Source organism: Gymnogyps californianus, chromosome 20, assembly GCF_018139145.2.
Source record: "Gymnogyps californianus isolate 813 chromosome 20, ASM1813914v2, whole genome shotgun sequence".
Lineage (NCBI taxonomy): Eukaryota > Metazoa > Chordata > Aves > Accipitriformes > Cathartidae > Gymnogyps > Gymnogyps californianus.
Window position 1 is genome coordinate 442,809 of NC_059490.1, and position 278,060 is coordinate 720,868.

A 278,060-nucleotide genomic window follows, 5' to 3' on the forward strand; every position below is an offset into this window, starting at 1 on the left:
AGACAGATCAGCAATCACCTTCTGCTGCAAATATGTCTTTCCAGGGTAATTTCTGAGTCATAAATTGCTTTTATTGCTGGTCCAGCAGCAACACACAGTCCTAAGGACCCAGTGTGCAAACATGCAAGAGAAGGTGGTGGCCGTGGGCAAGCCAAGTGGTCCACGTTTCTCTTTGCTACTCGGTGACTTTCTCAGAAAAAAACTGCAGTCAAAGAAGACAAACTGCAAGTTTTTTAGATTTTCTAGAGGAATTTTAAACAAGAAGTGTCTTCTCCCAACACTCACCACTATCAGGACGGATCACACTCGGGATTGTCCCCAGTGGACAAGTGCACAGGGACCCTGACGGGCACGTAACCTTGGTACAAGGCAGCACCACGTCACCACCACAAAGCCCCAGCAGACACGAGCTCTGGGGGACAAGCACGAAACTTCTGTCCCCCTCCACAACCCCAGGCACCGTCTCCACCGGCGCTGCATGGATGTCCTCATCACTGGGACCCAGCACCGCCTCCAGACTGGGTAGCCCACGCTCATGATGAAGCATGGCTGGGGCATCAGAGCAACACTCAGGACAGGGGGAAATATAGGAGAGTTATATTGCTGTCTTTGCAGCCCAGAAGACAACACGCAATCACAATATACTGCTTTCCTTCTGCCCAGAAGCCACAGGGGCAGGAACAAGGACCAGAGCTCAGCGCACGTCCTGCTGAGACTCCAAGGACACTTCCCATCTTCGCCTTCTGAGCACATTTTCCCCTCTCCAGTGTTCGGTTTCCCGAAAGAGGGAAGGGGCCGGCGCAGGAGCAGCTGAGCAGAACCACGCTGGGTCAGGAAGCAGACCTTCCCACACCGTCAGCTTTCCAGGGATCGGTTGGCACCACCTCCATGAGTCTGCAATTCTGCCTGCACTGATGCCGACCAGTGCTTGGCCTCGCTGGCCATGTCCCTGCTGGGAATGAAGGGAAATTCCCCACAGCAGTCTGACACACGAGTGAAGCAGCAGCACAGCCTGGCATTTCACACCAGTGTGCGTCCTCCACGCCCCACAGAAATCCCGCATCCTTCTGACTCCGTTTTCACCCTCAAGACCTTGGCTCATCCAACTGTTGTTGGTCTTTGCCAAACCAGCCAAGCGAGTCCGTGCAGAACAAGATTCACTCCTTGGCACCACCATGGCACGACGACGTCCACTGAGGACCACTGCGGTGAGGAGACAGGGAGGGAGACCTAGGGAGGGAAGAACCCAATGCACCTGCCTAAATGAGGAGGTCTTCAGACCTTCCCTGCAGAGCTCTGACACCAGGACATGCTCCTCAATACAACCAGGAGAACTTGCAGGGGATGTGAACATCAGACTCGGGTATCATGTGTAATACGAATATTTATCTCAACATACGGCAGAATTTTCACTTTTGGTGGTTTTTCTCCTCCCTTGGTGACTTTTGCTCTGTCCAAAGATCTATTCTACCGAGGCTGAGGCACTGAGCAGCAGTGAATCACAGCAAGTGACGCACCAGCAAAGGGAGACAGTCCTTGCAACACCCATCTGCTCCACGGCGGTGATGCACCCCGTACGGCCGTGCATCTGCAGGACAGCAGAACTGCAGGATTTGCTGTCCCCGTTGCTCAGCTTCCTGTGAAAACTATCAGCGTTGACGGCAAAAGAAAAGGGGAGCCTGTGGGCGTGTGTCCAAACCAGACGGCCTGATCTCCGCAGCTCTCGCCCAGCAGGCAGCAAGGACACGCGCAGCAGCGCAACGGCAGGGACACCGTGTTTCAGCATGTCCTCAGGTTTCTCACATCCGCATCACCAGGAAAACCGAGACACCGGGCCAAGCACGGGAGAAGAAAAGAGGCCACCGGCAAATTTATGCCCGGTTGTCCCCAAGCCAACAGACGGACGTTGTCAGGGCGGAGCCGCTGTGCAACGTGACGACCACCATGAAAGCATCCCACCACCAGTTTCCCACCACCACGCGAATGTCCCGCTACCAGAATGTCCCACCACCTTAAGAGCATCCAACCACCAGAACGTCCCACCACCATGAGAGCTCCCCACCACCAGACCTTCCCACCACCAGGACGTCCCACCACCACCAGAGCTTCATAGGGTGCTCTCGTTTTTCCAAACCGAGTCTCAGACCACATAAATCGGTGGTGCCAAACCCAAGCAGGTTATTCGGGCTCACGAAAGGCCCATTTTGACACACTTTCTGCCTGTTTGGGCTCTTTTATCCTGCAATAGTCTTCCTGGTGAGTGTGCTGCTGTCATGAGACAGGCAGGTTTGGAGGCGAGGAGGGAATGAGCCTGTACATGCAGCAACGCGGGTAAAATCTTCATTGTAAAAGCCATTTAAAAGATTAAACTTTTCTTAAGAAAAGTCACTTTCAAAAAAAAAACAAACCCAAAAACCCCTAACCCACAAAGTTTCTATAAGAAAACCTCAGAAAGAAGAAGTTTGACAAAAACTGGATGACCAACGTGTGGAAGATCTGAGGGCTGCCTGGCAAGTTCCCTAAACTGGAGAGAAAGAGAGCATTATGCAAAAAAAAGGGGAAAAAAAAAAAAGAGTGAGAAAGGAAATTGCACAGAGCTGAACACACAGAAGAATGAAAAGCCAGGCAGGACTGAGCTCCCAAAAACACATGCTGTGTCATTTGTCTGCAAATCGGACAAGGAAGATTAAATCTAGCTCATACGGATGCGGCAGGCGGCGTGAGGGCTCGCAGCGCTGCCGGCGCGGTGTTGGGTGCCGCGTGTGCCGCTCCTCCGGCCGAGCCTGCCGCCCTCCCCGGGTCTGCCCTTCCCGGGGGAGCAGCGGCTCTCGGGGAGCACGTGGGAGCTCCGGGGATGCCATGGGGTCGTTTGCTGACACAAAGGAGCAGGCAGGCAATTGCATGTGCGAACTCGTCCTGGTTCCACCTCTAGCGCTATAAATAATTGATTTTTGAGGTAACTTGAGCAAGGAAGGTAAGAAGACTCCTTGTGCATAATCTCGCATCCAACCTTAAATCCTGATGTTTTTCTTTCTGCAAAAAAACCCCCTCAGAGCTGATCCTTGGTCTTTATTTTCATTACCAAGCCATCACCCATGTGCCGTTCCCTCTCTGGTCTCATCCAGGTCCTGCTCCCGCCCTGCACCGCTCCCAGAGCAGCCGATCCCACTGGCCACCACCTCTGCCCCTCTCCTGCCTCAGTTTCCCCTCCTCTCCCACAGCAGGTCAGGATGGCACCGCTTCGCCTTTACTTTCCATCCCTGGACACAGAGCAGGGGCGAGCTGTCCCCAGCTCCTCCTGCTGCCATCTGTCGCTCTTCACCCTCCCCGTGGCTTGTCCAGGCACCTCCCCAGCTGCTTCCAAGCACGTCCTTTCCCCAAATTCCCAGCTTTTTCCCCCAAAGCGCCCCTGCTGCCCCCCCAGCTCTGCTGCCACCTTCCCCTCTGTGCAGGACATCAAGCCATCACTTAAAACACAGGTGAGGGGCAGAAAGGGCCCATCCAGACACTCTGGGTGCTGCCGAGGAGCAAACTACATTTTTTCTTCCAACACGTTGGTGCCTCTTCCCCAGAGCCACCCGCAGGGGCAGTCCCTGTCCCGTGCCCTGCCCACGCCAGGTGTCCCTGAGCGGCATGGGAGGTCTCTGGGGGGTAGCACCCAACAGGGTGACCGATCCCGCTTGCCTCGGAGCACGCCACGTCCCCTTCAGCCAACGGAGGCAGAGGCTGTCGCGTCCTGAGGGCGGCTCTGAGGAGAGGACGCAGGATGGAGCCCAGGGGTGGAGAGGGCACCGGCCTGGGCACGATGCCTGGCTCCGGCTGGGCTTGGAGGCCAAACCCCCACCAGCAACCCACGCCAGCGGGTAAGTGCCCCCTGGCCGGAGCTGGGTTTGCCCCATGGCCAAGGGCAGAGACGAGCCCCCCGGCCCCGGCAGCAGCCCCAGCTGGGACAGCCACTGGCGGGAGGGGACCAGGCTGAGCAGCCCCAGGCTGCCCGGGTGCCACTGCCCCCCGGCACGCTGCCCGCCGGGCTCCTCCCTCACCGCCCCACAGGGGAACGGCTCAGCCACAGCCTGGGGGACCCAGGGGGACCCCATCCCCTGCCCCCCATGGCAACCCACTGCCCCCCCTGGGCGGGGCTGGCCTGGGTGGGTGGAGCCAGCCCCACCCCGCCCACTCCAGCCCTCTCCACCTACCTGGAGCAGCCCCACCCACTGGAGCCAACCCAGCTCACCTGGGCTGGCCCCACCCATTCAGGCCAGCTCCGCCTACCCAGTCAAGCTCCGCCCACCCAGGCAAGCTCCGCCTAGTTGTGCCAACACCAACCTACCGGCCGACTCGAGCTAGCCCCGCCCACCCAGCACAGCCCCGCCCCCTGAGGCTCACCTGGGCTGGCCCCGCCCACTCGAGTAAGTCCCGCCCTCCTGGAATAACCCCGCCCACGCGGGCCAGCACCCCCCCCCCCGGTTGAAACAACTCCAGCTACCTGGTGGGCCCCGCCCTCCCGACCGGCTCCGCCCCCTCGGGCGGCACTCCCCTCCCCGGTCGGCATCACCCGCCGGGCCGGCCCCGCCCTGCGGCCCCGCCCCGTACCTGAGCACGCTCGAAGCTCTCCCGCTCCGCCTCCAGGCCGCCGCCGCCCGCCCGCCGGCTCAGCACCTTGGGCAGCGGGTTGGACACCTGCTTCATGGAGCTGCTCACGCGGTCCATGGCCCCGCCGCGCCCGCCGCCGCTCCGGCCCCGCCGCGCCGCGCCCTCGCCAGCGCTCCGCTTCGGCGCCGCCGCTGGCCGGACCCCGCGCCATTGGCCCGCCCACCTGCCACTCACGCCTGGGCGCGCCCCGTCGGCACCGCCTCCACCCCGGCGACTCCGCCCGCCGTCCCGCCCCTTCGCTCTCACTGGCCGCCCCCACTGCCACTCGGAAGGAGCCCCCGGGACGGCCGGCCCCGAGCCGGCTCGTGCAGCCAGCTCACGTGATCACCGCCAAGCTCACTGGTCCGGCCGGACGCCACTCAACGCCAGCTCCCGCCCCTCCCCTAGAGTCCCGCCCTCTGCCCCACCTTTAGGGACCGCCCTCTTAGCACCGCCCACTTCAGCCCTGTGGTCACGCCTCCGTGCCATAGCCCTGCGATGATTGGCCTCCGCGCCTGCCGCTCACGCCCCGCTGCCCCTCCCCGCGCCTCGCCCGTGTGCGGCGTGGCGCCCCCTGGCGGGAATGGGCGGGGCCGCAGAAGGCCGGGGCCGGAGCGGGGGCTCGGGCCGGGCTGCGAGGCCGCTCGGGCCCCGGCCCCGGCCGGGAAGGGCTCGGCGGTGCCCGGCCCAGCCCCGGGGCTAAGCGAGCCCCCCGGGGCTCGGGGGACCCGGTGCCGAAGGGCTCTGAGCTGCGGCCGGAGTCGATGCGGATGGGGAGGCCTGGGGGGTCCCACAGGCCCGGGCCTGCGGCCCGCACAGCTCCTGCTGCCCTGAGGCCCTGCCCCGGGCTCCCGGCCTGGCCCAGCCCCGCAGCGGGGTGCAGCGTCTGCTCTCCCCCGCACCTTGGCCCAAAATACAAACAGGCCACGGGGGAGCACGGAGGTGTGCGGCCCTGCCGGCTCCCCGGGGAGGGCTTTACGGGGAGCCCTGGGCGTGCGGGTCTCCTGCGCGTCGTCTGCCTCCCCTCCTCTCCGTCACAGGCGCAGGTCAGCCCCTCTGAGCGCTGTGCGGCGGCTGGGCTGAGCTGCACTCCCGCTATCCCGCTGAGCAGCATTTGTCAGGCTTCGCTTAGCATATGGGGTGGATTCGGGGCTTCGCAGGCCTGCTTGGGGCCAGGGAGGAGGTGGGGAGAAGGCATCCCTGGGCTGTCAGCATGGACAGGGCGACCGGCAGCCTGCAGGAAGGTTGTGTGGCCCTTTGCCTTTTGTGTCATCCAAGCTGGGGATGGGGCACTCTGGAGAGGTGTGTGCTCGGGCGGGAGGCAGCTGCAGGCACAACTGGCAGAGCAGAGCAAGGAGGATAGGTCATTTCTCTGCTAGTGTTGGCAGAGGGGCAAAAAATGGTTACAGATGTCTCAAAAACAAGGAAAGAGAAGAGGGAGAGGGTTTTTGCTTCCCCTGAACAGCTGGCAGATCGATGGCTGAGATGCTCTTTTGCATAACCTGGTCCGGGCTCATGTCTCTGGTCCCTTCACTCATCAGAAACTTGTGCTGGCGCCTGGGCTTTGCCTTCTCTCAACCCAGCGAATTGCTGGACTGTGGCCGGCTCCTGTGGTTTTGACCAGGAATCCCATCCCACTCTGGAGGTGAATTTCCCACTGGGACCTTTGCCAGAACTTGAACATTTCTGCAAAATTCGGACAAACGAGTATTTTTGCAAAGAGATTGAAAACTCTTAAGACTGCTCCCCAGTTAATCCCCAGTGATGGCAAAGGGGGCTGTGCTGGGGTCGTGCCAGCTGGGTTCCTGGATCCTTAAAAGCAGGTCACACAAAATCAGTGTCGTTGCTTCAGGTGGGGAGTCGCTCTGGAAAACCGTCCTGTCTGCCGCTGCCAGGGGTGATGGGGCAGTCTGGGAACAACTGTTCAGGATGTGGGTTGTCAGGAGCTCTTGTGCAAGCAATTCTGCCTGCATAACTCACTTCTGTGGCTTATTTTTCAGCTGAAACAATTGCCACACAAGCACCCTCCTGTAGCTGCCCAGTGGGATGTGTGAACAGGCTGTTTACATGACAGAACTTACCCGTCTCTGTGCCTCGGATATCAGATTCACAGCTGATGGGAAATGGCCTACACTGTGCAGCAAGGCCATCTCCTCCCACCGCAGCTTGTCTCGGTTCCCTGTCTGCCTTCTCTCTAATGTACTTTCTGGAAACCTGCCTCTTTCCTTGGGGTTGGTCCCAGAGGAGGTTTAATGGGTTTAATTCAACCGCTATTGCAGCGAGGTGATTAATAATTGAAGAAATGAAGTCATCGCCAAATAGAGATGGAGGAAAGAAAGAACAGAGGAGAGCATTTGACAAAGAACAGCAAGGTCCTTGTGATCTGCCTGCCTCTCCCACCCCTCCGCCTGGCTAAAAGCATCCTGCTCCTGCATGGCCTCTCCAGCATGCAGGCCTGGACCTGGGAGGGCTGGACCTCAACCCCAAGGCAAAGGACTACGAGGCTTGTGTTATCTGCTCCCTCTTACTGAAGAGTCACATCCTCTTTGTCCATGGCCAGGGCTGAGTGCCCATTTTGGGACCTGGGCTGGCCAACTGGGAGACTCCTGCCTGGGCAGGAGCAGAGGAAGGCGGCTGGATGCGGGCCAGAACGGGCTGTTTCTACCGGTTGCTCCTTGCCTCCTCCAAGACAGGGGCTGTAACAGGATGGAGCCAGGATCCAGCCCACGGGCAGCTGGTCAGACCACTCTGGGCTGGCCCAGTCCACCCAGTGGCTCTGCTGGATTGTGCTTTGGGGCTCTGGCCCAGGCTCGGCTGCGCTGCAGGGATTTGGGGGACTCCCTTCTGGCGGGACCATGCGCTTTGTTTTTAGGCTGCTCTGCAGGGATTTGAGGGGCTGCTTTCCAGTGGGAGAGGGTGCCTTGTTTTTAGGCAGGTGGAGAGATGCTCTGGGAGAGGGGAAGGCACAGGGCTGGTCCTGTGTGGGGTCTGTTCCTCTGCCTCAGGTTCCATGGGGAGATGATGGGGAAGGGCTCCAAGTGAGCAGGGCGGGGGGAAGGCAGGTTGGGCACCGCTCCTCTCGCCCACCAGGTCCTTTTTGGAGGCCATCGCTGGGTTTCATCTGCTCAGATGCTCGGTCCTCGCTCCTGTCCAAGAGGCTGGACGGCAGCCTGGAGGGAAAGGGTGATGGGAGAGCCTGTCAGGGGGGTGTCTGGCCTGTGTGGGGACAGACACTGTCTTCCTCAGTGCCACCCATCCCGGTGCAGCCGCTTTCACATTTCTGGGGCAGGAGGCCTTGGGCTTGGGCTGTGGAGCACGGTCACCTTCCTTGCTTTCAGTAGCTACCTGGGGTGTCTGCGCCTGAGTGTCTTCTGCAGGGAGCAGACCACGGGTTTGGTGTCTGCTGGGATAGGGAGAGGATGGTGTGTCCCCTCTCTTCTTCCCTTCGGGCAGCCTAGTGCTCAGCAGTATGTGACACCCATCAAGCGCTGGCTCAGGCTGGGCAGGGGGGACCGGAGCTGGTCCTTCCCCTCGTTGCAGGGCTCCATAGGGCAGCCTCCCCTTGCTGCTCGCATGCTCCGAGGCTCCTGTCCATAGCAGCCCTAAAAGGGGGCTGCTCCCTCTCTGCCAGGACGTTGCTTCTCAGCTTGGTCTCAATCCAAAGGACCTGCAAGCAAAGGGGAAGAAGAACTGGCAGGAGAGGGGCCAGAAGGGACTGCAGGGGCTGGTGGGCCCTGACTGGGGCTGAGGGATGCTCTTTTCTGGGGGGCTGGGAGCTAGAGGCTCCATTTCCAACCCTTCTCCCCAGCCAGAGCTGGGAGAGCCCCAGGGTGCTGCTGCAACACTCCTCAGCCTCCCATGGCCTGGCCCAGGCTCAGGGAGAGCACAGATCCCCCTTGTTTCCGCAAGAAAATAGAGGCACAGAAAGCACCACAGTCCTTCCTCTGTTACCCAGCTGGCTGCGCCGGAGCAGGCGGGCACAGGGCTCTGTGCAAAGATCCTGCTCTCTTTTCCCCCCGGAGGTGAGCTCCCAAATGGATCCCCTTTCAGTTGCCCCTATAGACACCCCAAGGCACAATCTCCTGAGCCCACCCGAGCAGAAGAGCCGTCCCTGGCGGCCACATCTTCTGGAAAGCCACGCAGCGGGAGGGCAGTGGCCGTGACAAGCCTTCCACAAATGCAATCCTGCAACCACAAATACGGCCCTGCCCTGGTGACAGGGCTATTTGCTCAGACCCCGGGACAAAAACCTCTTATGAGCCAAAGTGCCCACCTGGTGCAGGGAGAGGGCAGGGTCTCGGGTGCAGGGTGGTGGTCCAGACCCAGCAGGAAGGTCCCTGGTAGAGCAAAGAGCACTTGGGGCAGCACAGTGCACCAGGAGGAGCCTGCGTGTGGGGGGATTTTCATCTTTGGATCCCATTTTTTGAATGCTTTGGGCAAGCCAGGTGCTGCTGCTGAGTCCTTGTCTGCTCGTGCTGACAAAGAGCCCCTGGGCTGCTACGTGGGGCAGCGAGCGGCAAAGGGAAGGGACAGTCCTGGTGCAGGAGGGCCAGCTCCCACCTGGGAGAGCGGCTGAGGCAGAGCAGCCGCTTGAAAGGGGACAGGGAGAGGGTCTTGGAGAGGACTGCTTTGCTAAGGAGCGTAAGGGTCCATGGGGCCCTCACCTCTGTCCTGGGTGAGGTCTCCTGCTTGCCCGGCTTTTACAAGGAGGGATGTAACCCCAAAACCTCACCAGTTGGGTTCTCTGCACTAAAGCCTCAGCAACTGCCTCCGCTTGTCCAAGAATTCAAAAGCAAAGCTGAGCGTGGTTTCCAGCTGGATCTACAGGAGAGGAGCCGAACCCAACCTTGGGCTGCGGTTCTGCAGGGGTGGCTGCCTAGGTGAGGAGCTTGCTCCGGAGCAGGGCCTGGAGGTGGGAAGTGTTTGCCATCTGCTGGAGAGTTTCCCCATCGCACGGGCAGCACTGGAGCATTGCACCGAGCCCAGCCCGCAGCCCGGGGGGTGACCACCTCCCGCTGGCTGCTTGTGCCAGGAGGAGGTGGTGGGAAAGGCTGCTCCCTCCCAAGGCAGGACATGGCAAGCTTGCGTTGCTGCTGTGTTATGAGACAGCCTTTGGCTGCCAGAACGTGGTCCCTGAGAAAAGTTTTTCTGTGTATGACTTGGGGTGTGTAGGACCCCTGTGCTTGCTTGCAGAAGAGCGTGGGTAGTGAAAGAGGCAGGGGCTGCAGGAAGGCATGGGCTGTAGAGCTGGAGAGCCAGTCTATCCCCGTCTTCCCTTTATGATATGGGCATAACCCAACATTTACCAGTGCTCTTGTGGAACGTTGTCTTTGTTTTCTAGATGCCTGAAATCCTGCGGTCTGACTTGTGGACGTCACAGGAACCTCCAGCTGAAGACAACAGGAGGCAGACTTTGCAAGTACAAAGTACCACGTAATGCCAAGTGCTCAGAAATGTCAGATCCTGGGTGTCTCAAAGCTAATACCCAAATGTCTTTCCCTTAGTTTCTCTGAACCTCAGCTGCCGTAGCTAAAACAGTCACGCAGTGCTGTAGCTGCTGGGCAAACCCTGCTCAGCTCCAGGCAGGTTGGTGCTTGGTGCTGAGGGCATCTTCAGGGAAATGAAGGTACATACGCGTGGCTGTAATTTGGCAAAAAGGCAGCCTGCGTCTGTCCTTGGAAGTACTACCAAATTTCTTTGAGGGCCACATCCTGACACAGCAGCTGGCCACCTCCTGCTCTTCAGGCTCTTGGTCCAAAAATGAGGCTTTTCTAGGCGCCCAAAATTTGTCTTGGAAAATTGCACAAACTGCAGCAATATATTTCTGCCTTGCTGTGTGCTTAGAAACTGTTGGTGTCTTTCTGCTGACATTTACCAAAAATATTCATCTGGAGGCATATCCTGATACATAAATTTCAGTCCAGGGACTTCAATGCAATTTCACAAGCTACTCTATAGACCTTACAGTCCTGTAGGACCAGTTGTCCTGGGGAATCAATTATGAACCGTCCCAGAGGATGTGGACTAAGGGTCCTTCTAGCCCAGCCTTAATATCTCCAGATGTGGCCACAGCAGATCCCTTGAAGAGAACGGCAAATATTTGTGCTGCCTCCCTCGAGTGCACTCCCAACCTCCAACCATTCTCATTTTACAAATCTTCTTGAGCTTATTGCTTTGAAATCCAAGCCCTGACTCAGACACATGGAAATTTCCTTGCGATCACCATGTCCCTTGGCAAGGAGCTCCTTGTATGAAGAGGTGCTTCCTTCTGTTCATTTTGAAGCTGGCTCTTGCCACCTTCATTTGATGGTCCATGGTTCTTGCTCTGGGAGAGACAGTGAATAATTGCAATTTGTCCCTCTTTCTAGGCCACTCATAATTTTGCAGACTTCAGTTCCCATGCTGGAAAGTCTCGATCCCTCTGGAAAAAACCACTTCTCATCTGAGATCTTGCTTGTCTTTCTTGGAGCCGCACCACCCTGCGATTGCTGGCTTCCCCCAGTCATTCTCTTTCTGTTTCCAGCTGATTTGCTCCCAGTTAAAACCAGTGTTTCCCACATTAGTGATCTGGCAGCTGCCAGGGGCACTGTGCTAATGTGATCCCCCCGACATGACTCCAGCCTAAGAGTCGGTGTGGTGGAGCGTGCTGCCTTCAGGGCTAAGAAAAGACTTCCTCCTGCATCCCAAATCTGTTCTGGTGATGGATCCAAAGATACCATGTGTGGTTTCTATCGAAAGCTGAAACACACCATAAGGCAGAGGTTTTACAGACTCCATAAATAGCTACTATTTAGGATGTATGATATGGAGGAGGTTTTAGAAATCAAAATATTTAGAGATTTGCATTATTTGTCTTGGCAGGAAGGAGCAGCCAAGACTGAAATACGAAATCTTCCTTCAAGGAAGGAACAGAGTTGAGGAAAATAGTGAATAGGGGGAATAAAAGAGGTGTCAAAACCTCCAAGAATTCCTTTTGCGATGAATGGAAGCAGGAAACACAGCCCGGTATATCTGAAAGGAGAGAGAATTCATTCAAAATGTCTAGGCACATTTATATTCCTGATAGAAAATATTGATTTTTCAGAATGAATCTTGACATTTCCATCAAACCTGTATTTGAATATTGCGAGAACATCCAGAACATTGAGCTAAAAGCAGCTCAAGGCTGGGCTGTGTTGGTGTGAGCTGCATCAGCAAGGATGTCTCCAGCTCATTCCCCAGCCTGTTCTCCTCCTCTCAGTTTTATTCTAGTCCCTGTGTGGAGATGTGTAACAGGGACGTTAAGATTGGTCTGAACGGGGAATGTGAGCAAATGTTGGGTCTGAACGCACTGGTAGAAATGGCAGGAGCAGGGGAATGAAAGTGGTAGACGGTGGTGGCACCTAGGCTAGCAGGTCATCAGTGCATCGTGATCGTCTCGCCTCATGTCAATCTGATCTCAGTCTCGTCTCTCCATGTGGTTTCCCAGTCTGCCACTCGGTCAGATCTGTCTCCAAGTCTGTTTCTAGCACCCCCAGCCTCAATCTGCCGTCTGTTGCCTCAGGCAGGGGTGTCAGTCTTGGTCTGTTATCTTGGGCACGTCAAGCTGTCACGTCTCTTGTCTCAGGCAGCACGTCTGTCAGTCGTGCATGGCCAGCCCCATGGGGACAGGGGTGTGCAAGGGGGCCTGCTCTGTCCAGGCAGCTCCTGTCTGTACACCCTGCTGCCTGCCCAGGAGCCCAGCTTCACCTACACCTTCCCCAGCATCCCTGAGCAGCGACTAGGGAAAAAGGGTGCCAAGAGCTCCCGGAGGTGGGAGAAGCGTGGGTGCAGGGTGAGGGGAGTCACTTATGGCTAGGCTGGAGGTGCAGTATGGCTGAATTGGGCATGGGGATGGAGGGGAGCTGCTGTGTCTCTGCTCCAGACGTCCTGGGAGCACAGATGGACACATGTCGCAGGAAGAGCTGGAACGGGGAGGCAGAGGGAGTGCAGAGGTGCTGTGGATTTGGGATCGTGGCTCAGCACACACCTTCCTTCCAGGCTGGCCCTGCTGCTGCCGGTGCTACCATCTCATGCAGGGTGTGCTGCAGCCTGCCTGGCCCCTTCCTGGCAGCTCCCCAGGACAGCCACTGTCCCAAGGCTCCCTGCTAGTTTAAGCTAGATACTTCAGGCAAGATGAGCAACTCCTGTCCGCTCAAGGGATGGACCAGCAGCAGGCTGACATCTTCCAAGCCCCACTCTGTGCAGTAGTGGGGGGAGTGGATCCAGCCCAGGACATTGGTGGTGGGACCTCATGCTCCTGGAGGTGCAAGGTTTCATCCTGGCATCTGAATGGGCTCTGGAGCACAGGACAAGGGGGATTATAGAGCAGGTAGGATCCCAGACATATCCTGAGATCCTCAGCTGTTCAGAGCGGGGTACCGTGAGTCCTTCTCTGCCACAGGCGAGTAAAGCCTCAGCCTTGATTCGGGCTGTCTTGATTCACTCTTGCTCTGGGAGTTTAACCCCTCAGCACGATGTGAGACGGCAGCAATCCCATCAATGGGGAAAGAGAGATGCAGAGAAGCGAACGGATGTGCCAAGGCCTTCACTGCTGCAAAGGCAAAGCTGGGGACTGAGCTACGATGGCTGCAGAGGAACCACGGGTTGTGGGCTGAACGGGGGCTGCCTTCTTGCTGTGCGATGGGAGATGCCTGTCCCTGCTAAGGAAGCGTCTTTCCAAAAGCCCCGCTGGCAGCATGTGCCCTGGGGTCCCAGGGCTCTGCGGGCAAACCCTCCCCGGCTGCCGGCTCTCCAGGCTTGTACAGCCTCCCTGCCTCCACGGCAGCAAGTGTGATCTCAGCCTGGCTCGGTTTTGCTCATGCTTAGTAACACGGTGTTTTAGTGAAACAAAAGGCTCTGTGTAAAACAAATCCTGCAATGCCACCTAGCCCACACTTTCTAACAACTCTGGCTCACTTTTTCAAAGAGTTCAGTCTACTGAGACGTGATGATGGTGTGCATCATGCCCTGGAGCACTTGGGAGCCCCAGGCCAGGAATCAGCCTCTCCTTCAGCTGGTCCAGGAAATCTCCTTATTTCCCTTCTAGTTCTTCCTCTGGGTTCCTCAAAGGCCACCAGTTCGGGCAGTGGTTTCTTTTTTGGTAATCATCCTCCTCCACAGAGAAGCTAGATCCCTTTCTTCACTGGACCATCATGAAAGGCAGCCTGCTCGTGTGGCTTTCCCACTGCGGCTGTGGTTGTCCAACACCTCAACATATTCATTAGCACCATGAAGACCTCACTCTTCCTCTGCTCTCCTGAGGCTTCGTCCACAAACCTTTGCCTGGAAATCAGCAGAGCCCTTCTGTAGGGATGTAGCGTTTCCAACGGGAGTTTCTCTGCCAGTGACACCATTTCTGTCCCAAACAATATGAGCTAAACCAGCAAATCTCTTCTGTATGTGCCTGTGGCTGCTGGGACAATGACAAAGCAATGTTAGGAGGGTGTCAATTCTACACTGCTGGAACCAAACAATCATCTAAGCCAACTCTGCTGTGCCAACACGGTCATGAGCTTCTAAAGCTCTTTGGAAACATTAATGGCTGATTCTCGTGTCCATGGATAACATAGTGCTGTTTTAGCTGTCACTGCTATTTGTGAAACTGCAGTGTAGCGACAGAAGCAGTTTCCTAATGACTCGCTGCAAGTGATGGTCAAGGACAGAAGAGGAGCCCAGACCTGGGATGGCACCGCGCTCTACCCTCTGCTCTGCACGCTTACATACTGATGGCCTTCTGGGTCCCGTGGAGAAAGCCCCCGTCTCCTTGGGGCGGTGCTGTAAGCGGCGCAGGGCATGGCTGCTGTGGGCCTTGCCGGCCCGCCGTGCAGGCAGCTGGGGAGGGCTGCCTCACTCATGGACTCTCCCTGCTCCAGTTGCTGTGGGAGAAGTGAATTGTCCCCAGTTTGTCTGTGATGCAGATATTCTAGGAATCATGAGTGCATGGCAGCCACAGTCATTCTCCATCCATTGCCATCATGTGACTTCTAGGCAAGAGGTCCGTCTACTAATCTCCTGAATCGTTACTTCTAGGTACTCTTACAGAGTCCTTTAGTCAGGGGAAAGGAAAAGAGAGGTCATATCCTGTTCTCTACCATTTCATTGTATCCTATCATTATATAATATGCCATGTCAGGGCACTACTCTCCTTGGGGCTCTGGGCACTTCTCTCTGTGGGATTGCGTGGCACCCTTGACACAGCACTTTTTCCATTGTGTCATGTCTTTCAGCAATGCTTCCGGCATGTTTCCGTCATCGCTTACTGTCTCCCTCTATAAAGCGGGCTGAACCCAGGGATCCCCTGTCAGGCACAGCAAGGGGCACTCTGCAGCAGTCTAGCCTGACTCCTACAATTTATCTCCACCCAACAGGAACATGAAGACCTCCACAGCTGCCCTTGCTGTACTTTTTGTGGCTGTCCTCTGCTACCAGGTCTCCTCTTCTCCAAGTGAGTCCAATCTCTTGTCTCCGAGGAGCTCTCTCCTCTTTCTTTCTGCTGTATAGGGTCTAGTAATGCCTGGCAGCTCTCCCTTCCAAGCATCTGCTGCGGGAAAGGAGAGGCACATCTCGCTGCTCTTTGGCTTCCTGAGGGAAGGATGGCTGTGGTGGGAGCCCACAGTGGGAGCAGCACCTCCTCCAGCAGGGACCTTCTGATCTTCTAACCCTGCTTCTCCCCACTGGTGCTTTTCCTGGTCTGGTTTAATCAGAACACTTAACTTCTCTTCCAGATTCTGTCAACTTTTCTGGTCCCTGCTGCATCCAATACAGCACCAAAGCTTTTCCCTCAAGCCGCGTGGTGATGTATGAGTACACAGGCAGCCACTGCTTCCAGCCAGCCGTGATGTGAGTAGATCTCCTGCCCAAATCCTGAGGGTCCCTGCTCCACTGAAGGGTGGCAGCGCCAGAAAACCCCACATCTCCCCCCATCCTGACAAACCAAAACACCAGGCTGGGCTTTCCTGTGTTAGCAGAACAGCCTGGAAACATCTCAGAGGCCAATCCCACATCCCAGACAGCCAGCTTCTGGACCTCCCTATTAGATTTGAGCTAAAAGAGCTTCTGCTGGTCACCCCCCTCATCCCCAGGTAGCAGGACCCAGGCAGGACGGTGTCCCAGCTGGAGTAAGCATGCTGGGGACAAGTGGCTTACGTGGCAGAGAGCAAGACATCTGTAATGACGTTAAGCCAACCTCCCACCCCGTATTTCCCTGGGGCTGTTCTGCAGCTATAGAGGTGTCTGGTTTGGTGGGGTTCACCAGTGGCAAGGAGCCAGTGGTCGTCCTCTCTCCTTCTCCTTGTCCTCTCTCCTTCTCCTTCTCCTTCTCCTTCTCCTTCTCCTTCTCCTTCTCCTTCTCCTTTCTCCTTTCTCCTTCTCCTCTCCTCTCCTTCTCCCTCCCCTCCCCTCCCCTCCCTCCCCTCTCCTCTCCTCTCCTCTCCTCTCCTCTCCTCTCCTCTCCTCTCCTCTCCTCTCCTCTCCTCTCCTCTCCTCTCCTCTCCTCTCCTCTCCTCTCCTCTCCTCTCCTCTCCTCTCCTCTCCTCTCCTCCAAGCCCCTTAACTGGATTTCCTTCTGCAGATTTACCACAGTCGCAGGCAAGCTGGTCTGTGGCAAACCTGATGATAAGTGGGTCCAGGACATCGTGAATCACCAAAAGGACAAGGCAAACAGTGGATGAGCAACGCCCTGCTCCCTCCAAGCATCACCTCTGTGAGGACCTTCTCTCATGGGCACCGTGTACCTTTTTTCTTATTGCCTGTAAATTTGGCAGACTGTTTATACAGTGTTTAGCTCTTTTATTTAAGTTTATGCAAAGGTATTTTTAATTTATTTGGCATTTTCAGTGAAACTTTTCATTCTAATTTGTACTGATTGCATTGAAGTTATTTTGTGTAATAAAAAGGAGCAAAACCTGCAGCTTCTCCCACTGGCTCTCGGGATGATTCACGGAGGCTGTGGTGGGCAGCGGTGGCTGGGAGGGGGTCCAGGCTGACGCTAGATGGGTCTGTGGGGCGGCGGGGCGGCTCCCACCTGCCCCCCAGCCCCTCCGTGCTGCACACCCCCCAGCACGGTGAAGCGGTGCTCATCCTGCCCGCTCCCAGCAGGGCTCTGGGCAGCTGCCTGTGCCTCCTACCCCTTGCCTGCCAGGCTGCACTTGAGCCCTGCCCCGGTTGATACCCAAGCTTGCAGCCCTCTGCGGTGGGTGGGTGTCGCGGGGGATGTTTCGGCGTGAACGGCGACGTGGTAAGGCGCGGGGGTCACCGAGCTCAGCCAGAGCCTTCAGGCAGCTTGTGAACAGGCAGCGGGCAGGCAACGCTGGGGCTCCTGCTGCAACCACGGGCTCAGCAAACAGCAGACATGACCCCGTCTCCTCTGCCACCCCAGTGCCCGGGGTTGTCTATCGGCACGGATTATTTCTGGCGCTTCCTAATTTGTCCCGCTCTCCCGGCAGGGTTTTCCTTTCGCTTCGACCCGCCGGGGCTGGAGGAAGCCCCAGCCTTTAGGGCTGGCTGCCACCGTCCCGGCCGGTGTGACGCTCCTCCCCCAGCCGGCGCGGAGGCTCCCGTGGCCTGTGCTGCACGGCAGCGAGGCCGGCTTCTCCTCCGGGCTTTCGTGGCACGGCCGGCGCTGCCTCGCCGTGAGGCTACCGCAACCGCGCCTGCCTGCAGGCCTGCCTTTGCTGGTTGACTCCAGGGGGGGAAGGAAGCGCCCGGCGAGGCCGCCTGGCCGCGGAGGCCGCCATGGCCCTGGCGGGTGCCCTGGAGCGGCTGCAGGAGGAGGCCATCTGCCCCATCTGCCTGGAGTACATGAGCGAGCCTGTCAGCGTCGACTGCGGGCACAACTTCTGCCGGGGCTGCATCGCCAAGCACTGCCAGGAGAAGGGTCTCTGGGCCGACGGGCCCTTCTCCTGCCCGCAGTGCCGGGCCTCCTGCCACCGCAGCGGCTTCCGACCCAACAGGCAGCTGGCCAACATTGTGGAGAGCATCCGGCTGCTGGGGCTGCGGGGCGGCGCGGGGACGGAGCTGGGGCCAGGGACCCCGCTCTGCGCCCAGCATGACGAGCGCCTCAAGCTTTTCTGCGAGGAGGATGAGGAGGCCATCTGCGTGGTGTGCCGGGAGTCCCTGCACCACCGCTCGCACACCGTCTACCCCATCGAGGAGGCCGCGCAGGTGTACAAGGTAGGGGAGGCTGGGGCGCCGGGGGTCCCCATCCTGTCCTGATGCACCCTGGGCACGCCGGCGCCGGGGGGATCGGCCGCCAGGACCCCACCGCCCCTCTCCCAACAGCCCTGGCGGCACTGCTAGGAAAGCGGGGCGTGGGGGGGGGGGGGCAGAGACAGCGGCACCCACCCAGCCGCTCTCATTGCAGGGATGAAGCTGGACCTGCTGGCTCCCAAATTGTGGAGGCACCCAGGCTCACCCCTGTCCGTCCGGGTGCACGGAGGCAGCCTGACTCCCTGCCCCTCCGCGACCCCCCCGGAGAACGGGGGGTGGTGGGTCCTACCCTGGGGACGTTTCGCCTCAGTGGAGGGGTGCACCCAAACCCCATGTCCCAGTGGTGCTCCCGGCAGCACGCCGCCAGCCGCCCCGCACCCCGGCATTGCGGGGAGCTGTCACTTTGTTCTCCAAAACCTAAATAGTGAGACAAATATGGGGACAACCCAAGGAGCGCGGAGAGGGTTAACGCTGCGAGCGGAGTGAAGAGCACAGCTGCTGGGTTCGGGTGCCAGGGCTGGCAGTGCCTGGCGCGGGGTCACCGTCCCCTGGCTGCCCGCTGGCACCAGTGGTCCCAGGGCAGAGGGGGCCCGGCCGAACTGCGGCGCCCGGTGGGTACTGCTGGGGCGAGCTGAGCCCGTTTCTTCTCTTTTCAGGTCAAACTCCAGAAATCCCTGGAGCATCTTTTGAAGGAAGTGGAGGACATGAAGAAGTGCGAGTCAGCGGAAAGGATGAAAACCCAGGAGTGCAAGGCAGGTGCCTGGCTTAATTCTTAAAGAATGAGCTTCAAAGGTATCAGCAATTGTGATCTTGTCTGGGGCCGTGAATTTGGCATAGTCCTCAGGATGGCACGTGTCCCCATGTCCTGCTGTTGTATGGAGGACTGGGGCTGGAAACCAAGCTCAGTGACTGTGTGTGGCTCTATAAAAAAATTAAAAAAGTTTGCAAAGAAATGCTTTGCAAAGAGCAGCACGCCAGCTCCACCAAAACCACGGGGGCTTGTGCGCCGGCTGAACAGACACTGGATATTTTTTATTTGCCTTTTGTTTTACAACGTGTGCTTGAGTTACAAGCCAAGCGTGAGCCATACAGTGAGCTCTGCTTCACAGCAATAGAATAGAAGTGTTTTCATTAAAAAAAAAAAAAAAAGCTGAATTACTGCACCTCTGCCCGACTCCAGGCAGTCCTGGGGAGATACGACGCCAGCAAAACAGCTGCATTTCCCATGCCTCCGGGGTGGAATCTGGGAAATAAAAGTAGCTGCAGAAAAGGAAACGAAACTGCTGGACTGAGTTATCCAGCCCTGAGCTAGAGTTGATGACTAATCAGCTTTGGCAGGGAAAACAGGTTTCTCTGGACTCCCCTAGTTATTTGCTCAGCTCCCCTGCCTGCCCGCCGCAGCCCGGCCAAGTGGGTGGCGGGTTTTTGGGGTGCCCCTGCGTGCCCGCTGTCGGCCTCAGGGCTGGAATAGGGCCGGGGATGGAGGTTGTGAAAGAGCTGTGTCACTCTCCCACTGCCCGCCTGAGTCAGGGCTCCAGGGCCGTGGCTCAGCTGCCTCCGGCTTCCTCCCGGCCCGGCGGCTGGTTGCACTTTTTTAGTAAAAAGGAAAAAATGTGCCTTGCAAGCGGTGAGGGGGAAGTGGCTGTGACCATCCTGGCTTATCAAGCCTTCGTGACTCAGGTCCAAGAAATCATGTGCTTGGACATAAAAATAAATGCAATTCAGTTTCCTTTCGTTTATCTTCTGCATTTTGAGGTTTCATGGTCCTAGCTAGCCACAGCATGTTTTCCTGGCACTTCAGGTTTTGAGCAAAGTGCCGATTTTTAGGGCTCAGGCGAAAAACCCTCAAGCACTGGCAGACCCTGCCTGTTGCTGGCTGTAGTGAGAGCTCTCAGACACCTGGGGGGTCCTCCCTGGCTCCCCCTTTCCATCCCTCCCCAGTTCCGGGGCTTCTTCCACCTCTTTCCCATTGCTGTGGGTTTTTCCAGACATGGAGCATTTCCTCCGGGCTGCCCGAGCAGCAGGTTAGCCTGAATCTAGCCTGAATTCTAGCTAGAATTGTACCACATCTAATAAAAACCTACCCCGACACCTGATGGCATCTCCTTGCAGCCCAGCAGCCCCCCCAGTCCCCCCATGCTGCACCAAGACATCATCAGACATCTGAGGTCCAGCTAGGCAGAAATGCCCCGGGTAAAGTCCTACTGCTGGTAAACTGAGGATGTTGAGTGGGAACTCAGGCGAGGTGAAAGCACAGCAGTTAGCCTCTGGCTGTTTTTTTAAATAAATACACTTATCAAAAAAATGCGGTGGTTTCCCAGGGCCTGATGCCGGGCATGGATGCCGGAGAATCCAGCTCTGTCTCGGCTGCCTGGCTGACGTTGCGTCACTTCACCCCGTGTATCTTCTTATCCCAAGGAGACGGTAAAGAAAAAGCGGGAGAGGATTGTGAGCGAGTTCGGGAAGCTGCATCGGCTGCTGGCTGACGAGGAGAAGCTGCTGCTCCAGAAGCTGGAGGAGGAGGAGAAGCGGATTCTGCTGATGATCAATGAAAACCTAGCCAAGGTGGTGGAGCAGAAGTCCTTGCTGGAGAAGCTGATCCTGGAGATAAAGGAGAAGACCCAGCAGCCAGCCGACGGGCTGCTCAAGGTCAGGCTATGCCACCAGCCCTGCTAACTCAGCCCCGATGCCTTTGCCATCTGGGTGGGTGGCTGGGGCCAGGCTGGCTGGTGGGCGCAAGGCTCTTGTGCCCTACACCCAAAATGTCTTTTCTCTTCTCCTTCTAGGACATGAAAAGCATCCTGAGCAGGTATGTACCTCGTTCCTCCTACCGTCCTGGCTGCCTCCAGGCTCTAAGTGAGATGTTCATGTCTGCTCCATGCCAGCCACCCCCTGTCCTCCCTGCCCAGCATCTGGTTTGGTCCTCCCTGGGGCTGACAAAGGAGGGACTGAGACCAGCAGGGGCTGGAGAAGAGACTCCATCCTCTTCTTCCGGGGCCCCAGAGCCAAGGTCTTGCCTGGCCTTGTGGTGTGTGAGATGTGTCCCCTCCTAAGGGACATGCTGCCCGGCTGGCCTTGCTCCTTCCTTCCCGGGGACTGGCACTGCCGCTCCCTGCATCGTTTAGCTCTGGTCCCATCGGGCTTGCTGATAAGCAAGCAGTTGTCCCTAGTGCTCTTCACAGCCGAAGAGCTCAAGGGAAGAGATGCATCTGTGCAGCCAACAGGAAGGCGTTAAACCCACCCCCAGCAGGAGACCGGCCGTGCTGGGGGCTCTGGATACAGCCCATGGGCATCGCTCTCCTTTCAGGTGCGAGGGGGTAAAGTTCCAGTCCCCCAAGGCTGTGTCCGTGACCCTGAAGGAAAACTACAGCATCCCTGAGCACTGCGTGGGCATGAGGGACATGCTGAAGAAGTTCAAAGGTAAGGGGGCTGCTTTTGTGCCAGCTCCTGGCACATTTAGGCTCCGGTCCCACCCCCACCCCCCATACCCTGGGGCACGAGGAGGTTTTTTCAACAAGCTTTGTCGAGCTGGTCCCAGTTTGTGTACTGATCAGTTCAGGCTGGTTTCATGGTGGGGACGCCTTCCTCGTTCTGGTCTTGGATGGGTTGTGAGGTGACCCTGAAGCCTAGGAGGTCACTCAGGAGTTTCAGGCTCTGTGTTGCCCACGAACCCTTGCTTTCATTGTTGGCTGTTTCTGAAGCTGCGCCGGGGGCTGTGGAGCCACCCTTATTCTGGCTCTGCAGCCAGATGCCAAATATTTTGATGTGGTTTATAGTTGGCATGATTTTATGTATTGCACTTCCCCGCTGCCGGGCAGTGCTGGGAGCTGTGCAAAACCACGGGCACAAGCAAATAAATGTAGGAGGTAGGAAGAGCTGTAAGAGCCCAGCATCTGGGTTGCAGACACCCGCTTGTGTCTGCACCTGCAGACCCCTGAAGCCCCGTCTGTCCTTCCACCCTTCTCTCGCTCCAGCGGATGTGACTCTGGACCCCGAGACGGCGCACCCTGAGCTCACCCTGTCCGAGGACCGCAAGAGCGTGCGGCGCGGGGGCAAGAAGCTGCTTCTGGCCCTCTTTGACAACCCCAAGAGGTTCAGCACCACTCCAGTGGTGCTGGGGAGTCAGATCTTCTTCTCAGGCCGCTCTTACTGGGAGGTGCAGGTGGGAGACAAGCCTGAGTGGGGCTTGGGGCTGTGCCGGGAGTCTGCCAGCCGGAAAGGCAACGTCGTCTTCTCCCCAAACAACGGCTACTGGGTGCTGCGGCTGCAAAATGGGGGCAACTATGAGGCCCTCACCTCACCTGTCTCCCCGCTGACCCTGAGCGTGAGACCCCGGCGCATCGGGATCTTCCTGGACTACGAGGCAGGAGAAATCTCCTTTTACAATGTGAGCGACCGCTCCCATGTTTACACCTTCACTGACAAGTTTTCAGGGAACCTCCGGCCTCTCTTTTTCCTGGGTGCCTTTTTGGGGGGCAGAAATGCAGAGCCCTTGGTGATCTCCTGGGTCAGGGACACGCAGGGGACTGGGTGCATCGTCCTGTGACAGCGGCTGCTCTGGCTTCTCGCCGGCGGGCAGAGACCTGGGAACCCGACCGGCTTGTCCTGTGAGCAGGAGGCTGATGGTGGGGCAGCACCGGGGAACTATCAGTGTGCCTTGGTGAGCATCATGGCAGGGTCCCCGTGTGCTCCTGGCTGCTGGGAGTGACCCGCCGAGTGTGACACCCACTGCGTGCCATGCCTGTGCTGGGAAGGGCACTTTGCAGCGGGGATGTGCCATAACCCTCCATGCCGCCAATGAGGACAGGGGATCCCACTGACTGCCACTGCCCTGCCACTCATCTCACGGGCTGCTGGAGAAGGGTACGTGCTCAGCCTGCCGCATAGTGCTGATTTTGGTGTGAATTGTACTGGAACAAGGCAATAAAGGGTTGATTTGGGGAGCCTTGTGTGGTTAGCAGTGTGGTCTTGTGGTGCGTCTATCCCTGCTCGTTAGCCCCAGCTAATTCGCAACATCTCAGAGGGCAAAGGGTGCTGCTGGACCTGGTCATCTCCGGCCCGGAGCGCATCCTCGAAAGATTCCACTGTGGCATCAGTGGGACACCGCAGCGAGCCGGGCACCCACCAGGCAGGGATTCGGTAGCAGCAGCTGCCCGTGTAGTTGGCCACACTTCAGCCTCGCGGTGCTGGGGCCTGGGGTGAAGGCGAGGGGATGTCTGTATGGGTGCAGGTGCTCCCTGGGCTGCTCTCTCTCATCCCCTGGTGGGGAGATCACCTCCAGGTCTGGTAGCTCCAGCCCCTCCGCCTCCCCTCACAAACCCCGTGGGTGGGAAATCTCCAAGCGTGGGAAGCAGCGCATTGCCCACCCCGGGACGGGGGCACTTCGGGGGCTGCAAAACCCAGGGAAAGAGAAATAACCCAGCCCCTGCTGATGTCTCCAAAGGTCACCTTTGGTGTCTCCATCGCCTGGGACATCCCTTCTCCTCCAGGCTGTATTGCTGCCCCAGCTTCTTGCCTCAAGCAGTCTGCCACCATGTTGCTGGAGGAAAAGCTCTCAGATCCTTAAGCTCAGCTGTGGCATCAGCTAGTCCTATTCATCTAAACCAAAGTGCCTGTGGTCCACAGGGCCAGGAGGCAGGAGACACTGCCCTGGGGGCAGACGGGGTGCAGGCGATGCCAACAGCCATGGACTGCCAGCTGGAGCGGCTGCAGAGCGTGCCCTTCAGACAAAAATAATGTAGCTGCTTAATTTAAAGACCAATTCAATTCAAATAAAATGAAATTTGATAAAGCAATGCTCAGCACAATTTCTCTGAGGATGTCCTAGATGGTGCTTTAGGAGTCTTCTGGTGAAAAATGATGCTGGACCTGAGATAGCAGCTCCTCTCGGCAGATTTTTGTTGCATTTTGGGGAGTCCCACCCTCCTCCCTTCAGCTGCAGTTTCTTTTTTTTTGGAGACTGCACGGCAGAGAGAAGAGACCAGCTAGAAGAGCCCAGTCCCAGCTTTGCCATGTCCCAGGAAGAAGAATGGGTCTCGGTGGGCTCTGCAGCTCATTGACCTCCATGGAGATCTTACAGAGGGATTTTATGGAGCCTGAGAAGATAAGAAAGGACATGAACTTTGAGGTCTTGACAGAGGGCTGGAAGCAGAGGCAGTTGGGGGGGGGAGCGGTGAGGACAGCCAGGGAAACCTGTTGTGCAGGGTGACAGTTGAGAAGGGACCAGGCTAAATATCACTGAACCAGGGGTGGGAGGAGGTGGTGGGATGGAAACTGTCCAGAAAGTAAGAGCAATCTGACCGTGGCAAGATGACAGATGAGTGGCACTTGTTGCGGCACCGGAGGGACGAAGAGTGTTTCCAGAAAAGGAGGGAGGAAGTGCAACAGTTCGGAAATCTTGCAAATGGGGGAAGAAATGAATGAGCAGAAAGGATGTGAACTCACCTCAATGCAGCATCCAAAGCATTCCTAGAAATCATTAATCTGCCTCTCCCAGGAAGGAGAGTAAAGGGCATGAGATAGCTCTGAATATGCTATAAAAGTTTCCGTCTGGTGGACTCTCTGCATCACCTGCAACTATGAAACTGCTCAGGGCAGATGCCAGTCTACCCTGAGATGCCCAGACTGGTTGGCAATGGGCAGCTAGAGAAAAGCCAGGAGCACTGAGACCTGGCTTTTAGAGCTCCCTGATGACTGAAAGCCAAAGCTGTTCCTAAAGGTATTTGCAAGCAGGTTTTCTGTTTAAGTCATGACAAGTCGAGCTTGCCACGTCCTCGGTGGAAATGCATTTATTGCCTGGCTCTGGCCTCTACGCAGATCCTGCCCAGCAAGGACCAGGTCCTGCTCGGACGACCCACCTCAGCCATGAGGGATGGCTGCCTGGCACACCATGGTCCGACCCGAGCACATGGGTCTTCCCGCAAGCGCTCCTGCTCCCCAGCTCCCCAGCTCCAAGCAAGCTGGTGACCCTCACACAGCCTCATAAGGTTATTATCACCAAAGGGGCTGACCTGTATGTGCCAGGCTAATCACAGTCAAACCATTTCCATTTGATTTCCATATGCTGAAGGAAGATGGGCATATACATATGCATATACATATATTTTGCAGGGACATTTTGGGTTGAGACAGCCTCTTGCTGTGCTGGGTCCCAGGACTGATCTGCTCAAGGTGCCTGGTTTTAATGAAGGCAGTAATCCCTCGGGATACCATGTCTGGCAGAACGGCCATGGGTTGGGGTTGGGTGATCAGGGAGCTGTTTTTCTGAAGAATCAGTAGATTAATGTCACATTTTTAGGCTTTGGCTCCTGGGGCAGTTTGGTCACCCAGAGGCACTGACAGTGTCCCCTGTTAAGATTCTCCACAGCAAAATTTACAGACCTGCAGTTTTAGAAATGTGCTTTCTCAACAAATGTTAACATCTTTCTTTCTCTTTTAGTATAGCGGAAAATGCTTCATCATCTTAGGGGGATGTCAGTAGTTGTCTGCACCTTCCTAAGAACTGAGCAGAAATGTTCTTTCAAGTCTTCATTGCCGCTTCTGCCTTCTGTTGGCCGTTACTGGGAAGGTGATAGCCAGGCACCATTTCTAGCATAATACTTCTGTGTCTTCCTCAGCCCTGGAAGCGTGGGATACTACTTTAGGAAAGCATTACTTTTGTATGCAGCATGCAAAACCATCCACTTTTACATGCCTTTTTTGGTTGCTGGCCCCCCGGAAGAGACACGCTCCCCCGTCTCGGTGCCTCTGGGAAGAGCTGTTTTGGGTGGGGGACTGAGCCTCCCCTCCCTGCCACGAGCCAGGGCCCCGGTCCCTGGGATGGTGAGGAAGGCACAGAGCTGGCACTTCCAAGTGCACGGGCATTTTGCCTTCAGGGTGTCTAATTCCTCTCTGAAAAAGTGGAGGTGTAAAAGCCGTCAGACCATGAACCTTGATTGCCATCAATCCGTATCTCCATCAGCACAGCCCAGCTCCTCCTCCTGTGCAATGCCAGACTCCGATCTCCAACTGCCCTGGCTGTCATTATACCTCAAAATGCCTACGGACACACCAGGGTGATATAAACAACAAATATATAGAGATGTGCAAGTATATTATAATAATGATGTTATTCTTACCATAGTAATGATTTTATTTTTGTTCACAGCTAGGCTTTCCCAGGGTTTTCATTAAAAATATTTACTTTTATATACACTGCACAAAATATTCAGTAAATACCACACTCTGGTTTCAGGATGAGTCTCTCTTTTAGTAGTTTACAAATTCTGAAAGCCTTGACACCATTGTTCTTGTCTTGGTCTGAATCCAGAGGAAACCCCCTGCAAGCCACCCTCCTCTTGGGTCCCAGCTTCCCCTTTCTCTTCATCTGCTGCCTCGGGCTTAGTGCCCTCTGTTTCTTGCGTTCACGTGCCCTGTCTCCAGTGGGTGCTCCCTGAGCACCCCGCAAGGCTGTTTCTGGGAGGGATGAGCATCGTGATTAGCCCCTGAGACCGTGCATGAGCACCGGGGCATCCTGGGGCTCCTCCAAGGCTGCACGATGTGAGGTTTTTCTTGCATCGCTCAGCTCTAGCAGCAAGGTCAGCCTCAAATAGCCGCATCAATGTATATGGCAAATATATCCCCCGCTCTGGGCAGGGTAATCCCTGGGTGCAGGTTTGAGCTAATGGCGACGTGGGTACTGCAGCCCCTGCCTGTCCCTGCTCCAGGCCACCTTCCTGCACTCCTCCTCCTCCTCCTTTGCAAAACATGGTGGCTCTGAAGATCACCAGGGATGCTTTCTCCACGTACACACTGCTGCTTGCCGGCCTTGGAGGCAGCTGCCAGCTTGCTGAAAGCTGCTGGCTGCCTTTGCCTTGCTCGTGCGGGCTTCGTTCACACCTCTGTGCCCGGGGGTGTGAATTAGCTAGTGCACTGTATTCCTCGCATGCACTTTGAGGGCTCCTCTGAGCTGTCACACGTAGGTGGGTGTAAGATCAAGAAAGATATGAGCAATTCAGGACTCCCTGCAGGCTCCCAGAATAGCGGTGAGGAGTTAGCTGAGGTACCCAGGGTAGGCGTCTGCTGTGGGTGGCTTGAATGTGACCCGGGTTGTTAAGGACGTTGGCACATGGGGTTGTTTGCAACAGGCTCCAACAGTGCACGGGCTGGATGGTGCTCCCCAGATGACCCTGCACTATGTGTCCTTCGACAAGAAACCCCAAGGCTGCAGGACTGCTCCCAGTGCCACAGGGACAGATGGGGCTTGTATCCAAGAGGGACTGTGGAGGCTCAAGCCATTTTGGGATGACTCCATTGCAGGTCTCCCCCCTCCTGTCCCCTGCTCCTGCTGTTCCCTGGAGTGAGGGCAGCTTTGGACACCCAGCTTTGTGCCAATCTCAGTCCTCAGAGTGAAGCTACCGGGCTCTGGCACTCAGATATGGGGCTGGCTGGTACCCAATGGCCAAGGTGTCCTCACCTCCAGCGTGGCCACGATGAGCCCTGTTCCTGGAGCTGGCCCTGGGGCATGCAGTGCCTGGGGAGTCAGGGCTGTGACCAAAGCCACTGCCCTCACATGCAGGAGCAGCTCCTTGTCACCAAGGCACAGCCGCCTTTGTGGTGATGTCCACCCGAACCTCCCAGCCTTGGGCTCCCTCCCAGCAGCATTTCGGGGAAGGAGGCTGTGGTCCTGCTTGCTGGCACAGCTCTCCGTTTCGTCCCCCTCCTCCCCGGATGCTATTTTAAGCTGGGTGCAGTCAGTGCTGTAGCGGGGTGACTGATGGGGTGCGCGCCGCCCCGTGGGCTGAGAAGCTGGGGGCTGCAGTTCCTGAAGTGACGAAGCTCCTGACATAACCGATGTGCTCCTTCTTCCCTCAAGCACACCCACATCCCCCTGGTCCCTTCCAGCCCCACCTGAGGCTCCTCTCGCTGCAGGGCTCCCACGCAGCCTCTGCCCTGTGTCTGCTCATCTTCACCCCTCCCCAGGAGCCCCCTTCCTGCTCTGCTCCCCGTGTCTCACTGAAGTTCATGTTTGTCTTCCCAAATTCAGTATGTAAACACTGTGGGATGAACTGAGTGCAGGCAGGTCTCTGACCTGAGCCTTTTTCGCTGGGCTGCCTTATAGGCACCAGAGGTCCAGGCAGGAGGAACCCAAACCCTCGTTGTTCATCCAACAGTGCGTGTCCAGAGCTGATCAGAGCAACCTAAATGCCATCAGTGGTGTGGGCTCCATCTCCTTCAGCGCCGGTGGGAGACCAGCCCCAGGGCTGCAGTGGAGATGTCTCCTTTCAGGGGCAGATCCTGCCCTGGGGCTGGGGTCTGGCAGGGTGATTGCAGGGGGACACTGCATCTCTGGACACCGCATCTCTGGACAGACATCTCCAGAGATGGGCAGGTTTTGGAGGCGCAGAGAAAAAGCACCTTTTCTCATAAGAGGGACACATCTGCTAAGCCTCATGTCCCAGCTAAAGGAGAGTTTAATGAAATCTCTCTAAAACTCTTGTAGTGAAATATATTTTTCCCATCCTCAGCTCTGGGAATAGCTGATCCATTTTAGCTGCAGCTCTCAGAAAACTTTCCCTGCCAGCATGTTAAATTTCAGCCCCTAAAGGTAACATTTTAATTGACTATAATGGGGCCAGCAATAGAAGTTAACTAGCTGCCAGTAGTCATAATGAGGAGTGACTAAATACCTTATAAAAAGAGTGAGCCAAGCTACCTGAATGTAATCTATGCCCTTCTCACACCTCCTCCTTCATAGTTTTTCTCTTCTTATTTTGCAAAACAGGACGTTTAGCTAGCGAAAGCTTGTGGGGGTTTTGACAGCGTAGAAAAGGGAATAAAGAACATGTTGCCGCTATTATAATTTCAGCTATTGTCATTGCAAAGAATTGTAATAGAGGCAAAGACAGAAAGTTCTTACAAAAATATTTATTTCTCAAAATTAAATATTACATCAAAAATACAATTAATAAAATACAGAAAATATAATCTGAGCATGAGTCTTCATTTAAAAAAATATATCTATTAAATAATATTCTTATTTGTCTGGAGTGGAGTTATTGCACCTAATCCCTCCCCTATAAAAATTAAATACGTAAATAGCAAAACGCTAAAGTCAGATTCTAGAATATTTTCAATTGCTCAACTAGCTTTAAATGACATTGAAGCATTTCCGACGGAGCCCACAGCTGGCCGTGGCTCGTTCGTCCCGGCAGCCGGGGGACACAGGGCAGTAGGGTCTGTCCCGGGACCTCAGTTCAGCTCCAGGTCATTCATGTACTGCTGGACCCAGTCCTGCTCGGGGTTGGCGCAGACTTCGCGGCCCTTCTTCGTGACAAATCTGTGGGGTGCAGAGAGGTAAGTTTTTGGTGGGAGAGCACTGCATGGAGAAGAGCCCTGCCCCAAACGCAGCCTCTCCCGAGGATCAGCGGAATTTGGGCATGCAGTGTGCCGTGCCCATCACATCGAGCAGCCACTAGTTAGGTTTGCAACGTGGTGGAGCAGCACTGGTGCAAGCCCCCTGTGCGCTGAGCCCGTGCAGCATCACCTTGCACCTCTTGTCCCCCCATCCCTCCCATCCCCTGGGGCCAGCCTCCATCCCCTCTCTTTTGAAAAGGGGTCTTTCCCTCTCTGGATCCTCAGCCCAAAGGGAGAGCCCACCACCGCCCTGGAGGAGAGGACTTACACGACGGCCGGCTGGGAGCACTGGCTGTTGGTCTCATAGTACTCCACCACGAAGCTGCGGGGCAGCTGCCGGGAGGTGTAGCTGAAGCAGCAGGAGGTCGGTGGGTCGGAGCCAACTGTGAAGGGCAAAGACGGTCATCAGCAGTGGCAAGGGATGGGGAGCAGGGGCAGGGAGCTGGGACCGCAGACCCCCGGGTCTGGGGAGCGGAGAGGAGGTGGAGGAGGAAGAGAAAAGACAAGATCTTTTTTCTTCCTTCCATACTTTCTCTATTGGGTGCACCCTGAGTTGGCACTGACACAGCCCATGCCATGCTTTGAGCTGTGCCTTTGCCATGGCAGGAGAGCCCCAATGGCCCTGGAGCAGCTGCCAGAGGGTGGTCTGACATGGGAAGGGACCCAGGGGTGGCAGAGCTGGCAGAAGGGACACTGTCCCAGCAGCAGCATCTCTCCTGTCCCCATTTAGAGAGGAGAGGAAGAACCTGGACTTACGTGGCGCAGCGGAGGTCTGGTAGCAGAAGGCGGCAATGAGAACAGCGAGGGCAGCCACAGAGACCTTCATGTCAGCGGAGAAGTGGTAGCTGGAGCTGAAGCAGGCAAGTGGAGCTTGAAAGCCTCTTTTCTGTCTGGTGCTGAGACAGTCAGCAACTCCCCAATTTATGGCGTGAGGAGTTCCGTGCAGCGGCTTGCGTAGGCATGGTGGAATTTCCCCCAGAGAAGAGGCTGCTCATGGTGCAGTGTTGTGGTGGAACAGAGCAGCAGCCCCGGCACCGGAAGGGTGAAGCTCTCCTCTCGATTCAGAGCCTCCCCAGTGACACAGGATATGAAACAGTCACTATTGCTATTTCTGCTTCTTTCATGCATGTCCCTTAGTAAGAAGTTCCCCTGTGGAGGTTCCTGCATTTGTCAACAGGCCCCTATTACCCAACCTGCCCAAGCAGCTTGGAGGTGAGAGTGCATCCTTCCAGGAGCTGTGTAAATGGGCTGAAGAGCACGGATGGGATGAGGCCGGCTAGGGAAAAAGGGGCTGAGGTCTCCTCTACCCTGGACTGTTTCCCTCCCACATCTGCACAGCCCGTGCTGCCCCCATAGCAGGAGATGGGAGCCATCACCAGTGGGCTCCATGTCCTGTACGTGCTTCACATAGTCTGAGGGGACTCAGGGCATGTCCTGCAGCCGTGACAGCACTGCAGGCACCAGCACAGGTAGTGGTGGGCATGAAATAAGAGTCCCAGAAGCTGAAGCACTTGAGTTTCCTCCTCAGTTTAAGGGAAGGAAGAGCTGAGGTGGGGCGTTATCACCTGGAGGTGCCTGCTGCACTCCAGGTCCTATAAGGAGACCCTAAATGACCAGTTTAGGTTAGACACTTAAATTTCAGCGGCTGCTGATAGGTGAGGCCTATCATTGCTGGGCATGGAGATGCAGAGAGCCAAAAGAAGTATGGAGACGTTGACTGTGACCCTGAAGATGAGGCAGGAGGGGCTCCAGGAGCAGGGTGAGGAAGAAGACACTGCTTCTGAAGACCAGGAGCAGGTTAACTGGAGGACGAGGGCAGAAACTGGGATTTCTGGCAAGAAAAGAGTATCTGGTCTCAGCAGAAAAGATAAAATTGTAATGACCACAGACAAGGAAGAATGACCACATTGTATGGGAGAGAGTAAGAGGTCACAGCTCTCCGAGGGCTGGGCAAGGGCTGTGACCAGGGATGGCTCACTAGGAAGAAGTCACCAGCCTACATATGGACTGCCATGGAGATCTACCAAACAACTCTCTGTCCCCAAGGAGGAAACGGAAGGCCTGGCAGGGAGGTGATGGATGCTCTGGGAAGAGCTGAGGGCTGTCCATCCATAACAAGGTGTTCCTAGAAGGACATCTCTTCTCAACAGGGAAGCAGACGCATTTCTGGAAAATGTCTCCATTTCATTATTTTCCAGACATCACTGAGTGGTGATGTCTTGGCAGGTGCTGCCTGAAAGTCACTGGAAGGACGATAACGTAAAGCGGAGCAACCCAACCGCACCACCAGCACCTCTGCACCCCTACCGCAGTGCTGGGCACTGACTCACCGTGTCTCTATTACAGGCTCCCGGCTATCGACCCAGGCACCTTCTGTAAATAACCTGGTGTTTTCCAAAGATCACTCCAACGCCGCAACGGTGTGCACAGCCCTCCACCAGCTGCGGCTGGTAGAAGGGGAGGCAGGGCAGCCCACGGCTGTGGGCTGCCCTGCCTCCCCTTCTATCAGCCACGGCAAGTTAGCTCCGTGCAGGTTCACTGCTCTGCTCCATGCCGGCAGAGAGGGGTCTGGAGGACGAAGCGGTCCTGGACTCGCACAGGAGAAGTCCCAGAGGTGGTCCACCCTCAAGGAGGCTCCTGCTGGGAGCCCAGGTGGTGTGCCTGCCCCTCGCCCTGGCTGGGGAGGGCAGATCTACCCCATGGAGCAAATGTGGCTCTGGCCAAGCTGAGCATCACCTCCTGCCTGGCCACACCGTGGCCGATCTGGTCCCCTCTCCGTCCTTCCCTTTGCCATTTGCAGAGAGAGGCACCTCGCAGGCTCACTCATCAGTTCAGAGCTCACCCCCCACCCTCTGCTTGTCAGCGTGCTTGTCCCCAAATATCCCGGGAGGATGAGGAGAGAGCCTGCCTCCGCAGGCAAGGCGCCCAGCCAGGCAGGAGCTGGGAACTCGGTGTTCAGCCGGATGCCAGCTGGACCAGAAATCGGCTCTGAGCTAGCGCCGGCTTACTTGGCTCCTCTGTGTGATTGCTCAGGGAATATAACTCGTAGATGTACGTAAGAGCATGGTTTGCCTCTGAGCTGTTCCCTGTGATTGTACCTTCAAGCATTCACGGGTCATGTCTTGAGATCTGCCACCTACAGCCTTCTGGTCCTGTCCTGCTCCCAAGGCACACGATGTGGGTGGGGCAGGCAGGAGAAATGCCATTTATGGTGCAGAACTGTTCCGATAAAAAACAAGTTTCTTTAAAACAGAATAATTTTTTGGAAAACTGCATTGATTATTGGAATGTTTTCAATGAGATCTTTTTCTGTTTCAGGCAGCTGAAGACCTCCATGCCTTTATACGTTTGTCAGCAAGCAGACGCCAAATTATTTTGGACTGTCAGGGACCATTTTTTAATTAATCAAAAAAAATTTTCTCAGTTTAGCTGAGTCAGTTTAGGATCAGTTGAGCCTAGATAACGTGTGTCACGGGCTGGCTAAGGGGTAAAACTTTTCTACTGCTGGAAGCCAAAAATAACCCCAAAGTCAGGGTGTTTGCTTCCCAGGGGTCTGTTTTTTTCCTTAGAAATCTGACAGAAGCCCCCACTCTGCCATCTCTTCGCAGGCTGGAGGTGGGAGGCTATAGTCATATCAGCGATGCCCTGAGATCTTGCAACATGTTCCTAAAAAATGTTTCCTTACCCACTCCCCCACATTCCAGTCATGATGAAACGAGAAAGTAATTTCTTCTAGCTCTTCTCCCTTTTAGAAAGAGGGGAAGCTGCATGTCTTGGATGAAGGACCATCTAACCTGGGAGGTGCTCTGAGATGGAGAGATGGCCACGGAAGAGGGGGCTGGAGCACCTCAGGGGGAATTAGGTTCATAGCACAGCAAAACGGTGGTGTAAGGTGGAAGTTTTCCCACCGTGGCTCCAGCGGGTTTCAGGATCCATGACCCAAGCCTGTGGTCTCCCCTTGCCCCCACCGCTGGCAGGCAGCGCTTGGAGTCAGCAGGACGAGCTGTCCGAAGCAGTCCGGCTGATGTTGCACCAATTTACATAGAGGGATATGATAGAAGTTTTCTCCAAGCCCCCAAAAAATCCCAGGAGAAAGTGCTAAGTAAAGCAAATGCCCAAAATAAATTCGGTGATAGCAGAAATAGGGAAATTCTTGATCTTGAATGAAAGGGGAACCCTGAAAAAAATGGTGAGACTGGCTGATGTAAGTTGCTATTTATAGCAGGTTTTAATGCTGAGGAGTCAGGATTTGCTCAGAAAAGGAAGTACTTAAAAATATCCTGAGTTCAGAAACTGCCTCTAGGACAAGCTCTGCTTCCACCTGCAGCAGTCTCCATCCTGCCCTGCTCAGAGCTCGGGCACTGGTGACTTTCCATCAGTGTCCAGAAATTTCACCCCCACCATTCTTGATGCTTCTGGAGAAATGTTGGAATTTTTGAGATGACATCATGTCCTGGAACTGGCTCCGGTGGGAACCTGTGCCTGTGGGACTGACTGGGAACCATCTGTCTCCACCACGCCGGGTGAAGGGGAGAGCACGGCCAACCCGGCCGGGCGGCGTAAGCGAGTGCCGGCCATTGCCGGCTGCGTTGCACAAGATGCCCCTCCGTGTTTCCTCGAAATTGTGTCACGCCAGGAAGATGTTCGTAGCTGACAAGAAAAATGTATCTCATTAAAGGTTCAACCTTCCTCCAGCAAGGGCATTTCTGAAAAAACTACCCCGGGGAACACTATCGCTTTCTAATGGCTGATGCCTCAAATTTTTCCTGGACTTCTTTTGAAAAAAAACCAAATCAAAGAGGATTAAATGTACAGTATTGCAAAGCAAATTAAAGTGAAATAAAAAAGCCTCCTTGCTCCACACCCCTCTCCATCCTTGGCATGAAAGGAAAAGAAAGAAACAGGGAAAACTTGAGTTTTAGCAATTTTTGAGCCTTAGGGAAGCGGCTGTGGGGCTGTGCTCCTGGCTCGCCCCAAGTGCCAGATCCAGGGGCTGGGGCACTACTGACCTGCACCCCTCAGCATCCCTTAAACCCTGCAAATGCCTGGGAGGACCAGGAGAAGTGTCTCTACTGGGGCTGCATCCTCGGCCTTGGAGGACAGCCCACCTCACTCAGATCTTTGGTGAGTCCTCCAGAAAGAGCAAGGAAGACCAGGCTGAAAATTCAGAGCTCTGCTAGGATGAAAAACAAAACCAGTTTATAAATGAACCCACTGGGCCTTGTGTGCTCATCATAATCAAGCAAAAAGGAAAAGAAGCAAGCCACAAATCGATTGTTTTCATTTTCATTAGTGCTCCTGGAGCCCAGCTCTCCAGGAGGTTTGGGTGGGCTGGCTGCGAGCGGCCCGCAGGGCACAGGGTGGCCGGCTGCACCCCGCAGGTGCTTCGGGTATGGCCGAGCATCACCACCTTCCCCTGCTCATGGAGGGAGCTGAGACCAGGGTTAACCTTTAAACTTGTGTCAGGGCCATTGCCACAGCTGGGGGACTTCCCTAATGCATGGTCCTCAGACCTCCTGAAGACCCCGTGTCCACCAGCACCGGCTTGGTCCCTCTCTTTGCAGCGTGCTGGCAGGGATGCGTCTGCTGTCAGTCCCCCCCAGCACTGACGGGGCGTAGGAAACCCCACGGGAGGTGTGAGTCCCCACTCCCACAGCAAGGTGTGAGCTTTCCAGCTGCGGTGCCCATGCATGGAGACCCACAGCGGAGCTCGGATGTTTACTAGCCTCACGATTTATTTTGGGCTCGCTGCAAGGCTGCAAACCACTTCCCATGTGTGGGGGCTGTTTGTAGGTTAGGGCACTCTGCAGTGTCTCTCCGAAGCGCAGGTCCCATCCTGCTCCCCATGATGCTGAGGCTTTTGCCACCCCAGATGGGCTTGTGCCCTTCAAAAGGGCCATTGTCCGGCCACCGCGGCCAGCACGGGCTCTGCCTGGCACCCGCATCCCCTGGGGGAGAGGGGAGGGCTCGGGGAGCTCCGGCACCGCTCGCCGGCATGCCACAGCCCCGCAGCCTCCCCATGCGGCCTCCTGCATCCCTTGGGGACCGTGCAGAGAGGTGCAGCCACGGGAGGGACTTGCTGGGGACAGTTTGCGAGTGGGAGCGGAGGGGAACTGGACTTGGTCAGGGATCGCCTTTGCCCCAGGCTGCAAGTAGAGGGACAAGGCTGTGACCCCCGGGGCACCGCACCTCTGCCCCAGGCGAAACCACCAGCGTCTCCCAAACGGAGCACCCCTCACCCCAGAGCTCTCATCCCCTTGTGGGCTTATGGGCAAGAGGATCAAATGGCTAGCAGGAGTGACAGGGACGGGATAATATCCCTTTACATGCTTCAAGGTCATTCTGATGGTGCTAGGGTGCCAGGGCTGGGAAGGTGCAGCCCCCACGGGCAAGCTGTACCCCCAGGGGAAGGCAGACAAGGCTTCCCCATCAGCCTGGGGACAGCCCTCACCATCGCCCGTGAGCAAAGTACCCTGCATCCCTCTGCCCTGGGGGTATGTGCTTTGTGACCTGTGGCTCTTGACAAGGGCAGGATTTCAGGGGGGTGTTGAAGGAGTCCCAAAGCCTCTGGGCTAATCCTTGTCACCATCTATCCCAGGGGATGAAGACTCAGCACCCGCTATAACATGCTTCCCTACAGTCTTCCTCTTTGAGTAATTTTAGCCTTCTTTTTGTAGCCTGCCTGCCCCCAAACAAATCTCATGCCCCAGTCTGGGTGAGGCTAAAATGATAGAAAATGGCTCATTTCCAGGAATAATAAAGGAAGCTTGAGCGAGGTCACTTTATAAATACTTAAACTGCAGGAACTGTGACAGCAGAGGGCTCTGGGATTTGACAGAGAAGTGAAAACCAGTGTACAGAAACAGAAAACTGAAAACAGAAGCTGGCCTCGGAGGCCAGCGAGGGTGAATTGCGCTGGGAGCAGCCTGGCAGGAGCGTGCAGCCGGGGTTGCAGCCGGGGTTGCAGCCAGTGACTCGAAGCCGGAGTCCTGTGGCAGGGGGTCAGCAGTGCAGAGGAGCGGCTAGGGAGGGAGAGGTGCCCCCCTTCCAGGAGCCTCCTCTGCATGCCGGGGGAAACAACATCACAGCTGACAAAGGGCAGTTTTGTAAGCGCTAATCGCTTTGTGCCGATGACACAACCAAGCGACTGCAGCTGCAGCAGCTCTTTGCAGATCCTCCACCTCCAGCTCTGTCAAATTCATTAGCAGTAAATAACAGCTCCTTTCCTTCCGCTGACCATCTCAGGGCTTCCAGATGGAGGACAGAGGTGCCTGACGCAGACCACGTCACACCCCCATCACACCTCCCCACCACCCCTGGTGCTCTGCGCAGCAAGCACCGCTTGCTGATGGCACCGCGCGGGCCACCGGCCCTGTGGCTTGCTCCTTGCAGGCAGACGGCTGGAGAGCAGAAGCTGTGAAGTTCCCTTGAGCAAAGCTGTCTCTGGCTGGTGTTAGCCACAAAGCTGTCTTTCTGCAGCCACAACCTTTCTCACCTGGCAATGCAGTGCTGGCAGCCGGCGTTTGTCATTTCCCCATACACACGCTAGCATGTGAGTTGCAAGCACAGAGGAACATAAAACTCCCACTGTTGGTTTCTGCATTATTTATTTCCGTGGCAAAAAGCCATAATTTGGTTTTGCTCTGCAGCAATTCAGCCGACAGCTGGAGCCACTTCTTGTTCTGCCATGCACCTCTGCCCGGAGCTGCTCGGATTTACCCAGGGAAAGCAGAGCTGGTCCTGCCAGGGCTTGCTATGAATCCGGCAAAATCCAGCACCTCCCCTGATACCCGTGTCAGGACCTACAGAGTCTTTGGCCCCAATAAAAGCACACCCTCAGCTACCCTCAGCTGCAGGGTGAGCCTGCAGCCTGCCACAGCCGACAGCACCAGCGTCCTGAGTTGTAACGCAGGATAAGACCATGCAGGGAAGCAGGAGTAAAAAAGAGATCCTCCCTGGGGGGGTAAGTGTGTGGAGGAGCCAGTCATCACCTATATCAGGGGCCTTGAATCTTCTTTCTGTCTCTGCCAGAGATGAGCTGATTTGTGAAGGACGTCTCCACTGCTCTCACTTGCAGCTCCAGGGTAGCCGAGCAGGGGATTTGTACTTCTGGGGATGAAAATCCAGGCCCTGGAGCCCACCTACAGGCCTGAGCATCCTCTCTGCAGTGGAGGGGTGGCTCCGACTCCATCTGCACCCCCAGGCTGTGGCAGGACTTGAGGAAGTCCCAGGTCACCCCTCTCCCTGCGGAGCTGCTGCTCTGCCCTGCTCCCCAGGCAGGAGCTGCCCCGAGCTGTAGGGATGGTAATTGCGGCTCTGATGCGGGTAAAACCAAAAAAGGCCTTTATTGTTTACAAATTAGTACTTATATAGATTCATTAGCTGTCCACGCGCTCAAGCTTCTTCCATGATTAGTTAATGCTTTCTGTTCACGCGCCGTGGCTAAGCTTCTGATTGGTGCTGTCGAGCAAGGCACACGTCTTCTGGCTTCGGTCTCTTATCTGTTTTCCAAGTTATTTCAGTCCTCAGCTTCTTTTCTGCACACCTGCTTTATCACTTATTTACTCCCTTATTCTATGTCTTTCAAGGCTACGTCTAATTGTTCAAGGCTGCTCGCAAAACTCCTTATGGATTCCCACACCGAGCCACGGCTCCACGCTGCCACCGCTCCAGCGCCAGGGACCTGCCGAGGCTTGAGAGTCTCTCCCATGCCAGGCAGGTTATCCACCGCTCGTTTCTCACCTTTTTGGCCAGAAAAATCCATCTTGGACTCAAGGGAGCCTTTGGAGGGAGCAGTTCAGGCTGGTGAAATGTCTCTGGTGTGGCAAAACGCCTCTTCCAGCAAACTCCCTGCTCCCGTGGGGGCTGAGATTGGGGGTGGCAAAAAACCCTCCTGCCTGCAAAGACCCTCTAAAGCAGGGTGAGATCCTACAATTTGATTGCTTTGTGGAGGCCTGTGGCTGTTAAGGTGACTGTGAGTAGCCTGCAAAGATGAGATGGCTGCCTTAGTGGATGAGAGCAGATGTTTATTTTGACTTTAGTAAGGCTCCCAGAACATCCTCATAGGCAAACTGATGAAGTATGGATTAGATAAATGGCAGTGAGAGAGACTGACAACTGGCTGAATGGCTGGGCTTGGAGGGTTGTTATCAATGGCACAAAGTCCAGCTGGAGGCAGGTCACCAGTGGGGAACCCCAGGGATTGATACTGGGGCCAGTACTGTTTAGTATCTTAATGACCTGGATGATGGGACAAAGTGCACCCTCAGCAAGTTTGCAGATCCCACAAAGCTGGGAGGAGTGGCTGACACACCAGAGGGACGTGCTGCCGTCCAGAGGGACCTTGACAGGCTGGCGAAATGGGCTGACAAATACCTCATGAAGTTCAACAAGGAGAAGTGCAAAGTCCTGCCCCTGGGGAGGAACACCCCCAGGCACCAGTATATGCTGGTGCCGACCAGCTGGAAAGCAGTTTGGCATAAAAGGACCTGGGGCTCCTGGTGGACACCAAACTGGACATGAGCGGCAATATGCCCTTGCCACAAAGAAGGCCAACAGGCCCCCGGGCTGCATTAGGAGGAGCATTGCCAGCAGGTCAAGGGAGGTGACCCTTCCCCTCTGCTCAGCACTGGTGAGGCCACTCCTGGAGTGCTGGGTCTACTTCTGGGCTCCCCAGTATGAGAGACATACGGACATACTGGAGAGAGTCCAGCAAAGGGCCACAAAGATGATTAAGGGACAGGAGCATCTCTCCTAAGAGGAGAGGCTGAGAGAGCTGGGACTGTTCATCCTGGAGAAGAGATGGCTCAGAGGGATCTTATCAATGTGTGTGTGGGGAACAAAGTAGATGGAGCCTGACTCTTCTCAGTGGTGGCCTGTGACAGAACAAGGGGCAATGGGAAATTCTATTTAAACACCAGATAAGACTTTATTACTGAACACTGAAACAGGTTGCCCAGAGAGGTTGTGGAGTCTCCGTCCCTGGAGATATTCAAAGCCCATCTGGACATGGTCCTGGGCAGCCTTCCCAGCTGACCCTGCTTTGAGCAGGGGCTGGACTGGACGATCTCCAGGGGTGCCTCCAGCCTCAGCTCCTCGCTGGTCCACGTTAAGCCAAGCACTGCAGGACTGGTGGGGGCAGAGCGCTTTGGGTAGCACAGAGCCCGCAGTCCAGCCACTTCTCAGCTCCATGTGCTGCAGTTTAGCAACCTTTGATAAACACCCGCCACATAACAGCACGAGCACGCTTTGGAGCCTGCCTGTTTTTTTTTTTTCCAGAGTTGCATAATCTTAGGCAAACATTCTGTCTTTTGCTATACAGACTCACAGGGAAAATCCCTCCTGTAGCTCAGATAAATAGTTCTCCTCTTGTGGCCATGCCACTTGGCACATTTTAGTTTCCTTTTGATTTGATGAAATCGAAAATGAGCACTGAGTCAGAGCTCAACATACTTGGCTCCAATGTGAACCATATCCCAGTCTTTCTGACTTTTTTTTTCCCTAATTCCCTTTGGCTATTTCACTTTCGTGACATCCTCTGTCATCATTCTGGAATTTCCACTCTGGCTTCTCCCGGCTACCTCCAGGACTCCCTATTAAAAGGGAGCTGAATTCAGCTGCTGCAGTCTGAGCCGCATCTGCCAGAGCTTCTGGTCCTGCTCCGACTGCCCTCACCCGACGGGAAGATGAAGGTCTATGCAGCCGTTTTCGCTCTTCTCCTCATTGCAGCCTCTTGCTCCCAAACTTTCTCTGGCCCAGGTGAGTCCTGCTTTTTCATTTGTGAAGGAAGAAGAGATCTGAGCCTTCGTTATCATTTCTCCATCAAGCTCCCCTGGCAGATAACTGGGAGTTTTTCAGCATTTGTATCACTCTCCACTCTGCACTGAGACCAGCTACATGTAGGAACCCCAGAATTAGAATCATCCATCCATCCATCCATCCATCCATCATCCATCCATCCATTCATCCTGGGCTCAGAGTGCTTATTCCTGGTTATAGTTTAGGGACTTCAGTCTCTGCCCTGGGGCTGGGGAGGTGGGGAGGTGGGGAAATGAAGCTCTGAGCAGTGACTGGGTGGGAATCTCCCCCAGTACCTGACAATACTGTTCCTGGCATTGGACCAGATGATCCCCAATGTCCATTCCAACCTTAATTATTCTCTAATTCCTCACTCCCTTCCCCGCCAGCATGACTTCCTGAGCTGATGGGCTGGCTGCTCCCGACACACAGCCCAGCACATGCTCACATTGTCTCTCCTTGCCTCTTCCAGTTGGATCCGACCTCCCAATCTGCTGCTTCTCTTACACACACCAGAAGCTCCCGCGGAAGCTGATCCTGCGTTATTACAGCACCAGCACCAGTTGCACCTTGCCGGCCATCGTGTAAGTACCAGCGCTGACTCCTGGGTGCAGACAAGCTGGGGCAGTGCGGGGAGAGCTGCTGTGGGGTGTGCGTGTGTGAGTGACCCACTCTGCGGGGTGGCTGCGGGCACGGGGGTCTGTAGGAACAGAGCAGGGGGAGGGGAGCCCCAAGGGGAAAGGGCTTGCACAGGGACTGCCAGGGATGCTCTTGTGGGGATGCCCAGGGATGTTCCTGCAGGAGTCAAGGAGGCAGGGTGGGAAAAGGGATGGGAGTGGGGGAAATCACAGCCAGCCGCTGGTTTCAGCATCAGCTTAGGGCACAGGGGAGAAGCTCTTGCAATGCCCCACAGCTGGGATCCAGGCTCTCCTGGGATGCAGGTCTGAGCAGAGATCTAATGTATCTCATCCCTGTTCCACAGGTTCATCACAAAGAAAGGCCGTCAGGTCTGTGCCAATCCCAGTGACACCTGGGTTCAAAGTTACCTGCAAAATTTGAAGCAGAACTGAGCAAAGCAAGATGGCAAGTGTAGCTGCTGTCATGCATGAGTCGTGTTATCCTGAGCTCCTGCGATGGAGCAGAACACTGGGGCAACAGGAGCTGCCCGAGCCCACGTTGTCTGCAGGCGCCTCCGAGGGACTGCTGGAAGGGCACCACGAGACACCTCGTGTTGGGGTGCTGCTACTTGCCCTCGGCTTGCATGGACCAGTCTGCGACCTCATCCCTCTGCCCTGACACCTCTGCCTGTGGCCTGGGAAGGCCCATGGGACTGCACCTCTATTGTTCTTATTTTAAATTATTTAAGAAATTATCATATGGGACAGGCAGTACTTTCTTCTGTGTATAATAATGCTATTTATGGGAGGGGGGCAGGGAGGGTATTTATGGGAGGGTGGCTCAGACCCTCAGCGTTGGATGACGGGTGGCCCTGGCTTACACATGTGAAATCATGATTCTGGAGAATAAAGAATTTGGGCAAAACCTCTGCTTTTTTCCCTTTATGTGCCTCTGTGGTATTCACCAGCACAGAGACAGAACCTTACCCTGAGGCTATCTATCTGCACACTCTATATGGCACATGATGATGGGAAATGGTTTGAGGCAAAACCATAGTTTCCATACTGCAGACATATGAATATCTTCTGACACCTCATTCCCCCACCACATACCCCCCGCCTCCCACATCCTCTACAGAATTAGACATGTTTGTATGCACGTATAGGCCTTTTACATACATGAATATGCTCTCCACACACCCCAGGCATGTCCCATATGCTTGCTTCCCGCTCCCAGCCCCACATGCCGCAGCCCAAACTGGTCCCTGGGCATGCTGTGTGTGCAATGGGGTGGTGACGGGACGCTTTGCTCTAAGGGGTAAAATCCTGCCAGAGGCTCTGGGTGGGGGCAGCAGGGAGAGTGGCTCATGGTCGAATGGGAGGAAGCAGAGGGCATGGAGCTGCTGCGGTGCTGGGACTGCCCTGGGAGCCGGCAGGTACCCGGGGCTCATGAGCTGCTCGTCTGCCCTCGTGTCGAGGGTGCTGAGGCGCAGAGCAGGGCCAATTCCCTGCCCGTACCCGCCCCTGCTAGCCATTTCTGCCAGCTAAGCAGCAGTGTTTCCCAGCACAGCACCCACAGGCACCCACAGGCACACTGTCAGCGGCCTTGTGGCATCTCTCCTCACACCTATCTGTTCCTCCGAGACATCACCGCATCTCTGCCCCCCAGCCCCTGTGTGCAGCTGGGTCCTGCCGAGCCCGGCAGTGCTGCCTGGAGAGGGGCAGGGACCCCAGCATTCTTTCTGACCACCCCAGTGGGGGTTACTCCTCACTTTCCGACCTGTAAAACAAAGGGAAGGGTTCAGCTATGCTGCAGGGGTAAAACAGCCACCAGCAAACCTGCTGCAGTCATTCCCAGGACGCAGCTTTGCACGGGAACTTGAACGGGAGGGAGCAGGTCCCAAGGGTAAAAGCACAGTGCTGGGCACAGCTTGTCCATTGCAATCGTGCTCAGCACTCCTCTGCTTCTGCACACTGAGAAGAAATGCCCCCAACAGCACGGTCACCGAGAGCTGGCCTGGCTTTGCAGCCATCCTGTTCCAGTCAGTATTTCTTCTTCCTAATGCAAATAAAGCCTTTCTCGTATTGTTTCATTTTTTCCTGCAGCTATAGATCAGACTTGGCAACCCTGAGGCTGGGAAAGCACCTCCACGTTGTCTTGTGATTTCCTGCTAGTCTTGTGTTTTCCAGGCTGAAAAGCCGGCTGCAGGCAGGAGGACCCATGGGGCACCCGAGGAGCAGCATCCCAGCGAAGGGCAGACCCAGCCCAGGCACCATGGTGTGTCCCAGGAGATGGTGCTGGTGATGGGGGAACCACGCGGAGGGCTCCCCTCCAGCTCCATGGGGATAGCTCCTGACCGCTCTGCTGGAAAGATGATTTGGGAAAGGCACAGGCTCTCGCTCACTCCTGGCAGGGTCCCTGTGCTCCCCTGGCACAGCAGGGTCTTAGCAGAGAGCATCAGGTCCAAGCAGGGACAAGGTGGGTCAGCATGTTTGTAAAAATCTTGTCCCACTCTATGGCCAGGGCTTACCATCGTGGGGGAGAGATAAAAATCTGCAGAGGGGTGTACCCTGAGCAGGGCTTCCCCACTGTGCTTTGTGACACAGGAGCAGAGAGTGGCCACTGCACGGTGGGGTGGGTGGACAGGAGCTGCTGCCCGTGGGTGAGCAGGCGAGGAGCCCGGGAAGGGGTGCTGGGGGTCTCCTCTGCCCCTAAGGGCATCCCGACCCCCCCACGCCTGCTGCATGCTCAGTCACCTTTTGTGCTGAGAAGCCGAGTTTGGTGCTGCAGAGGAACTGCAGGAGCCCAAAATAGTCCCTGATCTGGGGCTCCATGCGCTGCGAGGGGACGGAGGACGGATGTCATGGTGAAAGGGAAGGCTGGGGGGGGTCTGAGGTTTGCCCCAGGCCTGGGGTGCAGGGGACAGGCAGGAGAGGCAGGAGGACTCAGTGCTGCAGCCAGCTCTTCTCCGGACAGTCCCTGGCCGGGAGCCCAGGCACATGTGGGAATTTCCTTCTCCAGCCTTTCTCGTTTCACTTTCCTTCCTGAAGCTCCAGCAGCAGCAGCCAAGCCAGCCTGCTCCAGGAGCCCTGCTCCCCCCTCTCCCAGACCCATCTCCCCTGGCACGAGCCAGGCACTGCGAGGGCAGGTCCCTCTGCCTGGGGACCGTGGCCACCCAGCCCGGGGCTCCCATGCCTGCCTGCGCTGCCTGGCTGTCCATGCCGGCCCATGGGGCTGGGGCTGGTGGGGGGCAGCACCATGGTGGGGGTCTATAAAAGCAAAGGAGAAATCATAGCCCCAGGGGTCAAACGTGCAGGGAGCAGCCTGCCCGCAGCCTCTTGGCTGCTGCCAGCTCTGGGCAGGGGAGGGCAGCCAGGAGGGGACACTTGGACAAGCCGGGAGAGCTGCTATGGGGAGAGATACTGCTGAATCCAGGGGAGGTATCAGCTGCTCTTGATGGTCCTGTCGTGAGGCTTGGGCAGCACCAGCCCTTTCTTGCCTGCTGCACAGAAATCTGCAAGAGATGGCTCGGCTATAGATCAGTCCCTGGCCCCAACACCCTTCTCCACGTCAACTCGGACAGCCCAGCACTCTCTTTCCTGCAGGTTGCTCTGCAACCAGTTCAGGGACATCCGTGCTGCAAAATGGGGTGCGAGTTGGGATGGGCTCCACCATAAGACTGCATGTGGGACATGGAGCACAAACAAGCATGGAGCCAGGTATCAGGTCTCAAGACGCAAGTCAGGACTCAGCAAGGCCAAGTGGTTCACCAGCCAGATCTGAGTCGAAGGAATGAGAGTGCAGCGGAGAGGCAAGGGAAGAGTTCAGCTCCCCAGTTGCCTGCTGGAAGGTGACCATCGCTCAGCCATCAGGCTTCTCCTGTGCTTACAGAGGTGGACAAAAGCCAAGGCCAGCTGCTCCCGTGGGGCCTGGCAGGTTGACTCTGCTGGACCCCATGAACCACAGGCTTTTCCTTCACTGCCTGCTGTGGCAGAAGGCACCCAGAAGGTCAGAAGACCCTCATGGTGCCATGGGCAAAGCACCTGATAGCCCGGTTCTCTCTGGTCTTTTTGAGAGCACGAACCCTGTGGCTGTCCCCTTTCTCCCAGTGAAGCTGGGAGAAGCCCTGGGAAGGGAGGTGAACCATGCAGACCTTCAGACCCAAGGCTGCATTGTCTCCCTGCTGGCCCCTGTCCCTAACCCAATTCTGTAGCTGCCCCCTCCATCACCCCTGCGGGGCAGTTCTCACCTCCTCGGGTGCTCGGCTGTTCTTCTCAACATGAGGAGTGCAGTTGTGGTTATTTCTAGCTGACTTTGCAGAAGCATCTGCTGTATTAAGGGACGTACATCCTGACATGGCCTCTCCCTGCAGCTCTTTGATAGCTGATGGTTTCAACTTGGCCTCACGGCTCAGCCTCTTCAAGTTCTGCCTTTCTAACCTACACTGGCCATGTTCTGGCAGCTCCACGTCACTCGAGAAGCCTTTCTCCTAAACCTGCCTATCACCGAAATCAGGAATAGACCTCTTAACACCAATGTAGCATTAAGAAGCAGGCATTCTTTTATTACAGCGCTGGATGCACGGGGGATCACTCCACCTAACGTGCATGCCGCATACAAAAATTACAGGGTTTATATCCAGTTGTCCAATTAGAAACAATTAGTAAAAACACGCCTAAGTTTACACTCATTGGCTAGTGATAAACATTTCATTCATTACTGGTCAGTCGTATTTAAATTAACTCCGCTTGTGATATAGATTAGCACGCATGCTCCTTACGGGGGTGGGGGGGCAAGTTTCTTCAGTCTTGAAATGAGTCGGTGGTCGTGCTTCCCCCTGCCGCTTTTACCTTTCCCCTAGTTACGAAGGACTTCTCCGGGTTTGGCTCATTTTGTAATTCAGTCAGCAGAGCCGGGGAGTACAATACCTATATTAAGGAACATCTTGCCCTTTTATCACATATTGTTACTTGCTAACCTTTGATATGTAGGCCTACTTGTCCTGGTACGCAGACTTGCTCATCGCTGGTACGCAAGCCTGCTTGCTCTGTCTGTGCAAAGTTTACACAAAGGGTCCCTTCATCAAATTGTCTACGTCTTTTGGTAACACCAGCAGCCAGCTGTTGTGTGGGCACGGGCTCTTGCCCATGCAGGAAGCCTTTGGCTCGGCCCCACAAATCTTTCTCCCTCTTGGGACCAAGAGCGGGACTTGTTGAGGTGTTATCTGGGATTGGCCATCACTCAGTCCTGGCAAGGAGAAATGTTTTCCAGTTGCAAGGAGATGGCTGAGAAGGACCTGCCCACGCTGACGCTGGGATGAGCCCAGCGGAGGGAGGATGGGAGGTTGTTCCTGGTATCCTGTGGGGTGCAGCCGCCCCAGCACGGCTGAGAAAGCGCTCCTGGGCGAGGTGTTTGGTGTGCAGCAGAGAAACACCCAGAAGGTGCCTGCCCCAGGAGACACCAACCACACGCTCTGCAGTGGCTGCTTGGGTCTGTGGTCTGTCGTCCTTCTCCCTGCCTGCGGGACCCAGCAGCAAGTTGAGGCAGAGCCAGAAGTCTAGCCCATGGACCTTCTCCGGTTTCTCAGCACCTCCCCTTGGCTGGCTGCCTCCACACCAGACAACGGTCACAAAAAGGACATTCTCCAGCCCTGGTGTGACTCAGTGCAGCTCTGTGGCGGTGCATCCCTTCCCCACTGCAAAGGTTTCCCGGTCCTCCCCACTTTCCAGCTTCATCACCAGGAAGAAACACCAGGTCTGCGCTGACCCTGACGCCGTCTGGATGAAGGCATTTGTGAACTTTTTGGGAACACACTGAGATGGCCACCACTGCCTGGTCCCCCAGTGCTCCAGCTCTGGCCTCTGGGAGCCCAGGGCCAGCCCCAGCTTCTTCCACTCCTCTTGCAAAGGAATGATTTTGGTGTCGTGGACGGCTCGCCTCTCGCTCGTCACGATCCTGTGGGCAAGGAAGTGGGACCTGTGGCCCCAATGGGGAGTGCTGGCCCCATCAGCCCACCTCACCCAGCCTGACTCTGCAAAGGCAAGCTCGTGCCTCAGTTTCCCCATCTGTAAGTGAGGGATAGCAATGCTTAAAAGCTTTCTGTGAAGTGCTCAAGGAGCCACTGTATGAAAACAAACCAACAGGAGCACTGTTTGATTATTCTTATGTTCAGGAAGACCTGGCTGATTTTATATCCCTTCCCTGCTTCCCCGGCTGCCAGGCTGTGTCCCAGGGTCCCCCTTGCCTGGATGCAAAACAGAACCTTGTATCCCTCCTGCTGAGCTACCTTCCCAGCCTGCAGCATTTGGGCTCCTTTGAGAGCTGCTCTGGGGCACCCCTCTTCTACCTTGAGGGAGGGGGCATTTCAGGCGTGCTGTTAATTAGCAATTTTCACCCTTACTCTGTAGACACGGTTTCACGCTGTCTTTAAGGAATAAAGACCTGCTCATAACGCCTGTCTCCATCATTGAGCTTGGACATTGATGGACCTCATCTCTGATGCACAGGCTTCCCCTTCCCACCCACCCCCAGCAGAGTGGTCCTTTTGGGACCCCCAAACCCTGCTCTCCACATCCCAGACTCCTGGATGTGCAGGAGAAGGTGTGGGGACCCAGCCATGAGCCTGCTGTGAGCCCCAGTTTGGGATGGAGCTGGGCCCTGGCTCCCTGTGGAGCACATTGTCCCCCATCTCCTCCTGCCAGGTTTTAGTTCGCTCTGCAAGGCTGCTGTCAGGGTGGGCTGTGGGCAGCACCCCTGGGCCCCAGCCCCTGGGCCTGTAAATCCTGCTGACCCCACAGGGCTCTTCCCATCCCAGACCTAAGCACTGGGATCCCTTCCTTGGCTGCATCCTCCCTCTCCCTCCTCTGCCCCTGTCCTCTGCTCCCAGCCTCCCAGCTCTCCCTGCCTCGTTTCTCTCTGCATCTCCTTGATGCCCCGCTGCCCAGGGTGCCCTGCACCCACCCCTCAGCACCCACCTCCACTCCCCTACACCTTTCCTCCCCATTTCCAGGGACAGCCACCCTCTTCTGCCTGGGGCTGTGCCACCTTGTGCCCCATCACCAAGGATTTGGGACCCCCTCCATCCCTGGGACCCCTTCCATTGCTGGAACCCTTGGGACCCCCTCCATCCCTCAGCACCTGGGCAGCACGCAGGCAGGTGCCCTGCCAGGATGCAGGGACAAGATCAGTTCACATTGTGGCACAGGCTCTTGGTGCGCAGACATCTTGGGGCTCCCTCCGCTGCCTGCTCTCGCTGGGAGGATGCTCTGCCAGCTCAGCCTGGCAGAGCGGGTTCCACCAGGGCTGCAAAGGCCTCTTGCTGACCATGGCCTCATGGCTGGGGCAGCCCCCTCCTCTCTGGGGACCCTCATCCTGGGCACTGAGAGCCTCTCCTGTGCCCTTGGGCTCTGCGAGGTTTCTGCACCCATTCCCTGCACAGATGGAGGCAGCCGCTGCTGGGAATACGGTCCCAGGCTGGGGAGAGCCCCAGGAGCTGCGTACGAGAGCTGTGGCCTCGGCTCCTGCCAGAAACAGAGACTTTGAGGCAGTTAATAAGGAACTGCAATAGGAAATGCTGGTTAATAAACAGGGAGACCTGTGGAGAGGTGGTGATGAGCAAGGGGAGAACAGGAGACAACCTGAACATTTGCAGACCACCATGGCACCAATAGGCTTGGGGTGTTCTATGGACACTGTATCTCACACTGGTTTTCTTGCTCCTAATTATGGGGGATCATTTGTTGCTAGCAATGAGAGGGGCCTGAGAAATTCCTCCCAGGGGTGATGAGTAGCTCATTTCATGGTGGAAAATGTCCTGGGAAGTGAAGATTTGACACGTACAAGCTGCCAGGTGGAGATTCTCTTGGCCAAGGGGCGATACAAAAGCTTCTGAGCTTTTGCTTCAGACAGCTCTGATAGAGACAGCCCAGAGAGCAAAGGTCCCCATCCCCTCCTGACAGAGCTTCGGTGGCAGGGAGGTCAGACCCGGCAGTTTCATTCTCTACCCACAAAGATATCAGCTAGTTTTAAATGCAAACCATAGGCTGATAAAGTGCTTTTGTCGGTTTTACTTGGTGCAAAAGATCTCTTGTGCTTTTTTAAACCAAATTCAGGTTTCCTTCCCAAAGCAGCTGAAGAACAGCAGATAATTGGTGCCTGTCTTTTGCAGTAAAACACTAACAGAGCGTACCCAGAGCTGAGCACAGCTCAGGCTGCATCCCCAGAGGAGCCTGTGCTGGGGACATGGTCCCGGCTGGCCAGCCCCCGAGCCACCCTCCTTCGAGCTCACTGCAGAGATGCTTCTGCACCCCCACCCTGTGATTTCCAGACATCCCTTTGCCAAACCCATGGTGGCCAATGCAGTGGGTCCAGCTCCACCAGCTCCTGGCCTGGGCTACTGATATGATGGGGGGAAAGGGCGGGGGGAGAGGTCTGGCTCCGCAGCAGCGCAGAGGCTGGGAGGGAACAGCCCTGGGAGGTGCTGGAGTCGTGATGGGGCTGCTGCTGCTGCGGTGCTGGGAGCAGGGAGGCGATGCAGAAGGGAAGGTTTTTAGGGCTAAGGAGGCTGAGGCATTTCTAGCTGGGAAGTTGGGGTTCTTCCCCTGCCTCTCCCAGAATGGTTGTAGTGGGGTCCTATATCGGCCCCGTTTTTCTAGGCAGGAGGGAAACAACCTCTTCCAGAGCTGACACAGGGAGATAAAAATCTTTATTCTTTGGCAACAGCAGGAGACAGCATTTTGAGAACAAGGCTGAACAATGTGGTTCCACAATGAGCATTCTGTAAGTAACCAGCATACCACTTCCTCCGCTAAGGAGACAGATCTTACTGACAGCATCCACCGTACCACAGCAAAATTTAGCCAGCTGACTTGGAGTTCAGCCTGGGTCTACATGACAGCACTCATACCTGATTTTGACAGACCACTTCCCACAAATAGCTCTGGGATGAAATAATAAAATCCCCCTCCCATTCTAGCAGCAGAGGCACAAGGAGGGGACAGTTTAGCCACATGTCACACAGCAGGCTACGCCAAATGGGTCTGCAAGGCCAGAAGGTCCCCAGCATCACAGCTGCCCATAAAGGTGGCTGAATTATGGATAAATTAAACCTTTGCAAGACAAAAGGAACTTCAGGGGTCCCAAGGTGGCTCAGCAGGTCCTGGTGCTCAGCGGCAGGATCTCTAGGTCTGTGCCAACACTCTGCTGGATGGTCTTGCAGGACTTCTCCAGGGCAGAGACCTCTCAGCTCCTAGCGCTCACTGCAGTTCCAGGGCATTCACGTATTCCTTCACCCACCTGGCATCAGGGTTAGCACAGACCTCCCGCTCCTTCCTGGTGATGAACCTGTCAAGTCAGGCAGGGAGATGTTACAGCCCCGGAGGGGAAGGGAACATGAGGGCCTTGGGTCACCTCCCAAGCACATGCTGACCTGCCCTGTGATCAGAGCTAGCTCCCAAGGGGATCATCTCCCCTCCAGGCTCCCATCCCACAAGCCCCCAAGTATCAGGGAGCTGCAGAGCCTGCTAAAACCCAGAGGGCAGGGAGAGATCAAGGTCCCGTGGGAGAACCCCGCCATGCTCAGATGTTCCTGGCCATGTTCAGTGCGGAGGTGAGCCTGGATGCAGCGCACGGGCGGCTGGCATATCAGGTGCAAGTCTTGCAGGTGGCACATTATGTGCAGTGGGCTCATCACCACTGGGAGGTCCTGTTGGCTATGCAGGGACCTCCTTCCCACCCCTTATGGTTCAAGGAGACAGAGGAGACCGCTTATTTCTCAGCTGCGGAGGATGAGTGCTCACATGCTGCACATGGGACCCGTGGTGGCTGCCCCCTTCCCTTACTCCAGGTATGGTTCCTCACGCCACCATGCTCTTGGCCCCGTTGGACATGAAGCCAAGAGCCCAAAGGCTGGCAGAGCCCAGAGCAGGAGCCAGTACTTACACAACTGCTGGCTGTGAGCACTTGCTGCTGGTGTAGAAATAATCCTTCACATGACTCTGGGGCAGCTTTCGTAAGGTGTAGCTGAAGCAGCACACAGTTGTGTCAGCCCCAACTGGAAGAGATCAGGAAAGCCAGCATGAGTCTATCAGTCAATAAACTGCACATTCCCCAGCCGAGAGCATGGGCAACCATCCCCTTAATCAGCTGTGGAGCCCTCTTCTCTTCCTGTTTCCCCAGAAAGCCAGCAAGAAATTGCTGTGAACACCAAATCTTAATTAAAGTCATTGCTAGGATTCCTTGTTAAATGTTTTGCACTCACTTCCAATGATAAAAATCCCTTCAGTCACTCTGGGACCACTCCTAAAGCCCAGCAACAAAATCAGGGGAGATGAAACCTGAAAACTTTGGTACTTATCAGTAAAGTTCATCCCTAAGATAAAAGGATGCTGGAAAGAAAGACCAGTCCCAAGAAAGCAGGAGAAGCTATTCACAAGGTTTCCAACCTTTGCAGCTAACTTTTTCCAGTTCTGCTTCAAAATGACTGACAAAATCCAAAATCCACCCCGAGAAAGCAGAGAGAGATGCTGTACTCACTTGGAGCAGGAGAAGCCTGAGAAAAGAGGGCAGCAATGAGGATGATGGAGAGGCACGCTGCAGAGACGTTCATTATGGACAGAGATGAGCTGCAAAGGCAGAGGCAGCACCAGAGCAGATTACTCCTGTGTCTGATGCGAGGTGCTGGCTCAGTCCTTGCTTTTTATAGGGACAGTGGCCAGCCCCGTCAGTCAGATTTCAAGGCGAGCACTTGGAGTTTCCAAAGCGCAACAGAGCTGATGTCACGGCACCTTTGCCTCGGAAATGCTGAAAAAAGGAAGCAGCAGGTCTAGGAAATACCAGAATAGCCTTTGTGTGAGGTGAGGTAAGTATCAGCAAATCGGCACCCGCATGAGGGCTATACTGACCAAGACAGGATATGAAACCACCCTTGAGCAGCAGGTTCACACTTAGATTCACCAACACGACAGCAGTACTCATCAAACTCATCTCAGCATCCTCCCTGAAGGACCAGGAGGACCTCAACTCAGTCTCCTTTTCAAGGACCCAAGCCTTGAGGACAAAGGTGCTCAGACCCTCAAAACAGCTTGGGGACAGTGCAGGTCCAGCCGGGGGGGTCCTTGCTCCTGTGGTGGGTCTGGGACATGCACAAGGTGGATGTGGGGGTGCAGCGCGGGCAGCATAGGCAGCAGGCACGCTCTGAGCTCTGCTGCCTGCGCAGGCCGCAAGGATGGCTGGCACCCTGGAGACTGGTTGTAGATCTGGGCTGGCAGTCTTGGCACCATAAAACACAAAATCCTCATTGTTGTGCTTCCAGCATGGAGCTCAGGACCTCCAAACCCCTCCTAACACACCCCAGCATCAGCCAGTAAGGGAAGTGCTTGCCTGGGAAGCCCAACTCAATGGTCTGACTCTACAAATACCGTCTTCTCCCAGAGACACGGGGCAAACACAAGTGCCAGCATGGGTTTGGTACAAGGTAGGATGCAGAAGGCAGAGCAGGAGGTTCCCCTGCCCAGGGAGCGGAGAGGGACCTGCTCTCGTGCAAACGCGTACCCCCACCCTCTTGTGCACACTCACAGTCATGGGGCTCATGATGTGGTCTGACCAGAGCCCCTGAGCACTGCCCTCGCCGTGAGGCGATGGGCTCCCCGGGATGCCCCAGGGAGCATTTCCCCTTTTTCCACCTCCCTCTTCTCTGCAACAGGCACCAAATTTGCCAGCTCACAGCCTGTGGTTTCTCCGGGTATTTTCACGCCCGGCTCCCAGCAACAACTGCCGTTCACGAGGCACCATGAGCTCGTTTCCCCGGGATTTCCTGGCTGCCCCACGGCCTCAGTAACGCAGAGGGGACCACAGGGCAGTGCTGCTCTGCTCCCACTCTCCTTCTCTTCCACCACGCCACATGGGTTTGCGTGGGGCCCTCGGAGACCTCCTTGTGTCTTGGTGTATTGGGGCTGCCTCCCCACAGTGTCCTCTTCACCGCAGTGTCCCCAAGGGTGGGGACCAGTGCTGCAGGAGGGTCCCCATGGGGTGTGCCAGGGACCTTGCTGGGGTGGGCAAGAGTCCATGGCTTTCCCAACTCATCGTCCCAGGAGCCATCCTCATGGGGCTTGGGGGGGTGGTGTCCTGGGAACCCTGAGGACTCCTGCCTTCAAAAGCACATGAAGGACCTGGAGCTGAACCATGTCACTGACACCACCGGGTTGTCACAAACACACAGCGGTGGCATTTTGGGGCAGCACAGCAACATGCTAGCAGGTACTCAGGCTTTGCAAGGGACAAAATCTCAGCTGGAATTTGCCAAGGGACATCCCACTCTCAGAGATGGGGAGAGGGATTATTTATTGCTACTCCGGTATATATATATAAATACTCGCATTTATTCCAGTATTGCAATTAGCCTATTGTTCTGGCCAATTTATGTATGTATTGCTCATGCCCCAGATCCATGGAGGGGTGCAAAGCAAGACGATGTATCTCAGCCTCGTCTCCCTGCTACAATAGCAATTGCATTTTGTACTGAGCCTTGACCTGTCCTTGCTGCCCCAAGGCTGATCCTGGGGCTGGGACTTCTCTTTCGAAGGAGCAGTGCCTGTAGAAAGCAAGTTTTTACATCCCCACCGCCTGCCTCACCACATGGCCCTGCACACTCCTGGGCTTCAACATGCAGCTCCTGGGCTGCATCGCTTCCTCGTTCCTTTTGGTGGGGTGGCAGTCACTCATCTCCCCTTCCTCTGCCATCACAGATGGAGACTGTTCTGCTATGGGACATGCAAGTGAACCTGTTTTGGTGTGCCCAGATCTGCTGGCAGAGGAAGGAACTGTTACTGTCTATGGCAAAATATCTGACAAATCCAGATAGAGATCTAAGAAACCACAGAGTCATACTGACGCTCCCCTAACCGCAAGGCTGCCAGAGCTCACGCTCTGTTAGAGCTTGTAGAGGCAACCAAAACCATGACATCTGCATATTTTTCTGAAAGCCAAGGGTGGCTGTGCCTCAGCCTGGCACAGCTCCCTCTTCCACCCACTCGGTGGAAGGGATGACACTATGCCAAGGGATGGCATAATCCTGTATGGCCATTGCACAGCCCAGCCTTGCCCCTCACTCAGGACGTTTGGCCTTGTGCAGGTTTTTGGAGGTGTATTCTGCAGCCCTGACCACCATGGCAGAGATGCCAGAGTGTTGGAAAGATGTCAGACCATTCATCGTGGCTCCATCCTTCCTCCAGGTCAGCTCTTGTGGGAGGGTAACACTCCTCCCTGCTCTCCTCCTCCTCCTACTCTGCACTCCTCCACAGCTACCCACTGCCTCCCTTTGCCCTCTCCTGCTCACTGCAACGCAGCTCCTCAGGGAAAGGTGGTGGCAAAGGCAGCGGCCAGCGGCTGGGATCCACCAGGCGTTGCAGAGAATCCTGGACAGAGATCGGGGCACCATGGGGACAGGGGAGCTGGATGCCAGCTGCCCCACTGCGACCCCAGACCATGTCACAGTAGAGCTGCAGAGGGGACCATGGGGACCATGCTGGGGTTTGGCCTCAGACGGAGAGGGGAGCTGCACTGGCCATTTTAGGGAGCTGCATGGGACAAGGCAAGTCACAAGGAGGTTTCCCCACTTTGTGGGCACTGACCTCTGCAAGTCAGAGAGATTCTCTCTTTATTTACTTCCCCTCCCAACCACACACGAGCATCCAAAGAGCACTGGGCCCTCTGCCGTCTTCTGCAGGGAAATGTTCCTGGAGCCCTTTCATTCATCTCCCTCTCAGTCACGGCTCATCCATCTGCTGAGAAGCCCTGCAGTGCTTCCTCCTGCCTGCCCAAGTGCACGGGTGGAGCTCTCCTCCCTGCACACAGCCCGGGGCAGGCAGGGCTCCTGCCAGCACCGGGGACCCCCCTGGGTGTCATCCTCTGTGTCAGTGCTCATTCCCCTCGGGTCTGAACCCCGCTGTGCTGGGTGCTGCAGGGACAGGTGACAGTACAACTGTCACCTTGAGCCCTGGGCTCTCCCTTGGGGTCTTTGCCTTGGGCAGGGGTCCAGGGCTCCGCAGTGCCCTGTCGTGCTGCCCATGCTGCTAGCAACCACCCAGGGAGTGGGAGGCCCATTTCAAGCCCCTCTCCATCTTCCTATTCAGCAGAAAGCCTCTTTTCCAGGAGGCGAGTGCAGGTGGTGGGGGAGAAGTCTGGTTTTGTTTTTGCCCCAGCCTGACTTAGCCTCTTTTTTTAATTATTTTTCTTTTTCTTAAGTGAAATGTATTCTTAAGTCTTATTTTCTTAAGTGAAATGTATGGGGCCAAGGAAACAGGCTCTGTGTGGTATGCAGGACAAGGGTGAGGGGATCACAAGCATCACTCCTGCAGGATGCCTGGGCAATGCCAGCGCATTGCTGTCACCCGTGCCTCCCACCCAGCCCCTCCGGCAGCACAGCTCCCCGAGCACGCTGGCTAATGAGGGCCGGCTTCCTTCTGCCCGGTAAATGAAGCCAAAAGTCTCTGCTCCCTCAGAAGGACTCTCTGGAAACCGGGATCACCTACTCTTTGCAGCTCCAGATGAAGCCTCAAAAGATGGCTCGAACCAGCTGTTTTCCCCCAGAAAAACAAGATGCAAATGTTACTGTAAAACCAATTTGAATGGGGACTCACTCCAAATTCCAGACTTACTCCCTCTACCAGCAAAGGGCTCAGACCCCTGTTTCCCCCGAACAGGGAAGGCTCTGCTGACAACAATCAGCCTGCACCTACACTGTTCTGCTTCTCCCGAGGTGACTATGGCGAAGCCCTGGCCGTGCACTGGGAGTCAGGGTTGTTGTGTCCGTGAAGCTGGATCACCTGTGCCCAGTGTGATGCACGTCACACGAGCCTGGCAATGTATAGCAGCACAAATGGGGTCCATCCTCCATCAGCAGCAGGACTGAACCTCCCTGGTGAACCCCCAGGGGACTGCTAAATCTTTTCTTGAACCATTGGCCATCATTGCCTTCCCCAAACCTGCCTTTGGCGGTGATCAGAGTCCCGGCATAGCCCCCTCCTGCTTGCCAGGCCTGACAGAGATGGGACCTCTTGCACAGAGGACCTTCCCAATGCCACAGCTCTCAGAAAGGAGCAGGCGTCCCTGCAGAGTCCCCCAGAAAGGCTGTGGCATCCATCCCATCTGGTCCTCTCCTTGGGCTGTGGGGCCCAAGTGTCCCTGTCCCTTCAGGGCTTGGTTGGTGGCCACCAACAGGTCCACCACCATCACCATCTCATCCCTGGTGGTCTAGTGGTCAGGATTCGGCACTCTCACTGCCGCGGCCTGGGTTCGATTCCCAGCCAGGGAAGGGGGTTCCTGCAGCCACCGCAGGTCCTAGCCTTTTCCTGGGTGTCTGCACTGCCGTCGAGCAGCTCCTGGGGTTAAGCATGGGGTTCAGGACCTTGACACCCAGTGCATGGGGCTGGGTTGGGGTTGGATGAATTTTGGGGGGTGGCAGCAGCCTCCTGTCGCCCCACTGCCATCAGGCTGCACCTCCCAGCAGAAAAATACCCCAGGTGGAGGGCAGTCACGAGCTGTGATGGGCTGCAGGGAGCAGGGTGACCCAGCTGTGTGGGGTGGACACAGCTATTGCAGGATTTCTTCTTGTGATAAGGAGAGGTGCAGGGCTGCTCCCCTGAACACTGTCTTGGCACTCTCCTAAAGGGAAGGGGTCCCAGGGAGATCAGGGTCAGGGCAGGAATGCAGGGTCCCTTGATGAGGGGTGACAGGTCTGTGTCCGTCTGTCCCTCCTGGGGACAGGAGGGCAGGGGCTGCCAGTAAAAGCTCCCGCTGTGAGCAGGATTTGAACCTGCGCGGGGAAACCCCATTGGATTTCAAGTCCAACGCCTTCACCGCTCGGCCATCACAGCAGCTTGCACAGAGCCTCTCCGCAGGAGCCCACGGCTGTCACCCTGCCCCAGGGGACAGAACAGGACCTGATCCCACCCTGGACGTGGGTTCTGCCATCCTGGCCCCTGCTGCACACCCAGCACGGGTACTGTTAGTGCTGCCGCCTGCCCTGCACAGAGCTAAGGCTGACTGGGAAATCAGCATCCCAGCAGTGCTGGGAAAGGGAACTGGGCATCAGTCACAACATCAGTGGTGGTGACATGGGAGACGGACATGGTGGCAGGTCTATGTCCCATCTCGTCTCCTTGTATCCAACAGGAAACTTGTCCCTGGATGACCATCCTCAACCTCCTTTCTGAGTCTGGGAACATCCCAGCCTCCTCCATCCCCCTCTCCCCCCAATATACGTACATTTGCCTCGTGAAAACAGGTCCAGACTTTGCTAACTGAGGCAGCCTGACACACAGACCAGGCAGTGTTTTGTCCTACAACTGGCAGGACGACGTTGCAGACTTGTGTGGTTTTCACCAGCTTGCTGCCTGCCTTTCGGCTTTTGGAAGAGGGGATTTGGAGAAAGGAAGAAAAGGTGACTGTTGAGAGGAAATCCTTGCTGAGCGAGGTCTGGTAGTGACCTTGGCCTCTCCTTTGGAGCACAAATGTCCTATTTGGAGGACAGTGCTAGAAGCACTTGCCTATCCCTGGTTTGGGTGGGAACTGGCTCTGGGAACCCATCCTGAGATATCCAAAGCCCTCTCTGGGTTCCCACAGCTATGCCCAAGAGCTGTGCAAGTGCTTCGCTATGTCACTGCCACCCCATGCCTCTCCCATGGGGACTGATCAGCAGGGAGCAGTTTGGATGGAAACCTCACCGTGTAGGAACTGCTCCTCTGTGCTCAGCTCCCAGCCCAAAGGAGGGTCTGTCTGCACTGCCACCCTCCCTGGCCTCTGCCTTGCTGGGTGGTTTGGTTTCCCTCCTCCACTGGCCAGGGAGGAACATAGTCCTGACACTGAGTCAGGCTTGGCACAGTCCCACAGGCATGGATGGATGCCCAGGCATGGGTGGCCCCCTGCTCGGATGCATCGGAAATCAGGTGCTCAAACCAGCTCTGTCACTGGACACGTGAGATAGTGAGTAGAGCAAGGCCAGCAAATGTGATAGAGCTAAAGAGAGGGGTGAGTGGGGGGAACACTGTCTTTGGACAATTATGGAGAGACTCAGGAGGAAGGTTAAGCTTAAATTCATCCCTTTCAGTTATCCAGGTTTCCTTCCCCCTCTTCTAGGTGCCACGTTCATGTTCAGAGCTGGGAGATCCCTGAATCTCCTGAAGTGCCCGGTGGGATTCAGGTTAAGGTATGGCATAAGAGTGGAGAGCCTTCAGAGCTGGAAAGCCACTAACATCCTGATGGGCACAGTGAAGATGAGGTCTATGGTCTGGAATGAGCTATTTCTCCGTCCTCCTTTTGAGGATGAAGTACTGTGCATTTGGTATCCAAAGAGGTCTGTGGAGGTGAGGTTTCATTTCAGGGTAAGGGTTTGAACATCCTTCAGATGGCAAATGGAGGAACCCGGAGCGACCAGACCAAAGCACACAGACCTGCACATTACTGGACCCCAAAAGGAGGAGTCTGGAGGAGGGGTCCACCAGGGCATATGGAAAGGACGGGGATGTCCAGACCTCAATGGAGGGACCTGGAGAGGACCAGAGAGGGAGCAGAGGGATGTGGAGAGCAGTGGTACCCTAACGGAGGAGCTTGGAGGGGATCAGAGCTTGAAAGAGAGGTCTGAAGGGGTTCAGGAGGGCAAAAGGCGTGGTCTGGAGAGCTCTAGAGCCCAAACAGAAGGGTCTGGAGGGGACCGTATCCCCCAACTGGTTCTTGCAGCCTGGCTGGACTCAGACTTTCGTTGCACTGGCCAGAATTCCCATAATATTTCTCAGAGTTGTTTTCATTTTGTTGACTTTTTTCCTTATATAATCTTGTCATCGGCAGTAACACTTATTTTCATCTACATAAATATCTTGTGATATTTACAGACAAAACAATCTTGCCTAGTAGAAAGAACAGGATGTGTTTACAGAAAAGTCTGAGTTCAACAGAGAACTGACAGCTCTTCTCTTGTAATTAATGGCACTTCTCAGTATTATGCAATATAGAAAACCACAAGATCTGTCATGAGACAGACCTTATTCTTCCTGAAAGAAATGTTCAGACCCTGCTTCTACTTGCAAGTTTTCACCCTTTGATCTTCCAAGTTTCAGAAAATAGCGACTGCCTTGCTCGAGTGCTGGCTTTGCTGGACCCAGCACACAGTGGTCACCATTCACTCCTGCATCCCATTACCTGATGCAATGTTGAAGACACTTTGTCCTAACTATAAAACAGAAGCACCTCACTGGTTGTCATATGATGGCATATGATGATCAAGAGGAGACTACTACCTGTGCATTGTGAATACTAATGAACCCCTGCAAGCTCTGTCCGTACAGGCATTCCTTCATATGGTTAAGCATTGAATCAAACTGCAAAATTTGTGATAATTTTTTACATGTATTCATGTATTCAGCCTCTCTAGAAATTAAGCTGTAGTCCAGGGAAAAGAGTCCACTGCAGCGAATGACTCCCATGTCTCCCAGCTGGTATGGCACAATGAAAACTACAGTGAGTATCTAAAGCTTCTTCCACTCTTTCCTTGTTTAAATAAATCTCTGGAGCTTTTGAAGCCATGTATTCTCCCAGTGGCTTTCTAGGAGCCTGACAACTGCTTCTGCTTTGGTGTATGGCCGTGTCCCAGATTTCCAGATAAGATGGGAACTGGTTCCAGAGCAGGAAGATAACATAAACTGGAGAAATGGAGAAACCCTCCTCCTGTTTGGCATAAGCGGCAGCTGTGGTCTCCTTCTAGACGTGCTAGCCCCATCTCCAGAGAAGCCATCTCCCACTCTCCAGTCTGAGCTTGTGGTCACAGTCTGAAAGAAAAGTGGAAGGGATGGAAGAGGGGTTTTACTAAAAGATGGGGAAGGAAGAAGTTTGGTTCATGAGGAGGAGCTGAACATTTTATTCATGGAGAGGAGAGGGAGTTTGGTCCATGGGAAGGGGAATAAGGGACCAGCCCCTGGGGAAGGAGAGTAGTTCATAGGGAAGAGGTGTGCTAGCTGCTGCTCAGGACAGGAGTCATGTTTGGGCCTTGCAAGCTGAGGTCTTTCCATGGATGCATGTGCAGTAGCTTGTCCTGGTGGGTGCGGTGGGTCCTACCACTGTGCTAGAAAGTCACAGATGGCCTTCCACAGCTTGCCTGCCCTGGGAACTGTGCCTACTGCTCGGGGCAGAGTTAGGTCTGAATGCCCTACCCTGCTGAGTGACGTTGAGTTGGCATAGCCCCCGCGGCCGCAGGGACCACCGAGAGCGCTGCAGGCAGCAGCAGCAGCAGGAGTGCTCAGGCTGTCCCACAGTACAGCCTGAGAAGGCCACGGATGGTCACCCCATGGGTGTCTTTTCTGGAAAGAGGCACAAAGCAGGCTGTACTCACCGATGGCACTGCCCAGTCTGTTGAGCTCACCTATTTCTGCATGGCGGGCAGAGCCACCATGAGCTTGCCCAGAGTACCTCGTCGTGGCTATGAATTAGTCTCCATGGCTGATGGAGGGCTGCACTAAGAAGGCTTCATAGCCTTGGGTGTTGATGAGTGGTGAGCCTTCAAAGGAGGACTTCAAAGAGAGGTAATAATCTCACTCCCGGGCATCATGCAGCTGGAGAAACCCCTGAAATTAACACTTCAGTGATGCCAGAAAGACCTGTGGTGCCACCTCCTGAGCATCCCTTGCTGTTGGCTGTCACTCCCACACCAACACTGTGAAAGCTCCCACTGAGAGAAGAGTCAGGAGTGAGCTGACCATTCCATGGGCATGGGGCCTTCAAGCACACGTGCAGCTCCTGCAAGATGGGTACCGGCTCCTGCTGGGGAACTGAGGGTTTTTTCTCAGCAAACCTCACCAGTTACCATCCCAGGCTGGAGAGTGAGACCCTCCTGGTGTGCCAGTTCCCCTCCTCCAGAGGGGAGGCTGATGGGGCTAGACTGGTCAAACCATGGGCAGAAGGAAAGTGCTCTGGGTGGGAGAGCTACAGCTCTATAGTTTGATGAAGTAAAGAGGAAAGAATCTCTTAGCCCACAGCTTCTCAGTTTTTTATGTGCTTTCCACCCACATTCCTGATCTGGGGTTGGCCCCTTACGTATTCCCCAGAGAGCATCCAGTAGCAAGCCTGTATCCAGACCCTGGACGTACCCTTGAGTCCATACGAGCTATTCCAGAAAGCTGGACTATGAGCTGTGCAGAGTATTCTCATGACCAGCATTCCCCTGTGCACCATCTTCTGAAACTCCTCTGCTGTCCAGAGGCTGTATTTGGCCTTGAGCATAGAACCAGATGGCCTTCTCCATAAAGAGTTAAAGTTACTTTTTAGTGCTGCAGCCTTTATATTTTTAAAGCTGGACAAACTGGTTTTATTAAATGTCACCCCTGAACTCCTGGGAACTTTTCCTCCTCTACTCACCCTACAATTTCTGTGCTGCTAACCTATCACTTCTTCCCTTTTTCTGTTTTATCCAGCTCACTCTATCCCTTCATCTGTTGCAGCAGAAGATGCACGGGATGCTGTTTTGTAAGCCTGTAGTGGTTCTTCCATGCCACTGTGCTCTGGACAAGGACAAGCTTGGCTTGTATGGGCTGTTGGCTCTCAGTAGTATATAAATAAATCCACAGTTTGAAATATAGGAAAAATATGCCATTGGCAGGTGAAGAAGGAGCTTTGTATGTTTGAAGTTGTACCTAAATTAAGTCCTTGATCGCTGTTAACCTCAAGACATCGTGGTTCACACCTGCTTTTTACTACCATAAATGTGTCTGTGTCATGAAAATGAGGGCTGAAAGAGCTTGCAGGAAAATCAGAGGTGTGTCGAACCGGGAAGGGGAGGATGTTGCTTTTTGCGGTTAGGATGGGAAATAAGGAATGTAATAATGAGCTCTTTCTTTTTTGTGTTGCTTAAGTTCAATGATCTTGTTGCTACAGCTAATGCTTAATCACATATTTAGCAAACACAATCAGTGGTCGCATTGCTACAGTTTGCTAGATTTACACCAGGATTTACAGGTGAAGATCTACAGCCTGAATAGTAATACCGAGAAGTAATGTTAGTAATACCAAGAGCCTGAAAGAGAAGAAATACGCAGCTTCTAAACACTCAAGACAGAGAGGAGATCTGATGGAGAAATCTGCTGCTTGGTCAGCTAATTAATGGATAATTAATGCCCTGGCTGCCCAGATGTCTTGTACGCTTTGCTAAATGAACATCAGCCTTGGTGGGCAGGATACCCTGGTTTCTCTTGAAGCTCAAAAGATTGCACCAAAACACCATCAATCCTAGTTGGAGGTGACGTCATAGGACAGATTGCCTGTGGACAAGTGCACTTACACCCAGGCTCGAGTAATTGGTAGGACACATAGAATGTTAATGCAACGTTTGCATGGCGGGTGACCCCAATCATGGGAGCAGCATCGGGCCACCTGCAGATGAGGGCACACACCCTTGAAGGCAGATGGTGTCCCTGTTCCAAGAGCAACCGGAGGTTACCAGGCTGTCACTGAAGCACTAATGCAATTGCAATGATACGTTTCACAAATACAAAAGAAATAGCAAACCCACCCTTCGGGTATCTGGACTTCTGCTTACGCACATTTTGCAGGCAGAAAGCTGGATGGACAAGGTAGAGCACCTGCCAGGGTGATCAGAGTCCCTCTGGTACTAGGGGCCAGCTTCTGCTTTTGGTTTTGAATTTCTCTTTAGGGGAGAAATACTGACATTGTATTTTCAGCTTCTGAAAACCTGACTTTCACAAATCTTTTATTTTTTTCAGATTTAAAATGATACATGTTTGTTAGCAGTTTCCTTTCTCATATTTTATTTTTATTTATTTTGGCTCAGTAAGAACTGTGAAAATATTTAAACAGTAGGAAGGATTGGCTACCTAATCTTGTGAGATTTACATGGCTGATTGATTGTCAGTAAGAATTCAGCATTGTCTTTTGTGATCAGTCTGGCTGATGGTCAAAGAATTAAATTATATCTGCTACCTTCCCGCTTGCCCACTGAAGTACAACCCTTTTTCCCACTGTATAGCTGTTGTAATCCACGTTGAAGTGCTCAGGTGGCCCAACGCTTTGTTCCTTTCTAGACATTTCAGGATGAAATCTCCCATTTTGCACCTCTGGCCTGTTCTTATTTGCACAGATACAATTTTGTGATTGTCCATATTACTATGCATATGATTTTACTGGAGACAGCTTGAACTTTCTCTGTGCAACTGCCTTGTTCTTTGTCCAGTCTTCGTCATCCACAATGATCAGCAGTTATTTTATATGCATTTCCAAATCACTGATGATCTGACTACTGTTTAATTATACAAACCATCTCACTAAGCAATTTTAAATGGGACACAACTTTGGTTTTCCTGGATACAAATTTTGGCAGGTCCACCATTCAGACACGCTGTATTTGGACCTCGGTATACTCTACAAATGCATGTTGGCAAAACAACTCATTTCTGGCTTCCCAAACCATCAGCGATGTCAACCAGCAGGGAAAAAGAAGCCAAATTCCACCATCATCTTTTACCATCATAAAATCAAGCTGACCTCTTTCACTCGCAGAAGAGAAACGTGTGCCTTTATTCTTTTTCCTTTTTTACTGATTTGTCAAAAAGGAAGTCAACATTTACTCAGAAGGAATGGAGAAGTGTGCACCTTTCTGCTTAATCCAGGAAAGCAAACCAGCAGATATTTCCTTTTGGCTCAATCTAGTCCCAGTTTCTCCCTTTTTGGCCACACCCAGGTCAGACCCGGCTAATTTCTGCCCTGGTGCAGGTGCTATAAAGGACTGGCTTCTTTCCCAGTCCTACCAGCTCTGCAGAGATGGCAGGTAAGATCAGTGCTTTTTAATTTTATATCTGTATTTGACTGATTTGATATTTCTGGCGTGGGTATTGGTGCATTCCATGGGTGGACCCAAGGAGATGAGGAGACAGAGTAGAGTATTAGGAGCTGGTGGTCCTTCATACTTACTTCTCCCCCATATGTGACATACATTTATTTTGAGAAGCGAGAAAAGACAGCTTTTCTGCCTCATGTAGCAACACCCTGCAATATAAGATTGCAAGGAATAAGCAGCCTTCAATCCCTGTGAAGATGGTTGAAGAATTTCCACAGATTGTAAATGTAAGATAACCTGCCCCACTGTGGGAAGTTTGTTAGTTCTTCCAAATTTTGTCTGTCTTTCCTGTTCTAAACAGTTAAAACATTGGCTACATTACTTAAAATTATCTGATTGTAACCTTTTGGCTAAAGATATCCTTTCAGGGAAGGCACTGTGCCGTTGTATATAACACTGATGAGAACAGATGATACACATTTCTATCGTTAATGTGAAAAAGGAATAGAGACAAATTTCAGGGAGCATCAAGAAGACTGATAGATGTGGTCGAAGGCTGGAGGACCGGTACTAGACGGAGCAGCTTGTTTTACTCAGTAACAAGGCAGAGGGGGCAGAGAGGGGTCTAACCTCCTGTACACCAGCCACCTGAGAAGGACCCTCCCAAAGGCAGGACACCAGGACACTGCCCTCTTCCAACGCACCTTCCCAATAGTCTCCATCACTGAAGCCTGGACTGTACTTGGCTGCCTCCTCCTTGGCAGTTACTCAGCCCAGTTTACTGAATGTCCCACACCACAGGGATGTCCCTGTGTCCTGCCAACACCTACAGCTACAGCCCTCGCCAGCCAGAGTCCCACTGACGGACCTGATCAGAGGGGTGCTGTATTTTATTCCTGGATCCCAAAAGAAATATTCAAACCAAACCCGTCAATCTCTTCTGATGCTTCAGGGAAGCCCTGCCCATTCAGAAGATTTATGTTGCATTTCTCTCCAGGCATAAAACCAAGAATTACTCTCTTAGGATCCATCATCACTCTCTGCTTAGTCGGGGCAATGAACTCCTCATTAAATAGTAAGTTTCTGTTTCTCCTTCAGCTGCTACTGTGCTTGAAAGGGTGTGAGTCCAAAGTCAGTCTGAGTTCCTAGTTAGATATAGGTCCAATATGAATTTGAAATATCCTGTAGATTGACCCACTAACAATGAAGTCAATACCTAAGAAACTTGTCTAAGGAAATCGCCTATTTAACCAACAGGTCTTCCAAGCACATGATCATCATTTTATGGCAGGGAAACTGGGTCAGAGATATATATTTGACTTCTATGCTTTTCCCTTCTCACAGGGAAGAATAGCTTCAAAAAGAAGGGTGAAAAATAACTCCCTAAAAGCCTCCCAAAGCCATCAGAGCTGATTCTGTGAAATGGATAATAAGCCACTGCTTTACAGTCACTTCTTGTCCTGTGACTTTCAGGACCTCAGCAATGGGATGGAGCAGATGAGCAAGAGAAGCACAGATAGAGGTGTCCAGCTAGCACTAAACACACAATGGGAACTGTGTGTAAAGCAAATCAGTGCACCTCAGCACCCAGCGATGGGGTGGGATGTGTAGCTCCTGGTGTACATTACAAAGGATCCTCAATTTCTGCTTTTTCTTCTTTTTTTAGTAGAGGACTCCGAGGTACTATCAGACTCATCTCTTCTCAGCAGCATTAGTGAAGCCAGGCGGCTGGTAGATGCAGCATATTTAAATGCCCGAAAAAGGTGAGTCCTTTTTGCATGAGGGCCCCAAAATTATAAGGAAATAAGAGAAAATATATGTTTGTTTCTTCTGTTTTCCAATGCATATTTATTATGGAGATGCCTTTGTTCAAGGGCTCTCCCTGTCATAGTTGGAGAGATCCTTTTGCCCAGTTTGGCTGGATTCTAGTCTCCTGTCTCAGTCCCAGGGCCAGCCTTCACCCGCAGCTGTTGCCTCCTCACCTACACTGCCGTGGGCACCTCTCAGTAGTCCATAGTGGTATGGGCACACTGGACACATGTTGAGTCCTCTCCTGGCTGCTGAAGTTCTGCCCCTCTCTGGAAGGAACACAGTTGTGCAGATGAGCACCCTGTCACAAATAAGTCTCAGTGGAAGTCAAACCCCAGGTATCCCTCCGTGTAGCGTCCCAAAAGGCTGGTTCCAGGCAGCAGGATGCTTTGGGAAGGAGTCTCTCTCCACCCATCCTACGGAGGGTTTTTCATTGTGCAAGAAAGAGCCATGGGACCAGGAAGAGATGCAACAGGACCAAGGTTGTCTCCCTGTTCACAGAATATATCTTGTGACACACTAAATGTAAAATTTTATCCAGTCACTGAATAACTCAGTTTTATCTAGCTTTTCACATGATAAAACAAAATTTATTGTGACAAGGATGTAATGCAAACTTGAAGTAGGAGATCCCAATGATTTGTTTGCCAAAATCTGCCTGAGATGATGTGAAAGCTGATGAGCAGCCAGCTTGTCCTAGGTGAGCAGAGCCTGCCTGGGATCCAGCAGTGCTGTCACATCTAAGTGCGCACAGCCTAGCATGACAGAGGAGGTCTGATTTCAGAGAAGGTGCTTCATGGGACTCTTTTATGTTCAGCTTAAAGAGAAAACTAGAGGAAAAGGTTGCCAACCCAATGGATTTCCTGAAGCACTTAAAGGACCCAGTAGGAAGAACCAGATCTGCAGTCCGTGCTGCCGATTACTTGGAAACTGCTTTGAAACTCCTCAAAATAAAGCTGCATCTCTCTGGGAAATGGAGATTCAATGTTACAGGTAATGTGGTTTAGATCAAAATGTCTTACAAACAGCTAAGAGCAGAAAATCTACCACAGCAGGAGTGTCGGAGAGCAGCTCTGCCATGATCCAAGTAACTGGTGATAAAGCCCTTCCCCACAACAACCCCAAGTGAATAGACTTTAAGCATGCTCAGAGGCAGACCAGACCACCCGGTGTTTTATTCATCATCTTTGGCAGTGCCTGTCTCATATCTTTGATGATAAAAGCAGCCTAACAATAAGTGTGATAAACCTGGGACAAAATGCACTGAATGCCAGGAGACCCTGACCACAGAGAAATGAAGCCCATCTTCCATTTCTGGTCCTCACACCCACCTGCCCAGGTTATACCACTCCGCATGCTCATAATTTTGTTCCCAGTCTAGGGTAGAATGTTACTGGTGATGATGCTCCCCATATTCCCCTGGAAAGTTGTTCCATGCCAACCCAGTTTCCCTAGCCCGGAGGTGAGAGCTGATCCACAAAAGGGTTTAGGCACCAAATTAACAATTCAAATCCAGATGTTAGATATCCACAGCTCTGACTCAGCTAACTCAAACGTTGACCTAGAATACTGAGAAGCTACAATAAAAATGAGTAAGAGCATATGTTATTTTGCATGGTTTCTGTTGCAGACCTACTAGACAGAAAACAGAAGGAGGTGATTTCCAAAGAAACCGGCTGTGACTATCAGATTCGTTCCATTAAATGCCCAAAGCATGACATTTACCGCACCATTACTGGGGAGTGCAACAACAGGTAGGATTTGCATATGGACAAGGAGAGTCTCAAGTCTGTACTTTGACCCAGGATAGATGGCTTAAGGTCGTTTGCGTAAGTACCTTTCAACAGGGCAAGAAGAACGAAATGCTCGTTTTAGTGGTGCCTGTAACACATGTTTCATTTCTACCTATGCCTGGCAGGAAAACGATGTCATTTCTTGAAAGTTTCAGATTTGAGCCCATTGCCCTCCATGTGCTGCTTTGGATGAAGGAAGGGACTTCTTGGGGTAGGGGGAGGTGAAAAGTTGAGGAAAGCAGATTTTGGGGCTGTGACAGCCAGCCTCTCACTCAGCTTGAGGCTCCAGGAAATCACCCCTCCACTCTTCTGTAGCATGGATAATACTAGTTTCCCCAGGTTGGTTCATATGAAAATATTCAGCTATCAACATATCTGTGTGGCCACTGTTGTGATGTGTAAGGATGGGAAGTAAATAAGACTTTAATTCTTGGCCCTTCTAGCTCTGTGTATTGTGTATCCTTAATCTGAAAAAATGAGTTCTGCAGCTTTTTGCACATAGCTTCTCTCCTGGATCAAATCTGTGATCAGACATTTATTTATTTCCTTGCTAGCTTTTTTTTTGACCAGAAGATGGCAAAATTTCTAGCCTAACACTTGGAAGTCAAGGCTCGCTGTCCTGGTCTGCCATAGATTTGCTGCCTGGTGTGCCTAACTCCAGTCCCCCAGTCTGAGTGGGATTTGCATCCAGTGTGCATCTGGCATGAAACAGATGTGCCAGATGTGAAGACATAGCACAACTCTGCATCACACGTGCAGGGAGCTCACACTCACAGTGCTAGTGTTACAGTCAGTCTGTACCTTTACCCACAGACCCCAGAGCCTTCGGCTCCCCAAGGGCAGCAGTGTCCATGCCGACTTTCAGGCTCAGGGAAGGGTTGTCCTTGGGCTTGCTAATCCAGTGGGCTGCCAGTGAGATAACAAGGCACTCAGAAGCGAGGGGACTCTGTGATATGTTAACATTTTTCCAGGGATCTTGCTCAGCTTGAGATGCACACCATGAGACAGCGCTTGAATATTTTGCAAAAATCTGCCTGCGAGGACAGTAATAGCGATCAAAACGAGAGCCGTGGTGGTACTGGGTTCTTCATATTTGATGGAATTGCATCAGCTATGGTGTGGCAATTGTCTAGGGCATGCTTTTATTTCACAGCACACTGCTGTAAATTCTGGGTATACCACTCCTTTTTCAGTATAGGCAGGTATTACCCAGGTTTTGTGGATTTAGGATCTTAAACACAGAAAGCTGCTGTGCACCAGCTGATATTCAGTAACTGGTTTCCCCAAAATAACCTGTGTTTCTGTGTCCCTAGGGCCACAGATCATTGGCTCAATCAGCATTATTGTTCTTCAGAACAAGTGTTGCTGAGTTTACCGATTCAAATTCTTCTGAGCAGCATGAGGCAATATAACAAGTGGCCACAGCTGCAGATTGCAGTTTGAGAGGTTCTGTGTTGGACATGGGGAAAAACTTCCTGAAGGGTCAGCCTTGGCACAGGTCCCCGCAGAGGTGGAGGATCTTCATCCTTGGAAGCTTCCAGCCCTCAGCTGGACAAAGGCATGGCCAACCCCGATCATTGGTGATGGCCCTACTGTGAGACTGATTTTGTGAGGAGCAGCAGTGGAGACAGAGGTACTACAGAGATTTAAATGCCAAATAAAATTAACGTAATGGCATGAGGAATCTTTTCTTAATGTCAAAAAAGTTCATTTTTCTCTGCAGTAATAATCTTGATATTATTTATTTCTCTGTGTTTTCTGGCTATCACCTCTGTTACCAGAGTAATCAGACATGGATTAAAGGGCTGCAAAACGTTAGTGTCTACAAGCCCGTTCATTTCTGAAATAATACCGGTGTTTGCTTTTCTTCATGTGATGCTCCAGAAAGCATTCTCATCTGGGGTCCTCGAACCGTGCGTTTGCTCGCTGGCTCCCAGCAGTGTATGAAGATGGAGTGTCTGTTCCCAGAGGAGCAAGCGAAGGAAAGCTGTACAATGGATTTCCACTCCCGCTGGTGAGAACTGTTATTCTTGCCCAGATAACAGTAGTGGACACTGCCCTCACTGCATCCATCAGAAAAGAAACAGTGGCAACATCTAGAGTGTAAATTGCTTGATCCTTTCCTCTGATCTCAGGTGCTAGTTTGAGGCTTGTTTTCTGCAGCTGAGCTATGGCTTGGGGTGATATTTTTTGTTGGAGACAGACATGAGCAAAAAGATTGTGAATACTTCACTAAGCAAAGCATGGACAAGGTAATATTTTTAGAAGTGTGCATCCCAAGGTTTGATGCAGACAGCACCACAGTGTGCTCAGATACACCAGGATGTTTATACAAACCATAAGGCTTGGGTGTTCCTCAGCCATCTTCCTGACTTTCTGGATGTGTGCACGTACATCAGTTTCAGCCATAAAAGGCTTTCCATGAAGCTGGGCTTGGCTGAACGACTGTGGAGTCAAGAGGGTGCTACTTATCACATCTGTTTTAATAGAGCTGGGGCATGGCATGGGTCTGTTTAATGCCATAATTAACTCTTATGAGCTTATCTAAGATCATCTTATGCATGATCTCACAGTGAGTGTTACACTGAGGGGTAAATTCACCATGATACAGTCACACACATCTTCATTTTGATTTTCTGCAGGTTCGAAAAGTGTCAAATGAAATTGCTCGCACAGCCAATGAGAACATCACCCAAGATCAAGAGCACTCTCTTGTCTTCATGCACTGGGGCCAGTGGGTCAACCACGACATAGACTTAGCCCCTGCCAGTGGTGCAGGAGTGAGCCCGGAGCTTCACTGCGAGACCGATTGTGCCTTCAAGTCCCCTTGCTTCCCGATTAAGGTACCCTGACTTTCATTCCATCCCATGCTATCTTAAGACAGTAAAAATAAAACCACATGACTTTCTGAGGCATCGCTTATGTTTGTTTGCTTTAGTTTCCCCCCGATGACCCACGGATGCTGAGGTCAAACTCTTGCATGCCGTTCATCCAGTCGGCGTCCATGTGCAATCCCAGGACGTTTACTCGTGAGCAGATCAACGCTGTCAGCTCGTTCATCGATGCCAGCACGGTGTACGGCAGCGAAGACTCTGTGGCAAAGAGTATTAGAAATCAGACAAACCAGCTGGGTTTGATGGCTGTGAACCAGAATTTTACTGATGCGGGGCTGGAATTATTGCCCTTTGAGAACAAAACAAAAAGTGTTTGTGTTCTCACCAACGAGAGCATGAACATCCCCTGTTTTAAAGCAGGTAAGGTGCATCTGTGGAGTGGTTTTCAGTGGCCCATGAAGTCAAAATGGATCATTATGGTCAGGTGTCTGATGTCTCTTTATATTTGTACGAGGCATTGCGAGACAGGAGTGTGCAAGGTGAGAGACAGGGGGACCCTTCCCCAAATTAAAAAAGAATAATAATTGAACAATAATTGTTCAAAATTAATACAAAAATTATTTTGTATTGATTTCCCAAAAGAGTTACAGCAAATCATCCTCCCTTTAAAAAGTCTTTTCAAAGGTAAGAGAAATTTTCAATAGAATAACCACCAGTGTTTCAAACTTCTCAGTGACTTTTTTCCCCCTCCTACCTAGAATTCACCATTCAGTTTTCAACTCAATCAATACTAACAATTAAATGCTCTTAATCAATTTAGTTAACTAGCCCTGGTACCACATTCTAAATTTTGAATATTTCAAATATCCCAACCTACATCAGAAGACAAGTCTAGAAGTTTGTCTGAAATTTAAACAAACCGATGACTCAAAACACAGAACTTATTAAAATGGGAAGTGATCCATCATAGGCACAACGTTAAAAAAAATATTATAAATGTGAAGCTTGCAAAGTCAATCATAAGAATATAGGGTGTTCCCATTACACGTTATTTTGTCATTCGCTGCACACGAGAAGAGCTCCTTGCTGAGTGAGGAGATACTCAGTGCTTCTTCCATCAGCTGTCAGAGGGTCTTCACTGCATCCCCTCCAGTTTTCGCTCAGCATCTCTGCTGAAGGCACATTCACAGACCTCTCAGAGGTGTTTACAACTTGCGTGAACTGAGACAAATTTTCAAAACCAAACATTCACAACACTGATATAAAAGAAGATTGTATCCTTGAAGCACGAAAGGAAGGCAGACATGAGATTTTTCACAAAACAAGACATTTACAGCTGCTTCACGACCATGTGCAATATAGTTTAAATTGCCCAAAGCCTCTTCTCCAATGGTTTTGGCTAAATGGTTTGGACAGAGAATGTTTTGTCTGTGCTGAAAAGAAGTATCTGGCATGAATGATGACTGCTAGGAATCTTAACCATGAGCATTACTGCCAGTAACACTGACTATCAGTTGTTACTTGTCTGTCCTAACACAAAAACCTGAGGCTGAAATAAAAAGCAATTTACAAAATTCCTAAAATATTTTCGTTTGTAGGTGACAAACGGGTAACTGAAAACCTGGGACTTTCTGCACTGCACACTGTCTTTCTACGAGAACACAACCGCCTGGTTACAGAGCTGAGGAAATTAAATCCTCACTGGGATGGAGAAAAGCTTTACCAAGAGAGTCGAAAGATTGTAGTTGCCATAAACCAGGTACTGATCACTGCTCGCTGTTTATCATCCGCATGTTTAGGAATGTTTTTTCCTCCAGGAAAAGGAGGAAAACCATGCTTTGCCGATCTAGTGGAGTTATTTGTGGGAGCTGAAGATTGTGAATAAGGATGATCCATCTGAGACAGCATGGGTATCCAGAGCTTTTTTAGCCATTATTCTACCAACTTATCAATTATTTATTATATTAAATAATTTTAATATATTATGCCAAACTCATGCCATTGCTACAGCTCTTTTTTCTGAAGATCTTAATGAACTCTGCTACTGGATGGTGAGTCCGTGTTCATGCTCTGCACCTGACTTTGATGGCATTTCTGCTACAGCTGCTGACAGCTTGCTCCGCTTCTGTGCTTTTTCAGATAATAACATTCAGAGATTACCTCCCACTTCTGCTTGCAGAGGAGACCAGCAAGTGGATCCCTTTGTACAATGGCTACAATGAGAATGTGGATCCTACAGTCTCAAATGTTTTTTCCCTGGCTTTCCGATTTGGTCATACGTCAGTACAGCCTTTTGTATCCCGTTTGGATGACAATTTTCAGCCTTTGGGTTCATTCTCCCCTGTCCCTCTTCATTTGACCTTTTGCGCTACGTGGAGAATTATAATGGAAGGTAAGAATGTGGGGCAGGCAGCGGTCCTGGTCTGGTCCTGAAGCAGATGCTCAGGTGGAGGTCAGCTGGTAAAACACAGCCTAGACTCCAAAAACTGCTTTAGCTCCATTTATTTAACTGGTCTCACACAAATTACAGTGCCATTCAGCTTGGAAGGTGCTCGTGACATGTCTACCCAAGGGGCTGCAGACAAATCGGTGGTCTGCTAAATGTGGGGCAGCAGGACAGTCCTGCAGAATTGTCGCCAAACACAGCCTAACACTGGTTCTGCACTGTGCCTAGGCAAAGGATCCCTGCCAAAAATTACGTGCTGTTATACTCCAACCGTTGAACGTTATCAAGCACCAGCTCCCACAGAAGCAGCTGCATTGGAGCCGGATTTTGCATCAGAACATACAGTTCTGTAGCTTCTTTTGCACAGTTTTTCAGTGTTGTCTTCCTCAGTTCATTGCATGATAATTGCATTCGTATTCTGAACACGTCAGTAAATAACCACAATATGTAACAGATTAAACCTCCTTCTCAGGTTGCCGTACAACTCTCAGCTCAGTGAGGCCCGACAGTGTGAGCATTGCACATTCACTCAAACAGTGCAGCTGCTCATGCTGTTCCAGGAGGCATGAGACTCACGGTGCTGAATGTCAGTCAACCAAAATTTAGGTCAATCATCTAAGCTATTATACCCCCCTGTAATTAGTAGGCATTGCCAGAGGGTGATGCATCCAGTTTAACTGAGCCAAGACAGCGTAATTGCTTCCTAGTGGTGGCCATCTCTCTTCATGACTCTAAAGGGAGTTATGGGATCCTGCTCTTATACGGCTGATATCTGCATGCGTGAATCTTTCCAAGGAACACAAATGTCACTTCCAAAATGAGTTACCTAACTAATTACAAAAAACATACCAAAATACACATCTGCAGCCAATTTTCCTGTGTTTTACTAATACTGTCTTCTTAGTGGCTATGAAAAGGACGTAGATAAACAGACATGAATCGATTCTATCATTGTATTTAATGTTTTAATAAATATTTGTCAATCAATAGCTAATTATAAACAAAATCAATTGCAAAACCTAAACCTTGGACAGAACCCCATGTATCAGTACATGCTGGGGACTGACAAGCTAAGGAGCAGTTTGGCAGAAAGTGACCTGGAGGTCCAGGTAGGCAACACGTGGATTTAGGGCTGCAGAAGGGAAGGTTGAGGGATGGAGATGGGGAGGCGTGGGGAATCCAGTTACCGAAGGGAGGCCTCATCTACTGGCATATGCAGATATGTACATATGCACTAGTGTATGTTGAAATGGAAATATAGAGCTAGGTGAACACCACACAGCCCAGAGTAGAAACGACATCTAATGCAGCACTGTTTCAGCTGCATAAAATGGACCATCACAGCTGGAACTTGGTACAAAAAGTCTTTTCCTGATTTGCAATGAATGCAGGTGGCATTGACCCACTGATACGGGGCATGGTGGTTGATCATGCAAAACTGATGAAACAGAATCAACTGCTTGTTGAGGAGCTCCAGAACCACCTTTTTGAACAGACAGAGATAATGGGTCTGGATCTAGCAGCCCTGAACATGCAACGGGGAAGAGACCATGGCCTTCCAGGTAAGGAGACACAAGCCCACATGTCCTGTGAACAATACTCTTTTTTCTTCTGCTGTTTATAGTAGTTCCATGAATGTACTAAGCTTTTTCCATACCAACGGGAAGAAACAGTACCTTGATTTGAGGGCAAAGGATGGATAGACAGTCAAGTTCAGGGAAGAAAAGGTCTCTGTATTATAAAGACCTTTTTCTGAGGGATTTAAGACAAGGACAAAAGGCTTGGAAAGCAAAGACTATAGTTGGGATAATGTAATAAAGAGGAGTAGAAACAACGGTGTATTGCAAAGAGAGAGCATGTGGCATACAGAAGGTACAGACTCAAGCAACCAAGTTCAGCTTTCACGTGGGCTAGACAGATCATCTGTGCTTTTTTCTTTGCCCATCAATGCTTATTTTGTGTCTTCAGACAACCCAGAGTTCTGAGCAGAAGTGGCTTGCACCCACAGGTATGATTACCCACAGGCATGATCACCCCCAGGCACCGGAGAAGAACGGGTGCTCTTGGATTAAGCACAACCAAATGTTGCTCTTTTCTAGGACTTTGATCCTAGAAATTTTGCCTCCCAAAACTGCAAGGACTGGTGCATTCACCCTCAGCACTAGGTAGCTCTAACCGACAGGATGCGATGAACCTGTAGTCACGTGCAAAGACAACCCAAATTGTTAGTTTAGTGCGTGCATACAAAAAGGACTTTTGAAAACATGGCATTTGTTGTGACTGTCTAGGCAATAATGTCTTCCAGATCCTTTAATGCCATGAGAAGAAGCAGCCATTGCTCATGAGCCAAGGGGTCTGTTTAGCTCCCGAGCCCAGGCAGATGGTGGGGAGACATGGGTCCTGATCAGCTGCTGTTCCTGCTTTTGCAGGTTACAATGCCTGGAGGCGCTTCTGTGGGCTCTCCCAGCCTCAAAATGTAGATGAATTATCTGAGGTGCTAGGCAATTCCAAACTGGCCAAGAAGTTCATGGAGTTGTATGGGACACCGGACAATATTGACCTCTGGATTGGGGCAATCGCAGAGCCCTTTGTTCCCCAGGGCAGAGTCGGACCCCTCCTGGCCTGCATCATTGGCACCCAGTTCAGGAACCTGCGTGATGGAGACAGGTAGGTAGCTCTGAGAGCTAACCTTCCCCATGGCATTTATTATGGGAAAAAATGCCGACATTTCATGCAACACACTAATCCAGCCCATCTCCAACACGCCAGTGAGTACTCCCAGCAAGGCTCACACCTTGATTTTAGCCCAGTTGCCAAAGGACTCTTTTTTGCAGCCCATTCCTACAGACCCATGCAGTTGAGGAGCACCAGCTCCAGACCATGGGTGATCTGCAGTAGTCTCTGCCTGAGGTGACATTTGCTCTCAGGGTACAAAAGGGGAGGATCAGTCACTGCGTCCCAGCAGCCTGGTGATGCTGCGTGGAAGAAGCAGGCTCTCTGCACTGGCAGCTGAGTGGCAGAATCCAGACCTGGCCACACTGGAGACACCTCTTTCCAAAGGGGTGTGCCTGCTGCCTGATGAATCAAGGTGGATCTGAGCAGAGACTCACCTTGGTCAAATTCCCATCTTGGCAAGTAACCGGCACCAAACGCCTTCAAGGAGACTATAAGCTGCTTCTGAAAATATCATTGCAGATTCTGGTGGGAGAAACTGGGAGTTTTCACTCCGCAGCAGTTGCATGCACTGAGAAAAATCTCGCTGTCAATGGTGATCTGTGACAATACTCGTATCAAAAAGATACCCAGGGATGTGTTCAAGGTGAACAGTTATCCTGAGAACTTCGTTGACTGCCATGAGATCGACACGCTCGACCTCTCACCCTGGAAAGATGAGCCTGAGGGTGGCACAAAAGGTACACAGTTGTCTGAGGTCTGTCAAAAATAATAAATGCCCTACAAGATCAGACTCTTCCGTGCCTAAAGAAATAAGAGAATTAAGGTCACCACAGTGACTCTGCCCCCAAAAAGACCTTGACCATCCATTCAGCCCGACTCAGACACCACTGGAGGCAGAAGTGCTGTTAGCCTAGTCTCCTTGCAATCCATCACCTTCATCACCCGTTTACTAGCTTGCCTCTTCTTCTTCAATTAGATTGGGAAATCCCTGAAAATCCAGTCTGTTCTGGCCCTTGTGAATGTGTCCTTCTCTAAATACCTTATTCCAGGACAACTGGAGTCTTACTTCACAGGAAGGTTGTCCATGAAGAAATCAATTAGAATTAGCCAACCTGCTCCAAATTCTTACTCTGCTGCTCCGAGCCCCTGCTCTCCCCTTGCCTTCCCTAAAGCTTTAAAGCATTTTAAGGTATATCTGGAGTTGTTTTGACACTGTATGGCCTGACACACCAATATTTTAACACACATAGTCAGAGATTATGATGTGCCATATCCTGAAAGACAGTAAAATAGTGTCTTCATATGAGAGATGTGGACACTAGCTGTGTCCTCCTACTGACATGCTTTTGGGATGAGCTCTCCCAGTTGAAAATGATGTAGGGAGAACAGAGACCCACAGAAGAGAGGTATGACCTGAGCAGAATGGACTGGATTGGATTTTTTCCTTCTGGCAACCCATTTATAGATGATCACAATACTGGGGATCACCTACTCTGTCCTTCTGCAAGGCACAGACCACAAAGCATCTCCATGCAGTTCCTGTATTGAATTTGATTAACTGTATTTGACAGAGATACTGTTGTTTAAGAAAGCCATTTACACTTGATGTAAAGGCTGAATTATGATGACTTCACCCCATTCTTTAGGAACTGAGTCCAGCTGATGCTCACCTTCTCTCTAAACGATAGAGGCTTCTTGATTTCTTTTATTAACTTAGTCTTATGGTCACTAAAATTTGCTGAGCCGCTTCCTGTGGCTCTTTTATCACCAGGCTGGGAGGAAGCTGAACTGTGTTTGCATAACCCACACACAGTGAAATCTCAGGGTGTTAAAAAGCAACTGCTAAAAGTTTAACCTTTTCAAGTGCCAAGAAATTGCCCCAAAAGCACTCGTCCAAAGGGCTGTCTGATGTTAGGTCACCAGAGGTACCTTTTGACAAGGCTGGAAGCACTGCGGTGCCTCAGAGGTACAAGGGTACAGGGGTGACCTGGTACTCAGTTACCCATTCACCAGTGACTATTTTAAGCTATGGAGTCAAATAAAAATGTGGGGAGAAATATTGTGTCCCGGAAAGACTTTCTGCCTCTCAGTAGCTTTTTCTGCTTCATTGACAGTTTGTAATCCTGCTCATCAGACCAGCGTTGGAAACTGCTAATGGTGGCACTGAGCTGCTCTTGGGAAACTGCTGCCTGTACCTCATGCTCAGCTGACTGCTGTCGACTGAACCTTGGCACATGATTTCTGTTTGGCACATGTCTACTGTTTTATTTGCTGTACTGTAATTTTTATATCATTTATTCGTAAAAGCTTCCAGTAATGTAAGTCTTCAGATGGAAGGGTAATGACATTTTACTGTCTGTTGCCCTAAAAAAATGTTCAGAGGTGTGCAAGACTTGGTTAGGTGCTGGATGCTTTATGACTCTCTAAAGGCACAATCAAGACAAATTTTTCACTTCCCATCCTGAGCGGGTGTCAAATCTGGAGGTAGGCGTGCTTGCATTTCAAAATCAAATTCCTTATCCTTTGTACCTGCTCAGAAATTAGCAAGTTCATGTAATCTTTATCAAAACTTTCCTTATCCCCTTCTTGTTTTGCACAAGAGCATAAACTGTTTAGGCTGTTTCTAATTAGCAGTGAGATTTCAGTCTTTGAAGACACTGGAGAATGGCAGCTGCATCTTGAAGCCTAGAGACATCTTTTATTTAAATCCTATAGTGAACATGTGTGTGTTTGGGTGTGCTGGGCAGTAATAAAATACATTGTATGCACTCATCTACATTTGGCATCAATTCTGGTATGTCAAACATGTCCAAAACATTCTTTGGCTATGGTTCATGGCTAAACGTATCAGCATAAAAAAGCAAACCATGAGCTGGCTGGTATGTAAACCACAAGCATTAGGTCTAAAAATTAATCATCTGGCTGGGATGATCACTCCCAAGACCCTATTAAGTCAATAAATACCGAACATGTACAAATCATATTAAGTTTCCATCTCTCCTTGGCACAACTGGGAGGGAAGGAGGGGACTGGGAGCAAGAAGGTGGCAGCCTAAGGCAGAGTCACGAGTGAAGCTTGTGGGTGGAGTAGGTGCCTCTCTGATGACGACTAATGAAGGAGATGCTTGGTAAAATCCCATGGCTACAGCATCAGCATATGCGCTTTGCCATGGAGGGGTATGCTCGCAAATCATGCCCTTCTCAGCCCAGTGCCCCATGCTGCCCACCCACGGGCCAGGGGGCCTGCAGGAGACCCACTGGGCTGCCAGGGCCCTGGGTGAGCGATGGAGCCTGAGGACCGTACTGGTCCATGAGCCCCCAGCACGTGGGGAGCGGGGAAAGGCTTTGGTGACCCTGGGCAGAGGAAGGCAAGACGTCATCCTCTGACACATAGAAGACAGGGCAAAACCAGGCAGTATTCAGAAACCAGGAGCTGCAGCTCCCAGGGTGTATTTATTTGAGTTGAAAAATATATAGGTTGTGTTAAAAATCATGAGGTTATCAGGGCACGGCAAGGATGTTAAGCAACACATTTCTGCTGTTTGCCTCTGGTTTCTGAGTCCCCAGGCATGTTCCCCTCACACTGTCAAGCTCTGCCCAACCACTGAAAACAAAATCTTGCTTTGCTTAAAAGGAAGGCTAAGAAAACCAAAGAAACCACCAACCCCTGCAGACACATATAAGGTCTTTAATTCCCCTCTCCCAAAGCTGGCTTGGCTTTCCCTCCTCGTGGCAGAGGTACCTCCCAAGTGCTCCCCACGGAAAGAGGCAGGAGACAGTGCCTTCTCCTGAGTGTGCTTCCAGGGGAATGTGGCAGCCCTCAAACCCCAAGAGAGCCAATTCCCAAGGCAGGATGGTCACAGGCTTGGGATAAATGCCTCCATCTTGTTGGGTTTGAATAGGAAAAGGTGATTATAAGCACGCAGCGATGATCACAGGAAGGGTCCAGCTCTGGCTGGTGTCAAGCTGGAGAGAAGTTCTCAGGGTTACAATTACAAAGAAATGTCCAGCTACCCACCGTGTGTCTGTCCACGCAGGTGGCACAGTTCTCTGGAAGGAACATGGCAACCGCTTCACCACCTCCACTTACAGGCTTTTCTTCCTCTGTGGACGTTTTGCCTGTCTCTGGTATGTCAGAGTTGCAATCCACGGTTGTCTCTGCTGCCAGATCTTCTTGTGGTTGCTGTGCCCTCCCCCTCAGCTGCTACACACACAGCTGGAGCTGGAAGATAGGATCACTAATGGGAAGCCCCGTTCGTCATTCCTGATATCCCCTGATAGGCGGTGAGCATGGAGTCACGGACCTGCTCGGTGAGCTTGGGAACATCGTCTGGGCCCAGGCCGAGGGTCTCCACTTCTGGCAGGATCTGGATGATGCTTTTTCCTGGAAGAGTGAGATAGGAGGGTCAGAGAAGGGGAAGAAAATACGTCAGTGGTGTAGAAGAGCAAGAGAAGATATAGCAGAGGGATCAGTGCAAACCAAGGAACAAGACAGAAACGAAGGGAAATGCCTTCTTTCATACATCAACAGTGGTGTAGCAACCCAGTCATGTCCCAGATGCACACAGCAAAAACCCAAACCAAGCTTTTCCCATACACAGAGACTGCAAAAATCATAAATACAGAAACAGGCAAATCTCTCCCCAAATACATCCAATGCAATGATTCATATAGAATAAGTTTTCTAGAAAGACCTCAGGGTCTGTCTAGATCATGGCAAAGAGAACAAGATGTCTGTAATACAAGACATCCAAACTGGCCGTGCTCTGATATATGTATACCAAATTCAGCAGAGTTCCTCCTTCCAGAAACATGCTTTGGGATGAGAGAAATTACACCCAGGACTCCCTGTTTGGCCAAGGTATGCCATACTCCCCTTGGGAAGTGCCTAAGCAATGGACTGGTGCAAATAGGAAGAATATACTGGGGAGCCATCATCATGCTCTTCTGCTCTTGCACCCCGTGGCCCTTGTTCTGGCCAGCAGAGACAAGACGCTGCCTGCACAGACACCCACCTGAGGATCTGGAGAGTGTCTGTGTTATTTTCTTTCTCGCATGCCTTTACACGTGTGCTAGGAAATGAGATCCAGAAATGTTGCTAGCAGAGCCGTGCAAGGGAGGCAAAACAGAAGCGTAGAGAAGAGCTTCACAAAAGAAAAGGGCATGCTCCCCGCCTGCACATCTTACATGCAAAGCTAGGCCTGGTATCTCAGCAGGCCACTATGCTTCACTTCATCCTACAGAAAAAGCTGAGTGATGACAGGGCTGTGCTGAAAATGTAGGTCTGTTGGGGTATAACAGACTTCCAGCAAGCACCAGACTTGTTCCATGCATGACAGTGTGCACACGCTGGACACAGGGCTGGGCTTTCCAGAAGCTCATCAGCATGCCCAGAGCCACTGTGGACATGGCAAGCTGTCCTGACCTGAGGATCAGCCCGCTCAGTGTGCTGAAATCTTGGCCCCGTGTAGCACATCTTCAGAATCAGCCCTGGCAAAACTTGCAGGTGGGAAAAGTGGGAAGGTACAGGAAAAGCTAACTGTGGTTCTTTCTCCAGCAGTGAAGGTCCTACCTGTTTAACAGCAATTTGGAAAAGGGCTTAGAGGTCAGCTAACCACAAACTCCCAGGGTGAGGTTATTATGAAGGCAAATGTACATGCAACTGCAAATAGTCTTTCCTAAAAAGCTCAGGGTGGTTGTGGAATCTCCTTCCTTAGAGTTACTCCAAACTTGGCTGGACAAGGCACAGAGCAAACTCATCTATCTTTAGAGCTGGCCTTGCCTGAAGCAAAATGTTCAGCTGCTGCAGAGATCCCTCCCCACTGCGTTATTCCCTGATTTCCCAGAGCAGTGCTCTATCTTGGTTGCCCATCTGAGCAGGGATGTGATGGGGAGGGAGCGGGCTAGCAGAGCAGGGCTGACGTCCCTCCTCATGCTCCTATCGACCCCCACGTCGGGGAATGCTTCAAATACCAAAAGGCTTTTGTGTGTGGCCAACAGAGACGGGATAGACCCAGCAGGTGAAAGATTAGTAGAAACAGACAATGCAGCATTTAACATTTGCACCGACACTCTCTTCTAGGTGTCTGCCCGAGAGGGAATGACTACACCCAGGCACAAACAATGGGAGGAATGAGAATTTCAGATGCAAATCCTACCCTTAGGAAACAGCAGGGCTGGCCTGGGGGAGGGTGGGAAGTGGCAGAAGCCCATTTTGTGGTGGGCGTCAGCAAAGGAAGTGGAGGAACAGGATGGGTTACTTTTCTCTGTTGGAGTTTGAAACATTTTTTTCTGCATTTTTCTTCTGAAGCCCAAGACTTGTGTCATTTTTTCCCCGTAAAATTTTATCAGTGACCAGCAGAAATTTTTGTCACCATAAGTGGACATGGTAACTGGGAGGAGACACACTCTCAGGGTGACTTTTGCTGAGAGCTCCATGTTTGCTTTTGTTTCCCAACTCTCCATGCACCTGCAGATGGTGGGACATGAGGCAGGACATGGACAGCATGCTGGGCCCAGGGGCAGGACCTGCCCCAGGACTCTGCTGCTTCTCCAGGTTCCTTCATACGGGTATTGGACAAGCTGTGAGAAATCCAAGGGGAGAGGCAAAAGTGATGGCTGAAATCTCCCATTCCCTCACCTCCCGAGAAGAGAGGCACTGCTGTTGTCTGGCTGCTATGTCCACATCGCACGTGGTCCTCTGCCCACCCACCTCATGGCTCCCTCCAAGGACTAAGCTCGCACCAACACCCAGCCCGTTCTTTGGCCCAAGTCATCCTCACCTGGTGTAAATCTCTTCTCCTTCCGGTTGTAGAAGTCACAGTAGGAAGAGATCACTGCAGGAATAATGGGGACCTGAAGGGGAGGCAGTCTACAGTGAATCTACAAATTTCCCCATTCCTCCCCCCAAACGGAACTGGTGTTCTTAGGTGAATCCTGCACCTTGCTGATAATTATCCCAGTCAGCTTCATAGTAGACACTCAGAGGGTTATTGGGATATTTAGATCATTTAAGTGTATCACCCAATGTCCTCGCTGATGTTTTTTGCATTTTCATCTCTGTATTCAGGCCAACAATGCATCGATTGCCTAATTAGTACGTACAGAGGCCTGTTCAGCAGAAACGCCGCCCGGGCAGGTCCAGGGCTCTTGTCAAGGTCCCCCCACTTTTTTCCCAAGCTGAGTCATGAAGGTTTTCCACTTATGGATGCATGCTCGATCCAAAGGGAAGCCAGGGACCAGGAGCCACATAGCCCTGGTTGCTGGTGGACCATGGTAGGCAAACAGCACCCCAAGGGGCAGGAGGAAGGTGGCTCTCACCTGGGCTTTCACAGCCAGCTGGAAGGCCCCACGTTTGAAGGGCAACATGGAGCCACCACGATTGCGAGTTCCTTCAGGGAAGATCAAGACGCAAAACTGCAGGAGGGAGAAGATGGAGGGACCTCCAGTTACTATTCTAAGGCACTGCACAGGCATACTCCCCTGGAACTGATCTGTCTGCTCCTGACCAGGCAGAGACATCCTCTTCCTCCACTTCAAGCACTTTATGAACACACAAAACACTGAACCCACCAGAGATACTCTTACTCTGTTCTGCTCAGTGCCCAGCCCAGAGGCAAAGATCCCTTTCCAGCCACATCAAGGTTCATGTTTTCCAGTGGTTCCTCACCAGAGTCCTCCCCACTCACATTTTCCTTGTGCAGGGAGTGTGCCACCTCTGTCAAGATAGTGAAAGACTCTTCCCTCTTCTTGCGGTCAATGAAAATGAGTCCCGAAAGCCAGCACGCTAGGCCGAAAGTGCCCATGTATAGGATTTCCTTCTTTGCAATGGGCACACAGCGACTTGGTAATATCTCCATCATCACTGGAAGGGGAGAACAAGGACAGAACAAATTGTCATCTGCACTGAGGTTTCCTCCAGATTCTGGGCTACAGCCCTCTGCTCTGGGAGATGCCATGCCTGCAGTGCCCATCCAGCTTCATAGGACCAGAAACATGTTGGAAAAGGGATTCTGGGGGTCTCCAGACCAACCACCCACTTAGAGGAGGACTTTTGCCAACACCGAAGGAGAGGAGCTATGATATGGCTGTGGTCAACCGACACTCTCATCCCCATTCTCTTGGAAAGGATGAAGCTGATTTAGCTTGAAAATACCTCTAATCCTGGAGAACCACTCTGGCTCTAATACCCTGGAGATCAGCCCTGGCTTGGGGCTAGCTGGTAATGGACTATGTAGCAGCCACTCCTGCCCTTCTGCCTGCGGCACTTGGGATTTCGTACTACCCTTCCCTATAGACAACTGGGGCCGGGAGCAGGAGGCAGGATCACCACATACACATCAAGTCAAGGGAGGTCTGGTGATTCAACACAAGGACGAAAGGTTTCTTAGTCCTGAGGTTCTCCTTGCCCTTCACCACTATCTTGAGACCAAAGATGTATTTGAGTGGCAGGAAGGACATACGCAAAAACCTGGAAAAGAGGAGCAGACATTAGCCAAAGAGATGCTGAAATTGGGTAAAGGGACCAAACACCGTTCTTCCATACCAGCACATCTCACAGACTGCTCCTGCAGAGCCGCCTGTTTCTCCGCAGACCCAGATTTGGCCCATGACCTGGAGAAGACCAACTAGTATGTCTCTCCAGCTCATCATTTCATTAGAGAAGACAAATACACCTAGCAGGTTTTCTTCAAGACAGGTTAGGCCAATGGCCTAGCAACTACAGCTACAGCAATTCCATGGATCCGCCAAATATTGGATAATGCCCAAATCCATAGTGCACCTGTTTGTACCCTACTTCCCTGCCCACCTTGCTGAATCATGAATACAGGCTGCAATAAACGTGCGCCTAACTCTGCTATTGCCCAGGCTGTGGAAAGACAGATGATTTTGCCTCTAGGTGGCATTAGACTACAATACCGGTAGCCATATTGTAACAGATACTGGAAAAATAAAAGAATAAAAGTCAGGCACAAAAGTCAAGAACTGAAGAAAATTTCTTAAAGCGAAAGGCTGATGCTCAGTTAGGAGATATGAACTCCCACTGCACCATACAACAATGAAGTAGTAAATCCTGCCTCTGCAGCACTTCAGGAGGCTACAAGCACTGTGCTGCCATGTAGCAGAGTCAGCTTCTAGCCCCCACTCAACCCACACCCCAAGTTACTAACGCCCATGGCTGCTAATCACAGGCGTACACCCAGCCACAGTCTCCAGGTAAGTCCGGCAGCTCGTTCCAGAGGCAGTAACGGATGGGGAGAGGGGACAGGCAGCAAGGGGGCCAGCTCAGAGACTGCCAGACCTGGGGGCACCAGGCTGTAATTGCAGTCATGGGGACACCAGTGACAATGCAGGTGCCAGCACTGCACCGTGATAATGTCTGCTTGTGCCTGTTCAGGTGGACACTGGGTCAGAATAAAGTTGAGAAAGAGAAGAGCACCCGTGGAGGCTTTCTCAACACAACTTAGAAAGGGAATGATCAGCCACATGGAGGAGGGAAATAGAGCTCCAAAGACAGATAGGAGAGGTTTACTAAAAACAGCAAGTTGCTTTACCTGTGCATTACATCCAGTTTGTTGGCGTTACCTAGTTTGTCAAATTTATGCCACCTTTTACATCCTTTCCTTCCACAATTTGTTATTCTTTCTATCAACTCAAACACAATACTGAAACCCACATCCCTTCTCTGAATTACAGGGCCTGTCAACTTTCCACACCAATATCCAACTAATTCCTCCCCACTGCAGTGCAATTCCCAGGACCCTACAAAACAGAGTGCGAGTTGACTCTATCAATGCCCAGAGCAAAAAGAAGCCACAGACAACTTCATGTTTTCCACGTTACGTCCACGAGGAATACTGATCATAATAACCAGAATGCTTAGGGTGAAGAGCCACAACTTATAGAAGGTCATCTTGCAGAAGTATCTGAATGCAGGATTCAGCTGGTAAAGGACTAGAAACGCGATGAACAGAAAAGTAAATGGGTAGTGAAGGAGCAAAAGCTCCATCCTTCCAGCCCAGAGTCAACGAGAGGAGTGTTGCACAGAGCAGTAAATGAGTCACAAGCACCCAATGCTGTGGAGCGGAGTTTAGATTCCCTTCATCAGTTACATGTGGGTGGCGCAAAGCTGGAACGAGATTCGGGAGTGATGCTTCAGAAAGGCTGCGTTCACTGCTTGGAGCTAAACTAACCATGGAAAGCCGGTTTAGCAAGGGCACTCCAGCAGCACGGTGTGTAGGAGCTGGCTGGCAAGCAGGGGCAAACCTGCAACAGCAAGGCTGCCTATGTGCAGGGGGTGTGTGGCTCTGGGCTGGCAGAGCAATGACTGCTTGGAGAGACAGCCCCCCTTCAGCAGGACTCTGTGCATACGAACCCTGAGAACTTTTAAGAAATTCTTTAATGGGATGGAGCAGGTTGTGTCGGACAGCACAGGCACCAGGCTGTCTCACTCTCTGTGCAGGCATTGAACTTCACCAACAAGTGAGCTGATGCAAGATGTCCAGGAAATCAGAAATCAGTATGATGGAGGAGAGAAAGAGAAAACCAGTGATCCTAGCAGCCAGCTCCTGCCCCATACATCTAGGCTTTGGAGGGACCAAACTGAGCACCTACCCATTCCTCAAGTAGAGTGGGAAAAGTGGCAAAAGTGCCACACGTCTAGATGAAAAGATAAACACAGCAAGAGCAGCTACTCCTGATGTTTTCATGGCCAGAGGCAGGCACATGTTTAGATAGCGTCTAATCGTTTAGAATACGTAAGAAGTAAATCAGGAAAATGCAAGTATAGCCTGGGAGTGCTCCAACTGCATTTCCTCTCCTAAAACGACCGCATGAAAAGAATCTTTGCAATAAGTACAATGACTAGGCTGAAAAACAAAAGCTTCGTGATTCATCATTGTTGTGGTTTAACCCCGGCCAGCAACTAAGCACCACGCAGCCGCTTCCCCCTCCCCCCTCCCAGTGGGGTGGGGAGGAGGAAAGGAAAAAAACTAAAACTTGTGGGTTGAGATAAGAACAGTTTAATAACTAAAGTAAAAATAAAAATACACTACTAACTAAGCATAATAAAAATTGTAATGAAAAAGAATAAAACAAAAAAAAAAAAAGAAATACGAAAAGGCAAGTGATGCCCAATGCAATTGCTCACCACCCACTGACCGATGCCAGAGCCACGATCCGCGCCTCCCGGCCAACTCCTCCCCGTTTATATACTGGGCATGACGTTCCATGGTATGGAATACCCCTTTGGCTAGTTCAGGTCAGCTGCCCCGGCTCTGCTCCCTCCCAGCTTCTTGCACACCTGCTTGCTGGCAGAGCAGGGGAAACTGAAAAGTCCTTGGCTTAAGATAAGCGCTACTTAGCAACAACTAAAACATCAGTGTGTTATCAACAGTATTCTCACACTAAATCCAAAACACAGCACTGTACCGGCTACTAAGAAGAGAGTTAACTCTGTCCCAGCCGAAACCAGGACAATCATCTGCACGACAGGCCTTGCTTAAGCAGCTGTCACTTAAGAGGAGTAACAATATTAAACTCCAGCAAGGACTGAAAGCTGCAGATTCTCAAAAGGGAATAGTCCGAGGACCCATAAAACCACATTGACTGTCACCTGCAACCTAAAGAACAAGATCAAATCCCTGAGAACAGTAAAATGGACAAGCACCAGTAATATTTCATGAAGAAACTGAGGAAAGGCATGATAATAAAGAAAGGCATTGCCTGTGCCCCCTGCTCCCTTGGCTTAGCCAGGGACCCTTCTTCTCCTGTCTTTCGTGGGAAAACTGGAGAGAATTGACTGCAGGCCTTGCTGCTCAGCTCTCCCAAGGCTTCCCTGCAACCACAGGAGAGGCAGCCAAAGCAAAGAGCTTTGTTCACAGCCTTCTCACTGTCCCTGCACGAGCACATGGAAAAGACAAGCATCTTGTGCTTACACTGGACCCAGGCTCTGTGACCCCTCTGTACTGGTGCTGCAGAGACCAGCTCCGTTTTGGAGCAGGTTCATAGAGACTAGCCATGGCTGCTTTGTGCTTATCCAAGGTAACCTATTAACCTTCTTAATATCTCATCAGTATCAATTATGGCCTTTCACAATTGGATGAAGATTGATTTGATCCGCAACTGGTTCATCCTGACCTACCAGGAGAGAGGTTCCTAAAACGTAATGCCACTGAAAGGCACTTTGAATGGCTGTCCTGCAAGGACTGCTGTAGCTTTCAAATCAAGCCTGCGGTTGTCAAGCTCCTAATGCAAGAAGAACATCTTGCACAACTCTGCACATGAAAACTCACCCAGAATGTCTAGGGACAGGGAAGTGTGCAAATAGGAACTCATGACAAACCACTGAAAAGCTTTATTTTTAAGTCACTGACAGCAATTTTCAAATACTTTCATCAAGGCTGTAAGGAAATTATGCTCCTGCAGTATACAGTGCACTACCGAACAGGTACTAAGCTGTAGCAAGTTGATGACTTACCCAAAGGAACACAGCAACCCTAAAATACAGCTGATCTACAAGAACATAAGATCCTGAAACTGAGGAAAAGACAGAAGAATGTCTCCAGCACAAATGGTGATGTCCACATGGTCAAAACAAAGTATAACCAGAGAAGGACCCACATAAGCAGATTTACAAGTGTGAGGATCTGTTAGACCCTCAGCGTGGTCAGCTGTGAGAGGAGTGGTTCTCCATGGCACCACCAAACTGAGGAATAACCAACATCGACTGGGCGTCACCGAGCTGTTCCATACAGAAAGGTAACTCCGCACACTCAGAGCACTGAGGACAGACACGGTCTCAAGAAGACAGCGGATACGCAACAGTTTGAAGCTACGCTACTGGTTATTTGGGGCTTATTTGGGATAAGTATCTCTGATGAGTACGGGAAAAGGCAAGGACATAAAGCGATAATAAGAATTATGCCGTTCCTAACTCACCACGGAGAGATAGTCAGCTCAGATCTAACAAAACATTTAGGCTTCAAACCCACAGATACTAAAATCCTCAGCTATAATTTTCTTCTGCTGCAAGGATCCCTAGCACGCAGATCCATCATGCTTCTATTTCAAAAGCAGTCAGGTCTTGCCTAACCTGCAAGGTGTTTTCAGCAACTACAGCTCTAATGAAGCTCCCAGTTTCCAGACTAAATGTATCCATGCTCAGCTGACTCCCTTTTGCCCTGGGTCTTTGCCCTTTTCAGAGCCTGGCTCAATTTCAGTGAATGCGAGGGGCTTGCTTGTATCATGAGTTTTCATTGTGCAACTTTAATGACTCTCCTACTCACCAACTCTGCTAAGCCACACATTGGCCAGAAGAGAGAGGTGGAGGCAGGGAAGGTGATCTAATCTAATGGGAAAAGGCTAAGAAAATTGTCTTGTTCACGGTGAGCAAATGAAGGCTCAGAAGAGAACGAACTGCTGTCAATACAGCAATGCTAGAGAGAGAGAAGAGTTGCTTAAGTTAAAGATCACAATTGACTTCTAAATGCAAAAGCAGTGATTTCAGGACAAAATAAGAGGACTGGATTCTGAAATGGGAGCAATTCCCACTGGAAACTGCTGGCACAGATAGCTCCACTGGAACAGACTGGAACAAGCTATCAAAGGGCAAAGTGTTGGGACTGCTCAGTGCCAAGGACCACATTAGCCACCCAGTCTTCAAAAGGAGAACAGTACTAAAGGGAACTCATCTAGTGCATGCAGTTACTACTCAGTTAAATAGAGGCATTAACATTGATATTAAAAACTTCAGAGGGATTTCAGGGTAAATGTATTAGAGACAGGTCATCAAGACTGTGGAAACTGTATTTATCATGGTATGGCTGCAGCTCCATGATGAATCCCTGCATCACTCAGTTTTACAAGGCACAGATTAGCTTTGGATACCTACTTATGAGCAAAGACATAGCTGGAAATTTTCATAATGACAGGAGAAGAAGAGTTTCTACAAGAAAATGTGTCCTGACTCATGAAGATTTCCATGGCATCCAGACAGCCCTGACAGAAATGTAATGCAACAGGCTAGAATACCTTGTGCTATAGGACTTGCATCCATGGGGGTAGTGCACAGTATAGCCAGGTGAACTGTGGGCCGGAAAAAAAACCAGTTTATCACTGTAAATCATGGAAAAATTGAGGTGGGAAGGGACCCCTGGAGGTCTGCAGTCCAACCAGCTACTCAGAGCAGGGTTAACTCCAAAACCAGATTAGCTTGCTCAGGGCCTTGTCTAGGCAAGCTTGGAGAATCTCCAAGGACAGAGATCCCACTAGCTCTCTGGTCCCTGTGTCCACATTCCACCACTATCACGGGGAATAATGTTTTTCTTTGCCTAATGGGAATTTCCCTTGTTGTAACCTGTGTCTGTTACCTCTTATCCTTCCACTGTGTGCCTCTGAGAAGTGTCTGGCTTCAGAGCTACTCATTAGGAAGCTGAAGACCGAAAAGAAATTACCCCCCTCTCCCCTTTTCCAGACTGAGCAAATGCAGCTTCCTCAGCCTTTCTTTGTACATCATGTGCTCCAGCCCACTGACCACCTTGGCAGGCCTCCACTCAAGCGTAGGCATCACTGGGAGAAGGTCCTTAGCAAGATGGACTCAGGACGGACATCCATTCTCAGAGCTGAAACAGCTCGGGGAGGCTGCAGGTGGGAAAGAAAGTGAATGAGAGGCCCCGACAGAGTTGGGAGGGAGAGCTGCATTTCTGAAATCAGCAGCAGAGGCTGAGCAGGGCAAACGATCCCGTCCCAGCTCCTGCAGGCTGCGTTCCCCATCCCAGTGGATCCACCGGCCAGGGCAGGCACACTCCGGGCAGTCCTATTGCAACAGCCCCCATCCTGCCGTACATGCATTTCATGGGTTTCATCAGGCAGTTTGATCAAGTTGATAAACTAGATTAAATTTTCCAAATTTCAGCCTTGTGCTCGGCTAAAATTGGAAAAATAGGTCCTCTGTGCTTACCGCACACAGAAAGATCGTGGGTGATTTTGAGCCAGTCATTTCCTCCCCCTTAAGTTAATTGCTGAAGTCAAAAGGTAAAGAATGAGACCTCCTCTGTCCCCAAGGGGCTGAACAGATGCTGGAGGTGCAGGTGTTAGACAACTACTACTAGAAAACTAAAGCTAGAGAGACTGAGACATCCCCCATGTAGTCAGGCATCTCACACCCATCAAATCTGTTGACTCCCTTGTAGCTCTCAGCACCAGGAACCTACCCAAGAAACAGTGGGCTTCAACCCACTCTAGGGCATGTCTGCATGCTTTCTGCCTTCAAAACATGTCCAGGCTTATGTTCATCAGCCTACACACCCAGGGTCTTACGCAGCCCCAGCATTGCCCCTCCACCCTGGCCAAGTGCTGGCAGAAGTCGGTATCTATGCCTCTTCTTTTTCTCCAGGGATCTAACAGAGACTCTTCCCATTTTGGGGGTGATAAGGAGGAGATTATTGTCAAGTGTTTGTTGGAACTACATCCTGCGCTGGCCCTTTCTCTGAGGAATATTTCATAGTGCTGCGTGACACAGGAGTATGGGTCAGAGACTTCAGCAAGAAATACCTTCTTTCATTAAAAATACATGGGTTCTTGAATCGACTTTGTCCAATATTCCCATACAAAACCTACCACCATCCTCCACTCACCTGTGGTTACTGCACCTTTTACGAAATGCAAGGAACATTTTGGCCTCAGCTCAAAATTGCAATTTATTAATTGATAACAGTAACATAGCAGAGTACAGAGGAAGGAGAAAGCGGTTTTGATCCCTTTCAAGAAAAGATATTGAGGGGACAAAGTTGGAGTAAAACTAGATTAGCTTTTACTTTCTTGTATGTTAAGACTGTTCTTATCTTTGCCAGGACACATCCCATCAGCTCCACAGCCCAGGAGTAAGTCACTCTGGCTCATGCCAGGCTGCAGGAATAACCTCCAATAGATTTCTGTCACACTAGATGATGCCTTAGGCATTCTGGACTAAGGGCAAAAAATGGTGACAGAACAGCTTTCTTCTATGCGGACAATTTCCTCATTCCATATTCAAGCAAAACCTGAAACAGGGCATTTTAAACAAGTCTGTCTGGGGTGAATGACAGCTATTTCTGCTTCCCTCAAAGGCACCGTGAAATTGGTAGATTTTCTCTGGAAACTGAAGTACGTACTTCTTTTAAACAAAAAAGTTGGAAAGCAAGAATAAACAGTCATTCCAATGCCCCAATCTCTTTCTATGTAGGTTGGAAACTTTGAAAGGAGGGTCCAAAACATGTTTTTGATAGTAAAGCTTACTGAAACACAGTGTATGTGAAATCGCCTAAGCCAGCAGCTGGTTTGATTGGGAGTCAGTCTCTGGATAACTCATTTGGCTTTGCTTTGTGATATTGAGTGATTTGCACAGATCTGGGACATCTTTTCATGAAGTTCTTTTATCGCTGGACTCCATCTCACTGAAAAGGCTTCATGCAAACTAAATTGAGCAAATGTCAGCAACCATGCCCAAACATTTCAGACAGTAAAAGCATAAACACAGTAAAAAATAATAATCCATCTCAGCAGCTTCCCAAGTCCGGACTTCTGAGGAATCCTCAATGTTCAGCATTAAAAGTCACCAGGTGCTTCTTCTACAGGACATAAAAAGCAATATGTGAACAAAAGAGAAAAGGACATGCCATAGCTCCCTGTTATCTTGTGTGATTTATTTCCACAGGTTAAGCTGGAAAAGAAGGACCAATAACTTTGGTATTAGTCCTGATTGCTCTAAAGACCTCCGGGGATCCCTCCTGGACTACAAGATCCTACAGGTCTCACTTTTTCTGGCACCATGAAGATGGCATTTATGGTTGTACCCTGCCACACTTTGAAGCTGATAATCCCATAGCCATGCAGAGAATATAATGAACCATCCTCATGGAAAGTGGGAGCTGACTGCAGATGGAGTTGTCTGAGCTCTTAATGACTGCTGTTAGCTGCAGAGATTTGCTCTTTCTCACAGCCTGGATATCGTCATGAGAGCATGGCAGGGCCTGACTGTCAGAGCAAAGGAAAGATGATGTTTTGTTAGGAAAAGGCATGGCCCTAAGGCACTGAAGCAGCCTACCTTCCCCAGGGGAAAGCCACGCTTTCCTACATCTACTTCCCAGGGATTTCAGAGAGCATTTTGGAAGAAAAGCTTTAAACCTCAAGAATTTTACAAATCCTGAAGGCAGCTGAGGGAAATACTGTAAATAAAGGCAAAAACTTTCCTAGCAGAAATCAAACACCACGATCTCTTCCATAAAGTTGGAATCTCTATTCAAGTGCAGATCTGCTTTTGACCTGACCAGGATGTGCTGACAGCCTGTTCAGAGCTGTGCAAAAGACAGACCAATCGCCTAGACAGAAAGACCAGCCTCCCCGATCCACGCATCAAGTCCCACGCAGAAAAGCATGAGCATCAACAGCAAAAAGCTAAACTGAAAAGTCTGTTAATCAGAACAATCCCAGAGCAGTGCACTTAGCTTGGTCTTGCAATGCCAATGCCAGAAAATCTGCGTGCTGGAGGAGCTACTCACCACGGACCTGATGAAATGGAGTATCTAAACATGTGCTAGACATGTACCTGGCACATATGTTCAGACCTGTGTTAGGCAGCTCTGTTTTAGAGCCTCGGGGTCTGGTTATATCTCACATGTTTGCAGGCAGGAACTGTCTGCTGTTCGAAGCTTATACCTTGCTTTGGAACTTCCTTGGTCCTCTTCGACTTCCAGGCTCTGAGGTCCAGCTTTGGGATCTGGCTGCAGCTCACAAAGCCAGAGGGGTATCTGTTAGCCTGGAAGATATGTCTTGATACTTTAGAGATGTGGGTGTTGTCACATATTATTCGTGACAAGGAGATTTTGGCCAGTGAAGAGCGCTGCTGAGGAGTGAAAACCCCGCTGTTCTCCCACCAAAACCTGCAGAAGAAAGAAGACACAACAGATTTTTGCCTTCTGGCTTCTTCACATTCAAGACTGCTGCAACATTATTTCCCATTAACACCAATAACACATTTCTATTGCCAAGAACAAGTTTAAATTTCTGTTATTTAAATCAAGAGCCCTGACTCACCAGCTGGATAATTTAACTTGCTTTTCTGCCATGGACATTTAATAAAGACGCAGTTGAATTAAAGCCTTGCCCTGTATTCCCTCAAATGAGGCACAGGCATCCTCTTTCAAATAGAAAAGTCTGCACATACTGTATGCAGACTGTGGTTACATCCACACGATTGCCATGCTGGAACCAGCCGTATAATTACTCTCTTTTTTAAAAAAAAAAGGGTTCTTGTATCCTGCCATAAGAATAGGATTTTTAGATGTGCAGTAGACTGTTTGCCTTTAAGCTCCCAATACTGGGTTTTGAGCTCATAGTAAGTCTTTTCTAGGCAGAAAAGTTTCCCAGAAACACTGGTCATGATCCCATTTTCAGGCGATACTGCTAGCAAGTACAGAGACCTTGCTTCAGAAATGCAGCTTAAAATGGGGCACATAACTCACTTCTACACCTGATGCCCCTGAGCAACTTCAAGGAGGAGGAGGAGGACTTCAGGTATGTTGAAAGCACAACACTGCTCAAATGATTTTGGCTGGCAAGCAAACCCCAACCCACCCATATCCTGGTGCAAGCGAAGACCAAACACTGCTACATGTCAGACCACAGGGTTCCAACTCAGAACTGGGGTGGAAAGGAGAAATAGTGAAAAATCATCTCTAAGACCCCTGAGAAGTGCCTAAGACACTGCGATGGTGCAAAGCTGTGTATTGCAAACTCAGGAGATGGGAAGGTGGACAGATGTTTGACTTTTGCAGGGCACAGCAGCCCAGAAGGAGCAGTCCAACAGAGAGGGCACAGGGATGCTGCCAGTGCCGGGGAAGCAGCTTGGGCTGAGCTGGGACTTAACCAAGAGAGAACAATTAATCTCTTTTACTCCCTGCAAAGCCTGAAAGTGTGTTAGTCCTTCAGCAACGTCCCTTGGTCTGCAGGCAAATTTTCAAAACTACCCAAAGCATGAGCCACCACATCAACAGATGCTGAGCATCTACTGTCAGTGCAAGCCGTTTAGGCTGATTAAACCTGACAGCTTTTTTTTCTAACTGGTGAAGTCAATCCATCTAGATCCCGGTTTTCCCACCTTTAGGGCTGTACCTGTTATTCTTGTTAAGGTATTTATATGTTTTCCTTTGCCGGAGTGAGCTGCTGTTTGAACACACAGTAACATGGGCCTCCTTGAACCCACTTAGCTGAAGGAGGAAAAGAGCTCAAACATTCACACTGGGTGTGAACCATCAGCATGGAGAAGGGCAATCCAATTTGCACAGGTAGTGATTGGCAGTGAACGGGCTGAGAGTGAAAACACTTAGCTGGGAAGGGATCTTAGCCTAGCATCTCAACCATCATCTGGACAGGGAATAAGAACATCACCAGAAAGGGAAAGAAACATTTGGAGGAGTAATGAAAAAAAGGCAACAAACTAGAACAGTTTCCAAATCTGCATAGAGAAATCCGCATAACCTCCAGTCTCCCTCTGTCCTTTGGGGTTTGAATACCCAGCTCCTCTCTTACCTGTCCCCATCACGAATGTTCCTGAACTGGGTGCCAATGAGACAAGCCATGAGAGGCCCAACTCTGCCTCCATTCACAAAGGGCTCTGCAAGTGCCCCAATCCAAATGTCAATATTCTTTGGTGTCCCATACAGCTGTATGAACTTCTTCGCCAGACCACGATTGCTCAACACTTGAGCAAGTGTGTTCAATCCGGAAGGTTGTGAGAGCCCACAGAATTGTCTCCAGGAGTTATAACCTGCAAGTAGTTGGGTATCAGAGCAGACAGATCAGTAATGTGTTTCCCCCTCCTGGGAAGATTTTTTCCTCTCTTTCCCAAAGCCGGGGCACAGGTAGGGTCCCCAATATGTTTAAAACATTTTTCTAAATTCTTCTGTATTTCTGTTAATGCCATCAACTTCCCACTCCTCCAGAGCCAGTTCACCCTGCCTGGCATTTCAATGCTGTTTGTGGAAGGGCCGTGTCTTTGCAAGTGATCTCTGCTAGTGGGAGCTGCTCCACCACCTTCCAGCGCTGTTTTGCTGTTCCACTCAGCGGCAATGCAGGTGCCTGTGCACAGACTCCAGAGCCATGGTGTGTCTGAAACAACCTCCTGGTGATGTGACCGAGGAACTACAGGAGACCCACGCCCTGCTGAAGCTGCAGCAGAGAGCCAGAGGAGCGACCCCAGGGCATTTCAAATAGCAAAGGAGACCTATGTTCAGGCACCGGATCCTGTGTGTGCTGTGACTGCTCCTAACCCTGTGCTGTGGGTGCTCAGATGAAGGGTCTGGGCATGCCTAAGGGCTGCCTCATCTTCACTGTGACCCAGGAACCCTAAGGGAGCTCAGGGAGCATGCAGCCTCAGATACCTTCAGACAGAGCCACAGGAGAGAGGTCCTCACCAAACTCGTTGATGTTGCCTTCATTGAAAGTGAATCTGGACAAGATGTGGGTGCTACCTCTTTCCGTACAACAGGACAGTGGCCGAGTACTTCCGCACAGCTGGTCTCACTTGTGTCCCTGTCTAGCCACAGGGACAAGCCACCCCACAGTGCAAAGAGAGCTCTACGTAGCTCAAGTTACTTCAGGTGGGACAGGGCCACTGGACTTTGCCAGCTGGACTAATTTTTCTGTACTGCAAATAGCTGAAAACCCACCGGGCCACAACTGGTGCATAATTCTGCATCTCGGTGGACAGGACATGTACCCAGCAAAGGGCAATTTGCGACTCAGTGTCTTAACAAATGACCGCTTAAGTAGAGGAAAAGTCTATGGAGCACTAATGCGTCCTCCTACCTGCCAACTCAGTGAGATGTTAGGTGCAGAGATGAGATGATGCTGCAGCATACATCTCTGCTGTGAGCAGGATGTCTAAAAACTGGGGAGAATTCAGAGAAAAAGATACAGCATATGGTGCCTGGATGACACCACTATCAAAACAATTCAAGGAAACAGAATTTGCTTTATCAAGAAAAGAATTAGGAAGCTTTTTTGATCTTGCCACACCGTCATCACTTTCATAGGTTGTCTAACATCAAGGAGTACAGTAGCACTTGGGGGTGGGCTGAGACCCAAAGGCTCGGAGCTAAACACAAATTCACTCTAGAAATACATGTCAGTTCCACTGCAGCAGATCAGCAAAGCTATAAATGCAGGATTTGTGGTTCAGAGCAGGTTCTGCACAATAGTGTTCCTAGATAAAGCATGGAAAAATCGCAACCTTCTGTTGCAGCAAAGGCAGAGCAATCCTGTGACCTGACCATGCACGTGGATGTACTGCAAAGCCTCTGTCTGGGCTTAAAACCTGTGAATCCAGCATGCCTTTCATCACAGTTTCAGCGTGAGCCCTATTGCATCTCCCAGGATGTTACTGACACAGCAGCTCCAGGCACTTAAATCAGCCTAATAACACTGTTAGTCAATGACATGCCCGTGAGCCAGTTGCAAAGTCCTATCAACAATCTATTTCTCAAGACCATCTTGCAATGCCTTTACACTGTTTTTGCATCTTGCAGAGCCCTGAGAGTGGTTCTGACATGCTTTTTTTCTGGGACACAGTCTTTATAGAGAAATTACGACAAGATTTTCCCCACATATTGCGATCTGCTCTTCCAGTCATGTGTGGCTGTGCTGGACCACTATAGATGCTTGGAAAGAAGCCACGGGGGACTTCTGGCCCTAATTCCACTCCTGCAAACTTATTGCTGAGCTACTTTCCCAATTTTGCCACTTGAACAACAATACAAATGAGTCAGTTATTGAACACTTGACTCTGGTCTGTGCAATGCCCCATGTTGTCCTGGCCGTGTGCCTCCATGTGTCTCCTCCAGCTCCAGCCAGGCTCTGACTTCATTGCTCAACCTTCTATCCACTTACCTATGGTTGTACAGGAATGATGAAAAGGTTTGGGAAAGAGTAATTTCAGCTAAGCATGGGCTGGAGACGTTTCTCAATGTTCAATCACGAGAGTGCCTGATTTCCACTTGTTTTCTTTGGAAGCTCTGCTCCCACAGCCAACTTACCTGCGAGGCCGTGATCTCTGCTACGCTGCATGTTAAGCGCGGCTAAGTCAAACCCAATCCTTTCAACCTGCTCAAACATCCGATCCCGGAGATCATCCACAACCATTTGCTGCTGTGTCATCAGCTTGGCCTGATTAGCCATCAGGCTCCGGAGAAAGGGGTCAATACCACCTGCAACGGTTACACAGGGACTTGTGAGCAGTGCAGGGTGGCAAGTGTGTGTGTAAGAGCCTCAGGAGAGCTGAACGCAGCTTATATTTAATTATAAGCTTCTACTACAAGAGAATCAATTTTCCTGCACTTAAAGAATTAAAAAGAAAATACTTTGAATAATGTTCTCAGAGTCTACAGCAATTAAGCAACCAGACTGCATGCTTCATAATAAGATGGGCCCTATTTGACTGTAGAGAACAGCTATGTTGGGAAAGACTCTGGCTGGTAGTAAAGGTCATTTAGTACATTTAATGCAAACTGCTTTTAAGTTTGGCTGATGCCAGAGCTCATCCAGAGAGGGCAGAAAAGGCTGAATGAAATAAACTTACACTGCAGAGGTGCAAGAAAGGCTTTACCTTCTTTAATGATCCTCCAGACAGCAAAGAAGGCGTTTCTCAGTGGAATTGTGGGACATATGGGCTTGTAATTTTGATTTAAGCGGCCAACAGTTGGGGGAACTGAAGCATGAGCAAAACGAAAAGCCAGGGTGAAGACATTGGATATTCGAGGATCCACAGACTCATTGTAGCCCCGGTAGTGAGGAATCAATCTCCGGAAACTGGTTCCCAACAGAAGAGGCAGGTAGTCCCTGTAGGTTATAATCTAGGGGGAAACAAGGAAAGTGTGAATCATTAATTGCTTGGCCATCAGTTTCTTTGGAAGCAAAGTTATTGTTTGTGTCTCAGACTAGAGGAGCTGTCACACTGAACTTCTTTGATGGGATTTATGTAGGAGATTTTGCTACTTGTGGAGCAGAGAGACTCCCCTGGGCCCACCTTTCTTTCACCTCATCAGACCTTCACCCAGCTGCTCTGGCAGTCCGGTGAAGATCCCTTCTGGCACTGTTGAGTGACATTTTTGTTTCTTCAGCTCCGTGGCCTTGGTTCAAAGCCTCTTCTGCACCTGGCCATTGTGCCATGCCACAGGTGGTGCAGCTCCAGGCGCAGACACAGGCACTGCCTGGGCTCCTGGTTTCTCCAGCCATGCATGGTGGGATCTCTACACTCTCTAGCAGTGATGAGATTTGCATGAACATGTAGTGATTTGCATGAAAATGCAAAGTGTGCTCCAGGAACATGAGGAAGCACAGACACTGCTTGTGCCTGACTCACGCTCATCCTCTGCCTGTGCACCGCGATCCTCTGCCCGTTGGTGCTGAGGACTTGGCACTCAGGTGTTCCCAGACATGCTCCTCCTGGCCTCAACAGCTTGGCAGGTCAGAGCAAGATGAAAGCCTGCCAAATCCTCCCAAATATTCCCTCCTTGTCCTATAGGTAGAGGCCATTCCCATCAGCCACATAGAACTGCATTTCCTCCTCCCTCCCACCCTACATGCTTCAGATGACAAAGAAAAAGTCAACAGCGTTGGCACAGATGATATCACCACCCACGGGCAGCTGTGTTAGTACTCCCATAGTAGAGGTTTCCAACCCTGGTCTCATGTCTCTTTGGGATATTGAGGAGGCTGCACAATGTAATTTAAAAAATCAAATTCTTTGTCGGTAGGTGAAAATGTCTTAATTGTCTGAAAATTGCAAGAAGATGAAACCATTGATCTAAACATGATGATGGAGACAATGCTTTCAGGACAATTGTTTGAGTCTCTCCACATTGGCTTACCCAACATGTTTATTCAACAATACTATAATATTTAAATTGACAGTTTTAAAAACTTAAACCTTTTGATATTCCTGCTTTTTGTTCATTTGTTTGTTTGTTGAGCCAACTCAGAAGACAGGTTTCCAATTAGGATACTAAGCACTGCCTTTGGAAACCCCATGTCTTCTCTCATAGGAGCCAGCCTTTTCTGTTGGCTGTGAAACCCCATCTGGCTTTGAAGCCGGTCCTGCTCCAAACCAGAGGCTGGACAAGAGACCTTGAGAGGCCCCTTCTAATCACAGAAATATTTCCGTGACCCTAGGATCTCATTCAGGGTGAAGTCTGTGGTGCAACACAGTCCCAAGGGGCTCTTTGCCTCAAAGCAGTAAGGACAAAGGAATGCCATGGCTGGTTGCACCCACCAGCACATGGGGCTTCTTGAGAGGAGGAGACTCACAACCCAGAGGAATTTTAATCCAGATCTCCAGTGCCATTTTTATCCTGTACCAAACACTGGTTAGAAAAACTGTTCCTCTGACTTTTCTGTCCCCGTGTTTCTCAAACAAAAATGTGCAGTTAAAACCCCATCAAGCAATTTGGAAATTTAACAGTAGAGGGACATCAAAGATTCAGGGGGACCCCTCTGTGCTTGTTATTGCAGGTATCTCCGTGGGATTTTGCTTTGGACAAAGGGGCTGGTGGAAAGAATTTGGTCATTTGCACCCCAAAATACTGCACCCTTTGGACACCCCACACTAACAAAGCCCATCACGTTAATTCTGTGAGACTGCAAGACAAGGCAGCAGAGCCAGGACATACGACATGGTGGCTGGTACCTGGATCATGGCACCCAGGATCTTTCGTGCCTCCTGGTAGAGCTGCTCTCCATTCCAGTGGGGATTTAGTCTCTTCAGCCCTCTAGCCAGGCGGTTGTGCTCCCGCATAAAGAGCGTGTGCATGCACGCCAGCTCCAGCATCTCGCTTGCTCGAGAATCACCTAGGAGTATCACAAGTGAGCAGACTTGTATTGCCAGTGACCTGCGCGTGCTTGGCTGCTTCCTACTGGAAGGAGGCAAATGTCACGTTGGGAAGCATGCACAGAGAAGTTTTTAGATGTCTTGATATCTGCATTGTGAAGAAGATGGGTAAGAAACACGCAGGAGGAGGAGGAAACCAGGGTCTGGGCTCCGAGGGTTGGAGAGCACCAGTGAAAAGCCAAATTTCTACTGAGGCAGCAAAAGCCAAGATACCACCATGGTTGTGCTCAGCATCACATAGAGATAGGGAAGTTTTTCTTCAAATAAGGGCTAGGAGCATTAACTTAAGCAGCTAAACACAAGCAGGTGTTCTCCAGGCTCCCATATCAGAGAGACAGTCTCACAGCTCAAGATAGAAATGAAAATGGGCAGAGGGAAGTCAGGATGGCCAAGGGAGCTCTGAAAGTCAGAAGGCATCCTTCAAACCAGCTGAAACTACGGCCAAAGCAAGATGACAGTCACAATCAAGCTCTCTGGTGAGTAAAAGTAAAAGCAAAATGAGTCACAACTTGAAGGAATAAATTACAAATGGCATCACAATGAAATATTAAATCCTTCAAACATCTGGGGCAGGAAACCCAAGAGCAAGCAGGTGATGAGAGTATAAAAAGGCACTCAGAGAAAAGTAAATATGTCGTATTTAGTCCCCTAGTCCCATAGTAAATAGAGGGATTTGCTCTTGCATTTAGCACAGAGCCCTTTTCATTTACTGTCAAAGGCTGTCTGTAAAAGACTGCGGAAGAAGGAACAAAAGAAGCACTGTGAGGTTTCCTCGAGCAGAATGCATCCACCCAGGGCTTCCAACAGAGCTCCAGTAGGAAATCACTGAACCCTGTTAGGCAACTGCACACGTAAAATTTCCCCAGTTCTCAGGGACCGGAAAAGTCACAAATAAGACACTGAATTTTCAAAGGAGCTTCCGAGCCAGCCTGAACTGTTCGCTATAAATTCATTGATGGCTATGTACCCAGCTATGGAACAGCAACTGCTCCAGCAGCCCCTAGCTGCAGAGCCCTGGGGGCTGGGAGCCCACCCTGGGAAGCATCCGATACGCCTGCCCATTCTGCTCCTCGCTGGGCATCTGCCTTTGGCCACAGGTCCTGCGTGGTCCTCACCAAGAGGAGAACTGCACAGAACTGGGGAAGCAGCTGAAGACATGGAACAACAGACGGGACAGACGGAGAGGTGTGAGAGGCTGAAGGAAACACAAAGCACCAAGAGCTTTAAAGGAGGGTGCTAGAGGGTGACACCAAGCACAGCTCTCCCACCGGTCCCACCACCAGGTCCTGATGGTATCCAAGGACCTTGGGGATGTTGTCCAGAGAAGCTTGGGCCAGATATGTAGGGGGTCAAGGGAACAGAAATCAGCTGTACAGCTGATGAGATCTGTTGTGCCCTCAGGCTTTCTCCGGCAGTGCCATGAGCAGCCCAGTGTGGCCAGAGCCAGCAGGAGTCAGCCAGGGGGTCCTGCTTGCCGAAAGAACAGGACCAGGGAGTGAGACGCTAATTCACAAGGTGTATCAGAAGCATCCCTCTCTGGGGTCCCGCAGGCTTGTGGCAACATCCTGGTCCTCACCAGCAGGGGCCAGGGAGAAGGCAGCCATGCTCAGAGCTCCAGGAGGTCAGTTATTTTGCCTCTGTGTGCTGGGGACAGGAGAAGACAGCAAACGGCAGCAGATGGGAAGGTTGTGGTGGCTGTGCAGTGTTTTGGCTGGAGGGGAGGCATGGCTTTGGGAGGCTGTGCCCAGGACAAAAGGAGTTATTTTGCGTTGAAGAAGTGGTCAAGAGGATACCAAAAGCATGACAAAGGATAAATGGAGCAGGAGGCTGTCTTGATGGACTGAAGGCCTGTGCTGGTGTCCTGGCCGGCATGCTGCCAGTGCACCCCCAGCCTTCTCAGTGGTGGGGACACATCTTAAAAGGTCACCTTGGTCTGTGGCTAGCCTCAGTCTCAGTCCAGCTGGGATCTAAGCTCCTCTCACACTGCAGCAGACGCACTGACGTGCAGCAGCACAGGCAAAGGTTTCATGGAGGTGACCCAGCCCAGCACCAACACACCTGTACCCATCGTGATGGAAGAGAGACAGCCACCAAATGACAAGTATGGACAAGCCATTGCCTTCAGGCCGGTCTGCTACTGCTGCATTTGCTTGGCTCCATCATGGCAGTGGTTCCCAGGTCACCTCCAGCAGCCCGATGTGCTCTCTGGGCCCTACACCAGAGCTGCTGAGCACAGATGGGACAGCTTCATGCCAGGCATATAGTCACAAAGAAGACCTGGAGACAGTGAAGCCCTTTCTCCTACCTAGCACAGCCTGTCTCAGTCTTTCATGATGTTTTGCTATGCTCCATTTTCAACTTAAATAATAAAATCAAACAACTAAAGAAATGAACCGGAGCTGGTGGAATTGTTCGCTCTGGATTTCAGTGTTAGGGGTGCCAGCACCCAACTTACCTGCAAGAAAGCAAGGGATGTTAGCTCCCCTGCTGACTACAAGACAGGGGTCCTTCTGCATCCTGTTAAAGGGCATATATGCCTTCCCCCTATCAGTGAAATTCTGGTTAACAGCCAGCAAGCCCAGTTGGTTGGTCTGATCCCTCAGTCTGTTGGCCAAAGGCACCTCACTGCCGTACACCACGCTGCCATCAAGAAAGCTGGTGAGCGCGTTGATCTGATCTCGAACTACTCTGCTGCTGGTACAAGCAGGAGCTGAGCGGAAGCAAGGAAGGCAATCTCTCGTGTTTTTAATTCGTGGGTCATCGGGTGGGATCTGCAGAAAGATAAAAGAATAATTCATCACCAGTTCAGGGGTGCAGAAACTGCACTGTGATACTACAGCCATAAGAAAAGCCAGACAGGAGCCATTTCAAAGACAGTCCCCATGCTAGATAGCATGGAGATCAGTCATAAATCCCAGATATGAAGGGTCAGATTGACAGCAGAGATGCTATTAGAGTCCAAGTCCAAAATATGCATGAAAGCCTGGAGATGCCTAAAATTCCATAAAGTCCTATGGATACCTAAACTTTTTCCCTTGAATATATACATATCAGATTGAATCTTTAAAGCTCAGGTGTTCCTATCTCATGTTGGCATCTAGTGTCCGTATCTACATCGTGGACAGTTGTCATCCAGAACTTGTGACCCTGCCTGCATTCTCAAATGCATGTTGGGCAAATACGCAGTGGTGCTCCATCCGTTCACAGTTTTCCTTGAAAGGAAATATGGATACATGGGAGAGCCAGCGTTGCCATACATCTTCAAAGGCGGGAGAGCAGGGCTGCAGGGTGGACATGGACATCATTAAGCATTTACTGGAGCAGAGACTGTAATGTGACTATCGTGCTAATGCCTTAGCCACTATTGAGAGATGCTCATCACTCCCTTGCCCCATGCACTACTGAGCATTTAACCATCAAATGGGCATGGATTTGCTGGGGTGTTGACACCCATCAGCTCCTGTCTGTGACACCTTTACTATGACCCAGGCATCACCCATGTTGCCTTTGCACCATACCTCCAAAGCAAAGCCATATCGTTGAGGGAGATGGGTAAATGGTTGGAAACAGGGGAGAGACAGGCTGTGACCGTGCCTGACCTCTGGGGACAGCCCCTGGGACCCAGCACCGCCACCTTACAGAGAGCAAGTCTGATCCCCTTGGCCTGCTCCGGGAGGATGTCCCTCTGTGGCCAAGGACTGGGAGAGCCATCAGCATACCCTCTCCCCCTCTTCCCTGCAAGAAGAACGCTGCCTGTACCTGGATGGGAAAGCAAGGGGGCTGCTTGGCACAGCTGATGCTACAGTCCACCTTGCCACTGAAGGTGACTCTGGCTGGGGTTTCCGGACTGAAATCCAGGTCATGGTCAATAAACTGGCCCCACTGCATGAACATGAGTGATCTCTGCTGGTCCATCCTGAGCTGCCTAGGGGGGAAGCGGACAATCTCATTTGACACTTTTCGAACCTGCAGGGGATGAAGGCAGAACATGTGTGTTAGGAAATGACTTGTACGAATGGGTGCATCAGTTCGTAGGGTCATCAGCAAAAATTCACAAGGCATTCCTTATACTTCACAGAAAAAAACCCCAAATCTCTGTCTACGTTGGAAGGCATTACTGAGTGCTCCCTTTGCTGAGCATTGCGTTGTTCTGGCTCTAGCCAGGTTTCTCAGCCTCTAGGCCAAGAGTATCCTTTGATGGACATACGGAAGCAGCTAAGCAAGAGCCATACTGAATAGCCTGGGAAGGGGAGGCAAAAGATTTTAAAAGACCACTTTGAAATAGAAGTGTGGAAAAAATTGTCTTCGGGAATTTCTGAAAGTTATCTCAGCAAACCCTTCCTAGCAGAACACTCTCCTAAAGCCCTCTTCCCTTCTCATCCCTTCCCCATCCATCACAATTCCCCCACCAGTTCTTCCTTCATGTATTACTACAGCAAAAGTGGTCAAAACTCTGCTCAAGACCTGACGCTGTGCTGTAGAGCAGAGTTAGGAGGTACAATGAAAGCATGAGCATAAGGCACTCAACCCAGAAAATTGCAGAGCTCCTCATTAGTGCTGTTGTTGCACCAAGCCCAAGTGACCAGAAACCACATCGCAGTGTTCCTGCTCCTGTCCAGGCACCACGAGAGCCACACGCACCCCCACAGATCACCCCACCCACGGACCCACACACAGAATTTCTAGCTGGATATTTTTTATTCTGGGGATTCACTTACTCATTTCATCCTCTGGCATATTGCTTTTCAGGACATAACCAGCTTCCACAAACCAAATCAAAAAAGTTGAGTAAATTACTTTGGCTTTAATGCACTTAATTTAAAAGAACACATTGCGTAAATCTTTCTTTATCCTGTGCTTCTGCAGTAATAAAATTAATTTTCTTTTGCTTTTCCTGAAAGCATGGGAGTTAGAAAGCATTGCTATTAGATCATCCTGGAGATTCTCATATGATCAGCCTGAAGCTGGCGAATTTAACTTCCTCTTCCTGATCACCACCATGCCAGTCGGTGGGCGTGCACTTTGACGCCTGTGATCTACCCAAGGACTGGCAATCCCTAAGCCCTGATACTGCATTTTCAGATGACTGTTACAAACATTACCAGCGGAAAGGGGAATCCAGAGATAAGCTTTCCTTCTGTCCACCCGTGGGGGACTGACACGCCATCCTCATATTCTGCTGGCAACCATCTGACCAGGGCTCTGTTTGAAGCTCCTAGTGATGGGTTTCTCCTGTCAGAGTGAATGGAAGAACAGCAAACTATTGGTGTCATTAGGATCATGGCAGGGCCAAAAGCTCACAGATGTGGAGAGAGACAGGAACCTTGGAATGGGACCACACAGCGATATACAATGGTCGGGGAGCTGCTGCAGCCCTATGGGTTTGGTGCTATCAATAAGCCTCAGGTTTAATAATAATAACAACAACAATAACAATGCACACGAAGCCTCAGCTTCTCCCAGGCAAGAACTCAGGTTGCTGGTGACTCTTTGTGTCATCCAGCCTGAAGAAGGGCCCTCGACCTCAGACCATGGGTGGAAAACAAAGGTGAAAGCTTAACAGCAGAGAAAAGGGGCAGAGACTTATGCCTGTTCATTTAATGGTATTACCAGTGATCTTTAATAGAAATGGGGTGATTTGGGTTGTGAGTGTTACTACGCTGTAATTGGACTAAGTGCTTATTGTAGTTTGATTAGACCATTAAAGCCTTAATTAAAGACTAAAAATATCTTTAATTTTGGAGTGCATGCATATGTGTTCTCTGGTTGCCTGTCATAGACCGTGGGTGTAACACTGCCTAGGACCAAGCAATGGAGGGACACAGAGTGCAGGGCACAGCTGAGCCCACCTTCTTCTCCAGGGCTTCAGGGTCTGGTTCAGGTGTGATGGACCTGTCCTTATCCCAGAGCCCAGATGCCCCTCCTGAATGAAGACACCACTGTCTGAAAATGGAAGGAGGCAGGTAGGTCTCTCCTTACTTCTTATACAGATACCTGAAGGCTAAAGCATCCCCTAGGCAGGCAGAGCTGTCTGAACTCCTTCCTCTGCCTGAGGTGCTCCCAGGAGATGCTCTGCCAACCAGGTTCTTGGTAACAGGGGAGGGACGGGGAATGCTCCTATCCTGTCCCTTTTAAAACACTCCACTCTTTAGCACAGCTTCCCTTGTCTCTCCTATCACAGTCATGCCCCTCCATTTGTCCAACCATGGGACATGCAGAAGGTGCTCTCTCCCAGCCTGTGTGCCCAGACTTCCTCCTACACACAATGTGGGGCAGGGAGACAGCCAGATCATGCCCCAGTATGGGTTTGGGTCAGGAAGCCCTTTGAGATCCTGCAAAGGGGCAGAGCCAGACAAAGCCCAGGAGAAAGAAGAAAGATGCAGCCTGATGACAGAGACCCTGGGCTGGAGAGTCAGTCCCCAACACAGAGCTATTTGCATTTTGGCCAAAGAGCTAGTTCATGTACAACACCAAGAACCCTTGAAGCAAGACTGTAATTAAAAGCTCCACACATCTAGGAAACAATACTGTGGGGTGTAAAACCCCAAAGAAGGCATTCTACATGGATCATCCTTGGCAACGTGGGTCTAGTTCTACTGATGGAGGACCCATCCATCCATCCACCCTCCTGCTGACACAGCCCCCTCACCTGTTGTTGCACTCGCCAGTGATTGTTCGGTAGCGACAAGAAGAGTCACAATTTATTTTCTTATTCTGCTGGTCACATCCGCTTGCCTTGAAAATCATCCCCAGCTGAGCCGGTGTCAGCAAGTCTGCCAGGTAACAACAGAGAATAAGCACACAGGAACATACTGGCCCTGCTGGGTTTGCGGTGTCTCCCAGGCTCAGGAAAAAGTTTTCCTTCTTGTACCCTTGAAATGGTTTCTTATCACAGTATCATCTGGAAGAGCACAAGGGGCTAGCATTTAAGGTCTTCCTGCTCAAAGATGTGCTGAGGATGCTCTCTAGAGCAGCAGATTGCTTCTTCTGGTTTGGAAAGCGTTAAACCCAACAAAGTTGTGGTCAGATCTTATTTATAGTTACATGTTAGGCCCGTGCAGCAGCGGAATGATTTTCTAGCATTAGCAATCCTTTTTCCTTCCTCTCCCCTCCCTTTTTATCTCCACCATAAATTGCTAACAGCTACAGTCATCCTAGTGGTGTGTTACAAGTTTTTTCCCCCCTATGAAGCAGCCATCAGTGTGTATCATCACCACTGTTCAGAGCTGCCTGGAGAAGAAACCATCAGGTGGCTGGGCAGCACAAGGGGACACTGGCTTTGCATTTCCACCGTGCAGATTTCCCCATGCATGGGAGATAAGTGGCCGAGTTCAACCAGCAAAGCCTTCTTGGCTATTGCGGCTAGCACACCACATCCTGAGTCCCTTGGAGGTTTCCTAGTCGCTGCTGCCACCAACAGTTTGGGTCACAGCATGGTTGAAGAAGCCACTGCTGCCTCCTGGGCAGGCGGGTGAGAGGTGGCAGCCGGGTGGTCTGGCAAGTCTGTGGAGCCGAGCTGGAGCATCACTCCTGGATGGAGAGGCTGGAGCCCAGCACAGTCAGCCCTGGCTCCCTCTTCCCACTCACCCCGTGCTGGAGCAATACTGGAGCACCCCATGACGCGTGTCTCGGCCTGCCAGTGCTTTGCTGTAATGCTGGGGATCCCCATGAGTTCATCTTTATATGGCAGGAGCCCTCCCTGTGCCTCCCTGTTCTCTCACTGCCCCTAATTTGCCTTCTGCTCTGAGCAAACTGGTCTTGCCAGAGGCCGGGACTGCCACCTCATGGAGGACGTTGCTCCTTCAAGACACATGCTGAAACGTCCCTCCACATAGCTCCGTTCTCATTCTCTATTCGTGCCTTTCTCACAGCATGCTGTTCCCGATGCAGAACAATCTGGCAGTGACTTTGACTATTGCTAGCTGAAGTCTGGCAGAAAAACTGCTTACCTTGGGGTTGAGCTATTGTGAGTCACAGCCTCTGTGTTTGCTCATTCCTTACTCAAGCAAAAGAATATTATCTAGCAAAGTCATACAAGCTTTGACCCATCGGTACATTAACCGTTATATTGCAGAAAGAACCAGAGAAGTGCAGAAAGCACTTTCATTAACTGATAAACCCCCAAACAATTTTTTAAGATGGAAAGAAAGCACAGAAAAATAACTCAGCTTTGCCTCACTGCAGTCGCGTGGGAGGGATTTGAGTTGTGGCCCATCCTAACCCCCTTTCATTCCCTCCTCCCAAGCCCCACAAAGCCCCAGTGACCAAGCCCGGTATCTTCTTCCTCTGCCTTCCTCCCAGCAAAGTGAGATCCCTACCTGTGACATTGAAGTCCCCCCTCACAGCCCATCGCAGCTTCTCCTTGAGGAGGGTCAGGGTGGTTTCCATGTAATCTGCAGCCCGAACGGCAGCCCGAGTCCCCGCCACTGGCTGTTTGAAATACCCCAGAAGCTCTGTTGGGGTCAAGGCATCGTTCTGCAGGCGCTCCTTTATGCTGCAAGGGAGAATAAAACAAAATCTGCAGGACTGAAATGGGGCAAAGGCAAGAGTCCTGCAGGTTACACACCTGAGCATCGGGCACCCCAGCTCTCCTGGCGTGTTGCTAGTCTGAATTGCAAAGGCAGAGTTATCTACCTCCCTGCACGGCAGCTGGGAGAGACTAGGGCTGCTCCTGCCACCCTCGGCAGAAGAGCAGAGTGAGTTGCAGGAAGGGAATCTCTTAAATTGCCCGGCTCCACCTGCCAGAAGACAAATCTTAGGTCTTTACATCCTTGAGGCAACCAAACCTCACTCAACTCTTATCCAGCTCATCAATGTCTGCAGGTGCCAGTCTCCATCCAGAGGTCCCAAATGTCTCCCAGTCACCCTCTCTTAATGCTGCTGGAGCCTCCTCTCAGATGGAGGGGTCCCAAAGCCAGCGAGGGGTTTCAGAGGATGGCTACCGAAGGAGGGTATGTATGGGCTGCTAGGAAGCTGTACCCTCCCAAACCATGGTGGCAAAGTTGGGCTCTGCTGTCAGATCCCACAAAATGTCCTGACTGCAGCCTACAGCGGTTTGCTCCTGCTGTAGGAGGGAACCACTAGAAACCAGCAGGAGCCTGTGCTGGCTCCAGTCCTCCTTGGAGTATCCCTGAGGGATGAAACAGAGCCAAGCCATACTGAGCTGGGAGGAATAGCATGCATGGAGGGTGACAGAGTTACAGCTCTTAGTGACCCAGTAGACCGGAGGTGAGGTGTAAAACCAGGGTGAAGGCAGGCAAAATGCTGGATTACAGCCCACTGGGCTCCCGGCGGACCTCGCACCCTTGCCCGCTCTGCCGGAGCGAGGAGGAAAAGCCGGTGATGCTGCAGTGCAGGCATGGCATGCAGCACATGGCAGCAGCCGAGCCCAGCCTTGACTCTCACCGGTCGCGTGTGTGCTTGTAGGCTGCATCCACCAGCTGCTTGGCCTCATGCACGCTGCTCAGGAGGGATGCGTCCGACAGCTCCTCTGGCAGATCTCGGTAAGGGAAAGGAAAGAGCAGAGGTGAGAGCGCTGTCTCCCACCCGGGAGCATCCCTGTGCTGCAGTGGGGTTCTCTTTGTGCCTCCAGCACCCAGGGATATCGGCACAGCAGTGCTGGAAGTAATTGCTGCTGCTCGCTCTCTAGAGAGAGAGAGACCTGTATATACATATATTCCTCAGGCGAGTCTGAGAGAGTCACTCCCGGGCATGAAAAGGGTATCTCCAACAGTGGAGGCTTCAAATAGCCACCGTGAGAGATGTAGGCATCATCCCTCCTGCCGTTTCACAGGAGAGCGGTTGCTATTTCTTCAAGATATTTTGCAACCCCAATTAATGTGATTCATCTTATTTCTATGCCTCCAGCCATAGTTGCCTTCAGAGAGCCTGCAGAGATACTGCTGGCTGCCATGACAAGCATTAAGAGCCCAGCATTAAGAGCTCTCGTCTGCTGTTTTTTCTCATCACTGTCTTTACCTCCCCTACTTTTTATCCTAGGTTGGTTATAGCCACGTTGCCAATACACCTATGGTGAGTTTGGGTCCTTCCCCATGACACCAACTGGCCAAACCTCATATATATCCCCCTACACCTCAAGGCAGAAGGATACACAGCCCAATTTCTGCATTGCTTTCCCTGGTCTGTCCTGCAACCTCCTGCCACCCTTGCTGCTCCTCCTCCTGCTCAGGGGAGCTCCCAAAAATGAATTGCATCCCCATCATCTGCTGGCTGTGGGTCACAGAACAGGAGGGGACAGCCCCTGGTCGGCTTCTCTGAGTGAGAGCATTTTCCTACAGCTTCTAGGGAAGAAGAAAACTTCAGAAATCAGCATGAAGGGGATAAATATCTCCAAATTCTCCCCAGATTCTTCAAAATATCTTCCCTGATCAACCCAGAGTTCACCTCTTTGACAATCTTGGTGAGAAAAATTATTGCCTGGACCAGCATTTGAGACAAATGAATGGTCAGGCATGTGCTTTCCATAAGGATTTTACATTGCAAATTAACAGGCAGAGGTCTCTCTGTGTTTTGGAGCAGTGATTCAGGGCTGGAAGAGAGCCCAGTGACTGCCCCATCCCCAAACTCCGCAGCCCCTGGTAGCTCCAATTCACCAAACGCTGCAGCAGCTGAAGCGAGTTCACTTCAGAAAGAGACAATAATTCATTCCTCACTTTGAGAGCAGGAACCAGCCCCCCCAAGAAGAGCGGAGTTCGGTTTTCAGCCTCCATAAAAAACAGCATGAATGCAGTGAGGGAGCTGCCCACTGCCGGCACTGCAGCCCCCAGGGCTGAACCGCGCTCTCCCGGGAGAGGCTGCGCTCGCCGCTTTGCACAGCGTGCAGGGAAGGAGACCGTTGTACCGTGGGGATGGAGCGTTCTGAGAACTGACCTCTCCTTTAACGTGATTTTAAGAAATCGGATAGGACATTAACTGATGAAAACGTGAAACAGCCAGGATTGCTGCCACAGCAGATACAAACTGACTATGCTCCTTCTGACACCTCTTCAGGACTTTGCTGCTTACAATAGAAAAATTCAGGCTTTTCTAGACTTAACTTTATCTTTCCTACTCAGAAAAGCCCCTGATCTGCAAAACCTGAGAAAAGGACAATACCATAGGAAGAAGATACAGATGCCTGGAACAGGCTGAGGATCACCAGCAACCCCAGGAAGATTTCTGCCTTCATCCCTGTGAAGAAATGCAAGAAGTGAAGAAAACCAAGAATCTGTGGATCTCGCCATGCATTGGAAAGGTCAGTGCCCACACTGCTGATGGCACGTGTTAAGGGAGCTCCTGAGGTGTCCCCTTCCCAATGTAATGCTCCACAAGAGCGAGTGTGCTGCCTGGGAGGTCCTCGCAGTGGCACAGGGAAAGGGAGCTGCCTCCTGTCCTGGGAACCTCAGGCACTGGTGGGAACACGTTGCTTTGGGACTATGGGGGCAACATGAAAGGGAGCAGAGGGCAGAACACTGCCGGCGCTGCAGGCAGGCAGCTTGCTGGGGAGCCCAGGCAGCAACACTGAGCGTGCAGGGAGAGTTGGTGCACGGGGTTAGAAGAGCTGGAGGGGAAGAGGGATCAGCCAGGGCAGCATGGGAGGTCCTCTACACATAGACATTTGGATGTTTTTGCCCAAAGCTGACCCATTCAGCTCCCAAGGCTGCTCCAAAGCGATCAGCTCTATCAGAATGAGCCCAGAGCTGTGGGCTGTGCCTACTGCACATTGCTTAGCACCCATCATGGAGCTGCCGCCAAAGGTAGCCCAGAGCCCACCCTAAACCCATTCCCTGTGAAGGAGCCCCCAGTGACAGCAGCAATGTGGTCCAGCCACATCCTCGCTGTTCTCCAGCTGTGCTTGGTGCCAGGCGGAGAGTGGCTCTGCCAGCCCTGCAGCAAGGTGGGGGAAGCCATCACACAAGCAGCGGGAAGCGCAGACCTCAGCTGGATGCTCCAAACACAGCCCCAGCCCCCCAGTCCCCTACCCACAGTACAGCAACAAGGGCTCCATGAAAGCAAAAGCAAGCGTGCAATGGCCGGGGTCTCACCTGCGATCTTCTGCTGTCCTCACCATGCCCCCCTCCCCGCCCCGTGCCTGCGCTTTTATCCGCAGCAGGGCGTTATCTGCAGTGGGCGCCCCAGCGGGGCTGACCCATGGGGCTTGGAAACTCCCCCACGGGTGCATGAGGCCAAGGCAGCGCAGCACCCACCTCCCACCCCAGCTCCCTAGCAGGGAGGCTCCCGTGCACCCACCTGGACACACAGCCTGATGCTCAAGCAGAGCTTCCCCAATTTTTCGGGGGGGGGGAGATGTAAGGCAGCACTTTGCCATGGTTTGAGAGTCTTGACTCCTTCTGGGGATGTCTTACAGTGACAAGGTTCCTTCCCCCATGGTGCTCTCCATCCTTTGCTGCTCTTAAAGGTCAAAAAAGATGTCTTCATATCCATCTATGGCGGCACCAGCTCTAAATGGTGTCCGCTCTGCTCAGCACTCCCCATCTCACCTCCCTAACCCGCTCTGCCCTGTGTCCCTGTTGTGGTCTGGAAGCGTCCATGAATGCTGTTCCTTGTGCACTTCCCTGCACAGACAAAAGCAGCAGGAGGAGGCACCTGCATGATGGTTTGAACAGGCTTCACCAACCTCCAGCTGCTGATCTTGAGCACAGGGCAGCTCAGGTAGGGTCTCGCCCTTGCCCAAACTGCATCTGGCAAAGCACCACCTCTTCCCCTGGCCAAAGTCCCTCTCCCTGTCTGAGCACAAATCTAGCTGATGGACAAATCCTTGCCGTGTTACAGCTGAGCCGATGAGGCAGGGCAGTGGGATACTGCTGGATCAGGCGAATGACGTGCTTGAACAATCTGGTGTACAGAGAAGCAAAGGGGCTGCTCACCAGCGCTGCTCCTCAGCTCACTCCCAACTAATCGCACACTGCAATTGTGTTTTTCCTTCTGCAACAGAAACTCCTTGGTTTAGCAGCACAGACTGAGAGCACCCAAGTCTCTGCCAGTGTTCCCTCGGGGTAGGTTAAATGAACGCCTATTAGCTGAACTCTTCCCTGCATGGGGCACTCCAAGAACCGCAGCGGTTGTACAGTGCCTCTAGCAGCGACTCTGCAGGTGTCCCCGTCCCCAGCGCCGGGCTACTTGCAGGTGGAGCCGTACCTTTTGACGCACTGTCTTGGTCCTTCAGTGCTTTAAAGAAAATCTGCAAAGCAAATTGCAAATCTTGCAGTGAGGCATAGGTGAGGCTGCACCTGGGGCACAGGTCCTGCTTGCAGACCCCTAGTCCAAGACAGGTTTTGACAAACTGGAGGGAATCCACTCAGAGCACAGGACATATGGGAAAGCCGGGTTTGCTCAGCCTGGAGGGGAGAAGGCTCAGGGGAGCCTCACTACTGGCTTCAACTCTCTCAGGGGAGGGCTATAGAGCAGATAGAGCCACAGTCTTTTCCAAAGCGCACAGTGAAAGGACAAGAGGCAATGGGCACGTGGTGCTGCAAAGGAAATTCCCATTAGACGTAAGAAAAACAGCCATGAGAGCGTTGCAGTGCTGGGACGGGGCCCAGCCAAGGGGTGGGGTCTGCGCCCTTGGAGACGGCGCTCACTTGAACAAGACCCTGAGCAACCTCCCCTGGACTTCGAGGTAGCCCTGCTGTGGGCTGACCAGCGACTCAGGAGGTGCCCCCACCCCACATTTTTCTGTGATCCTGTGAGCTCAGCGTGTTTGAGACAGAAGCAGAGTGCCTGAGCTGCCACCACCACCAGCTGCTTGCACAACGGCAAGCGCAGCACTGCTCTTGTGCAAAGGGGCAGAGCTGGCAGGTTTTCAAAGCAATTATCTGCATGCTTCATCTGCTGTATCATGCAGCTCACCGGTTAGAAGAGGATAAGGATTTTTCAAAGGCTAGGGAGACAGTTAGCGCCTATCTGTGCTGATAATTGCATTTCACAACTAGGAACTTACTTAATTGCTCTCAAAACTGCTTCAGAAACCATGAAAGTGGGAGGTTTTGAGAGATGCTTTGTCTCTTGAATGTTCACTTCCCTGCAGACCGTGACCCTGCTCCCAGATAACAGTGTATGGGGAAGGCCATGTATCTGGGTGAGCCTTCTGTTGAGCATCAGCGCAAGAGCCAAGCCCTTGTGCTCACCACCTTCAGCAGCAAAGGAGAGACCACCCGCTGCTCCTCTAGAGTAAGGAAATAAGACTATGTCGATGCAAGCAATAGCACCTCAGAGCAGAGACGTGCCATCAACAGCTGGATACAGCACCGCAATTAAAAGCCGAGGGTGCAAAGCCGAACATCTAGATTATATTTGCTTTTTACCTTATTTCTTTGTTTCTTGTAGCCTCTTGCATTTAGCTACCAAAGCCTGAAGGTCTTAAATCTTTCTCAGGAAGACTTCTCTCAGCTTTGCTGTACAGCCTGCCTGGTGTTGGGGAACCAACTGAATTAGGGTGACTTTGCTAAATGATGAGAGTCTGCGTCTATCACAGCAAAATTTGCCAGGAGGCAGCCCAGCACATGCCTGGGGAGCAGAGAGACAACATGCACCTTCTGGTCACAAGGGCTCCACTGAGGAGGGAGGGAGGAAGCACCAGGAGCGAGGGAGCCATCCTGCAGGCACTGGCTGCAGACACGGCCTGTGGCTCTGGGCAGACCCCAAAACGTTACAGCCGCTGCTTTTCTTCCTAAGGGTTTTGTTCTTCAGTTCATCCCCTGATGAACTGATAAAAGCAACAACAGTTAGTTTCTTTCAAAAGACCTTAAACAACTCGCTTAGGAAACTCCAGCTGGTAAATTCAGTTAGAACGGCAACCAACTTCCTCCGTGGCAGGGCAAGCTGAAGATAAATTACTGGGTCGCTGATGACTTTCATCACTTAAGTCTGCTTCAGAAGTCATGGAAACTCCTTCCAGCATTCACGGCTGCAGCAACTTTATTACTTCAAAACTTTCAGTCTCTCCTTGCCCTGACTCCTGTCCACCACAGGAGACAGTGGTTCACTGCAACATCAAGATCCTCCTGAAACTCTAAGGTGCAGCAGCTTCCCAACCGAGTCCCTCCTGTCAGAGGAATCCTGCAAAATCCCCAGAAAAGCCCACATGGCTTTTGCCACCTTGGCTGAATTCCCAGAGGACCAAGGTACAGAACTGCCACTCCACACAACTGACCCAATGTTAGGCGCCAGTGGCTTTCACAGAGCCCCACGTAACACCGCAGATCACAGTTTCAAGTGCCCACAACGTCACTGATGGGACTATGAGGCACCAGCTACTCAGCGAGTCGTAAGAGCAAGGTACAGAGCCAAGACCTGCAGTCTGAACTCGGAGCTCTTGGGGTTTCCCTATTTTTCCCTCTTTTAGCCAAAGTATATTGAAGCATATAAAGAGTATCATCCAGCTGAACTGTTCCAGCTGGATAAGAGGGGAAAACCACCTTTTTTCTTCTCCTTTCTTGGGGTCAATGCCACAGACAGCAGCTTTGCTCAGTTCCAGACGTCCTCTAGGCAAAGAGGCAGAAAAACTGCAACTCTAGCAAGACTGGAGGAAAGCTCAGTCTGTCTCCAGCGTCTCCACCCCTCTCTTGCCAGATCAGACAGACCACACAGAGCTGAGGCCCTGCAAAACTGAGCAGCTAGAGCAGGTCCACACAGGAGGATTGGACATCGAGTAGCCCAAGACTCGTGTGTCTGCCGTGGTGGCGCTACAAAAATCAACACCAATAATAATGGCATTTTTGATAATAGACATTCAGATTTTTGCATAGGGCTGCAGTCCCCAGAATAACCCCAAACTGGGAGACGCAGAGGCAGCAAAGCCTCTTCTCTAGGCACAGCACTGATTCAGGGCTCCTAGCAGCAGGCTGTTAATCTCTTGGGTAAGAAACAAGGGAGAAGACCCTTGCAACAACCTCTGAGCAGCTGCTGGCGGTGCTTGGCCAGGTCCTGCTGGTTGGACAGGACCAGTCACTGCCGGCACAGATGTGCCTGGACTCGCTGGGAGTTGCATCAGATGCTTAGGAAGCCTGCAAGTGGACTGTGGATTCCACCTACAAGATTGCTGTGGTGGGGCTGGTCTCTGTTGGGGCCATTTGTCTGACAAAGCAGATTATCGTCTCGGTCTATCACCCAAGCACAGCAGTGGCTGTGTCAGAAGACACAGTAACTGCAGAGAGTTGGTCTATCCCAGCCAAGCTGCCCTGCCAGCACTGCGTGAAAAGAAGCCAGTATCTGCAAGGGATACGCAGATCTTTTCCACAGGTATGTGCTCCCAGCCTGGCTTGAAGGTGGCTCGCTGTGGAGGAGCCAATTAAAAAAATGGAAAACACCAAAGCATCTGAAACTTAAAAAGTCAAAACTGTACTTCTAACAAAACCCATCATTGACCTCTTAATTTTTGCTCTACTCTAAGAATGAAATGATCAGGGAATGAAACACTGTGGTCCGGATGTAGCCACCACGGTGCTGCTTTCGCTGCTCTGCTACATCGACACAACAGGGAAGCGTGAGCGTAGCTGTATGGCCCGGCTGCTGCGGGCAGCCTCGGGCCCAGCAACCCTCCCTGCTGACCTGCAATCCCTCTGCAGAAGGCGTCAGCATCAGGACAGCCGCTTGTCCTGGTTTCGGCTAGGACAGAGTTAATTTTCTTCCTAGTAGCTGGTATAGTGGAGTGTTTTGGATTTAGTAGGAAAATAATGTTGGTAACTCTCTGATGTTTTCAGTTGTTGCTGAGTAGTGTTTATACTAAGCGAAGGATTTTTCAGTTTCCCATGCCCAGCCAGCGAGAAGGCTGGAGAGGCAGAAGAAGCTGGGAGGGGACCCAGCCAGGACAGCTGACCCAAACTGGCCAAAGGGGTATTCCATACCATATGACATCATGCCCAGTATATAAACTGGGGGAGCTGGCTGGGAGGGGTGGATTGCGGTTCGGGAAGTAACTGGGCATCGGTCGGCGAGTGGTGAGCAATTGCATTGTGCACCACTTGCTTTGTATAGTCTAATTCTTTTAGTATTACTATTGTCATATTATCATTATCATTATTTTTCATTCCTTTCTGTCCTATTAAATTGTCTTTATCTCAACCCACAAGGTTCTTTTTTTTTCCGATTCTCTCCCCCATCCCACTGGGTGAGGGGGGAGTGAGCCAGCGGCTGCGTGGTGCTTAGTTGCTGGCTGGGGTTAAACCACACCACCACTTCAGCCGTGTGCCCTTCAATTCCTATCCAGGAGCACCCACATACAGGTAACACCGAAGAGCAGAGAACACGACTGTGGGAAGAAATCTGTCTGTGCAGGTCCCCCCGGGCTCGGTGGCATCCACAGCGAAGGGGGTCCAGTGCCCAGATCCAGGGACTAATGCTGCATGAAGCCACCCAGGCAGTGCAGCAGGGCTACGGGCATGTCCAGCTGAGGTCTGGACATGGTATAACTGCCTTCAGGCACAGCATAAACACCGTGTAACCGCACCTCAGTGCTTTCTTCTCCAGGATTAGGGCTCTGAAACAGGAGAGGTCAAAGACTCTTCACTCCCAGAGAAGGCAGCTCGCACCACGACCGCAGGAAAGGCGGGCTCCTATATGAAGTGCTGCGGAGCATCCCCAAGGTGCAAGTGATTGGTATTATTTTCCCCTCTCCCCCGCCCGCCCCCACATAAAAGCATCACTGAATCTTTTGCTTTTTTAAGGAAAATGTATTTTTGTGAAAATAGACTTTATTATAATAAAATTTGATATTAAATAAAAACATACCGTATCACCAACACTCGTGGACACTGTGCTGGCATCGTTCATGTACCTCACATAACTGTCCTTCTCAAAACAAGTACCCCACTGAAACATGCAAAGAAAGAAACACTGAAAAGGATAGAAACCATGTAGTACAAAACTCTCCGTGGCTTAGAAAGGGATGTGTCTTAACTCAAGGAACACATCATCTCGTATGAAAATAGCTGCAAACTCTCCATCCCCAGCTCTGCTCTCCAAATGCTCCAACTCAGGAGCAGCCCACTGAAACAGCCAAATGAAACTGCGAAAGAGGCAGGCGAAAAATAAATAAATAAATAGATAGATAGATAGATAGATAAATAAATAAATAAGGCGGAGTCCCCAGCCAGTGTGTGGTCAAGGTGAACCAGCCAAGGGCAGCTTCCAGCAGCCCACCCTATAGGCAGAAGCATCGACCCCCTTCAGGGTATCGCTCCTTCCTCCATGGGAATCCTCGTGCTGAAGCATGACTGAGGCAGTGTGGGATGCTCCTAGGCACAGCTGCGTATTTACAGGTTTACAGTACAAATAACTCACTCGTCAGCCCAGAGACAGCAAAGGGGATTCACGGGAACAGAAAAGTGCAAATTTTCTTTGCAGGAAGTGAAGGAGTTGACACAACCTCCTTTGGACCAGAGAAATACCAGGGTGTGTAGTACAAGGGATCTCTTGTACCCCTAAGGGGCTGGGGCTTTGCTGCGGAAAGCCACTTAGCTAACTTACAACCAGAATATAATTTTTAAATTAAAATATTTACAGGGAACCGGTGCATTGAGGGCTGCATGGAGCAGGACACACTACTGTGGAGGTAGCTGTATCCTAGAGCTGAGGCCTCACACACCCCAGTGCCATGACACTGTGTTCAGAGCCACTGCCCACGCTGGGTGGGCACTCACGGCTGGGCTCTCAGCAGAGACCACAGCTCACAGACCCACTGAAGAGTTTTCTCTATTCAACATAGACTTTTTCCCTATGAAAATACTCTAATCAGCTTATTGCAGAGAGCTTCTCCTGATTTTTCAGTCCCTGTGTGGACTGCACAGCCAGTCTTTACAGAACAATAAATCCCTTGTTAATTTTTCTTACTGGACCCAAGTTTTTTGAAGAGCTTTTTTCCTTTGAAGAAGAAGCCTCTCTTCTTTTTACTGTGACCAGGTACATCACTGCATTTGAGAACGGCCAGCGATGCCTGCTCTGGACACTGCTCACCCATGACAAGGCAGGAAGGTGGCAGAGCAGGAGGAGTTGGTGAGGAGTCGCTCTGATCAACAGACCCATCTGGATTTAACTGAGTGGGAAAAAGAGAAAACAAAAGAAAAAAGCAGAAGTTAGAGCTGATAAAGGACATCACGCCAACATAAACCTCAGCCAGAGAACCCTGCCTTCTCCCCGCCAGTCTGTCCCTCACCCTGCAAGGCTCAGCTCCTCTGTGCAGTTGCAGATCCAGTTAGAAAGTTTCCAGTGGATTTAAACTTTTTTGTACCCACTACCCAGACCCTGCCTGAGCTCAGACATTCTGAAATTCCTTAACTTTGGGCTAAGAACAGGACAGCAGCAAAGCCCCACTGAGGACATGGTGAAAGATGCTGCTTCACAGCTGAAGACGCTGTAAGTGAAGTGCCTCCTGAGAGCACGGAGGGACAGATCCTGATGCATCCACGTATGCCTGCTGGCTGCCTGGGCCGGGGGAGCCCGGTGGGCTCCCAGCACACTCTGGGACAGAAGGCAGGACGTTAAGAAAAAGCCAACCTAATAAGAACAAGGGCTGTGCAAGACCTTCACAAGTTCAAGGAGGCTGGCTAAGCTGGGAGGCTTCTGCAACAGTGGCCATGCTCCGTCATGGTAAGAAGAGAAATCTGGAGTCTGGCAAGGCTGCTCAGCATCCATGAGATCTTGTCACAGGAGGGGTCGAAAGCAAAGTCTGATGCTCTGCAGTGGCACCAATAATGGAGAAAAAGTTCATGATGGAGCAGGACATGGAGAAGTCTTGGATCAAGTGGCACACAGCAACTGACACGTGTTCCTAAGTCACCTGAGCATTTGAGAATGTTAACTGGGATCCACAGTCCCAAATGAGGCACTGTATGCTGCTCCTTTTGGAAAGGGCTTTTAGAAATCAGAAAGTGCCCTAGTCCTGGGCTCAGTTTCCTCTTCACAAAGTACTAATGGCAGGTCAGCTCCCAGCAGCAGCCTTCTTTTCACGATCTCCTCTTGCTGGGTTTAGGCATCCGGACAGTGACTACTTCTGATCTGGCAGGGCAAGCTTTCCCAAGAAGCTGCAAAGCTCACCAGGGAAGAGACTCTGGGTTTCTGAGGCCTAGGAGAGCACTTGTCCCACTGCCTTCTCTTCCACACAGCTTTCACAAACCAGCATCTTCCAAGCTCCTAGCTGTACATCCTATCTTGGCATCACCCAAAACACAACATGACGGTGGCTGGAGCTGTGCCAAGGAAGAGCCCTCTTCCTTGGCACACTGAAACATCATGCTCTCATCATCTCTCTGCTTGGGTCCCACTAAGCCAGGGAGAGTCGAGTGCATGTCCCTTAAGGGTCTGTAAGCAGCCACAGCTCCAACAGGGAAGACGAGTTAGTGACACCGGCAGCAGGATGCTCTGCCTGGGGTGGAAGCATTACTGAGGAGCAAAGACATTAGCCCTGCACAGGAAATGTGCGAGAATCACAGCAGTTGCTTGCAGTTCACTGGCAGGAGTGGATGTGCTTTGGTCCTGGTCCCACACTGGAGCACATAACATTACTGCCGTAGCTACAGCACAATCATACTTTGTGCTGTGAGTTTATTTAAAGTTCCCTGGGGTCAAAAGCAAAAGCAGCACTGCTCGATCACCCTACTGCTCTTTCAGCACCCCACCTCCTGTGTGACAAAGAGCACAAAAAGTGGCTGTGACCTCTCCTCCCCTCACAGGTTGAAGTTATGCTGCTGTATTACAGTCGCTGCAGCAAGAAAGCACTTCTGGTACAAGACGAGCAGAAACCTCTTCTCTAGAGTCAGACTCAGTACACGCAGTACCTATCAAGTCAGTCCTGAGCAGACAGGAGTACAGGACTTTGAGAGAGCTCTGTCTTGGTGTGAATACACGACCCCTCCCAACTCCAGAAAGTTGAGAGTCAACTACTGGCTTGCAGCAATTACTTTAAACAAGTGACAGCACCATCAGACTCTCTCTTACCTGAACTAAGGTCCCTGGCTACAGGGACAGAGATGTTAACTCCTCTCCACTTCTCTTCATTACAGTAAACAGCACAGTGGCTGACTTTTCCTGAACTCACACTCTATTTTCACCTGGAAATCTTGTTCCACACACTTTCAGAGGCATTTCTGCGACTCTCCAGATATGCAGCACTGTGTCGAGAGGCCATCTATTGCCAAGGACATGCTGCGGAGGGCTTGATGGCACAGCCTGGCCCTTGTGAAAGCTGCACTGCCTGCAAGGTCCACACCTCCAACCAATGCTGCAGCATCAACTGCAGTCTTTGTATCTCCTGGCAGCACACACATGCAAGGTGCAACGCTTGGTGTTGATGGCCCAAGTGCTAGTCAGGTCTGAGAAGCCTGGAAATAAATCTGAATGAATCTAGATGAACCATTTTCAGCCAGTAATGCAAGATTTATGGAGGCAAAGAGAAAAAGTAAGCCAGATGAGGGCTAACTTGGTAGCCTACTGGGTTATCTGTGTGCAAAAGTAAGAAACCCCGGGTTCTGCTCCAGAAACTGTTTGTACGTTGTGCAACAAAGAATCCTTGGATAAAATGCACAAAAGCATTGGGCTAACATCAGAAGGGGTCTCACCAACATGCAGTGAGTGATCTCCCCTACAAAGCTCAGGCCTTGGGCTGTCTGGCTCAGCAGCCCCAAAGGATGTGGGAGCGATGTGAAGGCCCCTGTGCAGCCAGGGCAGCGGAGGCTTGGTACCTATGCACCACTGGAAACCATTTTTCTGGCACAGGTGGGATAGTTTTAGGGCAGATCTTCAGTGGCCCAACAAACCTTATACAATTTCTCCTGCAGAGCTATGCGTGAAAGACTGCATACAAAATGAGAGGCAGGTACCCAGACCAACTCACAACTGTCACAATTATTTACTGTAACGAGGATACTGCAGTATCAATGGCATTATCAAATATCGAACAGTTAAAAGGAAGTGACTAGCAGTTTCCTGTCTTTGTGGCTGAAAGTCCTGCTGATTCCCAGCTGTGGTATACGATGCCCAGGCAGACTTCCACACACAGAGGCACTCTCACACACAAGCACGTGCAGATATTCTCAGAGGTCTCTATATGGCAGAAAAGCAACAGAACCAGTTCACAGATTCATCTGGTAAGAGACAAATGATACTAAATTAGGGTTTCTTCTCTAAGAGAAACACGAAGGAAAAATTGCTCTGTCAAGATCCTGATAAAAGCTATTAGGGTTGATAAACAGAAGAGTCATGTTAGCTTTCAGGGGGCAGTTTTCAGTGCTGTCTCAGGTATTACTGATTCGCACAATTTCAAGAAAACAACGTTTGAAACTCAGAAAAACACAGATCTGCTCCCACTGCTCCCCAAAACCAGGGGTCTCACCCCCCCAGCCCCAAAATTGTTTCTTTAAGTGTTATCAGACAGAACAATTATCCACACAAGGTTGGTTTTAGGGACTAAATGTTACTACTTTCTTAAGTTGACGGTGTGCAGGGGTTTTTCAGGACTATACTCAGGAAGGAGTAAAATCAAGAAGAAAAAAAACCTGAATATGGGGTGTGCTCGGCCTGAGCAGGATCTTGCAAAGGCTAAACGAAGCTTTGGCTGTTGATGTGCTTGAACAGTGGTAGAAGGGCCAGGCTGAATTACAAAGCAGGTCTTTTCTAAACCTGAATATCCAGCACAGTCCCATCATGGTCCCCAAAACCACCAGATAATTGTTCCAAACAATTGCACTTCATGTGCTGAACAGATCATGGCTGGTCTTTAATATAGAACCAATCTGGCAGGTAAACGTCTGCCACCAGAGGATTTGAAGGTGGACTTGTTAGCAGAGCCCCAAACCAGCCTGTCAAACTACAAACAAGAAAAGGAGTAAACTACAGCTGCAGGACCCTTTAATATGCTAGGCTGGGTGGGAGATTGAAGAGGTCTTCTCACACAAACTTACATGGTTGCTCTCTCTCTCTATGTATCACTCATATCTATCACTGGACTCTTCTCTTCCTCATTCTCTGAAGAAAAGAACGGTCACGGGTGCATAACACAGGCAGAAATAAACACATGAAATCAATTAGAATCAAACACTTTCTGAAGGTGCTTTACAATCAGTCTTTGACAGAAACTGCATATTACTGATGCAAAAAATATGCATTTGACAGCCGCAGCATTAAAGCAACTGCTCTAAGTTGGTGAGCAGGAGTGTTTCAGGGCCCTGGCTTGTGACCGTAACTTCTTGGATACTCCTCTTTGTGCTGTATTTTTTATTGCTTAACCTAATCCCCAAATGTTGTCAGTTTGAAAGTTAAACTGCTTTACCTTTTTCAGTTGCCAGCATTTTAAGATTTGCTCAGAAATAATTCAAAATTATCCACCTTCCCCAGTTCAATTTGGAAAGTAAATTGTCCTTATTCTCAGGCCTTTGGCATAGCAGCAGGGAGAAGGGAAGTGTGCAGACAGGGTGAAAACATCAAATCCAAGAAGTTACAAGGAATTTAAAATTCACTCATGATCATGCTGGAGAAGCTTCTGTTAAGATTGGAACTAGCTTTAATACAAGTCCAAAGCTTTGCCGTGATACCATGGTGCATACGCATGCCCCCTGATGTGTTAAGTCTCAAGCTGGGACTGGTAAATTTGATGGGAGTCTTTTTTGCCATGCTGTCTTTCAGAAGATTCAAACAATACTTCTCCGGAGGCTGCCATGCATCTTTTGCCTTTGGTGATTTTTTGCATACCCCCTACTCCCCCCATCCCAAACAGCAGAGCAAAGGTGCTGCTGTTTGTGTTGCATATGCCAACAACACACTTTAACAAGCAAGTTCCTTAACTCTACGGAGTGAATGTGTTGCTGGAGTTTGGAAAGCCCCAGGCATGGCTGTATCACTGTGAGAGTTCATTCCAGCTCAGGGACGGCCCTTAGAATATGTATGTTTTACAGGAGGAGGTATTCCTTCTGCCTTACCCATCAGGTGTTCTGCCCATAGGTAGGGATGCTGCGATTGCTGTGACAGAGCCAAAAAACTCAGGGGGTCAGGTTCTGTCTCTCCTCAGTAATCACTAAACATACTTAAATGTAGTTAACTAATACAAGTTTGGTTATGAGCAGGGTAAATGTACCGCTTTTAAAAAGGGGCAAACATGCCCTTCATATCTGGAAGCTGTTTAGACAGATCTGGATTGCAAAGCACAAGCAGGAGGCAGGACTGCACACAGTTGAAGAGTGCTAAGCCAGAATCACCCAGGACAGATATCCTGAAGCAGGGAAGCAGCAGGACAGGAGGCAGTCTGTCACTACACAGAAGCAGCCAACACAAAGTCATGCCTAGATAGTTAATGTGGATTCCCACTGAAATAAAATTGGCTTAAGCATCATCAACTGAATTTTCCAAGTCCCCAGACTTCAGACTATGAAGAAGAGCAGCTCATGGACCAGTCAAGTACCAAAACTACCAGATCGATCCTGACCTAAGGCAACAGCTTCCTGCTCTACAGACCCAAAGTCAGAGCCAATGCAAGAAGAAGCTCTGTTGGATCTCTGGCAGAGAGAAGTGGAGACAAATGGAAAGGTCTGAAGGGCAGGCAAGCCTGAAACATGTCTATTTTATATGGGTTGTTTTTATCACATTTGAAAGGCACTTCTGTTAAAAAAAAAAAAAGGTGTCATGAACCATAGGAAAAAAGCTTACAGCCTTGAGCATGCAGCGGTATCTGGGCCAAACTGCTGTGTCCAGGCGAACAGTCACCCATTACTGAACCCAGCACCAGGGGAAAGCGGAGAGGAAAGTGGAGCAGCAGCAAGCTGCAGGGCAGCAAGCAGGAGCAGCAAGTGCTGCCTGCTCAGCAGCAGAGCAGACAGGACCTTGTTACCCTGTAAGGCCCGTGACAAAGCCTGGGACATGGCAGGTCAAACTGGTGTCACAGCTTCCTCACCAGTAAAACAGAAGAGAGGGATGCAAATACGAATACTTGAAATAAGGGCAGATTTGTTGTATATGTTACCCTGTTTATCAGTCAAGTTCCTCTCTCTTACTCGCCCTTAATAAAACACCATTAGCTAAGCCAAACCCTTCACATCTACAAGTGGCAGATCAGCTCTCCAAGCCCTGAAGGTTACCTGAATTTCCCCATGGTTTCTGGGAGGACCCAGGCTGGGGCTGGAATAATGACTCCGGCATCTGAAACAGGCCCTTGTTGCTGCTGGTTGATGCTGGAGAGAAGGGTTAGATCTGTAATAAGCTACACTATGAATTCAATCTGTTTTAATTTTACTGGTTCAGGTCTCCTTTGGCACCCTCTATTCCAACAGATGAGTAATTTGGGAAGAGTAAATCATTTTGAGAGGGAAACTGAAGAAGGAAACTCACTCTGAATGCTTGTTTCCCCCCAGGAAAGTTAGACTTGTGTAACCTCAGGGCTCTTAAACCCTGCTAGTAACAGCTTATTAACCGGTGATTCCCCAGCATGGACCAGCACTTATGGGCTGGGAGGAAAGGGACAGACTATCCTAAACAGGTAAGCACAAGGGACCCAGACAACTTCTGAGTTTAGAAGACGATCCAGCAAGCTACCCGCAAACCTTATTTCTGAGTCAGGCCTGCCACCTGTTCTTCGTAAGAAGGCATCGAGGCTGTAGTGCAGACCCTGTACCCACAAAGCTTGAAATGCCTGGAAGCAAGAGACGGGGCTGCAGGTGAAGCGTAAGGGAGATCAGGCAGCATTTGAAGATAGAAATGGGAGGTGGGTACAGAGAAAAGGAAGAGCTGAGCATGAAAAATAGGACAAGGAACGCTGCAGAGAGCGGGAAAGCTAGGGTGGCACCAGTGGAGAGTTCAACAGAGGAGGACTCAGGGCCACACAGTTCCTTAAGGACTGGCTCAAAGCCAATCTCGGCCTGCTCTTACACCCTTTTATGGGTCTGGCACCACTTGACGGTGCCAATAACCTCCCAAGAAGAACTGAAGGTCAAGTACGTGTGAGCTGGGACCAAGCTGTGTCCCTCCCTGCCTCCCACTCTCTAGAATGACACAGCATATGAGGTCCAGGAGTGACCAGGGAGGTGCTTCACTTTTGGCCTCACCCACTGAGGACTGACTCAATCTGGCAGATGACCCAAATCTCCTGCTTAAGCATTTGTTTCAAGAGTATCAGCAACGTAATGCAAGGGGTTAGCTCAGCCTTTGAATTCCCTGCATCTGTGGGATGCTTTCAAAGCCTTAGGATCCATCCCACAGATCTGTTTGGGAAACTCCCCAGTGTGTTTTGAATTTATCTGGAAGCACCTCAGACTGGATTAAAATGTATCTAACTCAGGATGGGTGGAAGAGCATTGGTGTTTGATAACTCCAGAACTCTTTGGCAGGGATATGAGCATATCTGAGGAATTTCATGTGTCTGGGGAGCTGGCTGAACTGCTTTGCTTGCAGCAGGATTTCACCACTGATCCTTTTGTGGATGTAAAGAATTTGCTGGTGGGACCTGGGATACTCTTTGCTCACCTGATCATAATGAGACTGAGGCCCCAGTGGATGTTTTTGCTTTGTGCCTCTTTTTGCACTATACGTAAGTCTTCAAGAAGAGCCCCTAGCACTCCCTTCTAAACTTTTGAGCATCTCCCACGGGATGACCTGAGCTGCATGCAATAATTTAAATGATTCCATCAGATGCTGCATGCTATGCAATGCCCAATCTCCAGCCACATCACGGTTTGGATGTCCGTACTATGCAGAGTCACACAATCTTACCTGGCTCTCAGCACTCAGCGGAAAAGCTTCTTTATCTTTTGAGTGAAGTTCCTCGACCGTGCCTCCATCTGAAGTTACAGCTTCCAAGAAGTTAGAAGGGACAAGCCCCCTCTGTTGGTTCAGCTCTCCCTGCAAGATCAACGTTCAGTTCTCACATCAGGTTTCCTGGCTGATGGAGAAACAATAAATAGAGGAGCAGTCCCATGCAGAGTAGGCTAGGCTATGGCCTGAGAGAAGCCCAGGAACACACTCATGTTGGAAGGATCCTCAGCAAATTTCACGACTCACACTCTTGCTTAGTTGTGGAACAATTCAGAGCGCAAAAACACAGAAGAGAGTAAAGGAAGAAAAGATGGCAGCAAGCCATGACAAATGTATTCCAGCAACAAGGTCACTTCTACAAACTCAAAAAATTTCCACTGCTATCCTGGAAGCAACCGGAATATGACTGTGCCACAAGCTTTCTAAAGGCCTTTGATTTGCTCTGGTATTTATTTATTTTTTTTAAAGAATGAGGTACTACCGGTACAATGTCCTGTAGGCATTGCCTCAATGCTCACTGAGGTCCAGAGCTGCAAACCAAGCTTGGCTGTGTTCCTAAAAAATCATCTCCAGTTCAACAGCAGGTGGTTGGGTGAGACAAAAACAACCCCAGCAATGTTGTTTGGTCAACACTATAAAAGAAGTCAAGCAAAACATTCACAGTGATCCCCTCCAGACTTTACCTGGAGCTGAACCTCAACTTTGATGTGTGAAGACACACTGCTTTCTGTGCAGGAAAAGGTGGATGATCCAAGGGCCAAGGATCGTGTCTAGCACACAGCCTGTTGGCAGGCACAGTCCCCAGGTATGCAGAGTAAATTGAACAGATACCAGCGCTTGTTGAAGTTGATACATTGAAGTATGGCCGGATGGGGGTCATCGTACATTTTTATTCTTACGTTACCATTTTAGCCTCCTGCCCTGGATGAGACCATGTGTCTGAGTGCTTGGCGGCAAATCAGCTTATAGCAGATGCTGATTCAGCTGATGTATGTACAGAAAAATATATCCTAGGCTTTGGGAAACCTGCAGTCAAGTTATGCCAAGAAATAAACTCAGAACCATTTGGATATTGGGTTTACAGGAGGAACATCGACTGCCAGAAACAATCTGCCCTGCACTAAGCAGATATGGGTTTATTTTTTGTCCAAAAGCAGAATATCTTGTTCCCTGATTTCTCCTCTCCTGCCACTAGATGGACTCCAACGATTTCAGATGCAGCCACAGGACCTTCCCAACCCCTGTACTTACATAATAGAATCCATCATCGTCCATGGACCCAAACACAGTGATAATGTCCCCAGCACTGAAAGTCAGTTCAGCCTGCAAAGAGCAAGAGAACTACAGTCACAGGAGAAGCGCTGCCTGGAATTTCTCACCAGAAACACAAGGCCACCCTGGGCTTCTTGCACAATCTCACTCTGAGGGAGGGAGGCCACTGCGTTAAGACTTGCAGGGCCAGGATGCAGAAGAGCAACTGAAGTGGGTAACACTGGAATTCAGTGCTAAGGAAGCATTTCATAAATTAAGACAAGAGCCAAGCCTGTTTCTTAAACCAATTTTAATAAGGCTTCAAAATAGTACCTACCACCTGTTCTGGAAAGGTATGTTGAGAATAAGCTGAACAAGCACCAGAAACACCTTTCATTTCTTTAAATATAAGTACTAAATCCTGCTCCCTTGGATGAGCCTGTCCTGTATGCAATGCTCAGGGATTAGTCACTAGCAGGAATGCATACAAACGGGAAGATTTGACCTGGAAACAGAACATTACCACACAACACACGTGACCCTTCACCATCACATCCGTCTGTCCTGTCAGCCACCCCAGCATGCGCTCCATGGAGCACAAGACTGAAGACAAAGGTGTAAGCAGTCTCTTCTATTGGAAGAAACTGCCCAGTTACAGCAAAAAAGCTGCTCTAAGACAGAAAAGGTGGAGTCTCCAAACAGGCTGTGTTCCACTCAAGACACACTGGCTTTATATGCACTTCACAGAAGTGTTAGCTGGAAGGGACCCACCTCTAATATATTTACCTTATTATATCCCTAGTACTCAATTTATTTCTGGAGGCTGCAGGTTCCTCCTGTTGGCTGTGAATTACTTTGTTCTAGCAGAAAGACACTTGTAGGGAACTTCACTCACAGACACACAGGATGGCAAAGCTGATCCTACTATGTCTTGGTGCAAGTTCACAAAGAGCAGCTGCAGCCTTCTAGCAGAACAGGTGACCAGATTTTCTGGGAGTGTGAACGGGGAGCATCTCCAACAACGCAACAGAACTGCACCAGCTTGTTTCAATAATTTGAGCTCTGTCCACTGGGAAGGTTCTAGGAAGACCAAATCACTGCAAAAAATACAGTCATCTTCTTGTTGACAAGGGCTCAGAAGTGTTCTTTGGCTGGATACATGCTCTCATTGTATCTCTCCCAAGATAATCCACCATCTCTAAAACACTCTGTCCTCAGAAGCAGGCTGTCTTGCTCATGAGACACTCAGTTTGCAAGGCAAGCATTACCTGAACTGGGCCACCTCTTGGCCATGCACTCCTTTCTGGATGCATGGAAAGAATCTGAATCCAAACCCCATGTTTGTGTTTGCTCAGAGTAGACTAACACTGCTATGGAAGAACAGAGAACACAGCATGTTCTAATTTAGAAAGGTTTTTTGCAGAAAGGATTCTGCATTGCAATCTTTCCACCTGAAACAGACTTACCCACAAAAATACTGTTTGGATTATATGTAGGGACTGCTTGAAAAGCAAGAACTTAGAAGACTGATCCATTAAACTGGAGCTAAGTCTTCTTGCTTGAACAAAGACCTACACAGGTATTTAACACAAAAGACATGCTCCAAGACATGCTCATCTTAAGTACCAGAAGTCCATTCAAACCCTTAAGCAGGTTTTTCCTTTTACCAGTGTGCGCCCTGGATCAGTTGCTGCTGCTTCCTCCTGCCCCAGATCTGCTTAGTCCTGTCTCATCACTAGAGGATGCTATGAGGCCATGAGATGCTCACATAGTTTCACTGAGACACATACTGAAAATCATTAGGGGTACACTGCTCCATGTTCTTCACAGATAACTGAACACTGTTGTTAGAGAATGCATGAGAGAACGTATCAGCCAACTCTACATTTTATGACTTTGGCCAACCCCTTTTTAGCAGTCATATTGCCAAGCTATAATCGTCTCTGCTTTGACTGAAGTGCTAAGTGTCTTGGGATAGAAGAAAAAAAGAGAGAGGAAAAAGAAACCTATAAAAGGAGTGAGCAGCTGGTGGTTACCTCTACATCTGCATTTGGAGAGCTCTCCTTAGGGTTATAGTCAAAGACAGCCACCATACTTCGAGGAGTCAGCAGTTCAGCTTCAAAGTCTTTATGCTTCTGTCCTGCAGGACAAAAATAAAACAAACTATCCTGAGCTGGAAGTTCTAGGACAAAATCCCAGATCATAGCAACTCCTTTGCCATTCTTGGAGCGGACTGAGCAAAAAGAATACGAGGGGGGAACTGAATGGAAGAGAGATTTTAGAAGCCCGAGAGACATTTGGTAAAGCACTTTTCTGATCTCCTGTATCACCTCACAAGCACAAAAGTGGGGACATCTCCCCATTCCAGCCTCCTGGTGTCCTGCCTATATATACAGAAATGTTTTATTTTATGTTTTCTATTTATACACACACACACATATGTATATGTATATATACACACACAGAGGACAGCAGTCTTTTTATAGTGTCTCAAATGGACATTTCTCCTCCCTCCATGCAATGATCTGCTATTGAGCTACAAAATTTATCCTCCAAGTACCAGGCGAACAGCAAGAGCCCTGGACAGCATCGACCAGCAGCCCAGCCACAGCAGCACAGAGCTCAGCACAAAGGGAAGTGCAGGCCTCATCATCCAGGGAACACGCTGCACTTTCACAACCGCCTGCCTGCTCAGTGCCATTACTTACAGACCTGCTCTGAGTCTACAAAAGCAAAGTCTGGTGTTACAGAGAACACACATTGTGCAGTCCTTCATTTTATGGATTTAAACCCTGCTTCAGGTCAACACTGGATGGACTAGCAAAGGGTTTGCAGGCTTGGCCTCTCTGGACATCAACAGATGACTGCACACCTAAGCAGAGTGAGCACCCTCTCAAGGGACCTTAGATTTTAAGGACCGCAGCATCAGATGAGTAAGAGATTTCCCTGCTCCTCCAAAGCACAACCATGCATGCCCTCCACCTTCAAACACTCCCTGTTCAAAGGCCACTGCACCCACTACTAAATTGAAAGAACTAAAACTCTTCTTTCGTGAGAATGACCATTTCCTTACAGTGCTCTGAAGCAGCACTGCAGGGTCTTGCATTGGCCCTTGGCCGCAAAACGCGTCTGTATTACGATCATGCATTATCTACTCATAGTAAGAAAGAGCAATTCTCACCTGGATGAGACTTGTACTTCTCCTGTTTATCCAGCCCTGCTGGGGGAAGAAAATATCTCATCAGTGAGAGTTCATCTTTCAACAGTGACCACATGACACAACCGACAAACAATAAAAAGAACAAAGACCAAGGCAGCAAACAACAGAAGCAAACCGTTCATGCAACTCAAAGTCTACGCCAGTAACCATGACTCAGGGACGTAACAAGAAGCAGAGGTCAAGCTCCAAACTATAAAAGACATCACTGTTGTTAAAAACTTAACACCAGCACAGGGATGGGCTCTCTTTCCACTTCCTAGCAGTCGTACAGAGACAAACATCTGAGGGTCCTGTAAGCAAGTAGTAAAAATTCAATGCAGTCTGTAATCCTATTGCAAAAATCAAAGAGGAAGCAGTGGGTGACACAGACCTTTCTTGGAGCGTCTGGGTTTTGGAGGAGGGACGGTTTGGCGGCGTGGAGGTGGAGAAAATGTGCCATTTCCTTAATAAAAATCCAAAAAAGCAAATAAATAGACAAGAGAAACAGACAGTGAATGGAAAGTGAAAAGCATCTTGAAGAGTGAACAGGCAACAGAGTAGCATGACATGCCTCCCCTGGGAAGCAGACACCGTGATTTCTACAGGCAAAGCCCAAATCTCCATTTCTCGTATGTGGACTCAGATAAGGCATGATCCACATCCCAAATACACACAGAAATCCACATTGTATTTATGCCCATTAGCCATATCACAGTACACATCAGACAAACTTCGCTGCACTTTATCTTTCAGAAGGAGCATCATAAGGATAAAATAAAACCTTGTACCATTAACACCTGAAAAATGCCAGGGGAGGTGCACCCCATCAGCTCACTCAGGTGGGAAGGGATCTGGGGAGGTCTCTAGCTAAAGCTTCTGCACTGAGCAGGGTCAGTACTGGATCAGTCCCAGATGAGCCTGCAGAAGGAGTTCCCAGATGAACCCCTACAAGGCATTTTCTTAGTTACGAGGCTGTAATGTGGGTTTATGGCAGCAGGAAAACAAGAGAGGTACATGCAGCCCGGCTGCCTAAGGAAACAAGGTTTACTCTCTGCATGCACACATAAGGTATGTCTTTTTCACTGCCACCACCCTCCTGAAAACTTTCAAAGCCACTACGTTTCATGAAGTCTCAAAGCTATTAAGTTTCTTTATTGTTCCGAGAGTACGCAGTGGGGCAGGGGACAGAGAGCCTTGTGTATCCATGCAGGGACAAAGGCCACCACAGGCATCTAGCCATCTCTGGGCACCAGAGAATACACGCAGGAGAAACATTATGAATGTCCCAAGTGTGAAAAAAGCCTTACTCAAATCTCTCCTCTCCCTAGACATGAGAGAGGCCAAAGGACACAAACCTACCAAAAAATCACATAGCCACAAAGTGAAAGCAACAGGCTCCTTCGACCCCTGTGCTCCTCAGGATCAACCTTCCAGAGACCCACATTTAGGAACTGGGGACTGTCGGCCCCTTAGCCTCTAGGGCTGGATACTGGGTCTCACTGCAGGGAAACGGAAACAAGTTGGATTGCTTCTTTTTTTCTTGGGGTTTGTTTTGGTTTTTTTTTTTTTTAGTTTGGTTGGGTTTTTTTCCTCCACTGCCTGTGCGAGGCAGTGGAACAGCTCAGTCAATGTCAGGGCTTACATTTGCCGTGAGACCCACACTTGTGCTGGTTTACCCTGCTGAACTGGTTGGGAAACAGTGGCCAGCCAAAATAAGAATTTCCTCTTGTTTTAACAAGTGGAGCAGGTCAAACAATTGCCGCTGGTAGCAGGGAGTACACAGAGAGGTGCAGGATGAGAGGTGGGAGGGATAAAGGACAGGCACTGGGACACCAGTATGTTGACAGCAGTCTCAGGGCAGCTCACAGCCACTGAACTTCAGCCTAACTCAGCCTGAGCTGTGGTGGCTGCACATCCCAGGGAAGGTTCCTCTCCTCTCTCTGAGTACACAAGTGGGAAGAAACAGGAAAGTCTCTGCAGTGCATAAAGCACTGAACCACATACTTCAGGGAGTAAGGAGCAGCCCAAGGACAAGGTCAGCTCCTTGTACACTCCTGACTGCCTACCTTGCTGTCTCACACCCTTCTTTCCCCTTCCCCACGAGTCTCTCCCTATCTTCCTCCATTCCCAAGTCACAGATTCTCTCACCCAAGAGCAGGGTCACCCCTATGGGTTCAATTACAGACTCGCAAAACAAAGGAAAGAACATACAAGTGAAAACTCTTGTTCACATCCTTCAGCTGCTCTTCAAACTTTTTTGTTTCCCCTTCTCAAGCGAGGATCAGCCTCACTGATGCTCCGTGTCACAGACATGACACCTCAAGCACAGGAGCAGCTCCAGCAGCTGCAAAAGCAGCCTCGGGCAGCCCTGTGCTGCAGTAGAGTCAGGTACGAACTGAGACCTCAGAACACCTGCCTCCCTCATCCACCGAGACCTCCCTGCTTGCTACTGCAACAGCCACTAAACAAGCCTTCAGATCCTGGGGACCAGCCCTAGAGATTGTTTTGGTGGGCTGCACTGGCCACACAGCTTGACGGCATGACTGAGCTTTCCACATTTCAGCAAAGAAACATCCTGACGATAGCACAGCACACACATAAAGGAGATACAGTACCTACGCTCTCCATCGGTGTGTCGGCAGGCAGGAACCCTTGCTTTAGGAGCTGCTTCTTAATTTCATTATTCTCCACCTGGACTTCTGACACCATGTTGCAGGGAATGTACCCCTCCCTTCCTGCACATTCCCCCCTGTAAAAGCCATCAGCGTCCTTGTCTCCACATACCTGCAAGGGAAAAGACAGGCCACAGACTGTTTATGCTACAGGGACTGAGATGCACAGAGCAAGGAGAAAGGGAAGCTAAGGCAACTCCCAAGATGAAGGAGGCTCTGCCTCCCAAGGTTTATGCTGTCCCTGGAACATCAGATGGATCCATACAGAGTAGGAGACTTCACTAAGGTGTGCTCTTACTTTCAGGATCTGTCCCTCCTTAAATGGGAGCTCCTCTTCTGCTGCATCAGGGTTAGGAGACATAGAAACGGGATCGTAGTCAAAGAGAGCCACAAATATTCTAATGTCATCCTCTTTAACAGAGGTTTCTGAAGCGGTGCTCCTTGGAGGACCTGTGCACAGACAGGGGACACATCAGAGATAACGTCAGCACCATTCCCTTGTCATAGCCCTGCACGGCTCAAATACTGCCTACTAGTCTCTCCCATTTCCAATAGCCTCCCCCTCTCCTGCTGCCCAACTCTCCCCGCCTTGCCCACTCACCTGGACTAGAGAGCAAAGGTTTCTGCATTTGGCTTCTTCTTACGCTCTTGTTCCCTCTTCTGCTGGGAGCCTGCCAGGCGGCTGTGCCAGGCAGCTCCTGGCCCCTAGGATCTTTATTACCGGACGCCTGCAACAGGAACCACCAGAGAGTTAGTAGCAGCCTCTGCCTTCTGACTCGCGTGAACAGCGCTCAGCCCAAACGCACTCCGCAAAGAGCAGTGCATCCAAATGCAACATTCCTCTTCAGGGACACTCTAGAGCTGAAAATACCAAGGGAGTTGGAAAACAGAACTAAGTACAGGCAGGCACCCTGCCCAGACACCAGTGACGATCCCCTTGGTGAACGTGAGGACGCAGGAAAGGGCATTTCGAGAGGAGGCAATGACATTACAGTCATCATCTACACCAAGCTTTCACAAATCAGCTTATTTCACCAGGGATTTTCGTTTGGGTCCCACAGCCTCCTGCCATGGGGAGGAAGACCCAGTGCGAAAAGGAATACTGCATCGGTGACACTCGGTCAGTTAGCAGGAAAAGCAGAAGCAGCTAATACAAGAAAAGCCACGGAGCAGCACAGAACTACAGAATCTCTCAGGTATTCTTCCAGACAATCCTAGAGGAGGGTCCTTTCTCTGGACAACACTGAACAAAGCAAGATACAGGCAGGCCGGGGAAGCAGAGGGAAGCTAGCGCCACTGCAAGCTGCTTCAAAGCCAGAATAGGAAAAGTCACCCAACCCTTTTGTGCAAGGAGGTGCTACGTATCCCCTTCGAAGGATGTTCGAGCCTCCTTCTCCAGCCAGGTGACTTACAGTCCAGCTCCCAGCCCTGCTCCTCAGAACTGCTCTCACATCTCAGTGCTTCCTTCTCCCGGCAGAAGAATCGCAGGCGCCGGCTCGGAGACCCAGCCCACTCCATACCCCGCTCTTCCATCATCTCCAGTCTGGTCAGGTCCCTTCTGCTATCCGTGTGGGCAACCTCAGATTGCCTGGAGCAATCACTCCAGTCCCCCTGACAGCTCTGGGACCTTTCTGGCCACAGCCTGCTCTCAGGGGGGGATGCACACGTCGAATCCTGATCGTCTTCGGAGTCATATTCAATGTCTATTTCCAGGCTCCTGGGGCTGGAGCAGTGTGTTGCCATCACAGCAGGTTCTGCAAACCCTGAAACCACTGCTTTCATGTGGTTTTTTCGTAAGGTGCCTTGTCTGGCACAACTGTACATATCAAACCCCTCCTTACCACCAGCACTGCTCACAACATTCAGCTCTTCCCTGAGGCTAGGAGCTCTGTATAACCCGCCTCCCATCTGGCTGCAGTTGCCCAGCAGACGACTGCAGTGCTCTGTTAAATCATTCTGTCTCTTCCTACCCATCTCAGGCCGACTCCGGATCTTCTCTCGATAATTATTTCCTTTCTTCTTGCTCCAAGCAGGACTTGCCCCAGTCCCAGACTTTGGATCGTTCTCCTGGTAGCCCCAGTTCCAGTTTGCCTTCTTCTGACTCCAGGCCAGCTGGACAAAGGCAGAATTTGCATGGTCAGCATCCCCTCTGCTCTCCTTAACACCATGCTCCTCCTGCGGAGTCTGAGCGGACGGATCCATGGAGGTATTACTCCTGTCTGCCTTTAGAAATGGCTCCTTGATGTTGAGCAGCTTCTCTGTCCTTCCTGAATGGTAGGTAAGCGTTTCCAAGGAATCTTGAGGGTCTGTCTTTTCCTCCATAACACACTTCTCATCCTCATCTTCATCCTCATCCTCAGTCACTTCAGGGATGCTAAACAATTTCTTGCTGTGGTTCTTCTGAAGCGGGAGCTCTAGTATCCTCTCCAGAATCTCCTCATCGCTGTCAGTATCACAAAGATCCATCTGTACCCAGCCCCCGAGAAAAGCCACAGCCAGGACAAGCAAAGGAAAAAAGAGAGGAAATAAACATTAAAAAGAGAGGCAAAGTTACAGCTGATTCCCTCCCAGCACAGCAGTATGGAACGGCGACTGTGGTCTGCAGCGAAGCAAGGGGTAGGAAGCAAAAGAGAGCAATGGGTCTTCTGGCAAAAGACAATCAGATGAATTAGCAATGCAGCAGAAAGCAAGAAAGGCCAATGCATGGAAGAGCTCCCTCCCAGCCTCTGCCTCTACACGCACAACTATCTGCAGCACCTTTCAGCCTGCCCACTTGATACCCCACAGCTTCAGCATCCCCAGTCTGGGATGACGGGGCGGGAGAGGCACAGTTCCTCCACGGCTGTTCACTGCACGTTAGAGCTAATCGGGTTCCTCCCTCCGCAGGGATGAGCCTCACAGCCTGTGCTCACACAAGGACCCACAGTCCTCCCTTACCTCTCTGTCCTTGCACTGGAACAGAAGGAAGTGACCCTGTGCAGCAAGACACCCCTTGGAGATGATGCTGCTATGGGAGGACCTTCCCTAGACCCTTCCCATCATCTGTCAAGGTCCAGCTCTACAGTAGTTTACTGTCTGCAAATCCAGATGAACAGAGTTGCCACAAATACACATGAAAACCCTTTACCTCAAAGGGGTCACACAGACTTGTATTTCACTTGCAGCTGGGTAAGAGCCTGCCAGGTTACACAAAACTTTTGGGAAAACACTGCTGAATTTTTAAATTTGTCTTGGACCAACTGCAGAATTAGTGTTTTGTCTCTTACTACATTTATACTAAAATAAAAAGGTAGAATCCCAGATGCATAGTGTAATTTAGGTTGGAAGATCCCTCTGGAGGTCTCTTGTTCAACTTCCCTGACAATTTATATCATGACATGTTCTAAAAACGTTTACAAATAGTTTACAAAGCATATGTAGCTATTGATGTTTTAAGCTATAGGCATAAGCAGGCCTGTTCAGAGATAATTAAAAACTGAACCACAGCCTCCATAACTTTTTTCCAAGCAAAAGTTGGACTTAAATTGTATTTAGAATTGGTTGAAGGGGCCTCCAGAGGTCTCCAGTTCAATCTCCTAATTGCAGCAGGACTGTTGCCAACAGTAAATCAGTGTCTTTGCTTAGCTGAGGCTTGAAAACACGAAAGAATGGAGATCCCCCACCTCTCTGGGGACCTGTCCCAAGGCTGCACTACCCTCCTGGGAAAGAAGTTTGTGAACCTCCAACATGAACCTCCCAAACAGCAACTCATGACTGCTGCCTCATTTTATATCATCTGCCACAAACAAGACGACTTTGGCGCTTTCATCCTTTTAACCGTCCTTCAAATAGTTGTAGGCAGCTACAAGATCTCCCACTAGCCTCCTCTTTGCCAGACCAAACAAGCTCAGCTTCCTCAAACTCTCTTTACAGGACATGTGCTCTAGGCTCCTACCTTGTTAGCATCAACTAGGAATATGCAGAATTTATAAATAAAATCATAAAATAAGTCCAGTAAGACTTATTTTAGCTGTTTACAAAGTTGTGGCTTTTGCTTTTGAGTTTTAATATAATAAATGGTTTCAGAAAGTAAACAATTTATTTGAGGTTAAACATTTTAAAAGCAGCACCCCTCCATTCTTTCATCCCCCAAATCCTGAAAGAGTTGGCTGAGGAGTCTTGAGATAACCCAAAATGTTACTAAATATGCAGAATCCTAGAAAACAGCCCTGCTGAGACCTGGCCCGCTTCAGTCACCTTCTTCCTTCACTCTATAAGGCAGTGTTGGGAGCTCTGTGCCCTAAAGCTTCCTGCCCCTGATGCCCTCTCCCCATTCAGCATCTTGTCATGCTCACACCCTCAAATTGTCACTGCCAGAACAGAAAACAATCACTTTATCAGGTCAAGAAGCACCAGTTTGCTCAACTCAACAGGATGCGCATGGGGTTTTGGTGTTTCTTTTTCAGAAAAAAAAAAAAAACCACAACAACCCCAAAACTTTCAGGCCAATAAAACATCCAGGAAAAAGAGACAAAGAACGGCGTTCTTGACTGTTCTTATTTTCTCTTTTCTCCCTCCAAGGAAACTGTTTTTCTTCCATTTTTTTCCAGTGCAACCCCAACAACTGGAAGCCCTTTCAACAACTGCTTCCCAGGCAGCCCCAGCATCTCCAGGCACCAGGCTCTCCTGGGGCTCCTGACATGCTGCACTGCAGGTCCAACCTCCCCACCCGGGAAGCAGAACGCCCTTCAGAAGGAGAAAAGGAGCAGCAGCAAATTTACTCCAGAATCATGACACAGTCTGCTACTGATCATTTAATGCTCACCAGACCCATCCCATCTGTGCTGCAGGCTAGCAACCACACAGGTCAGCATCAGCAAACTACAGATGTTCTTTGGTCACATGAAAAAAATGAGGGTGCTTTCTTGCTATACAGGCATATCACATTTCCTGCAGATCTTTCTAATTTCTCAGTCATTCAACCTCAATACCTTCCCTCACGCACGTTCATTTCAACTGCCGTAATTTGTATGATTACATACCACTTCCCAGTCATGCAGTTTTAAGTACAGTACCTGTCACAGATGCATTATAACACACTAACCAGTCTTAACTGTTTGAACTTGCAACATGAATTAACGTGCTCACTCACAGTTCAGCTCAATCAGTATTTCCTCACTCGCAACATTTGAGCTGCAAAGCCATGGCTCCGCTCCTACAAGCTATTCATTCCTACACAGAGCACCAAGGTCTAAGCAAAATAATCTGCACTAAGTTATTCACATTCAGGAGTGCTTGCAGGACTGAGGCCAAAATATTACATGCCTGTTTTGCCTTCGGAGGGAAGGTGGGTTGGTACAGGATCTACAGATGGGTGGACTTTACAGATTCCTATGTGTTCACTGTTTATATCTATATTAAGAACTCAATCAATAGGATTGATTTTTAACCCTGGGTTCTAAAGTTCACATTACATCGTGTGTTTTTCCAACTAATTAAACCCTGGGTACATTCATTACATATAAACATCCTTCCCTCTCACAAACAGCTTGCATTTTTACTAGCTTAAGACAACACTGGGAGTAAAAGCAGAGCAGGCAGGAACTTAGCCAAGCACTGTTGAGAGCGCTGGGCTCAGACCAGCACCTCCTCCTGTGAGCTGATGACATGGGATGGCTGCACGGGCACTCCCTGCAAGCATTACTCTGCTACAAGTTACCTTTTCCCCATTCTCCTGGTAACATGGCTCTCTCTGGTCCCATTTCTTCTCTTCCAGAGCTTCCGAAGACAGTTCATCTTCCTCCTCCTCTTCCAAAATATCTGAAAGGTCAGAACTACGGTTGTGCTCAGCAAAAAGGGTCAGCTGTCGTCTTCCCATTTCAGACATCTTTTCTTCTTGCTATTGAAAAGCAAAACAGATTTCCTCAGTCCTCTCAGGCACTCTATTTCAGCAAGAAAGTCGCATTTTACCTTTCTCTAGTACACATACAGCTAAAGTGTGGTAGGAAGTAAATTGGGCAGCACCCAATGCAGCAATTGGCACATGTGTACACACAGACACACAAAACTGGCAGACACGTTTTACAGCCTGCAGAAGAACAGTACTGCATAAGACTGTAAAACGTAGGGGTGTCCACATCCCTCCATGGGCAGAGACATTCAACCAAGGTTAAACAAACCTCTCTTTTCACTCTGGACATTTCTTTCATCACCTCCTTGGCAGGGGACAACCTCAGGAACTCCTGGCAGCTGCTCCCACCTGCGCTTGTGTCTCGGAAGGTGCTCTCTGTCCCCTCAGCCTGGCTGGGGGAGGGCAGAGGCTCTGGGCTCAAGTGCTTCTCCTTTGCCTCTTTCCCTCTTTCAGCATTGGGACCTTTTGGTGACTCTTCCACAGAGCATGCATGGCAGGTCTCCATACATATCTTCAGACTACTGTTAGATGGGCTTTCCAGCTCTGGTGCTTTGGTTACAGAGTGCTCCATCTGGGAAACAAACCAAAAAAAAAGCCATCACAAACAATGAAACCTGGGGGAGATATCACGCAATACTTGTGCGCCAAAGGGGGGCCCTTACCACCCCGAAGTCTCTGACACAAACACTGTGCATTCTGCTCTGTTGGCATACAAATATTTTGGCAGGCAATTTGCAGCTGGGAAGGTTGGCCAGCCCTGGAACAAACCCCTCCCTGCCGTTAGCTGCAAGTAGACACACGGTCTTTCCACTGCTGCAGCTCTGGCCACCACACATGGTTCATGTAAATCACAGAAGTGTATTGACAATAACTAGTTTTAGAGCAGCAAGAAGAAGAGCCCAAGTTATACAACAAGGTCATTTCCCACTCTCATCTGCCAGAGGAATGTCCTACACACCAGCTTGCAGGTTAGCTTGAGCTGGAGGTGAGGACACTACCTCAGCACTTCTTGGAGCTGGTAACGGCTGTGAAGAGGAATTAATGAAGAAGAATATACACAGAGAGTACAACTGCACAGACTCGTGGTTAGGTCACTTAGTTGGATTACAGAAATTTTAAATTTTTGTCTGTTTTCCAGTCAGTTCAGCCTGGTGTTTAAGAAAACCTCTGGGAGGTGGAGGAATGGAACCCCAGGAACGAGGAGGTTAAGGCAGGTGGGCCTTCATCAACCACCCCTTTCTCTAACCCTCGCTCTGAAATAAGGCAGCCTCCACTGTATTTTGCAATGGAGCACAACCTTGTCCTTATGTACTAGGCGCACTTTGAAAATATTTACAGGATCAGACCCTTACGGAGATTTAGACATTGCAGTGCCTAGTTTCTAAATGTCTCCTGGGCTCAGGCAAAAGCCAGACAGGTCTAGATCTCATGTTTAATCTGACAGCTAGGATCCTTCTGCCCTGTTTCTCTTTGTTGACAGCCAGGTGAAGACACACATCTCGAGTAAGAAGGATGATTTGCATCCTGGAAGCACCCATTTTGCTCCACTGACTACAAAGGAGGCAAAGCAACCCACCCATGTGTAGCCATCTACACTAGACATCTAAATGTGGTCAAATGAATCACAATTGACCCGAGGTACCGTGAGCAGCAAATGACCAGGGGCTGAAGAATGATGACTGAAATTTTGGACTCAACATCTCAATTCTTCCTGTATATTTACCTGGCCTTTGGTCTTGGGCCCATACAGCTGCCGATGCTCCAGCAATTATCAGAAGTCTTCCTGCTTTTATCTAACTCTGAGCCTTTGCAAGCTCACACTGCCATGATTAATAAAGTCATGCTGAATTAGCAGTTTGAAGAGCTCCCCTGAGTCCCCGATGTCAAAGGTCAGAGTGGGAAAAAGATCCTTTTTCCTGATACAATACATCACACAGCCACAGGACCCACTTCCCTCTTGTCACAGAGCGAGCACCTTATAGATCATTTACCTGTTTTCTTATGGGGCTCTCAGACATCCTCACCACTGTCCTAAAAAAGCCCTGAAAGCACTCACCCACCCTACAAGATTCCAAATACCCAATGTCAGGACAGCTTGCCAGTTCTTCTCCAGACATGGCCGCGTCACTGTGCAGTCCACTAAGGTGTTCCACCGTGCTAGAGTGCCTACTCTGCCTTGCGCAAACCCACTAGAGTGGAGAAGACCCCTTCAAGTCAGAGAGCACAGCAATGCCAGACCCACATCATCATCAGTGGGAACATACTTTTCACCTTCTATCTCTGACGAATTCTTGCTTTCCTGACTCTATTCCTGATCTGCTTGCACTCATGTGATCAAGCGGTGAGCTTCATCTGCTCTTCCAGGTACACAACAGCAGCCAATACTCCCTGCCGGTTTGCCAACCACTGGATGACGGCCCAAAGGCAACAGTGAGTCACAGAAAGAGAAAGATGCTCAGAGGCATTTTGTTCCGTTCCCCAAAATGATCCATTCTCCTTCCCAGCACACATAGTACTGGGCAGGAGATGTAAGCACTTACCTGCACCTCCGTCCCTTCACCCAAGCCTTGCAATTCTGCTTCCCTTGAAGGGACAGGCTCCGTGCCCTCACCAGGGAGCACTGTGCTGCCAGCTTGCTGAGGAGGCACACTCAGGCATTTCTTGTCTCGTGCAGCGTCCGATCTCTGTGGGGAAGTGCCTAAAACCTGCACCAAGGAAGCACTGGGAGAGGAGAGGTGCGGCGAAGAGGCTTTCTCTCGCAGAGATCGCGCTGAGCCATCGTGGCTGGAGGAGAGATCAGTTAATTTGGCATCTGAGCTATCAGTGGCAACTTTTTGTCGAAGCAGGAGTGCAGCCATCTGGTGCGTGGGTGGGCTGCGTGCAGGCAGGGAGCCCCTGGATTCTCCACAGGGCAGTCTAGAGGTAAAAGTGGCAGGAACAGCAGAATCTGAAGGTGAAGAGTGGTGAGAGGCTCGCAGCAAGACCGAGGAAACCTGGGCTGGAACTGAATCCACCGACTCCCCGTACAGAGACATCGTTCTCACAGAAACCTCCCGGCACACCTGGAACATCTGAAGCTGGGACAAGTCCACCAGGACACTCCCAGCTGTTGGAGAAGTAACTTCTATCGCCTGCAAGCAAAAAAACAGGGAGCAATTATTTATTGTGCACAGCTCAGTCCTTCTGAGAATGACTATTCCTGAACCCAAAGTTAACGACAGACCCCAAAGCTCTTGAGAGCAGGCATGCAGAATTCTCATCCTTCTGCACAATATCAGGGAAGAATGAACAGTAGAGAAATTGTTACCATAATCATTTGAGAAACTGGATATTCTATAAAATATGACTATATTCCCTCTTACTCCAGGTTTTAACTCTCCTTGTTCCCTATGCTTTAAAAGGCTATCCCTTTTTTTGGCCTCCCTTTCCAGACTCCTCCTTTTTTGACCTGTGTAGAGGAAAAAGCATTTCCATGATAAAAGAGCAATCATCCAACACAGCACCACTCTGTTTTGCACTGTGCTCCTTTAAACAGCCGTGGCTTGCCTCTCCCATGGCCAATGGCACAACAGCATGTGTGCAGAAGACCGCAGGCCACTTTTAATACAGAATATCCTTGGAAGTTCTTTACCAGTATTCGTACTGGACCCTGGGGTGTTTGTACACCTCTCCCTTCACCTGTCCCTAGTTTAAGAAAGGACTGGAGAACTACACCTCACTCCCCATAGTCCAGAGACAAGCCCCAAGTGGTGGCAAGGTTGTGTGCTTGTACTCCGTCCATGCCCTGTGGACTCATTGCTCATCAAGCTCATTGCTTCCCCAAGGATCAAGCTAGTGCCTAGAGTGGGACAGAGGAGGCTGACACTAATTGTCCTGTTTTACTAGTGAAGGGTCCTGCCACAGGAACTTTCCTAGCTTAGTTATATCAAGAACACATAAAAAATCTGGACAGATGTCTTTTTTGGTGTGCATCAGTGAAAACAAACAGCCCAAGCATTGTCCCTTCTCCGATATCATTCCCTTCCAGGCAAGGACTGTCATTGCCTCCTCACGACATGCTTACTGGATCAAGCTTTCCACGTCTTGAGGCTCTGCAACTGCCCGCTACGCCTGCACCAGCCTCCAGCCACCCACCTGCACAAAGGTCAGCCTTGCACAGCGTCAGCACAATACCTTCTGTCCATCCGCATACACAGCGTAACCGGTCACTCGAACTCCATTGGAAGATCCTTCGGCATCAATGGTGACAGGTAACCAGCTGATAACGAGGATACCTGGCGAGGGACCAGCTTCTACCTGGACATCCAAAGGAGCATCAGGTGTGCCTGTGAAAGACCAAACAGATTTTCCTCTTGCTTACCTGATTACAGCATAAAGCTAAACTAAACCCTGGTTAGAATCAAAGAGAAATCCCACGCCAGACTTGCCACTGCAGAACTGTACTAGAATAGCCAGGCTAGTCTTGGGAAATGATAGACAGAACAAGAGAAAATAAGGTGCTCTTGTTCTGTGAAAGCTTTAATGCACAGAAAACAGAACTTTGCAAAAGTAGCTGAGGCCAAGATGCAGCAACCCTTAGAGCAAGGTCATGGCAAACCAGATCTTCCATGCCCTGAGAGGCATGCTGCTCAAATCAGCAAAGGGGATCTCTTCCCAGAGCAAACGAAAACAAGAGGTAATAATTTTTTAAAATAAAGGAAGAAAAACATTAAGACAAAACAGTACAGCATCTCAGGCTTTGGGACCTAATCAACCTTCCTTCCCTTCACCCCAAGGCTTCATAGCAAACTAACGACAGAGCGCACTGCTCCAAGCACTCCATGCACAGTGGCAACGGGCACGACTGCTCTGATACCTGCTAGTGGGGTAGTGAAGTGTATCGCAGCCGAGTTCTGCTCCTGCCCCTCTGGGACCTCTTCCCAAGGTGTTTTCAAGGGCCGGGCCTCCAGCTTGGCAACATACTGAGTGCTCGGCTGCAGGTTGCGGAAGGTGTACCAGTAGACCCCTGGTTTTGTTATGTCACGTTCCTCTCCATTGAGATACACTGCGTGGTTGTAATTGCTGTTGCAGGGAAGCCACGTGACCTCTGCTGACGTGGCAGTGACACTTCTGACTTTCAGCATAGTTGGTGCCACACAAAAATCTTGCCCCACAAAGAAAGTGCATCGCAGTTTATCAGAACTGCCTTTCTCTGTCACAGTCTGCACAGATACACGGTAAGCTTTTGTCTTTAAATCCAGCTTTTCAATCACTGCTTTGGTCTGAAAGCCACTCTTCACATTTTGACGTAGCTCTTCATCCACATAGATGTTGTAGCTTTGTATGTCTGGGCAGCCAGCTGGCAAAAGTGGTGGTTCCCAGCCTACAACTACGCTTCTGGCAAGCTGCTTGATCAAAGTCAATTTTCTTGGGTAAGGCACTGCTGTATGACTAACAGGTTCCTCCTGGTCTCCTTCTGCTCTACTGGCCAATGGACTGATGCTACTCTCTTCAATGGAGAGATCGCTCTTATCTCCACTGCTGGTGCTTGCACTGAAAAAACTTTTCTCCTGGTATGAACTATGGGTGAGATCATTCAGCTCCGAAGGCAGAAACGTCATGAGGTCATCATCTGAAACTCGCTCAACAAAATTGGAGGGGACCAGCCCTCGCCGGCCATCCATCAGCTCCCCTAAACAAAAAACAGGAAACCTGTTACCATTGCACCTACCGTTCAGCCTTCCAACTCATCTGTGAAGACAATGTGACAACATCTACACTAGGTCATAACTGCACTGCAGTCAGGAATGAAAAAAAACCTCTGGGAGGTTATTCCTGTCAAAGTTTCCTGCATTTCCTAGGGCTTCCCTAGTTAGATCCTAATGGCCACAGTGAGAAGATTCACTGCTCCACACATTCCAGAGCCAACTAACTAAAAGTTGGTTTGTGTAATTAGCTTAAGGGTTTTTTCCTTCTTCATTATCCTATTGTTCCTCATCACAGGTTTTTCACTAACTTAAGTGTCTTTTTCTAGCCTTCCCAAACTATGCAGATTGATGATTTTACATCTTCTCCCAGCCATACAGATTGGGCTTTTGTAGTACTTCCTCAAGAAAGTCCATCTTTCCAGTTCTGTATTCAGCTCTGGCCTTCTTTTTAGTTCCCTCCTTTGTTATGCTAGCTTCTGTAAGAAAGATGTCCCAAAAGAACCCATGGGGACGACTGATACCACAGCACTCTTAGTACGTGCAAGAACCATCAAATCACAGTCAAATAAGCAGCGCGTAGGGATTGAACTTACTTTCCCCTTTCAAACTCTACCTACAGCAAATCAATTGAAAGCAGGGAAAGCAGAAAAGGTTAGTGAAGAATAACCTTTTTATTCTTTAAACAATAAACAAACAAACAAACAAATAAATACATAAGAAGCTTGGAAATAGAAAGAAAGAAAGAGCCAGAACAGTCAAAGAGCAAGCAGTGCAACATGGCATGCATTTGCCTCAGCTCTTGCAAAGCACCTCAGTAAATTAGGATCCTTCATCCCATTAAGTAAGCCAGCTCCACAAAGAAACTTCATTACAAATTTACAGTCCACAATTCTTGGTTTCAATTTCATCTGCCTATTAGTCAACCAGGATCATGTTTTCAAAGGTGCCAAAAGAGAAACACACTGTATGACACCAAATAGGATAACAACTGTAGTTTGGACTGCTTATCTTACACCCTATTCTGCCAAAAGAGCAAGAGGTAATCAAGACCATCAACTGCCTACAGCCTCCGGCTCACTATGCAGTCACTGGAAAGAGGGAAACAGACAATCTGCAGAAGGTGCCCAGGGCTGAACATGTTCCTCTCCAAGGCTAGGGAGGAACCATATGGGGATGAAACCTGGAGCTCTGCTGAAAGCAGTGCCAAAATTCCGACTGAAATCACTAGACCAGGATTTCATGTTTTAGACTTAAATTAATCATGACATAAATAAACCCGTTTCCAACAGAATCTGCTCTTCCCTCTAACAAACTAACTTTGGACAGAAAACCTTTATCCTGAGGTTTCAAGATTCACTAAATTCCTCTCTTGTTTTTTTAAGAGAGATCAACTCTCCACAGCAGTTTGGTCACATTTCATTCTACTAAAACATACCTTCAAAGAAGCCATCTTCATCCATGTCTCCATAGATGTAAATATATTCTCCAGCAGTCAGCGGAAGCTCTGCCTCTGGATTTTCATTAGGTCCATCAAAAGGATTGTAGCTGAAATATTTACAATATGAAGACTTACTTTGTATAGGAACTTTCACAGCAACACATTCAAGCTGTGATGCTAGATCAGCTTACAATTCACTGGGACTGCATCCAGTTTTTGCAAGCAGCAAATTCCACAGACAAAGGTCAAGACTCTAGTTTATGGTTTTATATATAACTAATAACATATTGCTCCACGTTCAAATGGCAGCTAGGAATAATTTTCTGAGTAGCAGAACAGATGTCTCATGACGTCTGAAGGAACAGATCAGAGTGACTCAAGAAAGTGTTTAAAAAAAGATTTGAATTACCTGAGTGCCTGCTGTGTTTCTGAGTGTACCAAGTAGATAAGTTGTAGGACTCCGCATTTCTAAAATAGACATCCTTAAATTCACCTGCACTCTTAACTATTTTATGTAGATAGCTCTCTACATTTCATGTACTTAATAGTTTCGAAAAAAAACCAAAACAAAACAAACCCCAAAGCATTGAAAATGCCCCAAACATTTAAGGTACACTTTATCAGCCATACGACTGTAATGGACAAGCATAGCACAGAATCTCAAAATTCTCATGTTTAAAACCCTAAGAATGAGCTGATTTGCACAAGAAGAAAGTTACATGAGTGAAGAAAAGGTTTCTAGCCTTTTTCTTCATAATTATCCAACCCTCAGGATCCAAGTTATACAACTCTCAGTGCTGTAACTCCACATTTTAAGCAGCAGTCCAAAAGCTCCACTAGTGTGAAAAGGATAAATACATTGGTGATAGGATTTGGACTCCAGGTAGTTCTAACCTGCCTACCCAGGGATCCTTGAGCTAATCAGAGTGTCTATCACAGGAAAATGCCTCATAAAAACCCTTTATCTTTGCAAGCACCTACTCCTAATTCCTGCTCTTTAGTCTTTAGAAGGGATTTCAACATGCCAAAGCAATGTTAACCTCTCTATGAGCTGAGTGAGACTTTATGGGCCCAGGGCCCTGACACGAAGACACAGATCACATCTGATCTGCTCCTCACAAGCACAGAATCATCCCAGTTCTCCTCCTCCCAATCCACAGTCTAAAAGCTGAAGGGTATGCCAACACTTTCTGAACTGTAAATAGCTAGTGGCTGTTGCTCAGTGGATTGCAACAGTTATCAGAATAATTTGGGTTTATTCTATGCATTTTTGTTTTCTTTTAAAATTACAACCAGAATGATTTTGGTCAGAAATGTCAATTCAGGACTTCTGGGCTGAAATTTTCCTAATTGTTGGAATAAGATTTTCTTGGAGAAAATTTCTTGGACTATTCTGGAGAAATCGGACATTTCAAGGAATGTGTCAATTCAAACTCAATTTTCCATCCAATATCATATTAAAAAAAAAAAAAGTTTCACAGTACCTGTATCGAGCTAAGAACACCTGGAGCTTTGCAGGGCCTTGGCTGCCTGGCTCTGGCATTAGAGAGATGCTGTCAACATCCAGTTCTTCCATTTCACTTGCAGTGTCCACCTAAAAACATTAAAGATGAAGGATACGATATGGCCCAAATCAGAGTAAAGGAACACTCAAAGGGTTCGAACAAGTCCTCTAAGCTCATGTACGGTGCCAGTCTGGCTACTGGGCTAAGGACCATCTGGAAGAATGAATTTTAAGGTCAAGAAGTAGTAATAAGAGGGAACAGCTCCAAGTTGCAGCTTCAGGGTTTCCAGTCAGACATTAGGAAAAACTCCTTGCCCAGGTGGGTGACGCAACTTTGGGACAGGTTCTCGCTGAGGTGGGGGATCTCCATTCTTGAAGAACTTAGAGCCTCAGCTAGGCAAAGCCACGGCCACACTGATCTAGTGTTGGTGACAGTCCCACTTGAGTAGGAGATTGGGCTAGAGACTCTGAAGGCCCCTTCCACCCTACATATCCATAATACAGTATATTCATTTCTTGCTACCTCTAAATGGTAGTTGTCCTGTGTGCAACATAAATGGTAATCTGAACAAAGCAGACCTTGTAGCTCTATTAGATGTCTAAGTCTCCAAGCGCTTTTGTTCAGGCAGTTCCCCTCCAGCACCTGTAAATACTTCAATATAATGTTTATGTACTTTCAGAACATTAGACAGAGCTTTGGTTGGAACTGGTAGGGCCATCTAGTCCAAACAGCTGGCTCTGATAACAGCCAGTAGCATATGCTGAAGGAAAGCGTACAAGAGACAGGGCAAGCATGATACTCATCTTCCTGGTATAGCCTCTCACTTTCTAGCAATCAGCTACTTATGGACTTCCTAAGCTGGAGGCTGCACCCTGAATGCATTTGGTGGCTATTGGCCAAAGGACCTTTGAGAAATTTGTCTCAGTCTTTTTGATCCCATTGACATCTTGGAATTTTACATCCAGTGGCAATGAGTTATGTAATGCAATCATATTTTTTGAAGAAATGCAATTCCCTTGTGTTTGTCTGAAATGGTGCCAATGAACCAATTCAAGCTGCCTTTTTAAAGCAGACCTCAAGGCAAATGTATTATTGATGAAGACCCATCACAGGGACCAGAATACAAAGTAGGTATTTTTTCTAGCATATGAATTGCCAAAGTTAATCTTTGAAAGAGTTCAGAGAACCTTTTCAAGGTAGCGTACTCCTTGTAATGCAATCTTGCATCATGTCCTAGGGTAACAAACACCTGCACCCTGTAACACCCAAAGGTAGACCCAAATGGAGTAGCTTTTAGTAGCCTGGCTAGCACTGGAGTGTTCCCATAACCATGTGTTGCTGAAGCCAAATGCTCTACACGCTGGCTCTTTTCCAGGGATCCCACACGGGCGGCTGTAGGCACTACTGGCCTTATCTCTCCATGGAGGCATGGCGGCTTCCAAGCTTCGTCTTGAACTAAAAAACAGTCATTTTTCCCACTACAGAATTGATAGTAGTCACATACCTGTTCCTCCCCAGGTGTGACCTTCACTTTGTCTCTGAACATCACGGTTTCTCAGAGCTCTTACATAGCAGTGGACACTGCCTGCCGTAGCAGCTTCCCTTCGTTAGTGCCCTGGCCTCAGTAGCTCAAGACTTCAGTGTCCTCCACATGTACAATGAGGCACTCCATGGGGTCTCGAAGGTTTTAGCACTCCAGAAACATCAGTGGACCAAAAGAGCAAAAGCTGCCTCCCATGCCTTCACACCCAGCCCCATTCACAGCACTACTTTACCCTAAACTGTCACATCAAGTGACGTACAGCAGAGAGTATGAAAGACTGCTTAAGTGACCCCTACAATACTACGTAAGAGCTCCTGGGGAGGAGAAGCAACAACCAGCTATGAGATCTTGGTGACACAAACAAGCAAAGCCTATTAATTTCATCCCTCTGCTAGCACAAACTCAGCATCTTTTCATGGCTTCTTTCACCAAGTAGAATTTTAATACCTAAAAGCACCAGCAAAGAAGTTTGAGCCCCTCATCCACAGCTAGAGGCCAAAAATAGTCTGGACACAGTTCCTCAGCATGCTAAAAATAACAGTTTGTAGCCTTTGTGTGTTTTAATGGTAGCTGAGATGTCAGAAGGAAACTTAGCAAGAGCTTTCCCACACTTCCCACCGGTCGACCTCCCCACCCCACTCCTCCTCCCACTCTGTCTAGCCAGTTGTTTCCTTCCTGGAGCACAGCAATCTGTTCAAATGAGCATTACAGACATGGGCATTGAAGGTCTTTTCAATTTTTTCCTACAGCTTTTCTCTTGTTTTTCCCCCATTTTCTTCAGGCAGCCAGGAGGGAACGAATGCAACATTACTGGTGCCCTCAGCAATGCGTTTATTCCCTTGTGGCTAGAAAGCACAGGCTGCAGGGGGGACTCCCATACTGACCTCTGGAGTTGGACAGGATTTTGGGCTGTTCTGCATGGATTCTGACTTTGAAGAGTTTGACTGAGATTCCACTTTCTTGGCTTGTTTCTGAGAACTGCCAGCAGCAACTGGGGAGCCAACAGTGGCATCAGGCGCCCGCTGTGACGACTCCAACTCGTCAGTCTCTTCATTGTGAGCCTTCTTGGTGCTCTGCTGAGTGAGCAATCCAGGAACAGTCGATTCTGCAATAAAATAATCTGTCCATTACTTTTAGCCCCAGGCAGAATACAAGATCAGCAGTGAGCATCACAGTGAGCAAACTCAAGTCTCTAAAAATATGATCCATTTAACAGTGCAACAGACTGGACGCCCTGGGCTCCCTTTGGTCAGAGCAATGCCAGTTCTCTTTATGACTACAAAATGAACCAAAGGTATTTACGAGAGAGAGACAGAGATCCCAAAAGTTAACTAAACATTTGCATTATTTCCTTTACACCTTTCCATTTACACAAATAACAACTCATTTGTCAAAACACTTGCAGGCATCTCCAGCAATTACCCTTCTCCCAGTGGGGCTGTGGGGTAGAGCCGCACAGAGCAAGAGGAAGCTCAGAAGTCACCAGCGTAGAGGTGAGAAGGTCGATTTTTCCTGTTTGAAGCCGGAATTGTTTGAGTTCCTGAGACAGGAGGCTGAACTGCTCTGTTTGACTGCGACACTGGTCTTCTAGATCTTTTACCCGGGCCTGACAGGAGAGACACAAGATGAGGCACAAACCCATAACAAAAGCACCAGTGAAGCTCCAAACAGTATTTGCCTTTGCTGCATCTTTTCAGTGGGTCTCGACTCCAAGAACCTAAATGTGTGCCCTGCCCAGGAACGGTCAACAGGAACTGGCAGCTCCACACCTATATTATCTTTGAAAACCTGAGACTCATCATCTATTAGGAGACTGATTGCAAGCTCAATTAGGAACTATCTCTGAAATGCCAGGTTTGAACTTCATTATCCTACCCAAGCCCTGCACAAGACCAGATGAGATAAGTCAAAGATAAATAAGTCTTGAAAAGAAAAAGATTGAAAAGGTTTCGCATGTTTATTGGAGCATTAAAATCACATCTCCAAAAGGAATTGCTCTCCCAATGCTTTATCTCATCCATCACCCCAGCGGCTCCAGCAAGCTGCCAAAACCTTACCCTGGCCTCCCCACCATTCTGGGCAGGACTCCTGATTGTCCCTCCAGATCTTGGCTCCTCCAGGCACTAGGAAGGGCAGAGAGCATCAGCACCCTGGCCCGTGCCGCAGAACATTTCTTTGATGCGGGCAGCCCACACGCTTTGCCACCAGGTCCTACAGGGATGATTTGCTCGAGGAAAATGCATGCTGAGTACAAGAAAGCTACATCTCAGTAAAAGGAGATGCAGGGGGGCCTTGGGGAAATACTATGGAGAGGGAAGGACACATTCCTACTGGAGAACCAGTTGTTTGTATTTTCTAGTATTCTCTTTCTATCACCTCTAGATCTTCCCCTTCCAAAATATTGCTGAGTTCTGGCTGTCCTTACACATTCCCACATACTCCCTAGTTGTGGGCATATCAGTTCTCAGGAGAATGCATTTTCCTCCTGCTCTTTTCACTCTTCCACCATGCAACAGCTTACTCTGGCTTCCTACACAGATATCCTGTGTAGACCCTGCTCGTGCACTTCAGGTCATAAGTAAACAAAAAGCATTAGTGCTGGATGGGAATATATGATCTAATCAGAAGTTTTTCAACTGAGTTAATGCAGAAAATATTTAATTTGCCATTAGTGCATCTGACTGAGGTGCAGGCTCTGCCTTGCAAGAGATGACATTTGTTCCCTTTTTTTCTCTTTGCGCTGAGATCACACCAGGCTTTGTAGTCACTCATCTCATCATTTTGCGTAGGTAAGATGCATCAAAACAGATGACTGCATTGTGCTCTTCAAAGTTTTCCATTCTACAAAATGTTTTTGAAGTGTCTTTTTCTCCTTCCAACTCAAAAAAAATAAATCATGCCTTGAAATATTCTGTGACATAGAAAGTCTGGGTTTTAGACAGCTCTAAAAATAACACATCTGACCTGGAAAAAACTTTCTTTCTGGTCTCAGAGTACTGGAAAATCTTTCTAGCCCACTCCCTACCAACTTCCGAGTATGCATGCATTTTTATTTTATTGTGGCATATCTGTTTTAAACATGTCAGTTTATCACTTGTTTCCTTCACAATTAGCTAGGAGCTCTCAGTCTTTAAGAGAAGCCTGGTGAAGTCTCTGAAGTCTGGCAAGAAGTAACTGTCTCTGAACTGAAAGAGGTTATTAGACGCCACAAGCAACTTCCAGAAGCATCTGCATTTACTTGCTCAGAGTCAACTCCCTGTTCACCAAGTCATGTTCTACAGGATTCCTCTGCAATCATAAGGGTTCGAATTTACTTACAGTGAAGATTTTTCACATAAATGCTTCTCCCCTATGCATTACATCTTAATAGAGAAAAGAAACAATGAACAGTAAAAACAGTTACACTGGATCAAAGTAGGGCTTCCTCTAGTCCAACATCTGTCCCTGATCCCACCTTGGGACACAGCCTACGACAAGAGACAGGTACAGAATGACTGCAGGACCACAGAGGGTTTTCCTGTCTTGTCTGGAGACCTGAGCCAGCAGATGCATCTGGATATTGTGTTTAATAGCATCATAATAGTACCTTGGTTCTGTAAATTTATTAATCACAGTTTAATCCATTTATACTGGTAGCCAAGCGAATAGCCTGGATAATCCACAGTTTAATTCTGAGATACCCAATTATTCAGGTATCATTTAAATCTTGTGCTATTCAAAACAACGTACAAACATCCCTTAAGTATTACTGCCACATCACGCACAACGCGTACTTCTAGTGGACTACTTGCAGAGGTTCACACACAGCTGGGCAAGCAGCAAGTTTCCAGGGCAGTGCTAGGAGGCAGGGGGATAAGGAAGAGGAGCCTAAGGACACAGCCAGGAGCTTCAGGGAACCAGCAGGAATCAAGCCCCAGACACAGAAGAGAGAGGACACTTTTGTGTCCATGCCCAACCCAAAACAGGGAGAAAGAGGAGCCTCACACCAACTGAGACTGAGTCGCACAATTACCAGAAGAGGCTGCAAGAGCAGGGAGCAGAGCTAGGTGGGGTCAGTTTAACCACCAATTCAGGAACTTACTCTGATTTTCCACACCAAGCTAGACCCAACCACCACCAGCTCCGCCCTGTCCTCTTAGACACTCTCCTTCTTGGCTGCTCTATTACACTTCTACATATGACAGGTCTGCAGTCCAAACTCCTGCTCAAAGCAGGGCTAACGCCAAAGGGATTAAAGGAACATCCATAACTCCACATAGATGTGGGTGCTACTTCTACAGGATGTGGGCATACCCTAATAACGTCCTTGGGATGTTCCCAATTACTCTCCTAAAAGTTCCCAACACTGTACTTGCCTTTTTGACCAGACCTGTAAATTGAAATGACATTTTAAAAAACACCCTACCTCAAACATTGCATTTCCTGCCACAACAGGTAATTCAGAGCCCACCACTGTGCATGTTTAGTCACAGCTGCTTCTCCTCCATGTACAGGCCTTTCAACAGTGTATTGGGTTTGCCTGGCAAGGTTTTGGTAGCGGAGGGGCTACAGGGGTGGCTTCTGTGAGAAGCTGCCAGAAGCTGCCCCTATGTCCGATAGCGCCAATGCCAGCTGGCTCCAAGACGGACCCACCGCTGGCCAAGGCCGAGCCCATCAGCGACGGTGGTAGCGCCGCTAGGATAACAGATTTAAGGAAGGGAAAAGAAGTTACGGAGAGTAGTAATTGCAGCCGGAGAGAGGAGTGAGAATATGTGAGAGAAAGAACTCTGCAGCCACCAAGGTCAGTGAAGAAGGAGGAGGAAGAGGTGCTCCATGCGCCAGAGCAGATCTCCACCTGCAGCCCGTGGAGAGAGGACCCCACGCCGGAGCAGGGGGATGCCCGAAGGAGGCTGGGACCCCGTGGGAAGCCCGCGCTGGAGCAGGCTCCTGGCAGGACCTGTGGCCCCGTGCAGAGAGGAGCCCAGGCTGGAGCAGGTTTGCTGGCAGGACTTGTGACCCCGCGGGGGACCCACGCTGGAGCAGTCTGTTCCTGAGGGACTGCAGCCCATGGAAGGGACCCACACTGGAGCAGTTCGTGAAGAACTGCAGCCCGTGGGAAGGACTCATGTTAGAGAAGTTCGTGGAGGACTGTCTGCCGTGGGAGGGACCCCAGGCTGGAGCAGGGGAAGAGTGTGAGGAGTCCTCCCCCTGAGGAGGAAGGAGTGGCAGAAACAATGTGTGATGAACTGACCGCAACCCCCATTCCCGTCCCCCTGCGCCGCTGAGGGGAGGAGGCAGAGAATTCAGGAGTAAAGTTGAGCCCAGGAAGAAAGGAGGGGTAGGGGGAAGGTGTTTTTTAAGGTTTGGTTTTATTTCTCATTATCCTACTCTGATTTGACTGGCAATAAATTAAATCAATTTTTTTCCCCAAGTCGAGTCTGTTTTGCCCGTGACGGTAATTGGTGAATGATCCCTCCCTGTCCTTATCTCGACCCACGAGCCTTTCATTGTATTTTCTCTCCCCCATCCAGCTGAGGAGGGGAGTGACAGAGCGGCTTTGGTGGGCACCTGGCATCCAGCCAGGGTCACCCCACCACACACAGTCAGTGTCACCTGACATTTAATCTCCCCGTTACTCATGAGATCTTCCCACAGCTCTTCGTAGTCAGATCTGAAGGCGACTGTTGAAAGCAGTATTCTATCAGGTACAAACCCCATCACTTCCATATAAGCCTTCTTTCCAAGTCTTTTGTGAACAGGCCGGCTAGCACAGCTCCCAGACTATAACTTCATTAGTTACTACCTCTTCTATGAAAACTATTATTCACAATCTCTGCTTCCCATCTTCCAATCAATTACAAAGCCAGCAGGACCTGTCTTTTTCTCCATGACACTTTCATTTGCAATGATATCACCATTGCTTTTGGGTTTTGAAGGAAACACTTCACTCTTGCACTGCAAGTAGTTCCCAAAAGACTTTCAAATGTATGTAACACATGGAGAAGGTGCACAGCCGGACAATTCTAAAAATCTGGAAATGCCAAAAAAATAAAGCTCCTAATTCTAATTCATTGAGAAAGCAAAGCATTTAAACAGAAAAGCAGCTGCTCCATCAAACTCATAGTGGTAGCTCCTTTAATTACATTTGTTTCTCGGAGGTGACACTCTTGCAATCTTTTCCAGAGTATAGTTAAAACAAGAATATCAAGCAACTGTCAAAGTCAGGACAGAGGAGAAAAATGTCCTGTTTGACAGGATTATAGCAGTACCTGCATGCAATCCAAAGTACTCTGGTAGCAAGAAGAAAAGCAAAAAGAGATATAAAACCACATCAGCAGTTACACTAGCCAAAAATCAACAATTTGCCAAAGATAACCCAACCCTCAGTTTGAATGAAATTGTTTTCTCACTGACTTACAGCGGCTGCCTTGTTCCATACTGAGATTCCCACCTCATTCCCACAAGCATCTGCTTGCTAAACAAAAGCCAAATCCCAAATGCATGAATAAGATAACCATGCACTTTTTGAGGGCTTCCAAATCACACTATGCTTTAAGTGTCAGTGCTAAATTTCAAGGCCTCTTTTCCCAGCACATTGCAATCACCCATAAAATCAATGGAATGGATACTTTGTGTCCAGACCTTTCCCCAGGTCTGAGATCAAAGAGTGCTGGGAATCAAGGCACAGCTCAGAACCTGGCTTTGACATAATTTCAAACAGCTAACAGCCTGCTCAGTCACGCACCCTGCTCCTAGGTCAGGGAAAACAAGCAAAGTTAAGCTCTGTTCACCATATTTCCCAACAAAATTCTACACTGGATTCCTGAAATCAGGCTGTCGCTTTTCGCATCTATGCAGTGCAAAAGGCAGCTGAGAATCTTGTCTCATGTACTTTGGAACCACTCCTGAACTCCTTCATTCCCATGACCATAACCCTCCAGGTTTTCTTTCTAACCTGAGACAGTCCTTCTATCCCTGGCATTTCTGCACACAGAAACCATCCCATACCTCTACGCACCCCCATCACTGCCTTATCACGGAACTACAGAATAGCTGAGGTTGGAGGGCAGCTCTGGAGATTACTTAGTCCAACTCCCTCAGCTCAAAGCAGGGTCAGCTAGAGCATGTTGCCGAGAGCTTTGTCTCGTTGAGTTTTGAACATCTCCAAGGAGGGAGACTCCACTTATGACAACCATGTGACTGAACTCTTCCAACAGGGAAATGGACCACAATCATTCTTCATTAATATTACATCAAAAAGCAATCCAAACACATGTAAAAACTACAATATGCAGTGTAGGCACCCCAAATCCTCTAACTTTGCCCTACACTGATGTTCTAGAATGACTATGATTATAGATAAGTCATTTAAATGACTGTTGCTCCATATTAAACTAGCTTTTAATGACAATTTCTCTTTCTTTGGTCCACCTGGTGTCATTGACTTATATCATCTCTGTATCAGTAACGTGAAAGCAAGAATATTTAACTGATGAGGCCCTTGCAGAAGAACACGACCAGCCTCTCAAACATAGAACAAAATGACTATCCCTTTCTTCCTTTGCACAGGTAGATGTCTAGTTTAAACCTAAGTAGCTTCTCCAATCCTTCAGTGAATTAGTTCAGAAAACATCTGGCAAACACCAAACCTCTCCTCCCTTAAAGGCTTCTCAGAAGCCAGCTAAATACTGACTGACATAAGAGCAGCACCCGTACCAGCTCTGATCCTGTCTCTGCAGCCAAAAGCAGATGTCCCAGAAAGGACGTGGAAACGGGGCAATACACAATGTCACTTCCCCACGATATTCACCCAGCCTGCAACGATTTCAATCCCATCCAGTGGGAGCCCAGCACTCTTGGGCTCTACAGTTCAGATACACGTCAGGCCCCCTTCAAAGGAGATGCTCCTTGCAGCCATGGAGCAATCATCTCCTCCATCAAGGACACTTACCATCTCACTCAACTCTCTTGGGCTCCCAACAGCCACAGAGCTGCTGCACAGCAGTGGACACAGGCAATTCAGCCTGCCATCTCTGACTGCATGTCACCACTACAGACAGGGCCATGGCCTCATTAGCATGCGATCTCACTGTCCAGGTGGTGTACAGCGAGGCATTCTGCTCGGTCTCAGATGTTTTAGTATTCAGAAAACCTCAGCAGACTGAGACAGCAGAAGCTGCCCCATTTGCCATCACACCTAACCCAACTCTCTGGCAGCCACTAAATCACCACATTAAGTTCCAGGGTTTCGTGCTTTGCCTGTGTAGCTCCAGGTGTCCACAGCCAAGGTTTTCTCCAAAGTCATCCTGATAAACACTGGGATAACGCAAATCAAAACCAAAACTGCTCATCACATCTGCCAGGCTGCACCATTAAGCTGTCTGCCACCACGGCAAAGCGTGTTCTGTCTGGATGTCAGAGCACTCGCACAGCTGGTCTCAGCCTAGCAAATGGGACAAGGGAGCTACCTCAAACTTTGTCACTCATTATGCTCAGGCAAAGGCCACATTTCTCCTTTTTTTCCCTAATAAAAAGCATAGAGCACATATACACAAAAGAAATTTCAAATCACATGGACGCAAGTATTCTTCCTTCCTGGAGATGATCCTGGAAAATGGAGCGGGCAGATCTGAGGTTAGTTACTTAATGCATCTCTGAAAGAGTTGTTGGGCACAATCTGAATGAAGCAACCTATCTAAGGACTGAGCAGGCCAGGATTTAATCCCTGAAAACTTTCACCCTAGAGCCTACTCTGCCAGCACAACCCATACTTGTTCATGGCAGCAACATGTTGTGTTCGATCAAGACATTAAAGCATCTTGCTCAAGAACCAACAAAACCCAAGGCATCAAGAAAGCTGACATTAAGAACAAAAGATACCAAACCTGCAGCCACTAATCCATCTTGTTTTCTTCTGTCTTACCTCTAGAAGCTGTACTGCTCCTTCATGTTCTCTTTTTGCCTCTGCCTGCGCCTAAGAAGAAATAAGAAATGGAGTAAATAAGAAAGCAGCCTACCTAAGTTCACTTCTACTATAATCACCACCTTGATAGACCATTATATATTTAAAAGACTGTACGGACTGAAAGTATCTTTGGTCTCTGGACTAACAGCAGTGAGAGATTAGAACTGCCATTCATGAGAAAAGGCCTTCACTTTCCTCAGGTACCAGAGTTCGCCTAGACACAGACACTCTTCCCTGGTTTACTTTAACCTGTAAACTCACATATACCTCCTCCATACATTGCACTTCCAAGGAAACAAGGTGCAGGAGTCCCATCACTTTCCAGGGATTCAGAGAGTAAAATGTCCATTCTCTCACACACTGCATACCTGCTGCAGCCGTCTGACTTCCTCTTGCTTCTCCTGCAGGACTAGCAGCGCTTCCTTGTGCTCAACTTCCAGCTGCTGCCTTCGCTCAGCCACATTTCTCATGTGCTGCAGAACAATTCACAGACAGGTGAAGGGCGACATTACTGAAATACTGTCCTGTGTCCTATCACGGGCCATGAAGTCAAAACATGGCCTGTATTTCATGTCATCATTAAACAGAGGAAAAAGTAAGAAACTCTTCCCACAAGCCAGAGCAACACAGTCAAAGAAAATCCTTAACTCAGTGATGGCCACCTTATTTCCCCTCCCACCCAAATCCCTGAAGCAGCGTTTCTAAAGCACTTCTGCCCACTTTGGAAGACCATGCTCCAGGATCCTGCAGAAGCAGAATTCCCAACGGAAGCACAGAGACAAAAGAATGGACAAAAAAAGAGACAACATGCGCCATCCAAAAGCAGCACTAAGTGTCTGGACAGTCCTTCCAGTCATGTGGATCCTACTAACCTTCAGCACCTGCTCTAGATTCTCCAGCTTGGTTTGGAGTCCTTGATTCGTCTGAATTACTGAATCCCGTTCCTTAGTAACCAAAACAACCTGCAATTTCAGGTCAGCATTCTCAGATTCAACCTGAAGAGAAAGGATTTTCAATTAGCACAAGTAGCCATAGGTATTCCTTGTATAAATAATGGAGGACAATTTATTTCTGTATCTCAATAGGTTGTTTTGCAGATCTGCTTTCTACTTGTAATGATACCAAAATCGTGACCCTCCTCTCCCTCTGGCTTTCACTGAAAACAAATACATGAGCATTTGTATCAGTCCTCAATGTGGTGAACGCTTTATTTGCACATATCGTTTCTCCCACTAGACTCATCTCCCCTCCCCATTTGCAAGGAGGAAGGGACTGGGATATGAACAGGCTACATACTGAAGAGATACAAAAAAAAGCACAGAGGTCTACAAGCATTAATTCTAGATGGTAGGATTAAACACAGAGAACAGTACAGAAAGTTCAGGAGCCTGCTGAAATCATGTTTACCTCCTCCACTTACTACAGGAAATTCCAGCAATACATTTTGGTTCTAGAGTGCACTATGGTTTGACGACTACTGGCAACACAGATTATCAAAGACAAACATTTCCCTTAGAACAAACAGTTATTAAATATGTGGGAAGCCTTATGCATGGTGGCAACATTGACATATGGGACAGTCAAGTGACTTTCTAACTCTCGTGCATTACATTTGTCCAGAGAAGGAGCTGGGAACAGAAATCCATGGAGGATCTTCACTGGAGTACTAACTCCTCCACCATTCCCATACACAACAACATGTTCCTAGAACACAACACTCCGAGGTGCAGCCACCCTCCCCTGAAATCCACTCTGCAAACTGAACAATGCAAGTATCCTGCCTTTGAACAATGCAAGTATCCTGCCTGTGTCCCAAGATCTGAAGCTTTTGGGTTTTCCATCTGGCAAGGGCAGCTCTGAATTGCAGGGGTGGCTTTCTCCCCTGCCCCATCATTAGCCACCAAAACCCCTCTTCGAGGACGACAAAAAAATGTCAGATGTGACTGAGGACTTTCAAACACACCATAAGTTTGCACCACTTGCAGTGATGGGTTCTGCTCCACTACCACTCTGACCAGTGCACACTGCTCCCACCAACCACTGTCCATCTTTGGTTATGAACTCATTAACAAGTTGCAACAGGCAAACCAAGTATGAACTTAAGTAAGGACAAAGCATCTCACTCAAGTCTTGGGAAACTCTGTAATAAAAATAGGGCAGTTAACTGCTCTGCTTGCAGTTACCACGGGGTATGCAGGACAGAGAGGTACACAGATGGGCACACGACCATTACTCAGCTTGCAACTTGAAAACCTAGCATGCTAGCAAGTTCTTCTCAGCAAAATTTTACAGAAGCTAATGCTCCATCTGACAAAGAAAGATACTGCTTTTTACCTGTCCTGCCCATCCAGCCTTCTCGTTCAGCTGCAAGTTCTCTTCAGCCAGTCGTGCATTTTCACTTTGTACCTCCTGCAGCTGGATCTCCTGTCCAGAAAGAGCGGGCATTACTACACCAAGGCCCTCAGACTAACTCCCCCAAATTATTCTGCAGAGCAGCTCCGCTGCTCCTGTTGACTGATGGTGCAGGATGCTGATGGGATGCTGCTTGAGAGGTAGAAGGCAACAGTGTGCAGCACTGCTCAAGCAGATACCAGCCCTGTGCCAGATGATCTCTTAAGTTTCTTTTCCCATTTACATAGCCTCAAAGCCCAGAATGAGAAAGACATTTCCCTGTCTCCTTCACAGCTCCAGTGTCACATTATTTACATATTGCTGTCTAGAACTCCATCTCCACCTACAACAACTCATCAGGTTTCACTGTTGGTTCAAGATCAGAGTCTTCTTGACAAATTTCAGTTAAGGAAGAAAAATTATTTGGAAGAATGATGCTCAAGAGAGTTCTAGACTGCAAACTAAGAGTTTTAAACGGCTGACTGAAACCAGGATTCAGTCTGGAGTTAAGGAAGTAACATGAGCCAGCTGTCACTCTGCCTTAGAGAATACTGTCTGAGCAGGCAGGAGACCATGGACATAGGGAGACACTGACTGAATTTGTCAGGTCCAGTCCATCTACAGCAACTTTGTTGCTTTCCTCCATCAGAGGAATTTAATAGTTGCATAATCACATGACTCCACATAGACACACACACATTTCCCCATCCCAATGTTTTACGGATCATCAAATATTTCCTGGCTATCCCAAGAGCTAATTCCCTGTGCGAGCAGTCTAAGTCCCAGTACTTCAAGGTGCCTTGGTCCCTTCTTGACCTTGAAAAGCTACTGTCTGACAACATACAATGACCAACTTATTCCTTAAACGTCCCATTCTAATCCAGACAATGAGGCTGAGCTATGCACTATGAACTGCATGAGTCTGAGCTATGCATTAGAACTGACCTGAACTGACATTTGAACAAGACATAAAACATCTATCCAGAAGGTAAGCACCCTTGGGTGAAACTATACATTGTCATAGTCACTAATGCCACCAGTGCTGCTCAGCAAAGTAGAAACAGAAGGGAGAAATCCAGATGCTGTGACATGACCTGCAGAACCTCTATGAAATTAAAGAGAAGCAAGATTTCATCCAACAAATAAGAAGCACAACTTTGTGTAATTACCATCTCAAGATGCAAAAATCTTTCGATACTTGTCTGAAGTGCATGTGAAAATGGTAAGTATCCAAAGGTGGAGTTTCATCCAGTGATTTATGTAGCTATATTCAACCCACAGCTAGCTGAAAGACTGAATAAACAATTCCAGCCTCGAGGGCTGGAGCCCAAAATTTGTGACACTGTTCAAATTAAGAGAAAGACTGATGATTCCTTATTAAGATAAACTGAAGAGAATCCAAGAGACCCATGCAACAACCTAGCTCCTCTTCTACCATTATGCTCACAACAGTAGGCAACAAGAACACTTACCAGTTCTTTGCATCTTTTATGCTTTTTCCTCACTTCATGCTCAAGGTTTTCACATTTTTTGCGCTTTTTCTTGAGTTCAAATTCCTGCATGAAACAAGCATAAGTAGATCAGCAAGTCCACATTCTTACAATGCACAAGAAATTCCAGCCCAGCTTCTCAGACCCAATGCTGTATTAGCTGTTTTTATTTTCTTAAGAAAATCTCTTTGTGACAAACATAAACAATACAGAAACCAAGGGAGATTTTTTTTAAAAGGTAGTAAAACCAAAAAACTTTTCAAGTGAAACACCTATTCCTCTCTTCCCCAAGCCTTTCATCTTCTGGAAACAGTTCTCTGTTTCCGATTTGCACAGATTGTTCCTATTTGTATAGGATAGTATGGAGGACAGGATGCGGGGGACAAAAAGACAGAGCTGGGCAAAATATCCAGCTGAAACACTAGCTGTGCTATCTTAGCTCTTACTCTAATCCAAACGACATCTAACAGAGAGCAGACATCCTCTCGTTATGTGCCTTTATCTGCAGTTACTCGCTACCACTCTTGGTTCCTCAGATAGGTAAGAACTGCTAAACCTCACGGTGAACTGTCCTAGTTTGCTGGAATAATTCACAAGGGACATATTCCTCACACGACATCTGTCCCAGGTCAGTCATATCTGTTCCCAGTTCAAATAAGACTAAACCAAACACAGCACAGAATCTACCGGCATGTTTCCCTCTCATTTTAGTGTGACATATTCCCTCGCCAGCCCATGCCTGGAGCTGCCACCCAGCAACACTCTGCATGCAGACAGCCTGTGTTTTCCCACCGATTCCCCAAGCTTCCCACTTTTGCAGAGCAGCTGCACCTAAAAAGACTGCAGCCCCCAAAATCTCTGCCTGGATTGCAGGGGTGAAAACCCCAAGAAAAAGTATAGCACTCCTTCACCCAAAACCAGGTTCACAACTCACCAGCTGCTCTATCTGTTGGCTGCTCTCTTGGTCTGTTATTGCATTTTTGGGAGGGAAATTTTCATGTCCTTCAGAGGCAGGTCCCAGCGGTTGCACACCTGGTTCCACCTGGAAAGCAAGCGAGATGCCAGAGAGCTCAGGGACAGCCAGAACTGTCCTGCACACCATGCACACCGAGGGAGAAGCGGCTCTCCTGGCAGTACCGTCTGGGAGAGCAACGCTCCACATGAAAACCCCTGATCTCCGAGCTGCACGACTGGACATGGAGAAAGGTGATCACTATGCCAGGGATCTCTCAGCCACCAGAGACCTGGGCTGGGAGTCTTCTGGAGCCCAGTGCCAATCAATCCAGCTTGACTAAACCACCCACACGCAACAGTGGGCTCCCGAAAGCTCTCAGATCTGAGTTCCCATTTGTGCCTCATCTAAGGTTTCAATGAGAGGCATCAGCAACACCTTTCGCGGCCCTCTCCAAAGCAATAAAAAGAAGATGGAAGATGGTCAGAAGGGAGAACACAACCCTCATAAACAGCAGAAAGTAGAAATCAATGAAGATGTCAGAACCTAAAGGCAGGGAAAAGCAGACAAAAAATACCAAGAAATGGAGCATCCCACCTCAGCTGGTAGCTGAGAAGGACTGAAATGGCAGCAGGCGTGCTATGGCTTATGTGCCACCACCAATCCAGATGAAAGGAGACACTTTTCTGTACACATTTGTACACAAGTTTCTAACAAAATGCCTTTTAATTTGGGCTACAAACACACCTTTAATCCTCTGAATTTTCACTCTCAACTGATATTTGACTTGATATTGTCTGACTAGAGTAATCCCTGACAGCAGGGCAAGGCCTGAGGTAAACAGAAGGAAGAGAGCTTTGATCATGTTTTAAACATTGAGTTTAAAGTTATTTTTGATAAATAGATTTTAGGGACAGGAGATCTTTAGGATCATCAAAGCCAACTTGTACAGTGAGCAAGCAGCAGGATTTTATGACTCCGTTTCAGCCTTTAACCTTCGGTTGACCTCTCATCAGAAGTGGAATTTCTCATTTCACTTTGAACACCTACAGTGCTGAGGGACCTACGTTACTAAGTCTGAGCTCCCTTTACAGTCAGTCATTAGGACAGTGTCTAAGCACTATACCTAAAATGTGACTTCTTTTACCTATTTTAGGCTTGAAAGCCACAGGTTTTAACTACGTCTATATTCGTGGCTCCACTGCTGAAAGCCAGAAAACTCTAAGAGACTACACTCAAGCCCAGGCTATCAAGGTTTTCACATTTTCTGCTACAAGGAAAATTCTGAAACCACTTCCCATGTGAACCTTATTCCCTACCACCCATGGAATAAGGTTCACTTGGGAGTCTGGCAGTCTGAGCACCAACCAGCGGCTGGAAATCTTGAGATCCTCCGCCCAAGCCATGGTACCTTAGGAGCCCCGGCCCTTGGGAGCTCTCAGACATGCTGTGAAACCAGCATTTAACTCTGGAATATCCATGCGTAATGTTTCTGAGACCTTTTTTTTAAACCACCTGGCAAATACTAAGTTTCCAATCTGTATTTCACACCTCCCCTCCAAAATTATGCTTCCTCACAAACTGAAAATATTGCATTTTAGTCAACTTTAATGAAATTAGGTCCCAAGGAATGCTAGTGGATGCCAGCTAAGGTTAGATATGCACCGCACAAGTACCATGCACTATGCTTCACAAGTCACGCTCTCTTGCAAATAGATACGCAAGACAAATTTGCTTGTTTGTGATCACTTCCCAGCAAAAAGCTAAACAAAATTATGACATTCCTAATCAGACAACTTACAAAAATTACAAAATTATGAATTTGTCCACATAGACCTGATTTCCACCCAAGAACAAAGCCATGCCCCCAGCCACATGCTCATACGCTGTTATTTTTACGCAGAACCCAGACTCACCACCGTATTAAACAACTGATAAACGAGACTGGCGCAACATCACGAAGAGAGCTGTGACCTGGAGCTGTGCCGCCTCATTCACAGCAGGGACTGGAAGATGCTCAATGAACGAGCCAGGTGCAAGGAATCTGCTCAACCACACAGTTAAAAATCACTGCAGAACAGCTGCTTTCCGCCCCCGGCACTCTCCACCTGGGCTGCGCTGACATTGGCAGAGGCTCTGCTGAGAGAGCAGGATGGGCTGCTCAACTGATCAGCATCCCCAGGCTGTACCAGCTAAAGCCGAATATACAACAGGCACAGAAGCACCTGTACTTTGGCAAATGACCAGCAAGTTTAAAGCACGCAACAGAGTAAATTAAAAATGTTGCAGACTTTCTAGAAAGCTCTGCCCCTGGCACCCAGAAAGCATCATCGCAATCCTGCCCCAAAAGAATGGCTACAGCGTTTTCCACCTAACCATGGCCCACTCCCTCAGCTGTGCCAGGGCAGCTCTGTGCAGTATCAGGCAGAGCTGGACCAGAAAACTGATGCAGGTTTCAGGACAAGGCGGGAGGAAGGCTGGGTTCGCTAGGTTGTTTTTAACTCGGATCCGTCACGTCCCACTGCTCAACATGAGTTGCACCAACGCAACTGAAGGGGCAGTGGGAACAAGCAGTGGTGAACAGGAGGCTGTTTAAGCCAGCACTGCCACTAAAAGAAATCCCTGCTAAATTATGATTTGTCATTACAGGAACAAGCACTACCCCAAAACTCTAAATAAAGAAGTAGAGAAATCAGAAGGAGAACAGAGAAATGGGATTTTCCAAGGACACTTAGAGGAGAAGCTTGCTCATTATACTCTGAGGAAGTTCTTTGAAAGCTGGGGAATATTGCACTGATGCACTGTGCTGGGAAGCAGGATAGAAGAGCAAAGTAATTTCTTTTAATTATGGTAACTGTGGTTAGTGCCCCAAGAGCTGACTTCATCCTCAGCATGGCACCACTGCGCCCGCATGAATACAGTCTGTTGAGCCCAGGGTGTCCTGTGCTACACTGGCAACAGCCTCCTTGCTCCTCCTTCACTACTGCTGTCAGGCTTAGTCTTGTTGCTATTTATCAGCCCAAAAATCTTTTGACAATGAGGACAGACTCTCCTGAATCAGAGAAATAAAGAGCATCCATAAGAAAGACCTAATACATGTTCTTGTCTGACAGAATCTGCAGGGTCAGTTGAAAACCAAGGTATGGAAGGGCCGTTCAAGAAGACAAGGGCAGAGCAGGGGGGGGGGGGAAAAGTCTGTGCATCCCTCTTCATCATGGAGGAATTTGGGGGTTGAGGGGCCACCAGGACAGAAATCTCAAACTACGAAGAACAGAGCTGAGGATCAATCTCAAATTGAACTGCCTATAAGATGAACTGTGGAAGCCAACAAAACAAGCAATAAATCACCAAGATTAGACAATATTCACCCAAATGTTCAAAAACCGCCTTCGGCATGAACTGAATCTCCCACTTTAGCACTAACTGAATCAAGACGTGCAGTGTGTCACTTCTCTGACGCTGCCTTAATATGAAATAACTGGAAGGTGGCAAATGTCAGGTTTTAAGAATATTCCAGTGGAGATCTGTGGAAACACAGACCAGTACATTTGACACCTGTTCTGGGCAAACTGACAGAAATTGCAACAAAGATTAGGCAGATACTTAAAAAAAAACCAAACAAAGATACATTGGGAAAAAAAACCCACACTCACAAATCCATTAAGCGTTTTTCTAAGGTTCAGCAAGCAAATGGGTGGGGGAGATCCAGTAGGTACAATCTGCTTGGGTGCTCTGAGCACATTCAGCTACAGTGCTTTGAAAGGTTTCTGCAGACACTGAGCCACCACAGGATGAGGGGGAAGGTTTTCTCTCGGGTAAATATCTAATAAAAATGAGAAGACTAAAAAAAGGCAGCAGGAACCGTGCTCTCCAAGTACTGCTGTAGCAAAGAGACAAATGGTGAAGAGGGCCTCATGACACTGAGAGATTACAGAGGGCCGTCAGACAAATGATGTTTGAATAGAATCCAGCGCTTAGACAAAAAGGCAAAGAGATCTATTGGGAAAGGGAGAGAAAACTTCATTATGCCACCATATAAATCAATGACACAGCGTCTGGGATGCTGCATGCAGTGCTGCTTCCCCCAACACAAAAATGACAGAGAAAATACACAAAGGAAGGAGACAAAGATGATTAACACTGAATAATGGAAGAGGCTAGAAAGAAATTTAAAAAATGGCTGAAGAAGAGGGGCCTATAAACTCACGAGTGACTTGGAAAAGATGAACAGGGAATGAATATTCAATACATCTTCTATAAGAGCTGGTGAGCAATAAATGAGAGCAGCTGGTGGGAGTTCGGAGGGAAGATGAGTAGCCTGTCCTCACACAGCCTACAGATGTGAAATTCTGCCATGGGACCCCATGGGTACTGAAAACTTTGGAAAGAAACCGGGTGAACCCACGCAAGACAAACCCACCAGGAGCCAGCGGACCCCGCGGTGCCGCCCCTGGCTCAGGAAACCCACAAACCGCCGGAGCTGGGGTACACCGGGCGGCATCTGCCATCCGAGGCCCGGCCTCACGCACCCACCCGCCTGCCAGCCCGGCGTGCGGGCGGCCCTGGAGGCCTCTGCCGGCCCCTCACCCCCGGCTCCCCGGGGGCGGTGCGCCTTTGCCGGGGGCACCCACCGGGACTGGCCCAGACCTCGGCTCCCGCGGCGGGCTGAGCCCCTCAGCCGGCCCCGGCCCTCTCACCGCGGCTTCGACCGCCTTTGTGCAGGATTTCGCCCCCGAGCGCTGAGGAAAAGCCCCGCTGCCCTACCCCGCAGGCGGCGGAGGCCCCGGCGGGCCTGTCCCGCCGGCCCGGGAGCAGCTCGGCCCCGTCGCGGGAGAGGCGCTCCCCGGCGATGCCTCGGGCCCGCCCGTCCCGGCCCACCGGCGGAGGCGGCGCCGCAGCAGCCCCCGGCCCGGCCCGGCGAGGGGCGCCGCGGGAGGGCCCGGCCTTACCTGCCGGCTGCGCGGCCTCCAGCGGGGAGGCGGCGCCCTGAGGCGGCCCGGATTTGCCGGGCCGTACCACTGCGGCCGCGGAGGGGCGGCCAGGGCCGGGCCGGGCCGAGCCGAGACCGCGGGGCCGGGGACCGGGAGGCGGCCAGGCCGCGGCCTTGCTCCTCAGCCCCGCCTGGGCGTGAGGCCCGGCCCGCCTCGGGGGTTCGCCCTGGCTGGAGCCATTGCGCCGGCGGAGGTGGGGGACGGCGCAGGGGCCGTGCGGGGGACGGGCCGGTCCCTGGAAGGGAACAGGGATGGGGGTCACGGAGCATCAGGCCTCCCTGCCACCGCCACCATGGCCATGGGTGCCCATCGCTCACCCACTGGGAGCCAATGTCCGAACCTCCGCAAACACCAAAAAATGTTTGTTTTCAGCAAATGAGGGCAAAAACAGGTGTTGCCTGGTTTCCTAGGCTGGCAAACACAGCGTGGGAGCCCCGTGACAGAGAAGATGAGCAGGATCCAGCCCTCAGCATGGCTCAGCGTCACCGTGCTGGAGTGGGCTGCCAGCAGCGTCCGTGTCCCCCCCTCACCCGGTGAGACTGGCGCTTGAATCGGTCATTTTAGAAACCAGCACAGCACCTGTCCGCAGGGATGCGAACCACAGCGCTCACGTACTCTTAAGAAGTTTCCTAAGAACAGTAATTAATTGAGTAATTAAACAGCAAAACTTTTAGATCGCTGACCCACTTGTCTCACCTCCCTGTGTGCTTCCCCTCCAAGCACTGGGTCTCCCAAGCGGGCCTCCTTTGGTAGAGGTGAACCTTTGATGCAGGTATTTAGCTTTGGTACGGGCGGTCCCAAGCGTGTGGCAGCGCTTGGCAAAGCGCCGCCTGAACTGATTTTAGAGGAACGTAGACACTCCTTGAAATTCTTCAGCGCGATCTGTCTCTGCAGCCGTAACACCTCTCTCTGGGATTCCCGCAACAGGCGATCGAACTCGATGACGTTCAGGCAGCGAGGGTCATCCTGCGGGAAACACAAACACGACATCGTGTCGCTGACAAGCTCTAAAAGGTGGAACAGGTTGGGGTGGTGATTTAACATGTAAACTCCAAAAGCCTTACTGAGGAGACACTGGGCGAAAACCAGGTAATGTGGCACACAAAGATTTCTGTTTCCTGGGTCTCCAAAGCCTCAAAAGCAGTCACTTTGCATCCCTTATGCAAATATGCTATTCCTCTCACAGATAAAAACTAGCCTGTAATGCTTCTGCGGCCGTCCCAGCGCAAAGCAAAAGGGCTTTTCTAAGTGTGTGCTGTCTCAGTGCTTGCCAGCAGAGAGCGTGTCAGGATAATATAATTTCATTTCCCAGCCAAACGAGAGCCTTAGCTGGTTTACCTCCTTGATGTGGGTGCTGGCATTCTTTGCAGCCCTAACGGTGGTTAGGGCTTTGAATGCTGGAAAGAATGAAGAACATCTGGGATTTGTTCAGTTCTCGCTCAGGATAATGTTTGGTTTTCAAACATTCTTGATTTCTAGCCTCTTCAGAGACAGTATGTGTGGATGGGCCCCTATCTTTAGCACAAGGGGTCACTCCCATCCACTCTGGACCCAAAACCAGCAGCTTTTGGAGGAAACCAGTGCAATCTTACTCTCACAAAAACAGTGAGAATATGTCACCAGCTTGTTTAATTCTTCAAAGGTTTTCAGATTTCAGGAAGCTGAAGAAACACGTACCTGCATGTCCATACATACATACAAAAGCTGGTTATGAAAACCTGTCTTTACAAATACGCTGCTGGAGGAGACATTGCTCATTCCCCTGGAAAGCTCCTAAGCCAGCGAATTCAACAGATAATTGGTATCCAGGAAGAATTTAATCTGCTTCCCCATTCACTTCTTATTCGCCCTAAAAATAGCGTGTGCTTTATAAATACAATTTGTGTAGAAAACCATGGTTACTCTCACGCTACAAGGGAGAAACTGAGGCAGCATTAATGGGAACTGATTACAGATTCAAGAAGTGAGCAGCTGGGCCTCCTCTGTGCCAGACCCACGGTCAGGCTATCAGGGTAGTAGTTCTTTAAACAAAATTGGCTGTGGCTCTGTATAAAGTCTCCCTTCCCCCACCAAAAAAAGGCAGCTATTCCCAACAGACAGCCTCCGAAGCCTGGGGGAACAAGGGAGTAGAAAAAAAGCTCAGTCCTCCACTCACAGTTTCTATTATACACATCCCCTGCAGCTGCCTTGCTGTTCCCTGCAATCCCCCGCTTCCAAGAATCCACGCTGCAAGATGTTGCAGCCTGGTTTGAGCTGGAGCTGGGGTTTGGTTGGAAGCCCATCACCGGAGCGTGGTCTCAGGAAATCATTTTATCCTATCCTAAGAGCCCTGACTGCAAAACAAGGCCAATGCTTTTGCAGCCCGGCATGCAGGGTGTCTGTCCTGCCACTGGAAAGGAACTGAGTAGATCCATTTCATAGCTACTGAAAAATTTGTGCTGATTTAAATACCCTAGATTAAAATTGATTTAGTTACAAATTCTGAGCGTGCACATAATATCTCTGCATATAAACCCCTTCATTGGCATAATGCATTTTGCATGCTGCAGACAGATTAGGTGAATTTTGAATTTTAACTAGCTGGAAATTAAAATTTAATGAGCAGCTTGCTTGGAAGGGAAATGGGAAAAACAAAATCAGACAGAATGATCTCCTCTCTTGCTCTCTTCTCTGCGGTTTCCCTACTCGTGTATCAATGCCCCCCGTTACTGGTGCCTCGGCAGTTACACAAACAGACGGTCTCGCCTGCTGAGCCGAGGTGGTCACCCATGCCCTAGCAAGGCAGCGGCTGAATTCATCAGCCCTGAGGATTGCACTCGTGTATTTCCTTGGCCAGTAATGAGTCTTGCTCACCCGCCTTTGTCACATTCCTCTACAATTTGTTACTCCTGTCCCTGGCAGATTCAGGTGGTTGCCCAGCATGCTCTGCTAGGAAAATCAGACTGCTCTGGAAAGGGTCTGTTCCCATTTCTGTGGGGGTCTGCGGTGAGAAATCAAGGGGACAGGAAGGGAATTTCTTCTTGGTGACACCGAAGAGCACAGTCAGACCTGGGAAACTTCCTCCTGTGGTTTAATGCCAGAAGGGATCACTGGGGCAGCCTGTACAAACAGCAAACACCCGATCATTCTTGTCCTGATGACGTCTACATTAGGGAAGGACTGAGAATCTACTTTCAAACTCATAGTTAAAATGGACATATGGGGAGGTCAGGGACAGAAATAAAGCTGCTTTCAGCGAGAAAGTATTTGTCACCTAAATATCATGTAAGTAGCGTAAGTAGAAATGTAAGTGTTCATTCAGCTCAGCTGGCTGCAGGAACGTAGGCTTGCGCTTGGCCACATCTGCATTAGCAAAACAGGGGAAATCCAGTGCCGAGCCCTAGCGTTACTGAGCTTCTCATGAGAGTTTATTAACTGACCTAAACTGAAAGCGTCCAGCTCGTGAACAAAAGACGTGTCTGATGTGCCCAGAAGAGGTTGCTTTAGTCACCTTGAGTGGGAATCATTTCACCTAGCTTCAGATGTCTGCAGAGGCTCCTTTCAGAGTCATCGCAGAGAAGCAGTGCTTTGAGGGAGCGACACATCCAACCAGTTTTAGACATCTGTCTTGGGATGAGCTGAATTATCCCTTTTGTCCCATCATTTATATCAGCAAGTTCTGTGCTGGTGCTGAGGGGAACGTAGGTCACCAGCCCAGGTGCAGGCATCAGCACTGTAGATGGTTTCATGGACGCCCACCCCTGTCTAATGATTTGTACCCTTAGCCATAGCCATGCAAGGCTGCACCTAGTTATCACCAGTCTTGTGGTGGCTGTGAGCACTCAGAGAGCTGCAGCTCAAGACATGGGATTTACACTGGTTCTTGGGAACATGCTTAGCTGGCTTACTTTTTAAAGAAACACTTTAAAAGGAGGTCCTGCTTCTACATCTTGCTTGAAGCTCAGCACTGTGAAAAGTCATCTTGTATTTATGGCTTCTCGGGGTTTTCCAGGGGGGAGAGTTTTAGTCGCTGCTGAAAATGGCAGCTCAGACCCATGAATTCACAGAGGGACAACCGGGGTGTCCCCCAACACACTGTTCTGGAGGGGCCGGACACCGTCTCTGCCACACACTCACCCAATGTCCCTCATCCAAATCACACATCAGATGCCCTCTGTTTTCAGTCTGCACTTGGGACTAATTGCCCTCACACCGCTTCCTGGAGCCTGGTTCCCATCACTGTTGTTGCACTGCTTGTCCCCAGCCACTGAGTGATGTCCCAGAAAGTGTCTCACCTTCCCTGCGATGAGTTTAGCCTGCAGCTCCCGGCACTCCTGCTGCAGAGCTTCAATCTGCTTGTCTTTCGCCAGGAGAGCACTGGCTTGCTCTGTCAGGTCCTTAGCACGCTGGCGGGCAAATGCTTTTTTACACAACTCCAGGCTGGAGCCCTTCAGAGGCACCGGAGCAGTTACCTACACCGGAGAGAGCAGCAAGGGAGAAAGCCACGTGCATTGGTGTTTGTTAACCATCACCCCAACAGCCATCGGGCAGGGAGCACTGTCAAGAGATGCAGCCTAGCCCCAAAGGACTGACAAGCAGACAGAGGAGCATGACAGATGTATGAAAAAGTGGGAGGAAAGAAGAAGGGCTGGATGGAGAAGTGGATCAGAGAAGAGGTGGGAAGGAGAAGGTGCTCAGCAGATGAGGCCAATGGGTATAGTCAGCACAGGGGGCTGCAGGCAGGGCTACAGCGGGTGGGGAGAGGAGAGAAAAACACAACAAAAGCAGAAAGACAGGAGGAGGCAGCAGAGAGGAGGAGGGGAGGATGGCAGGAAAGATGAGCATGGGAGCAAGGATGGAGGTGGCCAAACCAGGAAGAGAAATGGAGCTTCTGTGGGTTTCTAGGCAGTGGGAAAGAGGACTTCAGCATGGATGGGTGGAAGATACAGGCAAAGGGGGAGGCAAGAGAGAGCCCAGCAAGGGCCAGCGCAGCCGGGGGAGGACTGGGAGATGTTCAGGAGGAGAAGCATTTCAGATTCACATGCTCCCCACGAGGGAGGGAAGAGCAAGGGTGGGGATGGCAGTGTGCTACCGGGGGAGCAGGGCAGACAGGGACAGGCAGCTGGCTGGGCACAGGCTCTGGGCAGAGGCCTCGGGCAGGAGCTGAGGCTGTCCAGCTGCAGTATCCCTGGGATGTCTGCTCTTAACATGTGCCCCCATCCGTGGGGCCGGGTCTCCCACTGGGTACCAGCACCGCGGAGCTGGATGAAGGGGCAGCTCATGCCCCCCTGCTCATCCCAACCCTCTGGGCAGTGAGGCCACATCCAGTCAGTCCCTGGGTTTATCAAACCCTGCCTCTCCCTGTCCAGCTATTTTTGTCTGCACAAAGCCTGACAATTTGGTGAGGGGGGACTCTCTCCCCTGCCTGATCAGGAACATGGCATCTTGTGTGCAAACTTTTCCTCCCCAGGTCTTCCTGAGCATCTTGCCCACATGCAGAAGCTGTGTGCCAGGCCCTGGCTCCACGCGACCTGCATACTGGGCACTGAAGGCAACCGCTGCCAGATTAACCCCAGCTCCTCAGGGCCCCTTCTCTGGGCATGCAGCTGCCTGGTCCTGCCTCCAGCCCACCCTACAGAAGCCTGAGCCGTCCAAGCACTTTCTGCTCTTGGGAGGCCTGGGCCAGCCCAGGAGCCCAGCAAGTTAGTTCTCCCAGGGCTCGCACAGGTCTTAAACTGTCACCGTCCCCAGGTTTCACTCGGGGAAAAAAATAAAACAGTATTTGTATAGTTGCTGGAGGGTCTGCATAGCTGTTGGATGTATATCAAATGATTTCTCTTAACACAGTATCTGACAAGTCCATCTGGCAGCAATTGTTGCCCTGCAAGTACCAAAACCCTGTGACAGATGGGCGGCGCGGTGCCTGGGGACAGAGAGGGCAGGCAGTGCCAGGAAAACCCCCTACCTTCTCTTCAGCAAGTCTTTCACTTCCTCCTTTCTATCCTAAAGGGCTTGAATTCCCCATCACAATCCCTGGTTTCCTTCCAACAGAAGAAAGGTTTTCCCTTACTCCGCTGCAATTAGGAAGTTCATGCAAGTGCTTGGGCCCAAGATCCCACATTCTGCGGCCATCTCCCACCACTCCTGCACCGTGTCAGATACTACAGGGTTTGCAACAGGCTGCTGTGGGGTTGGAGAAAGCAAAAACCATGCGGCTTGCGCAGCAATGCAAGCGAGGTGTGGATGGGGCAGATCAGAGCCTCTCACCCCTTCCTGTTTTGCTTTACCGCACTCCTTTTCTTATTCAAATACTTCCTGTTTCTTTTCGGTGAAGTCAGAAGAATTATTTTTGCGACTTGCCCAGGGAAAGCTGAGCTAATTACCTTAAACTAACGCCTTAAGGTAGGTCAGCACATTTACAGCAAGAAACCAAGCAGGAGGAAATTGCTCAAAGCCAGCTCCCCACAACCCTGGCGATGGCTGGGTTTCATGATTCTTGCCCTGCTGCTGATGCGCACAGCATGTTTGCTGTAGGTTTAAGAAAGGGGGAAAGAAAAGGCCTTTCTAGCTCAATAGAAGTAGCAAGTGAGAAGTTCTGGTGATGAGGTGCCCTCCTAGCTCAGCTTCCCATCCCAGCCATGCCCAGCAATGGCAAGCCCCTGCACTCACGACTTTGAGGTTTGCCTCCTGGAGTTTTCGGGCTCTCTCCTCCAGGCGCTTGGCGATCACTGCCAGCTCCGCGTTCTTCCTCTTCAGGTGCTTCACCTTCTCCTCCGTCTGGGGGAAGCAGCTCCTGCGCTAGATAACAGGAGGAGACGTTCAAGGTGAAGCCCCCGTTCAGCTCGAAGCTGCGTGCCGGGGGTGTTAGGGGAAGCCAAGGTCCCCAGCCCTGCCTGACCTGCTTTGTGCGCACAGGGCTTTTCCCAGCCAGGGCTTGGCCTGTTCTCCTGTAACTGTCCCAACCATTAAACACTGACCTCTGCTCTTGTCTCCTCTCCAGTCACTTATACCCGTGTTTTTCCCAGTATTTTTGTTAATGTGACCTCTCGTTCCCCATGAGATGCCCCTCATCCCAGGCCATCCTGCAAGGTCCTTCTCCATCCAGACCCTCGTTGCAGGCTCTGCCTTTGCCGGCTGGGACTGGGCGCATCTCCAGCATCAGTCTGGCCTGGCTGCCCGCCCTTTGGGCTTTCTCTTCCAAAGTCTTCCCAGTTTATTTCCCTGGGGTTACAGGACTCAACACATCGCTGCGGGTTTGTGCTGCACTGCTACTGCAAGCTTTGCCGTTGTCCTTTTTCTCGTGACACCGAAGCACGAGTTGGGGGGAACGGGGAGAAAGCGGCAAAGAACCTTATGATGTTTGCAAAGCAAATTTTCTTTTTCTTCCTATTGATTCTCTTCGCTCTTAATCCCCTTTTATTTGTTATCTGTCTGTTTCGATAAGCTGCCGCTTGCCGACGGCTCATTCTCTCAAGGTCGTACCCAGATGTGTTGTGCTGTCTTTTCACATCAGCAAAAATGTCAGGTCAGCTGATCCTTCCAATTCTTCTCCTCCCTACCCCTGTGAGATCCCACCATGGGTTCTTGCTGCTCTCACTGCTTTTCTTCAGCTGGAAGATCGAGGCTGATTTTTGAGAGTAAGATTTGATGAGAGCTTACATGATAGTGCTTGGCTAAAATCCAGATGACTGATAAGGGGTAACCCGCCAGCATGCAGGTCATACTGGATTTATGCTTTTAGTGTAAGAAAATTATCTAAAATATGCATTTTGAATTTGGTGATATAAATCTGAAATGCTGAGCAATCAAATTTTCGGCAGCCCGGAGTGGCTGCATCCCCAAGCCGTGGGGCTGCAGAAGGGGCTGATGCTCTCCAGGGTGGAAGCAGGAGGGGAACATCCCCTCTTCGTATTTCCCGAGGGTCCTGGCTGCCCACCATGGGCCTGGGGAGCCAGGGCTGGGGGAGCGGCGCAGAATGGGTGGCCCAGGCTGTGGCAGCCTGGCTTGGCTTTGGGTGCCGCGGGGTACAGCTGGGGAGGAGCCGGGTGCCGAGCTCCCATGGGAGCAGGGGGCAGTGCTGCACTGTCACCCACAGCTGAGGCCGAGTGAATCAGTGTTTCTGCTTTTCCAATTAAAGAGGAAACAAGAGCGACTTCCCCCTCCCCTGCCATCAGCTCGCCGCTGCCTTGCTCGCTGCCTGCTCTCTTGGGCGGCTGCGTTAAAGCCTCTTGTGGTTTCCAGCAGGCAAGTAGCACCAGGTAAAGATGGCAGAGAGGGCAGCAGAGGGTCCCGGCTCCGCTCCGCATCACAAGGAAGGGGTCCTGCTCGAGCCAACGACAGGAGCAGTGTGAAGGCACCCAGGGGACCCAAAGCACCCAGGCTCCCTTTCCCCTCTGGCCCTGCCCAGCCGACCCCGTGTGCCGGCGTCAACTGGAGTTGGCAGCTCGCCCCGGCCGGGACTCCCTCCCCACAGAGCATCCCGTGCCGGCAGCCGGCCCAGCACCCGGCCAGGGCACGAGACGGGGCCGCATCCTCTGCTCACCAGCAAGCTGTTCTCCTCGGCCAGGCTGGAGCAGCGGTGCCGCAGGTCCTCCAGCGCACTCAGGAGCTTCGTGTTCTGGCTCACGAGGAAGCCGTAGTCAGCCCCGCTCTGCAAAACAGCGCGGGAGAGGCAAGGCAGGGCTTCGCCTGCCCCGGGGCGAGGGGGAGAGGGACCGCAGCTGCACGCCCTCCCTGGCCCCACAGTGAGCCCAGCCTGGCTGCGTGGGGAGGCTGGCAGGGTCAGGGTGCAGGCAGCAAAGGGGCAGGGTGGGATGCAGAGGCTGATTTCAGGAGGAGGCGAGGGGCTGCATGTCCTTTGGGGGATGAGTGGCCTTCGGGGCCGGGCTACACCACCTGTGGGTGACAGCTACCATCTCCCTAGCTTTAAAGATGCTTTCAACTTGTACCTGGGGAAAAAGCCCAGACCCTCACGTCATCCTCAGCCACTTGCGTTTTGCCATGGTACCATCTAAACTAGCTCAAGTTAAACACTAGCAGAGCCAGCAAGAGCCAGGCAGGCAGAGCGCAAGCCGTGACACCCCAGACACGTGCGCTGCTCCCCACGGCTCAGGGACCTGGCAGCCTCCAGCACCGCACGGCTTTCGGAGGCGACGACAGCTCCTCGCCTGCTTCCCCATGCCAGCTCCCCTGGTTTGGCCCAGGAGACCGCGCAGGAGCCAGGCCCCGGGCTCTGCCCTCTCTGTGTCAGCCTCGGCTCCGGAAGAAGGCGACATGCTGGATTTCTTTGCAAAACACCACCTTAATTTTGTCACATCAAAAGCAGCAGCAGCTCTGCCGGGAGCTGTATATATAGCTTTGTGGTTACTGCTTCCTGCTCAGAGCAGCTCGCCACAGGCTCGCTGCCGAAGCAGGCTCCCAGAAAGTATTTTTGTGTGTTAGCAAAGCTCGTAGCCAAGCTATTGCTTCACAGCTGCCATATGGCAGCAGCAAGCCACGCATCTCGGGAAGACCTAGCCAGATGTTTTCCCAGCAGCCAGGCAGGTCTTGCAGGACCCGCTCCCAGTGCCTGACAAGTCTTTGCTGGTGCCGCTGAATGGCCACGACCTTCCCGGTGCACAGCTCTGCTTCTGCAGTTTGCAAGCCAAGGCTACATCCCTCAGCTACTGAAGAAATGCTGCCCAAGCTTTCTTGGTAGCAAGAAGTCAGACACACAGCTCACAGCACTCGGGTGCTGCTAAGCTCTAGGAGGTCTGAGGCTGGCTAAAACTCACTACGCTTTTGACCAATACTATATTTTGGCTTCTCAATCACGTCCATTGGAGAAATAGGGCAGGAGACCAGTGCCACAAAGTCCACCCCAGTGTAGCTGCCATGCCCATGCCCATGCCGTGACTCTCCCAACCTCTCACACCTGTATGGAAATGCCTTGGCAAAGCGGGGAGGGAAAACACAACTGAAGGAGATTGAAAACCAAAAAAAAACCCCTCAGAAGATAACACCCAGCCCTCCCCACCAGCTTCACCTGGTGTCCCCAGGTCCCACCAGCCCTCTGAGACACCAGGAGGAGATATTAGGTGCCACAAGTTGACAGGCCTTTGCCAGAGTGGTTTGTAGGTGTCCACCCTGCAGAAATCCCAGGGTTTGAGAAAGCTGGAGTGAAATGCCCCACGGAAAGAGACTGTACTGCTTTCCACTTGTGGGAAAGCAAAAATATTTTTTCCTCTATTCTATTTTTTTTCTCCCCTAGGCACAAAGGCACAGTTACTGCCACAGTCCCCGGGGACATTGCACCACAGCACCCCAGGCACCTGGGTGCCCTCTGCTGCTCTCCAGTGACTCGGGGCTGCTCCCAAGGGTGGTCAGGGCAGGCCCACGAACCAAGGAGCTCCCCAAACTCAGCGGCCTGCGTGAGCCAAGAAGCTCCCCTGGGATCCATGCACCCTGCCCGGTGCAGTGCTCTGGGCCCAGAGACCCAATACCAGATCCTGCGGCATCAGTCCCATCCCTGCAGCTTTACAGGGACAGTGAGTGAGGTGTCCCAGAGAATATTTCCCCCATCGCTGGCTCCAGGAACAGCAAAGCACTTCCTCAGGCTGGGCACCCATGCAGGGGAACCTGCAGGTGCTGATGGGGGGACAGAGCAGGGTGGGTGCACGGGGAGGGGGTCCTACCAGCATCTCCCGTGCTGTGCATGGCAGCACCTTGGGCTGGTTCACTGCCACCATCCCCAGAGGCAAGCAGGCAGCCCCTGGGATGAAGTCAAAATGCATTACTTCCATCTCCTTGCCGCTGCCAAGAGGCCTCAAGCTTCTTGTCTGTGGTCGCTTGCACTGAGGCAGGCTGAGCAAACTCAGCCAGTGACCTCTACGCTTGGGATAGGCGCTGGAGAGCTTTTGTGGAGGAGCTGATGTGCTCCTGCCTCTCCCCATCACGCAGCTAGGACTTCTGACATCGTCAGCCCCGGCTTTCTGCAGGGGACAACCGGCACTTCCAGCATGGCAGAGGGATCTTTTGGGGACTTAAATCCAAATTTCTGTATTTGAAACCCCTTTTCTGTAGCTATAAAGCAACATCTTCATTGGGGCAGGATGCAAAGACTCAAAACCACTCACCCTCATCCTACCAAGCTGTTCCCAGTTCAGCCCAAGTTTCTTGCCACGACTCCAGAGCCCATGACATGGCAAAGGCTGGGATGTCCTAGACCATGCAGAGACCTTTCCAGCTCCCTGGGTGTTGCAGGACCCCTGGGCGAGGTGCCATGGAGCAGGAGAGCGTGGCTGTGTGCTCCAGGCTGGGGCCAGGCATGCAGCCAAGCCTCCCTCTTGCCAGCACGTCCCACTGCAGCCGCAGCTCCTTGGGGCTTTGCCCAGAGAGGCACAAGGGGCATCTGCAGTGAGAAGACGTGGAGGCAGGAGATCCTTGCTGTGCCAGGACGTCTGTCCCGCGCAGGGACCTCACTGCCCGGGAAAGCTTTGCCAAACCTTCCCCCTGGCGCTGAGCCGGCAGTGGCTGTGTCGGCTGAACCCTCCTCCAAGACCGCGTGGAGCTTGGAACCGAAGGACTGTCTAGACGTCATCCCACGCTCATTAAACATTCATTTCCTATAATGAAATAGCTTTTAATTTATTAACTGCTCCGCTGTTCCTTAAGGTTCCCGCGCTGCATTGTGCAGCCTCGCTGCAGGCCACACTCGTGGCCCCCACGGACGGTGCTTTTCAAAGGGAGCTGGAGGAAATCGTTAGGGAGAAGAGGCACAGAGGCTCCCCCCGAAGCGACTCGTCTTGATAAAGACATGCAGAAGTGCTGGCAGGAGCCGAAATCCAAAAGCATCCCTCGGTCAGGGAGGTTTTCAGTGAGCTGGAGTCGGCAGGAGCCAAGGCAGAGCTGACACCGTGGGACGGCAGGGAGGGTCTCTGGGCAGTCACGTCCCCCAGATCAGGAGCATCCTCGGCCACTAAAAAAATCAACCCAAGTGACGTATTCTTTGGCCATGGGGGAAATTTTCTAAAACCAGAGCAAGGCAGGAGAAGAGCAGCAGGGATGCTGAGGGAGAGCAGACCGCAGCTCCCCAGTGCAGCAGGCACACAGCTTTGAAGCCTCCCGTTACAGGGAAATTGTCATCATCTGTCGCCTCTTTTGGCAGGTAGAGCCCAAAATACAGTTTCTTCAGGATGCATTGAGAATGAGCAAACAAAGAAAAGCCTCAGCAGGGCAGCTGCAAAAAAGCTGCTGCTTTTTCACCTGAAAACTTCAAAAAGCAACGGAGAGCTGCAGCAGCTTTTGCAGGGAGAGGTGCCCAGCCAGGCTGCTAAATGGGTCACGCAGTCAAAATCCCCCTGGAGCACCCAGCATCCAGCACAGTCTTTAAAGTCCTGCGGAAAACTTGCAGGAAGCCATTTGGGGGACAGTAAATCAAACCGCGGCGAGGACGACAGACGCTGCCTGCAGCGGCTGCTCTGCAATGCGGCTCGGGCTGCCGGTGCCTCGCAGCACAGCCTGGCATGGACCGGCCGAGAGGGCTTCCCCCACACCAGCCCTGGGGAACATGCCAAGGTCTAAGCCCAGCCTTGTTTTAAAATCCCTGCGGAGAGCCAGACGGGGAGGAGGAATTTACCAGGTGGCCCCGTGAGCGGGAGGTCTCAGGTGGCCTTTGGAAACAGGCAGTCTCATGACTGATTTTAAAACATACACAATTTCAAGATGTATAAAACACATACAATTTCAAGATGTCCCTGCAGTGACTTCCCCATCTGCAGCAGATATGGGTCCAGCTGCTGGGTTTGCTTCGCAAAAGCCGTCTCTGAAAACCAACCCCCCCTTTGCAGACACTTTGCAGACCTATTTCCTCGGTGAAACTACACCGGCTCTCCTGCTATCTTGGATATATTAAACCCACCACTTCTCCTTCATTTGAAATCATTGTCACCAAGCCTCCACCATGTCAAAGCCCTTTAGCTGTTCGTTCCAGCTGACTTTGGTAATTAGTTTCCTTAACTTCTCAATCCTTGCCACTCGGAAATGAAACCTGTCATTGCCAATCCATTTTCTGCTCTTCCATCCAGTTGCAAGGGAATTGGCTCCCTCACAGAACAGAGTTATTTTCCATAGGCTGCTCTTCTGCAGTGCCCTCGCTGCATGTCAAAAGCAAGACAAAAATAGCATCACCTCCTGTTCGGTCAGTGAGCGAGAGCAAAACCCACCCGCTGCCGCCGGCGGCACAGCAAGCATGCCTCACGCCGCGGCAAGCATCATCCCGGCAGAGGTACAAGGGATATTTTTGTTAAGGGTATGGGAGAAGTAAGAGACGTGCCTGGGATGCAGTCGTGGTTATTCTGCCACCCCTTTGATAGGCAGTCTGTGTCCCCCAGCACTTGTTCTGCTTCCTTCATTTTGCGCCGGGTTCCCGGTTTCAGACACAAACATCTCTGTTCTTCCGTTGACTTCATGGCACTTCCCCACCAGCTCCTTGCCCTGTGCGTTGCCAGCTCCCGTTTCCATGAGTCAGCATTTTCGCCTGCTGCCCGTCCCTCTTCCAGCCTACTGCTTGCCCTTATTTCTGCAATTTCCTCATTTATCTGATTTTTATCACCCCATGTAACAAATTCACGGAACAAAAAATCCATCCGAGGCTATTAACTTCAAAGATACTGCCTCCAGCATGGGGAGTGCTGGCGCCACAAATTGCAAGATATTAAGAGAATATTCAGGGCAACATTCACTGTATATTTGCTCTTTCTTACACTTTCCCCAGGCATCCTCTCCTGCACACCCTCTGACCACTGCCAGCTCTTCATATGTTCCTCACAGTGTGTTTAAAATGAGATACGCAGCTAAAATTGGAGTCTCACAAATTCGGGTCCTCTCTATCTTTAAAGCCTCTTATGAAAGCACCATCATCGGGCCCAGGAAGACAAACCCAGCTACTCCAGGAGGAGAAAAATCAGCTCAGTAGCCCTGACCACCCTGGCTTGGCTGTCCTTTGATGAGCTCAGCTTCTCCAGTCTCCCCAACCAGGGAGAAATTAATGTTTCTGCAAAACTGAGACAAGGAGGAATGTGAGTGGAAAATAAACTCTCAGGGCAGAGGCAGAGCGTCAGCTCTCCAAAATTCAAGGCTGCAGCTGGGTCCAGTGTGCAACGCGGCACAATTTCTCACCTTCAACAGCATAGCCAAAATACAAGAGGTTTTGCAAGCAGACGAGAGAAAATGACACCGAAATACCGCACGGCTGCTGGAAAGGCAGCTCTGAACCGCTCCTGACGTACTGTGCACCCATTTCTTCATCTTTCACAATCAGACACAAAACAGAGCACTCAGTTGAGAGGCACGGAGGATTTGGAGAAACCCTTTCCTTTCCCCCAAGGCCAGCCTGTCCCCGCGCCGCAGAGCCCAGCACAGAGACCCGCAGCAAGCAGTCCTCCCAGGGATGGACCCAGTGGGGACTCTCGCAGGGGAAAGGTCCTGCTCAGGGTGCAGATGCTCATTGGGCTGAACAACTGCTGGTATCACCAGTCCTCAATTTGCTCCTCGCCCTGCTCCCCAGTGTGGTACAGAGACCTGTAACCCATACTCCTTCCAGCTGGCCGTTACCTGCCTAAAGCAGAAGCATGACAAGGCGTGTGTGGCCCTGGACAGGCTTTCCCCAGCTGTGACCCAACCTCTCTCCATGTTAAACACAAATTGTTTTGCAAACCCGGGATGTATGGAGCCAGAAACTGCAGCTGATGATTGATGGGATATGATCCATCTTGATTACCAGATAACCTGCAGCATGGGGTTGTGCACAGCAAGCTCCTCAAGCACGACAACAACATCACCTTCCTGCCCTTGGGTCACTCTGTGACCCCTGGGCACCCCTGTGTCCCTTGTAGGGTCTTTTCCCACCTACACTCCTTGTGAGAAAGATGCCTGCGTTTTGTAGGACGAGAAACACGTACAAAGCCTGTTCTACCAACTAGCATTTTAACACTGATGTACAAGCTTCTCCCTTGTCTCTTATCAGCTTTCAGAAAGATTTGGCCTAGCCCCACTCTGGTAAAGCAGGACTGTGCTCCATCCCCACCACAGTCAAGGGACACTAACGGCATCTCTGTTTCATTGCACAGCTTGGAAATGTATGCAAGCCAGGCTATATACCATAAAACCTAGTTTGGTTGTAAAATTCAGGTGCCTGATCAGGAGCCAAGACAGCCAAGCTACCTTTTCCCCCATTGCAGATTTTTCTGAGTGCTGCTGAGCGAGTCATTGAATCTGCAGAGGAGTAGGCACAAGCAACAGTATTTACACTAGAAAAAAGCAAAACGTAGAAGAAGTGGGAAGTAAATGTGTTAACATCTTCAGTGCAAACACAGAAAGACTTCGCAACCTCTGCTTCTTGCGTACTCACGCGTGTTGCCAATCATTTGAGCTAAGACGTGGGTATTGGCTTTCTACAGAAATTGGTTTTGTTGTTTAGGTCTGAACAAAGGTCAGCCTGCAGCTCCCAGCACTGCAGGCTCAGGCCCAGGCAGCCCCGAGGTCTTCATGGAGCATCTGGACTCTCTTTTTGGATGCCACATGTCAGATAATTCTAGTTTGTAAGCATGCAAAAAAAAAAAAAACCTGGGGAAGAATGATAAAATTTAGCTCTTTCCAGGTTTGGTACTTTGATGGCTGGAGCAGGGACGATTGTTCTCTGATATCTCATCTTTCTTGTAACAGAAACTCTAATCCAAAGAAACACTCCCTAGAAAGGCATGAGACTTTGGTACTGATGAATGCACTTGGGAAAAAAGCGCCTGTCCACAGTGCATGGCCTCGGGCTGTCAGGGCTTCACCCTGGAAAGCCACTGAGCTGCAGTTCAGCAAATCCTCTGCCCATACAGAAGCCCCACTGCCCTCTAATAGGGTCATAGCCTGAAAAGTTAATACCAGGTCTCCTTCCCGTGTCAGAGCCTCAGCAACAGTATTCGTGGTCTCACAAGTTTGGTTTCATTGAGTGGAGAGACTGGATTACCTACCACGTTCAGCTCTGAAGAGACAGATGTGCTCTTCCGTGTTGGAAGATACATCAGGGAGCTAGGGTGGCAGATGTTGTATGCACAGCTCAGTTTTTGCACAGGTATCTGCTCCACAGTTCTCCCCTGCCTGTACCGGTTTTCCAAATTACTTGCAGTTTCCAAGGGGCCAAGAGCACCTTTTCTGCTTGGGTCACATTGGCTTAAAACCTGTTCTAATTGCCCAGACTCCGGCACGTCGGGAACAGCGTTCCTTGCCTCTCTTAGTAAAGCAAGAACTCATTTGGGGCAATTACAGGATTTTGTCCTGGAATGAGAAGCCCCAAATCTCCAATGACTTTAACAAGTAGCTAAGAGATGGAGGGGAAAAAGTCATCCCCTTGCACAGCTCACAAGAGCCAGAGGTGCTGTTCAGTGGTCAATATGGAAACGTGAACGGCAAGAGCAGCACAAGACTTGTAAACGGACGCCCAAAAGGGTATTTTCCCAGAACTACTAAGCAGATGGCTGGGATGCAGAAAGCCTGCACTCACAGCAGGAGGAGGGCAACAAGGCTGCCAGCGTTGCATGTGCCGTTTCTCTTCATGTTATTCCAGCAGGAAGGAAGACTACAGCCATAGGACACCCAAAACAAGGAAGCACAGACATCGGTGAGTCCCCTCGCCAAGAATTTACAGAGGCTGAAATGAGAAAGATGCTGAGGCGTGAGAAAGTGCAGTAATGGCCAACACCAACATGGTGTGACAGCCCTGTCCCCAAACCGGTTTGTCGTCACCAGTCCAGAGGAGCCAAGGACACAGTGAGGAGGCAATGGCTGGTGTCCCTTGTCCTTCATGTCCCACACAAGTGACCTGGTCAAGCCATTTGGACATGTCTTTGTACAGAGAGTAGGAGCTTACTTAGAAAGATAGTTAAAATGAAAATTACCTTCCCCTTCATACAGTCTTGCTTTGTGTTTTCTTCCGTTCATTCCTACAAATAAAGTCGCACTGGCTCTTCATGGCAGGCGGCGATCTGAGGTTGGCCGTATATTCATAGTGCTTGCAGAAAACAGCGCTAAGTCATTTGCATGAGGCTGAGCGTTGCCAAGACAAGAAAAATTAATTTACTCAGATTTTGAGCAAGATGGAGTACGATCTTTTTCTAATTGGGATTGTAGGAAATGGTGTCTGTAACAGCAAGAACTGGCTTCATTGCCCAGGAAGACCTTCTCGCCCTAGTGCCATCTTTTATTCTGCTGACCTACCCTTTCTAGTCAACGGTACAGCTCTACGCACCCTCAGACATTAAATGAATAGTGTTCCATCTTTGCCAATGGAAAATCTGAAGCTCTTGAAATGCCACGAATTCCTGCAAAAGGCACTGAGCTTGTTGTTAAATGTAGCTTGGCCTGAACACTTGATGTGGGGGATCTTTACCAGCATTTTATAATTCTTACTTTACCAAGTAAGGTAACTTACATTACCAAGCCCCACTGGGAGCAACAGGTTCTTTTGTGGATATTTAAATTCCTACTGACTGGGAGGCTCCTTGGTTTAAGCATTTTCATTTGGGTTTTACAGAGTTATTGAATATCCTCAGCTCCATCTGACCTCAGGGGAAACTGAGGCTTGGCTTTTAAGAAATTCAGATCCAAAGAAACCTCTTGAGATTAAGAAGTAGTCAGGGTGGCCAACTCCGAGCACTCTAGCTGTGCTTCTTGCTTGTGTGGCTCATGGGATGCCAGGACAGGGATGTGGTCAGACGCTGAGCTTATCCCTTCTGTAAGTGCAGCTGGGGGGGTTGGGAGGGTGAGTAATCTTGGAAGGGAAGGGCGCAGGGAATATACCAAAAATGAATGACTTTGCTCCTCTCCCCTCTACCAATTCAGGGCATCAGGAGAGAGCCTTCACTTCAGCAACCTGCTCCCAAACCATTCCGAGTTTCCAGAGCCAAAGCAGATCCCGCTGGAGCAGCACCCCTTAAGAGATGCAGACAACTGAGCTCTTTTGGGAAGTGCTCTAAAATCCGTCTGACAGCATTATGGGAACTTTCCAATTTCCAGCCAGACTGTATCTGTGCCACTTTAACCCCATTCTTCCTACACAGACAATGTTTTTCTCCTTCTCTGATATTCATTATTCTGATTGGGATCCTACACCTGCAGTGCCTGGAGATTCTTAGCAGGAAAGTCATTTCTTACCTCCTGTGTCCACACAGAAATTTTGGAAAGCAAGACCAGAGCGATTTCAAAGGCCTGGGACCAATAATACATTTGTGACAGCAAGCCCCCAGGTAGCATTATTCAGTGGTAACATGGTGGGACCCATTACTCTGCAGAGGAGCTAGGAAACCCTGCAGTGCATTGCAGGATGTAGAGGCACGCAGCAAACAGATGGGAAGACATCGGCACAAGTTGCAACACGGGAAATTCCCACCAGACCTACAGAGAATGTTCCTCTCAATGAGAGTGCTGCAGCTTCAGGACAGGGTTAGAGAGGTGGTGGGATCCCAGCCCTTGGAGATATTCAACACTTGCCTAGTCAAGCCCTGAGCAACCTCTTCCAGCTCTGGAGCCAGCCCTGCTCGGGGCAGGGGCTGGACAGGAGGCTCCAGGTGTGTCCCCCCAACCCACCTCCCTAACTCCGGAGTTCCCTTCCCAGCTCCCAAATGGGAGAAGGGCAACAGCTCTCCACCCTCGGCACTCAGGAGGGACCTGAGCAAGAAAGCTGAGATTAACTTGACCTACGGATAGTGTTAACATCTGCCCACAGACTGTCCCTGAGGGAACGGCAGAGCAGTAGTGGCGGAGGCTGGGACACACGGCAAGAGCTTCATCATAAAATCAACATCTTTAATCAACTCTGTCAGCGATGAGCCCTCAGGAGGCTCTTCCTCGCACTAGGAGATTACTCCCTGGAGGCAGCTGTCCTGTTTGCATAATGCAGCACTGACATCTCAAGGACAGATGTCCTAAAGGAAGCCCAGCTCCGGCAGCAGGACACACGGCGTTGGCAGTGCTTGTCCCAGCCTGGCCAGGAAGAACCATGCTTTTGGAGGGGAGCTATGTAAGCGTCCCCTCGTCCCCAGCTGTAACACAGCACCTTGCTCCCTAGGAAGTGGGTTTGAGGATGTGGCTTCCACAGCCCAGCAGCACCGGTGCTTGCTCTGCCAGGGACGGCAGCGCTGAGCTCCCTCCTGGGTCTGAACTGGAAGACTTTCACATCACTAAAGCCACTTGACTTCAGGAGGAAATGCTGGATTTTTTTTCCAGGAAAAGACAAGTTAGCCTTTCTGGGGGTCAACATCAACGTTAAGGATGGTACTGCCATGGTACCACCAGTACCACCACAGTAACATCACGGTACTACTATGGCACTGCCACAGTACAGCACAGTACCACCAGGTACCACAGTACCATTGCTCTGATACCATCATGGCGCCATCAGTACCATCAAGTACCAGCGTGGTGCTGCCCAAGTACACTGGTACTGTGATGATACTGCCATGGTGCTGCCACAGCCCCGCAGGAGTGGGAAGGGAAATATTAGTCACCCACCAAGCCAGGAGCCTCCAGGATCACAGGGGAACACTCAAAGCAGCCCAAGGACCAAGGGAAACTGAATGGCAGGTGCTCAGTGGTCACCACTGTAGAAACCAAGCAGGGACCTCACCCCCTCCACCACCACCCATGTGCACAGCTGGTGCATGGGGGACCCACTGCAGGGATCAGCTAGAGCTGGGTGCATGGCCCCCACCCCACAGGATCCTGTTTAGCTGCTGGAGCACCCACGAACACCCCTTTGCTCCAGCCCCCTGCCCCCCCGCCACTCCCAGCCTTCCCACCTGGGCTCCCCCACCAAGACAGAGCGCCTACCCCTTCCCTCGCCAGCCAGCTCTCCCAAAGGGAGAGAAGACAGTAAGTGTGGCACAACCGATTTGACTCTCAGGATGGATGGGAAAGGGGGGTGGGAACAGAAATGCTTCCCAATCTGCTGCCCTATTTTTTGGCTGGGGTGCTTCTGGAATGGCCAGGGGCTGTGGTCAGAGGCAGATCGAGGACTGCATGATTAAACGCGGTGTTTCCCTAAGCATCACGATAAACAGCCCTTCAAAAAAGGCACATAAGAAACTGTGCTTGAGTGAAACCATTTTCTCTCTCAGTGGGATTCCAGCAGCTCCCTTTCTCCTGTGGGTCCAGGCTGCTCTCCAGACAGGCTCAGGAGCACAGCACAAGCTTGGCTCAAAAACCTCCTGCTAAACCCTGCTCAGCTCTGCTCAGCTCTTCTCCTCCACCCTCAAGATGAACAGGCCGAGAGCTTATTCCTCCCCTATTTTAAAAGCACCACGGAGCTACCCCAGACCCCAGAGGATCACAGAAAGATGACTGATTTTACCCATGGGAAAGGAGGGCAAGCTGTCCTAAGCAGGATAAGCTGATGAACTTTTGTGGCCTGGATCGAGGAGGTGAGACTCTGAGGGGTCTTTTGGGCTGTTTTTAGAGATGTGCAAGGGGCTGGGCATTGCATTACCTCGAAGTGCCCCGGTGCTGTCTGCAAGGACAGGTTCCCCCTGCAGTGCAGGTGCCCCAAGCCCTCCCGGGCTACCCTGAGTGGAGAGGGGATGCTCTGGAAGGGGGTGGCAGTGAATCACGTCCCTGCCACTACCTGCAGAGCCATTGATGCTGCCAGAGCAAGGAGACGCCTCAGAGATAGCTCAGCCTTTGCTGGTGCAGCGGCTGTGTCTGCTCCAGGTGGGGTCTGCCCAGCGCTGGCCCCGTCAGGGCTCCGGCAAGACCCCGCACCAGCTCCAGCACCAGCCAGGGGAGAGGCAGCTGGAAGGGCAGCAAAGGCAGCAGCTCCTTCTCTCGCATGCCGGCGTGTGGCAGTGGCTCTGGCAGCACCCAGCCCCATGGGGAAGGTTTTGTGGGTGGCTCAGCCACAGCCAAGCGCAGCTATTTCCCGTGCCTGTCTCGTACCAAGGTGACATCCCCCCGATGCCCCGACGCCTCTCCCCCCAAAACACGCACCGCCGCACCCTGCCTGCCAGCAAACGCACCCCGGCAGCCGCCTTACCTGGGGTGGGCTGTCTGTCCGGTCGCGTCCGAGCCCATCCATCGCTCGCAGCGGCCTAACGAGCTCCGGCACGGAGCGAACCCGCTGGGGGTCTGGAGGGGGGCCGCAGAGGGTCCCCGGGGACTCTTCCTGGGGCTGGGGTGCTCCAGCCCCCTCCGGCCCCGGGGACAGCTGGCAGCTCGCCCTGTCACCGTCACCCCCCACGCCTTTACGCGTGTCCAGGTCCGGGCAGGCGGAGGCCGCGGGGACGGCATCGCCCGCTGCCGGGGCACCGCTCTGCCCCGCTGCCGGCTGCGGCGGGTCCGCACCGGGCACCCCCCGCTCCGGCTCCTGCATGGCTGGGGCAGGGCGCTGGGCTCACCCGCTGCCGGCGAGGGCTCCCCGTGGCTCCGGGAGCCGGCACGGAAAACCCGAAGGCATCAGAGCCGCGGCGGCGGGAGCAGCCCGGGCCGCGCTCCCTCCCGGCGGGGACGGAGGCGGCGGCAGCAGCAGCAGCAGCATCCCTGCGCCGGGGGAGGCTCCATCCCCGCCTGGATCCACCGGCTCGGCGGGCGGGCGGGCGGCTGCCGCCCCCCCTTACACACCGTACAAAAGCTGCTGCCCGCTGCCCTCAGCCCCCCGCCGCCCCCGGCCCCATGCCCGCCGCCCGCCCGGACCGGGATGACGTAGCGGAGGGGCCGGGGGAGCTGCCAGCCCCTCACCGTGGCTTCGGGCAGCCCCCGGCGCAGATGCTGCCGAGTCATCAATATTAAGCCGGGCCGTGCACCCCGGGGGGGCCGCGCCGCGCCCCGGGCCGCCAATAGCGGCGGCTCTGCCGGTTTCCATGGCAACGGTGCGGGAATGGGGGTTGCTGCCTATTGATGAGGCAGCGGGGGTGATGCGGCAGCAGGGGTGGGGGGGAGAGCGGCCGGGCAGCCCCCCGCATCGCAATCGCATCACCCCTCCGCACTCCGGGGTCGGGGTCCCTGAGAGCCCCGCACCCCGCCGGGATGGGGGTGTTGGGGACAGCACCGGGCCAGCAAGCCTGCTCCCGGGCAAGCCGGAGGGTTTTCCCCCTTCCCGCCCGCTCCGATGACCGCTGGGCACAAGACGGGGCAGCTCGGCTCTGCGCTGCCCCGGGGATGCTCGCAGGCCTTCCCTCTGGGCGAGCAAAAAACCTCAGCCCCGCACCGACACGGCCTGGTGTGCTGGAAACAACCCGCTGCCAAAAACGCAGGCTGGGCCCTGCCCGCAGCATGCCCAGGGTAGGGGCTGCGGTGGGCAAGAGGCAGAGGGTGGTGTGAGCAGGGAGGGAGGTGTGGGGGGGTTGATATGATCCAGGGGGACAGGAGTTAGCAGCATAACGCTACAGCAAAGCAGGGCACTGCCATCTCTGAGCGCGCACACACACACAGAGCAGGCAGATGTGTGCTCTGTCTCTCTCTGCCTACTCCCTGCCTCGCTGTGTCTTTGATGAAGATCACCTCATTCATCATCAGGCTGCACAGCGTTAGCTATGCTCGGGGGAAAGCCACCGGGCCTCCCTGAGAGACACCTCTCTGTCCTTGCTCCTCAGCCCTGTTTAAAGCTTGACCCACTGCAGAGCAAGGTTTGATGGTCCCAAAACCAAGAGGGGCAGCACAGACCTCGTGCCACCGCTGAGCAGCTGGGGACAGGTCCTGCCTCCCCACCTCCTTGTGTGTGGCAACAACTCCCAGTCCCGCTGCAGGGTGGTGGGGACGGCATTTGGCATTTCACAGCGCGTTGCTCCCTTTGTGGTCATGGCTCCTGCACCAGGAGAGCCTGCTCTGGGCCTCCTGCTCCAGGGGAGGTACTGTGCAGGGGGTCTTTGGTGCCCCTTTCAGACACCACTTTGTGAGCACCTCCTTTGCGAGCTTCATCAGCACTTCCAGATGTGTACTGTGCAGATGTGTCAGCTCTTGAAACAGATGCCATTGGCTATGCGTCATCTCTGCCTGAGCAGAGACAGCACAGGCAAGTCACCACTAAGACAGTTATTTCTCACCGCTGACTGCAAAGGGTGTAGATGACCCACTTAGACGGAGTTCTGCGCTGTGGGGAGTTACCACCAGGTCTAACAGTCTCACATCTCGCAGCATGCAGGAGCCTGCCGTCCCACCCAAATCCCAGATCTCAGAGCCATCCATTTAAGGAGTGCGTGTGCATGGTGGGGAGAAGCCCCAAGCTGGTGATGAGCAGCAAACGCAGCCAACAGACCAAAGGGAAGATTCCAGACAACTGATCCCACCTTCCTGTGTTTTCCAGTAGATGTGTACCTTCAAAACACCAGCTTAAGCAAGCCCTTCCCCTTCAGGAACAGCTCAGGATGAGTCCCACCACCTCCCACTGCTGGGATCCCCCCCCCCCCGGTCCCTGCCCATGACTGTTTCCCCTCTGGGGAGACAGCAGGCAGGATCTCCGGGTGCTGCACAAGTGTGGAACAAGGCCCAGGCGCTGCACAGCTCGCTGACAAGACAGAACAAGCGGGTTTAATTAGCAGGAGGCGAGAGCCAGCAGTGGGAAGGGAAATGCACACCTGATAAGATCGTGTGGTTGCGAGCAGCACACGCCGCTCACAGCGCAGCCTCCTTGGAAACCCTGCTCCGACACGTCTTGTTTTGCACTTCCACTGCCATGTGCTGCTCACAGTCTCTGCTCATCTCATCTGCGACGTGCTGCCACCGCGGGCCCCTGGGCAGCTTTCTGCTTCTCCCACTCACCAATGCCAGACCCACGTGCCTCCATGGCACTCCCAGGACCTGTTACCCTGCAGAAAGAGGGCCCATGGACAACCCCCTGGGCCAACCCAGGCTCAATTTTGGATCTCCCACAGCCTTCGCGGAAGGCCCCAGTTAGGTGAGGTGAAGGCCCTGGATGGGATGTCCACACACTCCCCACCACCAGCCCTGGGGAGAGGATGTCTCCTGAGGCCCTGAGCTTGGGAAGCTGGAGATGATCTTTCACACCTTGGCCAGCCTATAGCTATTTAGTCAGCTGGCTAGATCATGGCTACAGACCATCCTTAGAAAGGAGAGAAGAGAAATTCATCTAGGCTATTAAACCACGACTCAGTGGCTCAGGAGCTCCCTGAGCTGCAAGTCAACGAAGTCTTCACGAGAGCTACGGGGATGGGGTGTTACAGGCACCCCTGGTCCTCCAAGTCACCCAGGGATCTGCTGTGGGGCTGTGCTCCCTGTAGAGGAGATGGGCCAAAGCACTTCCTAGAAAGATCCTTGAAGCTCTCCCAGGACAGGGGAAGCCACAGGCTCAGGGAAAAGAGGTGATGGTGTACAGCAACTGATGAAAAATGGGTGATATTGGAGAGCTTAAGACTGGGGTGATGAAAAAGGATCCCAGCAGAGCCCTGCAGCAGCACCCACTGCTCTCCAAAGACCTTCCAGGAGCCAGGCCTGTGCCTGGTGGTGCAGGGACAGAGGTACAGTGCATGGTCCCCCACAGCCTCCTGCCCTCTTCTGTCAGGGAGCAGCAAGAATCAGGCTGCTCCACAGTGGGCAACAAATGAGAAGCCAAGTGTGACCCCAGCACACACAGGGTCCTCAAAAACCAGGGAGCCATCCCACAGCTTTTGAGCGGGACACTGATAACAGGGTCCCTTGGCAGCCTCAGACAAGGTAAGATGAACCAGGACCAGGGACCCCAGCCAGGAGCAAGAGGAGACAGAGCCAGGGCTACAGACATGGCTAGAGCATAGGTGTGGGATCCATTCAGGGTGCAGGGCCAGAGACAAGCTACCTGCAACATGGATCTAGGGCCCATCCAGAAGACGTGGCTGGAGACAAGCTTCTGACAATACAGATCCAGGGGCCACCTAGGATAGAAGACCGAACAGAGGTTTACCTACAATCAAAGCTCAAACGAAGACTGAAGACCCAGGGCTGAGCTTAAATAATGCTCCTGGCCCAGGGGCCCCAGGCCCACAGGGCAGGGCCCCAGCTGAGGCGGCTCAGGGCAGTTAAGGCCGATCAGTGCCCGCTGGGGCCTGTTGAGCTCGTCCTCCGGCTCTGGGGATGGCATCCGGCAGGGCCCAGGAGGGGCTCACGGGAGCTCCACCGCCATCTTATCTGGGGCAGGAAGCACAAGGACGAGCACCTGGGGCCATGCCAGCCCTGGGGGACCTGCACGTGGGTGCGGGGATGGTGACACGTATCAGCACTCACGGGCATCTCAGGATTGAGGTGACCAGTGGGTACCAACCATTTCTACCTTCTTCCCAGCAGATCCCTGCAGATGGTCCCAGCGAGACAGCCCCTCCTGCCTCCGTGCGTGAGCTCACGCTGGTGACTGCAGGAATGTGCAGTGACACGAGTGGGCGCCTGCTCTCCCAGCGGAGTCCTTCAGCTCCCGCTTCCCACCTCCGTGCACCCACCCTGCGGCCCGAGGGGTTGCTCTGACACGTCCTGGCACAGCCCCAAGGAGGAGCTGTGAGTGGCCATCTTGCCCACACTTGCTCTTCCCCCTGATCCTGCCACCCCCAGCGTGCCGTGGAGCAGCGCGGGGACCGAACCCTGGTTAAAAATAACCTAGCAGAAAAGGGGATGTGATGGGCTGGCCCTGCCGGGGGTCACGGTGCAGCCCCAGACATGGTGACCCGGCACAGCACGGCGTGGAAACACCATTACATGCACCGGGGCTGGTGTGGGAGACACTGGCTCTTACCCTGGACACTGGCAGAAGCTGGCCGGGCGGCTGTCGGTGCCTATAGCTCTCCCCAGGGCCACCCTGACAGCGCTGGGACGGGCACCTACACCCTCCGCAGCTCCCGGAGGGGTCTCTGCCCCTGCCCCTGCCCTGCCTGGGGCATTTCTGGGTCTGCAAAGCAGCAGGGACCGGGGACTGCGCAGCCTGCCCGCCTCTGCGGCATCAAACAGGGGCAAGGATAAACGAGCCAAGGTCTTTCGGAGACCAGGAGCTCACCCCGATAGGGAGAGGACACGTTTCCTTGCGGGAACGCACCAAAATGCATTCAGTAGGGAGGGAGGGCACGGAAAAATTGAGTTGTTTTTTTTTTTAAAAAAAGAAAAAAGTAGCAGTTTCTGTTTTGCTGCTCTCAGCAAGAAACATGTTTCCAAACACCTCTCCCGGCAGTGAATGCTGAGTGGCTGTAATATTCATAACCACAATAGTTCTCGATCAAAAACATTCGGTATTTATCCTTCCTAATACTTGAATATGCATTATTAGGAGGTGAACTTTCAAAACTTTTGCATGTTAAAAACTTGGACTTGCTTTTCCTTTCCAGCGCACAGCAAAACGAAAGCTGCTCAGGGCGGCCTGCACTGGCTGCTTGGGGGGTTTTTTTTAGCCCTTTTTCGTTTTTACTGTTTGAAAACTTGCCTCCTTGTGACCATGACGACAGTTTTGATTTGATTTTTTTTTCCTTCCGCATCCCCTTTGAACAGTCACAAAACCAGGGAACGTGGGAAAGCCAGGACAGCGAAGAGAAGCAAAACACCCCGGTCCTTTCTGGGCAGCCCAGGGAGCGATCAAAGTGACAGAAAAATACCCCAAACTCAATAATAACACCCACAAACGCTCCTGAGACCAGAACAAGAAGTTTTACAAAATGTGGAAACTTTCCATTAACATTTGGGCTCAAAAAAGGAAAAAAATGTGTATTTTTAATATTTTTTTCCCTACTATTTTTAGATGCCCTCTCCCACAGGCAGGAGATGGGGAGTCAAAGCCAAGGGCGAAGATGCCTGATGGGGTTCGGGAGCTGATGTTTGGGGAACGGGGACCCTCCTTCTGCGTCCCTGGAAGCCGGGTTGGTTTTAGACCCCCCCAGGAAGGACGGGCCAGGGGTGTGTGACTGGAGGGAGACAGGGACCACAGGAGGGTCTCTTCGCTCCACGTGGCCTTGCGACCGTGGCTGGGGCTGCCGCAGGACACGGCAGCTTTGCCGGTGAGCCTTGGGGGACTGAAAGTGAGAGCCTTGTGTCAATGGGCCGAGATTTGCCAGCTCCTCTTGAGCTACTTCCACCACCCCCACCCATGGTCCCACCAAGTCTCCCCCAGGGCTTTGAACGTGATCTCCAGCAGTGTGCAAGCTCGTGATGCCTCCTGCTGCGGGATATCCCTGCTGCCCGTGGCCCTGGGCACTGCAAGTGTCTTTTCCCCAGTTTTGCATTTCCCGGGAATAGAATAAAAAAGTCCACAAGTCAATGCCGAAAGAGTTTTATTTAGCAGCCCCTCACCCCGCTGCACCCAGCAATCATTCGGCAGCACAAAGCCATCGGGGAGCCCCCGCCTGCCTCCCATGCCTCTCCCCATTGCACATGGCCGCCACCACCCAGCTCTTCCCAGGTCTTCACCATGTGGAAAATGAAGATGGGGGGAAAAAAATGGGAATTGGAGGCTTTGCTACCTACCTGGCCTCCCAGCATGGTGCTCGCTCCAACCCGACGGGCCTCTCCACTGCGCACGTGGGGTACCCGGCCATGCGGCCCCTCTTCCCCACGTGGCCGGTCCCCAGGTGCCAGAGGGACCGCGGGGACGGGCAGAGCATCCGCAGCCCGGGGAGGGTAGTGGTGCCCATGGGGCGGGCGGCCGAGCATGGGCACCCTCCCGTGAGCCAGGCACAGCCCGTCCTCCGCTCTCGGACCACGCGCAACTCGTGATGGGCACATGGGTCGCGGCGGTGCTCTCTTCTCCGTAGCCCACAGTACACTCATCCATAAAGTAGGAAACACTACACCCTGCAGTGCTGTTTAGTAGTGCTTTCTACTTTATGGGTGACTGCACTGTCTCTCAGTCGGTGTCCGGTGAAGTTGCTCTCCTCCGGCGAAGTGCTCGCTTCCGCCCGCGCGGGGCCACCTCCCGCACCCCACATGGCCCAGCTGTGGGGCCACCTTCGGCGTCAGCATGGCCAGGGACGCAAATTACAGGGCTGGTCTTGCCCAGGGGACAGAGAGCCTCTGCCAGCGTCACCTCCCACCTCGGGGAGCTGTGCCGGGCATGGGGGACATCCTCGTCCCCACAGGGGAGATCCTGCCTTGTGCTCCCTCGTCTCCCCTAAAGCCCCATCCTGGGCACAGCGGACATCCTCACCTTGTTCCCATGGGCAAGACCCTACCTCATACCCCATTGTCCCACCTCGAGCCCTATCCTGGGCACAAAGGACATCCTCACCTTGTCCCCAAAACCGGGAAGCCACCTAATACCCCATCCTGGTCATAGGGGACAGCTTTGACTTGTCCCCAAAGGCAGGACCCTACCTCAGACCCCATCCTGGTCATAGGATTAAGCTTACACTTGTCCCCCAAGGGGGGACTCCACCTAATACTCCATCCTGGTCATAGGAGACCACTTTGACTTGTGCGCAAAGTGGGGGACCCCACCTCAGACCCCATCCTGGTCACAGAGAACCCAATTGCCTTGTCCCTGCTGGTGGGGACCCCACCTCAAACCCCATCATCCCCTCTCAGACTTCATCCTGGGCACAGAGGGTGTGTTTGCTTTGCCCCCGTGGGGAGACCTCCACCTCACACCCCATCCCATTCACAGAGGACCCCCTTGCCTTGACCCCATGGGGGAGATCCCACCTTGAACTCCATCATTGCCCTTCAAACCCCATCCCGGTCTCAGAGGACCCCCTCGCCTGGATCCTAAGGGTGAGATCCCACCTCAAACTCCATCATTGTCCCTCAAATCCCATCTGTGTCACAGAGACCCTCCGTGCCATGTCCCCACGAGGGGACCCCACCTAAACAGCACCCTGGTCACAGAGGACTCCTTTGCCTTGTCCCCGTGGTGGGGAGCCCATGGCGAACTCCATCCGTGTGACGGGGACCCCTTACATTGCCTTGTCCCCGTGGTGGAGACCTCACCTAAATGCCACTCTGGTCACAGAGGACTCTTTCACCTTGTCCCCATGGTGGGGATCCTATGGCAAACCCCATCCCCGTCACCCTTGAAATGTCCCCATGGGGGACCCCACCTCATCGCCCCATCCTTTACCAAAGACCCCCTTGCCTCGTCCCCCTGCCCCTGAGGCCACGGGAGCTCTGTGGCCTGGGGCTCCCCGTGGGACCCCACCTCGCCCCATCTGCCAGCCACATGGAGACCCTTTCAATGCGCCCATTGCCCTTCGGGCCATGTGGTGGGGGTCACCTGGAGGTCCTCACGCCCGAGGCCACGCAGACCCCAGCCCCAACAGCCTCACCTTGCCTGCCCCGCCAGCCTCTGCGTCCACCCGGTCCCGTCCCCGCTGCCACTGAAAGCCTCCTGGGTGGCACTTCTGCTTCGGGTGCTTCCCGCCTCCACCCGCCCGCCAGCGCAGTGCCTCCTCCCCCCGCGCCGCCCCGCTGCGCCCCGCTCCCCGGGACGGGGGGGGCACCCCCTTACCTGCCATCGGCCCCCAGCACCCACTGCCCCCCTCGCGGCGGGATCGGGGCCGCGGCTGCCAGCACCCCAGCGCCACGTGGGCGCCTCAGATGGGTACCCCCGTTACCGGGTTGGGGTGCTGCTGGCCCACGCTGGGTGCTGATGGCCCGTGCCGGGAGCTGGTGACCCACGCTGGGTGCTGGTGACCCACGCTGGGTGCCGGTGGTGCATGCCAGATGCCCGTGGCCCACGCCGGGTGCCGGTGGCGCATGCTGGGTGCTGGTGCGGCAGGGCGCTGCATGGGGTGATGGTGGTGGCCGGGGAGCAGTGGGCCCCTGTGGGGAGCGGGGCCGCTTTTAACCCCATCCTGCCCACGTGGCCCCGACCACAGGAAGAGCCGTAGCTGCTGAGGAGATAACGGTGCACGGTCCCACCCAGCGCCACCACGCAGCCCGACCGCAGCCAGCCCAGCCGTGGGGCGAGGGGCGGCCGCCGCCGAGCGCCGGAAGCACCGGGGGCCGTTGCAGAGCAGCCGGTTACGCTCTCCTGGGCTTTGCTGCTGAGAGTGACAAACATGTTTGTGCAAAAAAAAAAAAAAAGAAAGGAAAAAAAAAAAAGGCTGTTTGCACAGGGTGACAGTAACCGAATCCACCCCACTCCCCCACGGCTGCACGGGGGTCAGGATGGCCGTGCGGCTCCACCATGTCCCCTCACCCCGTCCTGGTGGTGGGACCTGCGCAGGAGCAAGATGTTCCTGACCACGGAGAGAGCTTACGGAGGGGCCGGCAGCCCGTGGCAGGGGTCTGCAGGATTCAAGGTGCTGCCCGGTGGTAGGGGCGAAGCAGGCAGGGACGCGGGCGCCAGCGGGCTGCGAGCCCTAAACCTGCTCTTTAGGAAACGTGTTGCCCAAGAGACCTCCTGGAGCCTCTCACCCACTTGGTGCTCTGCAACACCAGACTTCCCCCGACCCCGGGCAGCTGTAACGGCCGACGGGGACGTGAGGCCCCCAGGAAGAAAACCGAAAGCCGGGTTTGCAGGGTTTGCACGCCCAGGTCGCAATGGCCGTCACTGCCTGATGGCACCGGGGCTGGAGCAGCCGCGGGAGGCAGAGCAGGGGGAGTTTGCACGGCCAGCACCACGCTTCGTGCCGGAAGCACGCCCTGCGCCAGTGCCGGGTGAAGCTGCCCATTAAACTAGATTAAAAACTACGAGCTAAATCCCCAAAAGTGACTGTAAATGGGACCGCATCGGTCCATGCAATGGTTTTCATGCAGCTCTGCAAAAAGCTCTTTTTTAGGCGAACATGATTCACTCTCTACATTGATAATCTGGACGGAAATGTAAAAAAAAAAAATCTACTGGTGAGGTTTGCAGAAGGCAGGGGAAGAGCAAAGTCAAAAATAACCGAGCAGTGGCACAGTCAGAAGTGATTTGACTTGAGCAGCACGTGCGCTGACAACAGCAGGTAGAAGAGACTTTGGCGGAGAGGCAATTGGTCGGGAAACTCTTTCCAAACTGAGGTTGAACTGGTCAAAGAGTTTCACTTGGAAAAAAAAACCAGAAATGGCTGGAGTGAGCCCATCCGCCTGCCCAGCCGTCCCCGTCCCTGCGCCTCTGGCCCCCAGAGGGCTGCCCTGTCTCCCACCCTTCACTGGGCCTGGGCCCGTCTCCATCCCTTATGGTCACCGGGCTGGGGACATTGTGCTCCCTGCGCCAGTGAGAAATTCAACAGGGAAATCTAAGCGGCCATTGATGATGTCTCCACAGGGTCCATTTGGCAGCCGACGCAGCTCCCACCCGGGAGAGCATCCCTCTGTCTCGCCAGAGGCACGTGGCGAGCAGCTCCTCGCCGCCGGCGGAGGCCACCACGTGCACGGCTGGTCCCACGTGGAGCTGGGCTAGGTGCCTCCTGAGCTGCCTGAGTTAGCCCTCCTGGGCACACCTGAAATGTGTGAACATCACTTTGGGTGTGTGAGCAGGTTGTTCCCGACCCAGAGGCCCCCCCTGGAGACAGCACCCAGCTCTGTCAGCCACCTCGGTGCCACGGGACGGTCCCCAGTAGTGGTGGGTGCCATCACGGCGGGTCAAAGTTGCACAGGGTACAGGCAACCATGCTCTGACAGCAGAGCCGAGGAGCTTTTTTTGGGGCAGCCAGAGGGAGCTTTGGTCCCAGAGGTGCTGCTGAGGGACTTTCCCCGGTGCTCCGGGGTCAAGGCCACGTTTCTTGCAGCGTGCCTTGCTCCGACAACAAGCCGGCCCCTGCTAAATACAGAGGGCTAGGAGGCAGGGGGTGAAGGGGAGAAGCCAGGCCCTCGTGAGAAACGGTCCATTTAAGGCTAACCATGTTGCAAAGCAAGATGAAGATGTGTTTCCTAAAGGAGGCAGCTGGGAGACACCGCGCCGGAGGGCAAGATGGCAGGGGGAGGGCGAAGCACGTGGCCAGTGCTGGGGGACGCTGCGGGGAAGGAGCTGTGCCCTCCCAAAACGGGGGTCTGCGGCAGAGCACTGCTCACCGCCTGCCTGTGCTGCTGCCTGCACCCAGCCGGGTGCCTGTGTGCCGAGGAGCCGTGCGGGAGGGCCGCGGGTGCCTTCCCAGCAGGGAAGTGGGGGGAGGCGACGCTTCCTCTTTCCCTGGCTGAGCACGGCCGGGGGGACATGACATTTTGGGTGTCCTGAGCTGGTTTGCTTCTGCCAGCAGCAGCCACCCGCCGCCTGCGCTGCCTCTCGGAAAGGAGGAAATCAGCAGATCTGGTTCCTCGGGCTCAGATGAGGAGGTCTGAAAGTCTCCAACTGATGATGAACTTACCACATCCCCCGGCCATTGGTTAATTTTACCGACCGGCAAACGAGGCTGCGGGAATTTCTACCCCAGCCCTTAGCACTGGATGGCTGGTCCTGCTCTGCTCAGCACGCCCGGCTAAAATAGCTCCCAAAGGGCTGAGAGCACAGAGGCTTTTTGGGGTTGGGGGAGGCTGAAATGGCTGCATTTCCTCCTCCAGGGACCTCGTGAGAGCGTCCGGTCCCCAGCGCTCCCAAGGCCTCTCTCCACACTCTGCCCACCTGCTCAGCATCGCCCGGGGACTTGCCGATGGAACCCCAGGGTGCTGGGTGCTGCTGCTCCCCAGGGTGCAGCTCCCTGACCCACTGCAGCTCCCTAACTCAAACCATCTCCCACCATGGCACCGCTCTCCCGGCTCTGCCCTCCCCTGCCCTTGTCTCGGGGCACCCAGATGCGGGTCAGACACCCACAGCATCCCCGTGCACCCAGGGGTGCCACCCAGTTTTTCCTCTGCATTGAGCACCGAGGGTGCATCGCTGCCACCACTCCCCAGGATCCAGGCTCCCCGCTGCCCCGCGGGACACGGGCTGTTACTTTTCCAGTAACTCTCCCAGTATCGGCGAGCGCAGGGAAGCGGGAGCCAGGGGCTCGGGGGGCAGCGGCGCCGCCGGCCCTGGCCCACAGGCAGGGGGAAGGGCCCTTGTCGGGCGGCACAGCCCGGGCGCTGCGAAAGCGCTGATATTTCTTATCATGCCTTGCAGCAACTTCCCCTCCTCGCCTGTGGTCGCGGTGCTCGCTGCACGCAGGGGAAGTGGCGGCCGGGCCAGCTGCCTTCAGCCCTGTGCTGTGTTTAAAGGAGACAAACTCCTGCCAGTGCCCTGGCCTGTGGACCCAGCTCTGTGCCGGGGGCAGGCAGCTGCCTGCTGCCCAGCCATGCCCACGTGGCTGCCATCCATCCAGCACCTCGTGGGCCTGAGAGCTGTGCTGGAGGAGGAGGAGGAAAGGGGTGGTCTCACCCAAAGCCTCCTTGAGCCCCCTCCACTGCCCTGGGGCCAGTAGGAAAGGGGGTCTGGTAGCCACTGCGTCCACAGCCCCAGTGGCACAGACAGCCGGTGGCATCTCCTGGCCATCATTCTGCCAGACCGCAACAGAGCCACAGTGCCTCAGTCATGTCACTGTTAACACTGAAGCCTAATGACTGCATTCCCAACACAAGCCACCATATCCCCTCTGAGAACAGGGGACAGAGGTGCAGGGATGGGCACAGCTCGCTCTGCTTTGCAGTGCAAGGGGCGGCCTCAAAAAAGGTCCCTGGGACAGAGGTCTCCGACCTGGCGATGCTCCTGGAGAGCGCGGGGGGGGCTGCTGCTGCACTGAAAAAGTCAGGGGTGCCAAAACCAGCTCCTGAGAGCTTTTTGGACGGGCAGAGCATTGTTTGCCACCATCCTGCCAGGCACAACGGGGCACAAGGAAGAACTGCAGCACCTGTGGCACGGCCGAGCGCCCACCTCTGCACCCAAAGAGAGGGGCTGCCGTGCCCGCAGGGCTGGGCTCGGGGTGAGACCCGTCGGCTGAGACCCGCCGGCCTGAGCCATGTTTCACCACCGGGTACCGGGATGCCGGCACCGGGCGGGATGCAGGGGTGGGGTCCCGTGTGCTCCCAGCCTGACCCCGCTGCCCGCACCCTGCCTGTAGCCCTGGGAAGTGCCACTGCCGGCGGGGCCGGGGTTGGAGCGAGGCCGTTAAAAGTGAGTCAACTAGAAACTGCCGGGTGAAACAGGCAGCGAGCAGGAGGCAAATGAGAGCACGAAGGGAAACCTCAAAAAGCCGAAGTGACGCGCCAGGGCGGGCGCGGGGACACACACGGGTTAGCACGGGCGCCTCGCTTTGCCCATATATAGGCAAATCGTGGCCCGTCTGCGCCAATGGCGGGCGCGGGACCGTTGGGCTGGCGCCGGCGGGGCACAAAGTGCCCCGTCATTTTCCATGTCACCTGCTGCAACCGGCCTCGCAGGTGGGGGAAGGGGAGGCCACAGATCGGGGGGCCTTGACACCCTCGGAGAGGCCCCCCCCCCAGCACCCGGCGCTGCACTGCGGCGGCACAGATGGGCGACTCCTGTTTTCCCCTTTCCCGCCTTAATCCAAGGGTTGTGCAACCTCCCAGGGTGCTCTGTGCCAGGGTGGGCCCGTTTGGGATGGAGGATGCTCCAAGACAGAGCCCAGCAGCGATACGGGGAAGGAGGGATGAAAGCCGCCCCGCCAGGCTGTGGACCACCCGGGGCAGGACGGGCTCAGGAGATGTGGGGCTGAGCTCTGTGGTGACAGTCCCTCCTTTCCCAGCGGTCCCTGGCCCCCCAGGACAAGGCCCGGGAAGAGCTGAGCATCTCTGAGGTCCAGAGACCCCAAGGAGGGGGGACAGGCACCCAGGGCTGCCAGGAAGCATCTCCCCAAACCTGGCATTGATGGCACCTTTCCGGACCAGCCGGGCCAGGCGATGCTGGGAGAGCAGTATCAAAGCCCCCAGCCTGGCCAAGGGGCCCGATCCTGCGGCCACTGGGACGTGCTGACACCCTGCCCTGTACTGTGTGCCTAGGCTGTTTGGGGACCCACTGGAGAAGGTGCAACGTCCTCTCCAAGCACATGTCCCAGGGCTCTGTTTGGGCACTCAACGGCTCTTCTGCAACTGCCTGCTCAGGAGGACCATTCCCTCGGGCCGGGGAAAGCCCCCTCCAGCCCAGCGCCTGCTTTAGGCAGAGCCTGGGTGATGCACATCTGGGCAGGAGGAGGAAGGACAAGTGCCGCCCGGGATGCAGCAGGAGGTCCGGGAGAGCAGGGGACGGGGTAGATACTGTCAGGTTCTCAAATCCCTCCTGTGACTTCAGCTGTGGTCTCGCTTTGCCATTCGCCCTAAGGAAGCTTGCCCTCAGCACCCCCAGTGACCTCCACCATCAGGGTGAGACCCCACTCTGCCCCACCAACCCTTGGCATCTCCCCTTCCCACGATGCAGAGGTGCAGGAGCAGATCAAGGTGAGAGGTCTCAGCCAAGAGGAGGTCCCGGACCCTCCACCAGCTTCTTGTGTCCCCCCAGCCTCCAAAACCCCAACTCTGTCAGCAGACCAGTGGGTTTAGAGGTGTCCACCATGAAGCAGCTTAGGGCCTCTTTGCAGACAGCACTGAGCTTGCAAGGGGTGCCAGTACTGTCTTCACGTGCCCTTTGCAGGCCTACTTCAGGAACCGATGGCCCACCAGCCTGTCCCTCCATCACAAAGCAGAGCCTCCTCCTTCCACTGCAGTTCCTGAGGGGCAAACACCCAGAGGACCCATCATACATCAGAGCTCCCCGTTTTCCCTGCAGATCCCCTCAGCAGAGAACACGGCCCAGTTCCTCGCCCACCCGCCTCCATCGCCAGCGCACCAGGAACCCCTTGGGACGGCGCACGTGGCAGCCGTGCCTCGTTTCTGCCACGCTTTGAAAGCTTTCGTATCTGCCTGCACCTCCGAAACCTGCACCCATCCCCTCTGCAGCCCGTCCAAACGGCTGCTGCCGAAAGCTGGCCGTGGGTCCCCTCCTCTCCCCACCACATCAGACACACTCAGGTGCCTTGGTGGCTTCTGCCCACGGGCCCTGACGCAGAGGTGATGGGCAGGATGGGCCACCCGTTAACGGCATGCACCGTGACTTTGCTATCCTCACTCCAGCAGTGTTTCACCCCGGCCCTGGACAGGCAGCACGGGTACCAGGAGGACAACCCAGGTCGTCTTCCCCTGCACCTCCACCCTGCCAAGGTCTCCTCGGCCAGTTTCCAAGGAAAACAGTTTTAAGCTGGGGTTTGTTTTGGTTTTTTTTTCCCCCCCAGCACCTTACCACCAAGGGTCTCCACACCCCTGCAGTAACCAGCTCCCCAGGGTGGTTACTGTCCCCAGGGACGGCTGAGAGGCACCTGGGACAGCCCGAGTCTGCGTGCTGGAAGGCAGCGAGGCAGCAAGTGAAAGCAAATTCAGGGCGAAGCAGGCCTGATGCTGCTGCAGCCGGCCCCAGGCAGCACCTCTGCGTGCTGCCCTTCACACCAGCACAGAGGTGACAGCGGGGGAGGATGCCACAGCGTGCACAGAGCATCCACGGGAGCAACACTAGGGGGGCTCACCCCGCCTCAGCCACAGTCCCCCTTGGCCGGAGCCCAACGTGCTCTAACACACATCCCCCTTCATCTGAAGCCCAGCTTGCCCGAGCTACGAGACAAAGGCCAACGTGAGCCGCTTTCATCCCCGGGCGGTGGGGAGCGGTGTGCGTGGGCCGGTCCCCGTCCCTGGGACGGCAGGCGGAGGGGCCCCCGCACAGGTGGGGACGGCTCGGCCGGGCATTTCCCAGCACCGCCAGCAGCTGCTTCACGTAGAAACACCGTGTGCTCTGCGGTTTTGGAAAGTCACTTTTCTCGCCCGGAGGGAGAGCCGGGGTATCGGTTCTCAAAACCCGCACGAAGAAATCCACTGGCTCGTGCTTCCTGCCTGCGCTGCCGGGGGCTGCCCCGGCCCCTCCACTGCCCGAGAGCTGCCAGCCTGCTTCGGATGCCAAACCTGCAGGATTTTCAGGCCTGGCTGAAATATTTTAGCGTCATTTGGTGCAGGGGGAGGAGCCGTCTTAAATTGACTCAGATCTACAGCTCCCTGCCCGGTTGACGCTTTCTCTCCCGATTACAGCCTGGGCTGCCGCCGCACATTTTTCCTCCAATTTCTTCAACGTGAGAGCTCCCTGCCCTACTTTTCTCAGCAAATAAAGCTCCGCATCCGTTTGCTTTTTGCTGCTACAAAACCCTGGCGGCTCCGGGCCTGGTGTCTAACTGAAACGCTCATTTCAGGTGCTTTGCAGAGGTCCAACGCTCAGCTCCGGCAGCCTGGGAGCAATGAATCACTTGGGCGGCGTGGGCTGGGAGATGTGGTGCATGCGTGGGCGAGCGAGCAAGCTCGCAGGGAAGAGGCTCACCGAGCCAGCCCGATTAGAGGCACCAGGTTCTTGGAAGTGCTGCGAGCTGCTGCAGGCAGAGGAGGCGCAGCTCTCTCTGAAAGACCACCAGCATTCAGCCCGTTTGCCTCGCTCTTCTGGTTCTATCGCAATTCCACTGCAGCCCCCACTGGTCTTAACTCCATATAACCTGGAGTGGTTGCACTTCCTAGCAAGGGGCGAGGTCCTTGTGGGGGTTACAAGCCCCCTCACCTTCCCCGAGAGGCACAGTGACAACGCACACTGCTCCCTGGGGACAATTTCCTAAGCAAAGTTCCCAGCCCTGGGCAGTGACTGTGTTACTGCAAGACTGCAGCTTCCCAGGAAGGGAGACGTGAACTACCATGCCTACAGACCCGCACCCGGGGCCCAGCCAAACAAGCCCACCCTGCCCGGAGTCCGGTGCAGAGCCCTCTTGTCACCTCCTCTGCACCGTGGGGCCAGGGGACAAGGTGGCCTGGGACTGGTGAAGGGGTCCTGATGTGCCTCCAGGATTGGAGCAGCTCCAGCATGGCCATCCCCATCCCTGGAGCCAGGGAAGGGGGACACAACCTGGGAAGCTAGTAGGGAGCGAAAGGCACTGTGAAATACAGCAGAAAATGGAGATGTGCCTCAGGTCTCTCTTGCTCAGGTCCGTCTCCAGCAGCTTCACCCCAGCCCATCACCAGGCTCCAGCCCCGCTCCGTAAATCCGTGCTGCCACCCCGTGGCACTTGAAGGGTGAGGCTTCGAGGGCTGGGCATGGCCAGGGTGGTTGATCTCATCCCCAACATGCTTCCAACCTGGCTGGAGCCAAAACCTCACTCCCTAGACCCATCTCCCTCCAGCTGGAGAAAGAGCCACCCATCTCATCCTCCTTGACCCCTTTCATTCTGAACCTTGTCTGCTCTTGTCAACCGCACACGGCCGCCCAGACAGCGCTGGCTGCAGCTTTCCTGGACCGTTCTGCGGGGGATGAACCCACCCCAGGGGGATCCCAGCTCACCTTGTGCCTCTCCTGGCACAGCCGGTCCAAAATTGCCCTCCAGGGCCCAGAGGTCCATGCCCAAAATGTCTAAACCTCAGCATCCTGCGGAGTAATGCCCTGGGCTGCCGGGACAGTCGCACCTCTCTCCCACAGACCTGACCTACCGGGCATTTCCAAGGTACATCCTCTGCCCGATCTCTGCAACCAAGCAAGCCTGGAGGGTAATTATCAGGTAACTCAAGCGTTTTGGACGTTCACCAGGGATGTGTGACAATCACACTCAACTCCCTCTTCTGCCTTCGGGACATGAACCTGCCGCTCCATCTTCCCAAGAGGAGGCTCTAACCCCCAGGCCAGGGGCTGAAGCACTCTCAACTCTTCCCACAAAAGGTGATCTGCAGCTGGAGGCGTCTGCTGGAGCCCAGAGCCCACCACCAGCTTGACTCGATCTGCACCGAGCAAATACTCTTGCCTTTGGCATCATGTCTGCAAGTCCTCAAGAGAAACGTGGTTTAAGACATCTTTCTCTGCAGTGTTTCGTCTCGACTAGCGCTGCGGCCCCCACACAGCCCCCCTGTGCTCACAGCAGGCTTCTCCAGCCACGCATCTGCTCCGAAACCCCGCAGGAAGCCATGCTCTGGCTGACCTGTAGCACTTGGGTCTCTTTTTTGGGGTGAGCTCTACAAACCAGAGCAGGACAGAGAGCACGTCGCCTCAGTGCTCCTGACAGCGTCACTCCCCCACAGCGACGCGTTCCCTTCGCTGCAGCCGCTTTCATCCCAGATCAAATGCAGTTTTCAGGCTGTACTGGTTTTCCACTATTTGTCTACAGAAAACAAAAATTGAGCTTTCCGGCTACAGGATTATCTCAGGGAAAAAAAAAAAAAAAGCTTTATTTCACAGAGCTACTGATCTAGGACTCTGCCCTTGGACAAGCCACCTTTGTGATCGGTAGCTGCTGCTGAACTGGAACAAAACAAATCAAGCAAGAGCCATCAGGTAAGGAGACCAAATCTCTCAGCAGCCCATGCAATGCAGACCCTATCCAAGCTGACACTCAAAACAGCCAGACCTCTACAAATACGAGGCTGGATGGGTGTTTCCACCCCTGCTCGTCCATCCCTCCCCGCTGCAAGGCCCGGTGCTGCCTCCCAACCACACCAGCAACTGGCTCATCTTGCTCTGCCTGCCCTGGAGGCCAGCAACGGCCATCTGAAGGTCCTTCAAGCCGGCTTCCATGTCCCTTGCGCAGGACCCTGCAGGCCCAGGGCACGGTGACCTCCAGATAACTACCTCCATGTAAAATACTTAACATCACCTTACCTATTCCATCCAGCCCCGAGCTCTAAGGCACAAATTGCTGGTCTGCTTGTTCCTGCAGTGAAGGACACCCCAGTTCAGCCAGGGCGGATCTCCCTCTCGAGGCAGGCATGTGGTCCATGGCGTAAGAAGCGATGGCAATCATAGGCTCCAAGCGGCCTGGCAGGCAGGGGGCTGAGTGCGAAACCCCTCACCACACCATCCGCTCCCTGCGGCAGGTGAAACTAGTGACCGAGCGTACAGACGGACTCAACTCTCATCAGGCAGTAAGTTTTATTGAAATATTTACACAGCTATACCCCAGCTCTCCTCTTTTCCACACCAACTGTAAAAAGCTTGTGCATCACCATTAAACACCGCTTTCCCAGACCGACTCACGCCCTCCCCCTTGCCAAGGCGCAAAACAATGTCTATGGTCTGTGTGGGCAGACCGTGGTATGGCAGAGTCCAGAGGTACTGAGCGAGAGGAGCCGAGCCAGCGAGCTCCCTCCGAGTCCAGGCTCGCTCTCCCACATGCTAAAGCTAAAAGGTTTCAGAGCAGTGCCCCGCATGCCTGCTGCCTCTCCGAACGCAGCACCGGGGAATCCTCCAGGCAGCACAAGGGCCCCTTAGGTTTTGATAGCTGTGTCTCGGGACTTGTAAGCCACGCCACGGCTCTTCAGCTCTCGGACGATCCCTGCAGCAAGGAGACAAACACATTTCAGTATTCTCTAGGGATGAGGAGTCCTGAAAAAAAATCTGGTTGCTCTGTCATGTAGCCTTCATTGCAGAGATCAAGAACTGGACAATCACCTTCTTCATTTCTTCTAATAGAACTGCTAAGAGTGTTCCCTCTTCCACTTTAAATGCCTAGATAGAGCTCCCAAACATCAACTCTTGTTTTGCCTTGGGAAAGAACCAGGTAGAGATTTTATTTACATTATTTCCTACCTGAAAATGTTTGAATATTATGGCTGTACTGAACAGGTCAAGCTCTTAAGAGTACTTCTTAAATCTTTCAGTCACTTCTGTGACCTGCCTCCATGTCCCACCTTCTCAGTAACTCCCGAAGAACAGGGATAGCAGAAGAGCACCACGGGATTCAGCACGGCTCTCACCAGCGCCACGCACCACGGGACAGCCAAATGACAGCTTGCAAGGCCCAGGAGTGCAGCCTGCTGGTTACCGTGCTCCCCAGTCCTCTCGCTCCTCCCCGTGATGCGAGGATGGGCTGAGCGAGGCCAAAGATGGCATCTGCCCCCTGTACTCCCTCCGCCTGCTGCCCTGTGCTCCCTGCCTGCAGCTGCATCGAGCTCACACCATCATCTGCTGCACTCCGGTTATTTCGGATGCGCCCAGAGCTGTGCCAGCAGGCCTCAGCTTCAAGCCTCGTGATGTTCCAGCTCCTGCCGAACGCAGATGGCGGACCTCAGGTCAGATATAAGGAGCCTGGGATTCCAGACACAAGCACAGCTTTCACCCTGGGGATACGGGATTGCAGCACTCCTGGGAAGGGGCACAGGTTAGGAGTCTGCTCTGGGGCTACGTACAGGGCAGGGGCTCTCGGCTGGACGGATGATGCAGTTCCTGCATTACAGAGATAAGGCCAACCCTCTACGCCCTCCACTCCATTTATAAACGCAAAAACCCCACCTTCACGTAAGCCCTCAGTGCAGCATGGTGATGGAAAGGGCTATCTGCTGACCGAGACTGCCATAACAGCACCCCGTCCTGCAAAACTCTTTGCTATGGACAAACCTTTGTGCTTCCCTGTAGCTGAATGGTTTGAAATGTGCCCACTTTCTGGAGTCACCCTTTGATCACAGTTTATCCCTCTGATAGCCTGCCTGGTGTCACAGGTTTTAGTCAGCAGCATCTTCAATATCAGCTTCTGGCAGGCATAGTGCTGAACGACTGCAGGCAGAAAACCTGTCTGCAGAACCCTGAAACCACCCCCCCGTTCAGCATCTGCTTCTTGCAGTCACCTTGCTAATCCCTTCACCCACACCGTGTGTGCTCTGTTCACAACACACAGTGTTCACTGAACCCCCAAAATCCTGATTTCATCACACAGGTACAGCGCAAGGCACAGCCCAGTTTGTCACCTCGGAGATGGCTACAGCCCCAACACCTAATGAGCAGAATAATCCCTCAGCTGCCATCCATGCAGGAGCCTCCCCTTAACACAAGCCGGCGGCGTTACCTTGGGGCAGGCGGCCGGTCACGGACACTGCGTAGACACCCGGCTTGAAGTTACCTGGGGGAAAGAAAACACCGAGTTACCCCGCACGGCAGCAGCCAGGTGGGCAAGCATCCCCGCCAGCCTGCACAGATGCCCCCTCATCGGGAGCAGAAAACCCCCTCCGCAGCCTGAACAGCAACTCCCGCTGCCCCAGAGAAGGGTTTGCTGGAGAAAAGGGATCTCCGGCTCCCAACCCAGCTGGGAAAAACCACTCACTGATTCGCTGCCACTTGGAGACCCAGCTGTCCTCAGGGCTCATCATGGCGATGATCCTGTGGGAGGGATGGGAGTGAGGGGACGTTTCCCGGCCAGGTGACACCGCAGTACCACCACGGCGTCCCCAGGCATCCCGGGGAACGCGGCCGGCCCCGGGCCCCACTCACCCGTCGAAGGAGGAGCTGGTGCAGTCGTAGACCATCTCCCGGTTGCCCTTCATCTGCAGGTAGGCATCGCAGTTGTCGCAGCCGTCGTACTCGAACTGGTCGATGGTCTGAGGGGCACAGAGGCGTCAGCGCGGGGCCGGGGCAGGAGGGACGGGGCCCGGCCGGGACCGGGGCGGCCGCAGGGGCCGGGGGAGGGAGGGGAGAGCCGGGCAGGGCCGGCGGGAGCCAGGGAGGCCTGCACCGGAGGAAGCGAGAGAGCCCCGGGAAGGCGGGGAAGGCCCGTCCGGGCGGGGAAGCGCCCCGAGGCCGAGGGAGGCCAAAGGCGGGCGGTAGGCGGGGGGAGAAGGGCCCGGGCCGGGGCAGGGAGGCCCAGGCCGGGCGGGGGAAGGCCCCGGGCCGGGGCCGGGCGGGGAGCGGTCCTGGTCCCGGTGCCGGTCGCACCTTGACGAGGGAGCAGAGCAGGCAGGCGCGGAGGTGCCGCAGATCCTTGGGGACGGTCTCCAGCGCCATCCCGCCGCCGCCGCCGCCACCGCCCGCGCTTCCGGCGCGCAGGCGCAGAGCGGGGCCGGGCCGGGCCTGGCAGCGGCGGCGGCGGGCGCTCGGCTCGGCCCTGCCCGCCGCCCCGCAGGCTCTGTGCCCGGGGGAGGGCGGCAGAGAGCCGCCGGGGGGCGGCGGGGGCGGGCAGCACCGCCCGGGCGGGCCCCGTGGCTCCGGTCACGGGCAGAGCCGCCCCACGGGCCCGGCCGGAGCCTGGCGTCCGCCGGGCCGCAGCGCCTGTCGCCGGGCCGGGGCCGGGGCCGGGGCCGGGGCCGCCGTCCGAGCGATGTATTTCCGTGGCGTTGGACGGAGGCGCCTTTTGGCAGCAGAGCCCCGATGGCTGGGTACAAAGAACAAAACCAGGCGAGCAGACCGGGTACATGGATAAATATATTAGTAAATAAATATATTTCTGAGCACATCAGCATATTCACACATCTTTGTTTCTATCGGACATAAATACACAGTTTTGCATATATATAAAACGTATTCTTCCTTTTTTTTTTTTGGGTCATAATTTATTCCCAAGCCCCAAGAGCCAGGACAGACTCAGCAAAAAGACAAAACAAAAACCAACAACAAAAAACCAAACCTATATTCACATTTCAAAAGGATCTGAACATTATAAAAGGGAGAGCAGAGGCTCTGTGCAGGAAGGGAGGAGGTCCAGCCAGCCCGGCCCACGGTACCCATCTCGGTGGGGTCCTGGGAAGACGGTGGTCCCTGGGGAAGGGCTGGGGCTTCGGTTTCGGATAGAGGGAGTTCGGGATGCTCTGGCCTCCATCAGTTTTCAGCTGGGACTTTGGATGCAACGAAGGAAAATGAGCTCCGCTTCATTGCAGTGATGCTGAAGAAATTCGGTGATGGAGCCCAAGGGTACTGAGTGCTCAAAAGCATCGCCCAGAAGCGAGAGGTGCGGGAACTGAGAGGAGCCGTTCCCCATTTTCGCCGATATTGCTTCTTCCCTTCCAGGCAGCCAAGGATGGTAGTCCATCTACTGAAGAGGATCTTAAAAACCACCTTCCTGGAGAGTTCCTCTCTCTCCTCCCACCTCAGAACCCACCGAGGCAGACGTGCACACTGTCATTCAGCTCGGCAAGCCCCGGGGAGGGGGCCCAGCATCTAGGATGGCCATTTTCTAGATGAAAAGGAACAGCAGCATAACATCAGGAAAGGAAAACACTTTAAAGCAGGCATTGCCCTGCGCAGCCTGGTAATACTGCAGTAGGGAGTGGAAAGGGCGCGTTAGTGCTGACCGCTTTCTCCGAGAAGCTTGGGGCTTGCCGCAGATTCAGAGCCCTCCTTTTTTTTAAGGAGGGAAAGAGAGGAGGACTTTTAGACTGCAAACTAGACACTCGTTCCTTTGAGGCAGTGAAATGCATCCCTGGAGGCTCTCAGCCTTCGTGACTCCTAAAGAAACCAGTGGGAGCACCCGGATTTCATGACCCTCCCCTCTGTAAAGTCATCGGAGCGCCCCAGGATGGTCAAGGATGTAGGGAGCTGGTTGAGACAAGCCATGGACCACGTGCACAAGCAGCTGAACAGGGGGAATCCAGACCCGCTCCTGGGTTTTTTCCTCTAGTTTAAGACTGACTTCCCTGCAAGGGAGAAAACATCTGAGCTTGTCTCTTCCGCTTGCTCTGTAGGACAAGCAAGAAGAGCCTGGAAAGGTTAAAATATAATTCTGGTGGGTTCTTTCATGGAAGAAATTCAGCTCTTCTCTAGACTGAACGGTCCTGCAGTGGCTCGGTCAAAGGAGACAAGAAATGAGGACTAGCGAGGGAATAACATTCTGTTTAACACAGTGCTATTGGGTGACTTAATACCGTCACTTGAATGTCAGTGACTGATTAGCAGCTGGGACAAAGATGCCTTTTTCAAAGATTACGGGCAGCAAACCCCGTAAAAAGCTTTCCTCACCAACGAAGGAAGGCAGAGGCAGGATTATCCTGAACTGGGACTACGTAACCAGTGTGCTCTCTTGAACTGGAGAAGCAGCTGCTGCTTCAAAGGAAGACACGGAAAGCTTACTGAGCACTGAGCAGATGGGGGAAGTCTGTCCCTACACCGGGTTTCAAATTGTCAGGAGTTACCTTCAGCTCCAGTGTTGTATCCTCACCAATGCTTCATTAGCGCTAACTCTGGAAACACTTGGTGCCATATAAATGCGCACTTCACATGGGAATCTGGCTAATTCTTTGGTCTGAATGATCATTTAGGGCAATGAACTCGACAGTCTAATTCCCTGCTGTATGAAAATTGTTTGGGTTCCATATTTTTTTAATTTGGCAGGTTTTATTTTACTTGAACGTCCCCAAATTATGAGGTGCAGGAAATAAGAACTAGTGAAATTCCCCAAAAACCCCCACAAATGGGAGGGAAAAAAAAGCAATAAACTGAGAGCCTGGCAATTTCTCAAGTTTTCTCTCCCTATCATCAAAAGGTTAGAAAAGGCAGAAGGGTATTTTGAAAAATTCCTTCACAGGATCATTTCAGGTGTCTCAGAAATATGAAGATAAGGCTGGGTGATGGATGGGGCTCTGCTCTGCATTTATTATGGATGCTTTTGGGGAATTTTTGCTGTGTCTTGGGGCAACAAGGGAGGAAGGAGAGAAGCAGGAACCACCTGAACTCAAGGATTTTCCATGACTCCTGTGACGGGGGCATCTCAGGTTTGAAGTATGCTCAACAAATGAGTTGCTCTTAACAGGGCTGGCCATCACACCTATTTTGAGGATAGATGGAGGAGTTAAAGGATGAGTGAGAGACTTGTTCACATGGCCAGATGAGAGGGTGGATTCTTTGCAATGGGAAGAGTCTGACCCAGCTCCTTCCCAGAAATGCTGACATTGTCCCTGTGTCTTCACCTCTCCTGCTGCTGGCAAAACGCAGCAAATGGCCGAGATGACGTCAGCTGAGGGACAATGAAGGGATCAAAAGTGGTGAGAGCTGTTGGTTTCCAATGAAGTCAGAAGAAGCACCTTGCAGGGCAGACCTGTGAGTGGTGAGATGGAGAATAGCTTGTTCCTGTGTCTGAAATAAGAGTGGAAAAGTTAAATGAAGAAGTCTGGCTTTTGACCTAAGCGAGGAAATGAAGTCAGGAGCTACCAGGCCACAGAAAGTCATTTCTGCAGCTTTTGGTCTCGAAGGCTTGTTTATTTTTGAAGTGTTTAGCAAAACCTTCTGTGGCATGAACATGCCAAAATAGCAGCTTGCACTCACTCCGCGAGCTCTCCAGCGGGTGACTCCCAAGACCGGTCTCTGAGCGAGCCAGCCCACGCAGATAGATGCCACAGGATGAAGATGGACTGCCTGTGCCTTCAAAGGAGAAGGGGACCTGGAGAACACGGCTCTGTGTTTGTGTGACCATCGCAACGTGGGAACATGTGAGGAGACCACAAGTGTCACATCGCTTATTTGCAGTCTGCACCTTGGCGTGGGCCATGCGGGTCAGGGCTGGTTATTATGTGTTGCCTGTGCAGAGAGCAAGATGTGAACTCCTCTGCGGCTGGTACACTGAACATCTTTGTCCACTCCAGCTCTCCAGTAAGCAAACAGGCCAGTGTTTTATTAAACTGAGTGTTCATGGACGTCCTGGACCTCCTCTTCAGATCCTGCATTCAAAGAAAAGGAAAAAGAAAAGTGTCAGCCACAACTAGCTGAACATTCCCGCACTCTGCAGCTGCTGAGGCCTTGACCCTGCAATACAGAGAACAGATGCTGCAGTGAAAGCCACTAAGTTTCTCCCAGTATTTTGGAGGGACTTTTCTGGCCACCTCCCCAGTCAGTTTGTTCCTCTAAGTTAAAGCACAATAAAACGTAAAGATACGACGTCAAGCTACTCTTTAAGTATTTCAGAAGATACAGGCTAAGGGCATGGTGCACCCCAGGACTCACATCGCTACTAGATGTTTGCTTTTGAGGCTTTTTGATGTTTGTTCTTTGAGGAAAATCTGTACAGCCGTTTTAAAAATTATTAGCAACAGAAAATAACACCGATTCATATTCACACAGTGCCACGGCAGTACCTTCCAGGGACAGGGAACAACAACAACAGAAGCTCCAGACAACAAAAGCAGACTGCAAGTGATGCGTGCGTGCAAGAAAGGGATGGCACATGCGTTTCACAGTGTTCAAGAGGTTGCACAAATTGCTTCTGAGTCCCAAACAAGCCAAACCCAATGAGTGGTAGTTGGCCACAAATGCCAATCGCTCGTGCCCAGCCAGCAAGGACTGCAGCTCATGCTCTTCACCAGCCCCTTCCGCCTGGTCAATTATTGACAGGCAAGTGCTGAGGAGTTTACTTTGAAACATTCAACATAAGGGCTGCCTAGAAATGGTGCAGCCTGACTTACTACTTCAGATAGCCCCTTTCTCTCTAAGTGACTGAGTGTTGACGCACACACCACGGTCCCTTTCCCAGATGTCTCTCAAGTCTGCCCAGAGCTCTCACGCAAGGTCAGCATAGCCCAGTAAAGGCATACATGCATTATTTTTCACATTTCCCTTTTCTTGAATGTTCCTGAGACCAAAGGGAAACAAATGCCCATATAGATATTCATAGAGAGCAATTCAAAACAACTTTTCAAAACAGTCACAGCAAATTCTTGTTTGTTACAAATCACCAGCTGCAGGAACAGGACCTCTCAAAATTAAATATATGGGAAGAAAACAAACAAATGAGATTCTGCTTTGAAAATGTAGCTAATCGACGTGGGAAAATTAATGCACAGTGTTATACATATACATATATGTGCAGGCACGGCCAAAGTACCAGAAGACAGAGTCTGAGCGTATCTGGCATTTGTGATTTGTGTCATTGGTACATTGAATAAGCCACTGCCAACTGCTTCTCATGTACACCAGCTTAGGTGCAACGCAAAAGAGACTGTACAGCTTTGATCGCCCTGTGATCAGTCAGATGCTCTGAGTCTCAAATAGCATTATTAAAATACTTTCTGAAAACTGTGCCTGTGTTAGTGTCCTCTGTTATACAAACAGAAAGGAAGGTTAAAAAAAGGTCTTGAACTGGGAGAGGTGGTAGAGCCTCAGCTGCTGAACTGGCCATTGAGACCCACACAGGGCAATGACCTGAAGGAGCACACCTTGGTGATACAATGGAAATCTTGTTCTTTGGGTATTAGGTTTTAACAGCGGTCTTTTTCTGCCCTCAAATCCCTTTCCCCCTCTCTAGTAAAGATCAAAGACATGACATGAAAGAGAATGGCTAAAAGGATGAGCAGGAGGGGGAGGGGAGGACGCTGACAGCGTGCTGCAGGAGGTGAGATTTCCCAGAGAGAGAAATCAAGAGATTTCATCAGCCTGTGCTGGGAGTAATCTGGCTGTTCTGGGACGAGATCCGTGCGTGCTGGGGTGGTTTAGGAAGCCATCTAGCTGTAATTCCCTGCTAGTTGTCTGACTTCTCTTAAAAGGATCCATTCAGCATTGCTTGAGGATTGATTCTTCAGTGAAACAACTCCCAGGTATAGCCTCCCAGGCAAGAGAGGCAGGGATGTAGCTTTATGCAAAGCCCACGAAGAAAAGCGGGTGGAGGTCCTCGAGGAAGCAGCATAAACTCCAAGATCATGCAAGCATCTTTGGGATCATGTGTGACGCCCTGGCGATGGCTGCGGGCAGCGTTATTCCCTGCGATGCCAGTGCATGGCACTGCCTGCACAAGTGGAGTGTCTCCAGGGGCTGTGGACCAAGATTCGGCCTCACCTTGCAGCTGGGGAGGTAAGCACACACCTGGAGGGTGCTGCATCCCACAGGAGCACCGTCGGCTTCTGGAAACCCTGGTTTAGGGACTTCCTGAGCCAGAGAGTGTATTTGCATCTCTGCATTTGATAGCTCTTGATCTCGGCTCTTGAACCCATTTTACTTCTGGCACCTACATCCTCTGGGCAACGAGCACCCGTTTCACTACACACCGTGTTACCTTCTTGGGTGTTTTAAAGCTTCTGGTTTTCATTTGATGCCACCACTTATTTTGTTATAAGCACCAGTGAGTCTCTCTTATCTGCCTTCTCCCCTGCTCTCCTGATTTCATATCCTCGCTTTCATATCCTCTGCTAATCATCTTTTTCCCACATGAAAGTCTCTATATTCTTTCTGTTTTCTCAGAAAAACCTCATCGCTGTGATTGTACTGATACCTTTCTGCACTTCTCCCAAGTCTGCTATATCCTTTTTTGAGAAGTGGTGATCAGTGGCGGATGCTAGCTGTGAAAGCACCGCAGACTTACGCAGCTGCATAATGGCACTTTCTGCTTGTCCCATATTTGTTCCCAGCTAGCTCCTAACAATAATGTGATTTTTACTTAGAAACGGTTCTGCTCGTGTGTGGCAGTTTGTGCTACTTACATGGGATTTCATCCACCACTATTGCCTGATAACTCAGCAACGGGAGATCCTTCTGTAACGCTTTGTAACCAGTTTTAAAGCTGACAATCCTGAAAGATTCTGTCTTCTCCTTTGCTATCTCCTCTCCTTGTCCAGGATATTTATGAGCTTGCTGAAAGGTGCAGACAGTTGGAGAACTCCACCTCCCTCCTTCTCCAAGTTACTTTCCTCCATTAAGACTGATCTGCACTTTGTCTCCTGTTTTTTAGCGAGTTATTTACCTATGAGAGCACCTTCCCTTTTATCCTTTCAGAGCTTCATTCCCCTAAAAGATGTGCAAGGCGTTATCTCTCTCTACAAAAGTTGTGTTGCCTCCTCCCCTGGTTTTCACATTTAGCCATGTGCCTACAAGTCAGACCCTGTATTTGAATTTGTAACAATTTGCTTGGCAGGAAAGTCAGGCTCATCGTTCTGTGGCTTCAGCTATTTCAAGCTGATATGGCCCTCAGCTCTTCCTTCTGGCTCTGGGCATGGGTAACAGACTGCAGTCCACGTTCGTGATTTAGCAGTTTGGTGCTTGAGCCCCTGCACAATGCCCAGGTGAGTGATCTGTAGCCCTGGCAATTTGTTGCTATCCACTTTATTGATGTGTTTCAGAAACGCTCAAGCTGGTGATTTGATTTATGAGGGATCATCTACCCCATGCCCTGAACGGAGATGTGCCAGGGTGAGAACCTCCTCAAGCACTTCCACGCTGATCACTAATGCAATAAATTCAGTTTGCTCTTCTGCTACGCAGTCACAGCCCTTGAACATCCCTCTTAGACCTGCGTTACTCCCTGGACCTGCAGAGCCTCTGGCAGCCTTCTTCCTTCTGATGGAGTTGAAAACATTCGCATTAATAGTCTCTCTCTTTTTCACAAGTTGTTCATAGAAATCTTTCCTGGCCTGCCTCACCATGGCTCTGCACTTAGCTTTGCATGCAACTCTTTTCTGATTTCTTTGTCTAGCCACACCTTCGCTTTGGAAGAACGGCTTCTTGCTTCTAATTGCCCTCTCTGCTCTGCTGCCTGGCCAGCCCTTTTCTGGGGCTTTAAACAATCCCTGTGCCCAAAAGCATCTTATTCTTTTGACTGCTTCTTTTAGTATTATTTGAAGAAGAATCTCATGTATACGTAGGCTCCTCTTTTGCAGCCTGTGCTAATGCAGTGTAGTATAACCCTAATACCATATTCCTCCTACTTAGGCGCAATTGGGGATTTTTGTGTTACTTGTCATTGGACTTTACACTCTCCGTAACGCACAGTGTCCCTCCCATGCCACCAGAAGAGATGCACTTTTCTCCTCTCTGTAATTTCACCTGGGAATTACAGGGTCCACCTGTTTGGTTTTTTTTTTTAAACTGGGTTTCTGAAAAGTGTATGTCAAAACTTTAATTTAAAGCCGGGCTTTCTAATTCATCCACTTATATTTTTAGCCTTACAACATTTATCTAGAGGCATGTATGCATTTCTCCTTGGTCTCCTTGTCTATTTTTTGTGTCCTGCTTACATGAGACTGTCTATTGAGATTGTTCTTTGCTCTTTTTACTTGTTCTCTATTGATTTATGACCAGTCCCTTTCTAAGATAAAGAACCAATGTGATTATAACTCAGAGGTTGTGTTATGTCAACCAACGTGTTTTCAGCTTGACGGCTTTTCTGCCTAAGCCCTGCATGAGCTCCCGCTCTCTTCAGCTGTCCTCAGTTCCTAATAAAGTTAAATCTTTCCTTTCTGTGTATTTTCTCAATCTTACAAGGAGATTCTGACTCTCTGGCTGGTCCTGAAAGCATCCACAGAAGCTACTGCAGTCAAATAGACATAGAGTCACACTGCTTTCAAACACATTGGTCCTTCTAGCTCCTGGTAAAGGGAGGTAAGAGGGAACAAAGGCTGCCTGTGCTTGGCAAAACATGCTGGCACTGGCTCTGGGTGGGTGTCAGAGAGCCTTCCCCCATCATGCCATCAGGAGGTGGGCACAGATCTGGGCCGCTGGGACTGTCTACAAAGAGACAGAGGCAGCACAGCATGGACCCTTGCAATGCCCTGGACACTGCAGCACCCAGTGCCCGCGTTAGGTGCACAGACTCCTGCTCTGGTGGCCTGGGGAGTCCTCCCAGTTTCATTTTGAAATGGGAGCTCAAAGCAACTCCTGAGCAGCCTGCCCTCACGCCAGGAGGGCTCTCTCCATGTGGACGTCCCCTGCTGTGATCCTGGGAGGGCTGTGTCCTGGCCTCCAACTCGGGGGACGTCAGCACTCAGAGCTACCTGCAAACCAGAGAGACATCTCTGCACTGCAGCCTCCTTATCTCTCGAAACAGCAGCATCCCTCCGGGCTCTTTGAAGAACCTCCCGTATCACCTATCTGCAGTGTCAGGCACTTCTGCGCCTGGGAAAAAAAAATCTGTTCCTGGGAGTCTGGGAGCCCGGAGCGCCGCAGGCAGCCAGCACCGTGCCCCATCCAGCCTCTCCCCCTTCCCTGCTGCCTCCTCGGCAGGCGCTGCACCACCAGGAGCCTGGGTGTGGTGTAGGGCTGGATAGACGAGCGTGGGGAGGAAGTTATTATCTCCGCAGCACAATGGGCACGGTGAGTCACGAGTTTAAGGCCAGCATTTTAACAGAAATTAGGCAGCTAGATCTGTATTTGGTACCTAAATCAAAACGATTTGCCGGAGGACCTGCAATGAGTCAGTGGCAGGGCGAGGAAGGAGCCAGGCTCTGCTCGGAGCCAGCGCCTGCCCATGCTGACTCGCAGGTTGCTGTATTCAGAGAGGCCTGAGAGAGAAAGACCTGGGAGCTAAACTCAGTTAGGTTCTTTCAAATAGCCTCGTCTCAAACGCATTTTCCCTCTCTCGGCGAGAGATGTACAGCAGTTAGGCAAAGGGCCAAACTTTAATTACGTCTGATTTCCAAAAGACACTAAAAAGCAACTCCCACACAACAGAGGCAAGTGAGAAATGAGGGATGTGCAAATCCATAAACTCATTTAGTCTGTTCTCCTACTACCACCGGCCACGCACACTTCCTTCCTTATTGATTCCAGTTAGCTGGGGTTGGCTAAAACAACTAGAGCCCAATAAACCTTAACGACAATGACTCTGCCAGTAAGACATCCAGACTGATGTAAGGACACTGAGAAACATGGTCCCACCTCTTCCTTTGGGAGATATTCCAGCTGCTAGAGATGTTTAGTTAAAAACAGCCACCTTATTTCTCATTTGTATTATTTTAGGACGAGACTGCAGGGTTTGGTGCACTCATTAACAGACTTGCTAATCGTTCAGGCCATCATGTCCAGACAGGTGAGCTCTGAAACGCTTCTGTTGTCAGTGGTCCTGTAGGAAAGCCCACCGTGAAGGTACCAGGTCTACTGGCAGCCAGAGTACCTTCAGCAAACCACCCTCATTCTCTCACTTGCTGCAAAAGACGCAAACACCAGACTTACCCTGACTACCCTGCTGAGATGGGCAGTGAAGGTGAAGACTCAGACTGTGTCTGGGGGTGCCCGTCCCTGAGAAATCAGCAGGAACCGTGCGGTTTCCCTCCCGTCCTGACAACCCCTCCTCCTGCTTTTTCAGCTCTGAGCCCAACTGTGGCACTAAACACTTCCAGAGCGGCCGAGAGCCCGAGCGCAGGGCAGGGGAGCGCTTGGGATCAGGGGCTGGACTTCAGGTGAGCAGCGGTAACCAGCGGGATGGCTGTGAGGAACGTGAGCATCGCAGGCTTTGGGCAAGGCTGAGTCCTCGGGCAGGAGAGCAGGGTCAGGCTCCAGGGGACACTTTCTTTTCCTTCGGTGATGACGGCTCTGTAAGCTGTGTCTCAGGGGCAGCGGGACAGGGGATGTGCCAGCTGCTCCCGATTGTCTGTTGGCATCTACGCTGAAGTCCAACCTGTTGGAGAAGCAGAGGGGGCATGAGGGGGCTCACAGCCTTGCTGGGGACAGGCTGGCTGTCCTGCTGGAGCTGCCTCCTGTAGCACAGCGCTGCTTTCCGGAGGCTGCTGACAGTGATGGCTTTTCTCAGTCCTCTTTTGTGGCCGAGCACCGTGGAAGCCAACCTTGGCCCCAGAGTACCGCGATTTGCGCTGCCCAGGCCCCTGCCCGGCCCGCCCGGGTGGACACTCCACGTCTCTTCTGTAGTGATGGTGCTGGTGGTGATGGTAGTGGACGTGGCTGAGCACCTGGGGCTTGGCCGGAGCAGCACCCCCAGGCACCATCAGGTCCAAGGACCTGGGCCGCGTCTCCCTTGGCGGCCGCGGCTGCCCCTGGCCATTGTCCGTGGCGGGTCCCTCTGAGCTGCAGTACACGAAGGGGTCGTAGTCGCTGCTGAGGGAGCTGCGGAAAGTGGAGCAGCTGCCGTGGATGCCCTGCAGACTGACGTCTGTGCAGTTCAACATGGAGTCACTGGAGGAACCGTGGCAGGGCCCCGAGCTGGAGTCGCTGCCTGGCCCATCTGCCAGGTACCCGCTGTGGTCCGTGAGATAGCTCTCCCCAGAGCCGCTGCTGTTGTGCTGGTGCCCGTGGCTGACCCCCCGGCGCAGGGCGGGTGCCCGGTGCTGCTTCTGCGCCAGGGCTGCCTTGAGCCCCAGGCAGGGGGGCTGGGGCTGGAGAGAACAAGTCCTGTGGGGTGGCAGCGTCTGCCCGCACGCCGAGGGGCTGGGATGCTGCTGGCCCAGCAAGCCCGGGGCCAGGGGGGACGGGTGGCCGCAGGCGAGCAGGGAGGTGGCTGGCCTGTAGGGCATGTAGTGGATGGTGCCAAAATCCAGCTGGGAGAGCTCCGGAGAGTGGAAGAAGGGGTTGCCATGGGCTGGCTCCGGGGGAAAGCTCCTGAGGTTTCTCTGAGGATACGCGTGTGGGAGGTGGTAAAGGGCATGTCCCGGGTGCTGGCGGAAAAGGTGGAGTCGCCGTCCGGGCTCCATGTCCCGAGGGGCCAGCCTGGAGCCAGCGGCCATGGCCTGGTCCACCGAGTCTCTGGCTGTGGAGAGAGAAGGGAGCATCCAGCATACATCCCGCAGCCCAGCTGCAGTAGCCCCAGCACCAGCGAGCCTCCACTGCGCTCCCACTACGGTCCCACACCCCACCCGTTCCCTGCAACTCCTCACTGCCACCACCAAACTGTCTTGATGGTCCTGCACATTCCGCACCCTCCCTGCTGCCCCAGCCCTCAGATCCCACCTCCCTTCCTCACAGGTCCCAGGACTGGAAACCCCTCCAGCCCAAGTCCCAGCCCAAGCCCAGCACCTCGCTGTACACCACAGGGGCTCACACGTACGGGGACCCCTCTCCATGCACACACCACCCTGTACACCCGTGTGCACACAGACACGTGCTCCTGCTGACGCACCGACTGTATGCATCGCCCAAGGGTACGTGGACCTCCTGGGCACAACCCCTGCACCCAACCCCATCCCTGGCCGGGAAACGCTGTGTCTGAGCCCTACCAAGAATATTGAACATGCAAAGCGGACACGTGTGGTGTTGCTGCAGCCAGGGGTCAACACACTCCCGGTGAAACTCATGGGAGCATGAGATGATCCTCAGTTCCTAGAGAGAGGTGGAGAGAAGAGGAGCAGTGTGAGCAAGGAGAACTACACCCCGAGACCTGAATGAGTCCTTGATGGAAGCGAGCCTTGTAGGACGGAAAGATGTCTAACAGCGAGCGATCTGCAGCCCAGCTTTGCATGGAGGAGGCTGTGCAGCAGCCTGGCAGCTCTGGTTTTGCTCGCTGCCTCCAGCTCTGGGATGTGAATGTCCAGGGAGGTGCTAGCCCTCGGGAATAGGGGGGATTTCAGGCTGAGTGCTTTGGCAAAGCAAACCCCACTTTTGCCCTGTTGTTTCAACATGGACGTATTATGGACATTTTACCCTACAGGGACAGCTGGAGACCCATCTTCAGGGAATCTGAGTCTGCAGGCAAGTGACTTCAGCAGGGCCAGGGCTTTTTTGGCCAAGGGACAGGCAGACCTCCATCGATGCCGGTCCTTGCCCAGCCCTCAGGAGTTGCTGAAGGAAACATCCCAAGGGCCTCCCGCCCTTGCCAGACTGCTCAGCTCCCACCGCAGCTCCCCCCTAACTGTGGCCGGGAAGCTCAGAGCCGTGGGCCAACCAGCAGCCGTGCCTGCAGCCTACCTGGCCCTCGCTGAACTCCTCCAGGCAAATCGCACAGACCGGGGCTGAACTGCAGCTGCTGGCCGAGTCCCACCGCGACGCCTGCCGGCACCTTGCCTGGTACTTGCGCGTGGCCAGCTGCCTGATGGCCTGCATGGTCTGCTGCTGCAAGGAGTCCTGACAGGGAGAAAGGAGGCTTTAAGGAGAGGCTCAGCCTTACATCGCCATACTTCTCTTTGCCCTTCCATTTTCAAAATGGGATTATCAGGAATTTGGGGGTGATACTCATTTCCAGAGGCAACTTTTTGTCTAACCTGACTTAGCCAGAGTAGGCTTTGTCACCAGCAGGAGACATCTGGCACTGGACATTCAAAATCACTCAGCAGTGCTGAATTTTTGAGCCCTGAAGGCTTGTCCTTCTATGGGACAAATGGCGTATTCTCAAATCTGGAAATATATCTGACTCTGGAAAGACAATTATTTAATTTGTTAGTTTCTATTAAAAATACTAAATCTTCTACTCTCTACCAATACAGACAATACTGTTAAAATCAAGAGCTTGTGGGCCAGCTCTGCAGCTTTGGGTGCTGGGACAAGCTCTGAAAGGTGCTGGGACTGGAGACTGCCGTGCTGGTGGGGTGGCAGGAGGAGAGCAAGGCCACCGCACGAGGGATGCTGCCAGCCCATCTCAGCATCACTCCACTCATCCCTGGGCTGCTCCTGCCTCATGTGGCCACATCTTTAGTTCACACAGAGGCACATTTCCCCTCCCAAACTGTGCCCGTTCCTGCCCTTCATGCGTTTCTGTTTGCTCAGACACATCTGCTCCATGAGATTCCTACCTGAGTCCTGTTCAGCTGGCACTTTGTGCGGACAACAAAAATCAAAATGATGACAACCACAGTACTGACCACCGTGAGAAGAATCCACACGTCGTAGTCTGGCTGTTGGATAAAACAGGAAAGAAATTACTCTTGAAACAGCAAAGAAATTACTCTTGTGTGGTAGGGGTGGGAATTAGAGGCTAGGCAGGGGAATCCCAATCTCTTCCTGACCATCAGCCTTTCAATACATGATCCTTGGCCAAGCTCTACCTCCTTGCTCTTTAGAAAAAGGTTCAGTCTTTTCTGCACATTCCAGCAGGAATGGAATTTGTCTTGCAGCATCTCAGCTCCCTAGAGGCCATGGTCTAAGGCAGAACAAGATGAGAAAATCAAGGCTTGGTCTCACCTGAAGAGACAGGGAATCCCCTTGCCTCACTCGTGACGTTTAAGCAAAAGAAACTAAATAAGCTGAAAGCGCTTTTGAGCCTTTATTTGCAGCACGTCATCTGCAGCACACATCAAAGGGCTGTGATCTCTGTCCCTGGGGAGGAAGCTCAGCATCTTTGGGAAATTCCTATTCCATGGCACAGCAGCTTGGGAGGAAGGATACAGAAGACAGTGGGAATGGTGTGTCTCTCACCCAAGCTGGTGGCTCCTTGACCTCTATCTTCACGTGGGCCTCTCTGTTCTTGTTCACGACGCCCATGAGAAGCTCAGCATCATGGCCCCTGATCAGAACCACAGGCTGACTCAGACCTCTGGGCTTTCTCAGCTGTAAAGAAACACACACAGTGAGAGCTGGTCCAGAACAGCCTGAAACAAAGACTATCCCAGCCCGCCAGGCACGTCTGGTTCCTCCCGATGCTTCTTGCACACACTTTAGAGACTGACTGCTCCCCCAAACTTGCACTACCCCTCTATGATGAAATCAGATGGAAGCTCCTCCTCTTTTACCAACTCTTCAGCATGGCTTTCTTCATTTCCTCTGATGGTGCCTCCTCCTGCACAACTGGACACTGCTTAGTGTCTCTTGTGCTCCTCTTTCAAGACCCTGTGCAAAAGTTCTTGGTCTCTCCTCTTCCACGTGGTAACTGCCAACAACACTGCCAAGTGCTGCCTTCGCTACAGAAATGCTTCCTCTTCTCTTCCTGTGAGACCCACCAGTGTTCCCCCTCCTCCCTCTGTGATCTGCAGGACTTTCTGTTTGTTTCTGATCATACCGGCAGTCTTCCACCATGGTCCAGGCAGCCTGGCACGGGCTGGCTCAGCAAGTGTCCGAGTCTGCCCTCTCCTCCAGACTGACCTGAATCAGGGTGGCCATCTGACCCACTAACCACTTCCCATACCCTTACTGAGCAACCTCAGCATCACCTCGTGGGCCTGCACTCGCTGCTGCATTTCTCTGGCATCAGAAATCAAGTTGTAAGTGTATGAAAGAACCACGAGGGATGGATCCAGTGAGCAGGAGGCAGCCCAGAGTTTTGATAAGCTCAGGCACCAGCTCCCGTATCTGTGCTCTTATCTAATGCTGGATGCTTTTCATTATCCCTTGATTATTTCGATGGGGAATCTATTCCTTTCCAGAGATGACAGTAGTGTTGGTGGAGGTCTCTAAACCAATGTTAAACTCGCAGCAGGAGTATCACCAAGAGCATAGCAGGATAGCCATGACTTTGGCTTGAAAACTCAAGAAATCACCTTTCCCCTAAGGTACACCAGGGCTGTCTGTACTAGATAGGATCGGGTAATCTGTGACTTCCCAAGAGGAAGCCTCCAGCTCCTGGCAGAAAAGCTCAATTGACCAGACAACGTCCTTTAAGAGCAGCACGGTGCTGTTCGCAAGCTGCCGGCCTGCTTATGCTGTGTGGACGTCTGGACGTGCCACAGAGTAAGCAAGAGAGAAAAGCACTGTCTGTGTGCATGGATGAGCTGGGTAAGTGCCAACGTTCAAAGCCAGCCTGCAGTATCCTCCTGGGACCTCCCACTGCGTGTTGGTGGCTGGTGGGTCCTGACCTGGGCACATTTTGGGGTGGGACAGGGGCGTTGTGGTTTAGCTGATAATATCAATGGGGTTTGTACCTGATCAGCAGCGCTTTCATCATCAGTAATGTCAAAAAGGATCGCACGGGCTCCACGCTCCCCCGCCAGCTTTGCCTGTCCAAAAGAACAGAAGCTTCAGTGGACATTTTGTATTGTACATCTGTATTAACATCTACCATTTGGAGATGTATCTGCCTCCCTGGCTCTTCACAGGAGAAAGAAGCACCTGCTGCTTAGATTGAGAAAATAGTTTACACCTTGGTTTCTGTACTTGTGCTGAGCTGCAGTGCATGCTTTTGCTAGAGCTCTGCGGTTCACGGACGGTTTTTCCCTATAGTTGTGGAGGCAAATTAGTTGGTGGGCTTGCAGTCACAGCAACCCAAAAACCTAAACACCAAATTCCCCAGCTGTCTGTGCCATGCGCCCCTTTGCTTCAGAGCTGGATTTGCTGGGGAGGGATCTGCAGCCCCATTAGCCCTGCTGACCGCTACGCAACCCTCCTGTCCCAGGACAGCAGAAACCTCTGCAGGTCCCCACTTCTCACCGTGGCTGCACCAGCCGTGGGCTGTCTATGGGCCTGACTCCCACACACATTGCTCTCCCTGGTCCCGTCCCCCACATTCATCAGGGAGAAGCTCAGGCGATGCCTGGGCTGCAGGTCTGCTCTAGGAGTAGGAGTGGGATGGCTTTTCATAGCCCACCGGTTGCTGTGGTCCGAGGAGGACAGCTTTGAGACCCACCCAAATGAGTATACATGCCACCCTGGTGAGGTCAAAGGACACTGCCTGGAGGACCTTGCGGGGTCACCCGTGTCCTCCCACCAAGCCCTTCAAGCCCTCCAGGCAGGCAGAGGCAGCCTCTTGTGAAAGGGAGACAGGAACGTGAACAAAGTGCAGGGTTGGGCCGCTGTTACTCATGCGGAGCCCTTTGATCTGCGCGTCCCCGAGCGCCTGTGCAAACAGGGAGCTGCCGGAGCTGCCGCAGCAGTTTACCCACTGCATTGCCAAACCCCAGCTCAGGGGCCAGAGGTCAGTGCCGCCGCTTCCCAGCTGCAATATCAAACGCAGGGCGCCGGCTGAGTGACGGGAAGGGGCATTCCCGGCGCAGCAAGCAGCCGTGGAGCAGGTCCAGCTCCATCCCTCGCTCGCAGGTGCTGGTCACCTCCACGCACCTCGTCGGGGAGAAGCTGGGTGCTAGAGGTGGGTGCCTGGGTCTGGGGACAGGGACGAGGATGTGAATGGAAGTGCAGATGGTCAGGAAGACCACGCAGGCAGGGCTGAAGGCTCTGAGTTGCTGACAGGATTTGACACTCTTGGGTTTGGTATACCAGATGGGGAAGCTGGAAAAGTGGGATCAGAGGCTCGGGGCAGGGATCAGAGACTGGGGTCCTGCCTGGGATCAAAGGAGCCTCAGCGTTTGCCAGCACCAAAGAAGAAACAGGACTTTCAGGTAGTGACTTCCACCCATTGGAGCCAGTCAAGCTTTGATGAACAATGAACAGCTCTACAGAGATTTCATCCTGCTAAAGACACAGACGATGGGGAAATGAACAACTGAGACTGGACAGGTGACTCTTCCCAACAACTTTCTGACTCCTGTTGCGAAGGACACAACTTTTGTTCAAGCTATTCACAACCTGCTTGCTGCAATTATTTTCTGAGTGCTTTGCATCGGATCTCTTCAGCCACGTGGCACAGCTGACCTCCCTCTTTGAGGACTGAAACACTTTTGGTGCAAACACTTATTTACAGGATGATTTAGGAGGTTTCAGCAGTCTGTCAACCAGACTTGCAATCAATGGTTCACTCAAAAAAAAAACCAACACACCAAAAAAATTACAAATGATGCATCAGAAAGAAAAATAAATCACTCTGAATTGATTCCAGAGGTATTTTCCGTGCCTTCCTCTCCTCTTGCAGACCAAACACCTTCCCTACTGGTTTCAGCTTTGGATGCTGAAGCAGTGCTAGAATTTAGGAGAGGAGAAGTAGAAAAGTGCATCAGGTGGCTGGTGGAGTTATCCTCATGCTGGGCTGGACGGGGTTGTCTGCGTGCACTGCTTGGCTGGGTGACAGCTAAAGCAGAGGTTATGATAACACTTTGCACATGGCTATTTTTATCATCATTGATATAGCGCTGCAATTCAACATGCAGAGCTCTACCACAAGAAACACATGCCAGGAAAACAAGGCTCCTGCTCCAGCGAGCACCAGCCACATCCCACAGCTACATCCCTGCTCTTGAGCAGAAGCATTGTCCAGGGATTTTGAGGAAGAGATCTGTATGATGTTGGAGGGAAGGAGCTTGGCAGAGGCTTCAGGAGGATGGAGAAGCAGCCAGACAGCAATTGCAGGGGGATAGAGGAACCAAGGTACATGGCAGGGCCCGGTGATGTGGCCAGCTTAAGGAGCATCTGCCTGTATTTCACGGCTAAACTAGTCCTATTTGGGGAGAGAAGAGCTGTGAGCCTCCCTGGGTGAGATCTTGGAGCAGGACTACCTGCAGGCAGGATGGCGACCGATGTGTGTTCAGCTGGATCTCAAAATCCAGTGTTGGATTCGGCTCTGGTAACAAAGCAATGATGACTAAAGGCCAGTGAACTGTCACTCTGTCAAGTCATGCACATGGCAATGAACTGAAGGGTTTATTTGCTTTGGGGGGGGTTAGTGGTCCTGGAGAAGGGATCAAGGCTAGTGAGGATGACCACAGTGCAGCAATGCACCATGTCTTGTCCTCTCCCTGTGCAGACCTTCCTCAGCCGATCCCTGGACTCAGTAACACACTGGTACTTCCAGTACTGTGATCAGAGACTCAAAGATTAAGGACAAAACTAGCAAAACAGTTTTTAAACCTTTCAGGTTCTTAAGTGGAAGACGAGTCTTTGAAGCTGCTCCTTCCTCCTGTTCAAGATCCTCCACAGTAGCTGCACTGACCAAACCAGCCATTGCTGCCCCCACCCCCAGCATCCTCCCCTGCGAGATGCGGCAACCTGGGACCACTATAACGCGATGGTCACATCTGGATGGACACGGGAGAGCTGGAGTACCCAGCTGTGCTCCCTAAGGCACCTGCAGAGCCCTTGCTCTCATGTCTGTCACAAGCTGCGCTGGGTTCGCTCTTTATCCCACCACCCTCGTGCATCAGTAGCACCCACAAGTGGGACCAGGCCATTTTCCAGATGTGGGGTAACTGACAGCAGATCAATAACTCCAGCACACGAAGCGCTGGCTTGTGCTAACAGCTGGCATCAGCTCCAGAGCAGCAGCAAACCAAACTTAGGCTTCCACCCTGGCCCAGAAAGGGATAGGCATTGCTGCCTGGCTGCCCGTGCAGCTGGGGGGAAGCAGCCCCGAGGTGGCAAATCCATCACAGCATCACATCCCTTTCCTTGCTTTTGTTGCCACAGCCTCTGCGAAAAAAAACTGCTGTGCAGGAACAACTGCTTGGTACAAGTTTTGCCTGCCCTCTTCAGCCGAGCCGCAGGGCGGACAGAAAAGGACCCTGTCCCCAGCATGTCACTACCAGCAGAAAGCAGACAACAGGGGCAGCATCACCTGAATGCAATCCAGATAAAGCCAAGAGCTAAACAAGAGTTTTTTGATTTTGTACAGTGCTTGTGGAAAATAACAAAACATTTACTACAGAGACAATAAAAGGACCCAGTGAATCACTGAAGAAAAAGCTAATGTTAGCCTTATCCATGCAACTTTATCAGAGACACAAAGATTTTAAGGCTTAAAATGACCCTCGTTCCTACCTGACTTCCTTATTACCGGAGAATTGTACCAGTGACCTCAGGTTTTGACACAGTAACTGCTGTTTCACTATGGTACCTCTTTCACAGGAGACCTGATCTGAAGACCTCTGAGATCTCCCATCCCTTTGTAGGGCTGATGGTGGCCTGTGCTGTTAACGAGTCATGTCCCACCGCTAGTTCATCTGGTTTGCGTTTGTCTGAATTGCTCAGCGCTGACTCTTCACGTGCCTCATCCAGTGAAGTATTACAGTATTATTTTTGAAGACAGAGCCACAGAAGATGTTTTCTGTGTCCATGTTTTCCCAGAGGACAGAGGACACGGAGAAACACAAATCCCCCCAACAGGCCAGCAAGCAACGGGAGGCTGCAAAACAGGAGGGGCATGAGGCTTCTGGGCAGGAAAGCGTATGGGATGCTGGGGTAAGGTCTGAGCATCCCAGAGCAGTCAGGTTAGGGAAAACTCCACACCTTTTACAAAGCCAGGCAGCCCAAAAGATAAGGAGGGATGGGTGTTGGGGATGGCTGGCACAGCGCCTCTCCCAAAGGACCCCTTCTGCCAAGGACCCTGCTCTGTCCCTGTCCTTTTCTCCACCTTCCAACAGCTCTTTCCTACCCTGCTGCCTCCTCCCGCTCTTACTCTTTCCTGCACCACGGGTTTCACTTCCCACGTTGGTGCCATTGGGGGCATTTTTGCACCTACCTTGTTAGCCAGCGACAGGCAGGGGTTGGGATCCCGATCTGGCTGTTCAAGCTTGACAATGGTGATGAATCCCGATTCGGTGTGTTCATCCTCACTGGTGTTGCACAGGGACAGTGGGTGGGACTGCAGGACAAAAGCAAAGGGAAACTCAGATCTTGGGGCTCAGCTCTACAAAGGGTGGGTCAAGCCCACCGCAAACTCTGTGCCCTAAGGACCTGCCCAGAGGGTACAGGACACCCCTGCGGTGGGCATCACCACCGCTGCTACATCCCGTGGCCCCGTCTGAGAGTCAGGGAGGCTTTGCACGCCACAAAAAGCAAGTCACTGTCAAAGTTTTGGTCCACCAGGAAAATGTCCCAGAGAAAGGTGGAGTTTCTATCCCGGGGTGCACTCAGGTCTGGCTTTGTCTCAGTCACAGATATTCAAAGCCAGAGCAGCCCACGAGACCACAGCCCTTGACTTCTGGGACGGAGCATCCCAACAGCACAGGTCCTAGTGCTGCAAGGACTGCCGGCATCCTCAGGCCGCAGGACTCTCTGCCAGCTTGCTCCCTGCCAGCGCTCTGAGCAAGGCGAAGGGACCACAACAAAAGCAAACTTCTGGTGCCCTCAAAGATTCAGCACTTCTTGTTTCTCAGCCATCAAACTCAACAACTTTATGATAAATTTGCAGAAGAGAAGCCAAAGGAAGGAGTGAAAAAAACTGAAAGCACGTAGAGGAGTACCAGGAAAGAGAAGGGAGGAGAAAAGATCCCAGTAACCACATCCCCAGTGAGTCCTGGAAAAATGTTCATCAGCTTGAGCCAAACCGCTGGCAGTGGGGAGCTGAGATGGGATGGGGTTGAGGCACCAGGTCTGTGTACACACCTCTGCAGAGCATACTGCAGAAGGGGCTACGGCATGCCCCAGCACGTTACGGGGACGCAAGCTGTGGGGCTCACTCCTGCCAGCGGCACTCGGCTTGGGTTTCGGTGGTCAAGTTCCCTGGAGGTGAGCCTGTCCTGCTGCCGGGGCAGAGCTCGGATGGGCACTGCCTGCTGCCCATAGCTGCACCTCATTCCTGTGCATTCACCGTCATGGTGACATCCACTGAGTGCTGCTCTGATCCCTGCCTGGAAAGTGTGCAATTGCCTCTGATTTTGCAGTCTAGCAGAGGAGGGACGATGGTCTTGTGCTGGGTGGCAGGAGGTTGAGTGAAATTGCAATTCAGCTGTTGGCTCCCTCTTGGGAGTCCCATCATCTTGCATGAGCCCCGCCAGCTCTTCCTAAAAAAGCTGTCTGGCTTCCTCCAGTCATAAATGACTACATCGTGGCATACGAAGCACACAGGTTATGGTACAGAAAAGCCTGTAAATACTGAGGTTGCTGGACAGCTTTTGTTACTGCATCAGTGTGTGGAAGTGTGGGAAACAAGCAAGAAAGCTCAACATTATAAACCAGGAAGATTAGGGCAGGCTTTGTACCTGGTGTCCATCCAGAAGCATGCCCGGAAGGCTTGCCTACGCTGCAGGTAATCCTGCAACAACATCCCAGCGCTATGCAAAAAACGTTGTTGTCTTGGCAGATTTCAAAACAAGGGGAGGAATTGTCAGAGCAGCCCAAGGACACTCCTCGCCCTCCATCCGCACTTGGCCATGCTGCCCCAGGGGCTGCGAGGCAGCGTTGCTCCCATCCTCAGGCTGCTGCGTACCCCAGCACGGACCCGGGGCACCCAGAGATGCGGGCTCACCCCTCGGCACGGGGCTGGCAGGAGCTGGGGAACGGGGCAGGCTCAGAAACAGCCAGATGATGTTTCCTCTTCCCTGCCAGCTGCTTATTGCAGAAATCCCGCTGTGGGGGAGAGGGAGAACGGGGCTCATTTCACCTAACTTCAGACATGCCAATGTAGCCTTTTAATGTCCGAGTGGGTTGCAGGAACAGGTCCTTCAAGGGAGCGCGACTCACCCGGACTGTTTTCAGTCACGTCCTTCAGGAGGAGAAGCACCATGCCCATTTCTCACTGCCAACAATAAAGGAGTGTAGGCGATTGGCTCAGATGCAGCCATCTGTATGGAAGCCTTCAAAAGCTGAAGGAGACAAGCAGCACCTCCGCTCACTCGGAGATGCAAAATGTCCTCGTTGGCCCTCCTGGGCACGGGGAGAGGAGAGCTCTGCTTGTCGGAGCCTCTGCGGCCGGAGAGGTCGGGGTGGAGGGCGCTAAAATTGGCTCGGTCTGCGTGCTCGGAGCTGGTCCAGGTGCAGGTTGGAGCATCCTGCCCTGCATCTCCCCACCAGCTCAGAGCCCACCGTTCCCGGGGCCAAGAGATGCCGGTCTTCACCCCAACAGCTCCGGCAAAGCCCCCGGGGCTGCAGCAGGAGCTGCCACCGCTTGGTGGGGCTCTTGGCCGCATCCTGCCCCTCCCGGCCCAGCTCACCGGCTGAGCCCCGCCGGGGGGCTGCGGGGCACCCACGGGGGAGCCGCTCCGGGGCCGCTCCTCTCTCGGCTGCGGCCGCCAAGGACCCCCGGAGCCCGGCTGGAGCCCGGTGGAGGCTCCTGCCGGAGACCACAGCTCCGTTATCCCCCATCCCCGAGCAGCCCCCCATTGCTGGCTGCCCGCCTGCGCCTACACTGAGCCCGCAGGCATCGGGGTTTCCCGGGAGGGTGATTTGCAGAGATTGCCCCTTTGATCGCACAGTTATACCCATTAGAAAAGTGCAAGGCACGCTGCTGGCAGTCACGGGGGTGGTTTTGTGCAGCCTGTGCTGTGATACAACCCGGCACCAGTTCTGAATGCACAAGCACGCCGGCGCTGCAAAATCAGGAGGCACTACAAAATCATAGTATACATACAAAACCATACAAAATCATTTTGTAGCACTAAGTCTTGGGCCACAAAACAAGAATAGGTCTTACAAAGCCATGAAAGTGAGTTAAAATGGTGAGGATTAAAAAAAACCCAGCAAACCCACAACCACAGACATTTGTAAATTGCCTAGATTTTGAGGTAGGTAACACCTACAGTCACAAGGGCATTCAGAAATCAAACACCAGACTCTCACCGAACCTTCAGGAGCTTGGAGACCGAGGTGTAAGAGCTGGCTCCACGAGTATGACCTAAGACACAACCTGCTACACTTTAAAGTGTTGCACAGGGTAGCTCGGCACTGATGAACTGCCGCGTGCCTTGGACTGGCAGTCCCTCATCCATCTTTCTCTTCGGGTCTTCCTCTCTAATCCGTAGTGATATTAGAAGAAAAATGTCAAAATGCTATATAATTTAGACTTCAGACTTCAAGATGCTAGAGAGAGTGCAATTGTACCAAGCCAAGCACCATAAACTCTAGAAATTCAGGTTTCTGGGGAAGCAATGCAATCTGTTATGACTTGGGAGTGTTCAGGGATGGCTCCCAAATAACCCCGTGCTTCACTCGAGCAACGGCAGGCGCTGCCCCCACCAAGACCAACATGGCATTGAAGTGCCCGTGATCCCGCTGGCTTTACCAAGCAATGTCATTACTTTTATATTCTGTTTGCTTGACTGGGAGTTCTCCGGCTTTTGGTTAATATATCATTTTAATAATCGCAGAAAAACACAAAACAGGAAATGCAAAGAGCGTGTCTCATGATTCTTCTAATAATTCAGAGATAACCCTCCTGCCAGCGTTATCGAGCCTTCATTGGCTTGCTCCCGGAGCCTGGAGGAGTCCAGGCCACCGGTACTGGGGAAGAAGTCGCACCTCCCCAGCGCTGCTTGGAGCTGTGTCTGACCCTGGGTGGGAATGGCTTGGGGTGCTGTGACGTTCCCGGGGCAGTGACTCTACGGGGCGAGGGACAGTCCTGCGTGCTGAGCACGGAGCAGCCTCTCTGTGACGAGGATTGCTGGGCCTGATCGCAGCATTAATGATAAACACCGGGAATAAGAGCAACGAGCTAAGCTTCTGCAGCTCCAAATGAGCATCGGAAGCATATATAAAATGCTGGCAGCTGTTCTGGAGGGGGACCCAGTTGGTAAATCTGAAGAAGACCTGCTGATGAATGCACCAAAACCTTCCCTTTGATCTTCTATAAAGACTGGGCACTGTGGTCTTTTCCTCTTCCCCTCTGGGACACCCACCCTCCCTGGCCAAGCAAGGGTCCTTTGCCTCGGGCATTCCTGCCGGGGCATAACTGCACCCACAAAGGGCATGGCAGGCAGCTGAGACAGCGCCGGGAGAGCAACAGCCACGCAGGATCCCTGCCAGCCGAGACCCTCCCTCCCGTGGGCAGCTGCCCATGGAGCTGAGGCAGACGAGTGGCCCCCTCGTTATTCTGTGACAAGTCCCTCATCAGACACGAATCACCTCTGGAGGCTGAGTCTCCAGGTGCCTTCCTCAGCACTCTGTACAAGATGACCAGGAGGCAGGTCAGGAGGATTCTTCTTCGTGCAAGGGACACACACGTCATCCACCCAAGCAACATGCTCCACTCATCTCTGCTCCAGACTACCTCTTCCCTCTCTTCCTACCATCTTCTCGTCCCGTTTGGTGCTACACAGGCAACTCCTCAAGCAGCAGTAAAGCAGCGAGACCTGGCTTTTACTGTCTACATCCTACAACCACATTTCTTGGCACTTCCACTGCCCCTGACCCTCGCATTATGAGTGAGTGATCATGGTTGCACATTGTGCCCACAGGACAAGAGTAGACTTGAAAAATAATCTAAGGATGATGTGGAAAACCAAATATTATCAGATTCCTCAATGCAGAGGACTCATGCCCCAAGAGGTGGCCCTGGCTGCAGAGTCAGGATCCCTCACTCCCTCTGAAACCAGACCCGTGCATCTGTGGCTGCAGACGGGCTCACTGATGGCAGGAGCGAAGGGTTTCTGCAGGCAGAGCATCCTCTACGCTGCCAGGCTGGGCACCGCTGTAGCACCAACTGCCACAACCAAGAAGCCATTTCTTCTTACAGAAAGCCTCTCTGATCTAGTAGACAAAGGACAGGCAAAACCCAGTCACTGGAGAGAGGAGGTAGGTTCATATCCAAAATTAAAGAGGTCTCGTGCCTGTTGCCTAAATCCCACCACTGTCCTGAACCAGCACTCCCCGCTCCCGGGGGCTCCCGGTCAGCAGAAGGACCTCGATGGGCGTTACGCTGGATCCGCAGTGCTGCTCCAGCTGGGGCTTCCCTGTACAAAGTCACATCGATGCTCTGCCAGACTCTTCTCCCAGGATGATCCCTGCCTGGCTCTATGCTGCTGGCATCCCAGAGGTGGGGCTGGGATTAGCTAGTTCCCTGACAGGGTTTGGACCCGGCCTTGGGCGATTCAGCCCTGCCAGCTCTGCCCATACCCTGGCCCTGGCACTGTTTGTAAGACACTGTCAACCAGACCTGTGAACCCCCTGCCTTTGTCTCTCCATCTCTCCCTGTCACCACATCCCTCCTGTCACCCCTTCAACAGGATGCAGAGCTCCTCCGCATCCCTATGTGCTTGCTACCACTTTTTTTTTTTGTTTCCTCACCCTATGACATCTCCTTCTTTTCTACCTTTTCCAGCCACACCACCTCTCCTAAATACTGAATTTCTCTTTTCTAACTTATCCTTGCCATCTTTCCCACTTTATTCCCACTAGACCCACTATCTTCACACCAACCTGTCCCTCCCACCATGCCAGCACCACTCACAGGCTGTACTGAGCAGGCAGGAGCTCCCCTGCAGAAATGCAGGGGACATGGAAAGGTCCTGGGACAGCCAGGCATAGAGAGGTGCTCGATTCTCACTTGGGGGCTTCATTTATAAAACAGTAGGGGAAAAAAAGATGACCCTGAGAGGTCATCTAGCCCACTTTGCTGCCCGAAGGCAGGATCAGCCAGACCTAAAACATTCCTCAGAGACACTGGCTCAACCTGTTTTCGAGACCTCCGAAAACAGTCTCCTCACCCACTGCAGGCAAAAGCCAGGCAGGGCTGCCTTCTCCTCCACACCGGAAAATATATTCTAACACCTGATCTGAATCGGTCTGGCTGCAGTCTAAGCCTATTAATTCTCACTGAACTGACTATGCCCACGGAAAAGAGGTTATTTGCTCTGTTTTTTTCCCAAGAACCATTTAAACATTTCTGTTCCCCTTTCTGTTCACAGAGTCTTTAGGGCCAAGGGCTGAAAAAGGACTCGGAGAAGAAAAGTCCCTGACAGGCTCAGTTTTCTCTGTAAGGGAATTCGGAGTACTTCACACCCTTCCTTTGTGGGGGATGAGTCAAAAGGATTGATTTATTTGAAGTATCAGTAAAGATTTTGTAACTAACCAGTAAGGGGCACGGAAAAGAGAAGAAGAGAACAGGACAAGATAGTGTTCATCAAAGGGCTCTAAAAAAATGATGGACAAAACTGGTGAACTGTTAACACCAACATATAACTCATCACTAAATTGACCACAACACCAGAAAAATTGCAGGTCGCAAATACCAAGCTGAATTTGAAGAACTTATGAGCGATGCAGGGAATGGCAGATCGATAAACCTGACTTCCCTGCCAAAAAAAATGGTAGAAAACAGCATAAGGAAGAGAAGGGAAGAACTAACAGCACTTTGGAAAAGGAGAGTGATGCTTCACAGACCCAGGGGGTTCCTCAAAGCAATCAGTAAGCGTGGGAGTAAAGGTAGTTCAGTTAATGCCGTACACTGGTATCTCCTCTTCTGTTCTCCTACAAGGTCAAGGCTATGGAAGATGACAATATCATGCAGTACAACCCAGGGTCAATTCCAGAACCAAGAAGAGAAAAAAGCAGGTCAGCCTTGACCTGCAGTGAACTTACCAGGACAGTCCCAGAAGCAAACCGTATTGTCCAAATGTTCACAAAGGATTTGGAAAAGGAGAGGAATGGTGAATTGGCCGAGTTTTTCAATAATACATAAATATTCAAGTGGGTAAATATTAAAACTGGCTGCAAAATATTAAAGCTGGATACTGAGTGATTGACTGATAAAAGATGTCAAAAAATGCAAATACAAAAAAATCTATGTAGCTATTTTACACAGGGGTGAGCTCTAGGTTAGCTGTTAAGAAATAGGAAAGATCTTGGAGCCATTGCAGGGAGTTTTATGGAAACCGTTGTTGAATCACCCAAAGCAGTCAAAAGGCAAATAGACTATTAGGCATTACTGGAAAAAAAATTAAAGGGAAAAAAAAAAGAAAATCTACTAGATAAAGCTGCAGTGTGTCAACATCTTGAATATTACAACAAGTCCTGCTCACTCCATCTTAAACAGAGGGCACTACTTCTGTACAAGAAGAGATTAAATGAACAAGAATTCTTCAGCTTAGTGGAGATGGGGTATGTTAGAGCTACATAAAATCATGAAAAATACGGACAATTCATGGAACAAAGGACCATGAAGAGCTGTTAAACGCAAAGCTGTGGACACCAGCCCTGGCTCAGGCTGTCTCTGAGCCCAGCCTGCCGGCAGCCGGGGAGCTGCAGAGCAGCACTTGGTATTTGCCCTTCCCCTGCACATTTTGGGGCTGTGCAGGGGAACTGCAGACATGGGGGTTCTGCCCCGGGTCTGGTGCACCCAGGTGGGCACTCACCGGGCAGCACCACGGGCTGCGCGCTCACCTCCCCGCTGGAAGACTTTTCCCACAAATATTTGGGCTAGAAACCAAATAACAGAATAAAGCTGAGATTCATGGTCAGTGCCAGAGAGCCGGGAGAGCTTTGTCCACCCCCAGGCTCCTGCAGAACATTAGCAGAGCCAGCCGCTGCCTTACCTCTGGGGGACAGCTGTGTGACTTCTGACTGTGACCCAGCACCAGTTCTCCTGCCCTCCTTCTCACAGGCATGCCAGCAGCTTTAATCCCACGCAAGACTTTGGGGCAATACTCAAGTGTGCAGGGCCCGGAGAAGTGTGCAATGATTTTGTTCAGGGCAGCAAGCCCTCCCACTGCTGCAGCTCACGCCAGGAGCATTTTGCATGCACCGTTGGTGCCGCAGCCTGCCGTGGATGGAAATGCTGCGTTGGAAAGGCTGCCTCACAGGTGAGCTACACAACAAAACAGAAAGGAGCCTGGCAGCAGTGAGGAGATAAGCCAGGAGCCTAAGGCACAGCCTTTTGAGAGTACACAGCATCTTGGGCATCGCCGTGCCACGTCTGCTTGTTGTTCAGAGATGCCCACTCCCCACTGACCTGCTTGCTTCACCCAGTTGTGCCATATCACTGTCACAGAGCATGAGCTCATGAGGACATTTCTATATTTGTGGATATCAGGGTCTGGCTCTATACACCCTCTTCCCTGCTGGAAGTCTGTCAGTAAGGCTCTGAGCTAAATAAATTATATTCCTTCATAGGTTTATATTCCTTCATAGGCTTCAAAAGCGCAAGTGGAAGTGCTCTACTACCCTCCTCCCCATCTTCGCTGCTAACACTGACCTTGCTTTGAGAACTATTGGGCAAGATCCTCTGCTGGGGTCTATCAGGAGATGGAGATGGGGAACCTGCGATAGGATTGCTGCAGGAAGGAGTAGGGCAGATGTACCAGCTCTGAAAGCCAGATGTGCACCTGCATGGTGCATCTCCCAGAAGTGTCAGAGCACAGACACTGTCACAACTGCTGGCACCAGGGAAACCTCCGGAGACCTCTGCACGGCCGGGGTGGAACAGGGCACGTGCGCTTCCCCGGTCTTCTCAGTTACACGCCGCGTCACCAAAGCACTGGTGGCCCTAGCAGGCTCAGTCCGCGATGCGGGGCAGTGCTGTGCTCCCGTGGCACAGGGCAAGCCCAAGGAATGTTCCTGCCAGCTACGCTGCCCTGCTGGGACACCCCAGTTGTCAGATCCTCCTCCCCCGGTTTCCCCCAGCGCTCACGCTGCGTGAACATCTTTATTCCTGTATAAGAGAGGCTCTTCCCAGTTTATCTTAACCCTTCAGCTCTATCAGCTCAACAGAAGCCCCTCTTACACCAAGATCACTCCACTATGTAGCTGTCACTCTGCTCACACAGCAGCAGGAATGGGGGGACGCTACCAAAGGTACAGGAGATGGTGCCAGGAGGCCGGCATGCAGCTACAGCAGCGCTGAGAAGTGCTGTGGGATGCTGCTGGAAGGACATAGGAGAATGAGGAGGGATGAGGCAGGGAGGTGAAGTGGCTGTTAACCGTGAAGATGGAAATGGCTGGTTGGAAAAGGAAGAGAATAGCAGAGTGTTTCAAGGGACCCAAGGTAAAATTGCAGTTTCCATGACTCCTGGGCATGAAGCTTAGCCATCAGGATATGGGGCTTTTTAATTTACCTGTATAAAGTTTCAAGAGCTGTTATAACAGCAAACACACCTTACCCACATGTGAGTCACAGACAAACACGTTCACTGATAACAAACGCATTATTCTTAGAGAGACTCAGGTCCTACCTCAAAGTGCGAATAGCTCAGACAACCATCCAAGTCCCCTGAAGGAGTGGCAAGAGGTGGGAGAGGAGACAAAGGATCTACAAGCTGCCCATGCAATACTCCTATGCTTGTTCCCTTACGCATGCTCATGAGCTTCACTATCTTCGGCCGGCCTCAAGGGTCAGCACTGCCCAAGGGTTTGATACAACAAATCAGTCCCTCATCAATAACTGCATCCGCTTCTCCTTTTCATTACAAAGCTAGTGAGCAACAAAGAGAAGTGCTGAACCCCAAGAGAGATGTTTATTTGATTATCACATGTGCAGGATTAGATGGCTTAGGTGAGTCACTAAGTCTGGATCTTTTCCGTCTAATTGCACAAGCATGGCCATGGTGTTGGAGAAAACTCTCGCTACACACCTCACTGTCCTACTGACAGCTCTGCTGAAGTTCACTCTCCTATGGACAGAGAGGTCCAACACGAGGGAGGCAAGCGTCACTTCTTCTAGCACAGCCACCATGATGATAGTATGGGCCAACAAGGAAATTTTTGGCAAAGTTTCATCACGATGTCTGGTTAAACTCTCTCTCTCTGGTCCACACATCCATTTTGGAATATCAAAGGCAAAGGGAGGTTCCCTGGTCAGCCCTGACTCGCACCACTAAATGAAAGTAAAGGCAAGATGGCCCAAGTCATGGGAGAACAGCTCACGCTCCTGCTGCCTCCAAGCACACTGCAAGCACTCTGGATTCACAACCCAATGAACAGCATCCAACCCGTGTTGACCTGCTCACCTCATATACCTTAGAGGGCTCAACTTGTCCCCACTCTGGGGAACAATGCCACTGGCAATCTCCATACTTCAAGGCCCTCTTACACAATGACCTTCCGCACTGTGCTGACAGTGGTTTGGAGGTTAAAACTATTCCACAAAAGTCACGCAAGTCTTGCCCCTCAGCAACAGCTCAAAGCACTGGCAAAACCCAAGCTGTGCAGACAGCACGGCAGCCTGGTGGCATCCTTCCTACCACTCAAAGCACAAAGCTGTATTGTCACTTGGGACCAATTTAGGGGTGGCACAGACATATGAGGTCTTCCACAACTGATATGTCAAGCACCTTTACAGGAGACAGCTCTGAACCTAAAAGCAACTCTGCAGTGATGGGTCAGATACAAAGACTCACCCAAACGCGTATCACTTTACTGCAGAGACTGGAGTATCGTTTCCTCAACCAGCAAGTTTCTACAGTGGGTTTCAAAGTTAAAGCCTTGAAAGCAGATGCCAGAAAGAGCATTCTTGCTCTTCTAGAAAGGAGATAACAGATCTAGAAGAGCAAAGACTGACAAGGAAATTCTCCTTGGGGCAGATTATGCCATAATTTCTTCTGAAGCATCACACGTCTCCAGGAGGGCTGAACTGCTCCTGGAAGGAGACCATAGGGCTCTCCCGAGGTTGACATGGACTGGGGAATCCTCTAGGACTCTTCTGAAGGTGAAGCTCAGCAGCAGTGTTGCCTCCACCATTGCTTGGAGATTGCAGGGCACTGACGTGGACATGAACCACCACTGTAGCCATTTCTGGGGAAACCAGCAACGGTCCAGGGAAGCCTTACCTGGCCACAAGTGAAACATGGGCATTTGTCACGATTGTCCATGAACCCGCGCTCACCACGGAAAAGCTGCAGGCAGGAGATGGGCATGGGGTGCAGGAGTCACCCCTGCTGAGCCTTCCCGGCTGGCGCTGCGCCCCGGGGGGGAACATTGCCTGATCCCCTCCCCCTTGAATATCCCTGGGCTCCACCGCCTCAGCCAGGTGCAGAACAAAAGGAAACTAATGATTTAGTTATTGCTTCAGCGCCGAAGGTTTGAAGGTCAGCCATTCAGCGCGGCGCTCATTGTATGACCAAGCACTGCCTGCACTGCCTGCCCTGCCTGCAGACCTGCAGCTACAGTCGGCTCAGCAGGGGCCGGTACTGTACGGCTGGCTTCTGAGCGGGGAGATGAAAGGCTTTTTTCTAATGTAATAACTGACGGCCTCTTCAGTGCCGTTTGAACTGTTTACAGACCGAGTTAACGATTACAGGCAATGTGTACCTTGGCTGCTGCCCAAAATTCTTACCCGCCCGTCAGATATTATCAAAGAGCCCTTCACTGCTGGCCTGGAGTCCTTCCAAAGCACAGCGCCGAAATGCCGGCGTAGAGGAGGGGCCTTCGGCGCTCGATCATGAAACCCAAGCTAGAAAGTCACAGATCTGCTCTGGCGAGGTGTCCTGGGGACCGGCTGCCGAGTCACGTAGCGACACCGAAACACCTGAGAGGTTCCTAAAGCCCCTTGTGCCCCATGGGTCCATGTGGGGTGGGCTCTTCCCTGCAGGACATCACCTAGGGCTTTGCCTGTGCCAGCTTCCAGACTTTATTAGAGGACACCACACAGCCCACAAGCTCTGGCTGTCCAGGTTTCCCTCCCTGCATGAGGTCGCTGCTGTCCATACTTTGTTCTTTACACGTAGCCTGGGTGGTTGTGTTAATGCTGGTGGTTACACAGCTTAACGCTACTCCTGCCAAAAGCGTTTTCAACACCCTCATGCCTAAGAGTGTGGACAAGAACAAACCAGGTGGTGGGAGATTAGATAAAATCACTTCCATTGTTATTTGTAGCTGGAAAAATGCAGGTGTAGGTATAAGGTCTGGCTAGATTTGGGTTAGAAAACAAGCCCCAGCTCTCTGGGGCAAACTGCACCAAGTCTGGAAATCCCGTTGAAACTAAGGGATGAAATCAAGAACTGGCAAGCTGCTCTAATTACAGCTGAGTAACACAGAGCCACATTCAAGCAGCACTGAGGCTACAGAGCAAACTGCTTCCGAGGCAGGAAATACCTCAGCTGCAGAGGACGGCTCCATCCTACCGATGGTCCTGCACCCGCGGAAATCTGGGGAGGTTCAGCGAGAGCAGAAGTTAGTCTCTGCAGCGTGCGTTGCTCCTGGAAGTTTCTGTCAGAAGCAACTTCCTAAATACAACTAGGGAAAAAAAAAAATTAGAATCTCCATTTCAGATAGAAACATGCCTCATGGACCATCAGTCCCCCTTACCACTGACCTTTAGGCTGTAAAATGCTATCTGCAGACTGAGTCACCATGGCTTCAAGGTATCCACAGACTGTTGTTAAAAGACCTCTGCTTCAGTCCCGTCCGGAGTTTAAAACTCCCTGCTACACCAGCAGCACGAACTGATGCATCCCATGCCTACCAGAGGCTGTAGCACTGCTGGTATGCCATCATCCAGAAGCTCTTTGTAGAAAAGGCCAGATAATAGAAGTATGAAAATTTACGTTAAAGTTTTGCTCCTATGTTCCCAAAATGAGGCATTTTGTCCTGCACAAAAAATGCAAAAGCGTCTCTTTCGCAGGCTGACAAGAGATGGAGTTTCCAAGGGATGCTTTCCAGAGAAGGGCTGATGCCTTCACATGGTGCCAATTGTGTGCTTGAAATATGATGTGTCAGCAGGTCCCAGGCATAAGGGCGAAGACTGAATAGCTAAAGGAATAAAGCGTGCTTTTTAATCACATACCATACCGGCTTCCCATTGTTTATTGCTCAGATGTAGTTTTTTTTAAATAGGGATGAGAGAGTGGCTGGTGAAGGACACAAGTTTCTCTCTTGTTGGATGTTGTAGTATTGCCAGGAGACAGAAATGTAGATGCAAATATATTTGCTGTGATTTGATTCAATAAAACTTGCTAGTACAGTGCAGTACACTACAAAAATTGGTTCCTCCTACACTTACTTGCTAAGACATGAGTTCAGGCCCTCTGGGATCCGCAATTCCCTGGCTGCTATCGATGACATCACTGACATCTAAGGAGCTGCAGGAATGCCGAGAATGCAGCTCCGGGCTCCTGGGGATGCTGAGCTCATCGGCTGCTACAGGAGGCACGAAAGATGGGGTGTCCGGGTCGCAATCCTGGCTCATTTACAGCCTTCCCCTTCCAATGTACACGCAAGTGCTCTTTTTAAGGCCACACAACACATGGTCACACAAGGTTGCACCAGTTTAAACAGCAAAGTTGCGATTGTTTGGAAATTTATTTCACCGATGTCTTCAGATGCTGAGCAGAAACAAGAATTTCAGCACAGGCACACAGGGTCAGACCCAAAATTGACGTAACCCCATGACCCGTCTCTCACAAGCCAGCAGACCACTCGAAGAGTGGTCTTCCACTTTTTATACCTTTCCAGCGTGACTGGAGTTACTGATCTGGAGGATGTACCCAGAGCAGGGTGGTTAACGGCCTGAAGGATTTCACAAACACGTCTCATTCCCTTTTTGCCCATTTATACTTTCTTCCACAACATCCTCTGCAAATGAACTCCACAAAGGATTTCAGCTAAGTCAATAACTATGGTTTTTTTGACTGAAGATATTCTCACAGGAGACTTCCAAGAGCGATCTCTGTTAGCTCTCAGATGCACCTTTGACTACTACCATCCTTGCTGCATGTAACCAAGCTTGCATCCTGGGGAGTCCAGCCACCGAAAATATCACAGACGTTCAAAGAGCTGGGCTGGCACGCTGAAAGGACCTTGAAGCAGGTAAGCATAAAACTCTTCCCCTTAGTTTCAGCCTGTTAGGAGCCTCTGAAGACTCCAGCATTCATCACCAAAGGGCATGTCTCCATGCGGAGGTTCTTAGGGACGAGGATGACACAGCTCTTGGCCCAGTACTCAAGAGGCTGAGGCCAAAAAGGTGAAGAAATTTCCGTTTTCAGCCACCTCTGCTGCAGCGTTCAGAGGAGCACGGAGCTGCGAGTACGCAGGATCAAGGACAAACGAGGCAGAAAGTGAAATAACTTCCCTGCTCAACAGAATGTGATCCAGTAGAAGATTACCTACCCACTGTCTTTACTCGAGGCCACCCAATAATTTGACCAAACGCTACTTTAAAATGGTACAGACTGACTGAGCTCTACCAGCTTTTTTCACTCTGCAAAACAGGAAGGGAGCCATTCACAGGCCATTTGTTTGAGGCAGTGAAAGTAGGTTAGTTGCGACATCACCTCCACTGGAGGATCCAACTCTCATCAACCCGCGTCTCCTCGAGAGGGGACCGAGATCCAAAAGGAGGATGAGTGCCAGGATGATGAGGACATCTGGAGTCACAGTAGTTAGGACTAAAAGAAGTTCAGAAAGGAGAAAAGCCCTCTTGCTTACAGGAGGGAAGTCTCTCTCTCTCTACTCTCTGGTTATTGCAGATTAGGAGGCATGACGGACAGAGCTGCTGGCCTGACACCTGCCAATTCTGCTTTTTTTCTGCTTTTTTCTTAACAATGATGCTGGTCCCTGCCAGAGAAAGACCACTGGAAAAGAGAGTCTAGCACTGTCTAGAGCTTCTGATATGGCTGCTCAGCGATAAAACTACACTACGTTGTGTAAAATCAGCCATCTACACCTTGAGCTGACTCATGCAGACTCCGGTTCCTAGGCTTGACTGCCTTTTCTCCTGGTTCTGAAGGGTGGAGGTGGTTGTTGCAATCACAGATTCTCCCTCTGTATCTGCTGCTTTTCATCTTGCTGTGCTCCCCCTCACCGAGGCAGGATGTCTGATCAAGGGTTTATTACACAGCCATGCTGGAAGCACAGAGAACAGTTTTTTAATGTTGTATCTCATCCCTCCAGGCCATAAGACTCCATACTTCTGCCCTGATGGCCTGTGAAAATGGCAGATGCCCATCTCCCAGGGAAGGAGAGAGCTTATTCTCACAGCTCCCATCGCCAGAGCCATGCCTGGTCCACGCAACGTGAATTTGCAGCTCTCTTTGCAGAAACCAAACTCTCCACACAGCTGTGCCTCGCTGGCATTGACTTTAACACGTGGAAACTGCTGAAGTGTCTGTTCACAACTGTCTGCAAACTCTGGAAGGGACAATCCTTCATTACAGCTCGATTGATTTATTCCCCGGTACAATTCAGTTGATTTTCCCACCAATACTCCCTAACGTTACACTGAACAACGTCCATTTACACTGTCCAATACGCCAAGCCCTTGGTTCCCTCATGCAATCTGCATCACTGTCACTGTGTAAGGACAAAAAGCCATTGTAGCCAAAAACCTTAAAGCCTGCAGAGCACTGCTTCGATGGTTTCTGTTGTATTAGGAATCAGTGCAGCACTTGAGAACACAGGGATAAATCATTAACAAGTCATTATTGTTCACAGGTATTTTTGGCAGGAAACCACTGAGGTCAACTTGGACAAACTGCTGTGGGGTAGTGGGGGTGGCACTTTTCTTGGAGAAGCATTCAAATCCTCCTCTAATACCAAAAAATAGTCTGGAAGTGACCTTCCTTGCTGAATCTAATCGACATGAAGAGTGCTACAGCCCCTCCTTCCCACTCTTCTTGGCCTGAGCTTTCTTCCTGCATCTGTGATCAAGTCCTTATGTCTGCAAAGCGCCTGCCATTCTTCTGGCACACACGAAATGACAGCGCTGTTAATCATGAGCACCCCTCACAGCGTGGGCAGGCTGACAGCCCAAACAGTACTTCTCATTTACCAATCCTATAATCTCACAGCTCGCATCAATCACTTCTGCTACCGGGGGTTGGGGAATTCCCAAACACTGCTGCTTCTCCTAGAGATCTGTCCAAGGATGGCTGTTTCTCATTCTTTGGAAACCTGCAGAGACGCCACTTCTGTACAACTGTATCAATCATTCCTTCCATCCGCAGCAAAAATCATCATCTTAGCGGGCAATACAATGCTCCTGCTCCTGCAGGGGCACATATGCGTGCGGGGAGGGGGTATGAATCCATATGCCGTTTGCTCCCATGGCCATCACTGCTGGCAGACAGCTGAGCAACCATCGAGAGCCCTCTCCATGGTTAATATTCTGGAGGCTGATCCGTCCTCACAGCTTCTAGCACTGTCAGACACTCCAGCTCCATGAAACACTATTTATTCTCGTTGTCATTCAGTTTCCTGCTTCGGTGGCCAGCTGGCCACTGACCTCACTGCTATTTAGCTGTTGTAAATCAAGTGCCAAAGGACACTTTCAGAGCATCATGATGTGGCAATCCCTCTGATTATGTGGATGTGGTCATTTTAAAATTAAGCAAGCAAACAATTCTGACACAAACAGCTCAAAGGCTGTTGTGTGTTGTTCAGTGTGTGCTCCTGGCTAGAAGATACAACATCAAGATGGGGCTGCCTTTAAAGCCCTAAAAGTCTCCTACAAAATGCCATGGAGTCAGCCCAGCTGCTCAGACGGTTGCGTGCCCAGCCAGTTCTGGATGGCTTGGTGTTGATTTTTTTGCTAAGGAAAAGTACTTTCAACTTTGACATTTAAAAACCGCCTTTCGTAAGCACAAAAAAATTCCTTTCCAAACTCACCAGCTTCTGGACACATTCATGGAAGCCAAGAAAACCAGTCAGGTAACCGAGTCCAGCTCCTGAGCCCACGCTTCCATCTTTCTCTAAAAAATATTGACTCTACCACCACAGACCCAGGCAGGGACATTTGTACTGCAAAGGGAAGCAACAGCTGCTTTACAAAAGCCTGAAGTATGGTCAGATAACTCAAAATAGTTTTTCTGCCCAGCCTGAGGTTGCCAGCCCCTCAGCACACTGCATGTGTCCTGAGAGTGGAGGCCGTGCCTCCACCTGGAGGCCCTTCCTTCTGATGATGTTCCTCAGCAACCTGCCCACCACCCTGCCCTGTCTTCATCCTGAAACCACAGTTGGGCTGTCTGAGCCCCAGCTTTTTCTGAGCTTTGAGAAATTTTTGCTTTAAGAGGCTGAGAACATACACGTAATCTTTGCCTGAAAGGGCAAAGAAATGAGCAACAGTTACTGGCTTCATGGTAGGACTATGAGAGCTGGGCTACAAACAAGGCTGTAATATGCACAGAAATAGTGGAAATAGGATTTGGAAGCATTTAATATTTCCATCACTTAAAAGGAGACTGCAGGGCATCTCTCTGTGATAACAATAGCAAGTTCTCTATCTCCCACTATAAACCATTTGTAACAGTGACGGCAGACAGGTAACTGCTCCAGGAGACGCTGGTGGCAGCTGTGTTTCAGAGCTGGTAGAGCCTGCATGCTGACCGCACGTGTTTCACACTCCTGAGGACAGGAATGACGCCTCTCCTCCCCAGCTGCGAGGCCAGCTGTGTGCCATGAGCACTCTCCAGTACCTCCACTGGCAGGGACAAACTAAAATCTGTTGGTCACCCACATCTATGTGCTGCAGTTCTGAAAACTGTGCACTGCAAACCCCACAGTATGTGTTTTCTTCAAGGAGAAAACTTCCTTCTTTCCCTAGGCTGTGCCACAGCTCTTGAACTTGATGTTGATGAGACCTCCCCAGGCTCTCATGACATCCCTCTTCTGCAGAAATTCTCTTCCACAGAAGAGAAGATTCATGACAGGGCTGCCATCAAGTAGGGTTCAACTAGACTGGTTTTTCCCTGGAATGACGACCAACAGTGTTCAAAGAAAATCCTTCTGAGTTTGACATGGTCCTATTGACTCTGAGGTACAGCCCGAGCTACAATCAACATTTCAAGGATCTTCATGTGATGGAGCACCCACCAGAGACATTAGAGTCCAGTCACAGAAGCTTCAGGAGTAACAATCTTCTCAGCCTAGCAGAGCACTACAGGGATCCTACAGGGATCCCCCAACCCTTTCTTTCTAGGGGCTGTTCCTTTTCTGGCATTTTGTCCAATTACTCCCACTCCTAGAGCTGCACCCAAGAGCTCCACTGACTCTGCAGCACCCCCAAAATTCATCTGCCCTGTCCCGGCAGGGCTGTGCCACTGGCTGCCGTCCCCTGCTTCCATGACTTCCAGGCTCCATTTCCCCCATCCTTCAAAACCCCTTTCATACCCCAGGACTGGGGATGAACATCAAGTTGATTATAAAACAATTTCTTTTGTTGATAGAAAATCCTTTGCAGGGCGTGAACAGCAGGAGAAAGAAAGGACTCCTCTGAACTGCGAGCTGGCTGGAAACCCCCGGAGGGCAAGAATCCGATCCCTCGTCTTTGAGGAGCGCAGGCCTGTCTGTACAGGCTGCAGGAGCAGCCGGCCCAGGAGCGCTTTGTGTGTGCAATGCCGACAATAACACACACCAGCCCTTTCCTTGCCAGTGCAACGTGCGAGGTTCATTAACAGCCTGCAGTTTCTGCACCGTGCACGTAAAATGGCTTCGTTCCTCCCGTTTGCACCCCTGGACAGACCTAGTCCTCCTCACCCCGTTAATCCCCTTCTGCAGAGGCAAACCTCCTCCCCAGCATCTCCCAACCCACCTGCCCCGCACAGCCTCCCCTGCCTCCCTCCCCGCCCCCATGCGCCCTTCACCAGCCGGATCATCCACCCAAAAATAAATCCTCCTCTCTCGCTGCTCAAAACCTACCTGTGCATCCTCCTGGAGCTGCTCAGGAGGAAGAAATCCTCCAGCCACTGACCACGAAACCTGGTCAGGGACACCCACCCGCCTATTGAATATCAATACCCCACCAAATCACTCTGCCGCTTGCAGCAAGCACTGGATGCAGTGATTCTGCAGATGCCAGCGAATAATCCGTCTCTAAATCAACGCTTATAAAAAGAAATCCTGAGGATCATGAAGCACCACCGTTTTGCAAACTGGGCAGAACATGTTCCTTAGGAGCAAGTAATTTGTTAATCAGCACTGAGCTTGAGAAGCCAAGCTTCACAGGTTTTGTGTTTTCAAGCCCTATGAAGGAGCATCGTTCCTGTATTTTTCATAACGGCTGCTGCGATTCGCAGACTTAGGCCGCCAGCCCTGCTCTGGATCAGCCCCATCTTCTTCCCATGAGGACCAAAATCCTTCAAAGTGGGACTGTACATTTCAGTAAAATAACAAACACAGACAAAAAAACAACAATGCAGAAATCTTTAAGAACACGTTTGAAATTCCCCTGAAGATCTCTACATTGTGAGTAATGATAACACCACTAGCCCACCAGCATCTCTTGACGCAGCCGTGCCATCCCAAGCAGTCCAGTTAGGGTCAGACCCATTCCAGCACCATTTGTGTCCCACATCCAGGAAAACCCACGGGTGTGCTGGTTGCCCCTAAATGCGTTTTCTCTCTCCCTCTACTCCCACCACACAGCTTCATTTTCGGGTTTCACAGTGTCTCATGCAGTGCTACTAACTAATATAATAATATATGTATAATATATAAACTAAGGCTGCAGCCTAGCCATTCTGCTGCTCACAATGTTCAGTACCAGCCTCTGAGCAAGGAGAAAGCAAAGCCAACGGACCTGGGGCAGGGGGAAGGAGCTGAAACTCCCCATTTCTGGACCCCAGCATTGCAACGGAACGTGTGCTGAACATCTGCAGTTCCCCTTGCCCCCTCGTCACCCGTGGATTTCAGGTGGTAATGTGGTCTTCATCAAAGCTGGGCAAGAGTTACCACAGCTGCTCTCTGGTTATTTCTGGTGGCAGCCCCCTGGGTTGGGGCTCTGCTCGTGCCAGTACCCTCCAGCCCACCAAGGCACTACAGACAGCCCTGGGGGGCATTTCCCACACACCAGTTACAGCCTTTTCTGCCATTCCCATCCTTTCTGCAAGGAACACTCCATGCTCGTTCCAGCTCCCCTGCCGCAGCCCCCGCGGTCTTCTGGCAAAGGATGCCCTATAAATTAGCGCAGCTTCAAGCTACCCTGGGTCTTGCTAGAAAGCCAAGGTGGGGAGGAGACCGTGATGGCCGTCCCCCTCTCCCCATCGAACCGTGAGTGAAGAAACGCTCCTGCTTGTTTCTCGCCCTCCTGGCTTCACTATAAAGGCCGTCTGGTACGTCCATTGCCATCTCACACCACAGCCTTGACTCGTGGGCTGGTCCTCGCAGCCCATCTGCCACAGCTGGGCTGGCAGGAGGCGGAGGGGACTGGGCAGGGAATGGAAGGGCTGGCAGTAAGGGAAGGTCTGCTCAAGGAAGCTCAGCTAAAGTCTGATTAGGAATGTGACAGGAGCCGAGAAGAAAGCGTAGGGTGTGGAAAAATAGGGAGGAGAAAGATTGTTTTGGAGGAGAATAGGTCCAGAGCTCTGGGCAGTTTCATTAGAGGAATATTAAGTAAATGAGTCAGAGCTTGCGGTGCCTGAGGCTCGGGAAAGCTGCTGCTGGTGTGAAGGGATGGCAAGGGAAAATGAGGTTCATGGCATGCTGTCTGCATATGAAATTCAACCATAACAAAACAAGAGGAAACATGTTGCCTGCCTAATACTTTTATTAACATTTGCAGAGATTAAGTACTGCAGACGTTCGATCGGTGCCTTCGTCTGCACCCGATTCAAGCTCTGCCTCTGCCTCGCTCTGGGCTAGCGACTTAAGTGAGTGTTTTCCAATTCGTTGCACTTTCAGAAGGCAATGCAGAGCACTCGGCGCTCCCCCCTCAAGCAGCACCCACCACACCACACTGCTCTTTTAGATTCCAAAAGTAATTTTGTATGTCAGGCTTTATGCGTTCGTAGCTGGAATCTGGATATAAAATTTGTCTCTTAATTCCTGCACCTCAAAAATGGGATATTGCACTGATATCCACCATGCAGGAATGCTATGTGTATCAATAAATGTATATCTTTTATGTGTGTGTGTATATATATGTACGTGTGTGTGTACATATCTATATAGATATATATACAGATACATAGATCTGTGTGTGTATATAAATATCTATCCATCTCTCTTGCAAACACAAAATCCAAGCCTAAAGTTAAGATGGGTAAAACAAAATGCCTACTTTTACATTAGAATATTAATTTCATAATCATCTGGGAAATTCAAGGTAAGGAAGTTAATCCAGAGGATGCTGTAATAATAGACATACAGGAATAATACAGTAGACTGTACTAATATATATTTAACTGTACGAAAGAGTTCCAAAGATCTGTAGGTTGAAATTCCATGCCTGCATGGGAAAAAAAAGTTTTAAAGCTACCAACCGACCACCTATCCGTGGTGATGCCAGAGACCAGGAAAGGCTAAGGGAAGTTAGGAAGGTTACAAAAGTGTGAAAGCACAGTATTAATGGGTGACTTCAATCATCTCCATACAGGCAGGGCAAATGTTGTGCTGAGGTCTGACCAAAAGACAGCTTTAGGTATCTTTATCGACTTCTTTATGGAGCAATTTGGAGAAACTTCCAAAGTAGATGCAATCCTGCATAGTACACAGGGGTTTTGGTTGAAGACAGATTATTTCTGTAATACTGACCATTACACATTCAAATTCCCCTATTTGTAGGAAAGGAAAATTAAAATAAATAAATAAATAAAACTAAACCCCCAAACCATAAAAAATTCTAAGAATAAGGAAAGTAGTTAGAAAAACATTTTAGAAAGCAAATGAGAAGGTAAAATGTTTCCGGGTGATACAGAAATTGTTTAGAGATCTCCTGCTAGAGGCTTGGAGTAAACCTACACCATCGAGAAAAGGACCCTAGCTGGACCCCAAAAGCCCAACAGTGAACAATAAAGGAAAGGAGAATACCAGAAGGAATAGGCAACCTTTGAAAAGTGGAACTTGCATCCGAATGATGAGAGCAGAAAAGACTGTAATCCTGGCAAGTTAAGGAGACTGGTCAAAAGAGAAAAACATGCTAGGGGCTTACATACAAACAATAAAGCCTTTTTCAACACATCAGAAGCAGGAAGCCTATTAGTGAGTTTCTGTGGCTAACAAATAACGTAGGGAATGAAAGATGCACTCAAAAAATACTTGCAAAAAAAGCTAAATGAATTGTTTGCATCATGGTTCACTACAGAGGAAGTCAGGAAGTTCCCATGCAGAGTGTTTCAGCACGTTCATAAATTACTTGGGAAAGGGTAAATTAATGAGGTGACAAAATTTGCAGATGAAACAATATTTTTTTAAATTATCCAATCTCAAGCTGATTGTGAAGACTTGCATGAAGGATCTCAGGCTACTCGGCGTATGGTTTAATGAGCAACAGGATGCCAATAGCTCCCACCTCCTCCCATGCTCCTGGCCACACGTTCCCCACTGCTCACCCCATCCTTGACTTCTCCATGAGCTCATTTAGCTCATGAAAACATCAGAAAATTAACCTAGCAAACAAAGTTGAGCATTTTCTGCAGTTTTAATGAGTTGGACAGGTTTGGGAAAGGGTCTCACAAGAATGGGGCCACAGCAAGTAAGGGATGAGTTATGACATGGAAAGTAGGGGTGGGTAAAGCAGTAATTAGGGAAAAAAGAGAGAAAAGCAAGTCTTCTTCCTTTCAGCAGCAAGGAGCCATCAGCTGGGATCAGCTGTATGTGCAACTGCAGCTTGAATGGCTATGCGATAAAATGACAGGTGAAATTCAGTATCAGTGTGTGCAAAGGGATGTGCCTGCAAAACAATCATTCTAATTGTAAGGACAAAATGATAGGCTTTAAAATAGCTGATTAAACTTGGAGAAGATCCTGGAATCATTCTGGAACATTTTCTGAAAACATCACACTATTTGTGTGCACTGTATATATTTTTTTTCTATATATATTTCTGCACTATCCAAAAAAGCAAACGAAGTTAGGCACGTACGGGAAAAGAGGAACGAGAAATACTGTCTGTGGTACACTTAGTCGAACAGTCCATTCGGTAAAGGTCACCCTATCTCAAAATGGAAAAATATAAAAAAGTGCACACATAGCAAAAGTAGACAGGTAGCAACAAGGTGTGGAATGGCTTGTGTATAAGAGGAGCCTAGGATGCTCCACCTAGAAGAGGACAGAGTCTTGTAAAATTATGAACATTGTAAATAACGCAAACACAGAATAATTTTTCACTATTCTTTATAATGCGAGGATGAAGGGGGCACCTCAAACCACTGCCAAGGAAAAGGTTTAAAGTAAACAAAAATAATTCTTTTCAGAGGCCCAGAGTTACATTCCCTGATGAAAGATGATGTGGAGGTGTAAAACATCCAGAAAGCCATGTGGGCAAGATCCATCCTGGCTAACAATCCAAGTGTCCTGTCTGTCATTTCCAGTCCGGGTGCCTCCAAAGCCACTGACTGCTGGGATTTGGGAGGACATACCCACCTTGATCTTTTTTCTGCTACTGGGCTTTTTCTCCTAACTTCAAGCACCTACCATGTATACCTATGTACGTAGCCCATGTCCTGCTGAGCTAGTTGCCTCACCTCCCTTTAGAGACAAACCCAAAAAACACTGTGCCCTTATAATACATTCTTCATTTGCCCTGTGATAGATACCTACGCTCTATTAGATCAGTTGACCCCAAGAAGTCTCAGTCCTTTCCACTGACTTTCCACAAAAGGGGTAAAACTCATCTGCACAGAAGACAACCTTTTGGAGGGACCAAGTCTAACAGTATGGACTGGATTCCCTGAAGAAATAAGCATCAACGCAGATCATATTTTTCACTTCTAGGTAAAGACACCTTGACTTTATGGTCTCCAATAAATGTAAGAAAACTATTCTTTTAAAACCAGCAATGCAAGTCACTCTTCTACATAAAAATCCTGACCCTAAAGAGATGATGACAAAACAAGCAATTTATGAACATAGGCACCCATGCTGCTCAGTGTCCTGATGGAAGAGGTTCAACACTATCTAATACGCTAATAAACAACGTAGAAGAACCTACACAGAATTAAACTCTTGACTCAGGCTTTCATACTTCCTTTAAATCTGGCTCCAGGCTTTGATGCCAAATAATTAAACCAATCACACTGTTTAGCAAGGCTGGGGTTATCATTGGTATCTCTGTGGGAGGCCCTAGAAGAGGTGCAGCACAGTCGCTCTCCTGCTGTCCTCAGACTGGTTTAGCTCATTCTTGTTAACCTCCCTTTTCAGCATGTTTGCGAGGTCACTGGACACCTCAGAAGAGTGAAGATGCAATACAATAATCTGTATTTGCTTGGCTCCAGACAGTATTATGCCTATATAAACACTGACTGAACACTGTCTAAGTAAGACTGAAACAGTATTACCAGGCAATAAGAAGAAAGAGAAAAGGCATTATCAACTTGACTTTTGTTCAGTTATCCGAATTTACAACCTTGGTTTCTCATTCGATCGTGAAGTTCCAGTTGATAATTGGCAAAAGCACATTGCATTCTTATGTTACTACAAGGTAGCCATCTCCTCGCTTCTCAATGAGATTGCATCGCAGTTATCTAGGTATTTTTTTATCAGGCAAGATCACTAGAGTGAGCTCTGAGGATGCAGAATATAGCTGAATACTTGCTTAGCTCATTTTAAGAAAGCGTATCACATCTGGCTTCAAGAGACAAAATTGCTTCCTAGTTTATTTAATATAGAACTTCAATTATTGCATTTTAGTCATAAATTCCTTTATGGTTAGAATCTTATATACGCTCAAACCTATTTCTTTTTCTATGTTGCTCTGCAGCAAGTTAGAACAGTGGCAAATGCTGAGTTTATAACACCTGGATTGAATTTTCGGGGGGCTAAATGATTTCAGTGAAAGAACTTTGAAAACCTGAAAGAAACTCAATTCCCACCTCAGTGTCTGATGATGTCAAATTTCCAGGCATCTGGTAAGCATCTCTGTTTACACAGGTTGTGTCTTTGGGGAGTGAGTTCAGAGAAATTAGTGCTTTTTTTCCATGTGATGCTCTGAGGAGCTTTTAATGAATCACCTGAGATGATAATATGATTAAGTGAGGGCTCTATGCACTGGCATATGTGGGCTGTACACCGAGATCTTGTAATACATGAATAGAAGAGCACAGGAAATCGGTCACTAGAGAAGGCAATTACTGAAATGAAGGGGAAATACACTGAGAGATGCTTATCTTGTTAAAACATGGTGGAAAACAAAGCAAAACAAAACAGTGAAACTAAGAGAAACCCAAGGATATCAGCTTACAGGTGCAGCCTGAGTGGCAATGACGGATATATTTTCCCTGTAAATATATCTGAAAGTTGAATTCCTGAAGTTACTCTGAACTCTGGCAAAACACAACCGAATATCAAAATTTAAAGATGAAAGATAAATTACTTTGAAACTCGAAGCTCTCCCCCTCTGCCAGTGCTCACGGATGTCTTCCACGCAGAAATCAGCACTGGACTTGACCAATTCAAACAAGCTATCTTTTTTCCTACTAGATGACATTTTTGTTTTACAAACTGTATGATTTCTGTATTGCAAGTCTTCACCATTGTAGCAGTTACAGACAAAATGACACAGATTCCTTCAAAGCTGGGTGAACACATCACTCAGCTGAGCTTTGCATCAACTGGGCATTACAAAAAGAATAACTTCTACAAAAACATTTGATAAACGAAATATTTCAGTTAGTTCTTTACACCAGTATGTTTCATTTCTCAACTGAAGAGAGAGAAGGAAATTTGGTAGAGATGCACTTTCTTAATGAGCAATTCAGGTATGCATAACAGCCAGCCTTCAAACATTCATATGGACAAGACCCTACACACTTCAGTATCCACAGGTGAGGCATTAGGTGAAGAATAAATCAGAATGGCATTCAATATGCACATACATTGTTCTGTTTTCTTCACCCTGCTCTAATCACTTAAGTTTAATCATTTAAATGGAACTGAAATGACATAATTTAAGAACTACCTATTTAACTGGAAAAGTCAATCAAATGGAGAAACTTAGATTACTTCTTTCTGGCAATCTTGCTGTAGATAACACAAAGTCCTGCACCATCATAAATAATGTCAAAAACAAGGCTTGCCACCAGCTCTGATGTCTTGGCCACATGGGAACAATGGACATTTTAGTACCTCCAGATATAGTCACAGACACCAATATAATACAAGAACGAAGAGCTCAGAAAATACTCAAAGGATGAGGGACTTGCACCCTTGAGAGCACCGACTCTGAAAACAACCAAAGGTCGATGAAAGGACAGTATCATGACGAAATAATAAATGAACATACGCTGCCAGTGTGATATCGCGGTCAAAAGGTCAAATGTGATCCTCTGAGTACAATGCAGACTGAGGAGATTGAAGATCACAGGAATCGCCATACTGGATCAAAGTCAATCCTTAACATACGCCCAAATTACGGACTGGTTTGCACAGCCAAGAGGTAGCTAGACTGTCACTAACCTCTCCAGATGATGTGATCTCTCCACCAGGACACAGACAAGCTACAATTCAACATAAAATCTTCCTAAATCTCCTTCAGATCTGTGCTAACATTAACATATTCCAAAAAAATCCCAAAAGTGTCATCAGCTTTCACCTGGATTCTACAGGACTTTTCAAGTCCTACATAAACTTTAGAGAAGCATAGCAATATTCACAAAACATCTACAGTTCTTCAGCCCACCTACTTAAACCCATGTTCATACGGATGCTTAACCAGAGTTTATAAGCTATTAAAAATCTCTCAAGTTCTTAACATGGTCAACAGAATTAAATAAACATAAGGAAGTTTGCCTTCATGGAAACATCAGGCTTCTCAATACCGGCATTCATCTTGTTTACTCAAAGCAGTATATCCACCCATAAATACCACCGGTTTCATTTCACCTTTTCCCCCCTCACTTCATAAGTCATGGCACAAGGGTCAGATTACTGCTGTGGAAGAAGAAGAAAAGTCTACCATCATTAAGCACTCTTCTTTGATATGCATGTTGTCAATATGTATGTATTCAGAACGGTAAGCATGGATATACTCTTCATTGTGGCCCTACAACTCATCCCAACCACAAGACTTCAGTGGAAGTAGAGAGAGCAGTTAATGTGGATTTGTACTATACATCTCAAAACAGCCCAATTACCATCACGTTATCTTCTTTTCTTCTTCAAATGACAATCCACGTACATATTCAGAAGGTAACTCCAAGCAGTAATTCCCTCTCTGTCTCTCCCCACAAGTAACTGAGGAGGGGCATCTCAGGCATTTTACAGTAGTCTGCAAACCGCAATCTGCCAAATTTGGCATCATTCCTGGAAGCATCTGCAATGGTATAGAGTTTAATGAAACTCCACATGCCAGCTCTGCAGATGTCAAGAACGGAGACATCCTCTGGGGAGCCTATTGTACAACTTGACCTTTGATGGAATTTACTGATGGCCAGAGGCACGAACACTTAGGTGGTATCGTAACATCTCCTGATACAATATGTTATGCAATTACCAGTATCACTGCACCTCTTTTATCTCCCAGTTCATGATACAAATGAACAGAGGCCACCTGACGGGTTTGGTTCTGTGCAGACAGGAAGGAGATGGTCTGCTTGACATCAAATGTCTGAGGAGGCATACCACTTTGTCCATGAAGGTCTGGGCTTCGCTGGGGGGAAAAGAAGGGCTATTTTCTGGCTCCAGTGAAACTTAGATATGACCTCAGGAAAGCACATAAGAAACCTTATCTGGGAAGGGGGAAGAAAGACACTGGATGTTAGACCTTTAGCAGTGGGTCTTTCTCGCCCTCTGGCAGAACTTCCTGCTACCAGTAAAGTCACATTTAAGAACATGGTTAGAATAATAAACAAGCTGCCACAGGCTCATGTTATCACACTGTCTGGATGGTGAGACCCTGCTTAAGATCCCATGCTGGGATAGAGGTCAACACCCTTTTACCAAAGCTCCATACAGAATTTTAGGACCACGAGGTCAAAGAAAATTGTAAATCCCTCAGATGGACAGAAATAGTTGCTCAGGTATCTGCACTGATGTAATCTATACATTACTGATGTAATCTGTACATTACTGCTCATTAGTCCCAATGAACAATCCAGAATCACTGAAACACAGGTCTATGTAGGGATGAGAGGTCTAAGATAAGAGAGGCTTCTTCTAATAACAACCATTATCTAGCATCAAAATCTAGAGGTAGGAGTTCAGAGGAGGGACTGGAGCAAATGTCTTGACTTCTGTGCGAGTCAGTCTAGGAGGATGGGCAAGCTTCTCTGGTAACTCTGGCTTTAGCGTTTCCTCAGCCTGTCCTAGCCAGACTGAAGTCTGCAGGATCGCCACTGATGCATCTTGCCTCATCTTGCAGTAGGCTTTCAGGGGAAGAAGGATTAGACAGGTATCAATTAATCCTTCAGACTACTGAATCAAGAATGTGTTTGCCAGGAATCCAAGAAACAGGCTGGCCTATAGGCAATGAAGCCAGTACTTGTTGGCACCTGAGGAAAAGAAGTCAATTTTGCAAACCCCCTAGCTTCTGCAAACTGTCCCTTCAGACGTTATCCCACATTTCTCATTTGCAGCCTGTCAGCTAAAATGGCTTTCTACCACTGACGTATTCAGCATTCCTGATGCTGGGTTCCCACCAGCCACACTGGATTCCCTGGCTCCGTGGCTTCCAGCAGAAAGGACGGGACCTTAGAATATCTTGTTTGATATTACCTGAACATGAAGACCTTAAAATGCAAATGGTATGGTTGGCAAGGGTTTGAAACTATTTTTGACTTAACACATCAACTGGTCTTCTGGGTGACCAAATACCTGATGTTTGCAGGTTACCATGATTCACTCCCTAGGCAAGGAGAGAGGTATATATGCCAACAGACCTGTAAAAAATATCTATTCTCTGATATGGAGAGGGGCTCTTATTTCAACCACAGGAATATCTGACTGTTATTGAGATACAGTTATTATAAAGAGAAGCTAACTGCCAAGAGCATGTACTCTACCCAAACACTCTGGTAGGTATCAAAGATGCAGGCTCTGGTGCCTACAATATACACAATGCATTGGGAACGTGAGGAGGGATAAATAACACCCAGTGCTAGTAAGCAGTCTCCTGCCACAATGGTCTCTTATGACAGAGGTCCCTGAAAAGGTCAGGAAGCTGCAAAATTGAACAGTATACATCTCATTCTTGCTCCCTAGCAGTGACTGGGTGCTGTGGCATTGGCCCCAGCTGGGCTCCTAGTCCGTGCCCAAAAATGGGAGAAGAGGGAGGACAGAAATGGCAGAAAGAGGTGGAAGGAGTAAGATCCCTTGGTTATATCCTGAGATCTGGTGCACAGCAGCAGGACGTTGCAAGGTGCACTCGAAGGTTTAGATATACAGAACTGATAATAGTTTTGTCACAGGTTCTAGAATTCAGCATTGGCTGATGTTGGAGAGGAACGATATTCCTCATGAATGCACCCGATATTGGGGTCTTTCTGCCAGTACCAAAGATAGGATTCCTAAAGAACATAAGCAGCACACCAGTTCTTCCGTGAGTTTAAAGACATGGTGCATCCTACTAGTCTGCACCCTTGAAGTCTACACCCTTGAAGAAAGTCTTCCATAAAGACAGTTACCTCTTTAGGAAGACTAGACTTCTAAAGGCACGCTGGATGTCCCAAGTCAGGAGTCACAAGAGGCACATCCAGTGTTGCCTACAGGACAATTCTTGCTATTCCTGAAGGCTACTTAGAGTTGGGACAATGTCATTCCAATATTAGGAGAAATATACTCAATTGAGCACTTAATCTAATCACAGATGGACAGCATGCGGCAAGTAAATAAAATTCAATAAAATAATTCAATAAATATTACTTAGCCACCCTGCTAGAATTTGGTTGCACAAACTCTGAACTTTGCCAAAACTGCAATATCCAAGCTGGGGTAGCATAATTCAGAAGGATAATGCTTGTCCATTCTGCACTGAAAAGTGCAGAATACTCAAAAAAAAAAAATTAAGAGGGTGTTTGGTTATTTTTGAACAAGATCCTGAGAAATCTTAGTCATCTTGATACACCTGCCAGACAGGAAGATAAGCTTTATTCCAAAGGGACACAACAAATTTATTCGGGATGACCATTACGAAGAAGTCAAATGTAGCGCTGAGGCTATTAAAGATGAAAATTAGTAGTGAAGACTAATTACAACCAAGAACTTCCACATCTCATCCTATGTTCATGAGATACAGCCAGCCTGGCCCTACCACACATGGGGCTGTCTGCCTCTGTTGCCACTGGGGTTGAAGTTACTGTGCTGTTTCTCAAGGAATACCAGGTTTCCCCCTCCATCGCTTAATGCATGTCAGGCTTTAAGTGTGCAGGGCATGGCTGGATACAAAGATGGACAAGTAAGAGTCAGAATGCACAGAGTCATTTTAGCCATTCTGAGGAGCAGGCATTGCTCTGAAAAATAAGAACCTATAGCAACATTTGGGTTGATATTTCATTAGGTGAGTACTATTGCATTAAAGAACAGACAAAGGCAGGGAGCATACATGACTAAATTATTATGGTTATTATCCCATCAGTAGAGCACAGTTGACGGGATAATGCAGATTGAGGGTGACGAGGGATAAAAATGGTACACCCAGGAAGATATGAAGGCCAAAGCGTCAAGGGCATCAAACGCTGGTTAACAGAACCAGTTGAGAGCTACGTGTTGGGGAGATTTGCAATAATGGATCCAAAGGAACTGTATAGTGCCTTCTAAGTGAATGAATAGCTGAGCTCAAAGTCAGTAATGGATGGTGAAAGATGTAATTATTGCAGTTTTTCCACAGAGACTTGCCCAAACAGAGCAGAGGTGGACTGGAAGGGCTGGTGCTGAAGGTGGTGGGCCTAATGGCTGAAAAGGTGTTCTGTAGAAGATGAGACTACAAGAGCAGCAGTGTGGATTCGGACCAAAGGTCCATCTAGCCCATGATCTTTGCTTTGACAGTTGCCAACAATGGATTCTGAAGGAGAAGTAAGAACAGGACAAACATGTAAGGTTTCTCCTCAGGACACTCTCCAAGCCTCCAACAAGCTGCATTTCACAGACTTCCTGAGGCAAAATTGGGACCGGTTATTTAATAGCCATTGATGGAGTCTTCTCCCATTCATTAGTTCCAGTGTTTTTTGAACCTCTGTAAACTTTTAGCATCCATAGCAGTTCCTGCAGCAAGGAATTGCACAGGTTAACTGTACAGTGTATGAAGAGCACTTCCTTTTGAACCTGGCTCCTAGTAGCTTCACATGATGCCCCATTATTTTCATATTGAAAGAGACTAACAGTCAATCCCTATTCATGCCTCTGTAGATCTTTTTCATATCACCCTTTGGCTGCCTCTTTTCCAGTCAGAAGAGTATTAGTCCAGTTAGTTGTTCCTTGTATGAAACACATCTTATACTTTTTCTTATCCTCATGTTCTTCTCCAAGCCTCTTTCAAGCTTTTTTAGAGGTGTGAGGAACGGAACTTCACACAGTATTCAACATCTGGATGTATCCTGGATTTCTACAGGAGCTTAAAGACATTCTCTGTTTTATTCTCTGTTTTTTTCATTCCTAATGTTCTCTTTGTCTTCACAACAACCACCAAGTACTAAGCTGACACTTGCATGGAACAATCTGTTATAATCACAAGATACAGTTTCTAAGTGGTAATGGACAAATCAGAGCCCATCACCTTAATGTAAAGAAATGACTGATTTTCCACGTGCATCTCCTTACAGTATTTAGTCTCATAAGGTTCTTCTGCAATGCTTCATAGCTGATCCTTGTCCTCATTACTTCAAATTAGTTAATGTATCGGAAAGCTCTAAAACATTACCAAGCACTCAGTTTCCATGTGCTTATTAAACATAGGGGACAGCATAGCTACCAGCACACACGCCTGCAGAACTACAGTCATCAGCTTCTTCCACTGTGAAAATCTGCCAGTTATTCCTACCATCTGCTTCTTATCTTCCAATAATTATTTATCCAGGAGCCTCCTTCTTATTCCGTGTCTTAGTTTCCCTAAAAGCCTTTGCTGAGGGACTTAGGTATTTTGGAAATTCAGCTGGACCCACCCAACTGATACATCTGTTGACTCCTTCACATCCACTTACTACACTCTGCATTAGTTTCTACCAACTTACTCCATACAGATTTTACAGCATACTGGTCTGGGCTTTTGTGGATGACTTGGAGCCCAGAGAAAAACTGCTATCACATCAGCCACCTTCCAGTGATTTTAAACAAGAGTTCATATACATAGTTAATAGTTCAACAATTTCATCCTCCACAACTCTTGGGTTAACAGCATCTGATCCTGGCAAATGATACTGTTGTCTGTCTACATCACCATCTCATCTACAGACGTTTCACCCGGAGACAGATGAAAGCACATAAAGAATTGCATTAATTTTTCTGCTATGAGTTTAGCTGCCCTAAGTGCATCTTTTAGACTTCAATTTTTTATAGGTCCTACAGATTGTCAGGCAAGCTTTCTGCTTCTAATGTGGCTGAAGAGAATCTATTATTAGGTTTTTTATAATTTTCAAGTTATTTCTCTTTTCCTCTTTTTACTACGTTTTTACATATTTTGAGCTTGTTCCTCTTTTTTCTCATTTTACCAAATTTTTTGCTTTTTTGGGATGCTTTCATATACTTTCTTACCCTTATGTTTAAGTATGCTGATATCCCTTTATAATTTTTCAAGTATTTCTTGAGAGGTACATTTGATCTTAACTCCTACTGTAGTGTCTTTAAATACCTTCATGCCAACTGCAAAGATATAACTCTTAGTTGCCCTCTCAGCTTCTTTTTAACAACCTTATTCGATTTCACCTAACTCCCCTTTCTGAATTAAAACACAACTGTGGACGACTTTTTGGCCTCTCTCTCAACATCTCTGCAGAAACAAAACACATTATTGTCACTGTTACAGAGCAGCTTTTCAAAAGCAGGATTTTGAATGAGGTCCTGGTAAAGGCCAAGGCCAGCATTGCTTCTCACCCTCTTGGTTCCCTGACTAGCAGCTCCCTGAAGTGTAATGGATGTAGTTGAACCTCCCCATAACCGCTGCATTTCCTGCCCCTTGATCTCCCGTAGCCCACAGAAGTTACCGGCCGGTTGAAGGCTCTGCAATGTCATGTGGACCCAAGATGTTCTACTCAGGTGTCTTCAGCAAGAGAAAGCTACAGCTGGTTTTCTCAGGGAAGGCTCAGCAGGGACCCGTCCCACAGGCATTCCCCAGTCTTTGTTTTATGGAGAAAGCAACCACAAAAGAGGCAGTCAGCGATGGAGCATGAAGACATGGGCTGGCACCAACTCAGGCCACAACTAGGTGCAAGTGTCAGAAATGGCATGCGGTGATTTCTCAACCAAGAACCTACACAAATTGTTTTGATGATCTTTTTTAACATTGGGCTTGTAAGAGCTGCATGTTGTACAAGTACATGGGGTTCGTCCATCACTTAGATATTTGCATCTCATGGAGGTATGTACTTTGTACAAAGTTTACAAACAACAGCTTTTGGTACAGCCATCTTCCTCTTGAGAGACGAAACGGAGGTCAGAGGTACTCTGAAGGAGATAATGGAACGACCAGATGATCATACAGAAGAATGGAGGAGAGCAAAGTGTTTGAGGCAAATGATGCCAGGCAACAGCCTAAACCATTTTGTGCACCGGCAGCGATCAAGAAGACCACATACAGAAAAATAACAAGAATAAACATTGTTCTGAGCAAAAAGGAAGATGAAAATGATAAAAGATAAAAGAAACAGACTTCGGAGAGTAGATGAGTAGAAAAAAATAGCTGAGTGGAACTATATGACCTGGGGCGTCTTACACTTATATGAATGAGACCAGATGAAATAGAGGGTAACGGGGAGGACAGAGACATTTTTGTGGCCCTAGGGAAATGTTTGGACAGAAGTCTCTGGCATTGACATTCAGGGACGTACATGCATGCACAGCATGGCTGCAAATGAGGGCTACCATTCAAATAAGACATTTATGGAACAGAGGGATAACTGAGGTACAGCATGACAAGTGGAAGAGGGGGAACTCTTTCTTATCTCTTCAGGATCTTTGTGAGGTTCCACTTATTTTGGAATAAAACCATCTTAGTAAATAAAAGTTAAGATAATTTTGCAAGTAACATGATTCAAGACTGAAGCAAGAACAGATATACATATGTCAGCTCTCTTACTACTTCAAAGCATAGTCAACATAGGGTTTCTGAAGTTGTATTTCTACACTGGATGGTGGTCTAAAGAGACTAACTTGCTAAGCATTAACCTCTCATTCAAATTGACATCCAGGAAGTTACAGGAATTGCCGCAATGCACTCTTTGTTATTTGACTTTCACATCCTTAGAGATGTTTTCTCTATTTAAAGAATCTGAAAGCAACATTTTTGTGCAGGATCCTGCACAAAATTCAACTAAGGAAAGAACCAACATCCTCCATTCACCACCTAGATGTCCTCAAGTTGTCTCTTCTGCTCTACCATGTGGCAATCACCCCAAATCGTTTTTCAGACAGTCTCTTCACTGCACCTGCTCTGCTCTGTTATTGGGCTTTTTGGCCTTTCTAAGGAAAACTGCTTCACGTCTGTAATAGGACTGGAGTGCTATTCATTTTTCATATCTGGATCCAATTCAATCCCAATGTCTTTCTCTCCGAGTTTCTGCAGTGTATGTAACCCTTCTACAGCGACGCACCAGCAGTCTTCAACAAATCCACCTAGCTGAACAAAGACCCCATGGAACAACAGCTGCTGAAGTGCTTTAGAAGTAGGAAGTCTAAATTCTATTCTTCCATGTAATTTTGGACTAGAATTCACATACCTTTTGTCAAAACAATAGCAAATTTAATCCTCAAACTGCTTTACTTACATTTGAAATTAACATGTCATAACTGAACTTGGTAAAAACCTTATAACGTGTTTCACAGAGTTTATGGCCAGAGGAATTAAGTCAGCTACCTAGTCAGAATTTCTGTATATGACAATCCATTCCATTTCTGCCACTATCCTGATACTGAGCACAGTAATACGCATTAGATCAACCCATTTGATCACTGGAGACCAAATTACTGAGATGGAGAACAAAAGAGAGATCAAAGGGCCACTAATGCCCTTAACTAGCCCCTTTAGGGTTAGGGAAGTGACGAGGTGAGAATACATCCGTTGATCTAGGCAGATGATTCATGTCTTAAGCTGCAGAGGAAGAAGATACACACCCAAAATTTCAGATAATTTGAACGGGGTGGCTGCAGGGGGGAAGAGAGTCTTCCACTTAAATCTGGCGATCTGCATGGGAGTAACTCGTACAACCTAAGCATATTCGAAACAACATTCTCTCTACTGCCTTTGAACGCTGACCTATATGTTTTAGTGCCTTGTTTCGAGGTAAGGCCAATCCCTGATGCTCCTAAAAAAAAGATTAAAAGGTCCCAAGACAACTCTTGGCCAACTCCCACCTGACCCGTGCTGGCAGCAAGCCCAAAGCTCCGAAGCATGAGATGTGATTACGATTCCTTAATGCAGACTGAAAGTGTTATGGGCAAATGAAAGGCAGTACAACACTTCCTGTTCTTTACAGTCAGTGAAACAAGGGAAAAATAAACAGATATTAGAAAAAAAAAGAATCACAGAACTCAAAGACAGAAGAGACCACCACGACCATCCACACCACTTACACCTACTTTATACCCTGTCCTCCTGTCTATATCTAATCTCAACATATAGAAGGGAGGGAAGCCCAACAGGGTGATAAAATATGAATGTGCATTGCTCGAGTGTGATATATACCCCTGTACTGAGGTTCAGCTTACAACTCTGCTTTGTTCATAAACCAAAATTTCATATATTTGACTCTTGGCAACCCCTGCAACACAGATTTTTATGATACTGAAGATAGACAGACCTGAAGATCAAACTACACTGCACGTTTTCCATTGCACTTATTTGTTACTTTTTTTCCTTTTAGGTTAAAATTTGCTTGTTTTCAGACTAAGTAAGACTTTTGGGGAAAGTCCACAGAAAGCTTTTAGGCATGTCTGAGAGCTCTATACATAGAAAAATACAGAGATATAATACATAAAAATGCATGTCAATTTTTGTCCAAAATAAAGTCTAATACAATAGAGTTCTCTTTGATCATACAAAGTTTGTGACGTTTGTATTACTTTGACAATTCTGAAAGTTTTCATTTAAAAATAATGAATTCACATGCAGTTCAGAATAGCCTTCCATAGTCTGTACAAAACACCTACCAAACCTTTAGTTTTACAGAGGCACAGAACAAAAAGTAATTTCTCTAATGGTTCAGAACCATTTCACCCACAAATCCAGCCTGGCTACAGCCAACAGGAACGACTGAGGCCCATTTCCCTTCTCCTGTAATCTCACCCCTCTGCCAGCTTATCTTTGGGAAATGTCCACTTGCTCCTTGGATATATTCCAGGACGGTTGTGCGTGGCCAGAAGTCCTCTGTTGACTGTCACTCACTCCAGCCCTGTTGATTTAGCCTTCTGACCATGTATCTTTGCTCTGCTGCAGTTGGGTTTGTTTCTCCTATTTATGCCTACCCCATGTAATTACTTGGGCCTCCAGATCTGTGATCTTTTTAGTACTGAAAATCTTCAATTCAGGATGGGTCTACGCCAACATGTATCATAAATAATTCTACTGGGACAACGACCAGCACCAGATGGTGCACTGGGGAGCTGGAAGATTTAGGTTTAAAGTCCTTCAAACTCCTTATTAAACAGAGAACTGTTTTCCGCCACACGTTTTCTGGGCACACCATGCAAAGCTCCAACTCAGCCTCTGCATATGCTCAAGAGAGCAATGGAAGTTCAGAAACAGCCTCTAAGCTCAGCTTTTTCTAGCAGCTAACTCTAGCTGAGACTCCCTGCTCTGCTTCTGGATTTTAATGGCTCACCTTTCAGATACACTCAAATCTATACTAATACTAATACCATACTAATCTACGCTGCAGGTTATACCATATACTATGCCAATCCTATACTAATACTATATGTCCAATTTTTAAAAGATCTGTTGGGCCCAAATGGTTTCTTGAACACTACTACATGTATTTGTACTGGGGTACTACCGCCTTTTTGATTCAATGCTTTGTATGTTTCCCAAGACTGCTTTTACTTTCCTGAGCGGTATCTATGTCACAACTAAAGATATTTTTTTTAAGCTGTAAGAGCCATTCGTCTCACTGTTTCACTTTAGTGCAATTTCCCGTTCTAAAGGTTAGTGTCAGAGTTCCACTTTTTGGTACTTAGGCAACGAATTTTATTATGCTGCAGTCAATACAAGTGGCTCAGTTATTGCCAGCTTTTGAGTCAGTTCTTGCACATTACTTAACACTAAGTCAAGAATATCTTTCTGTGTACTCTAGTATTAGCTGTTCCAAGAGGCAGAAATTGCTTCTTTGAACTTACTCTTATTGTGCTATCTGACCAGTTTATTCACAGGTAATTTAAGTCCCCATTATCATTTGGTTAGACTTTCCCACTTCTTTGATCTCTGTCAACATTATGCACTCAACATCCTTTTGTTGATCCAGGAGCTAGTAGTATAGAAGACTACTAATATATTTACTTTCTTATGGGTTGGGAGCGTAACCCTCTATAAGCAGTTAAGTAGGTAATTATAATTCTCCAATAGCACTATGCATTGCGACATTGGAAACACTCTCCATTTCCAGGATGATCATGTTGGGTTCATTGTAGCAATTTCAAGGGTTAATTATCATTGCTATTATGAACATGCACCACGAAAAGATTTCTGAATATATCCATGTTTGATTTGCAACTTCTGAATTGTACACAACACCTAAAAAATGATGATTCAGGATCCTCCTCTAATTCTCACTCATTCCACCCTAAATAGAAGACTGACTTTAAAAATAATGGGTTTTAAATAATTTATTTCTTTTGGCGGAGAGGAAAGAGGATAATCCTTGCTTTTGGGGTTCAGAGCCTTTAGGGAGCTTGTTCTGTGTTCTCAAGGTTTTTTCCTGCAGTCATAAGTTAAAACAATGCACTCAGTGGGTAAATGAAATTTGACTTTCTCCTACAATCACCTAACTATGTAACTGCTAAGATTACACGGAAATGAAACAAAGTATTGTGAGACTTGCGATAAAACAATGCGTGTTGGGAAAACTGATTATATACTTCTGCCTGCTAAATAAGAACTGTTCCACTGTTCTACATAGCTACATGTTTTTTCTACACGTAGGCATGCAAAGTGATCGGTGGTTGATGATGCTTTGCCTTCTCTATAGTTAATACAGTAGTTTATCTATCTCTTTTTAAATATCATTGTTTGGGACTTTTCCCAAACTTTTAACATTATTTCCAAAATTCTAGCCCCAGAACTAGAGACTGTAACGATCCCAGCCACACCACACATACTAACAGTATCATCCTTTCCCTTGTATACAAGATTGGGGTTATATACACTCAAATAAAGAGATACTAATGCTCAGTTTTAATTATGTATGCTTGTATATACATTTTACTAAAAAAAACTTCAAGTGCTGAACTATTTCTCAAAGAAAAAGTTTTCTTCTTCCACAATTAGATTTGCATGTGAATTCTGTCATAATTCAATTTGGAAAAACCTTAAATCTCCTTCTCTCAAGTCTCTACAGTGGCTCTTTTCTTTCCAAGATGTTCCTTATTTTCCTATCTGTCTTCAAACCAACATCATCAACCCTCTCCAGTATCAGGTGGAGACTGAGACATGCGCAAGAAGGAAACCAAGATTTATTCCTCAAAAATCAGCTAACAGAACAGCAAAAATATCAAAAGTGGAGGCTGTAAAAATTGCATTAGCAATCATATTAAAGGGAGTTGATCTGCAAACAGCTAGAGGAATTGCAATTCGGAGGGCATGCTGAATCCTTAGCAGCTCATGGATTGCCCGTTATCAGTAAGATCCAAACAGGTTCTTTCCAACCTACTTGTCTAAAAGGTTTGGTTCTTCCATCTTTAATACAGGGCCATTTTCTGACTTCCCTGGGACTTTTTTCAGAAGTCCAGGCTACTGCAGTAAGCTAAACAGAGATCTAAACTTCCAGTCATTTGGAAACTGCAAACTAGTTCACAACACTACTTCTCCTGTATTAAGCAACAGTTAATGCTGAGAGCATGTGCTATCTGAACAAGCTTGAGCTCTGAACAAGCTTGAAGATGATTTCTGTAGAAAGTCTAAGGTGTTGGGGTTTTGACCTGTAAAGTCTTAAGTGGCTCTGCCTACTTGAGAAATTCCTCTCCCTTTGCATCATACTGCATCGTGCGGAGTGCCAGAGGTAACGCTGCCTGGGTTAAACTGAAAGGGGTGGACAGCAGGCAGGTCCCAGGCAGCTGCCTAGCATCTACCTGCTCACCCACCACTGTTCAGTGAGCTGCAAAACTGAAAATCCAGAGATTTCCCAGAAGAACCGGTCACAGGGGCAAGGAGTGTGAGAAGGAATTCGACATTGGGGTTCTTTTATTATAGATAAAGAAGATATTTTTAAAATTAGCTTCTAAAAATGTAGCACACTATGATCAAAGTCCATTTCTGTAGATGATCCTAGAGAATATGGCAGGGAGAAATGAAACCAAGAAAATGTTCACGTAGAAGTACATTTGGTGAGGCTCCATCACTTACGTGCAGGATTTTCTGTATTAAATTAAGAGTGTATTTCTAAAAATACATTGACCAGAACACTACGAAGATAATTATAAGTTAAAGAGAACTTTACTTGAATATAGGGCTAACTCTGCACTACTTATCCTTAAGCAATCTTATTATACCACTGAACTAAGAGAGCATTACTTTGAAAACAGGACTGGGCCATCCACTCTTCCAAGCTAAGCTCTGCAGTTTGTGTTCTCCTGTGATGGGCATGAGGGCTGACTGCATCTTACAGGGTCTGACATATCCAAGAAGACCTATCCAAAAATGGTGTAAAAACTAGAGACTTCTTAACTCATTAACTGTAAAGATAATCATGTTATATACCTAAATTACATATAAAGAATCAATTGTGCAGGTATGTGTGAACAAGCTTAAGTTTATTTAAATAAGAGTTCCAATGACATCAAAGTTAAGCACGTGACCTAACGTTTTTGCAAGATTAGGATGTTGACAACGCCATGTAAAATGAGATGTCCCAATAAAGCCTAATTCAGGTGTATTTAACAACCGACTATCTAAATGCCAACTAAAAATAGTTCCTCCCATTAATTTCTTACTTATTTTGTACCTTAACAGTTATGGCTCTGTTTCCCATGTTGTCTTTCCAGAAGCAGGAACCCACTGCAGGATCAGGACCCAAACAATTTTAAATGGCATTTTATATTCCGAGTTTCAATATGTAGCGGCAGAATTAGAAACTACACCGTAAGATATACACAAGAGGTCATAGGTACACTTGACTAAGCTTTCCCAGCGCACAGTGCCTGGCACGGGGCAAACATCCTGCTGCAGAAGGCACAGCCTGACCCCCCGATCCCAACATTGCCATCTGAAACCAGACCCGGATCATTCTCCGCACTGGATTCAGTGGGATACAGAACAAGAACAATCACCTGCGCACACACAGTGGTGGAATCAAGGCCTAAAAACATATACAGTGCAGGTCAGTATCTGTGTACACAAACTCAACAGATTAGATTAGTGTTTCCCCAACCCTCTCCATTTTGAGGATGATTTTTAAAGGATGAAGTCCATTTGTAAATCTGACAGTATTCACAGCTTAGTATTCAAAACGTCTCGTTTGTGCTGCTGTGACGGCAGGCGATACAAAAATCCCACTTCGTATCACTGCATTTGGTTAAAAACGTCCACACATCACACAATAGAGGTTATCATCTTTTCCTTTCAAAAAGGTCCACGCTCTATACTTTGTGCTCAGTTGCAACACCACTGTAGTTTTTGTAAGGAATAAATATTGACTTTCCTGGACATTGCCTCACGACAGAACAGGACCTTGAGTACATTTGTCTAAGATATTTTTTTAGCCTGGTAATATAATTTTATAGCATAGCTTTCGTTCTGAGTAGTTCAAAAGGCATGGAAAAACAGGCTTTATAAATGTCACAAATTGCCCATTTTCATTTTCAGACAGGTGACCGTGTTCTAAAGCTGGCTCAACTGTATTTCTTTTCCTATAAACAATACAAAATTTATTACTTTAATTTAAATTTAAGTAACTTGTCTACAAGTTTAATTAAGATTACAACTTACCACATTTGGAAAGTCAAGACTGGAAAAAGCCATACAAAAATTAAGATTAATATTAATGCAGGCTATTTTGTCATTTTTTTGTTTTCAAGAATAAAGCACATGACTGCCAAGCAAATTACCAACAGAAATGAGAGAGCAGACACTAGGTCTCAAGAAACTGAGCTCAAAACTTAGCATATGCAGGAGATGGGTCTGTTCACCGAATAGCTCAACTCTGTCTCTTAGGTGCATCTGTACCTCATGGCGAGATGTTCAGATGCTCTCTCCTTAGTAAAGGTCAGAAACCAGCATTAATTTCACTTATAAAAATATGTGGTGGTGGCACCACAGGAACCACCGTATGGGTAAAATTCAACTTTCAGGCACAGGCAATACACAGGACAACAACTAGCAGGCTCAGTAATTCTGGTGGGCAAAGTCTGGATGTGTATTTTAGCTGTAACAGAACCCCAGCTATCAGCAGAAGTGTGTAGAAAACCTTATGGATTTCACCAAAAAAAAAAAAAAAAAAAAAAATCATGTTTTCTGTCAGATGTTTAGTGTCCCAACACGTGACTCTATACACTCAGCTTTATACCATCAATTAAGATACACAATAATCTTCATGGGATCAACCGACCACATCCAAAATTCAACATTAATACGTGCACAGCTACAGATTGTGACCGAATGAAGAATCAACCATTTGCACGATCCCTTCTGCCTCAGAACAGCGTGCAGGGCTGGGGGGCAGGAACACAAAGGAACAAAACACACAGGTGGACAGCTCGCATTAAAAAATGCCTCGTTGCTTTGGTTATAAATCTGCAGTCGGGAAATAAAATCAAATGCATTGCGCTGGGAGCTGAAGCAGCAAGGAGAGAAAAGAGGGGAGAGGATAGGAGTGGGAAGGTAAGGCAAACGGAGTTGGATAAAATACAGCTGCTCCTACCTGGAGCAGTTTTCCTTCGGCTGGAGTCACCTCAGCAACGTTTGCGAACTCCCCTTCCAGTATGATCGGCTCCACTTTCAGGGGGATCACCCTGATGATGGCTTTCTGCGCCGCCGACCTCTCCGACTCGACCGCCGCCGCCAGCACCAGCCCTGTATGGCCAAGTCCTGCCTGCAGGGTCGCCATGAGCAGCCAAGGCCAGAGGACAGCCAGCTGCAGCTGGGGGCCAGCACTCATGCTACCAGCTGCAGCAGCGGGCTCCGGCCACACATACCGCTCAGGAACGCGTCCTCACCCTGCGGCGGGCTCCAGCCGTCGGCAAAGCTCGTCGGGTTTCCGAGCGTGCGGTCCCAGCGACGGGGAGGCGGGAGAGAGAGGAGAGAGGGGCTTGGTCACCGCCAGCGCTGCTTACCGGACAACTTCTCCGGTTCTCGCCATCACCGTTTCTCTTCCTTGGTGCCACGTGCTCAAAGGCCGCTGGGAGCTCAAAGGCATATTTTAAACAAACAAACTAAAAAAAAAATCCTAAATTATGAGTCCCTCCTCCAGCAGATAAATCCGGAAAGATCAGCGAAACAGGTTGCAAGCAAGAAATCAGTTCAGATATACAGGAACACGAGGGAGCATTAGGAACTCGTCAGTCCCACAGAGATGAGGCGCAGGGAGATCTCCCCATGGATGTGGTGTCCTCGTGTCTCCTGCCCAAGAGTTACGAAGGTCCACAGGTTCAAAACATCCATCTCAAATACCCTTGACAGACACCTCACCTTCTTCCCAGCATTGCCCACAAGATAAGCTCAAGCTCTTCACCTTGAATGTTATCTGCAACTATCGGTATCCTTCTCAGAAATTATGCAGGAGGTATTTCTTGAATTTATGGTGAAAAGAAAGTCTGCTTCTGTACCGTTCCTTTCCAAATCGAGTTGATCCCTTCCATCCTTCTCGTGCCAGAAGTGCTTCATTCAAGTTTGGAGATCAACTTTACTTTTTCCTAGCAATCCATGTTCAGAGTCTGACTCCGGGTGCAGTTCTCGAGGATAATTAATAAAGCACAGAGCTTCTCTTCATAGTTTCAAGTTCCCAGGAAATAAAAAGGCCCCAAAACACTTTAAAAGTTTAGACGCCAAGCCAAACAGGTATCAAGCAAAAAGTTACAGCATATCTGGTTTCTCTTACGCTATTTCTGTGCACGCCTGAGTTCCGGTATGACCACTTCCAAGCACATATCAAGAAGATCCCGACTAAAGGCCCCACAAAATAAAATATGAAGTTCCATGGTCTGCCCAAAGGTCACATGAAACGTATCGAGGAGTCTTCATAACTGGGAGAATTTAGACAGAGGATATTTTCAGTTAAACCCGAAGTTACACTGATCACACAGCTATGAGGAGAAAAAGTGATTAAAAAAAAAAAAGAAAAAAGATCTGCAAACCTGTTAAGCAGTGTGCCTGCTGGAGTCCGCAGGGGCCGGGACGGATGGAAATGTTGCTGTAAATCCTATGCAAAAGTTATCTCCAGTAGCTTAAGAAAACCGTGTGGGTCTGATGATGTTTGGTTTTGGTCTTTTAAAAAAAAAAATTTTAAAAAATTGGTATTTATAATAAAAAAATATTAAAAAAAAGAGAAAGAAATCTCTCTTGCACACACTCAGCAGGCAGGTAGGTGCGAGTGGAGCTCCACAGCCCGAAAGAGAATCCAGCAAGATCAAAGGGAGAAAATTACTGCAGACAGAAAGCTCCTGGGGCAGGCATGGCTGAAAGTGAAGTGTCCGCATGTAATCTACAGACCTGAGAAAGAACCCAAAAACACTTCGGAAAAACTCCTTTAAAATACCAAAGTCTCTCCTCTCGCTACAGCGAACGCAATTATCGGCTCTAAGCGCAGGGAGCACGAAGGAAAATAAAACCTGGAACATCAGCAGCGACCCGGCAGCGAAGCCCGGCAGGCTGCCTGACCATTATCGGGTAGGCGAACCACTCCAGCAGGCGCAGGGGCTGCCAGCCGCCGGACAGCCCCGAGAGCTTCTGCGGAAACGCCTTTCTTCCAGAAAAAATAAAACCAACAAGCAATACTTCAGCTCGACCCCCGGAGAAGGCAGGCTGCGGCTGGCCGTGTCCTCCCCCGGGACGGCCGGCGCTCTCCTACCTGCTGACACAAAGTGAGGGTGGAGCAGCCGGAGCCGCCGCCCCCCCGCGGGGCCGGGACCGCGGGCTCCCCCTCCCGCCCCGTCGCCCGCCTGCAGCGCGGCCCGGCGGCGGCTCCCGGTGCCCGGGCCTGGCGAGGGTGGCGGGGCGCAGCGGCATGGCACCGAACGCCCGGGGCGGCGGGGGGGGGGGGAAGGAGCCAGCGCCAGCCCGGGCGGAGGGCGGCCAGCCGGGCGTCCCCGGCGGCTCCCCGCGCCGGAGCGGCCCGAAGGATCGCAGCCGGGTGTCTCCGGCCCCGGGAAGGGCTCTGGCCGTTTCACGCGCTGCCTTTCTTCGGCTCTCGCTAATTTAGATTCAGTAGCCCTTTTCGAGTTGCTACTGCGAGGAGGTTTCAGGTCAGGCTGATGTCAGAGGTCTGGAATTCAACTGTTCTTCTCCTCTGACATCACTGAGAGGTGAATAATGCTATAGGTCAGACCTATAACCTCCAAGTAAGGTTGCAACTGGAAATCTGTAAATCGGCATGTGATGGAGTGGTGCTTCAAGAGGGCACTCAGAAATTAATGCAAAAACAATGCACCGTGCGCAGAAAGCGTATGATCCGTCCAGCCGTTTTGGGAGTCGTTCGCTGTCGCTCCCCCTGCTCGTGGAAAAGCGCAGGAAAAAGTTCAGGAAAGTTGCAGGAAAAGTTCAGGAAAGCGAACAGATTAACGAGGGGTTTTTTGTTACACATGCAACCAAACTAATCCCTGGAGTCACTCCACAGAAATTAATAAATTCCGCAAACGAAGCATTGGTCCACTTTTTTTTAAACTTGTCCCTGTGGTAATGGTTGTTTGTTGATAAAAGTGTCAGCAAGAACTAGTGAAACATGAAGCATTTTTTTCAACTATGATACTCTATCATTTGTAATTTAAAACACAGAAAAATATAAGTGCAACACCCATTTCAGTTTTAAAAGTTTAATTTATTGCAGATTGCTGCAACCATGCTGCCTAAGCAGGGGTATAAAAGAACATCCTCGAGGTAAACCAAATCCCACTCTGTTCCCATTAACAAGAATATAGTTAAAAACGTCTTGTTACAGAAGTTACTTCTTATTATTTACTGACTGAACTACATCCACGTTAAGGTGCTGAAATGCTAGACATTCAATCTAGAGTTACCTGAGACTTGTGAGGCCTTGTGCAATATTATACTGATTTCCTAAAGCAGCAAGTACCCTTTCTCCTGTGCTCTCTCACAGTATGTCGGTGAGTTCGTTAAGAATAAGTAGAGTTTACATGCACGTGTATTCTGAAAGTGCTGTACTGCAGGAGATCCAGCTCCATAACCTTTTAAAATTAGCATATTAAAAAATTTTAATACTAAGATTTCATCATTTGTCTTTAGAATCATAGAGCATTAAGACACTAAGGCTCCCCTAACTTAAATCTCCACAAGTATCAAATCTTTTGGTGGTAAACAGGAGCAAGAAAAGTAAGCTAAGAAGTTCCCTTTGTATTTTATTTGAATTAAAGAGGTAGCAGCTCCAGTTTGATATGGCTGAATTCCTGTGATCTCCACCTCCTCACACCTTGAAACCAGGAAGGCAAGACCGATGCTCTCAAACCCTGTCACTATTAACGGCACAAACTACCACAGGACGTACAGACCGTCCACGATCTCCACAGCATGTTATCCAACGGTCTCAAGCCACATCAGCTGGGGAGCACAAAACCAAACTCAGGTGACAAAGCTGCAGCAATATTATCAAACATCTTTTCCTTTTAACTACCTGAATACTCTCATTCATGTAGAAATGCTTTCTACATTGTTTCATTTGAGGAGGAGCATTGGAACGTAAGCACCTAGCCTTTCACTATTCACGTGAGCTGGAATTGCACTGTACATATGTAACATACGATAAAGAATAACAAATCCGAGGACAGTCAGTATGGTAACACTCTCTCTCGCCCTACCTAAAAGCATCCTCAGATTGCATTTGTCTAGTTTGGACTGCTGGTGAATAATGAAAGGTTTCGCCTCAGTTCATCCTACCGCTCCGTGTTCGCTTAGGACATCCTGACCATAGCTAGAAGCTACACAAAGCTCTGGAGCACATAACTGAGGTGGTCCTGATAAATTCTCTCTGCTCCTTTCTTGTGCATTTTGCTCAGGGCTTGCTCTATCTAATTATAAAAGCAGTATGAACATGCATGAAGCAATTAAATTTCTGTTTTAAGTGCTCTTCCACATGTATTTCCCTAACACCACAAATACAGAATGTGCCCCTTTTATCCTTCAAACAGTATTTTAACATAAATACAAATGCATTGCTATTAAAAACTTAAGATCTACTATCAATATAAATACAATCATATTTTAAAAGTTAAAAATTTACACTGAAGACCTATTGAAAACAAAGTACTAAAATAACAAATAACTTACCATTACAGATACCATTAGAATCAAAAGAAAATTATTAAAACAGAAGAATTCTCCATTAATGTAAAAGCTCAGCAGCTGTCATATGTAATGGATACCCACCAGAAAGGATACACTTGCTGCTGAAACAGAGCCTTGGTTTAGGAGGAAGAGCATTTCCTGGTTAATCACTCAGAAAATTAGCTCATCTTTCCTATAGCTGCTCTCCTGAAATCCCTGACCCATTC

The 278,060-nt window shown here is 50.6% G+C and overlaps 12 protein-coding genes and 2 non-coding genes across 16 annotated transcripts in view; 5 read left to right on the forward strand and 9 right to left on the reverse strand.

Annotated features, from left to right (window-relative positions):
• POM121 (POM121 transmembrane nucleoporin) overlaps positions 1–4,723 on the reverse strand; it is a 43,469-nt gene extending 38,746 nt beyond the window's left edge. The window contains exon 1 of the mRNA XM_050909178.1: positions 4,594–4,723. Within this exon, the coding sequence (XP_050765135.1) occupies positions 4,594–4,710 (117 nt within the window). The 5' untranslated portion in view covers positions 4,711–4,723. The remainder of the gene's footprint in view (positions 1–4,593) is intronic.
• Positions 4,724–15,024: 10,301 nt separating this feature from the next.
• On the forward strand, positions 15,025–16,524 carry LOC127024538 (C-C motif chemokine 5-like). Its single transcript, XM_050909139.1, has 3 exons — positions 15,025–15,097; positions 15,378–15,492; positions 16,223–16,524. Exons 1-3 carry the CDS (start codon positions 15,025–15,027, stop codon positions 16,320–16,322), a joined length of 288 nt encoding a protein of 95 aa, XP_050765096.1. The 3' UTR covers positions 16,323–16,524.
• An 834-nt stretch (positions 16,525–17,358) lies between these two features.
• Positions 17,359–22,796, forward strand: LOC127024400 (E3 ubiquitin-protein ligase TRIM39-like). Its single transcript, XM_050908956.1, has 6 exons — positions 17,359–17,823; positions 18,516–18,611; positions 20,278–20,508; positions 20,646–20,668; positions 21,167–21,279; positions 21,834–22,796. The coding sequence occupies exons 1-6, from the start codon at positions 17,386–17,388 to the stop codon at positions 22,403–22,405; spliced, it is 1,473 nt and encodes a 490-aa protein (XP_050764913.1). The 5' UTR covers positions 17,359–17,385; the 3' UTR covers positions 22,406–22,796.
• Positions 22,797–29,049: 6,253 nt separating this feature from the next.
• On the reverse strand, positions 29,050–30,079 carry LOC127024315 (C-C motif chemokine 4 homolog). Of its 2 annotated transcripts, none has more exons than XM_050908830.1 (3): positions 30,010–30,079; positions 29,524–29,636; positions 29,050–29,163 (listed from the first exon to the last, which is right to left on the reverse strand). In XM_050908830.1, the coding sequence occupies exons 1-3, from the start codon at positions 30,077–30,079 to the stop codon at positions 29,089–29,091; spliced, it is 258 nt and encodes an 85-aa protein (XP_050764787.1). In that variant the 3' UTR covers positions 29,050–29,088. The 2 variants fall into 2 exon arrangements, with proteins under 2 accessions (XP_050764787.1, XP_050764786.1); XM_050908829.1 differs by having other exon boundaries at positions 29,050–29,176; positions 29,522–29,636.
• A 9,859-nt stretch (positions 30,080–39,938) lies between these two features.
• LOC127024316 (C-C motif chemokine 4-like) lies at positions 39,939–41,475 on the forward strand. The gene is made up of 3 exons (XM_050908831.1): positions 39,939–40,011; positions 40,523–40,634; positions 41,033–41,475. Exons 1-3 carry the CDS (start codon positions 39,939–39,941, stop codon positions 41,118–41,120), a joined length of 273 nt encoding a protein of 90 aa, XP_050764788.1. The 3' UTR covers positions 41,121–41,475.
• An 8,447-nt stretch (positions 41,476–49,922) lies between these two features.
• LOC127024317 (C-C motif chemokine 5-like) lies at positions 49,923–51,281 on the reverse strand. Its single transcript, XM_050908832.1, has 3 exons — positions 51,202–51,281; positions 50,608–50,719; positions 49,923–50,010 (listed from the first exon to the last, which is right to left on the reverse strand). The coding sequence occupies exons 1-3, from the start codon at positions 51,272–51,274 to the stop codon at positions 49,923–49,925; spliced, it is 273 nt and encodes a 90-aa protein (XP_050764789.1). The 5' UTR covers positions 51,275–51,281.
• Positions 51,282–55,906: 4,625 nt separating this feature from the next.
• TRNAE-CUC (transfer RNA glutamic acid (anticodon CUC)) lies at positions 55,907–55,978 on the forward strand. Its single transcript has one exon. It is a non-coding gene; the product is annotated as a tRNA-Glu (tRNA).
• Positions 55,979–56,458: 480 nt separating this feature from the next.
• TRNAS-UGA (transfer RNA serine (anticodon UGA)) lies at positions 56,459–56,540 on the reverse strand. The gene has a single exon. It is a non-coding gene; the product is annotated as a tRNA-Ser (tRNA).
• Positions 56,541–64,042: 7,502 nt separating this feature from the next.
• Positions 64,043–77,267, forward strand: LOC127024572 (eosinophil peroxidase-like). Its single transcript, XM_050909179.1, has 14 exons — positions 64,043–64,073; positions 64,422–64,574; positions 65,169–65,262; positions 66,126–66,301; positions 66,939–67,062; positions 68,986–69,115; positions 69,744–69,944; positions 70,040–70,355; positions 71,534–71,694; positions 72,075–72,327; positions 73,773–73,943; positions 74,811–75,048; positions 75,577–75,811; positions 77,172–77,267. Exons 1-14 carry the CDS (start codon positions 64,043–64,045, stop codon positions 77,265–77,267), a joined length of 2,379 nt encoding a protein of 792 aa, XP_050765136.1.
• A 2,027-nt stretch (positions 77,268–79,294) lies between these two features.
• LOC127024520 (1-acyl-sn-glycerol-3-phosphate acyltransferase alpha-like) lies at positions 79,295–85,065 on the reverse strand. Its single transcript, XM_050909113.1, has 6 exons — positions 84,881–85,065; positions 83,393–83,526; positions 82,745–82,920; positions 82,377–82,472; positions 81,839–81,911; positions 79,295–79,440 (listed from the first exon to the last, which is right to left on the reverse strand). Exons 1-6 carry the CDS (start codon positions 85,063–85,065, stop codon positions 79,295–79,297), a joined length of 810 nt encoding a protein of 269 aa, XP_050765070.1.
• Positions 85,066–90,742: 5,677 nt separating this feature from the next.
• Positions 90,743–112,303, reverse strand: LOC127024573 (eosinophil peroxidase-like). The gene is made up of 14 exons (XM_050909180.1): positions 112,225–112,303; positions 111,091–111,165; positions 109,381–109,474; positions 108,294–108,469; positions 106,625–106,748; positions 105,078–105,207; positions 103,735–103,941; positions 102,431–102,746; positions 99,775–99,935; positions 97,696–97,942; positions 97,127–97,297; positions 94,623–94,860; positions 92,751–92,974; positions 90,743–91,663 (listed from the first exon to the last, which is right to left on the reverse strand). The coding sequence occupies exons 1-14, from the start codon at positions 112,301–112,303 to the stop codon at positions 91,641–91,643; spliced, it is 2,265 nt and encodes a 754-aa protein (XP_050765137.1). The 3' UTR covers positions 90,743–91,640.
• Positions 112,304–117,659: 5,356 nt separating this feature from the next.
• On the reverse strand, positions 117,660–165,631 carry TSPOAP1 (TSPO associated protein 1). 2 transcript variants are annotated; one of them, XM_050908985.1, is made up of 26 exons: positions 165,602–165,631; positions 163,668–163,775; positions 162,716–162,799; positions 161,187–161,276; positions 159,725–159,847; positions 159,221–159,325; positions 158,811–158,861; positions 156,157–156,177; positions 151,331–151,514; positions 150,793–151,013; positions 148,345–148,454; positions 146,858–146,967; positions 144,591–145,406; positions 143,909–144,060; positions 142,276–142,866; positions 140,004–140,306; positions 139,544–139,723; positions 134,447–134,573; positions 134,144–134,295; positions 133,789–133,957; positions 131,565–131,636; positions 131,156–131,191; positions 130,011–130,114; positions 127,975–128,046; positions 126,682–126,810; positions 117,660–119,026 (listed from the first exon to the last, which is right to left on the reverse strand). In XM_050908985.1, the coding sequence occupies exons 6-26, from the start codon at positions 159,320–159,322 to the stop codon at positions 118,811–118,813; spliced, it is 3,918 nt and encodes a 1,305-aa protein (XP_050764942.1). In that variant the 5' UTR covers positions 159,323–159,325; positions 159,725–159,847; positions 161,187–161,276; positions 162,716–162,799; positions 163,668–163,775; positions 165,602–165,631; the 3' UTR covers positions 117,660–118,810. The 2 variants fall into 2 exon arrangements, with proteins under 2 accessions (XP_050764942.1, XP_050764941.1); XM_050908984.1 differs by lacking the exons at positions 156,157–156,177; positions 161,187–161,276; positions 162,716–162,799; positions 163,668–163,775; positions 165,602–165,631 and having other exon boundaries at positions 159,725–159,779.
• A 42,740-nt stretch (positions 165,632–208,371) lies between these two features.
• SUPT4H1 (SPT4 homolog, DSIF elongation factor subunit) lies at positions 208,372–211,241 on the reverse strand. The gene is made up of 5 exons (XM_050908934.1): positions 211,161–211,241; positions 210,720–210,826; positions 210,553–210,608; positions 210,298–210,351; positions 208,372–208,791 (listed from the first exon to the last, which is right to left on the reverse strand). The coding sequence occupies exons 1-5, from the start codon at positions 211,227–211,229 to the stop codon at positions 208,724–208,726; spliced, it is 354 nt and encodes a 117-aa protein (XP_050764891.1). The 5' UTR covers positions 211,230–211,241; the 3' UTR covers positions 208,372–208,723.
• A 3,585-nt stretch (positions 211,242–214,826) lies between these two features.
• On the reverse strand, positions 214,827–273,499 carry RNF43 (ring finger protein 43). The gene is given in 11 exon segments (XM_050909112.1): positions 214,827–214,870; positions 221,082–221,265; positions 221,268–221,530; positions 221,533–222,609; positions 223,076–223,178; positions 223,764–223,919; positions 224,585–224,686; positions 225,207–225,338; positions 226,646–226,720; positions 231,064–231,186; positions 273,263–273,499. Coding segments are annotated over 11 exon segments (2,496 nt in total).
• Positions 273,500–278,060: the final 4,561 nt, after the last annotated feature.

What these genes read in the sequence shown, in the direction of transcription:
- LOC127024538 (XM_050909139.1), top strand. Translation starts at nt 15,025, where the DNA reads ATGAAGACCTCCACAGCTGCCCTTGCTGTACTTTTTGTGGCTGTCCTC. An exon ending in CCAGGTCTCCTCTTCTCCAA is followed by an intron (nt 15,098 to 15,377) that starts GTGAGTCCAATC and finishes CTTCTCTTCCAG; the next exon opens with ATTCTGTCAACTTTTCTGGT. An exon ending in TGCTTCCAGCCAGCCGTGAT is followed by an intron (nt 15,493 to 16,222) that starts GTGAGTAGATCT and finishes TTCCTTCTGCAG; the next exon opens with ATTTACCACAGTCGCAGGCA.
- LOC127024400 (XM_050908956.1), top strand. Translation starts at nt 17,386, where the DNA reads ATGGCCCTGGCGGGTGCCCTGGAGCGGCTGCAGGAGGAGGCCATCTGC. An exon ending in AGGCCGCGCAGGTGTACAAG is followed by an intron (nt 17,824 to 18,515) that starts GTAGGGGAGGCT and finishes TTCTCTTTTCAG; the next exon opens with GTCAAACTCCAGAAATCCCT. An exon ending in ATGAAAAGCATCCTGAGCAG is followed by an intron (nt 20,669 to 21,166) that starts GTATGTACCTCG and finishes CTCTCCTTTCAG; the next exon opens with GTGCGAGGGGGTAAAGTTCC.
- LOC127024315 (XM_050908829.1), bottom strand. Translation starts at nt 30,079, where the DNA reads ATGAAGGTCTCTGTGGCTGCCCTCGCTGTTCTCATTGCCGCCTTCTGC. An exon ending in CCAGACCTCCGCTGCGCCAC is followed by an intron (nt 29,637 to 30,009) that starts GTAAGTCCAGGT and finishes TGCCCTTCACAG; the next exon opens with TTGGCTCCGACCCACCGACC. An exon ending in TGCTCCCAGCCGGCCGTCGT is followed by an intron (nt 29,177 to 29,521) that starts GTAAGTCCTCTC and finishes TGCACCCCACAG; the next exon opens with ATTTGTCACGAAGAAGGGCC.
- LOC127024316 (XM_050908831.1), top strand. Translation starts at nt 39,939, where the DNA reads ATGAAGGTCTATGCAGCCGTTTTCGCTCTTCTCCTCATTGCAGCCTCT. An exon ending in CCAAACTTTCTCTGGCCCAG is followed by an intron (nt 40,012 to 40,522) that starts GTGAGTCCTGCT and finishes TGCCTCTTCCAG; the next exon opens with TTGGATCCGACCTCCCAATC. An exon ending in TGCACCTTGCCGGCCATCGT is followed by an intron (nt 40,635 to 41,032) that starts GTAAGTACCAGC and finishes CCTGTTCCACAG; the next exon opens with GTTCATCACAAAGAAAGGCC.
- LOC127024317 (XM_050908832.1), bottom strand. Translation starts at nt 51,274, where the DNA reads ATGAACGTCTCTGCAGCGTGCCTCTCCATCATCCTCATTGCTGCCCTC. An exon ending in TCAGGCTTCTCCTGCTCCAA is followed by an intron (nt 50,720 to 51,201) that starts GTGAGTACAGCA and finishes GATCTCTTCCAG; the next exon opens with TTGGGGCTGACACAACTGTG. An exon ending in TGCTCACAGCCAGCAGTTGT is followed by an intron (nt 50,011 to 50,607) that starts GTAAGTACTGGC and finishes CTGACTTGACAG; the next exon opens with GTTCATCACCAGGAAGGAGC.
- LOC127024572 (XM_050909179.1), top strand. Translation starts at nt 64,043, where the DNA reads ATGTGGTCGAAGGCTGGAGGACCGGTACTAG. An exon ending in ACTGGGGAGTGCAACAACAG is followed by an intron (nt 67,063 to 68,985) that starts GTAGGATTTGCA and finishes GTGATGCTCCAG; the next exon opens with AAAGCATTCTCATCTGGGGT. An exon ending in AAGGTACACAGTTGTCTGAG is followed by an intron (nt 75,812 to 77,171) that starts GTCTGTCAAAAA and finishes CTTCATTGACAG; the next exon opens with TTTGTAATCCTGCTCATCAG.
- LOC127024520 (XM_050909113.1), bottom strand. Translation starts at nt 85,065, where the DNA reads ATGGAGCTTTTGCTCCTTCACTACCCATTTACTTTTCTGTTCATCGCG. An exon ending in AGCTGGCTGTGAAAGCCCAG is followed by an intron (nt 81,912 to 82,376) that starts GTGAGAGCCACC and finishes CCTCCCCTTCAG; the next exon opens with GTCCCCATTATTCCTGCAGT. An exon ending in GGAGAAGAGATTTACACCAG is followed by an intron (nt 79,441 to 81,838) that starts GTGAGGATGACT and finishes TCACTCTTCCAG; the next exon opens with GAAAAAGCATCATCCAGATC.
- LOC127024573 (XM_050909180.1), bottom strand. Translation starts at nt 112,303, where the DNA reads ATGGCAAAGTGCTGCCTTACATCTCCCCCCCCCCGAAAAATTGGGGAA. An exon ending in GCATCAGGCTGTGTGTCCAG is followed by an intron (nt 111,166 to 112,224) that starts GTGGGTGCACGG and finishes ATTTCTTCACAG; the next exon opens with GGATGAAGGCAGAAATCTTC. An exon ending in ACTGGCGAGTGCAACAACAG is followed by an intron (nt 105,208 to 106,624) that starts GTGAGGGGGCTG and finishes TCACTCTGACAG; the next exon opens with GAGAAACCCATCACTAGGAG.
- TSPOAP1 (XM_050908985.1), bottom strand. Translation starts at nt 159,322, where the DNA reads ATGAGAAATGTGGCTGAGCGAAGGCAGCAGCTGGAAGTTGAGCACAAG. An exon ending in CTTCACTACCCCACTAGCAG is followed by an intron (nt 144,061 to 144,590) that starts GTATCAGAGCAG and finishes GGTCTTTCACAG; the next exon opens with GCACACCTGATGCTCCTTTG. An exon ending in ACCTTTGCTCTCTAGTCCAG is followed by an intron (nt 134,296 to 134,446) that starts GTGAGTGGGCAA and finishes GTCTGTGCACAG; the next exon opens with GTCCTCCAAGGAGCACCGCT.
- SUPT4H1 (XM_050908934.1), bottom strand. Translation starts at nt 211,229, where the DNA reads ATGGCGCTGGAGACCGTCCCCAAGGATCTGCGGCACCTCCGCGCCTGC. An exon ending in ACCAGCTCCTCCTTCGACGG is followed by an intron (nt 210,609 to 210,719) that starts GTGAGTGGGGCC and finishes TCCCTCCCACAG; the next exon opens with GATCATCGCCATGATGAGCC. An exon ending in CTCCAAGTGGCAGCGAATCA is followed by an intron (nt 210,352 to 210,552) that starts GTGAGTGGTTTT and finishes TCTTTCCCCCAG; the next exon opens with GTAACTTCAAGCCGGGTGTC.